A 288358-nucleotide genomic window follows, 5' to 3' on the forward strand; every position below is an offset into this window, starting at 1 on the left:
TAAAAGACAGATTCTTTAAAAAAGAAAGGTTCAATGAGCTCTGAAACACAAGTGGCATAAATTATTTCTCTTTTGATTGTTAAATGAGAACAAAAATCAAACTACTATTTTGAATAAGGTGGATTACTTCATTTAAATTCTTTTCAGATAAAGTGTTATGAATTAGATTAGAGTTTGGCATTTTGAGGCACAAAAAGACACCCACATTGCCCTTTGGATTTGCTGGACTTTATTCTGACCTTTTGCAAGTTTAGATCCATGGTTTTCTTTCTGCTCAAGGGAAAAGGATGTGATCATCCTCGAATGTGTAATGATTTTCAGTTTTGGCAGTTGCAGAAGTCTCCTGAATAAAACGACATGAAGACTTTTCTGCTCTATAGTTGTACTTGGACCAGTGCAATAAAAACAGCATATTGCTTTCTAAGTCTGACTCAACACTAGTTGCAAACAAAATATTTTCTTCAGAAAACAACCACATGGCAACATAAGAAATGCATCAGATATTTAAACTAATCTTTTTAGATGTATTATTTATTGTAACAAAAGTACAAAAACATTAAGATATGCAGAAATATCTCATCCATTTGGGCATAAAAAAATACAACAACAATTATGCAAACTAAAACCGGTGATCAATGAAATTACAAAATGATCAACTCAAAATAGAACTGATGGTCTTTTCTTTTAGTGAATTGTGTGGGTTTTTTTTTTCGTTTTTTTTTTCAATTCTTGGTTTAGAGAACACTACACTTTGTTTTAGTGTGTTCGGTTCCAACATGTCCTGTGATCTTAAAGAAACTAGTGGAAGAGAAATCTTGGAAGCACTCACATTGTCTGGCATCGAGCCACCATGACCTGTTGTAAGTTTTTTTTTTTCCAATTAATCTAGCATGTTGGCAAATTGGTCTCATTTTTCTGTTGCTGTTCATTGTCAGAGTTAGTTACCTTGGAAACCTGGGTTAGTATGAGCAGTAACCAACTAATAGTTATAGTACTTATTATTGGTATCTTACTGGTGATGGTGCTCATGGTGTCAATATCCTACAGTCATTTGGTAACGGATTTGTGAATCATTGTGACTGAAATAAGGGACTCTGTAAATGTGATCACATGACAATTATAGAATAGTAGTAAGTAGTACCAAAACTTTGCTGGATTTTTTCAATATTTTTATTATCCTTTTTATGTCTATTTCTAATGCCAGTATACAGGCCAAAGGTCAAAGCCATCAGACCAGCTGAAAAAGGTGGTTTGGGTGGGGCCTGAGGGATCTACTGAGGCTCTACGGGACTGCTTTGTCACCACTGACTGGAGTATATTCAAACAAGCAGCCACCTATAATGACATCACTGATGTCCAGGAGAACACAGAGACTGTCACATCCTACATGAGAAAGTGCATGAACGATGTCACAGTCGCCAAAACCATCACCCTTCGAGCCAACCAAAAGCCGTGGCTGACAGGAGACCTCCACAGACTCTGGAGGGAACGGAACGCTGCCTTCAGAGCTGGGAATGAAGCTGGTCTAAGAACAGCCAGGGCCAACCTGTCATGAGGCATCAGGGTGGCCAAGAGGGAGCACTCCAGGAGGATGGCTGACCGCTTCAGAGACAGCAGTGACACCAGGAACCTGTGGCGGGGCATTCACACCATCACAGATCACAAGCCCGCCCCACAGGCCTGCGACAACTTAACCCCTCTGCTGGACCAGCTAAACACCTTCTTTGCCCACTTTGAAGGACAACAGTATCCCAGCACCAGTGACCTGGTGCTGATGCTATCAGGTGAGAGCGTGAGGCGCTCACTAGGAAGGATAAAACCACATAGAGCCCCAGGACCTGAAAACATTCCTGGCTGTGTCCTGAGGAACTGTGCTGATGAGCTCACAGATGTCATCATCGACATCTTTAACCTCTCACTGAGCTAGGCTGTTGTCCCCGCATGCTTCAAAGCCACCACCATCATCCCCGTTCCAAAGAAGTCATCTCCCTCCTGCTACAACGACTACCGCCCGATCGCTCTCACCCCCATTCTCATGATGTGCTTTGAGCTGCTAGTCATGCATCACATCAAGTCTACCCCCCCCCCCCCCACACACACACACACACACACACACACACACTCTGGACCCCTATCAGATCAACCGATGATACCATCTCCACAGCCCTCCATTAAGCCCTCTCCCACCTGGAGACAAAAGACTTGCATGTCAGAATGCTGTTCATTGACTTCATCTCCGCCTTCAATACCGTCATCCCCCGCAGCTCATCCACAAGCTGGACCATTTTGGGCTCAACACCTCCCTGTGCAATTGCCTGCTGGACTTTCTGACAGGGAGACCACAGGCAGTTTGTGTCAAAATAATAATAATAATGTATTGGATTTATCTGCGCTTTTCAAGTCACTCAAAGCGCTTACATTGTGTCTATTATTCATTCACTCCTCATTCATACTTGGTGATGGTAAGTTACTATTGTAGCCACACCTGCCCAGGGGCAGACTGACAGAGGCATGGCTGCCAGTTCGCGCCTACGGCCCCTCTGACCATCACCGGGATTATTCATACACATGCACACACCAGTGGAGCCACACTGGAGGCAAGGAGGGTGAAGTGTCTTGCCCAAGTACACAACGACAGTTGGCTGGGAGGAGTGGGGATTGAACCGCCAACCCTTTGATCATTGGACGACCCGCTCAACCGCCTGAGCCACTGCTGCCCAACACCTCCAGCACAATCACAATGAACACAGGGGTCCCCCAAGAATGTGTGCTGAGCCCCTTTCTCTTCACTCTGCGCCCCACTCTGCGCCAGGGGCGATCGTCTCGCGCCCCCGGCCGTCCGCCCAACACCATCTGGATGAAGCTCATCTGCTGGACTTTATGTAGTTGTTTAAATATGTAGTTGTAGGTTAGAGAAGTTCATTCTTTTCTGAGTCCTGGTAAATCGCATGTCCGTCCTGGGGGAGGATCCCTCCTTCATGTGGACACCCCCAGAGGTTTCTTCGTTTTTTCCAGAATCCGTTTTGTTAAGGAGTTTTTCCTTACCGCGAAGGGCGGTCGAAGGACAGGGATGCTTAATTTAGTTTAGTCTGTTTAGTAAGTTCAATTTAGTATTTTCTTATTGAATTCTATTTATTCATGATCCTTTTGATTTTATGTCTTACTTTTTCAATTACCGTTACAAAGCCCCATCGAGACGACTGTTGTTGGGAATTGGGCTATACAAATAAAATTGAAATTGAAACAGTTGTTGTAGAGATGTGTCTGCTGCTACAACTCTGTGTGCCATTGACCTGCTCTCTAATCTGAGCTGCTGTTAACCTGCGATTTCTGAGGCTGGTGACTCAGATGAACTTATCCTCCGCAGCAGAGGTGACTCTTGGTCTTCCTTTCCTGGGGCTGGCTGCATGTGAGCCAGTTTCTTAGTAGCGCTTGATGGTTTTTGTGACTGCACTTGGGGACACTTTCAAAGTTTTCCTAGTTTTTCGGACTGACTGACCATCATTTCTTAAAGTAATGATGGCTACTCATTCTAACATTCCATTCAGTAGGACTATCAGCTGTGTATCCACCTTACTTCTGCACAACACAACTGATGGTCCCAACCCCATTTATAAGCCAATAAATCACACTTATTAAACCTGACAGGGCACACCTGTGAAGTGAAAACTATTTCAGGTGACTACCTCTTGAAGCTCATCAAGAGAATGCCAAGAATGTGCAAAGCAGTAATCAAAGCAAAAGGTGACTACTATGCAGAACCTACAATATGACATATTTTCAGTTGTTTCACACTTGTTTGTTATGTATACAATTCCACATGTGTTAATTCATAGTTTTGATGCCTTCAGTGTGACTCTACAATTTTCATATTCATGAAAATAAATAAAACTCTGAATAAGAAGGTGTGTCCAAACCTTTATATATATAAATATAATATTAGCATTATATCAATTCAGATTGAAGACGGTGCGTGAATATTAGGTTCAATTGATACTGCAAAAAAGGTGAGTGGGAAATCCGTTCTTTGGTTTAGCAACTTTTATGAAGTTCCTTCCATTAATCCAGCATTTGTCTATTTTTGAACTTTGTTTATAATGGTGTTTTAAGTGCTATTTTACTGACTAAATTAACCTGTAAACTCATCAACTTAGTTACCCACATCTCTTTGTTTTCTTTTCTAAAGGAAAAATTATCATCCACATCTCTGTGACACTATAAATAAACATACGATTCGTTTTACTGACCTTAACCTTTTTTACAAACAAAAGCAAAAGCACTGTGTCTGATATTCTTGTCAAGGTAAGCCTTTTAACCACCAACACACATTTTCACAGTAAATTAAAAATATCCACACCACAGATGAAGTCTGTGGATTCTAAGCAGATACTTTTAGTTTTTGGGAAGAATTCAGCCTTTATAATGCTGCCCTGAGAAAAAAGTTTTCCTTTAACTATAGTCTTAAATTTTGATGTTTTAGCTCTTGTTCCCTGTTTGCCAGGAGCAGGATTTGTTTTGAAATATTAGGTCAAACTGGGAGCAGCTTTTATGTTTAACCAAGGGACCCTTTTTGGATCAAAATACAAGCTTGCGCAAATTATCTGTAGGAACAGCATAAAGTGCTCTGCACAAACACAGGCCTATGTCAGCCATTTTTACTGCCCCAATCTTGCCTTTGTCAGCCTTGACACAGTTTGATTAAACTTGTCAACACCCCTCATTTCCTCATCTTCCGACTGCTGCTGAAAGCCGTCGACCCCGGATGCAACTTTGGCTGCTGATTCCTGGCATTCACCTCAGGGTCATGCTCACAGCACTCTGCTTTGTTCCTCTGCTGCCATACAGCTAACCTCAGCAGCACTGGAAATACAGCATTATCATATTATTTATGAGGGCTGGCCTTCAGGGATGCATCTCAAGCCAGAATACCAATTGAGCTCCTGCCATCTTGCTCTCAGGCCTGCCTCCTGGGTTGGTCGCTTACACTTCTCCTCCCTGTGCAGTGTGATCCTAGAGCCGAGGTTCAGCAGGTGTTATTTGTTTACCATTTAAGCAGCCTGAGCATACACTTCACTGCAGGTACCGTCTCAGCGTCCTTCATTAGAAAACTCCAGAGGGAACAACAAACTATAAACATGACGTCCATGTTTGATCCTGTGCCCAGCTACTCGGCTTCCTGGTACAACACAGAATGAGTAAAATGTACGCGGGATCTGCTGGGGCTCCCTGTCTGCCTATGCCTGAATGCTCACAAGTATTTAAAAGGAAGTTTCCCTTTTCCCAATGTTTGGAATCATTTTCTCATTTCCAAAATACGCACTTATCTGCCACGCTTTGTGATCTCAAGACCACAACAGCCATCAGACTTGGAAGAAATCATGCATGTCTTTGTTCAGAAAGACATGCATGTCACATTCAGCTCTAGTAGTTTTTAATATCTGCTCGCTTTTGTTGGAAGACTGTGACGGTTTTGATGCTTTAACACGTGAATGTCAGGCAGTACAAGAGTTCTCTAAAATCCTTAAATTCCATGTGTGAGAGAGCTACTCCAGCCATTAGAACAAAAATGAAAGAAAAGCTACTTTTCCCTTATGCTCACCTAGAAAGTATTCCAAATACACTCACTTTGAAATTCCGTCTGAGACAGAGGGAATTTCAACGTGAGTCCAAAGTGAGTGCAAAAAGACGACAATATTTATTCAAAAATATTAAGACTGAATTAAGAGTTATGATACAATATATTTAATGACTACTGACTAATTATTTGGAATAAATTTTGACTACAAAATCAGACAGTACGGAGCCCTTGTCCTGACATAAAGATATTAAAACATATCTTGTTCCCACAGATTAATATCTTGTTCCTTCAGAATAATATCTCGTTCGTACGAAATACTATTCCGTTCCCACAAGATACTAATGCGTTACCTCGAAATACTATTCCCTTCCCTCGAAATGATTAACTCGTGTGAACGCAATAATTATGTTGTTCGAACGCAATAATTAATCCGTTCGAACGCAATAATTATTCACGTCATAGGTCATTCACGCGGATATGCTCTCTGTATGCCGGCAAAAGCCGCTTTCAGCGGTAACTTCCGTGTCTCTGTGACCCATATTCGTTCAAAAAAGGAACATGAAAAACAAAAATGATCACTTTACTACTGTCTCAATGAATATAAGAAAAATATCAAAAGATTTATGATAACTAGGCTGCTTTGTCATACGATAGCTCCTGCTAGGCTACTACTAGCTCCGCCGCAGAGCTCTTTGATGTATGCCGGCATTTGGGCAACTGGCTGGTCGGTTGACAGACAGACAGCGGATATTGTAGTTTAGGGTCGAATAGGAATAATAATATTCAGGACTTGTATTTTATTTATTTAGCAGGAGCTATCGTATGACAAAGCAGCCTAGTTATCATAAATCTTTTGATATTTTTCTTATCTTCATTGAGACAGTAATAAAGTGATCATTTTTGTTTTTCATGTTCCTTTTTTGAACGAATGTGGATCACAGACACACGGAAGTTACCGCTGAAAGCGGCTTTTGCCGGCGTACAGAGAGCATATCCGCGTGAATGACTTATGCCGTGAATAATTATTGCGTTCGCACAAGTTAATCATTTCGAGGGAATGGGATAGTATTTTGAGGGAACGGAATACTATTTCGAGGGAACGCAATAGTATCTTGTGAGAACGGAATAGTATTTCGTATAAAAGAGATATTAATCTGAGGGAACAAGATATATTTTAATATCTTTATGTCAGGACAAGGGCTCCGTAGAATTGCCACCAACAACGATAACTCTGAGTGACTACAGACGCTCTTTGAGAAGAAAAAAAATGTGTTTGTTCTTTTACATGACAAACAATTGGCTCAATATAAAAAGATTTACATGGCCCAACAAAAAGACTCCCTTCATGGGAGTTAAATCTGTGATTTTTTTTCACCAGAGGACTAGAAAGCATGGCTTTCAGAGCTATTTTGCCAAATTGACTTTGTTGCCACAATGACTCAAGCATTTGAATGCTATAATAATCTAACAAATACTTCAGTGACCCCCCCCCCCACGCCCCATAGTAACAAGCACATGCCATAAGTGGGCTGTATGTCAGCTACCCATGACGTATAAATGTGTTGCAGGCACGTTGCAGAAATTGCCTCATCCTCCTCTTAGCATTTTTCCAACTTTCTTCAATGGCATTAAAACGGTTGGATGGTGGGGGGTAGTATTTTGAGAGCACATTGGCCCCAGCAGCATGTCTTCCTCATATCCCTCATCCATTCACTTTATCACCCACTTAGATGAATGTGAAGGCGTGCGGCAGAAGCCTTGTCACCCAGAGACAAAAAGGGAGGAACTGTACTTTATCTTCCCCGACCCTGGCTCAGCTTGCCCCCTCAACCTGCAATCTTTATGCATGGGAAACATTTCTCTGGGGGAGAACAAGCTGACACTTTATCGTGGGACATGCAGTACAAATGGTTTTAGACCCATAGATTTGGGACTGAGAGAAAAAAAAGGAAATTTGTATGAAATAAACACTTTATTTTGTTTTAAAGCAGTGAATTCTTACATAGACAGTAAACATTGAACACATTATCACATCACAAAGCAAACTGTAATTAAGTTTTATGTTTTTCACCAATTGGGAATGTAAATGTTTAATAAAACACACACTGCGTACCAGTTTTGCTGCTGTTTTCTAGTTTTTTTTCCCTTACATTACCCATATAATTGCTTCCGATTTGCTTTGAGGAGTAAACTGTAATTGTTAAGTGTAAATTTGCATATAATTTGGTTCTGGCTGTACACGTGTCCCAAACCCCTAAAGAAAATAGCAGCAGATTGTGAAGAGGGCATATGGCCACCGCTGCCCCGGATACATAACCCAGATAGAGCCAAGCCTTCACACAAACACCAACAAAACAGTAAAAAAGAAAAAAAAAAAAGGGTGCAGTTCTTTGTTTATTTTAGGTGGTGTAACTCAAAAAAAGAATGTAAAAAGTTGGGAGGGCGAAAACCTTTTGATTAAATGCATCAGAACGTCACAGTGCAGAATGTGCAGGGCTTTTTCCTTCTTTTGTCCGTGTCTCACACGGTTTTCAGAGCCACAAATGTTGGGGCTTTTAGAAGCTTTATCATCATGCTTAATCTTTTTATTGATTTTCTAAGGCTTCATACTTTAAACTTTCTCCTCTTTAAATTGTCTTCATATTATTGGTTTTACAGCCTGAGCACAAGGCTTTCCACATGTTTTTTCTAGATACTTCTTTTTTTCTATGGTATTTTTTTGAAAAAGGAGGGGAAAAAAGTAAACATTTTTTAAAGATTGATGCAGATGTTAGATGTTCAGAAATAAGATTTTGAAAAAAAAAAAGCCTCACATTTTAAATGTTAAAATGCATTACATTTGTTATTTACAAAGTTTCTATATTTCAGTGACAATTCCTCAACTAGATAATGCTGGAGGGGTCAAAATGGTTAAATACTGGTATCAAAAAATAAAAGCCTTAGATGCTTTGTTCTGTCATTTGGATATTGGTTTCTACTGCACAGAAATTACATTGCAACATTGTTTAAAACTACAGTTTAAAATTTCTAAAAGCATTACTGGATTGGACAAGTCAACCAATTTTTGAAAAAAAGTATTGATTGATTGATTTCCTTTATTTCTAAACACAAAAAATATATGTATCTGGATAAACATGATAAACCAAAAGGGAGTGTTCAGAAAAGGAGTGCGTAAGAAAAATTGTATTACTGGGGGTGGGGGCCTGGGCTTGCTCCGGGGGGGGGCGACGCTTTCTGGCTCCTCTCTCTCTGTGTGGGGTGGGTGGTGCCGGGCCTGGGGTGTCGGCGCCTCCGGGGGTAGGCCCCTGGGCTGGGTGGCCCTGGCCCCTTTGCTGGGGGTGGGCTGGGGGACGGCTGTTTGACCACCGGGGGACAGTCTACCAGCTGTCCCCAACTTACCCCCTTCCTTATATAACCTCATATTAGGGTGAGGGGGTGGGGGGTCTAGCCTGCGATGCGCCTTGGGGGGGGGCTACTTGGGAGTGGCCCCCCTCCTATGGTTGCCGTATGGAGTGGGCCCCCCCTCTTTCGGTTTTATTTGCACCTTAGACATGTAGGGTCCTTGGTAGGGAGGGTGCTTGGACATCACTGCAAGCAAGCAGCAGATGTCCTCCTGGCACCCTACCCGCCAATTTTAACCGCACCTTAGACATTTAGGGCCCCTTGGTGTGGAGGGTGAGGGGACATCACTGTGAGTAATCAGGAGATGTCCCCTTAGGGCCCTACTCGCCGATTTTAACTGCACCCCCCTTAGTACACACACCCCTCCCCCTTCAATATATACATTCAAACATAAACACACACACATGCACACAAACACCCTCTCAAACACCCATACACTCACACACATTTTACAAGGAAGGTGGGACCTGGGTCCATCTGTCCCCTACCCCTTCCCTGGTGGGGGGTGCGGGCCCCTTGGCGATGGCGGCCGTGTCCCTTGGGTGCCGGCTCCCTGGGCCCGGCGGTGCTCTCTCCGCGCGGTGGGGGGGTTCATATTACACCTGAGCCGGGGGTGTTCGTGTTCCTGGGGGGTGGGTCCTGGTCCTTGCCCCTGGGCGCTGGGCCCCGCCAAACTTCCAACATGGCCGAGCCTGGTCTGGCCATATTTATAACATCCCTTGTGGGCCGCCCTTTTTTCCCCTGGGTTCCCCCCTCCTGGGCGGGGGCGGCGGGCCCCTGCCTTGCTCCTACCTGGACCAACCGTGGGCCGGGTGGGTGGCTGCCTGGAGTGCGGAGCGGGTCTCCCTTGGGGGGTCCTGGCTCGTACCTGGGGTCGGGGCGGGGGGATGCCCGGAACTCCTGGGTGGTGGTGGGGTGCTCGTCTGGGGCTGTGGGCGTCCCTCTCCGTAGGGGCCCTGCGTTGGGCTCTTCCGGCGCGGCGGGGGGCTGCTTTCCTGGCTGGGCTGGGGCGGCGCTCTCTTTCCCTCTGCGCCTCCCTGCTCTCTGGCTCTGGGGGCCTCGCGGCGGTCCTGCTGGCCCTGGCCTGGGTGGCGGTCTTGGTCGCCCGGGGGGCGTTTGTTCCCTGCCTGTTCCCGTGTGGCGTTGGGGGAATTCTGGCTGCCGCTGCTGCTGCGGCGGGGGAATGGGTGTGGGGGTGGCTGGGCGCTCCTCCTCCTTCTTTTCACATTCCACCATCCATTTTAGAAGAACATAAACACTCACCTGAGCACAGGTGTTAGCTCACCTTTGCACTAATAGTTTGCATGATTGAATGAATGAAAGATTTCACACTAGTTGGTTTAAAGGCATAGGTATGCGTTCGTGAACACTATCTGTTTTGTGTGCATGTTGACATGTGGACATTTTTGCGGCTAGCAGGTGTGTTGATAATATTTGAGTGTGTGTGAACAGGCCCCGCCCTTTTTGTACTACATTTGAACCGTACCGTAACGATAAACAACCAGTAAACCTGTCTGCTCTATGCTGCTTCATGGTCTTACCCCCCTTCCCCTCCTATTATCACCCTCCTACCCCCCCCCCCCCTCTCTCTAACGTCCCTCTCTCTTCTTCCCCTCTTTCCTTTTCCGTCCGGTCCAACACCAAAGATTTTCAAACATGATTGAAATTAATAAAGTTTGGCCTCAATTACAAAAGGGGTTTATTCAGACATACCTTTGGTTTGTCTGAAGATGAATAACCCCTCTTGTTAAAATAAAATATGTCCAACACAAGAGGCCCTCAGCTCTCATCTGTTTGCCTAGCTGTTGGACAGGACAAGTTAAAAAAGAAAAAAAAAAAAAAAAAAAAAAAAAGAAAAATTGTATTAATTCCCATCGCCAATCTTACGATATTTTACAATTTAATGACATTTTTGATAATTATCGGATAGACACATAAGAATTACAGAAAAACGTATGAGGGTACCAAAACATCATCATGAAGTCATGATTGTCTGTACATTTTCCCATTGGGTTTCCTATTTTCATAGAACTTTGGTTGTACCACAAGTTAATTTATCCCAAGAAATTTGCAAGTGCCACTTTGTGTTGGACTTTTTATAAAACTTCCGTTTTTACTGTTTCTGCCCAAAGTTGAGTTCACTGGAAGGAACTATTGGCCTTCCTGAATCTGAAAAAAAAGCAAATAAAGCATCATCGAGCTTGGCATAGTGAGCTGAAACATTGACGTCAGTTCCAGAAGTTAAACCTGTCCAATGTAAGCTGCAACATATTGGACATGTAATAAGCCTATTAGTGCTTGTTTTGTTTACCTCTGAAGTTGTTTAGTCTCATAAAAAGTTATTTTGAGAGCATAAAGTAGGTGTGTAACAAATGATAAATTGATGAATCGATTTCTATTCCTACGATCTGACCGGATCGATCTGTCTGAGGCAAGTTGTTAATCAAATTGGATCAAAGTGACATAAATGATTAAAAAGTTATTTCAAAATTAAATTAATCGATAATCGATAGTGGAAAATAACATTTTGAATTAGGCATGGTAAGTTTAAATTTACCATCACCTAAAAACGACCAAGTGCCATCAGAGGCAGAAAACACTCATGTGATGACAGCAACAGATGATCAAGCCATCATTCCAGTCCAGTGTGTGGAAACACTTTGAATTTAGCAACGACTAATGACCATACAGGGTAGTAGAATGTTCTGATAATGTTCTCTTTGGATTATTTTGATTTGCATGGATTTGCTATTAATTCTTGTTTACTTGTTTGTACACATATTTCAACTTCACCTCCACTGTTCAGTACAGGTATTTATCTCTGAGTCACACTGATTGAAGGTTTGGCTAAAGATGTTCTGGATCCATTATAGGTCAGTGAATCTGAACATTCAAAATGAACCAAAATCGACCATGAATCGTGTAAACCACAAATTATTATATGAATCGAAACCTTATTAATCATTGTTGTCATCGTTGTTAAAATGAATCGTTACAGCCCTATAAAGGCAAGTTACATGACAAATGTTTTAGGCAAGTAGGTTTGGTAAATAAAAAGCAGGGTTTGCCGGTAAATAAGGCCTGTTGCTGAGTGTGACTTTCCATAAATGGTCTGTTTCCTGGCTAAATGTTCATACTAACAAAGGCTGTGATATGAATTTGTGACACATTTTTAGTTTGATTCAAGCACCTCTTATAATTAGGGTTGAACTGTTTTTAGTTTGTTGTCTGTGTCGTTATGGCAGTAGAGGAGCTACCGGGTCTAAAAACAAAACCCCTGTCCCAATGGCAACAGATGTGTTTGACTGAGATAGTGTAAAAACAAAGAAGTTCTTAATGAAGATATGCGATGGAAAAATTGTTTTCTGCTGTGGTGTAGAAGCTAGTTAACATTTATCAGCCTTAATTTGAAACTTTAAAATAATCAGACCTCCTTTCAGTCAGAAATAACTGTGCTTTTAAGCTACATTAACTCTGCCTATTAACGCCACAGTCAGAACTGATCATGTTTTTGCTGTTTGCCTCCGTATAATTTGTATATTATTTTTCATTAGTCATAGCTGAAAGCTGCTACATTAATGATAGCTTGTCAGAGAGTTAATGTGGTTTTCGGTTTGCTGCTAATAGTTAATTGGCTAAGATTAACATGTGCAGACCAAGTAAAAAATAATGGCATAATATGTTATTATGCCATTATTTATACTGACTTAATAAGTCAGTGGTGGATATGTTACTGATGTGCTGGATTTTATTACACTGACCAAAAATATAAACGCAACACTTTTGTTATTGTTCCCATTTTTTATAGTATGAACTCAAAGATGTGAAACATTTTCCACATACACAAAATAACCAGTTCTCTGAAATATTGTTCACAAATCTGTCTAAATCTGTGATAGTGAGCACTTCTCCTTTGCCAAGACAATCCATTCCACCTCGCAGGTGTGCCATATCAAGATGCTGCTTAGACAGCATGATTATTGCACAGGTGTGCCTTAGACTGGCCACAAGAAAAGGCCACTCTGAAATCTTCAGTTGTATCACACAGCACAATGCCACAGATGTCGCAAGTTTTGAGGGAGCGTGCAATTGGCATGCTGATAGCAGGAATGTCCACCAGAGCTGTAGCTAAGGAATTGAATGTCTATTTCTCCACCATAAGCCGTCTCCAAAGGTGTTTCCGAGAATTTGGCAGCACATCCAACCGGCCTCACAACCGCAGACCACGTGTAACCACACCAGCCCAAGACCTCCACATCCAGCATGTCCACCTCCAAGATTGTCTGAGACCAGCCACTCGGACAGCTGCTGAAACAATCGGTTTGCATAACCACAGAAATTCTGCACAAACTGTCAGAAACCGTCTCAGGGAAGCTCATCTGCATGCTCATCGTCCTCATCGAAGTCTCGACCTCACTCCAGTTCGTCGTCGTAACCGACTTGAGTGGGCAAAAGCTCACATGCGATGGCGTCTGGAGAGGTGTTCTCTTCACGGATGAATCCCGGTTTACACTGTTCAGGGCAGATGGCAGACAGCGTGTGTGGCGTCGTGTGGGTGAGCGGTTTTCTGATGTCAATGTTGTGGATCGAGTAGCCCATGGTGGTGGTGGGGTTATGGTATGGGCAGGCATATGTTATGGGCGAAGAACACAGGTGCATTTTATTGATGGCATTTTGAATGCACAGAGATACCGTGACGAGATCCTGGGGCCCGTTGTTGTGCCGTACATCCAACAACATCACCTCATGTTGCAGCATGATAATGCACGGCCCCATGTTGCAAGGATCTGTACACAATTCTTGGAAGCTGAAAATATCCCAGTTCTTGCATGGCCAGCATATTCACCGGACATGTCACCCATTGAGCATGTTTGGGATGCTCTGGATCGGCGTATACGACAGCGTGTTCCAGTTCCTGCCAATATCCAGCAACATCGCACAGCCATTGAAGAAGAGTGGACCAACATTACACAGGCCACAATAGACAACCTGATCAACTCTGTACGAAGGAGATGTGTCGTACTTCAAGAGGCAAATGGTGGTCACACCAGATACTGACTGGTTGTTTGAGTCCCCTGACCCCCTAAATAAAACAAAACTGAAGATTTCAGAGTGGCCTTTTCTTGTGGCCAGTCTAAGGCACACCTGTGCAATAATTATGCTGTCTGATCAGCATCTTGATATGGCACACCTGTGAGGTGGGATGGATTGTCTTGGCAAAGGAGAAGTGCTCACTATCACAGATTTAGACAGATTTGTGAACAATATTTCAGAGAACTGGTTATTTTGTGTATGTGGAAAATGTTTCACATCTTTGAGTTCATACCATAAAAAAATGGGAGCAATATCAAAAGTGTTGCGTTTATATTTTTGGTCAGTGTATAAAGATCATGGAATTGAAAATCTACTCAGCCAAGGTTGCAGTGTTTTTACAAGGAATAATGAAAGTGGCAAAATAAAATAATAGTAATATATTTTATCAGGAGTCAGCTTCTCTGTATGGAGCCTGTGTCCTGACATTAAAAAAACTAAAATATATCTCGTTCCCACAGATTAATATCTTGTTCCCACAAATTAATATCTCGTTCTTGCTGAATGCGGCTTTTGCGGCGGACGGGGAGCATATCCGTGTTTATGAATGACTTATGACGTGAATAATTATTTCGAGGGAACGAAATAAAATTTGAGGGACCGGAATATTATCTTGTGGGAACGAAATATTAATTTGTGGTAACAAGATATTAATCTGTGGGAACAAGAAATATTTTAGTTTTTTAATGTCAGGACACGGGCTCCGTATGTCTGGCACTTATTCTGAGGTAAATGCTTTGAGAATTGTTTAATGAAATTCTAAATAAGGAGAATTCCCTTTTTGCTGTTTTTGGAAAAAGTTTTAGGAATATTTTTGAAAATGTTTGGACATTTTCTTGAAATGTATTTAATATTACTACTTCTCTATACTTAACTGAGTGATACATTTTTCAAGAGCCAACAGCCATTCAAAGCCATAAACTTTATGAAGCAAAAAGTTATGGTTCAAAAATGTTTCACTCTTTCACAAACTCATCAATTTTTTTTGCTAATTGTCAAACAAGAAATGACCCCTATTTTAACATTTAAATTATTTATTTTTCCTTTTTTTGGCCTGTGAATGTTTGTGTGTCTGTGGGTCTGTGTGCATAGTTTTTTTAATTTTTTTTATTTCTTTGTTTGCTATAACCAGATACAATTGGACTTTTTTTAACCGCGGGACATAAGTCTAGTTGATGCTCATCCAAGTTTTTAAGCTCTTGCTTATCTTTTTGAACAAGGAAGACTACGTATAACCCTTGTGCTATCTTAGATGACCCCACCCTTATATTGTTGTGTTCTCCCTACCATGACAAAGGTGGATAAAGGTGGAAAGATTTCATGTAATCCATGGACACCAGTGAAGATCACAAATCATTGAAGAAAAAAGGTTCAGCGCACTGTCTAGTGGGTCTAGATGACCCAACTCCCAATGTCAAAGTGCCTAGGATAGCACAAGGGATAATCAAGAATCAAATCGAGGTTCTGAGAAAAAGAAGGTGTTTGTGTAAAGTTTTTGTATCATCAGTCAATAATTTATAATTAGTATGCTCAATTAATTCACAGATCTAAAAAAGTCCATTAATATCTGTAAAATATGCATTTCTTAAAGGTTGTTTTTTTCAATGCATTCACACCGGATGCAATTTGCACACTGATTGCAGCAAGTTTCAATGTTAACTCAATGTACAGACTGCTGAGCGATTTGGGCGCTGGGTGTGGCGCAATTTGGGTGGCAGATGCGACAAGCCGCGTCAACCAATCAGGGAATAAGTTTTGGGCACATGATGTTTTCAGTGACTCAAGCGGGTTGAAAAAAAAATTCAATATGGCTGCTTGATGCAAGGATTTTAATCCTGAACTTCTATACATTTTTTTAACCCGCTTGGGCCGCTGGATTGCCAGAGACTGTCCTGGTTACCGTTGGGCCGAAGGCGGGATACACCCTGGAAAGGTTGCCAGCCTCTTAAAGAGTCCATGCAGCTGGAGCAGCTGGCACACACTATGCTGGCCTATGCTGGCATAGCAGAACTAGTGAGCGGCGCTCCATAGCTCTGCCAGACCGTGGTGGGCGGGGCTTGCTACGCTGTCCACCAGGCAGCTGGCTAGTGTAGCGGGCTCGATCGCTCCAGCTGCATGTGCTCTTTGACAGGCTGCTGACCTCTCGGTGTATCCAGCTTTCCCTCAAAGGTAATGGGGACAGTCTCCAGCAACTCAGTGTGGCAGAGCTTTGCCAGATCCTGGGTTGGCAGCCTGGCAGACGGAGAGCCGCCGCGGGTGCTGTCGGAGCCGGCACAATTGCTCCATCTCCGTGGGCTTATAGTGTTAATCTTATTTTTATTGAGACAATAATGAAAAGACCCTCCAGTTTATTTTTATTTTATAGTCGTGGGTTGATGCTGGAAAGAAACTCTTCAAACTGGGGCACAGACAAATGGAAGAAACGTTTAAAACAGCCATCACATCTTGGCGCACCTTCTGCAGTAAATGGTAAAACGTCTCTGAAGGATCTGGTGAACCCAGACATGGCGACGTGCTTGCCGCCACCTCTGTAGAGCTACAAAACATTTAAACCCAAGCTACTCGCTCAACATAATCCATGTTGTCCATGATGTGGAAACAAATGAAGTCTAGAAAAGTGGCATGGGCAGGCGTCAAGCAGTAAATTTGACATGCGTCAAAAGAGAGGCGGCAGACGCAAATTTCACGTACGGTGTGAATGCAGCATTAGAATGTTCAAAATACTTGAACTTTAAATTTTTCATTTAACAAATAATGTTACAAGATAAGAGAATGTGTCCCATTCTTTTTTAACTGTTCAATGAAACCAAACTTTCTTGGACTTGAAAAGAGTCATACTGTAAAGAGAGAAAATAATGGAAGTAATTGCTTTGTACAGCGTGAAAATTCAGATAAGAAAACTCTATTTTGGAATCAAGGTTTGTGGTCAAACAGCAAAAGTCTAACTGTTCCCTTAAAGCAGAAAATTATAGCTCATGATTGCTCTTTATAATGTGAAAAACCAAAATGTGATTTGAATTAAAGAGGCACCTTCTAAAAACAGCAATTACTACCAACATAAATGTATTTTTAAAAAAACAAAGGCTGACCAATAAACATTTGTAGAACTATTTAAATTTTTGCTGTAATAGATGTGCTGGTCTCTTTGTTGAAGGATGGGCTGTGAATACTGATTGCACCTAAGCCAAGTAATTACAAAATTAGGGTGATAGTCACAAAATTCCATCATCATTACCACCCAGTAGGTCTTCCAATCATCTTAATTTAGGTAATGACTCCGGTCTCGTTACTTGATGCATTTAAAACATTTGAAACGAAAAAGGGCATCACCATTTTTTAAATGAAAAAGGCAATTTCCTCTCAGGTCTACCCTTTAACACCAGGCTGCTTCAAACATGCCAACATGTTTTTTTTTCCTGAGTCAAGGTGATTTTTCAGTGAAAAAACTGCTAGTGCTTTTGAAAAAAGACCAGCTAAAATTAATCCAGTTTTTACGAACTCATCTAATGACTTTTTTTCTTGCCCACATCATTTTATTGCAGTGTTTTTGATCAACACAACTTTACATTTTGACATCAGACGTGGCATCTTTTTTTTATTCAGCAACATTATATGTTGCAAAAAAAAAACAAAAAACAAAGAAAAGTAAAGATAATAGCAGCCTCTTCATTCCGGAAGAAGAATTTCAATTTAACGGAAGATGATTAGGGCCATGGGGAAAGGAAAAAAAAGGTCATAGAAAATTCTGACTTTAATCTCAGAATTCTTTATTTTAAAGTTAGAATTCTGAGATTGAAGTCAGAATTTTCTATGACTTTTTTTTTCTTTCTCCATGGCCCTAATCCTCTTCCGTACAACTATATTTTGCAAAGGCAAGTAAATTAGTTTTTTTTTCTTCTGACAGTTGAGGGCTTTTCTGAATTTATGCAAATGGGTTAGCATTATCAGGAAATTGTAACAGAATCTTGTGTTGAGCTTTAATTTCATTTTGGTAACACATAAGTTTGAAAAAAAACACATGGTTTTAAAACTACACTTTTTATTGAAAAGGGTTTTGCAAGAACTAAGAATTTGTGTTAAGTATTTATTAGTTCCTTTTTGTCCTATATTTGTGTTTTTGACTGGAATATTTTTAATTCCTTAGTCAAACTTTATTTTTTAGATTGTAGATGTTGGCTAGTAAAGCTTTTTTCTTGGGGACATTTATCTTTTCCCTAGGACTGACATCACAAATTCAATCATCAGTCATAACAAACTGCATCAGCATTTGCAGACAGAATGTTGAAATGTTAAGGCTAAAACTTGCTTGTGTCTGCATGAACATCACAGATTCAAAGCTTAAGTTGAAGTGTCAGGCAGCAGGAACTTTCCCTCTTGAGCAATAATGAGATATTATTGATGTATTTTATCTATAGCATGGTCACACCTACCTAATGGTGAAAAAAGTGACACGTCATATCCTGCAAACACTAGATGGTGGTAAAGTACAGCTCCCATCATGACATTTGTCATTAGCAAAGCACATCTTTTTCTATTTTGCCCGGATCCGAAGAATTTCAGATTGGCAGCCTGTTTTTCCTCAGCAAGGATAATAACTTGGATGAATTTTAGTATGTAATGTTCTCCCAGGAAGAGGTGCTCGTTATGTAATATTTAGGTCAGATTTATATACAAATAAGCAAAAAAGTATTCTTCCTTCGTAGAGTTATCAAATTACTGGCTCATTGTGTAAATAGCTCATTCCAACAACTAAAACAATTAGCTTCCCTAAATTATTCAGATGAAAACCTAAGTCAGCTTGATGGAGTTGAAAAAATGAATTCATATCGCAAGCTATCATTGAAATCATTATTTTAGCAATCATTTGTAGATCCTTTTACTTTGAATGTTACAGGGTTCCAATTTCTGTGGCCATTTGTCAAACTGTACACAGGTAAAACAAAACAAAACAATAGATGATATTATTTAAATAGGGACTTTAGTTGGTTCAGTTTTTATGCACATGACGTTTCATGACAAGGCAATCTTTGCATGAAATAAAGGACCTGTTGTTTCAGAGATTAATTGAATAAATAAATTAAATTAGGCAAAGAAAATGTGCTCCAGTGAAGGAGCAATGAAAGAATGGCAAGCTTAATAGGTATAATAACATGATAGCAACTGTTCTTCATGTGGTATTCCATACTCTACAGGAACACATAAAACAATCATAATCTAAAATGATTACTTTATGAATCTAAACACTGGGTGGAAATTTAATGAAATAAATGGTCTTCACAACTGATTTCGATTCTGAAACAATCTCCTTTTCCACAATTTCCACCTGGAGTTTAACATTTAAAAGAATTTACTGATTTTTTATTATTTTATTGTCTCCCTGCAGTGTTCTTGTACTTAGGATCTAATTTGCACTTCAGTTTTAGAAATGCTCAGTTAACCTCATCCATGTGGTATTTTCCTTGCTGAACTAAAGGGGTTCCACCTCAAAGTCAAGCATTCATGTTTTCGCCTCACAAAATTGTGTTCTCCGAAAGGTTTTTTCCCCATGAACCGCGAGCCACATAAAGCAAGGACCTTCCTGAGGAGATAGAGAGCATTTCATTTCACACTGACACATTCACCTCTACCCTCACCATCCTGCTGAGGGCTGCTGGGGTTGTCAGCCATCGGGGGAATAAAAGAGGAACTCAAGCTTTTGTTGGAGTCAAAACAACGTGAAATACATTTTTTTGGACCACCAAGCAAGGGTGGTAACAAATTGCCTCCGTCTCTCCAGTTAGAGAAGTTATACGCCTCGTTTTCGAAGCTTCTTTTCTATCTGTTTCTCCGTTTAGCTTCAAAATAGAGTGAGTGTACACAAAGGTTATAAAAACATAAGTGTGGCTGTAAAGCAGGCATAAAACTGTAATGACTTGTTTCATTCCCTTCATATTTAGATGAAAAGGGTGAACAATATACTCCACTGTGGCTTTGTTTGTCTTTGGTAAAGTAAGGGTCAGCCGTCCAATAAAGCACATGCGGGGGCTGGCAGCAGTCAGATAAATTGGATTTTTTATGCTTGTCGTGAATGTAAGGCTCATCCAATCTGGAAGCTGCTCTACACTTTTTAAAGCATTCCTGAAAGCCTCAGGCTTTTCATCACCAGCAACACTTAGGCATATCACTTCTCATTATGTCTTGCAGAATCTTTCAACCTAGCCAATTCGAAGAAAAACACAACACAACCGTTGTTCCCCTGAGGATTGATTGTAAGTTATACTGAGCATGGAAAAAAGCAATTGGTATTGTTTTCTATGGTATCCCTTCTCATAATTTGTTTTTCTTTCATTATTCATTTTACCTTCTCTTAGTATGCAGGCTGACTAGTCATTTCAGATTTACAAAATGATTGTTACATACAGATACTTTATCTTCAGAAAAGTTTTTTCAGCAATAATCTAAGAAAATTGGGGAGAAAGTGTTTTTTTTTCATTCCTTGGAAGGAAGATTTGGGAAACCTGGAGGCATATCTGAGCTTATTTGATTTAAAAGTGATCAAAAGACGCACAAATCCAAAAGTTTTTTTCAAGTGCTTTTGAAGAAAACTACTGACTTTTGAATGCAGTGGTTCACTTATGTACGTCAGTGGACACTCCTTTGAAGACAGAAAAGAGCACATGATGGACAGAGAGGAGAAATAATGTGAAAGAAGAGTCAAGGAAGCCATTTAGGTCAAAACCCAGGAACCACCTCTCAACAGAGGTGATGAGCAAAGACATTTTCTGTCTCTCATGTACAATCCTGTTTTGACATCTTTGCCCAGGAGACTAAGGTCCCATTCACACCCACCATACTTCAGCAATAAACTACTAACAAGTGCTCCCACCTCTGAGCCACACCAAGACCTCCACCAAGTCATTGTACAATAGCTGAGCATCCCTATTATTAATGGATCATTGACATTGGCACATGCTCACATAACATCAAGTTATTTAAATGGCTTATATCATGAGATTCTCAAGCCTTCCAGAGTACACCATATCCATGTTCTCCACATTTTTACATCACAATATGAGAACCCACTCATTTTCGTGGATTGGGAGGGGCTGGTGCTAAGAGCGCAGGGTTTTAGAGGAATGCTCAGAGATGTGTGAATGGAGCAAAATACTGCTTTGGGTACTTTTTTTGTGAGGAATGAACATTACAGTACATTTAAACGCTCAAAAAGTTGATTTTGCATGATGTAGGCCTTTTAACTTTTTGTCACACCTCTGAATTTCCTGTCAGCAGTTGAAACTTAAGATCAAATCAAATCAAACTTTATTTATAAAGCACTTTTCATATAAAAATATAACACAAAGTGCTTTACATTAAAGCACAACAAAATATAAAAACAAGCGTTGACGATTTAAAAATCAATAAATAAAAATAAATAAATAAATAGGGCCCCCCTCCCCGTACCTAGCCCCCCACTCCTTTCACACCTCCCACCCCCTAACTGATGGCAATGGACAATGAGAAGTAGGCTGAGCACAAAAAAGATGCTACTCAGATGGACAGCAAAATGTCTTCTAGACCAAGCCTTTAAAATTCAGTTGACCAGAAGAACAGAATCATGTCAGACCTAAATCTTGAACTATTCATGTAAAATAAAAACCCAAACTGATGATGAGAAAGAATCCAGGCTGATGTGCCTTTTGGTATGCATATGACGAAGCAGGCAGTGAGAAAAGAGGCTCTGAAGATGTAGTGCTGTGTCATTTATTTCTCTGTGCCAGAAGGTCAGACAGATAAAATTTTGCAATGAAGATGCCAGTTTCCTATGACAGCTGTCTGCTGGAGTCGCACAGTTTCAGACTGCAAAGGGAACTTTCAGTCTTCTGGCACAAACGTCAGACTTTTGCACTGAAATGAATAGTTGCTCGAAACAACTTTAGTGTGACCAATGCATTTTGTGAGGTCTACATTCAAAGGGTTGAGACTAAAGCCAAAGGCTTCACTGTGCAAACAGCAATCACACATTTATGTGATTGAAATTCTACTTTTTTTGGAATATAACTAAGAAGACACATAAGACAAAGTTCAAATGAGACACAGTTCAAGATGCTGTGGAATATATTGTTCTGGCTATCAGATTAAATCTTTTTAAGAATTTAAAGTATGTTCAGAACATGCTGATCTGCCATGTCAGCCTTGAGCTCCATTAAAAAAAAGACCCCCCCCCCCCCCTTCCCCTTGTTTCTGTATTTGACCCTTTGGAGTTAGTGATTTTTTTTCCTCCTTATTTCATTATCTCCATCAGTTCCACTTCAATTTAGACCTTTCACTGGGTATTCTAAAAAAGAAAATACAACTTTTTTTTATTTAGGTCATGTTTTGTGTTCATATTACATTAATAAATGGGTTACATTGCTACCTTATTCTTTTATTTGCTCTCTGGTTGTGTAATTATTCATTGTGGCATTTCATCCTCCTCCTTTCCTGCTTACAGTTGTTGACATCTCTAGTTGGTTTTCATCACACAACTTGTTACCTGTCCATCACAGAGCCAAAGACCCTCACATGTAATCTTTAGGGTGATTTAGAATCTCCAATTGACCTTTAAAGCATGTTTTATTTAACTGTGGAAGAAAGCCAAAATGCCCACAGAAAACTGGAATCTCAAACCACCATACATTTACGCTCATTTAATAAAAAAGATGAATTGATTATCAAATTGATCCTAACTTTAAAAAAGTCAATGAATCGAATCTAAAAATCTGTTTTGTTTAAAATTTAAAACTTTTCATTCCTAAATGTATTCATAAAATTTCCATCTTTGCTGAATTCATATCTTTAGTGTTCTGAAGTGTCAATTAGAACCCAATCAATATTTTTGAAATAAAATTATATAAAAATAAACATTTATTGAATTGAATTTGTAACTGATTAAATGAACTTGTGAATCAAATTAAAATCAATCTAGTATATTAAAGGGATACTTGGCTGTAGTTTTCTGACACGCATGGACACCAATATTTCAATTGTATCTTGGTTTAACTTACCGTATATGATCTAGAATTACTTTTTTTATTGACTTTTTGATTAAAATATAAAGAAGACATCTGTTCAGAGGAAAATGTGCTGTACAATTATCTAATCTTTCACTAATGGTGCATTATTTCAATACAATGCATTTAAAAAGAAGTTATTTAAAACAAAACTTTATTCAGAACATGCAATTTTTCAGAATACAGTGTACAAAGAAACATCCTGAAGTCCTCTGATCTATTTTGGTTACCAACTACGTTTAGATTTGTATATAAGTAAAAATGTCTAAAGAATCCTGGATAAATTATTCTATTCTAGGATCATCACCTATTCAATAAAGTTTACTCTTTTCTCAAATTAATCTTCCTTATGTGTGTGTCTGTATATGAGTCATACCGGGTGTAACAAAACTGGAAAGCTTCCCTTTGTCAAAATAATATTTCTGAGTATAGATTTATGCTGAATGTATGATATCCTCATTTCACTTTGTCAATGTGTCGAAGACTTAGGTGAGTCTTCAAAGATTTATTAAGTGCTATCAAGACAGAAATATAGATAATAAGTCTACCCAGATGAAAACTCCCTCCATGAAAGAATAAACCCCTTTTTGAGCTGCTTTTTGCAATATGAATGCTGCCTTGAGGCTCAACATGCTCTAAACAAAGAAAACTTTACTGGAACAGAAAATGACTAAGATGTTACCAAGTATTCAAGCATAAAAAGCTGCCCAGCTCCCTTCCGCATGGGCACTTTTTCTCTATTTACAACATTGGAACCATTTTAATTGGCATCCAGGTAGAAATAAAACATTTAGAGTATAGTCACATTGACCAAACAATTCACAACCTTCTAAACCCTCTCAAGCTGTCCAGCTGTTGCAGAAGTATAAGTTTTATTCCGTATTACTATTTGTGAAAAGAAAGAATTTGAAATAGATGTAATTAAAAGTGATACATTAACATTTTGGGATGTAAGACTTTTGCCTGCAATAGCAAGTTATTTTCTGTTGCTAAAAATATCACTTTACGGTTTTGACAGTTAATTTCACCGCTTCATCTGTTTAAATTTCAATATTTTGTTGCCCACAGCATAACTGATTCATCAAATACCCTTTTGCTTTCACTCAACTAGGCATTCAGCTAATCCAGACAGCTGCTATGCGTTTTTAGGAGATGAACATAAATGTTCTGAACAATGTCTTATCAAGAGATGTATCGAAAACTGAACACAGGGTAATTTGTATCGTAGTGCAGCATTTCTGTAGCAGAATTAAAAATAAAACTCAACCAACAGCTGTTTTGCTCAGCTGTTGGACAGAACAAGTTAAAAAAAAAAAAAAAAAAAAAAAACTCAAAACCAGAAATGCTTTTTCATTTTCAAAATGAAGCTGCATTTTTTGACTAAAAATTAAAATGAAAAAGCAATCCACCAAAATGCTTTTTCATTTTCTTCTTCAACACTGCTTATTCTGTCACATAATTAAAATGACAATGAAAATGGTATTTGACATTTCATTTTCAAAAAAGTTCTCTGGTAAATGTGTAGCAAAATTCATTTAGAAATGTCTAATTTGACAATAAAATGGATTAACAAAAATGCTTTTTCATTTTCAAAATGTAACTGCATCAATTGACTCAAAATTAAAATGAAAAAGCAATTCTTCAAAATGCTTTTTCATTTCTACTTAAAAAAACGCTTCTTCTGTGTCATAATTAAAACGAAGATGCAAAGAGGGGATTGCATTTTCATTTTAACATCCACCCTGCGAACATTGTCGCATTATTCAATTCGAATTAGCATTTCAAGCGGGGAGGCGGGGCGATGACGTCAGTGCTTTCGCTGCTAAGAGACACAGACACACCTGGATCAGTGTAGCTTTGTGTTAGCGGCAGAGAGGAGGGCTTTGTGATGGTTGTGAACTTCTGATGATTTTACACAGCTTCTCAGGACAACGTAGCAGCATTTCCGCCTTCTGCGGATGCACCGCGGTTTGTTGAACCCCCCCCGGACAAGCTTTTTTTCTTCGGACCGGCAGCTGCCTTTGCATAGAGGAGCGCGAATCCCCGCAATCCGAAGCACCCCATTGCCAAAGGCGGAAGTGCTGCTACGATCTGAGAAACCACCATATGAATTTGTGTTTCCAGTGGTGTCCAGAACAAAATAAAGGATTATGTAATTCCCACATATTTACATCCAAGATGCTCATTGCTCGTTCAGAGTTTTAAGTGCCTCAAAATGGGCAATTAAGTTTTCAGTAGTGATCACATCACTCCTGTGTTAGATTCGCTCCATTGGCTTCCAGTTGATTCCAGAATCAAGTTCAAGATCCTCCTGTTAACCTATAAGGCCTTACATGGTATGGCCCGTCCTACATTAAGGACCTCATAGACCCTTACCACCCAAACAGGACACTTTGCTCGCAAAATGCAGGACTGCTTGTGGTTCCTAGAATTAGTAAAAGTACGGTTGGAGGTAGAGCGTTTAGCCACCAAGCCCCTGTTTTATGGAATAAACTCCCAGCTCATGTAAGAGAGGCAGATTCAGTTTCTACATTCAAAGCTAGACTGAAAACATTCCTCTTTGGACAGGCTTATTGTCAGACTAGTTAGTATTCAGAGATCATTTAACTTAATGTTAATGTGTTTAAACTAAACTTAATAACAATAACTATTTGTTTTAAAAGGCTGCTAGAAGTTGAAGCTGGGGTAACTATGGTGCACTGGGGTTCTATCCTCTTTTCTCATCTACTTCTCCCCTCCTTTTCTTCTCTATTCTTGATTATTATTCATCATTTAGTTCCCTCTGTTTTTTTGCAGTGTAATTCATGTATTGTCCCTCTTTCCCTCTCCCCTCCGGGGAGTTGGAGTGCTTCCAGATTCCAGTTGGCTCATCCGTGCTCCTGTGCCTGACTGTGTACCTTGTCCCTGGCTCGCCTCTACTACTGCTCCTACACCTGGCTGTGGATCTTGCCTCTGGCTTGTCTCTGTACCTGGCCGTGTACCTCGTCTCTGCTCCTGCTCCTACACCTGGCTGTGGATCCTGTCTACGGCTCGACTCCGCGCCTCCGGCTGTCCCCCAAACTTTGGCTGGATGAAGCTCATCTGCTAGACTTTAAATGTGTAGTTGTAGAGATAGATAAGTTATTTCTTCTTTATGAGTTCTGGTAAATCGCCTGTCCGTCCTGGGGGAGGATCCCTCCTTCATGTGGGCACCCCTGAGGTTTCTTCGTTTTTTCCAGAATCCGTCTTTTTAAGGAGTTTTTCCTTACCGCGAAGGGGGGTCTAAGGGCAGGGATGTCCAGTTTGGCTAAGTCACTTTGTTAGTTGAATTTAATATTTTCCTATTGAATTCTATGTATTCATGATCCTTTTCATTTTATGTTTAACTTTTTCAATTACCTATACGAAAGCCCATCGAGACGACTGTTGTTGTGAATTGGGCTATACAAATAAAATAAAATTGAATTGTACCTCCACGGCTAATGTTTTAAGCACATATTAGCCTAATGCTTACCCGTCTTTCGCGTCCTCCTTGCAGCGAAGAAAAAAGCACTGACCATACGGATTTAAAAAAAATATGAGCGAGCAGGCCCTTAACAATAATCACAACAGTAATAAAGCACATTTAGAAGATAGTCTCCTGCAGCGTCCCGCTGAATTTGCTGTTCGATGACAGCTGGAGCCCCATCAACAGCTATAGCAGATTTCGCCATGCTAAACCTTTGTTGGTTGGACCAACACGCACTCAGCGAAAAGATGGAGGAGACTATCTTCTAAATGTGCATAGAAGTGGCTAACATAAGTTTCTTGGTGGCGCTTCCTTAGGGTGAAGAGCTCGGTTTCTCAGGAGGAGCTTGGATGAGCATCTCTTTCAGATGATTCCTAGATAACTCCCTGGAAAAGTCCCTGGGGAATACTCAAGATGTGTTGGAGGAAATGTGTCTCACAGCTTGACTGCGAGTGCCTTGAAGTTCCCCTGGCAGAACTGGAGAGGGTTTCTGGGAAAGAGGGGAGTCAATGCATCTGTACTTAAGCTCCTGTCTTGTGGCTTGGTTGAGGGTTAGCAAAAGAATAATGATATATGGATGGCAGATGGACTTCACTTGGGTGCTCAGCTCATTCTGAAGACAGTTCAGACTGAACCACACTCTTGGGATCGTTTTCTAGCTATATCTAATAACTCATAACATTTTTTAACAACTAACCATAAATGAAGTGTCATCAACGGTGTTTGAAAGTACATTTCCGTTCTGACACGAGTGCACTGGCTTCTGAAGCATGTGAAAAGGGAAAACAAAAAAGGTAAATCTTAAAATAAATCACTTGACTTGAGGAGGACATATGTCATCAAAATTCACTCAAAATGTCTTCTTCTCTAAATCCTCATTAAAGAATAATACAGCAAGCGATAATAAATAAATGTATAGATTAGATACTCTGAGTTGATGTACAGTGCAAACCTTGTATATGCTCACAAATGAATACATGGATTTCTATTTTAAGTTAGTAACAAAATACAAGATCAATTATTCTTGCAATGTAAGTCTCATTGTTTCTTATACTTGTTACACTTATACTATTTTTATCCTTAAGTCCTTAGGTTTTGTATATTTTGTGGCAAATGGACCTTGAGTCTGTAATAAAGCTTATTATTATTATTATTATTATTATCATGCACAACTACAGTACATATAGAACAGCTGCACACATCAATTTCTGCTTGAATCGATTGGCACACTTTCCTGCTCCATGCTATCTATTATCATAATAACAAGCCAGGTAACTAATTTGTAAAAAGGTTAATGTGCCTGACAAATTCAAGATAAAATTGGCTGTCAATAGGCTTCAGACCTCAAGGTATCTAAATAGGAAATCACAGCGATAACAATAAGAGGCATTTTTACACATGTGAACACGTGTTTAGGTTCAACTGTATACTTTGATTTAACAGAATAATCAAATCTTTAAATGTTAGGTCCCGAAACAAAACAATTGCATCATTCTATAAACTAGAGCTGTTGCAGACGACAGGAAATTACATATGCTCCTTAAACTACCTTAACTCTTCAACCGTTAACACAATTAACATAATTCACTGCTGCCGCTTGGCCAGGACTCCCTTGAAAAAGAGGTTTTTAATCTCAACGGGACTTTCCTGGTAAATAAAGGTTAAATAAAAACAATTAAAAAATTCCAAAGAATTCTGAAGCTGATAAAACAGCTTTGTGTCAATAACCATACTAGTGCAAATAATCAGATTCTGCGTCCGAATACATTTGATTTATGATGATTGCGTAAACACATTCCTACTGTAAAGCAGCTTTTTCTTAGCTACAGAATCTGTTGCACAAACGGTCTATGAGTTATAATAATTTTAAAGTGCATCAACACCAGAGCTAAAACTCCGGTGTTAAAGGGTAAAGGTCATGAGAGGTGATTTAATTGTATGTTGGTAATCCCTTGAAAACAATGAGTTTTAGTGTTCATTTCTGTAAAGCATACTCCACATCATACACGCATGGACCTTACCTGTTGTTCATGTGTGTTATGTGATTCTCATTAAAGCAAACTGTGTGCACTGAGCAGTCTGCAGGTTTGGGAGATCAAGTAGCAACTAAAACCTAAAGAAAGCATCTGAGGTATACATTACTCAAAACAACTCTGACATAGGGACAGCAGCTCAGATCCCTTTCATCTTGTTCAAAATTCTTGAGGTTATTATGTGTTGAATATTATGGTCTGCCTAAATGGAGTCTTTGTAATTATAGCTTTCATGCATGGAAAGGTACATTTTCTGAGGTAATTTAAAGGTTCATAGAAATGACAGGGAAAAAAAAAGATGACTGACAAGCTAAAAATGGAAAATATCTTCCGTCTGAGCCGAAGAATATTTCCAATACACAACTAGTGTGTAGCTGATTCTACTGATTACATGATCTAAGCTATTAACAGAAGAGCTTCAGTTATGCAAATTACAAGTGTTAGTGACAAAATGAACTTTTGACTCTCTTTTAATGCTGCTCTTACAAAATAGTAGTTGTTGACTCATTTCCACTATATGCTAAAATGTCCCATGTAGTGTCTAAAGCGTGTACCCTGTAATTAGAGTAGCATCTTCAATTTGACGTTTTTTAACTGCAAAACAAGTCCCCTTGAAAGCCGTCTATGGCATTGGTGTAACTCTTTTTCTCTTTAGCGCTGTGATATTCTGACTACTGCAACCACTATTACACTCAGTACTGTCTTTTCAGTACTCACTGGAGTCCTACACATTTTTTCTTACTTAAAATGGGTAAACAATTGGCAAAGTTGGGAGGCTATTTTGCTATTTAAAGCCATGCTTTCCCACAAGGACAGTTCAGTGAACTTAGTTTGAATGGGCAGGTGTTGCTGAAAATTTGATTTTGTTTGCTGTTCGCTGCACTCATAAGTGGGGAACAAACCACCTGGAAATGCCACGCCATTAAAACGACTGCTATTTTGGGCGCCATTTTTGCCCAAAACAAACACAGCCAAGAGAAGAAAAAAGCCATTAGTATTTTGTAAGAAATAGCTTTTGTGCAACTCTGAGGATTTCAGTAACATTTTATTCATCATTAAACTTTCTACTGATATCTATGGTAATATTTATAAAATGGGAAGAATTCATAAAACTAACAGTTTAACATAATTCTGAAAATGCAAAATAAAATAAAAAAATAGTAATAGATGCACAGATTAAAAAAAACAAAAAACAAAAAAACAATAGGGATTAGGCTGTGGATTATGGTCTGTTACTTGAGGATTTTCCATAAATCAGAACATCCCCGACGAAGGAAAGATTTTTAAACTGAGTGATGTGCATTCTCTTTTAGACGCTCATTTGTTGTGACTGCTTGATTTAGTGTCTTCTCTACTGCCATACTAAAATACCTATATGCCGATCATAACACATTAGACGTCATCTGCTGCAACTCAGGGGCAGCATGGAAGCATGTCACCTCAGAGAAATGTATGTCATTCCCATGGTTACGGCTGTACAGTCTGTTAAGTATTATGTAGGCTAAGTCAAAAGGCTTACAGCAATACATAATGTGAGGGTCTAAAACAAACTTTACCAAAAAAAGTGACATTTTTCTGAGAGCAGTGTTTTTTGGGGGGGTCTTAGTTTGGCCAATACTATATGGGTTGGAAAATCTTAATTTTAGTGGATTTTAAATCACAGATATTTCATAAAGTCACATATTTTCCTAAAGTGTGACATTTTGAAAGCTTTTCAAGACTTTTCCCGAGGGATCCACTTGCGTCATTGACACCGAGCTCCATTTCCAGCAAACGCTCGGCTGTTCATTTGGTTAAGGGAGAATAAATAGGGGGTGGTTCTCCAGTCGATGCCTTTAATTGCTCCTGGGCTGTATCAATACCTACCGGTTTTACTGCTCCATCACGAGCCACTGGGAACGGGTTGCCCGGGAAACGGCCGCATGGCAACAGGATCAGAGCCTGGGGGTTGTCTGCTTGTAGGTCTGCTCTCATTTTAAATCGCATTTCCTCACTAGATGGTGTGCAAGTCACTGGAGAGAAGACTTCCTCGCGCGGTGAAGCCTCCATCCGAACAGACCTGGGAAAACTACAGGACGGAACACTTCCTGAGCGGACTCCGAGGTGGAAAAGTGTGGGGATAACTAAAGCTCGATTCTCCGGCAGATTTTGTGTAAGGCTGACGCTCGCTTTTGGCATCCAGAAGACTTGGGAGAACTAGCGACAGCAGAATCCAGCTGTGATGGACATAATGATTGCGGTGCAGGATGCCTGCGTGTCTGGTCAGTGGCTTACCGCGTTCATTCTTAGCCTGTGCTGCTTTCTGCCGTCCTGTTTGCCCGCTGGACAAACTGTGGACTATTCGTCGATTGAAAGTGTGGTCAGCAGACAAGGCGACACGGCTCTTTTGAGGTAAAACAAGCTAACAGTACACAACTTCACTTTCTCCTCACCACACCGCCCTATTTACTCACAAGAAGTGAGAGCCCCCTCCGTGCCCGCACTTTAGCCGCAGCTCGGGGGGGTTTCGGTGCACTTTGTTTGACTCGGTTGTCATTTTAGCGCCTGCGTGATACACAACAATAGGTCGTTTTCCCTCCAACCCCGTGTTTTCCCCTGACGGGGGGTGGTGGCAAGTGCCGCGAGCTCACAGGACGCTGCTCTGGAGACAAATGCAGCCCAGCTGCCTCTTAAAGTTCTTTTCGCCACTTTCCTTTACATTTAGCCCTAAATACAAGCAAAGTGCTTCGTGTGGTAACGTCTCGCTTAATTGTGCTGCGCATCACTTATGTAATTGAGTCCCCACCGTTTCTTAAAAAAAAAAGAGATCATTGCCAGACGTGGCCATGTTGGGGGTGTTTTTGAGGGTATGTCGCAGCTTCAAAGGCACGCGGAGGAGCGCCGCGCGCGCGCGCCGATCTGAGCCGAGTTATGGCAGTGACGCTGTGTCTTCATCACGCGCCCCCCTCCACCCGTCCATCCATCACGTAGGCTCCGGTGCCAGCTGCACAGGTACACACTCATTAGGGATTAAATTAAGTGGTATTTTGCTTCAGCGAGCAAAGAAGGGTGTGATTACAAAATCTGGGATTAAACTCAGAAGCCAGAAACACAATCCAACTGCCGAAAAGTAACTTCAATATTCACATTATAAAAGATCATTTACACATCTTTCTTAAGTGTTGATCTATAATCGGAAACACATCCTGGTGCAATTTCTGTCTAAGATAAGTCAACATGTTACTTTAAAAGGTGGATCTTTGAGGGATTGTGATGATAAATGACTGCCAGTATCAAATATCTGCTTTGATGCTTCAGAGGAATTGCTGAAGAGGGATTTCTGCCCCATTTCAGTATGATTTCTGTAAACGTTGGCTCTTAGGTTCAAGGTGTGGACATGCATATGAAGCTGCTATGTCTGCTTGGCTTTTAGTCACTGGTTTTCACTGCTTTGCCTCTTCAATTTCGGTGGACATGCATGCCACAATAAATTACAATATGACTAATTTACATTATTAACATGATCATTTCATGTTTTCCGGATATTCAAAAGTCATCCTGGCAAAGGGGCTTTGTAAAGGGTATCTGACATCTGAGTTGTTTTAGCTTTTGGTAGCTTATTGCTCGCAAATATATCAGTTCTTTAAAGACGAACATCTCCAATTTCTGGGAAAGAAGTCACTGTCAAGCTAGTCTAAAAAACATTAAGAAACGGAAGTTAGAAACTCATTTGAGGGTTCTTACAGTTGTATTGTTCCTTTCTCACATGTATGTGTTTGTCTGCATGCCAAAGGTGATCTGGTTGCATCGGTTTCATGTTTCTTAAGAGTGATGAGATGTTCTGCTCTGTAGCTGAACCGACATTATGTAAACTCACATTAGATGACATAGTTCTGAAATGTTTCCATCTATTTTTTATCAATGGTCTTGATAGTCAGACATCAATGCATGAATGAACCGTCTTTTGTCTAGGATCGGCTGAAAACAGGCCCTGTTTGTTGAGCCTCTCCATTGTGGAGACCCCTGACTAGTCAAGGGCAATTTTGCTGCGCCCCAGAGCTGATTGCTGGCTAAGAATGAGAGCATTCTCAAATACGACAAACCCAGAAGCATGCAATTAGTCACTGCCTCTGGATTATGGAGTGGCTCCCAAGAGGTTCCTCTGCTACAGTATGCCAATTTTCACTATCTTGAGGGTTTGGGATAGAATTCTTCTCATCCAATTGACGTTGGACAGTGGTTTCAGATCAATAACATCATCTGGGCTTTTTAAATATAGGATGGTCCACAAATGTTTAATGGCCCTTTAAATCTTTTCTGTAACCCTTTAGGCTTAGGTGTTTGTCAGTGTTGTGCTGCTTTCACAGCATCATCCACATACTTTTAATTTAGGTGTCATTTTATGTTGATTTTTGATGTTTTTTTTGTGTATGGATACTATACGTTTCCCAGTGAACTGGAGAAGCATTCCTCTCTTTTCCATCCACTGGATTCACCTGAAAAAATTTTCATTCTCCTCAGTAAATTAGTCATCTGGCACTACAGTTAAAGCCATTGAAAGCAGGGAGCAGGATAAAAAGAGTTTCTTTCCTGCGCTGCCAGGAGACACACATGGGCCACAGCTACCTCTTCCACATGGATAACCAGCTGTAAACAACAGCAAAGAGCCATTGTTTAAGCATGTAGTTCAAGATGGCTGACACGTTAAAACACGCTATTACAATTAACGAACGTTGGCATGAAACATTGTTAAACTTGCTTTTATGAATGTAGTGAGTACAGAATTATACATATACACAGGGCTCCAGACTGCGACCATTTGGTCGCATTTTGCGTCCAAAATTTGAGAGTGTGCGACTGAATTTTACATCCAGTCGCACATGTGCGACCAGTAAATTTGCCTCCCCCACCCTACGTATTTTTTTATACATTAAATGTGGAAGGGGCACGTCAATGGTCAATGAAATTATCAATGAGACGCGAGCGCACACACACGCAGGCAGACACACACTCGCGCACATTTTCATGAAACGCAAGCACAGACACTCGCGTGATGCCCGTCTGTGAGGCGGCCACTGCGCGTGAGATTAATAAGTCACTGTAAGTGGCTAAAATATGTGGAGGGGGCGGGGCCTAGAGATATTCGCGCGCGCGTAAACATCTGTGGGAAGGAAACAGAGACAAATATCACAACCTCATATTGCGTCTGAGCTATAAGTAAGTGAACTATTGATTCGTTCTTCCGACCTGCGGCTAGTGTACCAGTGCCAGAGTGTACAGCAGGGGTCTCAAACTCGCGGCCCGCGGGCGATTTGCGGCCCCCAAGATGATATTTTGCGGCCCCCGCCTCAATATGAAGGTTTAATGATACTGCAGCCCGCCAGTTTTAATGAATGACACTTTCTCATTGTCGTGCACGGAGATGACCAACCAATCACAGTGGGGGCGGGACAATGACAGGGCCTGAAAGCAGGACACCTGACAGCCCCCCTCTCTCCCCAGACCACATGAAGGAGTTCCTTACTTTCCTGTATCTCTTCGCTCGTAATTTTCTAAATACATGCAGTCCGTGCTGAACTTTTCTCTGGGTCACACAGACCCGGAGGAAGGTTAAGTTTTGGTTACGATTACGGCGGCGCATCAAACGGTTTATGAACGGCTGATACAGCAGCACACCGCCCCCGCGGGAGATGGTCAGCTGAGGAGAATAAATGTCCCACACCTACATGCGTGACAGCTAACGGGGCTTGAACTTTAAACACGCTCGAGCAAAAACAACATTAGTTTCAGACACACTGAAAATACGTGGGGAAAATGCAACGATAGACGTGTTTGAGATGAACCGGCACCTCGCCTGGGTCGTTGGGGAGACCAGGCCGGGGGGGGGGGGGTTGTGAGATGAAGGCGAATCTGCAGCAAGACTGAAGGAGAACAGGATGTTGGAGTTGTCCTTAACATTCAATTTAGTTTCAATATTCTTCTCCCCCTCAGTATGATCTGTGTTATTATATATTTATTTTATGATTATTTTAATGTTTTGTAATGCATGTAGCCTTTTTAAATGAATTGGTATTTTAAATTATTTTAATTAATCACTCAACTACATAGACCATCAGGACACATGTCCCATAATGCATTGTTTTGTAGTCTGTAGGGCAGCTTTCAGTCAGTTCAGTTTTCAGCTGTGTCTGGGTAGGTTTGCCCCTTGCTCCCACCCCTTTCTCGCGATATTTTTGTGATGATTGACAGTTGATGTTGGAGCAAAACCAAAAATATATGTCTCACCAGGTGATCTGCGCAGCTTTGAGTTCACCTGGGTGATCTCAAACACGCTTATTGTGCATCTTGGCTGCACCTATTTGGTGTCACAAAGATAAATTTCCATCCGTTTTCTTTACTTATTTGTACTGTCATGACAGCGATGGTGCTGTCAGTTTACCTGTTGTTGCATTTTCAAAAGTGAAGAATAAAATGCGACACTGAATTAGAAACAGCACATTGTAATTTCTGCATCTATTATTAAAGTATTTATTAGTAATACAGTGGAAATTAGTACATTTGGTTAGCATGTTGATTTACGGTATGCGCCCCTAAATTTTCTGGTTGTGCCCCTAAAATTTTCAGTTAGGGGCCACTGTGCTCCTAGTGAAAAAAGTTAGTCTGGAGCCCTGATACAGTATTCATGTTTCGCAATTTTTAGGTTGTGTCCAGGGACTACAGATGAAAAATAGCCTTTGGGCTAATTCTGGCGCATTGCAGCCATGCCTTTAATGTACATTGTCCCTGTTAAACAAATGAATAAATAAATAAAAGGCAAAAAAAAAAAGTACTCATCAGATTTAGCAAGTTGTCCCTCTTTAAAAGATTTAAGCTCTGCAATGACATCATAGGAACACTTCAGCTGGAAGAGATTGAATGTAAAACAAAACAAAGAAATCATATTGTAGGATTTTTAAAGAATTTATTTGGTGTATAAAAAAATAATGTAAAACTTTGTATGTAACCCTGGTTGGTAATGACATAAGTCAAACATTTCCTGGGTTCCTCACACTGTTGTTGCTATTTTGGTCCATTCTTCCATGCAGATCTTCTCAAGCGTTTGCATGTGTAGGGCTGCTGGGGGGCAACACTTTCATCGTCCTCTACAGATCTCTATTGTATGGAGGTCCGGACTTGGCTGGCTAGGCTCCAGAATCTTGAAATGCTTTTACGTAACTACTCCTTCACTGCCTGGGTGGTGTGTTTGTGATTATTGTCATGCTGGAAGATCCAGCCAGATTTTATCCTCAATGCCTACCGCTCAAAATCTCAGCATACATGGGCCCATTCATCTTTTCCTTAATATGGATCAGTGATCCTGTATAGCCTGCGCATGTACTGCCTTAAGCAGGGAGACATTTCGAGCACTGCAGGATTTTAATCTATGACATGTACTATGTGATATAGGGCTGGGTATCAATATTTCCAGAATCGATTCGATTCACCAGAGCCTTGAACGATTCAATGCACGATCCACTTGATTCGATTCATTTTTTTATAAATGCAAAAGAGGTATATAGATATTAATCTGATACAGTTCACACACTGTGAAATGTAATTGTCAAATAATAAACCAATGAGACTGTTAACACCATACAGTGTCACATGGTTTCTCAAAAGGAGAGGCTCCAACAAAAATGTGCAGATCATTATGTTCTTCCTCTCTTGAAGGACGTTTCAGTTTGGCCACTAGGTGGAGCTTGCGCTGTAGCTTCACACTTTATTCCAGAAGATTAGAGCAAAAAAAAAAAACGGTGCAAATGGTTACTTTTAAAAAGTTTCCTTAAAAGAGTTTGGACAATTCATGCCCATGAGTATATAAAGGTGTTCATTTAGTCAGCAATGTATGTTTAGTTTGAACGATCGTTAGCATCAGTCATCCTATGGGAAATTAAATTACACGTTAGCATCAAGCTAGCAGACTTAGGTTTTACTGCTGTTATGTTAGGTAAAAAGGAAAGGCATAAAAGATCTATCTCTACTTTTATGAATCGATTATTGATCTTCTTAAGCTAATATTCACCTTTTTTCGGTCTCGCTGTTTTGCAGATTTTTTTTCAGTGCAGTTGGCAACGCTGGTCTGCTGTGCAGAATTCGGTCAGCCTGCCAGAGTTCTATAAATCTTTGACTGCGAGCAGATTTTTGTTTGAATTCTATAATACTGGACTTGGTTTGTGTTTTATCCATGCATGTCTGAATTGCAGTTTAGTTTAAAGTACACACACATGGGGTATTCATCTGGAGTGATATAATGATCTTGCTCTATTACACTTCATCTGACATTGTATGGAGGCAGACAGCAGCAGCACGGCCAGTGAAGTGGGGGCAACTCTGTACACACCAACAGACAATGATCTCAGCTTATTTTTTGTTATTTAGTTTGACAGTCTGCTCTCAGCAACAAATAAGGCCTGTACCACAAAGCCTTTGTCTCCGTAATGGTGCAAAATTGACTTGTCACGAGTTTGAAAGTCTGGTATTCCTATAAATCTAAAATCATTACTTCATGTCAGCAGACTGGTTGATAAAAATCTTTTCTGGCTGTTCATGATTGAAGTGGAGCTGTGTTTTATAGCCCTATCTAGGACAAAAATGGTGCCATGCATCATTTTCTTTGTCTACATCATTATTATGGTTCTGAAAGGTCTTGACATTTACCATAAGTACTTGTGCCAGTGACAACATCTAGTTTAAATGAGTTAAAGCCCCACCTTAAGCATATTCTTGCAAAATAGAAGAGAATAATATTAAGTGATTGCTCAAGCTCTGAGGGAGACACTTTGAAAAAGACCAGAGAGATCAAAAATGTGACATAAGAGTGGCCTTACTACTTGAAATATTCCAGAATTCTTCTTCAGCAAACAGCTTTTCTGCAATATAAGTACAAAAAAAAGCTCCTAATTTTTAGCACATTGTTTTAGGATTGCAAATATTTTCTGCACTCAACAAAACAGCTGCACGGACAATTTTCTGAATACCGGTGTCAAATATATGTATTAACCTGAAACAACCAGGAAATTCCTGCTTGTAGGTGTTTTAGGATCTAAAAACAACTAAAAACAGAAGGTTGGGGGATTGATCAATAACTTCATTAGTGTTTTAATTAAAGCTGAGTATCATCAATTATTTCCAGAATCAATTTGACTTGATTCACAAATTTACACAGTTTTTACATTTACACATATTTGTATAGAAATACATTCATAATCTATACATGTTTTGAAGATATTCATATTAATCTGATATAGTTCACATACTGTAACATTTATTTGAGAAATACTAAACCAATGAGACTGTTAACACCATACAGTGTTAAATGGTTTCCGAAATGGAGAAGCTCCAACAAAAAATGTGCAGATCATTAACATTGTAACGGCTCTAAATAGGATCATATTACAAATGTAAATGTTCTGCTTGTCCTGGAGGGCGTTTCAGTTTGGCCACCAGGTGGAGCTCGTGTTATAGCATCGCACTTTATTCCAAAAGATTTGAGCAAAAATGTGGTGCAAATGACCACAAATGTTTAGTTTAACCCTTGTGCTATCTTAGATGACCCCACCCTTACTTTGACGTGTTCTCCCTACCATGACAAAGGTGGATAAAGGTGGAAAGATTTATGTAATCCATGGACACCAGTGAAGATCACAAATCATTGAAGAAAAAAGGTTCAGAGCACTGTCTAGTGGGTCTAGATGACCCATCTCCCAAGTGCCTAGGATAGCGAAAGGGTTACAAAAACGTTTCGTTTAAAGAGTTTGGAAAATAAATCACGCCTGTGAGTATAAAAAGCTGTTCATTTAGTCAGCAATGCATGTATAGGGCGACCAAGCATTAGCATTAGCCATCCTATGGAAAACTGCATTATACGATAGCATTAAGCTAGCGGACTGATGCTTTACTGCTGTTATTGTTAAAATCACACTGCAATGTTCCGTGAACCTTCCGATTGTATTTTGGAAACTGTCTATCAGTTTAACAGTTTTGATTGATTGTTTCATAGCTTGACCTCACCAAATGTCGCAAAATCTCATGAAAGTAGAGAGAGCCAAGAAAAGGCATAAAAGATCAATCTCTATCCATATGTATAAGAAAACTGTGACAAACAAGTACTAGTAGCACTGCAAAGTAGTCTGCAGCTTGTGACATTATTGAGCAAAGGATGTCCCTTCATAGAAATCATAAACAGGGCTCAGTAATGGAAAGCCACCTCCAAAAATTAATTACCAAAGCAATTTTACAAAGGTTTGTGTAGGGCTACACAATCACACGCACATTCACAGTCACACCTAGGGATCTTAGGTACTAATACATACATAAACTAAAATGGATGGTTACTAAATTAATTAATGCAGTTTGTTTCCCACATTATTTCCTGTCCCATAAACTCTAGTGTATCTGTAAGCCTCTACTATAAATAAATTTGCTGAGATACAGCAAATAAATAAAACTGAATTCATCACCAAAAGTGTTGGTTGAGATTGATAAAGCAAAAACTCAGTGGTCATGGTTACACTGTTGGAATAGCCAGAATGTCAGTTATTAGTCAATACTATGCTCTTGTTTACATCTAGCAATTTATTTTTTTGTGGGGTTTTTCAGTGTTGTGCCCCATTCTGTTCATTCACAGATGTTCCATTTTTAGTCTCACTTGTGAATGGGAGTTTTTTTGTGTGAAGTTAGTTATTCTGTCAAACCCATGGGACAAAAACTGTATGTTCACTGTGCAAACATACCTAATCTGAAGATAATAGGCGAGCAGCTCACTTTTTTTTTTTTTTGTTTTGCTTCCGACCTCATTTAGTCCATCTTCATACCATACTTTATAAATCATACATTTTTAACCACAGACGACAACAATGTCGTGGGTTAACATGCATTTAAAACCTCAATGTAAACAGCAAACACTTTTAAATGAATTGCATTTGTGGCCTTCATTTGTCAGACAAGTCAATCCTTTGAGCTTTTAAAAAATTAAGCATTTCTCTTTTCTAATGTATTTCAATTAGCACTAAAGTGATTGAGTGCCTGCTGAATTCTAGTCTAAATGGAAATGCTTTCTCAAGGTAATTCTTTTTTGGAGAAATGGATGCCATGCTAGACTTTAAAGCATATTTCTAATAATTCTTTTATAATCACCACAATTATAGGGAAAAGGGACATTTATTTGGGTTAAAAATGGAGTCCCCACCATTTTTTGGCTCTGCATGATAGAAGTTCACACAGAAAATCTTATGGTAGCATTTTTAGCCAAATGAAAGAAACTTTAACCAGCATATAACCGCTAAATGAACTTCAGTTTGTACTGTTTAATCCGTTTTAACTAATAATCCTCAGAAAATACTGAAGATTTTACCAAGTAAGCATTCTATAAATGCAAATGTAGCTTGATTGTGGTTTCTACAGTTCCTACAGTTTTAGTAAATAGTTGTCATATGCACAGAAGTCATTTTTTTTTATCATGTTTTTTTTCTGGATGCCACTTTTCTGTTTATGTTGCAGATTTTGTTTCTGTTAGAGTTTCTGCAGAGTCAAGTCAATTTTACAAGCTCTTTGTTGAATGCTGCACTGCCTTCTCACTTGCAATGCCAAGTCTTCTATACTTTCATCACTGAGAGAACCATCCCTTAGAGCCCCTTCAATTAAAATCCTTAATCAATCAGTTAGCATCTCCTTGTGTTTTATGATAATTAGTTGTGCTACTCTGACAACACTGCATAATCTCTTCTGTGCCTTCTCAGTTGAGCTTTTATACCAGCAAGTCTTGGCATGCTGCACATGTCAGCTGTTTAGAAACAAAATCTGCTTACATCATGTTTTAAAGCCTGCCATTGTAATGCAGAAAAAGGACAATAAAACGGTGCATGTCTGTTGGATTGGGCTGGTGACTCGAAAGATCTATCAAATCTCAATCAGCTTCTGGTGATCAGGGCATTTTCTTTATGCGGGTCTTTGAATCCTGCTCTGCATGACAAAATCTTATTTGTGATCTAAAGCCATATTATTTGGGAATGTGAAACTCAATAATTAGCAGGAGACATGGTCCCTTAATAGTGTCACTAATGATGTGACCTTCAAAGTGGAAGGGAGCCACTCAGGGAACAGCATTTAAAAGTAATTTAGCTGGAATATCTAAACAGGTGTTGATACTCGAATATCTGTAGTTTCTGTTACTGATTTAAAGAAAGATAAGGCAGTTTTAGGTTCTTTGAGTTCACATTTAATTCAGCTTATTTTGTAGAGCCAATTTAAAAACAAGGCTGCCTTGAGGCCCTACACAATAAAAGCAAGAAACATCAAAGTATAAAACAACTCATTAATTATTTAAGTCCAAATATATATATATATATATAAACAGTGATCAGTGTAAGGATTTTTTTTAGTCTTTTGGCTTGTACCCATTGTAAGGGGGGTTGGCTAAAATGAATTGACTTGCATGGGGATTTGGCTGAGGTTGAATGCCTCAGGTGCAAATCTGGTACTATTCCCACCGTTGGTGGTAGTGCTTCCAGCAGTTTACTAACCTGTATGAGAAAACAACTAGTTCTGGTAAAATTAAGCCCATTCTACTTTAGTAAAAACTCTGTTCAGATGGACTGATGAAGTAAATCTTATTTTGCTAGAAAAGAAAAAACAGCTGATATAAGTTAAGTCATTCCGGCTGCAGCCTACACTCTTGAGTTCATCCACAGGTTTTGGTTAGAATCTGGAGTTTGGCGTGTCTTTTTCTTGACCCTCTCTTTTGTTAGCATGACTGTGTTTAATTTCTTGTCACAGTTGAGTTCGTATCCATTAGCTTTTCATGATTTTAGAATATTTTTATTAATTTTGTGTGTTTTTTATTTTTATTTGTAGCTTTCATATAGTTGGATTTCAGTGAGGGTTTTTAGGTCTGTAATCTTGTTTTTGCGGTCCTACAACATGGTTTTTGCAATGGTTGTCTGTCTGGAATCAAAGTATTGTTATAATCCAGATTATGCTGAAAAAACACTGTTGTTTTGCTTAGATTGATATAGTTCAACACTTTGGGTAAAAATGTAGGCTCTGTTCCTTTTATATAGCTTCTAAATGACACAAAGCATTTTTATTACAATGCTGTAATTTGCTGGTTGATAACTGAGAATTGTGATGACTGTCCCTTTTGAATTACTGCTTAATTACAGATTCATGACAGTATATTAAGGCTTTTCAATTTTTACAAAGATGGCACAGTGGTTTGTTGCTGTAGAATAATCCAATTAAAAAGGCCAAACATTGGCGCAGCTCAAGTGGAATTGAAAACCGTCCCTTTTGCATTTGTTGAGTTATTCTGGCAACAGAAGAATACATTTACTGAAAGGGTTAATGATGGGTTATTAAGAAAGCTTAGGATTTTTTTCTTTAATTTAGCTATTTACTATACCAGTAGCTTGTTGTTAGGATCTGATTTATAAATTAGTATCTGATTCTTCTTATGTTCCTTCTGCCTTTCTTTAATTTCCATTGCCTTAAATGCATCTGTAAGTGAACTTGAGAGCCAATTGCAATCATGATGACTTTGTAATGGATGATCTTTCTGATGTTCTCTGGAAGGCAACACATTTTTCTTGATGATTTTTTTTATAGAAAGAATTTATATCCTGTTATTTTCTGTCATTCCCAGCTGTTGAAAGAAGGGCATCATTTTTCAGTCAATAAAACCCCTGAGTAATATTATTTGCTCTTTTATCAGTCAAGAGATGCTGCATTTTTATTTGAACTGATACTGAAGCAGCAGATAGGGGCATGGCAGCACAGGCAGGGATTGGGATGTTACTTGCCTTATGGGAATCTAGCTGTGTTGCAAGATAGTGAGAATGCAACATCTGTCCAAAAAATGTGTTTGGAGGATCTCAAATCAGACAGTGCACTAACACATCATACAGAAATGCAGGAGTCAAATTTAAAGTTAATCAGATTCTGTGGAAAAAAAAAGAAGAGAAAAGTCAAACATAGAAATACATCTGTGAATCTAAAAGTGGTTTTGTGATAAGATAGTTGTTTTTCAAGCCTAATGGTGATAACTTTACTCTGCAGAGATTTTATTTTGAATAACTTTATACGTTTATATTTTAATGAGCTTCAGTCTTTTTACTCTGTTCCTTAGAAGATTCATAAATATTAAAAGTTATTCAGCATAAATGTACCACTAGAGAGAGTCTTGTCGGAGGAGAAGGAGCACCATTTTTTTCCATTTCATTCCTAAGATTTTGAGACGTAATTTTGATAATTTATGGAGCATGGTAAATTTGTATTTGCATTTTTCCAGGTACTATGTAGGGGTTGGAAACCTAAGTCACCTCACATTTCAGTTCAATTTTGGTTTAAGAGGATACAATTCAATTATGAAAGGATTATTAATTCATCCTGGAAAACCTTTTAGGAAATGTTTTCACCACAACACACCGTACCACCAATAGAGTCCCCCCACCAAAATGAACAACCTAAAATAACATAATTTTACTTTTTATGAACAGATCAGCTTTGACAGCATGCTCTTTAGCTCAAGCCAAACCAGATAACAAGTGCTTTGCTAGCTGTTGAACATAATTGCCACAAGAACAGGCAGACGGCTGGATCCAAATGCAGCAGGTTTGTTAGCTCCGCTAAAAGTCCACAAAGCTAAACCAGGGTCAGGTCACCGGGGGACAGTCTACCAGCTGTCCCCAACTTACCCCCTTCCTCATATAACCTCATATTAGGGTGAGGGGGTGGGGGGTCTAGCCTGCGATGCGCCTTGGGGGGGGGCTACTTGGCAGTGGCCCCCCTCCTATGGTTGCCGTATGGAGTGGGCCCCCCCTCTTTCGGTTTTATTTGCACCTTAGACATGTAGGGTCCTTGGTAGGGGGGGTGCTTGGACATCACTGCCAGCAAGCAGCAGATGTCCTCCTGGCACCCTACCCGCCAATTTTAACCGCACCTTAGACATTTAGGGCCCCTTGGTGGGGAGGGTGAGGGGACATCACTGTGAGTAATCAGGAGATGTCCCCTTAGTCCCTACTCGCCAATTTTAACTGCACCCCCCTTAGTACACACACCCCTCCCCCTTCAATATATACATTCCAACATAAACACACACACATGCACACACACACCCTTTCAAACACACATACACGCACACACATTTTGCAAGGAAGGTGGGACCTGGGTCCATCTGTCCCCTACCCCTTCCCTGGTGGGGGGTGCGGGCCCCTTGGCGATGGCGGCCGTGTCCCTTGGGTGCTGGCTCCCTGGGCCCGGCGGTGCTCTCTCCGCACGGTGGGGGGGTTCATATTACACCTGAGGCAGGGGTGTTCGTGTCCCTGTGGGGTGGGTCCTGGTCCTTGCCCCTGAGCGCTGGGCCCCGCCAAACTTCCAACATGGCCGAGCCTGGTCGGGCCATATTTATAACACCCCTTGTGGGCCCTCTTTTTTCCCCGGGGTTCCCCCCTCCTGGGGGGGGGGGGGGGGGGGGGCGGGCCCCTGCCTTGCTCCTCCCTGGACCAACCGTGGGCCGGGCGGATGGCTGCCTGGAGTGCGGAGTGTGTCTCCCTTGGGGGGTCCTGGCTCGTACCTGGGGTAGGGGCGGGGGGATGCCCGGAACTCCTGGGTGGTGGTGGGGTGCTCGTCTGGGGCTGTGGGCGTCCTTCTCCGGTGGGGCCCTGCGTTGGGCGCTCCCGGTGCGGCGGGGGGGCTGCTCTCCTGGTTGGGCTGGGGCGGCGCTCTCTTTCCCTCCGTGCCTCCCTGCTCTCTGGCTCTTGGGGCCTTGCGGCGGTCCTGCTGGCCCTGGCCTGGGTGGCGGGCTTGGTCGCCCGGGCGGCGGTTGTTCCCTGCCGGTTCCCGTGTGGCGTTGGGGGGATTTCGGCTGCCGCTGCTGCTGCGGTGGGGGTCTTGGGGTGGGGATGGCTGGGCACTCTCCCTCCTTCTTGTCACGTTCCACCATCCATTTTAGCAGAATATAAACACTCACCTGAGCACAGGTGTTAGCTCACCTTTGCACTAACAGTTTGCATGATTGAATGACTGAAATATTTCACACTAGTTGGTTTTAAGGCATAAGTATGCGTGTGAACACTATCTGTTTTGTGTACATGTCGACAGGTGGACATTTTTGCAGCTAGCAGGTGTGTTTATAACATTTGAGTGTGTGTGTGGATAGGCCCCGCCCTTTTTGTACTACATTTGAACCTTACCATAATTATTAACAACCAGTAAACTTGTTGCTTTATGCTGCTTCATGGTCTTCCCCCCCTTCCCCTCCTATTATCACCCTCCTACCCCCCCCCCCTCTCTAACGTCCCTCTCTCTTCTTCCCCTCTTTCCTTTTCCGTCCGGTCCAACACCAAAGATTTTCAAACATGATTGAAATTAATAAAGTTTGGCCTCAATTACAAAAGGGGTTTATTCAGACATACCTTAGGTTTGTCTGAAGATTAATAACCCTTATTGTTATAGTAAAATATGTCCAACCCAAGAGGCCCTCAGCTCTCATCTGTCTGCCTAGCTGTTGGACAGGACAAGTAAAAAAAAATAAAATAAAAAAAATAAACCAGGGTCAGGCAGGGAGGGGTCGATAACTGGCATGAGATCATCAGAGGAGAGACAGGGTAGTCAGGATCCAGATGAGAGTCAGGTCAGGCAACAGGCTAACAGGGTCAGGAGACAGAAGATCAGGTCCAAATACAACACTTTGGCTTTGTTGTCAGCATCAATGAAGGGAAAAGACAATTGGATGCTTTGTGTCGACATTGTTACACGGAGAAAAGCTTATGCCAAAGGTAACACAACTAATTCGATAACGACGTCTACAAGAAAAAAATGTGCAAGTTGAAATGTTTGTTTTTCAGGCCAGTGTTAATTATCCAAAGTTTTTGGCTCCTGACAGCTAATAGTTGTATTTTTTGACATAGCAGATCACCTACATAGGTCAGTTTTATTTATTGTTATATAAAACCAATAAATCTGTTTTGTAAGTCATTTTTTTCTGCCTTTTTGTAGTGAAAAAATACCGAACCGAGCCTTATGAAATTATTATTATTATTGTTCTTTTTACACTTGTCCTGTCCAACAGCTGGGCAAACAGATGAGAACTGAAGGCCTCTTTTGTTGGACATACAGTCAGGACCATAAATATTTGGACAGAGACACATTTTTCCCTAATTTATTTTCTGTACATTACCACAGTGAATTTTAAATAAAACAACTCAGATGCCACTGAAGTGCAGACTTTCAGCTTTCATTCCATGGGTTGAACAAAATGATTGCATAAAAATGTGAAAAACTAAAGTATTTTTTAAACACAATCCCTTCATTTCATGTGCTCATAAGTAATTGAAATAACTGAAAACAAAATGGTCATTACTAATATTTGGTTGAAAACCCTTTGTTGGCAATGACAGCCTCAAGTCTTGAACTCATGGACATCACCAGATGCTGGGTTTTCTTCTTCTGAATGCTCTGCCAGGCCTTTACTGCAGCGGATTTCAGTTGTTGTTTGTTTGTGGGCCTTTCTGTCTGAAGTTTAGTCTTCAACAAGTGAAATGCATGCTCAATTGGGTTAAGAGCAGGTGACTGACTTGGCCATTCAAGAATATTCCACTTCTTTAATAAACTCCTGAGTTGCTTTGGCTGTATTTTTTGGGTCGTTGTCCATCTGTATTATGAAACGCCGCCCAATCAGTTTGGCTGCATTCACCTGGATCTGCGCAGACAGTATGTCTCTGAACACCTCAGAATTCCTTGGGCTGCTTCTGTCCTGTGTCACGTCATCAATAAACACTAGTGTCTCAGTGCCACTAGCAGCCAGCACATCCAGACCATCACACTGCCTCCACCGTGTTTTACTGATGATGTAGTGTACTTTGGATCATGAGCTTCTCCACGCCTTCTCCATACTTTTCTCTTGCCATCATTCTGGTAGAGGTTGATTTTGGTTTCATCTGTCCAAAGAATTTTTTCCAGAACTGTGCTGGCTTTTTTAGATGCTTTTTAGCAAAGTCCAATCTAGCTTTCCTATTCTTGAGGCTTATGAGTGGCTTGCATCTTGCAGTGTACCCTCTGTATCTACTTTCATGCAGTCTTCTTTTTATGGTAGACTTGGATATTGATATGCCTACCTCCTGGAGAGTGTTGTTCACTTGGTTGGCTGTTGTGAACGGGTTCCTCTTCATCATGGAAATGATTCTGCCATCATTCACCACTGTTGTCTTCCGTGGACGTCCAGATCTTTTTGCGTTGCTGAGTTCACCACTGCTTTCTTTCTTTCTCAGGATGACCCACACTGTTGATTTTGCCACTCCTAATACTGTAGCAATTTCTCGCATGGTTTTTGTTTTCTTGGCTTAATGATGGCTCCTTCCACCTGCATGGAGAGCTCCTTTGACCACATGTTGTCTGTTCACAGCAAAATCTTCCAAATACAAGCACGAGTCCTCTAATCAACTCCAGGCCTTTTATCTGCTTCACTCATAATGACATAACAAAGGAATTGCCCACACCTGCCCATGCAATAGCATGGAAGTCAATTGTCCAATTACTTACGAGCCCATGATTTGAAGGAATTGTGTTTAAAAAAAATGCTTCAGTTTTTCACATTATTATGCAATCTTTTTGTTCAACCCATATAATAAATGCTGAAAGTCTGCACTTCAATGGCATCTGAGTTGTTTTATTTAAAATTCACTGTGGTAATGTACAGAAACAAAATTAGGAAAAAATGTGTCTCTGTCCAACTATTTATGGTCATGACTGTATTTTACTTTAACAACAGGGAGTTATGAATCTTATGACAAACCAGAGGTCTGTCTGAATAAACCCCATTTGTAATATAGGCCAAACTTTATTAATTTTAATCATACATGAAAATCTTTTGTGTTAGACCGGACGGAAAAGGAAAGGAGGGAAGAGCAGAGAGGGAGCTTAGAGAGGGGGGGTTAGGAGGGTGATTATGGGGGGGGGGGGGGGGGGGGGTAAAACCATGTAGCAGCATAAATCAAGTTGCTGGATGGTTATAATCATTACAGTGAGGTTCAAATGTAATACAAGGGCGGGGTCTGTCCACACACACACACTCAAATGTCACAAACATACCAAAAATGTTCACATGTCAACATTTACACAATACAGCCTATGAAATTCTGTATCGCACCGAACTGAAGTTTTAGTGTAGGGTTAGGGTTAGGGTTAGGGTTAGGGTTACACCCCTAGTAATTAATTATTTTATTTACTGGATGAACAAAGGAATATAAACATATGGATAATGGGATGAGGAGGCAGGCTTGCTCTGAACCAAATGTCTTGCCCACAGCTCGAATTTCTAATGAACTACTGCCACTCTGCAGAAACTATGTCCCAGAAGATGAGTTTTTTTCATTTTGGCTAAAAACAGCTTAATGCGAATGCTTTTAAAAGAGATCAAAAGATCATCAAACTTTATAAAAGAAAATCTTAAAAACAAAATATATTGCATTTTGAAAGATTAAAGGAAAACCAACAAGCCCAACATATGATTACAAATGATGCCTTTGAGTCAAAAATGTCAATACATTGGTTTATATAGAGGACGCAGGCCCTTGAGGCCTGGATTTGGGGACCCCTGGATGTAGATTGCTCTTTTTACTTTTAAGTTACAGTTTAGAGATTATCTATTTCTTACATCTGCATAAACCAGGCTGTTGTAAGTGAGTTTAAGCAAGAGGGCAAAATCAGACATAGAGAAGAAAAAAGAATGTTTAAAACATTTAATCTTTGGGTAATCGTGGGCTCCATCAAGCCACTGAGTTACAGAATGAATAATCTGGAAATTTAAGGTACATTACAGCATTAGTTTTGTATGTCAAAGAAGCATACCAATGAAACAAAACAAATAGCAAAAACCATTACATAAAATTTCAGAAGTTTATAAAAAATGAAGTATGCCTTTTTTAAAGATTATTCATGCAAACTTGTTCCACATATAGTGTAAAAAATAGACAGATTTCTGTAAAAAATAGTAAGGACAATCCCTAATTTTAAATACATCATTAGTTGTGTCATGCATCTGTAGCATGGTATTCACATGTGAGATAAAGAGTAACAGATCTGTATGAAGATTTATTTTCAATTTATGAAGCAACCAAAATCCCATGGAAGTCATTGGAGTCTTTTGGCTTCTGAGGTCAAGCACAGCACTACAGAACTATGGAGATAACTGCACAGCAGAAGAGGAACAACGAGCTGTGGGTGGTAAGATGTCCAGACGTGAAAAAAGAAAAGAAAAAAATCACTGAAACTGCAGCACTCTCAAAACTGGATTTAAGTTCAAAGCACATGGAAACGGAAGAAATAGTGCAAGGGATTTGAAAGAGTCTCTTTCACAGCAGGCCTACATGATCACAGACTATAGCATTCTTTGGTCCCAACCAAGAAAGTCATAAATATGTTGAAATGTCACCTTTTATGAAGCAATTTCCCTTGACTTGTTCCCAAATGATCTAGGAAAAATAACTTTGAAACATAATGGTATTTTCTATCAAATTCATTCCACCCTCAAGGGATAGAGTATTGTATCTTTTAAGAAACCACGGACGTGTTTTACACCTATATTTAAAAAAAATAACAACTTTTTTTGGATAAGAATTGCATACAAACAAAAATCTTAAAAAAATAATAATACTGGATCAGATATATGTGCCCTTTTCCAGACACTCAAAGCACTTACAACGTGTCCATTATTTTTTCACTGGACATTCATGCACATTCACACACCAGTGGAGCCACACTGGAGACGGGGGGGGTGAAGTGTCTTGCCCAAGGACACAACGGCAGTTGACTGGGGGAGCGGGGATCGAACCGCCAACCCTTCAGTCATTAGACGACCTGCCTGAGCCACTATTGACAATGTGAAAAGTATAATAAAAAAGTTTTATAAAATTGTCCTGTAATATCATTTTGGGCTATTTTTATATTTTCTTTTAGGTTCTGCTTAATTAAAAGTACTTTCTTAGTCCTCTGTGTGTCTTTTGAAGTTTCCTTCTGAATGAAGTCCTCTTCTTTCAACACAAATTTTATGTCTTAATAAACTTCTGTCTTTATTGAAAAATCTCAACAAAATTGCTGCTCTCTTAACCATAATGGAAAGTTGTCTGGTGAATAGTAAGCTTCTCCCAGCTAATTAACATTGGTTTCTTGATGCTTTGAAAGTTAACATAGTTTATGTAGCCATCGTATTGGCCAATGGTTGGTTGAAACACATGCACTGTTTCATCTGACAGTGCTTTGAGAAATAAGGTTGTGTTCCACAATAGAAATGTCCTGAGGCATGCAATCAGTTCTCAGGCTTTTACAGTTCATTCTGGAATCTCTCAAGCAGTCGGTTGTCTTCTTCAGAAGTGTGGAGGCCCCGTCTTTCTGCTGCAAACCTCAATCCAGGCGATGCCTTTGATTCCAACAAAAGCCCCTGCTGCTTTCTTTTTTGCACTGCATGACTTGTCACTTTCATTTTAGAAATTCACCCTAGTTTATGCTTGTGCAGTTACTAATGGGAACGTTTTTTTTATTTTCAAAGCTTGGGGAGGATAATCCTGTCAACTTTGTTTCACGGCCACCTCAGGGCTATTCAGCAGGTTTAAAAGGAGGAAAAAAAGTGCTCTTCAGTGTTTGTGGTTTGTTGTTACATTAAGCAATTGTATAGAATGACATTGTGGTATTGACAAGCACAATATCAGTTTTTCCTTAAAGGCATGTTTGATCATGTAGATACTAAAATGACATTTTTGTTTCTTTCCGTATTCAGATAATTTTCTGTTTTGCTATCAAAAACACTAACAGAAGGCAGCATTTCTCCAGGCAATGTGGGAAAACAGCCCTTTATACATTCATTTGATAAAGAAACATTTTAATCATTTGCACTATAGACTCAGGAACTGGAAAGTTTGAAATGAAAACTTTGCCCCCTATGCTTAAATTGCACAAGAATACAGATGTTGATTCAATTGAATCTCAAACTTAATAATGCCAATTTTTTGTGGTATTAAAAACAGACTGTTCTGAATTTTAACACTTGTGCCTGAGTATCTTTTCATTTCAACATTTTCTTTTTTTTTTTTTAACTTGTTCTGTCCAACAGCTGAGCAAATAGATTAGAGCTGAAGGCTTTTTGTGTTGGACAGGTTTTACTATCACAAAAAGAGGTTATATAGCTTCAAGAAACTAGAGTGTAGATTTGTATAAACCCCTTTTTGTCGTATTATTTTTTATTTATTTGTTACATTTAGTGTGCACTGATTTGAATAAGTTATTATTTTAAGCTGTAACAATTATACCAGATCTGCTGGAAAGACGAATGTTACATAAAAGGTGAAAATCTGACACTAAGATGAGCGGAAAAAAAATCTGTCCATCAATACACTGTAGGTAAGGAGGAGGGATGAAGTAGACAGGGAGCAGTTTCATTTCAACATTTTCTAATAAATCAAACTGGTTGAGAGAATGAAGGCACCCTTCTTTTAATTGTAATGCATCACAATCATGAATGAGAATGGCACATACGGGTTTTTACACCTAATATGCGTTTTTAATGTGCATTGGACAATATTAGGCATTATGAACACTATAATTTACTGATTGAATGGCTGCTTCTTTCACAAGTAAAATGATACAATTTAGATTTAAAAAAAAAGAAACGAACACAAAACTGGTTGTCTAATTAACAAAATAAACTTTGTAAGTGTAATGACACAGTAGTCTACATCAAAAATGGTCAGGAATGTACAAGGGGTGTAGCGATTCATTTAACAACAATTTGATTTATAGCATAATTTGTGGTTGATGATACGATTCATAGTTTGTATTGGTTCATTTTGAATGGTCCGATTCACTGACCAGGACATCTTTAGTTAATACTTCAACCAGAGATAAGCACCTGGAACTGAACAGTGCAGGTGAAACTTTCCAGATTCCTTGTATTTCTTGCAAGATATTCCAGTGTAAATGAAATATGTAAGCAAACAAGTTAACAAAAATTAACTGCAAATCCATTCACATTTTAGTTTAATAAATGTTGTTGTTTTTCCACATAAAATAATCCAAGACAGAACATTATTAGAACATTCTACCACACAGTATGGTCACATGTCTTTCTGTGAACTGGACTAATGGTTTGACCCTTTTTTGCTGTCATCTTGTGTGTGTTGTTTGCTGTGATGCACTTGGTCTTTTTTAAGTTATTTTAAAATAAACCTACTATGCCACAATTCAAATGGTATTTTCCAACAGCAATATAATTGAAAGAATTTCATAATGGTGTAAGTTGTTTGGATTGGATTGACAACTTGCCTCAGACAGATCAACCTGGTTGGACAGATTGATTGCCGTAATCAGTCAATCAATTATTCGGTTATGTTTTGTATTGTTCTGTAATGTTTTCGGGAGCTACTCAGTGGTGTAGTGGTTAGCAGTCTCACCTCACAGTGAGAAGGCCCTCCAAATCACAGCTGGGTCTTTTCTGTATATGTTGTCCCTATACATATGGGGTTTTCTCCGGGCACTCCTGCTTCCTCCCTCGATCTAGAAATGTGCTTCATAGGTTAATTGGTTGTTCTAAATTCTCCCAAAGGTGTGAGTGTGTGTGGTTGTGTCTTTGTGTGACCCTGTGTTGGACTGGCAAACCGCCCAGGGTGCACCCGGCCTTCACCCCTCAGTAGCTGTGACCCCAAACAGGAATGAAGCAGGTTTAGTGAATGGATGAAAGATGTTGATTTTTTAATGTTCAGGCTTGGACTGTGGAATTTGTAATTCTTGCAAAAATATGTGAAAAATGACAATTCCATCCTAATTATGTTTTATTATTCCCAATAAACTTAATAAGTGATTGCACAATCTGAGAAGTTTCATTTAGGCTTTATCAGTGCTAACAAGATATTTGCTGTTTACTTGGGAAGTATTAGTTTTACTTGTACTACCAAATGGATTCCTGCTGTTGAGGTACTGCAGAAAAACCAAACATTAGAAAAACATAAAGTGCCAAAAATACTATATCATCCATCTTTACCAGCTTATTTCTGTGTGGGGTCATGGGGATGCTGGAGCTTATCCTGCTAATGAGGGGTGAAGGTTGGGTACACCCTGGATAGTTTGCTAGTCCATTTTAGTGCCACAAAAAGACAGCAACACACTCACATTCACACCTAAGGGACAATCTATCTGGGATTTGAACCTGGGCCATCTGGCTGTGAGGTGACTCTTCTACACATCCATGCAAACTAGTTATTTTATATTGTATTTAAATATATTCATGATAAATCATTTGTGTCTATTTAAATTCAGAGCACTTAGTAACTTTAAGATGGCTTTACAGTACTTTGTTAAGTTTGCATTTTTTTTTGTTCTAAATGCCAAACATTTGTGGCCACTTCTGTTTATTAAAATAAACAGAACATAATCTGTATGACATGAATGTGCTTTCGAAAGGCTGACGTGTTACAAACATTTTATTGACTTTGATGTGAACATTTAATGTTTCCTTATAGTTCCTGCACAAAATTCTGTTCCCGATATGTTAATTTTTCTCACTTAAGGTCCAAATCCTTTCATCTTTTGAGCTATTCTAAAAGCGTTAATTATGATTATGCTGTTTTTGACCAATATATTTAAAAAGAAAACTGTCTTGTTTTCTAGGACATAGTTTCTGCAGCATGGCAGAAGTTCATTAGAAATATTCCTCTTGAGTTGTGGGCATGACTGTTGGTATGGAGCAACCCCGCCCCTACTTCCCATCATCCATCTGTTTACACTCTCTTCCGCAAGCTTACAGCCCCTAGAGCAACAAAAATGCCGAGCAACGTAGGAGCTATCTAGCCGTCCAATTTTGAGCCAGATGCTAGCTCAGACGAGGAAAACAAAGACGCACACGGATCGAATATGCTCTTTTGCAAACCTCATTTTTGTGTCTGCTTCTGATTCACAGCAATTTAAATGAAGAGATACTCAGGAATTTTAATTATTTTTTAAATACATGTCCTTCATCATGAGAAAAATATTTAACACAAAAACATTTTATAAAAACACACAGAAAAAAATTTCACTAGAGTGGATCTTTAACATACTGCATACTGACTCATTTGTAATTCATGCAAACATTTTTTTTTTGGTTGAGCTTTAGGAGGGCATCCAAATGTTCATTTTCAAAGCTTATGCAAGTAGTTTCAGTAACAGCTAATCAACTAGCAATCACTTTGCAGTTCAGAGATGTCCTTAAAACTACCTGATTAGACCTAGAAGAGTCAGCCAGAGAGTAAATTCAAAAAGCTTGACTGCATATGAGCTTCCCCTCCTCCTCGATTTGAATTCTTGTAATTTATTTTAGATGACACTCGAGCTTCGACCGGTTTACTCTGGTACAGAGGAAGAGACGGTCCTAATAATAGGGCCTAGAGATCCAGCGATACTTGAACAGTAACAATTACAGTATGTAGGGGATAGAAGCAGGATATGAAGAGACAAGTATAATGAGAGGGGGAATACCAGAACGGGAGAAAATGAACCAGAAAAATTACACTAGAAAAACTATTTTATAGGGTTTTCCTGCCATTTTCTGGCAAAATCAAAAAATGTGTACATCTTGTACGTATACCCAGAAGTTCTCCAATATTTTTATTTTCTTTCAACTGTTCCTTTTTTTCCGCAAATTTGGTCAAAGTTGGTGGCTATTTGCAAAGACTAGTCACGCCTCAGAAGACAGTAGGTATTTTTCAACCCACAAGCTAAATGTCCTTCATTAAAAAACTCAAGAACACACAACATACTGTTATTACATGTCTTTCCAGCCATATGGTTTGCATTGAAAATGATTGCTTTTTGTCTAAAATACACACCATTTGTGTGAATTCATGATCTAAACATGCCGTGTTGTTTAACAAACAGCCCTAAAGGACAATGGCCTTCTGTTTATACTGCTTGCTGCACTGTAAACCTTTTGGCTCTGAATGGATTAATGATCCTGAGGTTGTCAGTTCCAACACAAGCATAGTGGCTGCTGCTGGTGTGTCCTTGGGTGAGGCACTTACCGTTAATCTAAACTGTGTCAGTTAATATCCATCTCCATAAAGGCTTTCTACACATATTATAGGTTATGCAAGTCACCCTTGATGGAGTCAGGAGGACAACACAAGCCTAATTTTGCACCTTGCCTCACAACATAGTGGTGTGGATTGTCAAGCTGCTGTGGTCTGGATTGTATTGCTTTATCAATGTTTGATATCTTAATGCATTATGTAAGCACAAAGAGGGAATTTTGGCCATCTATATGCATTTTCATATCTATTATTATAGCTTCTTATCTGAACTTTCCCTGATTTACCGTAAACACACAATCCACAGTAAACAGGAAAACCTTTTTTTTAGGGAGATCAGTAAAGTTTAGACTCCTTGCTGAGTGGGTGGTTGGCTTAGACCAGAAGCTCACATGCACAGGGAGGAGAGTTTGCAGGGTTGCCCAATTAGTGTTGAAAAGTGTAGCAGTGTGAAAGTGCGTCAGCAGGGAAGTGTACACCGGAGGAGGTGTGTCATCAATCATCACTTCAGCTCCAGGCTTGTTCCAACCCTTTTCCTTATCTGGCAGCAGAAGAAGGAAGGGGAGGAGAGAATACCAACAGCCAGACACTTCCAACAATATCAACAGCTTGCTCTGGAATTGACAATAGCAAAGTGTAGCTCTTGAGGTCAAAAAGCACATTTTACTTTTCTGATACATTTTGAGCACTGGAATAATTCCCCTTTTAGCAATGGCTCCGCTGCTCTACCTAGTGTATTATTTGGCTTGGCAGGTTGTTATTTCTTCTAATCACAAGACTTAGAGCTCGTGCAAACTAATCTCAATTATTGGAGCTCAAAATCCAATGCAAGCTATATAGATAGTGCAGATTCTCCTCAAATAAAGACAAGGCTTTTGTTAGAAAACTTTTTAAAACAGAAATAGAAACAGAATCTTGATTTGACTAGTTTTGACTAAAATCTTAGCCAATACAGGACACGTTGATTGGCTCCACTCTGATGCATCCACTTGTAGTCAACTAGATCTATTTATATCTTCCTTTTCTTTGTCTGAGCTGGCATCTGGCTTAAAACTGGATGTTTGGATTGCTTCACTTTTGCTCACCATTTTCGTTACACCGGTAATTGTTAGGTTCAGGGGTGAGGGGCTGTAAGCTAAACAGAGAGCTCTCAGCAATAGGGAGAGGAAGAGGGGCATTGTTGCTCTGCTCCAACGGTCCTGCCCACAATTCAGAGGCAAATTTCTAACGAACCACTTATGCTCTTCAGTAACTCTGGCCTGGAAACCGACACAATTGTTATGATTTGGGTGAAACCCCAAAATCACAATTTAAACACCACTGGGAACACCTTTAGAATTTCTTAAAGATGATCAGAGTCTGTCTATAAAGTCCCCCTATGATATTTCTTTTGTCTAAAAACGTTCCCAGTGGTGTTTTAAATATGATTTTGAAGTTTTTAACCAAAATCCCATAACCTACATGTCTTACAATGCCATAGTTCATGTTTATCTGAAGCCTCTGTTTCTAAAATTTCCTCTACATGGGTGTGGTCGTTGGTGCTGAGCTGAGTAGCCCCGCCCTTGATCCACCCTTTCTGCAGGCTGCATCTTGCAAGAGTGAAGCGCTTGACACAAGGGGGGGCACAAACAACACCGACTGACTGTCTCTAGTCTCTAAAAGTTTATCTTTAGCAATAAAGAAACTGGGAAATATGTCATGTTTTTGGCTCCAAATCGACACTTTTTGAATTATGTGCGTAATGACAAAACAAATGTGTGTACCAGACCCTTCTGTTTAATAAAATTACACATGGAAAAGTTTCACAAGCCCATGAAAAATGCTTTGGATTACATTGTAATTTAGGCTGCACGGTGGTGCAGTGGTTAGCACTCTTGCCTCACAGCAAGAAGGCCCCTATGTTTCAAGTCCCGATTGGGGGACGTCAAACAGAACATGCAAACTCCACCAATCTGTGTGACCTGTCCAGGGTGTTCCCCTGCCCTTGAACGCAAGTGGCCGGGATAGGCTCCAGCAGCCCCGTGACCCAGAAGGGAACAAACTGATTAGAAGATGAATAAATGAGCAATATAATTTAAGTTACATTGCAGCAGCAAGCAGCACTGGCTGTGGCTCAGAACTGATTTGATGCTAGCACATGCAGATTGTTGAATTCACTTACATGACAAATAAAATGAAATGCCAGACAGAAAGTGAATATTCACACGTAATTTTCCAAATATGTGCAGCCAGTACAGAACCCTTTTTCTTGGCTGCACAGATCCAAAGGAAGGGTTAAGTTTAGGATTACGGATTACGCTTAAAATGCGTGGTTGTGTCTGTCTCTCTAAATACTTTCTTTCACTTAATAATAGAATAAATGCAATCTATTCAAAACATGCAGTAAGGCTTATGAGGTAGTGTCACTTTTGCCTTTTTGATTAGCAGCTTTTATCAACAAGAATTGGAAAATACTCATTTTGCAATTTGTGTCATAATTGATTGCCTTCAGCAAACAGTGTTAGTATGCAACATCATGTGCCATGACCTCTGACAAATGTTATAAATTCCACCTGTCAAATGTTTACACGCAGCTTCCAATCCCTTGTGGGTTTTTCGTCTATAGCCAACTGTTCGTCAGACTTAAACACTAATGCTCTGTGTAACACTGGCTCAGAGATTTGCAGTGTTTCCAGAAATGGGTTCTTGGCTCTTCATGGAGGGTATAATGATAATGAAATGTCAATCATCCTAAAAAATGTCTCTCATTTAGGAGGGCCCCTTGCTGCCTTGTTGCAGTCTTTACAATGTCAGTACTTTTAATGAAGGCTTAGAAATATATTCAGGACCTTATCTTTGGAATATAGTTGATGCAGAATCTTCTAAGGCTTTAGGCATTACATTTGCTGTTACAAGTGTTTTTGCTATTTTTATGCTCTCCACTCCACAGCAGTTAACTGCCCATGTAGGAAATATTTAAAGGAAATCTTTCCTATGGGACACATAATAATATGTTGCAGATGCTGCCCTGTAACTTTAATAACAAATGTCTGAAAGCTCCAGTTCATAGAATGCTTAACCGGTTTTGACAATTTTTTTTGACATTTTTATTCCTTATTTCTGGCAATTTTTCTTTACTACATCAACTTTATGGTAATTTCAATGCCTGGTTTGGGTCTGTCCCACATGTGTACCCCTCTTAGTGATAAGGCCAGCCAGATTTTCATACTTTTGAAGTCACAAGGTTCATTGTTGTCAACAGTACTTAGTGGACTTAGATGTCTTGAAACCACAGTAACATGAGCTTCACATAAAGTTTCTCTCAGAGAGGAAATAGTGGCTTTTTAATAAGAAGCACCAGTGGGAGTGAAGAACTATCAGACTGTGACAGAGTAATTTTAAGTTTGACAGATTTCCAGGATGACCTGAAAAATTAGGATCTTCTTCCTTTTTCTTTTGTAAAACAGTAAAAGTATTAGTTAGTAGAATTGTACTAACTTTACACAGGAACATCATCAATAGAATTAAAATATGTAGACAATTTATTCTTCCTTTTAACTTTGAATTTTCCTTATTTTTTAAGATGCCAATTTCTCTAATGTTATACAATTCATTTCTACATCTTTTGATTTATGTAATTTGCTTTGGAAGAAGAAAACAAAGAACTAATCCAAATGAATTGGAAGTTGTCAGTTCAACGCTTGAAGAAAACTAGCTTTAATGTATGGCTGTAGATTTTCTTCACTCCCCTCTTGCACAAGTACTGATTAGCATGAATCCGGTAGCATCTAAACTTGCTTCCTTGCATCATGGTTTATGCTTTTTGTATGCCAAAAAAGGTTTTCATGTAAATCTTAAGACACACACAGTGAGCATTTAGTGCTTAGTATGTTGTTGTGTAGATGACTAACCGTTGTCTTTTTTGTAAATCAGAAAAGTACCCAAGCACAGAGTAGAAACTAGCCTACTTAACCCTTTAATACCAGAGATGTCACCAGCAACACCATTTGCACAATTTCCATAATTCCAACATATTCTAAAGCAAAGAAAAACAATTTTGTGCCGATATGCAACACTTTGCGATACTACAGTGCAACATCTTTCACGCCGACATGCAGTAGTGAAACTGCTTTTCTCTGCAAAGCTGTGACTGCATTGTAATCTTTTAAAATTACAAACATGCCTTAAACGGTTGAAGACTTACACTTATTCAAAGGACATCAACATTACGGCTGAAGCTCCTGTATTAAAGGGTTATCCTCAGATCGGATGACCGTGGTTTGGCCTCATGCAAGGACAGCGATCTCAGGTGGGTTTAAACCATTCTGACCTATTTTTTGTGATAAGATAATAAGGATTATTTGGGTAGCTGATGTTTTATACATTTTCAAAGTGCTCATCCTCTCTAGCTTCTCCAAAGTGGTGACAAGGCAGCAGAAGAGGCTTTGACAGTCACCAGCATGACTGACAAGGACATGGCTATGTGTTGACTTAGGTAGAAGAAAGGGTAACGCTTTCTTTTACAGTACAGTACTTACAGTGTAAAGTACCATGTAAACACACTGTAAGTACCCAGTAAATTCCATAAAAAGTACCATGTAAGAACCCTGAAAGTACCCAGTAGTTACACAATAAGTACCATGTAAATACCACGTAAGTACACTGTAAGTACTGTACTGTAAAAGAAAGCGTTACTGAAGAAAGTTGGTGATCAACTTTTTTTTTTCTGTCTACATTGCGGCAGCGTGTTGTCATATTATCTACAAGTATCATACTGACTACCAACAAGCCCACTTTCGGCCATGCTGCAGCTTCTCGTCTGATGTTGGAGGCAAAGCCGGGTTGTACCTGGCAAGTCCTTGGCTGGCAGAACACCTTGAAATACCAGGTTTTGTAACCTTAATTCATTTTTTTTTCTTGTTGGAAATGATGAAAGACCAACATCTCGGCAATACCTTGCCGATGAGCTCACGGTGTGACGTCTTGCCCATTATTTTGTTAAATACCTGGCTAACCTTGGTTTGATACATGTGTGCTGTTTCAATAATGACCCATAAGTATTACTTGTTGATGAAGTGAATTGCATGAATCAAAAAAATGAAACCATAGAAAACTGACTATAATAATAAAAACAATGTCAATTACCTGCAGAAGAAGGGCTTTTTTTTTTTTTTTTTTTGCTTTTTGTAAATTATTCTTTGCTCAACTTATATTGAATATAATACTGGATTCTTGTGTGCTTGATTTGACATTTTTTTGACATGACTACTTGAGATCTACTAACAGAGTTTTTTTTTTTATTCTTTATATGTTACAACTATGGCATGAGGAAGAGTTTGCTCATAAAATAAAATGCTTTCTAATTAGTTTTTACTCCATCGCGACAACACTTTGTATAATATAATGACATTAAAAAAAATCCATTGAGTAAGTTGAAATATTTATGAATGTGATGTTTTAAGCAACCAGCCCATTAATGTTTCATACAAACACCCCTCCGTTTGTATGCTCATATGAATGCAGTAGCATGAGTACCAAGTTGTTGGAGAAAAGTAACCCTGACAACTTAATTATATCTCTCTTGGTTTATTGCACGTGTAACCTCTCTTCACGCACTCTCCAAGCTCATAAATATTGTGTGTGCAGCATCAATCTTTTCACCACTCTTTAAAGGGATTTTTGAATGTAGTCGTGAGCAACAAGAACTGAACAGAGACCAGTGTCTGAATGACAGAACAGATTGATGAATCCAATAATTATACATACCTTAAGTGTAAAATAATGAGAAAGAAGCTCAGATGCCTTGTTTATGAACTGTTTTTCTTTTTATACTAGAGTTATAGCAAAATACAAGAGACCACAATGTCTTGTTTGTACAAACATGAGCCAGTATATGTTTTTTTCCACTGATGTGTTGAATTTGATAAGTATAAAACAGATGGAGAAATCAAAAACTATGAGAACAACACAGATGAGGTATTAAGAAAAATCCCTAAGAGAAAAGGTCAACTGTATTTAGATCATATATGTCTGTGCACATTAATGATCTAATAATGTGTTTGAGAGCTTGTGGGTGTAACTGTTTGAATGAAATAGTATCTTTGCGTTGTCTGTAAGTGTGTGAGTAATAACCAGGGCACCGGCTGGTGGCCCTATCTCCCACAACACTTCAAAGCGCCATTCATCAATAAGCACTGACAAAAAGCGACATTACTCTGTATCCTTTTAGAAGCAGTAAGACCAGAATGCTGGCTATCCTTGTACCTACATTGTAGGTAGGGAGGGACAGTGAATCTCAGCTTTCTGATCTGTGTTTGGTTCAGTGCTAGAGTGATGAATGACATAGTTACTGGTATCTCGCCTTCATAATGGGAGGATGTCCTATCATGCTGTCAAAGGTCGGTTGCTGTCAGCTTTTTACCAGTGTCGAATGAGTGAGCTCACCAAAACAACACATTTTTAGTGCCTGCAAAAAAGCCAAGCAGTTTGATTGTCTGATCCTTCTTTTAAAAGAAATGCGTGGATTCCCTCTCATCACATCCACATAAACCCATGAATAGAACTGTTTGCAATTAAGCATCATCCTACTCAATACCCACTGCTACAGTGTAGGTCAGTCAATATTATTTAGCCATTCATTGTAGCCTAATTACGTCTTTTATGAACAACTGAAGACCGAGTTATAGGGTATATAATACAAACACAATTAGAGGACCACTTCAAATGTTGCGATATCTCTACATGCATGATAGACTTCCCATTTGAAAATCGAATTTGAAACAAGTCATTGCTCTTTCTACCTATAATGAAGTTGTGAGGATAGGTTCATTTTCTGTCTATTTTTGTTGTTTTATGTTTTTTTTTTTTACGTTACTGTCTATTTCCAGGTTTTCTGTCTTTCTCAGTCACACTCACACCTGTTTTTAGTTTCACTCATCCCTAGCTGTTTCTGTTAGGGCTAATTACCCTTCCTTTGAATTAAAGCCCAAGGTTGGTCGCTGTCAGGCCTTTTGTGTTACCATCGTTTTGTCTCCATCATTTTTCCCCCTAATGTTTAAGTTCAGTGGTGTGTATATCATGCCTGAGATTGTTCATGAAAAGTTTATCAGTGGTTTGACGAGGCTCTCAGCCAGATATGCTTGAAAATACGTTTATTTCTTCAAACCTCCAATAAACACCCAAGAGCCAACTGGTCTCTGAAAATTTACAGGATAGTGTTTGAATGAAGGCAAATCCTTAGTGTAAACAAAACACGCTGGATGCTGGATCTATTTTGAATTTTATTTTTATCTGCAAATGCAAAAAATGGCTTAAATTTGTTGATATGTTTAATCTAATCTAACACCAAAAGTTGTTATATTTGTGTCTCATTTGTGTGTAACAAGAATTTATGTTAAAAATAATTTTGATTTAAAACTTTCTTTCACAGCTGCTTTTTTTTTTTTCAAAGGCAGCTACACCCGACCCATTTAAGCCCACTTCTACAGATTGTTGTATAATCAAAACATACCATCAAAAATGAACCATGTGTCAGCAGAAAGGGCAGGCAAGACTTGAAAGGTTATCAGTGACATGCTATTTTATGCCTTTATATAATTTGTAACATCACTATTAAAGTATTATACCTTCTGCCAATAAGCCACTTTTGGGTCACATTTGGGTCCTCCAAACCACTATTCCTGACAAAAGTGCAGATTTTAATGACCACTTGGATAAAAAATCATCATTATCATCATCACATCATTTTTTTTTATAAAACACCTTCTACCACCAGCCAAGGAGGCCCAAAGTGCTTTACACATGGTGAGCAAAACAAACAAGAATTAAAAACCAAATTAAGCGTTGTATAGACATAAATAGAATAAAATAAAAAGCATAAAAGGAAATTAAAACATTTTAAAGACAAAAATAGAAAGTAATAAAAAGCATAAAACTAGGGCTCCACAGTATGAGGAAAACTCACGATATGTGAAATTGGTGATTCATTTTGCGATAACAATATAATTTGCGGTATATGAACAAAGAGCAAAACAACCAAAAAAATCATTCCCATTTCATTGCAACAGTTTAAAGATTATACTAAAATCACCCTCGTCGACATAGGAGGCGAACATCTAACATTATAGGTCTCCATTTCATTGGTCAGCAACGTGAAGGGGTCCATCCGATTGGTCAAATGCATAAAGGGATTCATTTGATTCATTAAATGCTTCAAGTTGCCATAAGATTGTTTTAGCACATTTAGGGTAACCATTTATTGCATATTTCGCTGTCTTTTGCGACACACAGCTTGATATTGCGATAACGATAATTTTGCGGTATATTGTGCAGGTACATAAAAGAGATTAAAACCAGGGCTAGGCTGATGCTAAAACGCTAAAATGGAGGAACAATTCTTTTTTTAAACTCTTCAGGAATGTGACCTCTCTAATTGCCAGTGGCAACTGATTCCACAGTTTAGGAGGCAACACGGCAAACGCATGGTCCCCCCGAAACATACGTTTGGTTCTGGGAACCATTAATACAAGTTGGTCGGTGGAACGTAAAGACTTTGGGGGGAATATCTTAAAAGCAGACTGGAGAGGGAAGAAGGTACTGTACCTGCCAGGGACTTAAAGGTAAGGATCAGAATTTTAATAAAAAAACAAATATTGCATTGGCAGAATAACTTATAGATAAAAAAAAATAGACTATAATAGACTAGCTAAAAGTTAGGGGGGAAAATACTATGCCTGAAAAATAGATAAAAAAGGAAAGTTTAGATTGAGAAAAATACGGGTCAGTTTTAGCTGTAGAATGTGATAACATTTCTAAGATTAATGGCCAGAAATTAAACAAGAAAAAACTGAGCAACGGACCAGCACACAACAAAAGCTACTCTTCAAATGTCTGGATGATTGTGAACTCATTCACATGTTGCTTAACAACCATAGGATGATGTCAAGTCATTTACAAAAATGGCAATTCACAACTGGGGTGAGGAGAATGATGATACAAATGTCTTAGGGGCAGAACTAAAGTCATGAAGCCAAAAAAAAAAAAAAAGCCTTTCATCTACAAGAAGTAAAGATAAGCCAAAGCTGCAGTTCAGTTCGGAAAAGAAAGAAACATTTCTCATCCTCCTACAGTCAGACTGAAGCTTTTTCCAAACAAATTCTTAATGGTTACATGGAAAGCTAAAGAAGTTCGTAAGCCACAATCTTCTGTCCTTCATGAGCATCTTCCAATTCAAAGCATTCACGTTCTTTTGTTTTAAACCGACGTAGTTGTTTTCATTTTAATTTGATTTTGATCATCTATTGTTTGCCAGTAAATGATTTTACAGGATCAATTTTGACTTCAAGAAGCAGAAGTACTTTGCACTCTGACAGCACTGTAAGAAGGTTCTGGTTCAAGGATTCTGTGGATTCTGTGTGTGGAGTTTTTATGTTCTGCTTGTGCATATGTGGGTTTTCTCTGAACACCCCAGCTTCCTCCCACAGTCGAAAAAAAAAAAAAAAAAAAAACATGCTTCAAGGTTAATTGGTGGTTCTGAATTGGAGGTGTGAATGTGGGTGTGTGTTTGTCTGTCTTGGTGTGGCCCTGCGATAAACTGGGGAACTGTTTGGGATGTTCCCCCGTTCCCCCTACAGTGGATAGGATATAGGCTCCAGCATCCCTGTGACCATGTCCAGGATTAAGAAGGTATATAGAGGATATAGAGTTACATTTTAAATTTACATTTTGGATTAATATTCCATGTGGTTTATAGAATAGAACAAATTAAAACCCCTTTATTTAAAAACAAACCTGTTAACGAAAGAGACAGTAATTATTTTGTAGTGGCTGTCTAATACTTTCTAGAGCTATGAATTTCTACACTTATTTAAGCATCTAATTAAAAGCTTATCTGACATTGCTTGCTTAAACTATTTTAATGTGGCTCACTCTTGGAGCACTCCTGAAAATGCCTTTGTTTTATTTGAACCTATGTACGGTGATTCAGTTTAGCACTTGCTGAAAAGTAATGAGTCAAAATAACAAAGTCAGTTTAGTGTTGATTTTCGCCGTCAGTGTTGTGATGCGGTAAGTTTGCTGTATTAAGTGCAAAATCCTCTCCATCCCCCCAAACCCCAGAGAGTATGTGTTTGTGTGTGTGCTCACTTGCCATCGGTTTATGTGAATGTGTGCATGTTGGTAATGAGCAGCAAGAGCTGGTAGGGCAGAATAACGCCCAAGGAAGGGATGAGATGGATTCTCAGCTGGGTGTTTTTAGTTATGCCATTATTTTAACGTCCTGAAAAATGCAGAATTTACACAAGCTTAATGAACCTGTTCACTTAGACATGCATCTTCCTGCTGGCCTCGATTACTGCAGGCACATTGTTGGTTTAAAAAAAAAAAATCCATAAAACTATCATTTAATGAGCTTAGATATCATTATGAAACTGTTTCATCCCTTTCGGGGTCACGGGGCTGCCGGAGCCTATCCCGGCCACTTGTGGGCGAAGGCAGAGGACACCCTGGACAGGTTTCCAGTCTGTCACAGGGTCGTAACATGTTTATTTATTGAATATTCTTTAGCTTTTTTGGCTTTTGTTTGTTTCAATCAGGTGTTGATTAAAAAGGTTGTTCTACTGCCTTTTCTTTTTTATTGCTCAATCAAATTGATTGGACAGGGTTTGCAAAACAAATAGTTTGATTTGTCTTTTTTATCTTTTAAAAAGGTGAAGATGAACACTGTAGTAGTAATCAGGAGATACTGCATTAGCTTGTGAGATGTGATTTTGTGGCTACTGATGGAAATCCTTACTTTTGAATGATTTTAATTCCGGCATATTTTTCTAAAATGTTTCTACTAAACTGTTTTTCTCTCACTACTTAGCTTGGCAGTAACTTGAAAAGTTAAGATATTAAAATAGTTCTTAATGCCAATGATTTAAAAATAATATTTGTGAGATATTAATATCGTTTACATTTTATTGTTAAATCATTTAAAATATGGAGTTCTTTTGCTAGCTATTTGTTATTCGCGCATTAAGAATGGAGCAAAAGCCTTAAATTATTTTAACTACTTACGTAATGAAAAGCTTACGTAATTCCAAAAGCGTTCTTTGCGCTGATATGCAACACTTTACAGTGTTAAGTTCCTATGCAGTTTAACGTAAACCAACTGGTTCTGACATGGAGCAAAGCAGCTCTTCGCAGATATGCGACACTTCACAGTAGTAAAATGAAATCCGTTGGAAGTATGGAAATTGCATAAACGATCAAAGTTAAGGTTGTTCGAAGAGCATGGTTGTGTCCGAATTCCTTCACTATGCACTATATAGTGCGTTTCTCCATTTTGTAGTGCTGTCCGAATCTACAATTCCTAAACCGAGTCGCCTAGAAACCTCCCAGAAGTCTCTGCCAAAAACCAGTTTGCGTTGGTGCACACTAGATTGACTTATATAGACCACAATGCATTTCGTCAAAACAATTTTTGCCAAAAAAATGTATTGAAATGTATTTTTTTTAATAAACATTCAACGTTTTTATCTTCAGAAGTCAGCGGACTCATAAATGATTGTCACAAAACGCTCATATGAATGCGATTTTAACTTTGTGAAATCAATGGCGTCATATCTGCAGGTTAATTAAAAAAAAAACAAGTAGTGAGCATGGTGTCCGAATTGCTTTTAAAATCCAGGGCACTACATAGTACCACACTGTATAGGTTTTTAGTAGATAGGGATTAGGGTGGGAATTCGGACATAGCCCATGTGTTACTTTGTGTTCCCAGCAACAGGGTTTAACCTCTCCCCATTGACACTTTGGTTTACTGTTAGCATGAAGTTTTTTTTACTTTTAGTTGTCTGTTTTAGCACTCCATGATGTACATCTGGCTTATTTTTAGACGTCTAAGAAGTATAGAGATGTCTACTTGATGTATGTTTGTAATACAGTAAGGCAGTCTGGAAAAGACCAGTCCCAAAAGTAGCAGGCAGGCACAAATAGGCCCTGTAAAATATGACTATACCCAGAGGGAGCTCTCCTTTGCTCAGTGTATTTATTACAATATTTGCAGATGAGTGAAACCATTTAAGTGCAGCGGCAATTGCTTATTTCCCTATGTCACAATGATAAATGTGGTTTCACCTATCAGAACTATGCAGGACTTCCAATTTCTGCAGACATTAAAGGATTGTCCATTAGTGCTATGGACAGAGTACATCAAAAAAGAGTGAATTGAGTCCTTTAGTAAAGCAGTAACAAACAACCCATTATAAGTGCTATTGTTTATAACAACGTGAATTTAAAGAATTTACCAAGTCAAGTGGAAAAATATGATCTGGTTTCATATGACATTTGCTCTTGGCAACATTTTTTTTTTTTACTTTAGATCTCTACATCAATTCAAAAAGACTACCCGTATTTATTTATCTGAATAATTCTTAAATGTACAATCTTTGGTGAAGTTTTGATGAAGTTGCAAAAAACAAAAATGTTTCCAGACCACAAACTCAATTCAGTTCACCGCCTTCACTATCAGGAGGCATCAGTAATGCCTCCAACCTGCTAACATTCCCAAATGATTAAGCTGTTTGTGAACCACACCTAAGAAAATAGCATTGAACTTGTTAATTTTAAAAAGTGGTGATTGATGTCCTCTGATCATCCTCTATACCAGTGTTTTTCAACCTTTTTTGAGGCACGGCACACTTTAACCTTGACAAAAATCCCGCGGCACACCAGCATCCAAACAAAAAAAAACAGAAACTCATGGTCTGTTTTGATCTACAGCCCCCCCACCCCGCAATCTCACGTGCATTTTTGTGATAATTGTGGCAGAAAAAGCAGGAAGTTGCAGCTGATTTTTCTAAAAGATGACATAAAAGTTAAGTTAGACAATTTACAAACTGTGTGTTCATTGTGGTTTCAAGACGTTTAACAAGGACGCTGAGGCTCTGTCACTTTAACCCAATGCATCATGGGAGATGTAGTGTGAAAACTGCCGCAAAAGGGCAGAAAGAGGGCAGCGTCTCTGAGCTTCATTGTTTTGTTCACTAATTCCACGGTCTGATACCGGATTCTGTGGAAAGCTACACCGCTAAAGACGAGCTTTGGCTGGTATTTTTTTTAGAACTGAGCGACTTTTTGACCTAAGTTGGAACAAGGAAGTTAAGACTTTAAACACTTCTGATTGGTCAGACTGATGACATGTGATTAAGCCTTCAAGAATGATTGGCGGAGACAGTTAAAGGGGCAGGACTTTTCCGCAAACAGCTTTAGTTGCAGCTAACTCGCGGTACCGTCATTCTTATCAAAATGTCTTTAATAGAATCAAATAAACGCAAAGAAAAAATAATTTTATGATCTTTTATATTCCTAACTCCTCAGTGTTTTATCAGGGCCTGTTTGGATGAACAAAGAGCTGATTTCCTGGAAATGGGAAATGTTTTTAGATCAGTTAGAGGGCAATTTCTCCACGGCACACTTGACCATCTCCCACAGCACACTAGTGTGCCACGGCACACTGGTTGAAAAACACTGCTCTATACAATGGGATAAACCAATATTTGCAGTAATTGATTTGCAAGTTTCCTGCTTTAAAAGAGGAGTTTTCTAATGTTCATGTACAGTTTAACTGTGAGAGACACGATGTGGGGAAAATATCTAGTAAATAATTAATTTTTGGTAAAAGGTAAATGGCGTATTGTTATATAGCACTTTTCTACCTTCTAAGGCCCAAAGCGCTTTACAGTCGCAGTCTCATTCATCCATGCACACACACATTCACACAGCAAGAATTTATAAACAGTGGTGCAGAAAATAAGTATTTAGCTCTGACAAACAAGCAGAAATTAAGTCTCTCAAGACCTGTTGACTACTTCTTAAATAATGTATTTTGTCCTCCAATAGTTCCTGTTATGCTACGTTCACGCTAATATACGTATGTAAACATACGTATATTAGCGTTTCTGGCTTCCACTTTTTGCTTTTGTCACTACACAAGTTATGAGGTCAATTTTATGGCTCACCATTCAAAACAACATTAAAAGTCAAACCAGTTAAACTTTGAATAATCAGGTGCTCAGATTTAGTAGTCTGTTTTAATTCATGGAAGTGAAAATTGACCATGATAAAGAATTTAACAAAAGTCTTTCATGTATCGGAATAGAGCTGCGAAAGAAACAGCCTAGAAAAATACTCACAAGATTTGCTTCAACATTTTGCACCAAGCCTGATGTAAGTACATGTGCTATTATCGGGTAGCCACAGGGTAGTGTGAACACTTTATACTAAATGGATGTTCAAAAACCAGCGTTTAACGCGTTTTTAAATGCATGACACATGCCCGGTGTGAACGTAGGATTAGAACTGCTTATCTGCATGGAAGACCCTGTTCACACCCTTAAATAGTCAGACTGCAACCTTTCCACAATGGCCGAGACCAAAGAGTTGTTTAGGAACACCAGGGACAAGATGGAACACCTGAACAACACTCGCGTGAGTCAATCTGCAATGAGCTCTACCCCCAGGCGACAAACCAGTGCTGGTATGTGGATCGAATGGTGCTGGGCTGCACAAGAAATTATTCATTTTCTGTTTTGTTTTTTTATTATTTGAGTCCTAACAATCTTTATTTTAAGTATTATTTAATTTATAAATATTACAATAGTCTTTTAGTTACACCTTGGTCCTTTAAGGGCCCAGGTTTTAGGAAAGAAGTTAGCAAAAGGACAAAGAAACAGACAGGTCTTTGGACAGTTTATTTAGGCACGGGAAAAGGCCCAGTGAGTACACAGAAAAACCTAAAACTTTCAAGAAAAAAGCTTTTAGCAGGTAATACCTGGAGACTTCCTCAAAATGTGGTTTTATGGAGACAGGTGATTCCCACACACCAAGACCTTTCTGCATAATACTCAGGAAGTGCTCCTCTAATTAGTCTGTGAAGCCTTCAAAACTGCTATGCCTCTTGAAAACCAAGCATGCTACTGGAGCAAGCAGAAAGACAAGCGGAAAAAAATTACTGTGAGCCACTCCTAAATAAATGTGAATGCACTGAGAGCATCATAATAGGTGGCTAATTGTATTGCCAAGGCTAGAAAGCCTTTAACTGTTGGTGACGAATTGGTCTTGGCCTCCGCAAAAGACATTTGCCAAATACTTCTATGAGAGGCTGTTTTTAAAAGATGGTTCAGGTCTCTCTGTTGGCTAACATGGAGATTTGGCGTATTAAGGATGAAGCCAAAGACATTGAGACAACTGACGTTTCTGCTGTCATTATCTGCTATTATTACCCTCAGATGAGACTGTCTCTTTGCAGAGAAACAAGCTCAGTTCTATCATTGATTTAGGGTTATGGTTAGTTAAAATTTTCATGCACTTAATTTTTGTGGGGCATCTTTATCTTTTTTAAGGCATGTTTTAAATGTTACCATGGCGACCCAAGTCGGAGAGTGTAAGGCAGGGGTCGGGAACCTTTTTGGCCAAGAGAGCCATAAACGCCACATATTTTGAAATGTAATTTCGAAAGAGCCATACAATAATGTAGTGTCCCGTTCCCACACTGAGGCACGGAGACTTAACCTCTTTTAAGGTTCTTTATTCGGGTTACTGCAGACCGCAACAAACGCCGAACAATTAATTCAGCAACTCCTGAATCTCTCTCGCCGAGACGAGAGCGCTTCTCCCAACTTTATATTCACCTGCTCCCGCTGCAGCCCTCCCCTTTCCCTTATTCGGCCCATAGCTGAACCCCATTGGTCCAAACTACCTAACAACAGGCTGAGCGACAGAACTGAGGGCCAATCAGATCTCTGCTTGATCGATGCGTTCCATGAACTCCAGAACTTTTAACGCGGCCCAACAGCCATCCAACTCAGTCCGCGACAATATGTTTAAAACTAAAATACAAGTGAATGTGTGCATTTGATGTAATTTCAACATTTTTAAAGTACAATAAGTCTGTGGATTCTTTTTAATAACATTGTTATGCTGTTTCTAATAAATGATGTGTATTTCTCGTGGTAGTTTTGCTGATGGTCTAGTCTGGTTTACTTGGTGAGTTTCTGCTTCATGCAGGCGTTGAGACTTTAAACGTGATCTTAGGTTGGTATGAATGTTTTGTAGATGTGAGACAGACTGCTCACATGCGGACCTGGAGCCAAACACACACTCACACGCTGCAGTGAGTGACGGGCAGCGGGTTTTACGTTTTTACCATCCCTGCGCGATTCACCTGCTGCCTGTCCCCACAACACCTCAGCCCCACCCTCTGCTTTCTCCCTCACACATCCCGTCCCCGCATCTGCGCGCTCTTTCTCAGAGACGGGAGCGCGCAGTTTTAGGCACGGCAATTCACAGGTTTCCGGGTGGTACAAACTCTGTGAATTAATAGACAATTTTAAACTTATACTAGTGCTGGCGCAGATTTGTCTCTCTAAGCACCGCTACTACTGCGCGCCTCTGCCATCGCATCGCGCACGAGAAGGACTGGTCTAATGAAGATAAAAAAATTTGAATTAAAGATTTGTCTGCGAGCCACATGTGACCATCAAAAGAGCCATATATGGCTCGCGAGCCATAGGTTCCCGACCCCTGGTGTAAGGGCTCTGTTTTTCCAGCAGAGGGAAATTGGGGAGAAGAGAGGAGAGCTTGTGGCTCTTAATGGGTACACAAAGAGAAACAAAGAGGTGTACAGAATTTACAAAGAACAAAAAAAAAGGCTTACAGACAGCAAAGAGGTCTACCAGGAAATTAAACTAAACACAAATTTGAATACTTTTAGCTCAGGACATAGCTCAGCATTCTTTTTTTCTGTCCTCAACCACACAGATTCTTACAGCACAGCTCGCCTGTCATTCCCTATCTTCTATATCAGTCATGGATGTTGATACAGTTGAATCCTCATCTCCCCTGCAACTCTCATCTGTCACCAGAAATCAGATGAAGCAGCAGCTGAGGAGACTTAACTGAAAAGGTGGATGCAGGCCAGGTGTAGTTTGCTCACTGCTGAGGTGCTGGAGATGAAGATGTCATCACCACCACTCTTCTGAGAGTCTACTTTCATCTGAATGAAGCACTGTAAAGATTATGTTCTTTGATTTCTCCAGTGCTTTGAACCTCTTCCAGACTTTTCTGCTGTTCAAGAAGCTCCAGCAAATGCAGGTGGATGCCTCCACATCTGACTGGATTATTGACAACCTGACAGAACACAACTCGTAGAATTGAAAGGCTGCGTGTTTGTAAGAACAGTCAAAATCAAAGGAGCAGCTCAGTTTACCACACTCTCCGATTTCTTCTACTTTTTTACATCCGTGACTAAGTGCAGCTTGTATTCATACTAGGAAACACTCAAACGGTCAGGACTGGATGCATCGATGCTTGGACAAACAGAATCTGTGGACCACTTTTGTACAAGTCTTGTCGATTATTTCTCCTCAAACTTAATGTTTCAAATATATATGAGATGATAAAAATGTGTGCCAACTTATTTTAAATCGTGTTTGTTAAATTGGAAAAACAATTCAAATGTGCTGTAAAGGCATTTCTGGCAGAAACTGCAAAAAAGTAGATGCAAGTACATTAAATATTCAACTATTTAATGACTTTAAAGCAAGACTGGGGCAGCTGTTTTGTCTGTATGTTGCACATCTGAATGACAGGTGCAAGCTTGCACAACTTTACGCACAAACGGCTGCTGTCATTGTTTCACAGATGCCATAAAAAGTGGAGAGCACTCACCTTTTCTGCTTTGTTGGTCACCTGCAAATTCTAATCAGAGCACATGCAATTTTTTACATTTTGCAGACTTTATTAAAAATCTGACTTAATCAGGCCCCTAGGAGGAATATAATGGAGGCCAATTCCTATGTAGCACTTTCTTGTAAGATATGGTCAACATGACCTGAAGATATCTTTCTTCTTTTCCATTTGAATGACATAATTATAGTTGTGGCAAAGCTCACGCCAAAATCTGGTGGCTACTGAGTAAATAGAATCACTAATTGACATGTTGGCTTTGATTGTGCATATAAAAAAATAATTCCCAAAGTAAATGTGCTCTTAATGAAATTATTTTCTATTTCATTGCCAGCCAAAAAGCATACTGCACCATTAAGTACAATCATAAAGTCCATTAACTGAAGCATTTAGTGATGGTCAAATCGCATAAATGCATGGTCGAAATCTGTTTATGGAAACCATCTTTTAATGGAAACCATCTGGTGTCCATTGAAATGCCAGCTAACAATTTATTTGAAAAGGCTTTTATAAAAATAATAAAGAGAAAGCAGGGAAATCAATAGAATGGAACTTTGCTTATCCGATCATTTCTCATCATACCTTTTATGTCCTCGACGAAGAATCCCTATAGGAGTTGTGCTTAGTAAAAATTCATTTCAGAAAACTCTTGCAATCTTCACAAAAAATTTTTTGCGAACTTTAGCTAGGATGTATGCTTATACCCTGTTATTGGGCACCATATAACCATTTGTAAACCCCAGTGGTTGCAGCCTAAGGAGCAGTCGGGAGCTTTACACCCCATTTCCAGCCTTGACCTATCTCTCTGACTCCTCTTTCTCTGATCTCTTTGGCACATTGCCTGGCCTGGCCTGTCACTTGGGCAGTGAGTGTGTGGTTGAACGTTAGCAGAATACCCAATGACGCACAAATGGATAATAGGAACCACTTTCGTACACAGGCTCATAAGTGCTGACAAACATCAGTGGGAACAGTTCATAAAAACAAGACTTACAGCTGTGTTTCTCTGTTTCAGCTGCTGGAGTCTATTCGCTATTAAGGAACATGCTTTTGTCAAGTTAGGAAAAGGCACATACATTTCCTGTAATATATTTAGCTGGTATTACCATCAAAGCATTATAAAGTACAGTTGAGATGTCTAATTAACATCTTCAGGTTGTTGCTATCAATGCACGCCATTGAAGTACTTCTGATTCTGATTCCAATTCATCCGTTTTTGATATCAAACATTAACAACTGTAATTGTTGGTTTAATCTAACAGGAGCATCTCTGAAAAGCTCAACAAGTCATAAAATAAACCAGTTAATCTTATTAATAAACACGAATACTGTTTTTAGAATAGTGCAAAATCTACTCATGGAAAAAATATATACTGATTTGTTTTACCAAGTGTGAAAAACCATAAAACATCTTACATTCCATTGTACATGGATCTGTGTTTGTTACCTGTTCCACTGACAAGTGACAAAAAGGAAAAGGATTTGGTAATTTTTTTATTTTATTTGGTCCTAGTGAATTTAGCAGTCATGATTGGCTGAGTTAAGCTGAATGGTTTCATTTGGTTTTCAAAAGAGCAAACATCTTTTTTGGAGGAGCAACAGTATCATTATACTTTTTATTTTATTTAAACAATCGTTTAAGGAGTTTAATGTTATAATAACATTTGAAAAACTCAACTTATCACATGTCTTGTGGGCCTGTTAGTATTATGACCCCAGATAACTCACAGTAATGTGTCTGGCATTAGACCACAATGGCAAGCAACACAAATAAACAATTAGCAATTTTAGTTTTAGTTTTATTATACTATGTTAAGTATTAGGATTGACATAATTCCTGTTATTGTTAATCCCTTCTTTAATCATTATCAAAATAATTTCCAATTAGTAATGAGATGGAACAACTGATATTTGGGGAAACTCAGCTTTTTAAGATCATTTCTATGGGTCCATGTCAGTGGGTGCCAAACCATAAATAAAGTTCAGCGCAATATATATGTTTTAGTTAGATTTCTCTTATTCTGGCTAAAGCCTAATACTTCAGTTTTTTTTTTTTTTTCTACACTATCAATGATCTTTTCCTACAAAAACTTTGTAAGATTCTTTTTGGACTTTTTCTTTCTATTTGAAAATGTGGACGTCTAAAAGGGGGAGGGGGATTTCTACGTAACACATGTTTAAGCTTTGCTTCATTTTCGATTCCTCCACTTTTGTCTTTAATTTTTGCTGCCACTGTAGATCTGCAAATATGCCAACGTTTGACAGAGTAAACACAAAGCGAGATAACAAGAGTTAAGAAAGGAGGGAAAGGGAGGTTGACAGAGAGAAGGGATTAGGAAGATGTAGGCACAGATGGCTCTGGGAAGCAGATGTCCCTGCTGAGCTGTTCAGGGTACCCCCTGGCAGCCCAGACACAGTGACAGAAGAACATAGAAGACATAGTCTACCTCAGAATACGAGTAGATTTGAGGAAGCAGATGCCAAAAAAAAAACACCTTCCTTTTTCCCAAAAGTAATCCTAACAAAACACAGTGAACCAATACGGGTCTTTGACATCTTTTAAAGTTTCAACTTCCCACATGGTCACAGAAAGGCTTTTTAAAAGTGTATTTGGTGGGTCACATTCTACTAAAATGTCACTGTTTGCTTTTAAACCCCAAACCCACTTAGTACTTCTTGTACTTTAGTGCCAATATTAAATCCAAATTAGATGCTAAAAGTAATATATCATGTCATTCGAGGCTAAATGTGACTGTCACGTAATGCTTTTCTACCAAATAATAAAAGATAATGTTATGAGTGTTATGGCAAAATGTTCTGAAATTATTAATTATTATTATTAAAACAATGTATTGCTTTAGTCAATGAGGGAAAATTGTTCCTGTTATTCCTGTTGTGCTGTTTTTTCTTTCTTTTTCTTATTTTCTTTGTTTTGTTTTTGTGCTTTTGATTAAAAATGTAATGAATAAAAATTATAGCCTTCAAAGGCCAAAATCGAATGTAATCATAGACGGATAGACTTACTGTCTGGGGTTTGTTAACCACAAAACCCAGTTTAGTCTTTGGAGCTTCAATGCTTATTGAAAAGAATTTATCCATTATATTAACATACTTTTCTTCTACACGTATACTGCACGCAATCCCCCCCCCCCCCCCCCCCCCCCCATCCTGCTTTGAACAGAAAGGACATAGACGCTTATTCATGGTAAATGACAAATTCCAGTTACTCAACCCAAGCTCATAAGTGATGCATTCATCAGAGAGTGCAAACACTTGCAGGGGAAGTCTGTTTCTGTGGTGATCTGCCCGCCTCTTCGTGCGACGGCATTAATAACATTCTTGAATAGTATGTGCTGGAATCGCAAGACACAAGAAGTGCTCATTGTGGGTTTGAGGTACAGTCTAATAAGGAGATGAAGTTCATTCATTCATTGCTTAGGGGGGTACTAAAAAGGAGAAACTGAATAAAATCATAGATGAGTGTTAGAAAACAACACAATGTACTCATTGACAGGAAAAGGCATCCTTTGGAAAAAAAAAAAAAAAGAAAGAACCACTCAAGGAATGACGACAACAATCATTGTGGGTCGTATTTGGGCTCCTTTGAATCTAACAGTTGAGTTTGCTATATTTGTGAAGGACATTCCTGAACTCCTAACTTTGTCTGCTTATACCTGTCAATCATTTTCCAACAGGAAGTGACCGGGAGGCAATATTCAAGAGAACGATTCCAAGTTGTTGTATCATTTTATCTGTGGTTTTACTGACAATCCTTTTCCTTTAAGAGCTATAAAAGACAACAATCATTAAAAATGTATGAAACTAAAAGCTAGATTTGACTGTAAAGCATGATTTAGGAGAAACAAAACTACTTAATTCAAAGGTTTAGCATGTTGAAAACCCTGCTCAGGGTTTCAAATACATGATGAAGTGAAGCATTTACAGTTTTTTATTTTGGCACAGTCTATTATAAATCTCAAGTAGATTTAAAGCTATTTTGCTTTTTTACATGTCCACTCTATGGATTTTAAAGAGATGAGTGGATGAGATGAATGCATTTATATTATTTAAAGCTAGTCCTTTCCTGACATGTGCTACTCTCTTCTTACCCCTTACTCTTCCTTCACACATTACACAGCTGTAATCAGTGTTTTGGATTATTTTTGTGTCATATGATCATATTTTATGATGTTGCACTTCCGGTATGTTAAACAATTTTCGTTTTTTTCGGTTTTTCTGGTTTGTTTTTTTCCAATGTTCAATGTTATTGAAGTTTAAAGATCTATCAATATCAGGTTTGTAGTTCAAACGGAGGTAATAAAGTTCAGAAGCATAGACTGTAGCTGTATTGTTCACAGTTTACACCTGCAGAGCCATTACCTTCTCCTCATCTTCTTCCTGCCGCCTCACCTGAGCCCCGCTGCCATATTATTTTCCCCATGACAAAAGCATCATCCGCCCACAGCTGAGCTGACACTGTTCCGTCAGCGACAGTTCGACTGTGTAACCTGTCGACTGTGCTCTTTGTCTATTTTCAAGCTGCAGTGAAGTCATACAAAACACACACCTATCAGGTCTTCTAACTCAGTGTCTCTGTGAGTGGTGTGACAAAAATGTTTAAACACTTCAAACGAAGAGGATTTCTTCACCAAACTGAGTTTTAAAAGGAGACCCCATGTCATTTTCCAGTTAGGGCAGCACCTTTTTTTTTACTAAAATATGAATCATGATATTTCTGCTAAGAATTTCAAGATGTTGTTCTTTAATATTTGAAACAAACCAAGCCTAAAGGTAGAATTTTATGCACCAGAACAAGCTGCTAACCTTTCACTTTGTGGTGGTATTTGAGGCAGATGGAGCAGCTGTTGGGGGTGTTAGTCTAACGATTCACTTTTTGTTCACACTTTATCTTTTTTTTCTTTTAGATTTCAAAGTGGAAAAAATCCATATCTGGGAATGTTAAATCATTGCACCTCTGAGATTTTATGCATGGCCATTCTTTAGTTTTCTGTTTCATTACTCTCCAAAAGCCTCTCCAATTCCACTGAGTGAACAGGCTGCTGTGTTTAGAACTGTGCTGCTTCTGCGTGCTTGTTGTGTGTCATTTTAGTGACAACTGTGGGCTGTATATGAGGGACAAAGATGAGAAAGGTGATCACATATTCTGGCTAAATTATTCAGTAACTTCTGATTGAACTAAATGAATTTTTCCTTAAAAAAATGTGTAACATATACATTTGTTCCAAATCATACTGACTCTTACCTACTACACCAATGGGTAATTCTACTTTGCAGATTTCCCCTATCACAGGTTATTTTTGGAAGGGTCCCCCTACGGTAAACAAGGGAACACTTTGTACAGTAATCTCTCTGTGATTTCATTGTTTTGTGGATTTTCTTTTTTGTTTTCAGTTGATTGTGTTCTGTGTCCTGATTGGCTGTAGACCATTGTCAGTCAACCTCCTCTGTGCTGTCTCCTGCACAGAATGAGTTCCGTTTGCTAATAAATATTCAATCGCAAGCAGATCTTTGGTTTTATTCTTTAATACTGGACTAATTGTTCTATGAATGTTTGAACGTTGAGAGTTAAACTGAAGGGAAACATGTTAAAAAAAGTGTGTAGTGAGGGCGTTTTTAGCTCATAAACATCTCTAATAATTGTAAAAAATAAGGATGACTGCTTCATGGATTTCACCTATCGCCGGTCATGTTTAGAGTAGAACTTCCGCGATAAACAAGGGACCCCTACATACAGTTTTTGCAAGTTTAACAGAAGTATTGACTTAATTGGTCCCTCCCCATCAATGACCTATGATTCAGATAGTTACAGTAAATAAGACTGTGTGGAAACAAAGACGTGAGCTGGTGAATGAAGTGATCTGAATGCAGTGGAGTGGAGATATGCAAGCGAGACGCTCTGTCTGCTTCCTTTTTTTACTGACGGGGCTCAGAATGTCTGCATTCCAGGTGGTAAATAGTATTTTGCTTTTAGAAAACACCAACATGCATTTGAAAGGGAGAGTAGAAGCAAATTGAATAGTGTTGGTAAATGACAGTCACAGCAGTGAGAGCTGCAGTTTCCCTGCGACTGTGAAATGACAGAGCACGGGCATTGACAGGCCAAACTCCAAACCTAGCTAAGGTCGGACTAACGTTGGGCGTGTGCGGGGAAGCGGCGTCCCTCGTCTAGCTGCTCATTCATGCCGATGTTGTTGCTAAAACCACAAACTGAAGCGATTGAAATTCTGCCCTCAGAATGCTATTTGTTCAGTTTCACAAAAGAAACAGTCTCATTAATTGTATTTTCAGGACACTGAGTCATTGCACGCAGAGCTTTAAATGAGATACAGTTATCAGGGAAATCCATCTTCTGAGCTTCTGTGCAGCTAATAGCTTAATATGAAAAAAAGCTTACACTGCATGGAGAAGTCCTGACCTCTCAGTATTCTAGTGATCTGTACCGCTGTGATTCACTTCTGACGTCGTCTTTTAATTGTGCGTTCACTGACAGCCGTGCTTTCGACAGTGTGGTATTAAATAACTGCGTTGGATTCTGGATTATAAATTTTGCGACGCTGTACTATTTGTTTAACAAAGGGTGGTGTGGCGCGGCGGTTAAATCATGTTTGTCAAATTGGGTTTTTAATGTGACATTTAAGAATGCCGGCAGTGGACGGCGTTTTGATACGGACGCATTATGCAGCACATATTCACACATGAATAACGAGGAATTCACTCGGGTGCAGAATGCTCATCCATTAAGTCTGTTCCATCCTTTCAGAGTTCTACCTCTCTGCTTTTACGTGCCCAGTTATTTGTAAGCCGTTTTCATTTGTATTCCTTTGAGTGTTCATCTCAACAATGAATGAAAAAAAAAAAAAAAGGAAATCAATAAAAAGAATTAAAACTGAGATCATCCAGTTAAAAAAAATTCTGTACTTGAATTACTAGTCGTTCTGTTGAAAAGACTTGAGACTGACATGAAGAGTCTTTTCCATTGTCTGTGTAATGTGGAAAGAACTGTGGTATTACTTTCAAAGAGGAAACATTCAATATTTCAACATCAACTTTTAATAAATATGCTCACAGCATTAAAGAACAAGCATTGATGATGGGTGACTAGATTTGCAAAATATGTAGATTATTATAATATTTGTGTTTAACTTAATTTTTAGCACCTTGTTTTCGTTTTAATTTGGTTTATGGAGCTTTAGGAATGAAACTGGCCTGATTTGACAGTGATCAGAAGTTTCAGCATATGTGGCCCTCTTTCTTTTTCTTCTGTCCTCTCCATGTTTGCTATGGTAGTTGAGTTTCATCATTGAGTCTGCTTGAAAACTTCAGATTTGTCCTGCTGTCCTCCACGGCCAAACGGATTATAAACAGGATCAAAGGGACATTTGTTTGATTTCTTTTCTTTTCAACGAGAAGTGCAGACCAGTAGTGAGTCTTACCTGTCACTGCTCTTAAACGAAAGGCTTAGAACATCTTCTCAGCTCTGCTGTAGATCATGGAATGTGTTGGACGTGCAGAGGAAGGTTTTTTTACAAAGTAAAAACGAAAAAGGTCCACAGTGTAGCATTTGTTTTTTTCTCTGCTTTGAATCTTTTCAAGGGGAAAGATTTTCATTATTCAGTTTCACTTTGTTCCTGTCAACAAAATGCACAAAGGTTATAATCATTATCCACTGAGGGCAGATAAAAAGCCTTTTCCTAAAACACTGATTTATTAGACTTTACATAGTAAAAATGTTTCCAATGTTTAGACCCTGATAAAGTAATGAATGTAAAGTAAAGACTCCTTAAAATCTGAGTTAAAAAACAAAACAAAAAAAAAAATCAGCCTGTAACTCATAATTCAGTGGCTGCTTCCTCTCAAACAGAAACACCTTTTTTTCCCCCCAAACCTTTCCTTTTTTTTTTCTAAATCAGAAACAATTCCCAGTGTAGATGAACGTACAAGATTTCTGCAACTTTGGAGAAAGACATTTGTCAAAGATGTCAGCAAGAATCATTGTATCTGCAGAGACGGTCTTTGTTGCACTGGTTTCTTCTGGACTTGATGTGTCACAGAAGGCTGTTGCTGTGGAGGCTTTTTCGGAAAGGCGTTTAAGATCATCATCCAAGAAAATCTCTATTGCTGACACAGCGTCACATCCGAGCCAGACTGACATTTTTGAAGCGCGTTATGGATGTTTTCGGTATTTTCTGATGAAACTTGAGCTGTTTGAGCTTAAAGATGCTGCTTTGGTTTAGTTTGGTTTGTGATGATAATGACAAGCCTTCAAGCTTGTTGCCAGGTTGTCTCAAGATGCTCAATTAAAGAAAATAAACATTAAAGGCATTCATCATTAGGATTATAATCTAATCCAGTCCAGATTATTTGGCAAAAGCAAAACAAAACATGAATCTTAATCGCTCTAAAAAGAGTAGTTGGAAAGATAATTTTTTTTACATTGATTTAACTTAATTATTTAGTTTGGTGAAAAAACAACAACGTTTTTTTTAGTTCATTAAATTTAAGAATAACACATAGTTGTCTGACATACTTATTTTACTTTCACTCAACTTAATTTAATGAAGTTGGTGTAACTTTGGTGTGAAGCTGTCAAATGTGTCATGACGTGATAACGTAAGGCAGAGGAAGGAATTGTGGGATACCATTTTCTTTGCCTTTCTGGGCAGATTGGGGTTTAAGTGTGAGTTTTTGTCCATGTGTTTTGTTGAGCTGTTTTACTCTGTTTTAACTAGTAATTTAAACTGTTAGCTTTATTTCTTTCTGCACCATGAGTTAGAGTGTGGGAGAGGATGATGACCAACCCCCTTGTGCAGAGAGACACCTTATGTCCTAATATTAAAGACAGAGTTCACGACACGTGAGCTCCTGCCTTGTAGTGCGAGACATTGCTGTATGTAAAATGTATGTAAGATTGATAAAATCATAGTGAAAAAAATATATATAAATAAGGTCCAAAGGCAGAAGTACATTATATTGAGTAGGATAAATGTATTATATTAAGTTAGATAAATGTGTTCATTTAAGTTGTATAAACAAAAAAAATAAAATACAAAATTTAGTTAGATCAGATATTAAATTGAGTTGGATGGACATAAAAATTAAGTTGAATAAACTTAATTCAATGACATGTTATCAATTGAAGTGATTCAATTAAGTTGGATCGACTTTCTTTTTAGAGTGTACCCTATAAAAGTAATCAACAGTTTGATTTGGACGGTTTTTGGTGTAATGATGAAGCAAAAGGCAACAGTGGAGAGAAAAAAAACGTTGTCAATGGAAGAATCAGTAGAAACCTTCAGCAGACTGGATGAGGGCGACCATCTGCCATGACCAGTTGGAAACTGAAAGAACAGAAAAGGGAACAAAGACAGAAATACGGGAACATCTGTTATCATATAAAAAAGAATCGCAGAATTCTGATTACAGAGAAAGAAAAAAACCACAAAATGTCACGTTGGAAAAAAACAAAACAAAAAACATTCTAGGAACGGCAATAAGGAGAGAACAGAAGGAAGGCCGACCAACTCAAAATGTCATCATTGGTTATAGGGCAGAAAAGAAGTTGCTTTTGGCAGCTGTGAGAGAATAAAGCAGTTCAGCATAAAATCAGCGGGAGATTTATTTAATAGGACAGAGAAAATATGTAAGTCCAGCAACGACAGACAAATAGAGCTGTGACCCTTCATTTTGACGATGATTTGATTCCTATCATCATTCGTGGTATTCGTGATACAATTCCGAGTCTTTTGATTCATTTTGAACAATCGATTCGATCAGTTTTACTGACCTAAAATTAAGGGACAAAACTTCAACCAGTGTGACTCAGAGATAAAAACCTGATACTGAACAGTGCAGGGGAAGATTTCTTGTATTTCCTGCAAGATAATCAATTGTAAAATAATATGTGTATAAACAAACAAATAAACAACAATTAATGTATTCACATTTTAGTTTGTCAAAATAAAAAGATACAGAGATACAAAAGATACTGCAACCATGAGGAAAAGCAGAAGATGACCAAAACACACTGGAACATTCATTCATTCATCTTCTAAATCCGTTTTGTCCCTTTCGGGGTCACGGGGCCGCCAGAGCCAATCCCAGCTACTTGTAGGCGAAGACGGGGGACATCCTGGACAGGTCGCCAGTCTGTTGCAGGGCCACTGGAACATCATTTATCAAAAAATAAAAGATGCATGGTCGGCACTGCATTAATGCTTTTTGCATTTATGAGTGCAGACTCTGGAAAGAAAGATGTACAGTAAAGACAAGGAGGGAAATGCCCACTTCACCCTAAGTTTACAGATGTTATGAGAGGTTTTACAATATTTGGAGAAGGTCGGGTAGGAAGAAGAAGAGGGAGGAAATGGGATATGTGCATACCTCTAAAACCACAACAACTCTGCCAAGATTAGGCATAACTTCTTTCCCCTCACCCTCTTCTCTCAACACTAAACTTGATGGATGGTAATGTTTTAAAGCCTGTCCACGTGTCTCCTAAAATGACCCTTGGCACTCTCAGCTTCTAGCAGCTAAACAGAACATTTGGCTCGGGGCCACCCATGCTATCCTTCACCTTAAGCTTTATCGAAAAGGAAAGTTTGGTGCTTTCTGAACAGAAGCTAAAACCTCTACCACCCATTGTAGGATAAAAACAATTCTAGGAACAACCGCTGACCCTGCTGTGAGATTCATCATTTTCTAGGAAAAAATGAAGGGCATCAGATTTAAAGTTGATTCAAGCTGATCACTCAACATTCCAGGAAATGTATTTTATATTTGAGACCTATCTACATTTTTTGGATGTTATTGACGCGGGAGAATGACGTTTTTTGCATGTTTAACCCTTTCATAAGTAAAAGACTGTTATAAATGAATAATTGTGGACCATCACATCAGAGAAACTTTGATTCCCTTCCCTTAAAAGCATAAAATATTATTTTTTAATGATTATAAAGCTGCTTGCACAGATGCAGGAGATTATTAAAACCACTAGAACTTAATGCCAACCTATGGACTGTATTTAACAATGTTTTGTTCTTCAAGATGAAGTAATGCTTTAATAAAAGCATTAAAGAAGGAGAAATAAAAAGCTATTTGTTGGTAATACTGGTTCATGGGTGGTCAGTAGGATAATTGACATGTTTGTACCGGTTTTCCATATAACCTGAATTTTCTCTTGTGGCTTTTTTGTGTTTAATCACCATCAAGCCTGCATTGTCTGACACTTATTTAACATAATTCTTTGAGAAAAGCGATGTGGGGCACGTCTAGAATGGCATTGTTCTCCGTCTGCCTTCCTGACAGACACTTTCTTGGCAAAGGCGATAAAGAGCTTTGCGGCTCCCGCCAAGCTGATTTCTTTGGTGGCTCTACTGCCGGTGTTGGCAGGACGCACGGCATGCTGACAACAGCTAAAGAGTCAAACTTGATCGCCTGTTTTCCTACTCATTATTACAGTACTTGTCACAGAATGTGATGCGATTTCTTTGGTCTGGATGCATTTACATTTTCCACAAATATGATTTGATTTCAATACAAATGAAAGTGTTGATCCATTTTTGTCCCTATCATTTTCCAAAGGGATTAGTACAATCAAAAATGAATGGCCTTTATTTTTTATAGTCATTTTTAGAGTTACTTAGACTTTATTATGGGGGATTTATTAATCTAGGCAGAAAAGTATAGTTTTTAGGGTGTTGCTGCTTTACCAACAGATCATCAGTCAGGTCAAATACATTTTTAAGTTTACTGGTGAGCATGAAGGAAACTAAACACAGTAGTATTGTATATATTAGCAATGGATATTCATAATGGGACTATAAATACCCTCTAGAGTCCATTGGCAAGAGCTTAGTGCGATTACTCCGGAGGGAGACATTTACTCAAGCTCAGACTGCATCTGTTTAAGAAACTTAACTTTACTCAACTAATGAGCAAAAATGTCTCCTTGTGAGTGCATTTGGATGAGCGACATGACTCTTTCTTTTCATCAAAGCACCAAGAACAGCACATTTGGTAGTCTTTTACCTGTTCTGCTTTCATATTTTAGAAAATGTTTGTCAAAGCGAATGAATTATTGATGGATTGAGTAAAGAAATAACTCCACTTGTTGATTAAAAAAGTGTTCAAGGCTTTGAAGGGAGTGTTTCTTGTCATGCAGGTGCTATCTGTTGGATGGGATCTCTAAAGGAGCCTGGCTGAACCGCTCCAGCATCATCTTCGCAGGGAGCGACAAGTGGTCCGTGGACCCCCGGGTGTCCATAGTATCCAGCGTGCGAGACAAACACGAGTACAGCCTTCAGATACAAAAAGTGGATGTATTCGATGACGGAGTGTACACTTGCTCCATTCAGAGTGAGCGGAACCCACGGCCAAAGCTCCTCAACCTCATTGTAAAAGGTGCGTAGAGGTTCTACATTATTGTCCTTTTTTGGGAGGGTTTAAACATTTTTGCTTACTTTTTGCCTTCTTGTTCTTACTTTCTAAAGTCACGGTTAGGCCTGCACAATATACCGCAAATTTATCGTTATCGCGACATTAAGCTGTGCAATGTGCATACCGCAAAAGACGGCGAAAATTTGCAATAAATGGTTACCTTGACCCTTGTGCTATCCTAGGCACTTTAACATTGGGAGTGGGGTCATCTAGACCCACTAGACAGTGCTCTGAACCTTTTTTCTTCAATGATTTGTGATCTTCACTGGTGTCCACGGATTACATGAAATCTTTCCACCTTTATCCACCTTTGTCATGGGAGAACACGTCAAAGTAAGGGGGGGTCATCTAAGAGCACAAGGGTTAAATGTGCTAAAACAAACTCATGGCAGGTTGAAATATTGAATAAATGAAATAAATCCCTTTATGCATTTTACCAATCGGAAGGACCCGTTTACGTTGTTGATCAATCAGATGAGCCCTTTGATGTTTGCCTCCTATGTCGACAAGGGTCATTTGGAGCATAATTTTTATACTGTTGCATTGAAATGGAAATTATGTTTTTGGTTGGTTTGATATTTGTTTATATACCGCAAATTATATCGTTATCGCAATATTAATCACCAATATCGCATATCGCGAGTTTTCCTCATATCGTGCAGCCCTAATCACGGTATTCTTTTATCTGTCCGTATTGCGCCATATGTTGCTTGACTATTCTATAAAGGTGTGTTTGTTTGATTTTTATTGAAGGTTGTGACGTTTGTGTGACCCAAAGTCACATTTGTCGTTTACAAGGTAAGAAGCAGAAGAAGGCAAATATACATTGTGCCTTTAGGCAGTGCTACATAAAGTAGAAGCCTGTTGGTTTAACTGACTGCAGGCAGACCGGCTTTAATCAGAACTCCCTCAGTTTGGTCACAGCAGGTGCTACAGAAAGATGGAAAGTCTTTTGAGTCTAAACCTTTCTTCTTTTTTACAGTTATTTGAATGCAACATACAGTGTTGGAACCACAATTGTGTTGATGTGTCTCACTGAAACTGCTGTGAGCTGTGCCTCATTTTGTCTGTTCAATAGGGCCTTTTCCAAATGATGATTTACGACAGTCTTTCTAATAAAAGCACCGTTTTTTTTTTTTTTGTTCTGTTTAACAGCGTCTTGTAATGGCCTACATTCTCTGCTCTCAATCTTCTTGTAGCCTCAAGCAGAAATCCGATTAACTCAAAGTTCATAACATATTATACTGTTTAACAAAGTTAAAGTTAGCATTCATTTCAGTTGCAACATTTCACTAGAGGTAAGGGTCAGTCAAGTCATTCATTTCGTTTGTCAGAGAATGCTGAGCAACAGATTTTGTACAAAGAGAATGTTCTAAAGAAAAGCTGAAACATTAAATTGTCTGATTGAAAAAAATGACATCCACAGATTCATCTGCTCTGACATTAAGTTTTAAATTAAATCATAATCATTTTGATTAAGTAGCATTAGGCCTTTTGTCTTTTTTTGCTTCTTAGCCAGGGGTCAAACCTGCTTATCTAAAATGAAAAATGTTTGCACTTTACAACTCTAATGTCAAATGTTTCGTTGAGATATCCTCATTACTAATACAGAAATGAGTAGAGGGAAGAAAGGTCTGATCTGATGCTACTCTAAAACCAAACACTTGATAGGTTAGCGTTGATTGAAGAGCAGGTACCTTTACCATTTCATTGAAATGATATCTGACTCACTAAAAGTCTACATCCAAAACAGCGGTTTGAAAATACAGTGTTCCCTCATTGATTGCATTCTAAAAATAACCTGTGAAATATGAAATCTGTTAAGTAGGAATATAGATGTTTTTAAGGCTTTAAAACCAGTCAATACCTCATTTGTACACTTACTTCTCTCTTGTTCAAACCTCCATAGAAAAATAAGTTTGGTTTTATAGAATGAAAACAAAGATCTGGACGCGTTAGAAGATTTATGTAAATGTGTAAAATTGAATGCATTCTGTAGAAGAGGTCGTGGAGATTAATTGACAAGGTTAACAGCCAATCAGGATACAGAAAAAAAAATAAAAAAAAATAAATCCTGGGAACAGTAAGACTGCCATATAGCGAGGGACCACTTTTTTTTTCATGAAGCAGATGACGCCAGCTTTAAAATTCAATAAGAATGATATGGTTTGCTAAGGAAGGCCTGTAAGATAATCATGTTTGTTAACTACTGTGTGGCTGAATCAGCTGTAACCCTTGTGCTATACTAGGCACTTAAACGTTGGGAGTTGGGTCATCTAGACCCACTAGACAGTGCTCTGAACCCTTTTTTCTTCAATGATTTGTGATCTTCACTGGTGTCCATGGATTACATGAAATCTTTCCACCTTTATCCACCTTTGTCATGGTAGGGAGAACACATCAATGCAAGGGTGGGGTCATCTAAGATAGCACAAGGGTTAATAGGTGACAGAGGTATACTTTCTGCCTCTTACTTTACAGTACAACTTGCTAAACCTTTCTTCAAGTAAACAGCCTTTTTCCTCCTTCCAAAAACCAGAAAACAAAACAAACCCAGAATTTATTAAGAGCAGTCTGTTAAACAAAAGCCTGCTCTCTCTGTTTTTTTTTCAATGGCTTACTTTAGTCTCGGAAATTCAAAGCTGTTTAATTTTTTTCTCTGTGATCTATAAAACAGTGAAGCTAATTAAAAAACCCTCATGAAAAAGTTAGCATTTGGCTGTGCTTCTGTGCCGCATGCATCCAAATGTGTCGTGATAAACAGTCATCATCCACTTGGCAGGTAGCAATGGTCACTACAGGACTATCATGTTTTTGTAGGCGCTGTCCTTTTGAAGGAAGCGCAGTAATTTGAATCCAACCAGAGGTATTTGAGGTCATGGCATCTGCTCACCACTGGCCATATGGCCACAATCAAAGCAAAGCTAATGTGCCAGCTGCCAGCTGGACGAAATGTTTGCAGTGGCAATCTTCCTGATGGTTGTGACCTAGATGGTAAATTGTTGCAATAGTTTGGACCGAAGGTGCTAATTGTTGTTCACAGCTCTATTTTCATTCACTGCAACGGATATGTTGGATTTTCTTCTAAGAAACATGATAAGTGGCAGTAAGACAGTAAGAGTGCAAACATGGTTATTGACTAATTTCAGTTAATTTTGTAAAGTACCAGTTCACCACTGAGGCCCTCTCAAAGCACCACAAAAAGAGCAAAAATCCTTAATATCAAGGTTTAAAAAACTGAAATAGCTAGAATCTAATTTGGTTTCAGGAAAGCCAGACTCTCTGGATTGCGTGACAACAGCCTAAATAAGTGACCAGGTGCTAAAAAGCTGTGAAAAAGCCCAGGTTTTATTTGATGGTCAATTCAGGAACTTAAAATCATATTTTCTAAGCTCCACCACATATATTACAATATTTTGAACGTGTATCTATAATATTGCCTATAGATTATGTTAAACATTTTGATTTGATTTGATTTGAAATGGTTTATTTCAAGCAATCAAATAGAAATAATACACAAAAACAATATAATCATCAGTTATACATTCATACGGTAACTAATCAAACTTAGGATAATTAGACATAATTAATAAATATTGCTTGAAAGGGAGTGGGAGGAAGCGAACTTATATAATCCCACCCCGTTATACTATAACCATTTTATTACATGATTTATCAATATCCGGTTCCTAGGTTTTATCAGACAGAATTAATAATCATAAGGTATCAATAAAGCACATGCCAAAGATGAATTACTTAAGTACTACGTCAAAAATAACTATTTTAGAAATCAACATGGCAAATGGAGCATCTGAAATATATGCAAATTATGTTAAAACATAATACTATATCAGTAAAATAGACACAACACTGTTTCAGGAATTTTCATAGCAAAAATTTCATCAAGTATCAAAAGTTAAAAACATGTGCAAAGTTATGCTACATTAGGAAAGATTTTTGAATCAATTTATCAATTTTAGGAGCTAGTGAAGTACTATCATCAAAAGTCAATCAATTTAACAATTTTCAAAGGTGATTAATCATTTGTTTTACTCTTTTTGTATTTTTTTTTTTTATTATATTATATTATTTCTAAAATAATATAGAAACATCATTGCAGATCAACCAAAGAAATGATAGTTTTGGCACAAATGCCAAGTTTCTAAATACTGCGTTTATTTCTATGTACTAAGTACTTGGTTGGGCTTCCTTTTGCATGACTGACTGCACCAATGAACATGGAGGCAATCAGCCTTTGGGACAAATGTTTGAGAACGTGTGAGCAGAGAGGTTTTACTGTAAATGTAGGAAAATGTGTCATGGTTTTCTGACATCATGTGAAGAATTCTCCCCAGCAGAAATGAAGCCTGAAGTGGGTCAGGATTGCTGACTTTGGTTTAATCCATCAATCTCAACAACGATCCAAAAAAGGCCAATGTGGGTTTACCTACCTCCCAATAAAAAATGAATAAAAACAAAAGAAAAAAGTACCTATACGTTTTTATCACCTGTTCATACATTTAAAGTAATATTACACAATTTAACATACAAGTCGATATGACATTGCATTTCTTTTGCAAATTGCTTCCAGTTGTCTTTTGAGGAGCTCCATGTTTGGGTCCCATTTGTTGATTGGCTTGGTTTTAACTCATTTCAGGTGCATGGTAGCATTCTAAAGCAGCTGAGCAGTGATCCTTATCTAAATGACAACTCTGTGTGGCTTTCTTGGAGCATTGTGTCATAGAAGTATCTATTTTAGGGTGTGGAAATGAAAATATCAATACCTTGTATTCAAGACAAAGAAAGAGAGGGAGCATTGTGGCGGCGAGGCAATAAACAATGGTTGTGTTAGATTTCAATTTAATGAAGTGGAAATGAGGACAGATGATCATGTAGTTTTTGCTTTCCCAGCAGCTCATCAGTCAGGTCAAATACATTTGGAAGTTTACTGGTGAGCATGAAGGAAACTGAAACAGTGTAGTGAACAGCCAAAGGAGCTGTTGCATCATGGTTAGTGCAGTGGCTTTGAGATGCGTTTTCAGTGGGATGTAAATGAGGTTAGAGGAGCAAGAGGAGAACCAGTGACTGCTACACCTGCTCCTCCTTGCTTTCCTCTTTAGCACTTGCACTTCTTTTGTTTTTACATCCTCTTGCTATTTTACCTTCCTGTGCTTTTGTTCTAGTTAGTACCTGGCTTTTGCTGTATTGCTTTTATGGATGGAATGCTAAAATGCAACTTTAGGTTTGTTTATGTGAAAAACTTAGACTTTTGTATGTATTAGTGTGGTGGGAAGCATTTCAACATAAAAGTATATGATCTTTAGTAAAGACTATTATTTAAAGAAAACATTCAGGTTTCTTTCAAAAGACACAATAACTAACAAGCTTAGGAGTTGAACCCATAACCAATATGTTGGCTGAGCCCACAGTGGCACCGCCAACCCTAAGCAGAAATCCGAAAAAGTCGACAGTATCACAAATTTGTGAATACTTGCACTAATCATTTGGAAAACTTTAATAGAGTTCTGCGATTTACTTACATTTGATTTTATCGAACCCCAGTTCACAAATAATTGAAATGAAGCATGAAATTTGTCAGATTTCCATTCTAAAGTACATTGTGTTTAATCATGAGAGAACAGTCCTTCATAGCCAGTTACCTGAGCTAATAAAGATGTGACTTTCATTGGGGAAATTGTAAAATCTTACATTGAAAAGTAGTTGCTATACTGTAGAATTAACCGTAGAGACAGTAGTCACCAGAGACCAATGAAACGACTGTTCCAGGAAACATGTACTATTTTTTTCAACTTAGTTTTGGTTATATGCCTATTAAGCACCAACATTCAAATATTCTTACATCATTGAGAGCTAGTGCGTAGTAGGTTACCTCTTTTTCATGACATATCTCAGAAGGTGGGGCACTTAAGACAGAGAATGTTTTGTCGGGAGGAAGGGAAAATAGGTTGCTTTGTTAATTTGAAGGAAAAAGGCAAAAGAGGCAACTTAAGGAGCTTGATGAGAGCATATTGTGATAGTTAGACAACTTGTTCCATGTTTCTCCAAAACCCTTTTATGGGACTTTTCTTGGTCTGCAGTGGTTATATCAAATATAGGTGTCCCAACAAAAATAGTGATGATCTGAGAAAAAGAAAAACAATATTTATTGATGCAGTTTAAGTGACTCTAGCCCATGTTCCAATCCATTTGATGGGTCAGCGAGGCTAAAGCAGTTATTACTGCATCTGAATTAAAAGTAATTTGGGAAAAAAGGACCTCACTTTACTTTTCCTTTTGCAAATCCTTAAGATTCAATTTGCCCATTTTGATCCCACCTCATTGCTAAACTCACAAACACTGAACATGTGAGAATCTGAACACCAATAAAAGGAAGTGGCAGAGTCTTAACAAATCTTGGTTTTCTCTTGTACAGCAAGAATACTACTACTGGGAAGAATTCCTACCTACTGGGACAGGTAGGAAAAATAGGTTGAGGCAGTGAGATGCTTTGATTAACGTTCTGACTATCCCTGTAAAATGTTAATTTGATACTTACCAACTACCCAAGCTTCTTTGCAGCCCACATGCTCCCTTTCATGGCTGTGCGCTCTTTCAGATGGATAATTTGCACAGAAACAAAAAAAAAAAAGTTCAGGAAAAGCACAACCAAGAGGGGTTTGAGGTGTTGACCTGACCTCCAAATTCCCCAGATCTCAATCTAATCTGGTATCTGGTGGGTGTGATGAACAAACAAGTTTCATCCATGGAAGTCCCAGTTGGCAATTTACTGGACTTAAAGGATCTGCTGCAAACATCAAGATGCCAGCTTCAACCTTCCACATCACGCCTTCTATAGGAGTCCAAACCTCCACTGATCACACTGTTTTGGTGATCAACAGAACATTAGGCAGGTGTTCACAATGTCACGTCTGATCTGATATGAGCTCAGTTGTTTTCATTTGCTAACTGCGTGTTAACAGCTGCTCTTCCTTCGGAAACACTCATCTGTGCTTTTCCTGACCCATTTCCAGTCCACCCTGAGCGTTATCCAACACAGGATAGAGAAGAACGAGAGATTAGTATCAGACTCAGCCCTTCCATACATCACATGACTGTCTTCCCCCTCAGCTGCTACCCCCCCCCCCCTCCTCCCCTCCATCTTGGTTAATTAGGATTGAAGATGTGATAAAGCATTAAATATGCACAGCACCTCTCATCTAAGAATATCTTGTCCCAACAAGGAAGGGTAAAGAGGCATGATTCCCCTCCCTGGTTACAGCTCACATGAGTGTTAGTAATGCATTTCAGGCTGTCATCCCTGGAAATGACATTCTGTAGAGCAAAGAGTTGATCTTACAAATTAATTAGGCAATATCTTACATACATAGCATTGATTGACTCAGCTCTCTGCTAAATACACACGTGCAGCACCCACTGTATGTCTCCTAACTATTTCTCAGGTATCCGCTTTAAGACTAAGAGCCTCAACAGTACACCTTAAATTATAAGGACCTTACAGGAAATTGTATTCCTCATCAAAATGTATAGATTCATAATTTTCAAAACTTGTAAAAACCATTTTCTATGACTTTAATAAGGTCTTGGATATGAAATTTTCTCAATGAAATGAGGATTAAAGATCCAGGTTCCAGCTGCTTTCTTTGAGGTGAGGCCAGAAATAAAGTTGAGTGCCAGACGTATCAAAGAATAAAAATATCATCCTTCATAATATTTCATATTGACTTGTTGTTGAGCTCAAGAGAGCATTTGAGCAAATATTGTGGCAATATTTTGGTTATTAATGTGGTTTAGCATTAACTAATAGTAAAATTCTGGCCTAAATCGTGTCCTAAATGAACAAATATGAAATATTTATTCTGGTACTTTTCTGAATCAAATGTATGTCTGCAGTGGACTTGGTCATTTTAAAAATGCTATTCAAGCAAGAATATTTTATATAAAGAGCACATTTCACATAAATGCAATTCTATTTGCTTTACAATGATGTAAAAATATTAAAGATTACAGCGAAATTGAATGGAAAGAATACAAAAAAAAAACAAATAAAATTATGTATAAGGATACATTAAGACAGCTGTTCAAACTGAGGCACTCCACATGACATGGAGACTTTTTTGATGTTTGGTAACCAATGGAAACACCCCCCCCCCCCCCCCCACCCACCCACCCACACACACAAGATGTGTGTCTGTTCCGGCAGTGATGGTTAGGACTGTACTTATAGTAATTAGGACAGTACTGAACATTGTCCAAGAGGTTGTTTGTGTTTAGAAAGTTGTTCAGCTGGATCAAAACTGTTTTTTCATCATTGTTTTTTCATAAATGTTTATTTAGAAATTACCATATTCAGTAAAAGGTGTAATATAGGGGGATCCAGCCTACTTTTCTTCAGAAGATGTTTAAAAAGAGTTTGGAGTGAGTGTGAAAAGTGTCTGAGCAGGAGGGTTTTTGATTTTCAGACCATGTTTTTAATAACGCTGAAAAAAGATTTTTCAAGAATTTGGTTGGCAAAGTGTCCAAATAGCTGGTTGATGACTTATAGCTGAAACCATTTAGCTTTTGATGAGTTCTGATATTTGGATCAGAATAATCCTGCCAGACTGCAGCTGAGGTCGGGCTCCCTTGTTTTCTTGTGATGGATGGTTGTATCAACATTGTGATATTTTGTGTTTTTCTGTTGAAAAAGTATTCAAACTTGTTGCTTTATGGTTAGAAACCAGCTGCTGAACTGGAGCATTAGTTAGCCAGTCAAAAGTAGCAAAACAAACATAGAAAGGACTGAAGTACTGAATTATTGAAGTTTATTTAAAAAAGTATGTAGTACTATTTGTAAAATACTACTTCTCTAGCTTTTTTTATATTCAACGTTGTCATACTGAAGACCCCTTATTGTCTTTTACAATCAATGAGAGGATTGCTTTCACAATATTTGCAGTCAAATGTTCTACTTTCTCTTATGTTGGCATACAACCAAAGTCTTCCTCCTCTGAGCTTTTAATCTGACCTTCTCATGTGATTTGTGTCATAAAGCTGTAGAGTCCTGAAGTTAAAGTCTTCATAAAGCAAAGCAACAGTCTGATGTTAATGTGGATGGTACCGAAGCTTGATAAAACACGGGAGCAGGAAATTGCAAAGCAAAAGACTAGAAAGAAAATGTAAATGCAGTTCAAACCACAACAGAGCAAGCGTTTGGGCTTCTTTGGCTTTTTGAACATTGAAATTGATCGTCTGTGTGCCTCTGTCTCTTTGGTTTGACGTTTGGTTTTGTCAATCTCCTTTTGGATGGAAAAGCAACAAAGTTCCAGAATAAGATAAGCCACTGATTGTGTGGTTGATGCAACTTTTGGAATTCCTGCAAGTTCCCAATTTTAAACAAAAATAAATGTTTTCATGTTTCACTCAGGTCTGTCAAAGCTACAGCAGTGTTTGTTTGCATGAGCATGAATGAACCCAGTGTGTATGTAAAGAAGGAACTCCATGTGTTTGTGAGAAAACTTAAAAAAAGACTACCGGTATTAAAACATTGGAATTTGCTGCATTTTTAACAATCCAGCCCTATTGCAGGTGATTAGTTCTGCTATGTTTTTTGAGCATTAAGCATCTTAACAATAAAAACAAAACAAAGCACATAGAGTAGATCAGGGGTGCTCATTACGTCGATCGCGATCGACCGGTTGATCGTCATGGACATGAGGGTAGATCGCGGGACAGAGAAGATTAAAAAAAAGTACTTCTTAAAAATCCACCAGCCAATCAAAATCCTCACCGAGAAGTACGGGACTTGATTGACATGCAGAACGGCCAATGTTTAAATTCACTGAGCGCAAACTCTGTCATCAGAAAGTTGCTCTCTGCCCCGCGTCACGTCAAGTTCCCGGTAGAAGACCGGTGTTTATTGAAGCCGCCCCGCGTGTCTCCTCCTGCTATCAGCTCTGCAGTTCTCGCCTGATAAATACGAGCTCATAAGGAAGTTGTTAATCCGAGGCACGCGCTTCGTACGGAGTCATCAGCGCCTTTGAAACGCCATGATGCTCCGCCCATTGCACGGTTTACGACAGAGCATGACATATGATGGTTGCTGCTTTCTGTCTTTGCGCCTCATCTGTTAATACAAAAGTATCTTTGTGTAATCTCACTGTGTAGTTTTTAATCATCAGTACATAAACAATAATGTTACTAATAAACATAACTAACAAACATTTACTAATAGTATTTTATATATATATATATTAGGCCTGCACAATATACCGCAAATTTATCGTTATCGCAATATCAAGCTGTGCAATATGCATATCGCAAAAGACAGCAAATTTGGAATAAATGGTTACCTTAGATGTGGCCAAACAATCTTATGGCAGCTTGAAGTGTTTAATGGATTGAAAGAATCCCTTTCTGCATTTGACCAATCAGATGGACCCCTTCACGTTGTTAACTAATCGGATGGCGTCCTATTATGTTGCATGTTCGCCTCCTATGTGAACAAGGGTCATTTGTAGTATAATTTTTAAGCTGTTGTAATGGAATGGGAATAATATATATATATTTTTTTGCTAATTGTTTATATACCGCAAATTATATCGTTATCGCAATATTAATTACTAATATCGCATATCGCGAGTTTTCTTCATATCGTGCAGCCCTAATATATATATATATATATATACCGTAATTTCCGGACTACAAGCCGCTACTTTTTTCCTGCGCTTACAGCCCTGCGGCTTATTCAGTGACGCGGCTAATTTATGGATTTAATTAGCGGCAGCCATGTACGTACTTTCGAACTCAGTGAAAAGTTTGAATTCTTTGCAGGGGTTGACATAGCCCAGAAATTTGCACTGGCCCACAGGGCCAGTAGTTTTTGAAACTTACTGGCCCTGCCTGAAAGTTACTGGCCCGACACCGCGCATAGCGGGACCCGCCGCTCCGCAGGTGCTTGCAACTTTAGGGGGGTCCGGGGGCCTGCCCCCCCGGAAACTTTTAATATGGTGCAATTTGGTGCATTCTGGTGACATCACTTATTTCTACACTTTTCAATGACTGAAAATAGACCATATCAAACTTAAATCTGCTCTAGTCTGTTTCAGATGTTTTGAAGAGAGCACTGCAGTGTAGTAGGTAACACTAGTTAAGAAGTTTTCATGGTGCTTTTAACTGCAAATATCGCAATAAATCATAAACCTTAAATGTGTTAAAACAATCTAATGGCAGCTTGAACCATTTAACGAATCAAATAAATCCCTTAATGCATTTGACCAATCAGATGGAGCCCTGTTATGTTAGATGTTTGTAACCTATGTCAACGTGGGTCATTTGGAGTATAATTTTTAAACTGGGAATGGTTATTTGGTTATTTTGCTGTTTGTTTATATACCGCAAATTATATCGTTATCGCAATTTTAATCTCTGATATCGCATATCGCGAGTTTTCCTCATATTGTGCAGGTCTAACTGAGATCATTCAGCTAACTAGAAATACTTACTGCTTACAGTGTTGTAAAGAAAAACAAAATTAAGTAGTTTAACATTCTACTGCATTTGAGTCTGAGATTCAGGTATTTGGAGTTGCCTTTGATTCTTTGACATTCATCTTAAAGCTTATTGCATACAGTTTCATCTTCAATGCATTCATTAAATATCTTGCTGTCCATACTACTAATTATACCCACTACTCCATCCAACATATTCCTATCTATTCCTGCCATGTCTTCCACATCTCTGACATGCTTCAGTCTCTCTTCAGTGACGGTGTCGGATTTATAATAAAAGGTAATAATAACCCACTGGCTTGTGCCTTCGTTGTTGCTGTTTAACATTGTTTTGTATTGAATTGTTACATTCAATAAAGTTTGAAAAAAAAAAGTAGTGAGCGCGTGCCGCGTGGTGCTCGGCAGTGAATGCCGCGCGCGAGCAGGCGGGAGAGAAGGAGAAGTGATCAAAGGTTTCCCATAGAAACCCTTGAAGTCTGAACACAGGACTAGCAGAAAAACTAAATTATGAAGATGAGGTAAATCTACACGTTTTCGCAAAATTTACTTTATTGAAAAAGGTGAAGAATATATAAACCGTTAGATATTTTAGTGGCCCGAGCGGACAAGTGAAAAGTAAAGTCTTGTGGTCCGCACTGCTCGAAAAACAGGACCGGGCCAGCGGACAAATGGCTATGTCGAGCCCTGCTTTGTCTAACACCAAGCACAAGGCATTTATTTTTCAACACACCTCTAAGCAGCCAAACAGCATGGACTTGACTTCAGGTCTTAGACACTTCAGTCATGGTTCAACAAAATGAAACACGCATGCCCCGCCGCATCCCAGAATCCTTTGGTGCCATTAGACCCAACGTGCACCAGATCGCCGCTACATTATGATGAAGCTTTCAACTTAAAAGCAATCGTTAAAAGCAGCGTAAAAAAGTCCACCGTCACCAACGGGTTTGGAAAAGCCGGTTTGCTGCGTGACGGAGAGAACAGCGCATGGAGTGAATTTACACTCCATTTACGGTTTCTAAGGAAACCGTAAAAGCGGAATTTTGCTTTGAAAAACTCACAGCCTCCGTGTGAGCTGGAGACATCTTCTCCTGCTGATTGAGCTGCGGGGCCGATGGCAGTCTGAAGGCTCCCACACGTAACAACGCATCCGCCCCTCATACACAAAACGTACAGTATTAAGTCCGATTGCTTTGCACAGAAACGATTTGCTCCATCCACCGGCGCAACGGGGACGAAGTGCTCCTCCTTGAAGCCGCCCTGGCCAGAGGTGTCGGAGTAGATAGGAAGGGGAGACAAGGAGCGCGCGGGGCGGGAGCGGAGCGCGGAGGCGTCTGCGGAGTGCAGAGGCTTCTGAATTCTGCGGCGCATCGCGTATCGCGCTGAGGCGCGCGCTATGCTGTATTTTACCGGTGTGTTTTTTAACCAGCCCTGTTACTCCCATAACGCTGCCGCGACACAAGCGGAAGGAGAGCTTTACCCGTTCACCCCTCCATGCACGTAAACACGTACAACAGAATGGCGAGCCGGGCGTTGGCCCCGCCTTTAGCCCCTAAGACTCATGGGAAATGTGGAATCGCGGATGTAAATTTCCTCATCATAACTGAGGGATGTAATGTTGATTATATGGTTACTGTTTGTAATTTTATGTATGATACCTAGATTGTCAATAAGTAAAAAAAAAATGAAATAAAAACACCATAACTGAGGAACTTGTGAACAGAATAGAGGTCCATGCTGTTTGGCAGATGTCGATACACTTAAATACTTGAGCCAGAGGCAAAGCTGGCACCACCCACAATGTGCTAATGAATTGCACTCACTCTGGGATGCTGGCCGTGATCTGTCAGGATGGCAATATCGCCTAACATATGCGCGGCTTGTACTCTGACGCGGCTTGTGTATGTATAAAACTAATTAAACACGTGAAAATGGGTGGGTGCGGCTTGTAATCGGGTGCGCTTTGTAGTCCGGAATTTACGGTATATATATATTTCATAGGTAGATCTTCAAGACATTGTCGATTCAAGAGTAGCTCACACGCCAAAAAAGTGTGAGCACCCCTGGAGTAGATTTAAAAACGAGTGATATAACAGTTGGAAGAGTTCCAGATAGACGTCTAGAACTGAATCTGAAGATCTTTCAGTCTTGAGTGACAGGAAAAAGTACTTCATTAGAAAAGGAGAGATGGCCTTAGATTTCTGAACTGTCCTGTAAACCCACAGATGGGTTTACAATATATTTTAGAATTCTAAATTCACGCTTAAATTAGAGCAGATTCAGTGCCAGTCATGGGACTAAAATTATACTGAATGGATTAAAGGCTGTGGGCTTGAAAGGAAGCTATGAAATCTGGACCCAGTGGACCTCTTCATATTTACATCTGCCCAGAAAAAGAACACAGAAAAAAGTGAGAAAGAAAAGCCTGAAAGCCTAATCGTTCATGGATCAGTTGGACTTCAATTTAGGTTTGGACTTGTTACCTCCTTCAAATGTAGCTTTCTTTTCTTTTATAGGTTTTTGAGATTGGTTATCATCATGATTGTGATTTTGTTTTGTTCCTCTTTCCTCTGTTGCTTATTTTCCCTTGCACTTATTGTTATTTTAGGTATCCTGTACTCAAGGTGAAAACTCTCCAAACAGGTTGTGAGTTAGCCTTATGATTGGTTTGTGCACCAAAATAAATCAAGATTCCTCACTTCACACATATTCCTTCAAGGACTTCTGCACTTCAGAAGTTTGCTCATCCACTTTTTCTTTTTTTCTTTTTTCCTTTCGAGCCCAGAGACTTTTATCAGTTACTCCTGGCATTTAAAAAAATGTTAAATTTTCCATGAACGGAGTCCAAAAACCAGCCCTGTCAAGTACCTTTAAAGCAACGCTCTGAGTTGATCCACTGAACAAACACCTTCAAGTTGACATTTCCATTTTGCTTACTGCTTACTGAGCTTCTCTGGAGGATTAGAAACATCTAAAGTTAAACTATAATTGGAACCTATCTGTATTTTGCTTTTTAATGCATTTTTTAAATCAATTGTACTTTGTGAGGACATTAATTAAAAACACTTTTCGATCTAAATGTTGCGTCGAGGAGCTCAGGAAACTTAACATTGTGTTTTCTCCATGACATTGAAAGTAATAAATAACATGACATTTAGTCAATATAATCACTATAGGTTAAAGAGAGGGCTGGTATTTGATCACCCTTAATGGTTAAAGCTTCATTTAGTTGGAAAAGGACCAGCTTAAAGGAAAACCAAGTCCTTCATGACTAAAAATGTTTACCTGCCATTCTACCCTTCATTTATTTTGATATGGAAGACCTACAATCTGCATCTGTGTGGATTTCTGACATTTTTTGGGGGTAAATGAATGTATCCTAGCTAGTTTAAAAACATTACTTGAAATATAAATGCTTTTGATACACAAAAATGGTAGTGTTACTGCTTGAACCTCTGTGATTGGTCTGAAAAATTGAGATTTTATTTTATTTTCTCGTTGTGACAGCATCAAAGTTGAGTGGACTGTTGCATGCTTTTTTTTCTTCTTTTCATGTTTTTGTGCTCAGTGTTTGTGTGCTGTGAGAAGAGCTGAAATAATTATGTCTCAGATGAATAATTACACATTAATACAATGTGGTCTGCCACTGATATTGCAGAGAAAAGTGTGGAGAGAATATGAGTGCATCCAGAGGAACAGATTTGCCCTTATGGTCCCTGACATTTAGTTAGCCACTAATCATTGTCATTTGTGTTGGTGTGAGTGTGTGTGTGTGTGTGTTGGTGAATCCTAATCATTGCCTCTGTAAAGCAGTTGCACATGCCTGCATCACTGAATGTGTCTCTTAATGGTGGTGTGTAGATGTCTATGTGTTTGTGTGCAGAAATGTTGGTCCTCATCATAGAAATGGCTGATATTAGTTGTGTTTAATTAAAATGAGAAAGGGCACGGGGGTCAGCCTCTCAGCTCTCATGTCTCTGTTTAAAAAGGAAACTGATAAAGCTTGAGGAGATATGAACTTTAACATTTTTATTTGGGCCTCTCTGAGCTTTTGAAGTAAAAAGAAATGACTGGCTGAATCTATTCTGACACATGAGCTTTTATTCCCAAGATTTGTGTTGTTTGCAGATTCCAGTGAGAATAGCTGGGTGTGTGGGATGGTGGTGGTTAGATGAGGGGGTCAAACTGAAAAATAGCAGTTCCTGCATCAGAATTGGAGATTTTTATCACATATGTTTGTCCCCAAAATGCTTTAAATATCCAACTAAAAAGTAGTTAAGATCAGCTTAGGAATACCCATTACCCAAGCACAAGAGAATAATGAGAAAATATCAGTATGGAATGAAATGGTATTCAGTTGTCCTTTACTATATCGTGATTTACCTTTTGCAGTTTTGCATGTTTTATTTTACTACTTGTGTTCTGTGTCCTGATTTTCTGTGGACCATTGTCATTTTCTCTCCTGTTCAGAATGCGTTTAGTTTTATCAAATCTATATAAACCTTTGAATGTGAGCAGATCTTTGTTTTCAATCTATAATTGATTTATTTCCAATGATATTGACTGATTTACAAATATTTGAACTTTGAGAGTTTAAGCAAAAGAGAAAAGCGTGAAAATGTTCGTGCAAGTTTGAGAAAAATGTATAAAGTTTGTAGTAAGGAGTTTTACAGCCTTTAGACTTGTAAAAAATAAAGGACTGCTTCGCATTTTCAACTATAGTGGATTATTTTGAACGTAACTCCAGCGATATGCGAGGGACCACTGTATTAAAGAAGTTAAGGGGTTAATACAGAAAAAGAACAAGTATATGAACAAGTATACCGCTATTAAGTGGACAGTTGATTGTTTGACGGTAAACACAAAATAGTTTTATATGATTCAGCTTGTGTTAAGATTTAAACATTTAAAGAAAGTAGTATATGTTTCAGTTTACTAAAGCCTGGAATGTACTGAGCGGTATTGTATGATACAATCCAGTCCAGTGCTGTATTTTGAGCGTTTCCATTATAAAATGGACCCACTAAGATGGACCGGACTGTGCCATTTTTGGGCCCCCCTTGGTTGTAAGTCCATAGAAAAACGGAAGGAACCGGTTAGGGCGGAGCTAATATTGAAACTTGTTAATTGGCTGAAGGTCATTACCACAAAAGAAAGCTCCAGCTATTTTCTTCTTCGCCGCCCGCGATCTTCTCTCAAACAACATTAAATGCTTTGTATATACGAAGTACGACAAGCCAGAAAAAAAAGAGCTACTGGATGACCTCCATTGTTGTTGGTAGCTTCACCTTGCATGACAGACTAACTGTAAGGGGAAATGCTCTAGAATTGCCTAGACCAGTACTGTACCCCTCCATTCCATTCCTATTTATTTTGTTGATAGAAAAGGGCAATAGTTAAAAAAAGAAAAACGTAGGGCACTCCTTCTTGACCATTGTTTTTGTAAAACTGAAAGTTTTTCTGTAGGAGTGTTGGGAAGGCTTTTATTACAAGTACAAAACAATGGTCAAGAAGGATCATTGGATTTAATCCAAAGCAAAAATATACTTGTAGGCTTGGGAGTCTAGTTTGTATAGTTAGTAAAAAAAAAAAAGAAATAAAAAAGGGCTTTTGATGCTAGCTGTGCAGTAAACCACAAATCCATTATGCATAACTACTGTTGAAACGTTCTACAACACCTCGAAAACACCTTTACAGTTGAAAGAGACAAAGTATTGAAGTCATTCTGATTCTCTGACATTAGCAGTTTCTATTAGAAGCATTGAAAAGAAATGCTGCATATTTGGCATTGAAACTATGTTTTGTCTCTTTATATTTAGGTATATGTAACAAACTGAAGTAAAGACATCCTCATTCTAAGCCCAACGGTTTTTTCTTTTAGAAAGAGACATTTTAACAATTTCTCTGCTCTGTTATAAAAGGTGAAATCCTTTCTCAATGACTTCTAAGTATCGACACTAAACTTTGTGTACTGACTTAATACATCTATCTGGGGAGTGCTTCCACCAGCAAAGACCGCATTTTTGTTTATTTTTTTCAGCCCTGCTTTTAACAATGACGTTGCCATGGTGACGGTGCCCTGTTGAACTGCCTGGCTGCCTCATCACAGCTTTCAGCTGTTTCTTGCTACGGCTTGCCTTTATCTCAGCAGCACCTGTTGTTATGCTAAATTAATTTGAAAGTGCATTTTCACATTATTACCATAATATTCATGCTTACTAAGCAGTTGTGATAAAGTGTGTGACAGTGGTGCTGCTGCCATGGCATCTTAATCTCTCTAATTCTCCTCAGTGTAAATTGTTTATTCAGGGTGGAGGCTGGGAAAAGCCAACCCAATTTAGAAAACACTGAGACTTTAAAATAGTCATTTTAAATGCTAATCTTTTGTATGTTAATGAAAAATTGTTTATAATTTAAATCATCAGATCATGATGTCAGTAAACACGATGACTGAGTCTGGTCATTTCATGAGACGTGTCAGTGTGGATTAGTGTGGGAAAAGTCTATATTTACATTTTCTTTCCAATCAGCTAAGGGTGCGAGTTCTCGGCTTTTGTTGGTTCTCAGAGGTGTGAACTACAATTGAAACGTGGGATCTCTGGCTTTGCTTTCTGTGAATCAAGAAAAACCGCACGCCTTGCAGGCAGCTTTTTTCGAACCGTGCGCTTCTCAACAGAGATTTCCTGGAGGTGAGACACAGGAAGCCATCTCCGAAATACACCAGCCCTAATTGGGCAAATAAATATCGCAAGCTGCGTCCCACAGCCCCCACAGCCCTGCTGCAGCCATCCCTCACTGAAAGCACACCGACCGCCAGCAAAGGGGGGGTTACTGACCTGTCTCATTCTTAAAAAGGATCTGTTAGTCAGTGACCTCTTTCACTGGACTTTAGGGGATTTCTCTCCTGCTCTGCTTCATTGACTTGTAGTTTAAATAAAATGTGGTTGCAAAATCCCCTTGGAGTCTAGGAGGCTGCCACTATAGAGTCAAAATGTAATGGTAAAGTGACAAATTATAAAAAACAATTCAGAATCTGATATATTACACGTCATTTTTACACTGATTAGAGTAGCTGACCGTAGTTGGTGCATCATCTGTGCCTGACTGCAGTAAGATGACAAACACATTTTATGAGATCAGTATTTATAGCTTTAACAAATATTGAATATTTATGACTCAATAACTACATGCTAGACTGTGAGGACAGCTGTGAGGATACAGGACACCAATTTAGGAATGAATGTAGCACCTGTCATTTACTGAACTTCAAATCAACATTCTTATGATAAATGCACCTGTATGTAGTCATATGTGTGCTCCTATAAGAACAGACAATGATTTGTTTTTGGGGCAGTGTGGTTTTCTGATGCAAGCAGTACTAGTGGCTCTAAAATTGGAGAGGCAGATCTTGATCAAGTTGGAAAAAAAAAACTTTGATTTTCATCTGCAAGCACCTTTATGATCATATTAATTACTTAGACGTACGTACGAGATATTTTGTTGTAATCTGAAAATAATAAGTGAACCTTTGGTGGACTCACATACCATTAAAGAAAGACTATTTGATTGTTTTGACCGATAAAAACACAACACAGAACCAAAATAAACATCTGATTACATACGACAAACCTTCCTAAAAACTGGATGATGCTACTTTATAATTCTCGTCTACTCAATTTGGATATTTCTTTTAGACTTTTGAAATCAACATTACTGTTAAGATGATTCCCAATTGTGAAATATTATGATAATTATCTCTGGTTTGGGACAAAACACGAGTTTCTTGTGTGACATGATGCCACATTAATGGCCACCAAATTTTGTAGTGAACTAGTTGAAAGGAAGAGGATTAAAATGTAGTTTTTCACAAAGATTAAGTGAAGAGGTACAACGAAAATGTGATTTTTTTTCTTTTCTTCTTTTCGTTCCCCCTTTTCAATTGTGTTCTGCAGTTTGTGGTAAATTATTATTATTATTTGTAAATATGTGCTATTAGTGTAGCTTTGGAAGTTCAGTAGAATGCTTATTGTGTGGAAGCATGTACTGCCATGAAAGGAGAAAAAATCAAATCAAACATTTATATATTAAGATGGAAATATAGACCAATCCAGCGTACATTATGTAAGGGTTAATGGCCGACGACGCACGCCGTGGAAGCCTGAACCGTCCAACGCGATGATGAACGATGAAGCAAAAGGTTGTTTTAAAGAAGCCGGCGCAGCGATACAAAACATTTAAGCTAGGTGACCGGAACTTATTTTTTTACCGTGCGGTTATCACTGTGGTTTATCACTTTTTAATGTACACCCAGCAGCCAATCAGAATGGAGTATTCACCCGGACCATGGGATAAGCTGTTCTAATACATTAAAGTCAGAGGTTTAGGAAATGTGCCTCTGCTTAAGTCATACAAATCACAGTTGACAGGTAAATGCATAATATTACACTGGATTCTGGGTTAGTGTTCTTAGTGTGAGGATGTTTTGTTTACCGACAAATGTTGTGCTTCAGAGCTGATAGGAATGCTCGTGGTGAAGGGCCAAAGTGCTTTGGCTCTGTCCTGGGTAAATTGAGAAAAGCTTAATGAACACACCGTCTGCTCTGGTTCAAATAGAGTAGCTTGTTTGTTTTTTAAGTACATCTGCAGGAAAGAACCTTCAGTTACCCAGTATGTTCCTTTTTCGGAGTAAAAGCCGGTGGAAAATTCTGCACAGATTTAAATAATTTATTCATGCTTTGCAAATATTTGTTTTCAATTTTTACAGTCGTTATCCTATGGGCCAATCAGACGTTGCTGGATGAAGCTTGCAGGTTGCCAATTTAATACCCCTGATTTATTGGGCATACATTGCAGATTCAAACAAAACAGGAACATTCTTTTACCTTTGTGTTATCTCATCTGCATTGATGTTTGTCGACATGACAGCTTTACAATATTATAAGTTAATATTAATATTTTCCAGTGTAAAAACAATGCTTATTGCTTCAATACACAATGACTTTTTCCCCAAATCCCCTCTTCTGTGCTCTAATATATTTGCAATTTGAAGAATGTTCAATCTAAATCAAAGTCAATTAAAGGACTGTTTTACTCTGTTGTCATGATCCGGAATTGTGTTCAACAACAACAATGCACGGGTCCCCAAAGGCTTTTGTCTGCTCTGACACAGTCCTTCTTTAGAGTATGACAAAGTGATGAGAAAAAGGCCAGTAAAGACGCGATCCAAACACCTGCAGAGAGCCGATCTCCTCTCCTGTGACTGACTGAAGTCTGTGTGGCTGCCAACTGCTTTCTCCTCATTAATCACGACCCAGGTTCCAAAGTTTGAACTTTGACTTTTACCGCTAAGTCAAGGCCCAGTGACAGATGGAGGCAAAGCTCTGTGTCCTGACATCAAATCATCCAGCTCACATACCCCGCCTCACACACACATACACACACACTGTCCCCCAAAGCAGGGGTTATTAGGTCACATGCTGATATTTTGCAGTTGGAAGGCAGCACACATTACGTTATTGTGGGAATATTTACTAATGACTTATTTGAAATCATCTGTAATGTGACTGCACCTATCAAACGGCCCCTTATGAAAAAGCAACCACTTCACTGTGAGTGACCACAGAGCTCTCCCAATGTAGAGGAATTTTGTTTATAAGCAAGATATAGCAGCATAAATGAGATATCTTATCTTTGAATTACATGCCCAGTGCAGCATCCTTATTGAAGATTAATTGCCTTTCAGAAGGTATTGTGAAAAGTTCATTTTCATCAATGGATTTTCTCTACTTCCTGAATTCCCACAGAAGAGCATGGAATTGGTAACAAGCGCTCCATAATCATGCTTTGTGCATCATTAACTTCACTGGTAATTACTTATCGCACATAACTCCTGTGACATTTGCAGATGCATGGTATTTTTGCACCATTAGGGTCTTCATAAACAGATGTTTATTTTAGGCTAAACCGTTTTCTCATCCAAAGTTTCTCCAGGAGCGTTTCTTTAAATGAATTCTTGTATTTCGTTTTATACCGTTTTAGCAAATGTTGCTGCCAACATTTATTTTAATCATATTTGTGGCTTTTGGCTTATTATTATTTGATTCCCTTCTCTAAGTAAAGCTGTTATCATCTGACTGCAGTGCTGGAGTCTTTTCAGCGTCAGGCTGAGACGGGAGTCCTCCCTCGAAGCCTGAAAGTGGGGCAGTGCAATAAATTTAGATTAAAAATATAGAGTCAGGTACCGAGTGTGGATTTTAATGCTGGAACATATGTCAGGTGTTGTTACAGTGTTACTGCGAGGTGAGATCCAGCAACAAAACACAACTAGGTCAAAGCTACACACAGAAACACACAACATACAGCACCACTGTGGCGAGGGATAACCGTTTGATTAGTATTTTTTGTATCGAAGACATCGGTGACTTCACAAAAACACACATGCAGCTGCATATCAATACACTGTTTCCCGTTTTGCCAGCAGCACACACTGGTTGGATGCTCAGGCAAACTCCTGCTGTACATTAATAGGGTAAATCAGGGAATTCATCATACGTAATGACACCATTATGCAATGATGTTCATCAGCTAATGTGCGCTTGCCAGGAATCTATTTGTGTCTTTACCCATTTGCTGCCTGCTCCAGCTCCTCACATCTCCATCCTTTAGCCTAACCAACGTGTTAGACACAAGGAGATCATTCAGTATAGGAGATGCCAAAATAAGACAAGTAATAGGAGCTGATGAGATTTTATATTTGCTGTGCTTTTCCAGCACTTAGTCGTTCTACTCTGTTGCTTCTGGGCTCACATAAAAAGAGGGGAAAACATATTTCCTCTTTTATTGTGTTTTTTTTTTTTTTTTTGTGGTGTGTTTGTGTGTTCAAAGGGAGATTGATTTGTTTAATAACACTATAAGAGGCACAGATGGAAATATTAGACACACAAAAAGCTAAGCTCTCATTCAAAGTCTTGGAGCTCTGTGTAATGCCAGGGTTTGTCATTTGTGTGTGGAAAAAAACAACAACAAAAACGTTCAAGTGTATAAGCATGCAGACGTGAAAGTGTAGACCAACCTTTTTAGTTGCTGCTGTTCCTCTCTGCTTTTAAAACGTTGGTCTTTTTTCATAAACAGTGTAATCTTTCCAATTAAACTTGAAAAATCGTGTAACGTACAAAATAAGCATCTGAACAGGAACCCAAGTAAATTTGAAAATTTCCTCCAACTCTACAACTTAACTGTGCCAGTTTTCTGACACAGCAAATGAAGTTAAGCCTTTTAATATAATCTGTTCCTGTTTGTTTATTTTTGAGTCTGACACCTAATTAGGAGGCTTGAAGTTAGCTCTTTTCTGCTCCTTACCATGAGGAGAGGGAATTAAAAACCTTTTGAAATAGCTGTGTGTGAACTGTCTCATTACGGAGCTGAATATTACACCCCACAAACACAGGTTCATTTTACGGGGATTTCCTAATCCATCTGCTTTAGTGCCATCTCAACAACCTGCAGCATGTGAGAACTTTGGAAAATGTAATTTTTTGAAAATTAACAAGCTATTCCGAACCCCCCCCCCCCCCCCCCCCATATTTCTTCACTGCATCCAGCACAGACGGATAATAAACTTTAATCTGACTGTGATTTGATTCCGAAAAGCCTCACAGTTTTGATTAAAGAATATGTGTCTCCAGGTCAGTAAACATCTGTGTTTTAAAAAAGGTCAATTTATCAAACATTGTTGAAAAAGGAAACGTGCTGAGGGCTCCGACAGTACCCATGTCCATTTAAATGTGTGAGTGGTTTGAAATGAAACAGGACATTTGTACTTTGGCCTACTTTTTCCGTAGCATCCTCTCATCCCTCAGATTGACATTCTCGAAGCCCTGCCTTTAGCAGAAAGCGTGACGCCAGGATCGGCAAATGCAGTTGCGACGTCATCCCACGGAGGACTGTCAGGATTCAGAGAAGAGTCCGGTTGGCGAGATTCCACTCTGCAACACAAGAAGGAACCCTTCTCTGCAACAGAGCATCTATTTCAACATGTGTCACCAATAATGGCTTATTTAGCTGAGCGTTCCTCTAGGATGGAAACGTGTCACTCCTATCAGCAACGGCAGTTCCATCCCGCTGTGCGAGTCAAGACAAATGTGAGAAGGAGTTATCAAACGTGATGATCAGAGCACTGTTGGTGACAAAGTATGGAAAGCATGTGGCAAGTTGTGTGGACGTATTTTGGGGAAGATGTCCCACATAACTTATCTGTTTCATGATGGATCACAAGAGCCAACCCTAAACGAGAAAATAACCACGACTCAGAAAGTCATAATGGACAGACGCTAAAGATAATGTTAAATCAATAATTTTCCTCTGAGGATGGAGGTAATACAATCAAGCACTTTTCACGCCTATTTTCGTCTATAATAGCTAGGCTGCAGCAAATTTAGGATGACATACGTTGTATTGAAAGCATGTTTACCCATCCAGCAAATGTTTCAAATTTGGTAATTCATAAGTAATAATTTTTTCCCCACAAATATATTATTCCCAAATTTAAAATAAAAAAAATCTGTCAGCTCATAAGCCTAAAAATATGTATTTTTTGCAAGTATGCAAACAAATAAATAAAAATAAAAAGACTCCAGATGCAGAATGTCTGTCCTATTTAGAAGTGTCTTACTTTCCTGTCTTCTTCAAATAAATCAGCTGAGAAATATTCATACGGGTTGAATGTGTTAAACTTGTCCTCCTTACTTCCGGTTCCGGGTTATACAGCAGGACGCGTGGCGTGCCTCTCTGCGAATACAACTATCTTCAAATTACTTAAAAAGTTGATTTTTCTCCAAAAAAGAGAGCTGACCATGCCCCCGAAGAAACCCCAGGAATATGAAGATCTCAAAAAGACTCTTGACATTATTCAAGAAACGCTGAAAAGTTTTATGGAACAAGTGTCGGCTAAGCTAACGCCCCTTTGGGATATGATGGAAGAGTTCCGAAGATTTCGGGCTCAAAACGAGCAGCGAGAAAACCAGGTCGAGATTCTGGAGAAAAGACTGGACGATGTGGAACAGCAAGTAAGGATGAATAATGTCATTCTCACTGGAGTACCAATCAAGCCTCGAGCTAGCACTGCTAATGTTAGCGCTAGCGTAGCTAGCAGTGCCAATACGGAGATCGGTGCTGTGTCTCTGGATCAGCAAATACATTCATTTCTCACATCTAAAGGGATTTCCCTGGATCTCAATACCATCGAGACCTGCCACCTGCTCCCCAGGAGAAAGGAGACGGATAAACCAGCGATCCTCATTAGGTTTGTGAATCTCAAACACAAGCTAGCTCTGATGAATCAACGCAAAAATCTCAGAGGGTCTGCTGTTAATCTGAACGACCATCTGACCAGAAGGAATGCTGAAATCTCAAAACATGCACGGCTTCTCAGGAAGCGTAAGCAGATTGAGAACACTTGGGTTAAAGGCTGCAGGATTTATGTCAAACCACTCGGTCCAGAGGACCGGTCAAAGGTTGTGGTTGTGAACACCATGAAAGACTTTGAAAAGTGTTTGATCACGGTCGTCTGAAACAACGTGGAGTAATAAACCGAAGAGCCAAATAATTTCAAGAAATATGACACGTGGATTCATCACTTTACGTAACCTGAATAACAGCAGAGTTCTGACCTGCAGACAACTTGACCTCAACTTTCACCGTCGCTGATATCAGCTGAAGAAGGATATGGACCTGAATCTAATGTCTGCAGACATAACATCGAAGAGAACTATAAACTCTATTTTGAACCCAGGAGATCAGCTGTTATCAGTAAAAGAAGAAATACCAACCTTGGACAATCGACAGTTATGGACCCTTTTTACTCTTCCCCTACAGCATTTCTTTATTATAAAAAAAAAAAAAAAATACAAAAAAATATTTAAAAAAAAGTAAAACAAATGATTAATCACTTATTGAAAATTGTTAAATTGATTGACTTTTAATGATATTACTACACTTTCTCCAAAACTTGATAAATTGATTCAAAAATCTTTCCTAATGTAGCATAATTTTGCACATGTTTTTAACTTTTGATACTTGATGAAATTTTTGCTATGAAAATTCCTGAAGTAGTGTTGTCTGCTTTAATAATATAGTATTATGTTTTATTCATATGAATGGCTTTTATAAGTAACATAAGCTGCATATATTTCAGATGACTGATCTGCATTTGCCATGTTGATTCCTAAAATAGTTATTTTTGACGTAATACTTAAGTAATTTATCTTTGTCATGTGCTTTATCGATATCTTATGATTTTTAATTCTGTCTGATAAAAACTGGGAACCGGATATTGATAAATCATGTAATAAAATGGTTACAGTATAACGGGGTGGGATTTTATAAGTTCGCTTCCTCCCACTCCCTTTCAAGCAATATTTATTAATATGTCTAATTATCCTAAGTTTGATTAGTTACTGTATGAATGTATAACTGATGTTTATATTGCTGTTGTGTATTATTTCTACTTAATTTGCTTGAAATAAACCATTTCAAAATCAAAAAAACCATTTCGAAATAAAAAATAAACATGTTCAAAACAGCATTTTCACTGCTAGATATTTACCAGGATACTAAAAATTCAAGCTCCTCTGCATTAAAGCAGATATGACCTTTAACCTTTTTTACTGGTCAAAAAGCAGCAGACTAACTAGTGCAAAAGAGAAGAAAAGATGGACCTAATTCAAGGGGAAAGGAGAGTGTATCAGCTGTAATTGGAAAGTGCAACATGACACACAGAAAGTGAGTGTACCAAGTGTTTAACTGAAAACACAAATACAAAGACGTTACAAAGTCAACAATTATCAGACCAGTTTAAATAAAGTGAAACTAAATGAGATGTTTTTGCGTTTCTGTTCACATTGCAACTGCATCTTTTGAAATCTTACGGCAGTGGGGAGGACTGACCCGGAATGGAGCTTCTCAGCCCTCCACCTTGTAGCTCAGGGAGGTGGAAGATGTTCATGATGGGCATCATCCTTCTGTTTGGCTCCGTGATGGAGCCCGGGACAGAACTTCTTCTTTTCATCAAGTTGTTGTCTGTCCATGTCTGTGCTGCCTCCTGCCCAGCACACAGCAGTGTGGAAGACCACTCAGGCCACCGCAAAGCTGCAGAAAGACCTGAAAAGGGCTTTGCACACACACCAAGTGACCTCCACGGATGGAGGTGGTCTGACCCTTCTTGTGAGCTTGAAAGCGTCTATGTTCTCAGTTCTTCAATTTTAATTCTATCATGTTATAGCGTTCTATTAAAAAACTTTATTCTAATGTACTTATTTCATCTTTAAATTTGTGATGTGATGTGCTGTGAGGCTGCTAGTAAATAAGAGAAACATTATTAAGCAGAGATCCATTGGAAAGACTTTTCATCCAAACATTTGGAAAAAAAAGCCTCAGACCAATGCCAGAGGTAGATAGGATCAGAGGACAACTCCAATCTTTTCAATTCTGTGCTATCAGACACTGAGATGATGTGTCAACACTAGGCTCCTACAGCAAGTAAACAGAGGACAAGTAATAACCTCGATTCAGCATCACCTCCACTGCTCTCCCTCTGAAGGTCATCCGTGTTCAGTTCATTTAGATCTAGAAGTGTTGATCCAAAAGGACTTTTAACCCCTCCGCCTGGCAAAAAAACAACATAAATCCTTTCCGTAGTTTGTCCCTGGTGTCACCGAGGCTTGTGCCTGTAGGAGAATCCATCAGCTGGTTAGGTTTTACCTTTTCTGTTTCTGTTGTTTTTTTATACATCTGTTACTGCTTATAGTAATTTTTATTCTCTCATTTTTTTACTGTCAGTTCATACCATAGATAATCAATGTACAGTTTTGTAACAATTTAAAATGCATTAAAGAATTTTAAATCAAGACTCAGTCTTTGAAATGTAATCTCATTGAAGTATGAGGCATTCTCTGCACAACCATCCTTTTCACCAAATCCTTTGTGCTGCTGCTGCCCACAAAGCAGCAAAGAGAAGCAAAAGAGCAGTGGGATTCAGTGAAAACGTAGAGTTCAGTGGCAACGAGGACTACAGTCATGACCATAAATATTTGGACAGAGATACATTCTTTCTAATTTAGTTTCTGTACATTACCACAGTGAATTTTAAATAAAACAACTCAGATGCCATTGAAGTGCAGACTTTCAGCTTCTATTCCATGGGTTGAACAAAAACATTGCAGAAAATGTGAAAAACTAAAGCCTTTTTTAAACACAATCCCTTCATTTTATGGGTTCGTAAGTAATTGGACAGTTGACTTCCATGCTATTGCATGGGCAGGTGTGGGCAATTCCTTTGTTATGTCATTATGAGTGAAGCAGATAAAAGGCCTGGAGTTGATTAGAGGACTCGTGCTTGCATTTTGAAGATTTTGCTGTGAACAGACAACATGTGGTCAAAGGAGCTCTCCATGCAGGTGAAAGGAGCCATCATTAAGCTGAGAACACAGAAAAAAAACATGTGAGAAATTGCTACAGTATTAGGAGTGGCAAAATCAACAGTGTGGGTCATCCTGAGAAAGAAAGAAAGCACTGGTGAACTCAGCAACGCAAAAAGATCTGGACGTCCACGGAAGACAACAGTGGTGGATGATGGCAGAATCATTTCCATGGTGAAGAGGAACCCGCTCACAACAGCTAACCAAGTGAACAACACACTCCAGGAGGTAGGCGTATCAATATCCAAGTCTACCATAAAAAGAAGACTGCATGAAAGTAGATACAGAGGGTACACTGCAAGATGCAAGCCACTCATAAGCCTCAAGAATAGGAAAGCTAGATTGGACTTTCCTGAAAAGCATCTAAAATAGCCAGCACAGTTCTGGAAAACTGGCCTGGGCGTGCATGGCTGCTAGTGGCACTGAGACACTAGTGTTTATTGATGACGTGACACAGGACAGAAGCAGCCCAAGGAATTCTGAGGTGTTCAGAGACATACTGTCTGCGCAGATCCAGGTGAATGCAGCCAAACTGATTGGGCGGCGTTTCATAATACAGATGGACAACGACCCAAAACATGCAGCCAAAGCAACTCAGGGGTTTATTCAAGCAAAGAAGTGGAATATTCTTGAATGGCCAAGTCAGTCACCTGATCTTAACCCAATTGAGCATGCATTTCACTTGTTGAAGACTAAACTTCAGACAGAAAGGCCCACAATCAAACAGCAACTGAAAGCCGCTGCAGTAAAGGCCTGGCAGAGCATTCAGAAGGAGAAAACCCAGCATCTGGTGATGTCCATGAGTTCAAGACTTGAGGCTGTCATTGCCAACAAAGGGTTTTCAACCAAATATTAGTAATGACCATTTTGTTTTCAGTTATTTCAATTACTTATGAGCCCATGAAATGAAGGGATTGGGTTTAAAAAATGCTTTAGTTTTTCACATTTTTCTGCAATCTTTTTGTTCAACCCATGGAATAAAAGCTGAAAATCTGCACTTCAATGGCATCTGAGTTGGTTTATTTAAAATTCACTGTGGTAATGTACAGAAACTAAATAAGGAAAAAAGTGTCTCTGTCCAAATATTTATGGTCCTGACTGTAGGTAGATCGAATAAATGGTGGTGGTACCAAAGAGCAACTTTGGAATTTGTTCAATCAACTTTGCTTTTGTTGCATCTTTAGCAGCCATCGGGCGGGATCTTTGGAGAATAGTTGGGCCCATATGACCGAGAATCTATTACTGCATGGCACAGTTCACTGCAGAAAGGCTCCCTCTGAGATTCAGATCTCGCAGATTAAAATAGTGGCTCGTGAAATTCCAGAATGTGTGTGTGACTGTGCACATGGCGCCGCATGTGTGTGTCCAGTGAAATGTGTTTAAATGTCTTTGTGGGTGGCTGCATGTGCCTCGATGTTTTCAGATGCATAAATACAGAAGCTTTTAACATCAAAGCTCCACGATGATTTAAGTGCACTAAAAGTGGTCGGTTATACTTTAAAGTGATGTCCAGCAGGGACTGCTGATGAGCTGCTCTAGATAGGAAAAAGGAACATTTCACTTTTTTTTCCCCCAATGGGCTTTTCTAGATGAGTCAGAGTCGATGGCCTCCAGAGCCCTCAAAGCGTAGCCTGGATTTAAATGTATGAATCACTGATGCGCTTGTGAGTGAGACAAAGAGATCAGTTTTACAGTGTCACTTAAACTCTTAAACTCTTCTTTAGTGACAAAGCTTTGCTCACAAATCCTACAATTAGCATAATAATGTCTGAGTTTCATTGCAAATGCTCCTAATGTAGACTTGCTTTTGTATTAAAGATGCTGGTTGTTATTTGTGTTTGGTCTTGTGCATCTTTGGCTCATATTATAATGATGGATAAACTTATATTTAATGGTTAAATATGCAGCAGCAGGTTTACATTAAGCAGTTTTGAAGCCATTTATGTTGCTGCTCATACTAGTCTTCACTTTGCACAACAACAGATCTTTTCTGTAAAATCCCACTGTCTTGAGACAAGTACTTAACCATCTAATACTAGAACTATCGCCAGCGGCAGCGAAATAACACACTCTTTGAACTACCAGATCCATTGACTGTATAAGAGAACTGGAATGAGTGACCCCTTCCACCTCGCCTTTCCAAAAAGAAGTATCCGTGGCTCCAAGACACCAAAAATCCCATAGACTTCTATTGAGAAATAAACAGCTATTACTCAGTCAATGTATTTGTCAAAACAACTATTCTTTCTTTGCTTTGCTTTTTTTGGTAGTGCACATTATTCAAGTTATGAACTGGCCAGATATCGCAATAAAAGTAAGAGGTGCCTGTTGGACCCCACGTCAAACTTTTGATTTGAAAGGTTTCGTTCAAAAGATTTCCCCAAGCACGCTTTTAAGTGGGAAAGGTTGTGGGCTTCACTCCTGATTGGGTAGTGGGTTGCCATGAAAACAATAGCCGCGGTTACATGGGCAGAATATATTGATCGGATCAATGGTCGGGTTAAAATTCACCCGTGCACATGGGCACAGAAAACCTTTTTCCGATTAGAACAAACGTTCCCATGGCTCACACTCTCGTTCGGAATGAATCATTTGGGCATGCGCAGTAGTGTAAAAATCACCCGGATGCGGATATAGGTCCCGTTGTAAACAAACCGCTTCCACAGACATTTATGCAGCAGCTCGGTAACATACGAGACGATCTTCCAAACGTGCTTTTATTAATGTCATGAATATTATGAATTGCCTGTTCGCTCATCGTTATATTTAATCTGTGTGGTCAGTGCTTTTTTTGTGGAAGAATTAAGCTGGACGAAAGCTTAGGACAGACTAACACGGGCTAACATCATTAGCCTGATGGATGGACACAAAATCCAGGACCGTGCGAGAAACGCAGCAATCTGCAGCTTTCTAAGGACTGAGCGACATTTATTTCTGCTCTGAAAGTTCACACAGACCGCCCCAAAGCCACTCTGTGAGCTAGCGGCCCGAGTTCTGTTCGAACACGGTTCCTCCTGAGTCCTGCAGCCGCTAACCCAGAGCGGCGGGACGGCTCGCAGTCTGAATTCTCCCACACATAAGAAAACAACAAAACGCACACGTAAAAAAGCCCCCCCCCCCCCCCCCCCCCCCCCCCCCGACACAAAATTATTAATCCAGCTGCTCTGCTCACTCGGGTGCCAGTGGACCGAGTGAGCGTCAGGGGGCACGAAGCGGTCCTCCTCCGAATCTCCCCCGTGAGGGGTGTAAGAGAGGGGAGAGCCAGCGGGGCGAGAGCGGAGCGGCGCTTTTCACGGGGCGTCCGCAGAGCAGCTGGTCGGTCCCGTATGCGCTCCAAAGCTTTCTCACAGCGAAACACCTTCTATGCATGACGTAAACCAGAGCAGCAGTGACACACGATCGGAATGACCGTTTACATGCTCCACGATCGGATAAACGATCGGTATAACCCACCTATCTCGATCGGAAAGAAATTCTGATCCGAATGAGTCTGATCGGGGCAGAGTATTCCGAACGGCGCGTTTACATGACGCATTTTCTTTCCGATCAGGCGTTCATTCCGATTACTTTTGCCCATGTAAACGCGGCTAATGACTCAAACCGACTTGGGCCAATCATTGCTTACTGACGTCATCTGGCTCCAACATGGCACTGTCTGTATTGTAAGAAAAATGGCAGTTGTATTGACTAAATTTCATTGGAGTGGGAAGTAAGTCCAGTTTTCTTATAGAGTCAATGACTGTAACTCCTCAACCCTTTCTGCAATTAATAGAATTCCGACGGATTCTGAAAAAAGCAGCTTTGCCCATAACAACACAAAGCCAGCTGGCTTAAGTTGACTCTTTAAACATTTTACTACTGTAATGTGTACCATATTAACTGCTTCTCTCCCCTTTAGATTCTGTTGGATTTGCAACAGAATCGTCATTTTTGTAAACTCTTGAAGGGTTACAGTAGTTCAGAGAACGTCTACATTGGGGCTAAAAGACGTTGAAAGTTTATAGCTTTTGTTACTTGGGCCTACTGTGTGTGCTATTTTTCTATGCATTCAAAAAGAATGACCACTGCTAAGCCCAAAAAGCCTGGGTGCCTAAAATCTTTGACCATGTATCATAGTTTAAACAGATCTACCTTAATGTCTTTGTGTGTGTTTGTTTATTTATTGTTTCTGTTCTAGTATCTCTATTTGTGCTTCTGATACTAACAAGACTTCCCTGTCCTGCGACCACATGACAGAAGCACAACACAAATCTGTCCACTTTTGCTTATTATTTTTTATTCTGATTTTAGCTGGATGCATTACCAATTATCACTGTGGGAGCTAAAGAATATATTTAATTAAGTCCCTAATCAGCTTTTGAGCCAATAGGTTTTACTCAGTTATTTGTCTTTGGTTAATTAAAAACAGGTCCCTTAGTTGTTTGTATTCAAGCAAATAATGAAACTCTTTGAGGTTTCCTGATAGACAAAAGGCTTTCATTTAAATTTATTCTATTTTGTTTTTACAGGCACCTTACTGTGACTGACTTTTGTTAGCTCGCCACTACCTTAACTCCAGTTCTTTTCATTTTTGAAGGGAATACGAGTGAATAAAAGAGAGATAATCCCATTCTTCCTTAAATGTATTATTTAACATTATGAGCCTGAAATATGAAAACTTACCAAGGTGGGCGTGTGTGTTATTCACAGTGAAGTGTCGGAGCATTTGCTATTTTTATATTTTTAGATTGAACTATGGGTCATTTTTGACAGTAAACAAATTAGCTGGAGCTTCATTGTCTCTAAAGCAAACTGGTATACAAACAAATGGAGAGCTGTGGTCAAAAATAATAATAATAATCTGTTTTTGTGTTTCCTTTCTTTTGGCTGCTGTAGTTCCTCCCAAGATATATGACATTTCCTCTGACATCACAGTTAACGAGGGCAGCAACGTGTCTCTCATCTGCACAGCCAGCGGGAAGCCTCAGCCAGCCATTTCCTGGAGACACATAACCCCGTCAGGTGAGTTCACAGACGCTGATAGGAGGAGGGATGGGGATGTGTGTGAATGGAGAATGGAGAAAGAAGAGGCATCAGTGGCATTAAAAAGCAATTGTTTGAGAAGTAAAGGGTACTTCCTGTTGTATTGGATTAAAGGACCTGGAAAGAAGACAGACAACATGTTTATCAGTGATGACATTTGTAGCTAAAATTACAAACGTGCAGTTTCTTTGGGACTTGATTTGATTTTTAAATGATGTTCTTATTTAGTTTATTAGCTTAATATCTGATCCCACATTCACAGTGGGCTCAGAAATGAGTGTTCTAGTGACCACTTCTAATGAAACGTTTATATAAACGCACGTTTCAGGGTTTCGCGTTCAAGACTTGTGTTCATGTGGTTTTAAGTCAGTTTGGGGGCTCCATGTACAAAACGCGCAACCATTGAACATCCGTTAAAAGTTAAACCAGGTCAAACTTTGACCAATGAAGGACTTGGTTTGGTAGTGACATGTTTACAGTCCTTTTCCAAATATGGAACCACAAACCGTTTGAAAAGTTATCATAAAAGAGAAATGAATAATTGTGGTTTGTGACTGGCCGGAAAAACGTGACACCAAGTCAGTTATGTATCGGAATAAAAATGTAAAAGGAAAATCCTGGACTAAGATTCGCAAGATTTGACATTTTGGTGTGTTAATATCATCAACGTTTCTACAATGATTTTACCCGAAGGAGCTTATTTTTTCTGCTTTTTGTCCAAGACTTTAAATCTCACACTAACTGCTGTGGGGATGTTAAACAACGGGAGCCAACGTCCCTTAGGTTTACTTTGACAAATTGCAACCTATCATTTGGGGTGCATTACAAATTATGTCTTTTATTATTATCATTATCAGTGGGCACACACACCTAATTAAATTCCTTAAACCCCAAATATTTCCCTTGAAAAATCATTCTGGACCATTTATCTATTACTCCAAAACCCCAACCCAGCCACTCGTAGTCCTCTCTCATTTTCACATTAATGGATTAGAGCACGTGCTGCTTATCTGATAGCTATAAGGATGGCTGCATTTATCTTATGGCTGTTAACCCCCCCCATCCCTTACACGTTCACACTGATTGCATTAGGGGGGAGTTTTCAGCAGATGATCAAAAGAGCTATCCTCCGAGTCCGAGTGGCAGTCACTCCTTCTACTTTGAAGTGTCCACACTTCAAAGGAAATGATATGCTGGTCAAATGAAAGGGCCTGGACTTAATGTAATCACAGACTCCGTTTCCCAGGACAGCAGAAAAGAAAGAAAGGGCTTTCTTTGAGTCAGCTGTCGCACACACCGTTTGTCTAAGATATCCGGCGAAGGTAGAAGGTCGGAATGGGCTAATTACATACCGATGACAAACATCCATTACCTTTTGGTTATTTTGAGGTTCAGAAAACAGCAGACTAAAACAGCTTTAATCATAAGCTATTTAATTATCTGTTGATCTTATTAATTATTCAGAAAGTTTGGGTTTAAAGTGTGGATGCCATGCTTTGAACAACTTTGTCAAATAAAAAAGCCCTTTAAACGCTGATTCTATTGATACCAATAGTTCGCGTCGAAAAAAATCCGAAGCATATGAATAATAGACATCTTTCGAAGGAATCAGAGATTTGGATCTGCCGCTAGAGCGCAGGCTGGAAGTGAACCCGATATGACCTGTGACGTCATGAAAGGCGTTGATTTTCGCAGTTCCGCTTCGGACAGCATGTAAACAAAACCGGTAGTCTTCGTTTCTCTCGTGTTTAAATCTGTTAATCATCAACATGCCAAGTCGTTGTGTGGCAGCTGGATGTAGCAATACATCTACTGAAAGTGTATCTGTGTATAAAATTCCCAAACAAGAAACGCTGCTGAAAAGGGGAAAGTTCAAGAAGGTGGACGGCGAAGGATTTTTCCCTCCAGATCTGCAGGAGAGAAGTCTGCGTTTTCGAAGGGACAAAAACCGGGACACAAACGAAGAATTTTGAACGGAGAGTTGGGAGGAGGATCTTGGCTTCTGAGTCGAGGAAAGGCGGGTGAGCTGGAAGCGAGCGAGCCGTTTTCTGGGTCGGAGAGGACGGCGCTGGAGTCGGGAGCGGAGGCTGCTAAGCTAGTGTGCATCACGATGGATCACATTGAGGCGAAGTAGTCGTGTTTTCTGTTGTCCTTGGATCCAACTGGAGTATTTCAACGCACTCAATGTTTTGCAAGAGAAGCAACAGGCCTGCAACGTTTTTTTTTCTTTTGCTTTTGAGGTGCCGGTACCGTGAGTAAACTGAACTGTGTGTGTGTGAGCGCGCGCGCGCGCACGAGAAAAGGTTTCAAACGGGTTCAAACGGGTAAAACTGTTAATGTTCCACAGTTGTTAATGGTATACAGTGACTTTGTTAACTAAAGAGTAGTACCATCTGGGAAACTTTTATTTTGTGACATTTATTTTGTAAATTGGGTTGAAAACCAGTGTTTACCTTTGTTTAGATTAGGCCAAAAGGGGACATTTTGAGTATATTTTAGGGTAAGTGGAGTAATTTAATTTTATACATTTTTTAGACTTACTGGAGTCTAGCCGAATCTTCATGCTGGCTATCGTCATGATCGGCATGATCACTAGACCTACTACTTTCTGCTATATCCTCCTCACTTTCGCAAAAGGGTTCGAATCGATACGGTTGCAAAAGTGACTCATCATCATGATAATCTCCGCAACTTTCCTCTTCATCTTTCTGTTCATCTGATGATAAATCGCTAATAGAGACGGTAGCATCACTCTGTGCTTCGCTATCGGTGCTAGCCATGTTGTCTGCCTTGTCTTCCTTTCGTTACGTCACAAACAGGGCGGCGCGAATTCGGCGGAATGCGTGAAGCCGGCGGCCGTCCTCGTTGTTTATATTGCGTTTTTCGCTATTTATTCTTTTTCGAAAAATATTAAAAACAATCGCAACATGAAATAGAAACTATTTACTATATTTTGGCTTATTAAAATAGGCCATGTCACCCACACTTTAAAGTCCCACTGAAATCATCTTTTGATCTATTGTAAGTGTTTCCAGTGGTATTTTAATCATGATTATGGTGTTTTAGGCACAAAAAAGACATTTGCAGGGCAGCAGCTCGACCTCAGATCGCGTCTGTACCATTTTGCCGCGCGATTTGAGTTCGATGTCACCCTAACCCGTAATCCTAAACCTAACCCTTCCTCTGGGTCTGTGCGGCCAAGAAAAAGGTTCAACACTGGCTGCACTTATTTGGAAATTTACGTGCGTATATTCATTTTCTTTGTGCCATTTCATATTATCTGCTTATTCAACAAGCTCTTTTTTGTGTGTAATTTTATTAAACAGCAGGGTCTGGTCCACACTGTCATCCTGTCATTCCACACAATGTTCAAAAAGTGTGGTTTGGGAACTAAAAAGATGTTACTTTTCACCATGTCTTTATTGCTGAAGAGAAACTTATGAGAAACGTATGAGAATAGCTGCTGTCTATAAGTGTCATTATCCGATTTTTTTATGATATTGGACTTTTCAAGTAACCATCAAAACAGCATTATTTGGTGTCTTTTATCTTATAACACTAGTTATGGTCTAGAATGATCTTTAATGCGGCTGGTTCCGTTCTCTCCTGGTTCTCCCAGCTGCTAGGGACCTTACCTTACCCAAATTATTTCATCTTCGTATGTGAACAGAATGCAGAACACTACAGTGGTACAACCGAGGCGGGATGACCACGGTAGTGTTTATCGCAGTTGTATCCACGACAACCACCATTTTATCCTATTGAAGTACAAAGGGAGGACCAACAGCAACCTGGTCTCTGTTGCAGACATACATTTATTGTCATAATAGCAAAGCTAATGCTATGACTGTCAGCACTATGTTTACCAGGAACACTCTGCAGATAAAACCGAAAGAAAGAGCCTATTTTAAAAGCAAGGCAATGAAAAGAAACAAGTTTTAAGATTGAAATTAAATATCGGTTCAGTTTGGGAATTATCAGAATAAATAATCGAATTCAATTTTTTTCAATGTTGAAGATAAAAGTAGCTTTTCCCTTTTGGCCGACTCTGCGTTCTATCAGCTTCCTGCTGTGTTGTTGCTCCACAAGTGAATCTAATATGGTTTTTAGACCCTGCTTTTAAAAAAAAGAAAGCAAATATTTAGCAATGTAGCATACTTATCTAAAGGAGGAACAAAGGGATGCACCATAAAGTTCAGATATTATCGCCGTCAGCAGATAATTACTTAAAGCTGTATATATCTCTTTGGCCCAACGTGAACATTCTAGGCGGTTGTGCTTTGACCATAATGACCATGAATGCATCAGCACATCTGCAACAATGTGGACCAATGTTGTAACTACCTGTAAGTTTCTTAGCCTCTTTCGCTAGTTTTGATCTGCACTCAAAGCTTACCTGTAGCTCTGAGATTTGCTGGAAGTTCCTGGAAAACAGCTGCTGGGTATGGGCTTTGTGCGTCGGCGCTTAAACCTAACCTCATAAAGTCATTAATGTCCCACTGTGTGAACACAAAAAGATTCTCAATTGAAAAACACTTTTGGACATCAACTTTGTCACCTCCATTCTGTGGTGCAAACGTTTGATCACAGTTTTTGTCATTCCGCTGCGTTTCGCAGGTCTGTTCAGTGGTTTGAGCACAGGTTTAAAGTCAAAACATAAGAGATGCATCTTATGAGGAACATTGTGCTTTCACAACAGTTAACAAGCACCGAAAAAAGCTCAGCAACAAAAAAGGAAGTCCTTTGCTTGATTGGCCTCAAAAGTCTTAACATTTGATTATTGGAGAATTTGTATTAGCTTTGTCAAATATTTTTGAAAGTATAAGCATATTTAGTATCAGCAAAAATCCAATATGGTGTATCCCTGGTTTACACTCAATGAAATATTTTTATCTCCAGTTCTTTGTTGCCTGCCATGTGTGAGGTCAAGCTGTTTCAATGGCTGGAAGGTGGCAAAAATACCTAGGTGGCAGTTTGGATTTGATTTGGCTTCACTCTCTTCATCATTTTGGCATTTTTGAGTGAGGTCGGGGATTTTTTTTTGCACTAGATAGCTGTGCTACAGCAGCCAGTAAAGTTTGACAGAATGATAAATTGCACTGACTTGCTGTCACATTTCTGCACTCATACTTACTGGATCGTGTATGCTTTTTTACCTCTTCGCTTTCCAGTCAGCCAGAAAACTACAGCTGAAAATAAACTGTTTTTCACAAAGGTTCACCATAAATGGTTTGTGAACCCATGATTCAGTTTATTATCTGTTCATCAATATCTTGACATGTTTATTTTTCAATTTACTTTAGACTTCTATTTCAATTTGCAAATGGAAATCAAACATTTTTTATGTTAAAGTTAATTACGCCACATTTGTTATTGTGGACCTGACTGCTTCTTCAGTTCTCCTTCAGGTCAGTGAAAAGGAAAAGATGACCAGTTTAGTCCCTTTTCACTAATAATCCCTTTTCACTATTGACCCTGTTTTTGATTTAAAGGTTTTGACTTTTAAGCCTCTTTTTCACTGAGTGGTACGGTCCAGTCCTGCCCGGTATTTTGAGCATTTCCAATTATAAAGTAAACCCATTAAGCCGGAACCAAACCATAACATTTTTGGGCCCCTGTTGGTTGTAGGTCAATAGAAAAATGTAAGGGATCGGTTAGGGCGGAGCTACTGTCATCACACAATGAAGCCCATTGATCTGCAGAAGGTCATTACGTCACAAGTAAGCACCAGACGAGAGCCGGCGTATTCTTCTCCGCCGCCTGCAATCTTCTCTCAAAACAAATATAAATGAGGTGGCTTTAAGTGCCAAAAGCCAAGCAGAAAAATAAAATAGCTGCTGGATGACAGTGGAAACGAAGCTATAGAGAAACCCCCCAAATACCTTTGACAGGTATTTGTTTGTCACGAGAACATTAATAGAGAGAAACATAAGCTTGTCACATTTGAATATAAGGCTATGAAGTACTTTTTTGTTTAAGTACAAGTTTTCATAAAAGTAATACAATGTCTTGAAATGTAAAGATCTTTAATCCTTAAGATACAAAGTTTTAGACAATTCGTAGTGTAAGAAGCCTTTCAATACTTTGGCAGAAAATGTTATTCCTACAAAATTATTTGTTTATTCTTTTTCATGTTTCCTGAGCTTCCTTCTCACTCCACGGGCTCCTAATGCATTCTGGACCGTCCAACGTACAACTGACAGTTCTTTAAGCGGTGCAGCATCTATCCTCAGCTCATTTGCTCAAATATGTTTGCCCAGAAAGTAACAGGGAGGTGGTCATACGTGTTGTGGAGGCCAAACACATGCAGTCAATCAGACATGACTTGAGGCTTTTTTTTTTTTTGGCTGAGTTTTACTCTTTAAATTTTAGAGAGCTCAGATGGGAAGCAGGGGAGCAAAGTAGAGTTTATATATGAAGGCTGACTAATAGTGTATTTCATAGACAGGCTCTCCACAGAATGCGATTCTACCCCTACATCTAGCCCACACCTTGATTTGGGGCCAGAAGGCAGCAGTGGCCAGTGCAATGGTGAGGGTGGTTCTCCATTTTCAAGAGTTAAATGGATAAATTGATGTAGAAAAGGCTTCCGTACGCTATAATGGATTCTTCAGTGATGCCTGCCCTATCTGTATATTACAGCCCTGAAGGCAGGGTATGCTCGGCTCCTGTACACAACGTGGGAAATTGCTTACTGCAACAGCACTTAGCCAGGCATTGGCACTGCATACTGAGTTGACTTAGCTATGATTTCTTTAATTTTCTGGAAGTGACATCTCCCTCAGGTGAGGAGGGCTTCAGTGGGGCTCAAATATCCCTCTTCAATATCTTCTCACATTCATCTTCCCATTGAATTCCTTACACTGGAGATAGTGTTCTACGTTCTCTCATTTTCCTAAGGAGAGGATATTGTGTGGGTTTTCTTTACTGTGATTTTTTCCCCCCATTTTTCATCTAAAGCTTTCTGTACATAAAGGAATGAGACTCCCGTTTATTGGCCTCGTTGACCTTTGCACAGCACATATTCTGCTGTGATCAATAGGACCGCTAAATGCAGCACCAGCCAAATGATGCAACAAGATCCCCCACCGAAATCATATATTGGCTTTTTTATTTTATTTAAAAAGACACTAGCTTCATGTGTTTCCCTTTAAAACAAATAAATATAAAGAATTCTTCAAAATATACTTAAAGCTGTTTTAAAACAATAATGTGTTTTGTTATTTATGTCATGTTATGACAATCAGACCAAAGTAAGTTTGACTCATTGATAAAATTTACTGATTGCAGAATGGAAAGAAATTTACCTTAAAAAAAAGACCTCAAAACTGTGCGTGCACAAAAATAGATGACTAGCACGTTGGGTCAAGTACAAATTATCATTTTTTTTCAGCTTTACATTTTATACATCTCTTTGCTTGTGCTTCATTAATCTACAGTATTTGTATTTACTCCTCCCACTTTTTGGGTGCATTTTGACACAAACCCTAATATTGCATATGGATCAAAGGCTAATGTCATGTGCTCAGTTAACAGACTCAATCAAGTAAATATACTTTAACATGTTTTTGCTCGACTGCAGAGGTTTTTACACGCATAAAACTTTCGAAAACCAGATGTATTTCTGACAAACTCACATGGTCAGATGCAGCCAAGGCAGTGAGGTTATGGTGTTTCAACAGGACCTCTCCTTTAAGGCAAACTCACATTGTTTTGCACTGAAGATTTAACATTTAGTCTAATACCCGTAGCTTTTTAAGAGTCCATGATCAGTGATATACTCATGACATTTTAAAAAATAACCATAGAATAGCATTTACACTTGCAAAGGTCTCTGACGTTTGGACTTTACATGGTATCCTCTTTTTACCTGTAATTTAATGAAGATGGAGTTAGGCCCTGCTCCTTGATTAGATGTATTTACCACTCCAAGGCTGCTACAATTCCGTTGTATTACTATATACAATGACAACAAAGGCTTCTGATTCGGATAACTCTAGTCCAAACTGTAGTACACTAATTAAAGTTCTTTAAAACAGCAATACAGGACCAAGGGGTCGTGAAGAAAAAACGACATTGCATAAGCGTGTCTATGGCTGAATTCCAATAGCTTCCCCACCCTTATGTCTAGCCCCCATCCCTACATTTATCCCTCCAAGCTGAGAACCCCCAAATTCGGACGTTACTACCTCTTGATGATGTCATCAGTAGTCCCCGGTCATCTACGTTAGTGCATAGCTGCCAGGGCTTGGAAAATGCACAATATTGGTTTTATCATTTAAAAAATTCATGCAAAAGCAAAAACTCAGAACTTACTTTTAAATGTAAATTTCTGTGCTTCAGAGCACACACACATGACAAAATGTGTTTCTCCTCCGTGCCACAGCGCGAAATGGATCATCCTACCAGCGTAGGGATGGCTAGCCTTAAGTCGCTATGGCTTCGTTTTAAAAAACACTTACGGACACCACTACACCTTCAAATGCCCCTACAATTGGAGCCATTGGAAGGGGCCAGAGAGGTAAGGGAGCAATTTAGGTTCAGATTGTTTAAGGTTTAAAAATAGCAACAATAGTTTTGATCTAGATTTATAATCACTTTTACAGACACTGAGGAGAGGCTGATCAGCTGTCCTAAGTAAATAAGAAGGGGTGTTAGGTCAGGGTGTAACAACGAGAAGACGTATTTAGATTAGCAAAAATAAATTAGGTGGTTTTTAAAATGATGGTAAAATGTACAGGCAACCGGTGGGGTAAAATGAGCAAGAAGGGAAGGTTGATATCTGAATCATTTTAGCAAAGGTTATGATTTTTTGTGCAGATTACCCTGAGACATGGAGTTTGCACAAAGTGTGCAGGTTTTTTTGGGTTTCTTTTTGCAAGTAAAGGTGTTCAGCCAACCTTTGTCTTGTTTACTCTGTTGCACCCTTTTGCTATGCTATCTGAACATCTTCCAGAGCCTCTTTTCATATTAATGTTTTTTTCTCTCTAATTGCTCTAATCTTTCACAAGCAGACTTCTTCCTTTGCCAAATGAGTTCTAAGCAACACAACAAAATAAGTCCTCATGCCTCCTGGTGAAAAACAGCAGTTGAAATGGGCGTTTTGCAAATTGCAGACGCACCAAGAACCTGGTTTCACAGTTTTCTTTTGATGTCACAGAAAGACTGAAGTGTGCTCAATGGATTTCTATGTGTGCGATGCTGTTGTGAAACACTGTGTAGCTCCAGATCAAAGCCAGTTGTTTAAATCATCAGTGTTGCGCAATAATATAGTGTATTTTGTGGTAGGGGCGGGTGGGTGGCAGACTCTAATGGACGGTACTAATAAGTGAAAGCGTTGCCTGGGATAAGTAGGCGTTCAGTAAAATGAATCTCTGATTTATGCTACTTTTGGGCAAGATCAGAGCAGCCCTGTATGTTTTACATTTCACCAAGTCATTGACCCAATGAACAACAGAGAATAAATGTTACGTTTTAGGGTTACATTTTATAAATAATTGTTTCAGAAACGGTGATGCAGTACCATGGTTTACATGGTGTTACAGAAACAGCACAACCAGTCCAAACCCTTTCTCCCGTGTAACATCTTCAGTGGAAGGAGGAGGCAGGTTTCAGAGTTTGGTTGCTGGTGTACCATGAGACCTACTTGCTCAGTGAAACAGATAATGGCCTTCCCTCTGCATCTGCCATCCTTTTACTTAAACTTCTTCTTCACAGCTTAAGCGGGAGCTGACTCTTCCGCTGCTGTAAAACTTCCACACAGTCCTGAAACGGCATCCTCTCACTGTCACTCCAAGATGCTTTTTTATTGTTTTCGTTTTCAGAGGAATCTGACTCTAAATAAACTCTCAGCTAAATCTTTTTTCCTTTTTTCAGCTTTAGTTATTTCCCAAATCATAAATGCCCTTCATTGCACCTCTCCCAAATCCCTGAGGATATAATGTGAATAAAAACTGAAAGGCTTTAATTGCTGAAAATGTTTCCAAATGAACAGAACAGAGACTCTCCTGGCTTGTTTAGAGGTTTGCTTTTAGGCACATCCTGTCTTTGCTTTGGAATTTCTTGTTTTCCTCCACTTTCTGTCTTTACTGCTGTTTACGTTGGCACCGATATGTCTACAAAGGCTCTTGGACTTCATTGTTGCAGCCACAGTGAGAGAAGAGACAGAGAAGCTCATTACCGGCAGGGCCTTTAGTTTCAAGTTTCCACTTTTTTTCTTTTTCTTTTTTTTCTTCGTCAGTGGATAAAAAGCAAGCAGTGTTTCAGAATAAGGCTATGCCTTCATTTAGGAATTCAACTCACTTGCGTAGAAACTGTCTCCACCGAGTGAAGGTTTCTCCACTCTCAAAGCATTTATTGTTTTGGTTCCGGCTCCTCTTTAATGAGATATTGCTGAGTCAGTGTCAAGCCCTGGTGTTTCTGAATAGTGTTTGGATCTCAGCTGCCTGATTGCGCGCTCTGTTTGTTCCTCCACGCCTCTTTAAATATGAGTGTGCATCGTCTATCGTAAACCAATCTCCACTACTGTGAAATGTAGTGTGAATTTTCCAGTGAGAGTCACCGGGTCACAAAGACAAACGACTGCATCCACACAGCCTGCTGTGGTCAAAAAGCACTTTATTCAACACAGAAACACTGGAAAAAGATTTGTCTAAATGTGAAAGTCATTGTGTTATATTAATCCCATATATCTCTTCTGCATATGTTTATTCATTGCAATTTGTTATTATTTTTCTTGGATTGGGGGACCTATTTTCTTTTCTATTTTGTCATCCTGAACACATTTCTAATAGACTAAAATGAGCTTTAAGTCAAAACTATTTTCAAGATTGATTAATTATTGATTATCTGCCTTAAACTGAAAAATGCACTCAGTTTTGCACAGCCCAAGGTGATGGATTAGTGCACGTATGACAAGCATTGTAGACTTCATAGACAGTTGCCGGCTCAGATTCAGCCTGAGAATACAGTGAAACTGGGACCTTGGAGTTCATGATGAATGAGCAACGAGATTAATGGAATCCTAAAATAGCTGCCAGCTTAATTTTTTAGCCATCAATAAATCAGCATCTTCATTGGAGCTGTAAAGCCAAAGGAGACAATAAGCGGCATGCACTCAACTCTGATAGAAGCCGACTTTCGTTGTTGATGAAACCGAGTCAAAGCCTTTGTTTTCTTTCCAGCTTTTGCTGCTCTGGTTTTGAACTTGCAAATGAAAAAAGCCTCTTTGGCAAGTTCAAGTGTGTGCACAAATAAATACCTGGAAAGCACACTCAGCTGGAGTGCGCGCATAAGGATCTTTTTAAGAGCCTCCTGTTTTCTCATGCATTTTCTGAGTGTTTAAAGTGAATTAGTTATAAGACTGTTAGTAAATAAGAATTTTGTGTTTGGTGGAGCACTGAATGGACAGGAATGCAGATGTTTGTGGCTTTAATCCAGTAAAGGCACAGAAAGCTGTTAAAAGACATTTTCAGGAAAAAGCCTTTCTGCACACTTTGGAGATGAAAAACGAATAGTTTTCTATTATCCAAGGAACTACAAACCCATTTAATTCACATTGTTAACGTTTTTCTTTAACGCCACAGAGCCACAATGGAGAGTTTAAAAGAGACACGTGTCTCTGTAGCCACATGTTGCAGACTCCTGTACCATGAACTGAAGCATCCCATTGCATTGTTTTAGGAGTTTGACAAGCTTCTGTTCAGGTTGTACAGAGAAATCTGTCTCCCACAATTTGCAGTTTTCCACGCTCAACAATGATACAACTAAAGCGTGGTGCTGCTTTGTATCCCCGTTAGACCCTTTTTCCTTTAAATATTTTTGCTTCATTTTTTATTTTTATTTTTTTTTTTAGGGAAGAAATACGAGAGCGGCGAATATCTCAACATTACTGGCATCACACGAGACCAAGGTGGGAACTACGAGTGCAGCGCTTTAAATGATATTGCCTCTCCGGATACCAAAACAGTAAAAGTCACAGTCAACTGTAAGTATGTCTTTTATTTTTATTCTATTCTGCTTTCATGCATTAACACCTTATAGACAAATAAAAAAGGGAAACTCCATAGTGGAATGTTCTTTGTAGTTAATGTAAGAATCCCTGTTTTGTCTGTGCATGTAGGTCATTTATTCTCACAATGCAAAGGTCTGACTGTTCTAAGCACCATTCCATTATGCAGGTAATGAGTCTTTCCAAAGTGTGGGGAGACGGTAATTAGGAGCTCAGGCATTAGTGAATGATGGCGGGCTTTAGCTGTTGTGATCACATGAAACTTAACCGTCTGTGAAAAGACAACTGAGAACTGTTGCCATTTGGTCTCTTTCTTTACGTAGTATTTTACTCAAATGATTTTTTGTTTTGTTTTTTGTGTCGATGCGTTTCCATCTTCTTTTCGACAACCAGTTCCTTCCAGAGATGAGCGGAATAAGGCTCCATGTTGGGCTTATGCTTTATGTTTCTATTCAATTGTACCGTCTCTGTAGTCATTGTCTGTCTCTATTGAGCCACACCTCGGTGTAGATTTGAGGACCAGTTATTCAGAGCTCTATGTAGACATGGATTCCATGGTGATGGTTGTTTAGACAACTAGCAGGTACTTTATGCTGAAATCAAAAACGAGGTTCTCATAGGTCACACACAGAAAAGCTCAGTCAGAGTTTCATTCAAACTAAAACATATATAGATTTTCATTTGGCGCTGATTTGCTGAATAATTTCAACTTTACATGGTTCATAACAGTGTAACTGATTAATCATTAACCCTAAAACGTACTACTAAGTGCACAGCCTTATCAACACTTTGCAGAATGATTGTAGAGTTAACTTTTCATTAGGATTTTAAGAGTCCGTGTCTTATCTCCAAAGTGTTTGTTTTGGGGATTCAGTGACGGCCTTTTTATGCTCAATGATCATTGAAATGGCCCAAACTCTGCAAAGATTCCTCTGAAACTGAGATAAAAAGTAGCTGCTCCATTCCCTGCAGCAAGATTTTTATTTTTTTTTATCAGGCGTTATTATCATTAAAGGTGGAGACACTGTTCATGTTCGAGGGTGATAAGTGATGAGTATCTCAAAATGTAATATCTCTTGACGTGAGATATCAGACAGTTGAGCCAGTTCCAGTGCAAATAAGCTGCATTTTAATTTCAAATGTGTGAATAATGTTTGGTCTCCTTGATGGTTGTGTCTGCTCACTCTTGAGCTGCTTTAATTCCCTCTTTGTTGCTTATCTGCTGCTTGATTTATGGTTAACACAGACTTCCAGATGAAGAGCTGTTCTTGCTTCACAAAGACTTTTTCTTTTTTCTGTCAAATTGCTATACAACCAATAAACATTTGAAAATGAACAACATACGTTCCAATAAGGTTTGAACAAGGAAAACTAGCAACATTTCTATTAATTTTTCTCTTTTACAATGTGCACCTTTTTTTTTGTTTTGTTTTTTTAAATCTCAACCATTTATTTGCATTTTCTTTTGATACTTTCACCTTTCCAGCAGCTTTTCTTTTAATAATGAAAAAGTTACCTTTGATCTGTAACGATTACTGTGATGATCAAATGTAATCACATTACCCTCAAACGTACCTGAGTTCTTTATGAATGATTAGGGCTGAAAATCTTTGCAAAACTACTGAATCAAATCCAAACCAAACTAATGCAAAACTGCTCTATTTGGTTTAGTTCATGCATTTTCCGCTAGCAAAACAAAGGAAATTAATCAATTAAAAAATAAAAATACAGAGATATATCAAGTTAAGATATTATTTATGAATTGTTTTAAAAATGAAAGATGATGCTATTTTACATACAGAACACACATGATACACCAAATCCAATGGGCATAAGATTTTTTCAAATAGTTTAATTAGTTTCTTGAAAAGAAGTGGGAAGCAGGAAATGTATACAATACCATCCATATTATGTTTTAATTTATTTAAATTTCCTTCTACACACAATTTTGTTTGGTTGAGAAAATTTAACAAATAAGGTAGTGTCCTTCATAAGGAAAAACGGTTTGATCAACTGATGTTTCATTTTCATCCATTTAATTTCGCTTTTTATTTTTAATATTGTCCTCCTAATATGTAAAATAAGTTTTGAGTTTACTGTATCTAAGAGACAGTGCAATATAGTTTTGTTAGCTGCTTTTACCTATTGCCTTTTTTCTTACACATTTTTACTTTTCTTAAAAAAATGACTAATAAGTGCTGCTAAAAAAGAGCCAGCAGGCATTCACTCTTCACTTCCTCCTCTCCACCTTGCTGCACTTCTTCTTATGTGCAGGAAGATGAGAAGCATAATGAGAAGATCATATCATAACCTGTTGTACATCATTCATGCTCCACTGTCCCACATTAGAACATATTCATCTGGTAGCGTGAGGCATTAATGAGCCTTAAGAGCGCCGTATTCTCAGCAAAGATATAGATGTTCATGAAAAGTAGGAAGAAAAGAGGATCATTACATAACAGGAAAAATGACATGATTGGGTTTGAAAATCATAGACTGTATGGGAGCACATTCATTTTGGTTTACTGCTTTACTCCTATTCTGTCAATGTTTCCTTTTGGAATTTTGCAATAGGAAAGAGGATGGGCTTACTCTGCACTACAAGCCCCATCCACAACTCAGAGATGAATTTCTGATGAACTCCTGCCGCTCTGCAGAAGCTTCGTCCTAGATAAAACCTCAGGTTTTTCATTTTGGCTAAAAACGGCATCATCATATTCTAAAGACTATACTGGGAACGCTTTTAGCTCAAAAGATGATCGGAGTGGGTCTTTAATCAACAGTGTGCTTTGGTTTTTTATTCATAGAAGTTCAAATAAGAGGGATTCATTAGAGGAATTCATGTTTTTTTATTCTTATGCTGACTCAACATGTCCCTGGATTTTGTAGTCAACTCTTGGAAGAATGCATTTACATGACCTGAGTAAAGCCTTAACAATGATAGGGCTTTTTGTCATTAATAGCAGTTCAGTTCAGTGAAATGAAGTCAAATATTCATTAGTCCTGTCTCTTGTTTTCTTTTTTTCTGACTCTAAGAAGACAGCTTATGGATGAGTGACACTGACATTTCATGGGTTAACAGTTTAATTAACGCGCTCTTTCAAAACAATCACTTTTTATAGTTACTAGTACACTTGATCTGTGGGCTAATTGCAGATTAGGGCCGCTAATTAAAATAAGCAAACTCAAGTTAATGGAAATAAAATTAAGCTCCTTCATATGTGCAGTTTTAATAACAGCCGAGCATTATTCCAGAAATGTTGCCTACATTGATATAAGTTTGAGACGGCCGGTTGGAGTCTCAGCTCTTCTAACCTCAGCTTTGATTTCTCCAACGCTCTAAAGACAACTTTGATTAAATTACCGCTCTGAGTGGCCTCCTTGCTTTTATACTTCCGGTGATAAATGAAGGCCGACTTTTATCAGTTGAACCTTGAAGGATGGCAGTCATCCAGTAGGTTGCACTATAATCTGATTGGCTGTGGGGCCTCCTTGGCGAAAGGATCTTTCAGCTGTGATTTAACCCAATGAAATGTTATCTCTGACCCGCTACTCAGATCTGCATATTCATCTTCCCTGCAGGTGGGTGCAGTTATTGGCTGGAATTCTCTCTGCACAGTGGGACTCAAAAGCATAAATATCGCATTTAGAGTTAGAAGGATGAATGGGAAAGAAACCACTGTGGAAAACCACCGTCTGAGATAAAAAAAAAGAAAAGAAAAACCCAATGTTTGATGAATTAATGAAGGGTTCTAGTCTAAGAGTGAAGGCAGGATGAAGGGATCCTTCACTAGTATTACAGATAAATTAATAACTACAACCTGTTCCTGTATCAAGATAGGAAATGTTTGACCGCGCTTTGTTGTTTCTAAAGCTGTTTCCCTCCAAACACACTTATCTGCTGTTCACTTTGTAGCTGCGAGATATGATTTGACAGTCTGTACTAACTTTAGATGGGCGCAAAAGAAAAGCAGACAGCCGACTGGCTTTTGATGTATTTTATATTTCAGATGAAGTTGTTTGAAAACCACGCCAGATGTTCCTGATTTTCTATTTAGGTTTGTATTTTCACACATAAAGTCAGTTTTCAGAGGAAAAATAGCAAAAAGAAGAAGTTATAGTGCCTAAAATATTGATGTGGGTTACAAGGAACCTTTCTTTCATGGCACGTCTTCTTCTTTTCCTATATAGCTGATTCAAATGTTCTCATCTTAAAACAGCTGCATTTTCTTTAGGTTAGGAGATTCGTAGGACTTTTTTGAAATGCCAAGCTGTCCAAACAGTTGGATGAAATATTTGCTTGGCAACATGGAAGAATTGGTCTTTTTTTCCTTGTTATATCTATGCATACTTATTTTTGATCCACGGTAAAAGAGTGTAGGGTTTCGTCCCTGTCTTTTGCTGTTTCGTTAGATGCTTCTTTTTCTTCATTGCTGTGTTGTAGTTGCTTTGTGGAGAGTGCCCTGTGTGCTTCGGTGTGTGCCAGCCATTTTCACGCCCTCTTCCTCTTCCAGCACCCTGCAGCTGTGAATTCTGCTTCCATATGCACCGTGACTGTGTTTCTTAAAACCAAAAACACCTATTTTTTGTTTCTTCCTCTTCGGCTAACAATTGCTGAATAACACAATATAAAAATAAAACATAAAAATTGAAAGATAGAAAGTCATTGGGAAGCTACCAGAAAAAAAAAAAAAAATCTGCCAAGTCTGTAGTAATGCTGCATCGAATTCATGCATTAAATTCACGTACACTACATCTTTTCTTTTATTTTCACGTATCAAATTTGTTGCTTAATGCTTGTCTAAAAATGTGTTCACCAAACTTGTCGCTCCTGTCGCGTGTGGAAGAAGCTACATGAGAAGTTTTCAACCTCATCGCTGCATGGAGGCATCGATTGTATATTTTATTCACAATACATGGAAAACACGGATGATATTTAGGGATTATATATTTATTTTGAAGAGCCCTACAAAAGCATCGGTAATCACATCTCCATGTCTGGATTCATGAGATCGTTTTTTTTTTTTTTTTTTTTTTTTTTGTGGTGATCTATTCTCTTGTAGTGTAGGAGCTGTGGTTGAGTGACAGGGATTTAGGTGGTACTCCCAGTTTGATGACTTGCTGTCCCGCATTAGTCAGAGGAAGACAAAAATATAAACCAAAATACTAATGTCTCGATGCAATTTAGAAAAATGTCCTGATGTTCAGAAGCAGAATGTACAGAACGATTCCCTCTTTGTTTTGCTTGATTGTTTTGCTTCTTCTGTGTTACTCTTGGTAGCAAATACTGAAACATACACCTACAGGGCCCTCTAGTGGTTGTTAGCGGGAAACAACAGCTAAAGGGCAACCGGTTGTTTGTGGAATATAAATGAGCCTATTTATATTGCTCTATTAATTTTTCTCTTTTACAATGTGCTTTTCTTTTGTTTTGTTTTTTTAAATCTCAACCGTTTATTTGCATTTTCTTTTGATACTTTCACCTTTCCAGCAGCTTTTCTTTTAATAAGGAAAAGGTTACCTTTGATCTGTAACGATTACTGTGATGATCAAATGTAATCACATTACCCTCAAACGTACCTGAGTTCTTTATGAATGATTAGGGCTGAAAATCTTTGCAAAACCACTGAATCAAATCCAAACCGAACTAATACAAAACTGCTCTATTTGGTTTAGTTCATGCATTTTCCGCTAGCAAAACAAAGCAACGTAATCAATAAAAAAAAACAAATACAGACATACATCAAATTAAGATATTATTCATATATTGACTTAAAAAAGAAATATGATGCTAGTTTCCGGACATTATATAATTGCTGCTGCACTTATACATACAGAACACACATGAAAATCCAATGGGCATAAGATTTTTTCAAATAGTTTAATTAGTTTCTTGAAAAGAAGTGGGAAGCAGGAAATGTATACAATACCATCCATATTATGTTTTACTTTATTTAAATTTCCTTCTACACACAATTTTGTTTGGTTGAGAAAATTTAACAAATAAGGTAGTGTCCTTCATAAGGAAAAACGGTTTGATAAAGTGATGTTTCATTTTCATCCATTTAATTTCGCTTTTTTTTTTAATATTGTCCTCCTAATATGTAAAATAAGTTTTGAGTTTACTGTATCTAAGAGACAGTGCAATAGAGTTTTGTTAGCTGCTTTTACCTATTGCCTTTTGTTAATCCGATACAATTCGCTTCTGAGGATAAGTCGCACCCTTGGCAAAGCTATTAAAAATGAATATGACATAGACTCCGAAAAATACCATAAACGCTATATACATTAGTTTTGCTCAGTCACCCGAGAGACGTTTGAAGTTCATGCCCTCTCTCAGTGACATCCACATCATCATCAACATCTGACAGTTGTTTTTTGGAGTTATAACTATCACAAAAAAAAGGTACAAGACACAAGAATCCTATATTGCATTGTCAAGTAATGATGACAAAATGTCCAATTACTGCTGGAGTGTGGGCCTGTCTTCGCAGTATTGCACAGACAGTCAATATATTCCCTACTGGCTGCATAGGTGTTCATTTAAATTTGACAACATAGATTTTTGACATGCTGTGTATGTGAGTGCAGGACTGAGCTCAATGGCAGGTTCCAAAACAGCTCTAACATTAACAGAAACGCTCATTTGACATCTTAATGAAAGCTTTCATTTTCTGTGTTTTAAAATGGGGTACAAAGTCTCGCTTTGCACCAAAGTGAAATACTCTGCCTTAGCAAATCAAAAGAGATGGCTTCCTAGAATTGAAGTCTGATCCAATCCTAAGTAGAGTAAAAAGCAAGTGCCCTCAAGCTGTTTAGATGTAAATCTATCCCTCTACATCTCTCCAAAGCTCTCATCTTGATTGCTATTTGGATGTCTCCATGCATAAGGGGTTTGAATAAATGAGTGGAATCTTCATCTCCTGCAAAACGAATGTTCTGGTTAGTAAGATTTCAGAATACATTGGCACACAGAAACTTCATTCTTATTCATGGTCTGCAGCTTCATTGGCTTAAATTTCAACCTACATTTATTCAAAATGCTAATATGTGTAGTAAGACACAGCCGGCTGCTTATAGCATTAAATGTGGGTTTACACAAGTAGAGATGAACTTCTGTAGGGAACCAGATTGGTAGCGTTTTCATATATCCTGCCGGTACGACTGTCTTACACCAGAAATGTCTGACTGGCTCTTGTTGATTCAAGGAAATTTGTAGGGATTTATGAACCTTGAACCATTTAGTGTTAAACACAGACAATAGATTGGATCCCTGCTGTCATCCCACACGGTCCTGAACCACAAAGGTGGTTATTTATATTCCCTGCATTGTTTAAAAAGAAGGAACACAATGTTCTCTCTGTTTTGAATTGAATTGTTAATGAATTAATAAATGTTGGCAGTAAAACCCTTTCTAAAAGCAGGACAATGAAGCCCACAGATGGCAGTGTGGAACAGTGCATGTGTGTGTTAGCTGACAAGTCATGCACTGATGAGTCCATTTTTTTAATTGCAGTGAAAACTCATTTCAAATCTGGCTGAAGGAGGTAGGGTTATGAATTGATCTTTTAATTAAAAAGCTGGCAGAACCAGGGTTCTCCTAGCAAACAAAAGTTTGCTAAATAAATCATATTTACTCTTTAAAGACAATCAGTCATCAATAGTCACCCAAATATTGCTCAAAACATCTAGTGAAATGTAGACCTTCATTTCACTAGTGATTCCTGATGAAAATTCAACATTTTTTCAAGGTCGAATTGACCAAAATGTTTGCTTTTTTTTTTGACTAATCAGTATCTGTCAACATTACAAAGACGTGTGGAACATTGTTCTTTTGACAAGCTGAGGATAACACCAATGCAAAAGAATTTAGCTTGCAATGAACCTGCAACTGCCCATTTGTCAACCTCCATAGCCTTATAGGGCTCATTTTTCTGCCATGCCTGTGCTATTCCTGGACCTAACCCCTCAACCCCATCTGTTGGAGTCACTGCGGCTTCAAGCGTGATTTACAACATGGCTACATCATTCTCTAGACACTAAATTGCCTGGATTATTGGGGCTTCATGATTTTTTTAGTGCACTACTTTGCATTCCCTTCAAATCATGCGGCTGTATTGTGCACCATATGATGATATAGGACATGCCAGCAAGTACAAATTTTAATTATTGGTTTTGACTGGGTGATTTGTCTTAACAGATTCCACTGCCAAAATCCAAATTGGAATTATTTGAAATTATTGATCTGCATAAAAAACTATTGCATTCTGGACCTCCTTCAGCGCCTTTGAAGGATATTTTTTCCTCTTTTTTTACTAGTAAAGCTTCATTTGATTGACTGCTTTTTCAAGCAGTTCCAAGTAGATTTTCAACCTTAAAAAAGGACATAAGGAGAAATATTTCTCAATAATTATCAGCTGTTACCCAACCAAAAATGCAATAAAAAATGAATTTCTTTACTTTAAGAGTGTTTTCAGACTGGACACATTTGGTCCGCTTAAAGTAAACCGGAGTTTGTTTCCCCCTAATAATCCAGAATAAGTTTTCAGTCTGAATGCACCCAAAAGGACCCTGGTGCGGGACCAGGAACTGATCTAGGACCAACCTGTGGAAGTGATCTGAGTTCGTTTCCAATCACACTCAGATCTCGGTTTGATCTGCGATTCCTCAATCTGAAAACAATCCGTCCTCGGAGCAGAACAACTGCACCAAAATGGCTGTAAACAGAGTAGGAATGTAGCAACAGATGAGCCGCGGACAAATGTAAAGCAACGATTGTCGTGTTATCAAACAGAAAAAAGGGTCCTACTGTTTACTTGTTAAAACGTTAATGAAAACGCTTCTTGCATGCTTTTCTGTGTCTTGTTAAGCAGCACGCACCCGACAGGCGCCGCTGTGATGTCATCCTAAAAGCTACCTTGTAGTTTCTTATCAGGATATAACGGCAAAACACCCCAATGATGAGACACAGTCACTCATTGAAATGGGATTGGATGAATTCAGATTCATCAAAACAACTTTTAATGTGATACAAATTGCTTCTCACTGTTTTCCCGACAATCTATATCAAACATTTATTAGTGTGGCTTTTTAGGTGTGTTCTTGTCAGTAACCGCCCTGCAGCGTGCCGGCACCGTACTGACAAAGTGAATTAAAAAAAAAAACCTGACGTTGATACAGACGTTCAAAACCTGTGTGAAAAATATAAAGTTTGAATGAACTAAAAGTGCAGGACTTTTAGTTTGAAATATAAATTTTGGATAAGTGAATTATCCCAACAAGGAATGCAAAGCGTAGAACTTCCATAATTCAGCCTCTAGTTGCTTTGCTCCACCCTCGTAAATTCTGCCTAATGAGTGAAGAGATGTTTAGTTACAGGGTTTGTTTAGTCTGAATACAGACTAAACACAAGGTTGAGGACTCAATCCGGACCAAATTAAGCGGACTGGATCCGGACCAACGGATTTTTCCAGTCTGAATACACCCTTAGTCATTTATATCGCTTGAATGTCATTTGAATAATTATTGAATAAATTGAGTATTAAAGAGCATTAAATATATGAATAACATAGACATGAGTTTAAATGAATAAACTGGAAAATCAAAATTAAAAAGAGATAACATATGTGTGTGTGTTTGTGTGGAGGTACTGAGTGTTCGGTCTGTAAAATCAATGATGTTACATAATGAGAAGAAGATGATTCTGCAGAGAGGAAGTGGATTTTTTGCAATTTTTCAAAGCAAAGGGGAAAGGTAAGCCATTACCTCACATCGGTAATTTCAAAGTTAATCTTTAATCTGTCCGCCAAGCAGGGACTGCACGAGCGAAGGGCTGAAGACAGCTGGCCTGATTTAACCCATCGAGAATGAGAGGAAGGTCCTATTAACAGCGATCTGGTCGGAAAAGTAGTGTTCTCGCCTTGCACTGCATTCTTCAGCTAGGTGGAGGAAAGTTTTTGGTCTCCACCAAAAAGACTGTAAGGCTCGCTCGGTTAAGGTCACTTGGCTTCTAGGGTGGTTGAATGACTTCTTTAAATCAGCTTGTGGGAAATTTGTGACCAAAAATCCCAAGCTCCTGTGCTAGCCAGGTAAGAAAACTTACTCAGTTGTTACAAAATCAAAACTCAAATTTTCAAAAAAAGAAATTGAAAGTACAAAAGCCTTTGAGCCTTTCTTTAAAAATGTCTGGAGACTGTGTGCATAAAGTTATAATAAAGAATCAAAGTTTGACATATTTTAACAATTTGTTATTACTGTTGCTGTAAATGTTTTGCATATTGGACTTCAAAGTGTGCTTTTCATGGTATTGAAGTAGCTTGGTAAACTGTTCCGACAAGTGTTAGTTTTTATGTTCAACAGAGAAGAGCAACAACTTCATGAACATCTTTTAACCTTCACAATGTTTGTTGGAGATTCCTAGCATTCATCTAAAGTTCACCAATAACTGTCCACTAGAGTTGGGCGATGTCCCAGAATTGGCAGTTAACGATGTCTACTGAAAAACATCGGGATAGACGATGATATCATCGAGGGGGGGAGGGGGGGATAATTTTTCGTTATTATATAACTATTATTCGTTATTTTACTTTATTACTTTATTTATTTTATTTCCCAACTAATGACTCATCCGGGATGAAAAAATGAGGATAAGTAACTTTAACAAAAAAAATAACAAACAAAATAGAAAAGAAGTAGTCTGCTCCTGCAGCTTTGTGTTTGACGGGGAAGGGAGGATGCTTTGTTACGTGTGGGAGACCTCACACCGCGATCCGTCCCGCAGCTCTTGGTGAACGAGCTACCAAACTCAGGAGAACTGGGTCTCCCGGTAAAAGTGTGTGTCCGGGCAGAGCTCGGACCGCCAGCTCCCACAGCGTCTTTAGGGACTGTCGCTCAGTCCATAAAAACCGTTCAAACAATCACGTGGATTTGTGTTTCCAGTCGTGTCCCGACTGATGTTATTGATGTTATTCCCACATATTAACTTGCAGCCAAGCTGCAGATTGCAGCATTTTCCGCGTGGATTTTATGTTCATCAAAGGCTAAATGTTGTTCGCCCATGTTAGCCTCTCCTAACCCTGGCTTCTTCTGGCTCCATTCTTCCACAAAAAAACACTGACCACACAGATTAAAATTAAAATGATTAGCGAACAGGCGCTTCATAATATCCGTAACAATAATAAAAGCAGATTTAGAAAATTATCTTGTATATTACCGAGCTGCCAGATATCTATTTATGTTGCAGCTCGGGTTGTTTACAGCGGGACTAATTTCCTCTACCGGTATTTCAAACACTACTGCGCATGTGCAAATGATTTATTCCGACTGAAAGTGTGACCTATGTGAACGTATGTTATAATCGGAAAAAGGTTTTCTGGGCCCATGTACACGGTTGAATTCTAATCCGACCATTGATCCGATCAAGATATTTTGCACATGAAACCACGGCTTATGGTGTCGACTCGCAGCGTGGCGGGGGCGTGACATCACAATGGTGTATCTCCATCGTGATGTCAGTCAGCCATCACGATGGACAACCCTACTGTCCACCTCATTTAATCTACTCTGTGGTCGGGTCTATGATTTTACACAACTTTTACCTGTCAAAATATTGTCCTACGGACTCAAAACATTTATGGAAAAGCTCTGCCCTGCAAAAGGAGCACAGATATTGAGAAAATTCCCCTTGGATTTCAATCTTGTAACAGAGACGCTTGACCCTGTGTATGGGGTTTCATGTATTGACACACCTGCCTGGGCCACTGTGTCCGCTGTCTGGATAACAGTACAGAGCGGCAGCAGGTCACCCTGATACTTTCACAGACTTCAGATAATCAATGGGTCAACGCAATGACACCAATAGGGGATTACAACCACTCAATTACCCGCTGCCAGTTTCATTTTGATTTTTTTTTTTAAAGACATTTAAAACAGGTCTTGGTTTATTGTGTCTTTTTTTAAGTAGAAGTACTTGAAACCTTTGCCAATTTCAGAAATGCCAATATTTTAAAACAGGTGTTGGTAGCTGGAATAAGCTCCACCAACCCTGTGATCACGATAGGGATTAAGTGGGTTTAGAAGATGGATTGTTTTATGAAAGAAAAAAAAAATCTACGAAAAAACAAAGCAAGAAGGCAGTTTTTAACAAATTATATTTAATTTCAATTACATTGAAAGTTAAAGTTAATGTCATTCGGAATAAAATCTAAAAAATGTTATGTTCATCAGAGTTTTAATTTCCTATGAACTAATCTATCAAAAATAGAATTCAGTCAAGGTGCTTGCCAAGTGTTGCGAAAGGCCAGTAAAGGTGGGGAGGTTTAGATACCTTCATTGATTTTGTTTAAATTCCATTGGGCTGTGTTCAGAAGTCTACTGTTAGTCGTGTTTTTAACAGTGGTTCCCTCCTTGTAATTTTTTTTTTTTTTAAAGCTACAAATAACTGTTAAGGAATCTTAAAAAGGCAAACTTGCAGCGATGTTTAAAAATAGTGGATGACATTAATTAGAGGGTGCACCATAATGATACAAACTGACAGGGTGTCCCAACACAGGCAATGTGTTAAAAGTATAGGGTCACCATGATAATCAAAGCAGAACTATATAAGCAAGAGTTGGAAAAACATGGGCCAGTACTAAAAACGTGCTGATAATATTGTGCAGATCTTCTTTCATTAGCATTGTTGTCTATGTAGGATTGCAGTCATCCCACGGATCAAAATCGCTTTCCAGTTCTTCTAGGATGTAAAATGATTTGTGAAGTCTTTGAAGTAACAAATTGTTCACACACTAGATAAACATTTTTTATCAAAATGTACAGCCGTGTTATTCTGGACATACCCAGGACTGTCCAGTGTTTTCTTGTGCGTGTCCCAAGTCCTGGTCAGTACAGAGGGTCGGGCCAGAAAGGGCATCCAACCGTAACGATGAAGCCAGATAACATGTGCTTATCATTAACGAATTTACTGCGGCAACCCATAAAGGGAGTAGTCAAAAGGAAGAATAAGCATGTTTCCAAAAAAACTACCACCCATGCATGCATGGCATGGGCAGCATGACCGTCCATCAGTATGGTATGTACCTTCCGAAGCTTAAACAAATGATCAGAGAAAGCTCAAGAATAACCCATGGTTTTATATTTACTTCATCTCCAGGTTATTCTTTTTATTTCTTTTTAGCTGAGTCAGAGAAGAGAAAATTAACTGTAATTGCTGCAAATGTACAAGAACATAAAACCCACATGGTCTCCACATATGAATGTGCTTATCAGAATGCAAAGGAAGGTTTGCCAAAGGGCATCTATCATCTCAAAGCACAGTCACCTCACTGTGTCTGTGTTACATAATCGTGCATGACATGCACAGAGACTACATGTTTCTTTCATTCTGTGCAGATCTGTTATGCACCAGCCCATCCATCTGTGCTGATTTTCAGTTTGGCAGAAAAGCTATCGCAAACCAGGCTGACTCTGCATTCACTTAATTAAAACAAAGCTCTTCACCTAAAAGTGCTTACCCTGGCCTGATTGGCAACATGATGTTATCTCCATACCCTAAGAACTATATAAAATAAAGAGTTGTAGCTATAACTAAGTATTATCTTTACAAAAGCAAAAGAAATGATTTAAACCTTAAAAACTGTGTCAAATTCCAATATCTATCTCCTATAGACAGGAAATGTGTGCTATTATCTAAATAGAAATAAAAAAAAAATTATACAGTAAGCAATACAAATTAGTGAACTTAAACATTTTAAACGTTGAGAGAGGAAATAAAACAAAAGTAAAAAAAAGAAGGAAGTAATCCAGTTGTTTTATTTATTTATTTATTTATTTTTCCTAACATACCTAAAAGTTACCACTTTGAGGTTCAGTGGAGCAAATTTTACCTCGTAATTATTTTTTTCTACAAAACACATTACTGTCATTAATGTTTTTTTTTTCTTGTTACCAAATGGTTCCTGTACTTAATTTAAATATTTTTCTTTGCTTTGTTTACATATAAATACTTATATATCAATAAAGTTTGGTTTTATATGATGGGAAAACCTTTTTAGGTTTTAGACATTTTTCTGAAGTACTTGTATTCAAGAGTATAAATAGTCGCCTTGGGGGGGGGGCTACTTGGGAGTGGCCCCCCTCCTATGGTTGCCGTATGGAGTGGGCCCCCCCTCTTTCGGTTTTATTTGCACCTTAGACATGTAGGGTCCTTGGTAGGGGGGGTGCTTGGACATCACTGCAAGCAAGCAGCAGATGTCCTCCTGGCACCCTACCCGCCAATTTTAACCGCACCTTAGACATTTAGGGCCCCTTGGTGTGGAGGGTGAGGGGACATCACTGTGAGTAATCAGGAGATGTCCCCTTAGTGCCCTACTCGCCAATTTTAACTGCACCCCCCTTAGTACACACACCCCTCCCCCTTCAATATATACATTCAAACATAAACACACACACATGCACACAAACACCCTCTCAAACACCCATACACGCACACACATTTTACAAGGAAGGTGGGACCTGGGTCCATCTGTCCCCTACCCCTTCCCTGGTGGGGGGTGCGGGCCCCTTGGCGATGGCGGCCGTGTCCCTTGGGTGCCGGCTCCCTGGGCCCGGCGGTGCTCTCTCCGCACGGTGGGGGGGTTCATATTACACCTGAGCCGGGGGTGTTCGTGTCCCTGGGGGGTGGGTCCTGGTCCTTGCCCCTGGACGCTGGGCCCCGCCAAACTTCCAACATGGCCGAGCCTGGTCGGGCCATATTTATAACATCCCTTGTGGGCCGCCCTTTTTTCCCCGGGGTTCCCCCCTCCTGGGCGGGGGCGGCGGGCCCCTGCCTTGCTCCTACCTGGACCAACCGTGGGCCGGGTGGGTGGCTGCCTGGAGTGCGGAGCGGGTCTCCCTTGGGGGGTCCTGGCTCGTACCTGGGGTCGGGGCGGGGGGATGCCCGGAACTCCTGGGTGGTGGTGGGGTGCTCGTCTGGGGCTGTGGGCGTCCCTCTCCGGTGGGGCCCTGCGTTGGGCTCTTCCGGCGCGGCGGGGGGCTGCTTTCCTGGCTGGGCTGGGGCGGCGCTCTCTTTCCCTCTGCGCCTCCCTGCTCTCTGGCTCTGGGGGCCTCGCGGCGGTCCTGCTGGCCCTGGCCTGGGTGGCGGTCTTGGTCGCCCGGGGGGCGGTTGTTCCCTGCCTGTTCCCGTGTGGCGTTGGGGGGGCTCCGGCTGCCGCTGCTGCTGCGGCGGGGGTATGGGTGTGGGGGTGGCTGGGCGCTCCTCCTCCTTCTTTTCACATTCCACCATCCATTTTAGAAGAACATAAACACTCACCTGAGCACAGGTGTTAGCTCACCTTTGCACTAATAGTTTGCATGATTGAATGAATGAAAGATTTCACACTAGTTGGTTTAAAGGCATAGGTATGCGTTCGTGAACACTATCTGTTTTGTGTGCATGTTGACATGTGGACATTTTTGCGGCTAGCAGGTGTGTTGATAATATTTGAGTGTGTGTGAACAGGCCCCGCCCTTTTTGTACTACATTTGAACCGTACCGTAACGATAAACAACCAGTAAACCTGCCTGCTCTATGCTGCTTCATGGTCTTACCCCCCTTCCCCTCCTATTATCACCCTCCTACCTCCCCCTCTCTCTAACGTCCCTCTCTCTTCTTCCCCTCTTTCCTTTTCCGTCCGGTCCAACACCAAAGATTTTCAAACATGATTGAAATTAATAAAGTTTGGCCTCAATTACAAAAGGGGTTTATTCAGACATACCTTTGGTTTGTCTGAAGATGAATAACCCCTCTTGTTAAAATAAAATATGTCCAACACAAGAGGCCCTCAGCTCTCATCTGTTTGCCTAGCTGTTGGACAGGACAAGTTAAAAAAAAAAAAAAGGAAATAAAACAAAAGTAAAAAAAAGAAGGAAGTAATCCAGTTGTTTTATTTATTTATTTATTTATTTTTCCTAACATACCTAAAAGTTACCACTTTGAGGTTCAGTGGAGCAAATTTTACCTCGTAATTATTTTTTTCTACAAAACACATTACTGTCATTAATGTTTTTTTTTTCTTGTTACCAAATGGTTCCTGTACTTAATTTAAATATTTTTCTTTGCTTTGTTTACATATAAATACTTATATATCAATAAAGTTTGGTTTTATATGATGGGAAAACCTTTTTAGGTTTTAGACATTTTTCTGAAGTACTTGTATTCAAGAGTATAAATAGTCACCAGTTTTACTTTCAAATGTGTTCAGGCAATTTACTGCTGGAGGCAGGAATGACCTCCATTTAAGATTCTGAACTTTCCCTTGCATCATATCATTTTAATCAGAACTAGTGTGAATGATGCAAAGCCATTATGCATGCATTGTGGGTCAGATTCTCGTGTGTTCCGAAGACATTTGGTGTTTGTCAGGATTTGACAAGCCAAATTTTCACCACACTGACAGATTGAGCCATGTGTGTCAAAATGATTGGTTTTTCTGTTTTCGTGCCTCTGTTATTATTATGAATACGAAGAAAATTATTCATAATATGAGCACAGTTCTGCAGGGAATCAGAGCTTTTTAAAGCGGAGGGCTCTTTTGCACCAAAGTAATAAGCTGAACAGTTGGACACTTGCTGTGTCTGCTCACATTACCAGCATCTGGCTAAAATAGCTTTTGTTAAAAGAAAAAAACAAACACTAAGAGAACATTGCCAAATTTATCACATCTGTAAAAGATGACAACACAAGATAACAAAGGCAGTATGTACAAATCAACATGTGTAATGTCATGCTAATTTACAGCCGAAATTATCATAAAAATTGGGGTAGTGCAGATAATTAAAATTACATGACATGGCAGTAAAGTATTAGCATCACAGGAAAAGTAAACCACTGAAACAAATCCAGGTTCTGGTCAAAGGTCCCTTGCTATATTCACCTTTCACTTGCCGCATTTCCATAACGCGTATGCACATTCGGTTACACATATCGAAATTCTAGAAATGTCAAAAAAACACAATTTCGCAATTAAACTGTTTCCGTTAAATCGTAATAATGTTAATAAACAAAAGTGATGAGTCATTCAAAAACATAGCGATGAATGTAAACAACACTTTGATTTACAAAAGTTCAGTTCCACTTCCTGCCACAGCACTAGCGCTCATCATCATCTATCAAAGGAGATGTTGGTGGCGTATTCTGGCCATTGAGTGGCAAACTTTTTACACATGGGAGCGTTTTTTTAGGCAAATTTATTATCGCAAATCCAAATTGCACAATTTCAAATTCCATGGGAACGAATGGAAACACAGCTACTGTATTGAAATGGATTTTTGTTGGAGTATAATGTTGAATGGTTTTATTTTATTTCAAGTTAGAACTTTGTCAATCAATCTCCCATGTGCCACGTTTCCTGTACAGAATACGTTCAGTTTACCTAATTTACACATTCGTGATCACAAGCAGATCTTTGGTTTTATTTCTATGATTCTGGATTTTTTTTTAATGAAAGATTGAACTTAAAGAGTTTAAACAAGAGAAAAATGTCTGCAAATATGAATCTCTGTCTGAGAAAAGTGAAGGGTTTAACAGTCTTAAAGAATCTATAAAACAGTAGTAGTAAAAGATAAAGCTGACTTTTTCGCAAACATTACACAACTCCCACGATAAAGGAGAGAACACATCTGGAAACTCTTGTGACCTCAAGTACAATATCTGTCAGATGAGAAGGACTTGGTCTTTCAATAACATCAGTATTATTGATTTGAACAAAAAAGTATGTGATTTTTAGGATATTTTCCACCAGCCATACATTACATGGAGCATTTTACAAAATGACTTTTAGTACATGACTAAAGGAAAGTAAATGCACCGAGAGACCCTGTTACTTTGGAAGCTGTCCAAGCTCAAAGCTTCCTTCATAACTCTGCCAAAGAGATTTGCACCACGTTTCAGCACATAAAGGAGCCCTCATTTTGCATCACAGAACCTGCTCCTACCAGTCAGACTTTGAACTTCCATTAAGCTATTTATCACAGTTCTGTGCTATTCATTTCTTTCTCCTAGCACCAAGCATGGGTGCCTTTTCTCCATTCCCAGCTCAACCTCAGGGTTCAGTCTTTAATGTGTGGAATGACTGAAATGTCAAGTTCAACCCTTTTATCACCGCCAGATGTAAAGATGCAGATTTAAAAAAAAAAAAAAGAAAGAAATACATTTCCCTTCAAAGATATGTGTCTTTAAGGTATCCTGTGTTTTTTTTTTGTTTTTCCTCAGTTGCCCCATCAATCCACGAAATGAAAAGTCACGGCGTCGGTTTGGGGCGCACAGCTCTGATGCGGTGCGAGGCTGCTGCCGTGCCGTCTCCAACGTTTGAATGGTACAAGGGAGAAAAAAGGTGAGTGTTGTCTGATGGCTAGTTAGGATATTTGTATTCAATTATGTAATTGAAGGGGCCTGGGCTTGCTCCGGGGGGGGCGGCGCTTTCTGGCTCCCCTCTCTCTGTGTGGGGGTGGTGGTGCTGGGCCTGGGGTGTCTGCGCCTCCGGGGGTGGGGCCCCGGGGCTGGGTGGGCCTGGCCCCCTTGCTGGGGGGGGGGGGCGGGGGACGGCTGTTTGACCACCGGGGGACAGTCTATCATCTGTCCCCAACTTACCCCCTTCCTCATATAACCTCATAATAGGGTGAGGGGGTGGGGGGCTTAGCCTGCGATGAGCCTTGGGGGGGGGGGTTTACTAGGCAGTGACCCCCCTCCTGTGGTTGCCGTATGGAGTGGGCCCCCCCTCTTTCGGTTTTATTTGCACCTTAGACATGTAGGGCCCTTGGTAGGGGGGGTGCTTGGACATCACTGCCAGCAAGCAGCGGACGTCCTCCTAGCACCCTACCCGCCAATTTTAACCGCACCTTAGACATTTAGGGCCCCTTGGTGGGGAGGGTGAGGGGACGTCACTGTGAGTAATCAGGAGACGTCCCCTTAGTGCCCTACCCGCCAATTTTAACCGCACCCCCCTTAGTACACACACCCCTCCCCCCTCAATATATACATCCCAACATAAACACACACACATGCACACACACACTCTCTCAAACACACATACACGCACACACATTTTGCAAGGAAGGTGGGACCTAGGACCATCTGTCCCCTGCCTCTTCCCTGGTGGGGGGTACGGGCCCCTTTGCAACGGCGGCTGTGTCCCCGGGGTGCTGGCTTCCTGGGCCCGGCGGTGCTCTCTCCGCGCGGTGGGGGGGTTCACATTACATCTGAGCCGGGGGTGTTCGTGTCCCTGGGGGGTGGGTTCTGGTCCTTGCTCCTGAGTGCTGGGCCCCGCCAAATTTCCAACTGTGGCCGAGCCTGGTCGGGCCATATTTACAACACCCCTTGTGGGCCCTCTTTTTTCCCCGGGGTTCCCCCCTCCTGGGCGGGGGCGGCGGGCCCCTGCCTCGCTCCTCCCTGGACCAACCGTGGGCCGGGCGGATGGCTGCCTGGAGTGCGGAGTGGGTCTCCCTTGGGGGGTCCTGGCCCGTACCTGGGGTTGGGGCGGGGGGATGCCCGGAACTCCTGGGTGGTGGTGGGGTGCTCGTCTGGGGCTGTGGGCGTCCTTCTCCGGTGGGGCCCTGCGTTGGGTTCTCCCGGCGCGGCGGGGGGGCTGCTCTCCTGGTTGGGCTGGGGCGGCGCCCTCTTTCCCTCCGTGCCTCCCTGCTCTCTGGCTCTGGGGGCCTTGCGGCGGCCCTGCTGGCCCTGGCCTGGGTGGCGGGCTTGGTCGCCCGGGCGGCGGTTGTTCCCTGCCGGTTCCCGTGTGGTGTTGGGGGGAATCCGGCTGCCGCTGCTGGTGCGGTGGGGGTCTTGGGGTGGGGATGGCTGGGCACTCTCCCTCCTTCTTTTCACGTTCCACCATCCATTTTAGAAGAACATAAACACTCACCTGAGCACAGGTGTTAGCTCAACAGACTGAATGACTGAAATATTTCACACTAGTTGGTTTTAAGGCATAAGTATGCGTGTGAACACTATCTGTTTTGTGTACATGTCGACAGGTGGACATTTTTGCAACTAACAGGTGTGTTTATAACATTTGAGTGTGTGTGTGGACAGGCTCCGCCCTTTTTTTTTTGTTTTTTTTTTTACATTTGAACCTTACCATAATGATTAACAACCAGTAAACTTGTTGCTTTATGCTGCTTCATGGTCTTATCCCCCTTCCCCTCCTATTATCACCCCCTACCCCCCCTCTCTCTAACGTCCCTCTTTCTTCTTCCCCTCTTTCCTTTTCCGTCCGGTCCAACACCAAAGATTTTCAGACATGTTTGAAATTAATAAAGTTTGGCCTCAATTACAAAAGGGGTTTATTCAGACATACCTTTGGTTTGTCTGAAGATTAATAACCCCTCTTGTTAAAGTAAAATATGTCCAACCCAAGAGGCCCTCAGCTCTCATCTGTCTGCCTAGCTGTTGGACAGGACAAGTTAAAAAAAAAAAAAAAAAAAAAATTATGTAATTGAATATTTATTCTAGGTTTATGTTATTAAAATACATATATTCTTGAGTAAATACCTATGTAATAGATTTATGCACAGTTTTTAGGGGAAATATTTAGCCTTGTTGCTGGGATTGTGCATTGTGTTCTGCATTCTGATTGGCTAAAAAGTCACTCTGCTTCTTCTCTACCTGTGCATCAATAACGTTGCAGTTTAATATGTAAAACAGCTTGCCAAATTCAAATTACATACGTGCAAATTCTCTAGCAATTTTGAGTTTCTTTAAAACCCATAGAAAAAGAGCGACAACAACTGCCTATCACTATGTTCTTCACCCGAACAAACACAGCTGCACCGCGGGCTTCAGAAGAAGAAAACACTGCAGAGTGGAGTCAGGATGCAGCGGCTCAGTCTGAAGAGCAGTGAAATACACCTGAGTCACTATTTGTCCGACTGTACTTTGTATTTTTTTCATAATCATTTTAAATTTTCTCCCGTTTAATCCAATTACTCGGGTCGCGGTGGGCGGGGATAATCTCCGCAATTTGAAGCTTTCGGTTCACAATGATGATTAAAATTATTATTAGACAGTGCAGTACAGAAGTTATTTGTTGAAGAAAACGTTTCTAAAGCACTTTTATTTGCGAAACAAATGCTTGAGCCTGTAAAATGGTTTGTTCTTTCTTTTCAATGTATAACAGAGTAATTAATTGGATAATAATTGTTAAAAAAAAAAAAAAAAGAATTCTACTTCACGGATTTTGCCTATCACGGGTTCCTTTAGGAACGTAACCCCCGCGAAAAACAAGGGTTTACTGTACCTATGTAGCGCTTTACTACCTTCTTAAAAAGGCCCAAAGTGCTTTAGAGTCACAGTCCCTTCACCCATGCACACACACATTCACAGTGCCTTGACTAACACTTGTGGCAACATAGACCCACCAAGAGCAATGCAGTGTTAAGTGTGTTGCCCAAGGACAAATAGGCAGGCAGGGCGGGAACCAAACCTCCTATTTTCTGATTAGAGGTCGACCGTTCTACGTCTGCACCACAGCCACCCCAAAATACTCCCATACAATCTTATAGTAAAAAGAAAAACATTTAGAAGAAAGTTGCTTCACTTTATGGGTAAAGCAGAGACATTTGATCAAACAGACGTTATCTTTAAAATCATTTCATTTGACATTTGACAATAGCAACATCTAGTAACATCTTCCATTTATATTAAAGCACTGTTTGGTTGTCCTGTTGGTTGTTTTCTCTTTCCTCCAGAGACTTGGAAAGTGTTCGAGCCAGACTCATGTGTGCCTGAACCTCACCTTGCATTCAAATGAAACGTTTGCCAGAAACTGGCTTAAGTCATCTGCCACACATATATCAATTAGTCTGGTTTTCAAGTGTCAGTTCCTGAATTTAAAAGCCAAATTAGAGCTAGTACCCATCATTTACCTACTCCTGGTGAGCACAATTTCAATCATCTGCTCACACTGTGCTAATTGTAATTACAGGGTGATTCAATTCAATTTATTCAAATTGCTAAGGAGGCAAGTTGGCATGATTCTAGTCTTCGCTTAATTCAAGGACTGGATTCGTCTATACCTTCTTAGATGGCTAAATTATGATATTTTTTTTTTCAATCTACTTATGAACAGAACACCTGAGAGAGGACTTGAGCACAAAACATGTTCCACTTTTTATAACCTGAACATTTCTTCTCTACCTTTTCTGTACATGGGCTGAAGAATCCTGCTTTAAGCTCTGTGCTAATATAAGCATAACACCAATCCAGCTCTTTTCAGATACACTTTGACAATTTTGACAAGTAAATTTTGATTTGATGTGTTATAAAAAGAACACCTTGAAGAGCTTTCTGCTACTGACTGGTCTGATGTTGAACCAATGATGGGGACACACATATGGAGACACTATCAGTTATTTTTAAGCTAGCTCTGAGAGTCACAGCAGGACAGGGAACAACAGATTTGTGGATATTTGGTGGACATGAGGTCACACATAGTGTATCTTGAGCATCTTGAACTCAGCGAGAGATTATGAGTGAGGCACAACAAGACCAACACCAACATGCCTTCTTAATGGAGGGTTTTGTTGTTTGCAATGCCAAAACTGGGACTTCCCAGCAGCCACTGAGATGAAAATAAACAGCCTTCACAGCCACCCGACTGTCAGGATGCATAGCATATTTCTAGACAAAATAAATGTTATCCTTTTAGGCTTTCAAAAGTCACAACACCAACTAATCTAACAAAACATTGTTCGGACAAGATGTCGGCACCAGACAGTTGTCGACTTTTCTTCTAATCCTCACACCTCAAACTAAAGGACGAACAGCATGACGTGGGACGCCCTGCTGCTTCACCCTGCAGTCATTTTTCTCTTGTCTTAGTCCTTCACAGCATCTCCCTAAAGCCGACTCAAAAGACCCAGAAATGATTTTATATAATGCATGTATAACCAAGCAAGACAGATCAAGAACATGTTCTGATTCACAACTTGGGCTTGGTCTTTTAAGGAAAAAAAAACAGGACTGAAAATGTGCAAACAGGACACACAGCCACAGTTAAATACAAACAAAACATTACAAGCCTTCAATCAAGACCAATGACTCACGGATCAAACTCGTTCTTACTAGTTAATATATTAGATTTGAATGGTTTCTATGTTTTTCCACTGCATGTATGAAAATAAAAAATAGTATGTTTTTAGTTACCATCATTTATACATTTATTTAGAACAGAAAGTCAGAATCAACTAAACAGAAAAACACAGATTTAGAAGGAAAGAAATGTCATTAAACACTTTAAACAATGTCACACACAAAGGTTTTCAGCCACCTTCCTGATTGACTTCAGCCGTCAACAAAACAGAAACGTCATTGTTGCTTTGGATCATTTAACAACCAATCCTGAAAATGTTCTCCACAGTTTTTCCATCCTCCAAGTTTTACTGACCACAACTACAGTAGAGAGATGACAAGAGGATAGTAAGGGAAGAAACAGCAACACCTCAATAAACTAGAAAACACTCACAGTCCTTTCATCAAAACTGAACTTCAGTCTCATTTTTTCATCTACAAAAGAAAAACGTACGGTAATAGTTTTATTTTGAAAATGAGAACCTTTAAGACCTTTTAATTTGAAGGGTTATTTACCATTACTGACATTCAGTTTGTGGTTTATATACATAAAATCCAATATTATTCTGTAATTTTATATAAAAAAGTACATTGCCTAAAGAGTATTTTTCCTATATTCTACTACATTAGTTTGTGAATCAGCGATCTCAGATGTCACAAATATATTTCCTTTTTTTTTCAGGAACAGATTGTGAACATCCGAGCAGTCAGTTTATTGTTACAGCCCTGTACTAGATACAACTAATGATACACAAAATGACAACAAAAGTAAATACACTAGTTGATATGTGGCACCAACATTTTCTTTTGAAAGAACAGTAAGAAGAGCTTTACAATCTTCCTCAAAGATAAAAGTGTCAAACTTGAAAAAAACTTCAAGCAAAAAGGAATTAAATTTAAGGACTGTAGACATAATTATGTTGGAAGAGGAGCTATTGTGTAAACGCTGGCTTAGATAAGGATGTGTAGTGTTTTGTCAACTCACATTATGCACAAGGTTTTTTAATTTTTCTTTTTGGTGGGGGGTGTTTGAATAACAATGTCCCGTTTACCAAAGGAAGAGAGAGTGCGGTGTTGAGATTTGCTGAAAAGTCTTCAAAACTATTATGCCATTGCAGATCCACTTACAAATATTTCTTTTCTTACCAACCCTGGTTCATGCAATGTCTTTGCTCTTTTTCAATTTCATGGAAAAATCTAAAACCTCATTTGTTCCTCTTTTGTTCTTATCAGGATTATCAAGGAACAGGGGATTGACATCAAGAGCCTCAGCTCCAGATCAGTCCTCACTGTGACCAACGTGACAGAAGATCGTTACGGGAACTACACATGTGTCGCCACCAACAAGCTAGGAAAGGCCAATGCCAGTGTGCCTCTTATTCGTAAGTTGTCATTCCGCCTTCTTGTGGCTAAGTGGAGTGCTTAAATGACTGGCGGCTAAGAGAGTGCTCTAGGTGTCAGTGAGAGGTGTGTGTCCTTAAGTGTTGTGCTGGAGTAGCCTCAATTAAGGGTCATTTGGTGAATACGAAATTAAGGAAACCACGGTAAACTCAATGCTATTACTGGAAGTCCACATTTAAGCACTGGAAGTGTTTTTTATTTTTGTATTTTAGCTATGATATGATGTTTTGTGGTCGCAATCTGTGTGAGAACGAGTGTCTGATTTAAAATTTAAATTGTAGTCAAGCTTTAACTGAAACAGGTTAATAAAAGGTTCAGTTTTTTCAGATCTAAAAAGCATGTATTCTATGAGTCTGTGTGTTGTTATAGAACAACAGGGACAAAAGCAAATATTCTTTATTAAATGATGTCACTGATTGATCCAAAGGTCTAAAAAACAACAGCAGACATCAGATGCAAAGTATGAGAGCTTACTATACAGCAAGACACATACACATTGCAGCTTTATTTTGAATTTTATTTTTGGTGGAAATTAAAGATAAAATAATATTTTCTTAAAAAAACAAACAAATGTTTAAGTGACCGAAGATGTTGCTAGAGAAAACCTTTATTTGTTTGCTTGCTCACTCACATTTGTAAGCCCATACATTAATGACTAGCCACATTTGTTCAATGTTAATCACATAACAGCATGTATCATTGATTACCATTTCTCCTCTATTCAAACTAAGTTAAAAAAAATGACTGATTTATAATTAAAATGATTTGGTTTAGACACATGAAAGAATTTCAAAAAGCTGCCAACAATACATAATAACAAAAATAGTCAACCCTTAAAAAGCCTGGGGAGCTAGATGGGCTTTTTAGGTTATGAGGCAACCTGCTTTAGGCTATAGTAAGAAAAGAAAAACAAAATTGCAGGAGATGATTGAGCCTGTTATCACACCCCTGTCCACATTAATGACTCTGAGGTGGAAAGGCAGCCATGGACTGAGCATCCATCCAGGAAGCATTCTGTTTTTGGCCTGATGATGTTTGGGAAAAGCTCAGTATATCACCGATCAGCAGTGATTCCTGCAGTCTGTTGTAAAAGTCTACAAAATTGCTATGCTAAATTAAAATGTTTATCAGTATTGTTGTTGATCACAAACTCAGTTCAGGCGGTATAACTCCAGTAATAGTCAGGCACTGTGTCCAACTCCCACAGTACTTAAGCATCCATTTACTGAAAATAATCTCAAAATCATCTGTAAAATAAATCAAAACATACTTCAATGATTCAAATATTCCTCTTTTCAGTTGCTATCTGATAAGAAAACACAGAGAAGCCCACAGTTCTTCCTTGTTTTTTTACATCTGAGAGTTTAGCTGTTAAAGGCCGTGTCACACAGGAACTACATACATTTTCCACATATGACATTTTGGTCTTTGATGATACGTACGTGAGATACATAATTCATTAGTGTTTCTTGTGTTCATAATTCGTCGATGTGCGCTGACGTCGGTATAGGGGTTGAGCTGATGGGTGAATTCGGTTTTGAGCTGTTCAAAATTTTTGATTAGTCGAGAATGTGCAAGCTTAATGCATCTTTTACGTAGGTTGTACACGATTAATCTTGCGCAACTGTGCATGATTTTTTGCTATATGCATATGAATATTTGTAGCTTTCCTTTTCCAATGTGTTTTTTATAAAAATGTATAACTGTTATATCACATATAAGATGCACATATCATGTTAAAATTATGTATTTAGGAGAGAGAATAAAGAAGAATGAATAAATAGAATAAAATTATATAACTGAATCTTGATATAGGTGTTCTTTGCGTGGTTTATTTGTACTTCTGGGATTTTAACTTTAACAAAAGACCACAACTTTTCTCACTTTATCTACATATAGTCACAAATGACACATTTACATTGGTGCAATAAGCGCAAAATATACATTGTTGCTGTGTGACACAGCCTTAAGGTTGAAGTCTTATTTAGCTTCACTCCATTAGGAGTTTCTTTCTCCCAGGTAATGCTGCATAAAGCTGAGTTTGTTCTCTCAGTTGCTTTTGGGTTTTTGTTTATCAAAACTGATGGCAGACTGAGTCGGCTAATGTATTTATCTTTGTGTTTCAGAGCAGAGCTGGGTGGAAAAACCCACTTTGATGCACTCAGTGCTAAAATATGAACAGGTAGATTAAATTATTCACTCGTTTGCTTGGCGCTCTCTGATGATAACATTGTCCCTACCAGGGCAGAGACTCCGAATATCAGAGAGATATTTCTGTAGAGTTGGCAATTGTCAAAGGAGCCCTCCATTCCCCTGTTTGTGTATGCACAAAGAACATCAAAGGCTTGTCTCAGATACTGAAATGGATGATCTTAATGTGACACCAAGAAGGCCTCAAAGGGAGAGCAGCAAAGAATAGACAGAGAAAGCAGCCAACCCCAACTTCTCTCCCTCCTCCTTTCTGTCTTTATCTCTGTCTGTCTCTCTCTTTATCATGGCTTTTTTTTAACTCAGATTCCATAATCTTTTCATTACATTCTCTTACTGTATCTCATCTCTTTCTAACTTTTCACATATTGCCTCCTCGCCGGTTCTACTGTACATTCAAACATATAACAACCCGATTCATCCGTTCCTGTTTCTCTTGTAAATTAGACTAATAGGAAAGGTCAGTTCCACGATAAAAATACAAGTTTTGTCTCCAGCACACGTCACCGGCAAAAAACTAAGGGTGGTTTTAAATCACATTGATCAAGATGTCCAGGTAGAAAGAGATGAGAAAGTTTGGTGCACGATAATGAGGTTTTTCTGTGATTGTTTTTTTTTCCTCCTCTGTGCTAGTATTATCCAAGCTTGATCATAATGAAACATTTGTAAAACTCTTATTAAGATTGTTTTTTACATTAGTCCAATAAGGCTTCATGAGTGAAAAAGATTGTTGCTTTAGAACACTAGCAAAAATAACGTCAGTTTGTTAGATTTTTCATTATTCAAACATATTAAAACAACAGTCAGGCAACGACAGATTTAAAAATAGGTAGACGAACAAAGTTAAGACTGAGTTCAAATATAATCTCTTTTTGGTTAGTTTCAATGCAATATTTCAAAAGTGTCCTAAATAAAAGCTCCACTAGTTGAGTACTTCACAAAATCACTTAAAATTGCTTTGGAATGGAGATTTAGGATCTGCACAATAAGGAACAGAATATAATTGAACTGTAAACTTTTGAATCAAAATGGAATTGATTTAATGGTTTGGCAACGAACGGTACACAGAGAGTCAGAGATTAGCCACAGCTGAAAAACCTTCAAGATCCTCGCCAGAGACGGTGTCCTAGCAACTTAACCCCAGGAGCAGCATCCCTTTATAATCCAAATTTATGCATAAATTAGAAAATAGAGTTTAATAAAACAATGTTGATGGAGAACAGGAATGGGAAATCATCAGTTATTTGTTAGTTTATCCAGTCAAAGACCTAGTTAGAATCTGTGACATTCTATATCTCATAATAGATACCTTTCATTTATTAGGTCTTTAGTTTCTATTGAATTCTGTTTTCTTAGAACTTTTTGGTGTTTATTTGATGCTGTTAAAATTTCTCCCAGGGACTGTGAACTCTTTCAGCAAAGTGGCACTTTTGTTGAAATGTGTGGAAAAACACACCAACTTTGAAGAGGAGTACAATCACACAGCCTCTGGTACAACTTGTTAGAGTACCGTATGCCGTGCATATGCGAGTGTGCAAGAGTGCATATATCTTTTTATACACTTTGAATAACAAAGCCCCCTGGGTCATCTGTAAATGAACAAACACCAAAGTGGAGAAGCACTTGTCACAATTGTCAGTACTTTTGAACAACAGCTCCGTGAAGAGGGAGCAGTGAATGGAGCTAAATGGTGCATGGAAGCAAATGAAGCGGATGTAAAAATGTTTTGAAATGAAGATGTGTTTTATATTCAGTAAAACTACATCAAAGCAGGCACATGTAGAGCTTCTGTCATGACTTATTGGGCCCTCACACACTTCCTTTTATTCCCATATCTGTATTTGAATGAGGTAGAATGTGTATGCAGGGTTGTTTGAATAAATTATAGTTCATGTTCGAATGGAATTGTAATATTTTATATCGTCACTTAAGTGAATTGAAACCAACCTGAGGTTTTAGTCACAACTGCCCTTACGGGTGGAAACAGGCTGTTGAAAAATGGGCAAACCTGTAGACGCACAGAGGTGGCCTGCTTGAAATACGTGAAAATCACTCTGTGACCCTGTAGGGCAAAAATGTTCATGTCCTTTTTGCTACGGGCATGATGCTGGCGGAGGGGCATAGCGAACACTTATACCGCATGCAAGGGTAAGGGTGAAGATGCAGGCGCGTGGAAAGGAATTGTCTTTTTTTTTTCCCTTCAAATCTTGCAGAGTGTGCAAGGGGCTCGTGAGTTTGGTTTACGTGGTAAGTCCGGCCCTTTGCGTCCAGCCTGACTTAGGAAATGAGGAAATCAGAGTGTAGTTTGTGAGGGCCTCTGACAGGCACTCACGTATCATGCGCACAACTCGTGATTGCGGCATTCGCACACCACGAACAGTGAGGGGCCAGTACTCGCACTTTACTTAAGACTAGTGTGCGGCGTAACGGCACCATACAACAGCATTACCCGTATGTCATATGTGCACGCAACTTGCATTAGCCTTCCGAATACTTCACGATAAACTTACCACACACACGGAAATTCTGCGTTCCATTTTCAATGGCGTCCATTGAGGGGGTCGTACTAGCCTCAAGGGAACTGCGAGACACACAGGCGCTCGCCTAAGGAATTCCCGCTCCTGTCTATGACCCTCCATGGGCTCGGACGACCCAAAAACCTGCAACACATATACAGGTGCATGTGACTAAGACTTTAAGTAAATTGCCATTAATTTCAACCATACCTTTTTCCCAAAATATAAATAAGGCAGTTTATTTGAAAACACATCAGAATGAAATGCCACATATATAACACTCCATTTCTTTTCCATGGGTTTCTCAGGTTTTAACACTGCTTAGTGAAAAGTTACTAAGGGTTTCTTTTTTATGTGTAAGGTTGTGTCATTTATTTTTTTTTTTTCAAACTTTCACTGCTGCTGCCCCTTTTATGCTCCGTCCGTGGTCTGTCAGCATGTTGTATGCGGTAGCCGCAGAGGCCTTCAGTGGCTGTGTCCTGTTTTGCCAATGGGAGCCTTTGGTGTTTGTGTCCTAGTTTACGCTCCTGTGATGTCGCTTCACAGTTTATAACAAGCATGATTCACTGGCATTTATGGCACCCTCATGTTTTCAGGTGATGTGCTGCCGCCTGCTCAGTTTGTGGCTGTGCTGCAGAAATTGCTGGTTTGTTTATTTATTTATTTTGTGTACACTCATTTGCATTATTGCTTTTCAAAATAAGATACCCCTGCACCAATTAAGTTATTTTCATACGGTGATGTTTAGCAAAATTCCCCTTCAGTAAAGCTCATTTAGGAGAAAAATGTTTTTGTGAAGAGACATAATAACACAATGGCCCCTTGAATTTGCTCAGTTTGTTTTTGATAATGTAGGTTTTTTTTGTTGTTTTTTTAGCAACTGTAATTTAAAACCACATTTGTTTGCTGAAATGTTTTCTTATTTTGAATTAGGAATAAAGGTTGAGCCTTCACCTCTGAAACAAATCAAAAATTATCAATGCTTGTAGTCCCCTAAGTGACCACTGGCAGTTGGTTTCAATTTGGCATGGACTCCCTTGCTAAAAAGTAAAATTTAAAACTAACCAATTTTTGAGCCACAGAGTTGGAGGCATGACATTCCAGTCAGTGGAGCTGCACCATTTAGGCCTTATTTTGTCTGTCTGTTCAGAATCCTGTGGGTGACATCAGAGATTGCTGGTCATGGCTTTGATTATATAGCAGAAATTTTGGAGTTGTTGTGGCAAAATGTATCAATAAAACATATTCAAAATGCCAAAATGAGTAAAATTGTGAGGTATTGCAATGAACAGGTTGGCGTCCTTGTTTTAATTGTGGCAGATGGAAGTGAACTTTGGTGAAAAGGGCTGGGCGGCTCAAACCTAAAATTTCTGAGGATTTGTCCCCCTTAAGTGGTGAAGCTCTCATCCCCCAGCCCACTTCAGCTTAGCCCATAAGGAGATTTTCTTTATCTATTATTTCTTCATTCCTGAAAAGACCGGTGTGGAGGAAAAGGAGTGACTCCCTCTTTTATGTCACTGAGGCAGGAGAGACGCTGCTGGCTTGTAGGTTAATGAACATTTTATTCATTTGTCATGCTCATCAGTCACTGCATGTGTAGGTGTGATTTTGACACATCTCTTCATCTGCCTTTGTTGTTGATGATGTTGTTTATTCCCACACCGTGGAATTTTTTCCTGAGTCACAGATCCATCATAATGGAAGCTAAAGGTGAAATCCAAAATGTAGGTGTGTGATAAAAGCCTGGAATGGTGGTGAATCACACCATGAGCTTTGTGGATGTTAATCAGCTGGTTCTAATTTTTGGGTTTCATTCACATTTTCTTTTCTTTTTTTGTTTTTAGTCTTAGTTTAAACATTAAATATAAATGTTTTCAGCCTTTTTATGTTCACTTTATTTTACACCAAATGACACTTCCCTTCAATACAAATCATTTTAATGTGTTTTATTTTTTTCCAGATTTGGTTGACAGACAAGCCATTAGCACTTTTTTTCTGTGTCCCAGCAATAAGAAAATGTAAATGCATGACATTTGACTGCACCCACACCACACCCACCCTTGCCAAGTTGTGCTAGAACCATCCACTGTTCCACTCTGGACGAGTCATGCCAGTGTGCGCCCACACGATGAGACATTCTCTGGCCAACCTTCCCTATCACATAAAAAGAAGAAGTAGCTTGATGGCTCACAGATAAAGTCAACCTTTAACTGTAACTGTTCCATCATCAAGGAGGAACGACTTAAGTGAAGGTTTAAACTGATAGAATGATCAAACTGAGTGCTAGAATTATTTCTTTCCATGGCTTACATGTCTTTCAGTTCAATTATAGATTCTGTTTTGAGAAGATTCCCAACAGGTGGAATTTGTGAAGTTTAGAAATAAACCTTCAAGAAGGTCTGTGGATGTCAATCCTAAACACTGACTCCCTCCTGCATTCAGCTATATTTATCTAGATATCCAGATATATATGAGCTGTCCGTAAGTTGAGTTCTTTGTCAAACCTCTTGGGTGGAACCTAAAGCTAGAGCTTCCAAAATGCTCCTCAATCTTGCCATTAGTTCATCTCCTCGCCCCCCTGTTTTATTTTAATCGTTTCCTCCTAAAGAAAGCAGCTTAAACCCTTGAATGAAGGCATTAGTCCTGGATTCCCTGAAACTTTTTTGATTTTTTTCAAAAAAGCAATGGTCTTTGCCGTATGCGAACACATTTGGCTGCTTTGTTTGCGTGTTTAAAGATCGTAATTGATCGATTTTGGCACAACTCCTGATCTGAGTAGCTTTTGCAAGTTTTAGCCAATAGAGCTAGCCTGGGCTGAAGATTTAATAGTATTTTGATCCATTTCAAAAGGAAACTCACTTATATGCATGAAATGACCGACTGTACATCCTGAGCAGAGCCACACATGAACTTTGGTCTCCTCAAATCATGTCAGATAAATCTCCTGAATTGTCCCATTGACAAAGAACAAAAAGAAAAGCAATCCAGGCAATGAAATAGCTGTGAAGACTAATGTATTTTATCTTGCAAGCGGGCTGGCTGTGTATATGAGAATGGATGGCATATACACTACGTGAAATGATGTGTAGCCCGGCTGAATGGAAGAGAATAGAAGTCAGTGTGGAGCTACGGAGGAGGGATTGCATGTCAAAAGATATGTTCCACAGTAATGGAGGAGTGTCGGGAGCTCATGAAGTGATTCACTGGTGAATTCATGCTCAAGAATTAATCAGATTTCACCCGGCTGCCTTTTTAAGAAAGAACTGAAAAGACACGCTCTTTATATGTTCGCTCCCCCTGAAATGCTCAAAGGAGCTAGATTTGTGGAAGAAAAGATAAATTTTGCCGTCCCCTCACTAGTTTACCAAAAAGGGCAGTCGTATAATTCCAAGTGTGAATATTGATTCCAGTAATATTTCCCCTGTCATATAGTGGGATGAAAGCAAATGTTTTACTGTTGTGGGGATGATGGCACTCTGTTAAAAAGCAACATCATAATTGCACATTTGTTAGAAGATCACAGCCAGGCAGTAGACAGAGTGAGTGCTGCGTGGATCACACTGTACCTTATTTGCCCTGCAATCAAAAGCAGCCACATTGAGTTCCAAAGTAAATGGATTATAATGAAAAGTCTGGGCATGCATTTGCATTATGGCCTGGCCTACATACAGCAGCTTCAGCGTGCAACTCTTATTTTGAAATGGAAATATGTGAAGTGTAATCATGACTTGTGATATATAAGCTTCACTATGAAGTATCTATGAAGAGTTGAGCTTACGTAATAACTTTATTAAAAGTATAAATAGCTATACCAGGAATGTCACAATGAAATTATGCAGAAAAACAAAGACTAAATGATTTTTGATAACTTTATCTCAGATTTAGCATCTTGCTGCGCAGTTCTTGGCATAAAAACTTAAATAAAAACCTTTCATTTGTTTACTATTAGTGTTCAGTCCTAATATCTTAGTCACAACTGCCCTTATAGGCCATCCTTGCACAAAAAATAGGCAAACCTGTAAGGGGCACAACATATCAAGGCCGTAGACCACTTGCTGAGCCTGTAGAGGGAACATAATGCACATATTTATTTATGGGTACGCAAGGGGTGATGATGTGCACCCCTTGCGTACCTCTTGCATGCTCCTTGTGCAATCAGAGCCCAATTTTTGTGTGCTTTCTTAGGACGTCTTATGGGCACTCATGTATAACCTGCACATCCCAAGGGGTCAGTATACCCATCATACAAACGACTAGATTGTGGCATAAGGGCACCGTACAAGAGGATCAATCGTATGTCATAAGGGCGACCAACTTACATTTGCCTTATGATACACAAACCACACGCACAACGATAGGATGTTCCATTTTCATGATGTCCCTTAAAGTGGCCGTACTATCCTCAAGGGAACATGCATTTTTAAAAAGAAAAACAGTCTTACAGCCTGAGTTGTTACAAAGTGAAAATAAAACTATGTCAGTGTCACACTGTTTTATCTACAGGATACCGAGGGATCAGACTGAAATGAGTTCATAAGATAATCGGAATGAGCTTAGTTTCCTATTCTGAGGGATCAAACAGCGACTTTCAGAGTTTCCCTCGCCCCCCTGCCATTTAAATCAGTTTATGCATGACAAAAAAAAAAAAAACAGAGAAGACAGAGCTTCAACCATCAGAGACAAAGGACAGATTAAAGTTGTACAACTTAGTACATTTCCAGAAGGTGCTGTTGAAACTGTTGGTAGAACAGAGCATGATGTGATACGGCATCAAAGCAAGAAAAGGCGAGTTGTACCACATGCCAGAATAGAGATTTCACCCGGCCACAAATCCCCCTCGGATGTTTAAGCAGCAACAGCTCCTGGTCTCATCTCACTTTTTTTTTTTTTTTTTGTCTTAGTTGTAACTCATGCAAATCTGAGACAGCTGGGGGAATAAAACATGTTTGTGAGCATGTGACAGCTGCATCCTCGCACAGAGACATCAGTCCTTAATGCATGAAAAGGATTTGCCTCCCTTCCCTGTCCTTTTTGTCCTTGCATGCATTTCTTTTTTCCTTTTGTTTTACGTCTCCATTCTGTTAATAATACATGAATGTCCTCTTTCCCTCCCCCTTCCCTTATCCCCCCCCCCTTTCCTCCCCTGTAGCAATTATTGAACCCACCTCAACTAGTGCTGTCCCAAGCCCAGGTCAGTATATGTTACTATGCTGTACACCAAGTCAGTAAAGAGGTCCACTGCCTCATACTAACCTGAGCTGGAGTCCCCTCCCTACCATCTTGATTTTTTTGATTCCTTGGCTGGAATGCCTGCTGGGTGTATAGCTTCATTATATGTCCTTTTTGCATTGCCTATTTTTTGTCTTTTTGTATCAATTCAATATCTTACGTGTAACCTTGAGCTGGCTTCTACATTGCAGCGCCCTCCCCCTTGTTTCTTTTATCACAACCCTTACCACCATGCGCGATTAAAGCAAACAGTGGCATCATCAAGTGGCTGTTCCATATACTTTTTGGGTTTGGTGCTTTTCATGTTGCTTAATCCCTTTTTGGCTTTGTATTAAAAGACCCTTCTCTACTAGTGTAGATGAAAGAAAGGACATTATTGGTGGCAAAGGGCTTTGGTTTGCTGTTTTGTCAGATGAAATCGCTGCTGTCCTTGTGCTTTATCTGCTTTTTGTCTACTCTTCTCTGAGACTTCACGTATCTTCTTCTTTTTTTTTCCTCTTGTTACTTTCTCTGACTTTCCTCTGAGTTGCTTCTCTGCAAATCTGTGCAACCTCCCAGTGCTGCTGTTGTTGGTGCTGCACAGTCAATGTCACCCTTGTTTCCCCTCGTCTCTGCGTCCTCCTGCTTCCACGTTCCAGCACAGAGTAATCCTCTCTGGCTAAACCCCTCCCTCTCTTTCTAATGGTTTTAAGCAAGTCTCATAATTTAATCTCCCCTGCTAGTTACATTATTTTCCACAAATAATTTATAGACTCAGCAACTGAAGTTCCACTCATCTATTCCTCCATCACCTCATGTGTGCAATTCATACTGCATGATTCGTTTGTAGAGTGTTTTTAGGAGCTTTGCATCCTGATCTGTGGATAGAAGCCTTTTCCTAGCCTGTCTGACTGTCTGTCTGCCTGCCTGTCTGTGTGTCTTCTGACTGTCTGTCTGTCTGTCTGCCTGCCTGCCTGCCTGCCTGGCTGGCTGCCTGCCTGTCTGTCTGTCTGTGTGTCTTCTGACTGTCTGTCTGTCTGTTTGTCTGCCTGCCTGTCTGTCTGTGTGTCTTCTGACTGTCTGTCTGTCTGTCTGTCTGTCTGTCTGTCTGTCTGCCTGCCTGCCTGCCTGCCTGCCTGCCTGCCTGCCTGTCTGTCTGTCTGTCTGTGTGTCTTCTGACTTTCTGTCTGTCTGTCTGTCTGTCTGTGTGTCTGTCTGTCTGTCTGTCTGTCTGTCTGTCTGCCTGCCTGCCTGCCTGCCTGCCTGCCTGCCTGCCTGCCTGCCTGCCTGCCTGCCTGTCTGTCTGTCTGTCTGTCTGTCTGCCTGCCTGCCTGCGTGCCTGCCTGACTGTCTGTCTGTCTGTCTGCCTGCCTGCCTGTCTGTCTGTGTGTCTTCTGACTGTCTGTCTGTCTGTCTGTCTGCCTGCCTGCCTGCCTGCCTGCCTGCCTGTCTGTCTGTCTGTGTGTCTTCTGACTGTCTGTCTGTCTGTCTGTCTGCCTGCCTGCCTGCCTGCCTGTCTGCCTGCCTGCCTGTCTGTCTGTCTGTCTGTCTGCCTGCCTGCCTGCCTGCCTGCCTGTCTGTCTGTCTGTCTGTCTGTCTGTCTGTACTGAACATTTTCATCCTTGGAGATTAAGTCAAATAGTAGGTGGAAAAAAATCAGTAACAACAAACAATCGGGGCATGGCCTTGAACTCTCATTTGATTGAATGCTTGCAGAACAAATGACAATTTCATGGTTCACAGGAACACCACTGGTTTCAGACCCAGATAAAGTCTCTGAGCGAGCCACCGTTCTTGTTTTGTTCCAAGTTGTGTTAGAAGTTTTTTTTTTTTTGATGGAACTTTCTGTAAGTGGCTTCCTAAGGGGATTTTTTTTGCCCAGATACCAGTAAATGCCTTCTTGTCCCAAAAAGTTTGTAATTAATTTTGATAATTAACTCGAGCAGTTTATTATCTGCTTGTATTTCCCCTGTGAAAGGTTTCAGAAAAAATGTGGTATTCAGTTTAAAACTTGACCTTTATATTTGAAACACAGATGTCCGTGGAGCGAAGTCTAAAGAAATCCCATCCTATGACAGAAAAAAGTCTTATATTTTCCATAAAACTGCAGGTTTTACAAACAGCATTTAACAGCTGAAGCTACAAGTCAGGGTAGACTCACATTAACAAATTTAGAAACATACTTTCACCCTCAGAACCTCAGTTGTTCTCTCTCATTCTCCATTTACAGATGGACATAAAATTATCTGGGCAGGTCTGGCAACATTAGTCCCATCAGGAAGGAGGCATTGCCCAATGCTTTAGGGATTTAAAGATGCTGCACAACAAACTGTTTTGCAAACTGTAATTTTTTCTGTAGAGGCCATTTGTGTAATGCTACGTTCCCACCAGGCTCGGAATTGCAGTTTCAAGCAGCCTATTCCAATGAAGTCTTTGTACACGCATTCGCATTTTGAGCTTGTGTGTTCAAAACTCTTGCATTTACGCATCGCTACACACGTTTTTAAGTGTCAGTTTTTGGGCTCTGTGTAGAAAATGCAAGGGCATTGAACGTGTTGAAAGTTAAGTTGGACTTTGACCAATCAGAGACTCCGATCTGGTAGTGACGCATGGGCAGTGTCCTTTTTTTAAAAACACGGAATAGCCAACCGTTTGAAAAGTGATCAGGGGGAAAATAATAATTGTGGTTTGTGCGCAACTGAAATTGCATCACACCAAGTCTTTCATATATCGGAATAGAGCTGTGAAAGAAAAAGCCTGGACCAAGATTTAAAAGATTAGCACCGCTTTGACATTTGACACCAAGCCTCTTTTAACTGTCGGTGACGGATATGTGCTAGAATGTTGCGCCAGTCTACTGTGAACACCATATGCTAAAAGCACCTTGAAGAATGCCTGTTTAGCATAATCTGAACTCATATCACATGCTCAGTGTGTACGTAGCGAAGATGCAACACTGTTAAAGCAGAGCGGTATCTATTAAACCAGGACATACAAAGAAAAATGTAGTTCCTAATTGCTTTTATCGTACTAAACCTCAGCAACACTATCAGCTACTGGCTTTTGCTCTGAAAGACAAAGGTAGATCCATAGAGCTGTTCATTTGCAGAAGCTGTGAGTATTCAGAGAGCCAGCTGCATCCCCTCGCCTTTATCTGACTGTCTCAAACCGCTTTCAGACAGTCGGCCTTCGCTGTTGCTGCATTTCTACCTAAAACAAGCTGTGCAGTGACAGATGATGCTGCACAAATAATCTGTTACAAAAGGCATTAGTGCAATCATCACAGACAGTTGTTGGCCCAATTTTCGAGGGGGACCTGGTTGGAGACGAGATGGCACCCAGGCATCAATAGCCGTAAAAGAAATTCTACAAGCTTGCAGAATTCTAGCACCTTTTAGCAAAGCTTTTTCATCTGCATAAACGGTTCAGTGTCCAACATGAGCTTAAAACGGGGCAAAAGCGGTAATTGTTTTATTCCTTTTTAAAAAGGATATAAACAAAAGGCTCTGAAGTATTGCTTACCGGCTTTGCGCCGGTAAGGTAAGGTGTTTCGGTCAGGGCAATGCAGGCTTTGACAGAGTTTGGAGTAACAGTTTTGACGCCTAAAACGGAAAAACACATAGCTATTAGGGTCGCCAGTTAAATTAGGGGTTTGGACCCAAAAAAAAGAGTATTTTCCGACCAAAATGGCGAGGCGGGAAAATGTAAATTTCCAGTTACTAATGATGGACTGGACTAATGATGTCGGAGCGCCACGTTGTTGTCTGCAACCAGGTCCTCTTGCAATTTCCTACTTAATTACTTTATTACTGTGTATAGATCTACAGGAAACCAGATTTTACAAAAAAGATCTAATGAGTATTTTGTGTATTAATTTCACACACAGCTCATAAACAATTAAAATATTTGAAACACCTAACAATTTGTTTTTTGTCTGTAGTCTTAAGTGAATATGCTCTGCTGATATGATTATATTTGCTGCCCCATTGTGTGTTCAGTATGATTATTGTGCGTTTTATATTGATTTTTACTTATAAAAGTGTTTTATTTTAACGACTGCGAGTCTCACGTCAGTGGTTTGTAGTGCTTCTACGGTGTAATGGGGGTATATATGATCTTTTAAGAGCCAAATCTACTGGGGTGGGAGTGGCCACATGTACCTTATCTGGTCTAGACTGGAGCAGGTTAACAACCATCTGAGCAATACTGCTCACAGTAAAGTCCTGCCTCCTAGCCTGACCCAAGGGCATCCGTATTTTATGCGTGTTTTTATTTAACTTGCCCCCTCCCTGGTCTCTTAACCAGGACCAATTTGCTATTGAAGACCCCGCCCAAGGGTTAACTGGCCTGGTCAACAGCTTTCAGGACCAATGGGACATTCAATCCCTTCTACCTCCATGAGGTGTCAATTAGTTTGGAAATTGGTAAGGGTTGCTATAGAAACCAATCAAAAGGACCACACATAGTTAAATGTCAAGCAATTACAAAGCATGAACTGTGCTGTGACTGTGTCAGAAAGTTATACTACACAGGGGCGATTCTAGCAATGGATCATTCATTAACAACATATGTTTTATAAAAATAATAAATATTTGTGGTTTTTTAAGATCACTCAAAGGTTAAAAGCTTTCACGGAAATAGACCAAAAAAGAAAAGGTCACGTGTCTTTTACATTGTTGCAAACTGTGGTTTCATTATGTTGTATTTTTATTCACTCTGAAGGTGTTAAGCTCGTTTCATCTTAAGCATATGGATTTGTGTGCTTTTACCAAAACATAAACCACAGATCCAATACTCTAAAGCATCTGGCTCTGTGCCATCCTGTCATCCTAATGAAATGTAGATCTGCGATAATAGCATATGCTCCCACAGGCTGCCAGGTCTGTTTATTTTTTTCAAATCTCTTGACAGTAGAAAAGCAGTAAATTTATCACTGTGCTTAGCCACAAAACTCTTTGTGTGGTTCATCCTTCAGCACCACCGAGGGAACAAAATATATTATGTACCTAAAGCAAAAACCAGCAACCTAAAGGTTGAAAGTATCAAAATAAAAACACAAAGGATTATTATTAATAATAATAATAGATTTTGTTAAAAAAAGTGAATTTGTATAAATAAAACACAGTAGTAACAACAAAATAAAATTAATCAGATATAATGGAGACAAAGATGAGTATTATATGATGATTTTGAGTCGTGATTTGAAAATGGATAAAATGAACATTTTTCTGCTTCTAATACAAACATACGGAATAAAGTATACCAGGATAAATTGTGGAGAAAGTAAAGCTACATTTTGGAGGCCTGCTCTCTTTTTATAGTTGCTGCTTCATCAAGCTCATGCTCTAAATGATTGAGACTGAAAGTGGATTTTACATCTTTCTTTTTTCAAGGTCCAGAGCAAAACATCAAAGACATGATCTACCTATTGAAGTATTTTGCTGAGATCTTCCCAAATGAAAGTCAGTCACCAACTCCCCAAGGCAAAAAAGGCTTTGCTAATCAGATCACTGCAACATTTTTTCAACATTTGAAGCTCCTTTAATCAAAAAATATATAATTTTAACTCTGAGGTAATGTTGTTTTTAGAGAATGGCATTAAAGAAGAAGGTTTTGATGTTACCACAGGGTAGATTTAAAGTCACTTTAAGTGCATTTACCACTTTTAGCTTTTTTCTTTCAGAAATTTCTTAGACTAAAGACTTCTGACTACATTTGCATAAAACTTTTTACTTATTTTCCACTGTGTATTTATTTATATGTCCTATAATCATATGAATCGGAGAAACAGAAATAAGAAATACTGTGATTCAAAACTATCATGCTGCTCCTTGGTCAGTTTCCTTTAAAGAGACCTCAATAAAGCTCCAGGAAACTGTTGCACAGTCAAACCTGCAGTTATTCATACGCCCAGCAAATTCTAACTTCAAATTGCTTTTGTTCAACCAGCAAGTTTCTTCTTGACACAGACATCTCCCAAAAACGTTTTACATTTTAACCAAAAGGAATATATATAATAAATAATGTCAGGCTTGACTGTGGGTCTTTAGTTTTTTTGTCTTTGGTATTATAGAAAAGAAGAACGGTATACAAGTTTTCACTTCCACTATTTACTTGAGGCTCTTCCTGCCCAAAAGAGCCAAACTTAAAAGCAAAAATGAATCATTTAAATAGTATGGTGATGTGGCACAACCCAAAGCAGTAACTATTTAAAGCAAGATTTACATTAAAAGTTTGGGACTTGCATTTGTTTTCCTTTTCTGTGCACATTTTAGATCTTCACAAAATCTACTCTGCATCCCCAAATTTGGTTCATTCATAAATTCTGTTTGTTGTTTTGGATGTTTAAGTTATTTGTGTTTGAAATGATAAAGTATCAAGCAAAAACAGACAAACAATTGGCTGCAAATCACAGACAAACCAAGGACGTGCAGATTAGCAATTAACACTTAGTGGCCTTCATGTAATTCTTATTCCATCATTATTTTGCATCTTCCATTTACAGTGGGAACAGACGCGAACGCCGCTGCATGTGAGCATGTCTCTCCAAGTCATATTGTGCATGTATAATGAGTGAACACTGTCCTCACCGTCTCTGCAGCTGCACACGCTCTTAATGAGGCTCATTCATTTTCTGAATGTGTTTGACCTGCAGAACATGGACTCTTCTAATTGACAGTTTTAACTAAAACAGGCACGGCCAGCTAGCTGTTTGGAACACATTTCATTCGAAATCCAATATTTTTTCCTAAAAATAAGTTTAAGATCTATGAATATTTCAGTTTTTGCCTTGATGTTTTCTTTTTTTTTTTGCTCTTTTATAACACAATTAATCAGAATATAAATTTTAGCCAACTACTAATGAACTAAACTATCAAATGTTTGTGAGGATTTACTAATATGACATAATTAACTAAACCTTAAAAAACCATGTTGAGTATATATGGAAAATAATTTAATAAAACATTAACAGTGCACTTCTTCTACACATAACTTGTGTAAATATTTACATACACTACTCAGTATTGCGAAAAAAATCCCCCAAAAAGCACTTCACTTCTTATTACGCTGCCGTTCTGAATTCGTGGTTTTGTTTGTAACTTTAAAATAAATCCAGAACATCTAGTCTCCTCCTGATGAAAATAAACTTCACTAGGCCCTCACAGGTTACAATGTTTTTGGATTTAAGACACAATTTACATTAGAACAACAATATTTTAATGTTATTGTCCCATAAATTCCAGTATAATTCTTATAGATGATAATGTTTTTTTTTGTTTGTTTTTTTAATGAATGAGCTCCATATAACGTAATAATACAGCATCAAAGTCGATTACAGAATTCTTGTTCTAATACCATAGTGTTACACTTGTGATGACAGAAAGTTAAATGGCAGCAAATAGTTGGCGTTAGAGCTGTGACGGTGTAGGATTTTTGATCACCACGGTGATGAACCAGCAGGGGGCGCAGTGTTAAAAGTTAAAAAATATTCAAGATTTTCTTTGTTTTAAACAGTAATTTTCCAAGTGGGAAATATTAGTTCATTCAACAGATGTTCAGATTTTTACCTTTCTGTCCATTGCAGATAGCCAAAAATGCTGAAGGGGAGTTTTGTCAAGCAGCATTTCTCAGTCTCTTTTGAGACATTTTTAATGTATTTTACTAAATATTCAGCAGAGTATCTCAAACTCACAAACCTTTGGGGGGGTCTTGCATGAGTGGACAGACTCGAACAGTTTCAGTCCTCGAGCACTGAACTTGTTGACACTAGTGTGTTAAATCGCTTGTGGAGCCTCTACAGTAAACAGCCTCCACTTTACCCAGCATGCCTGGTGTCAGATACACTGAGCTGCCCACAGATAATCCTTTTTGGCTGTGCATTTTTTACCAGCTTATCAGTTTCATGGTTATAAGATCACGAACCATAGCGCGTCCCCCCCCCCCCCCCCCCCCTCGGCATTCTGCTGCATGGCTGCCACAGCTCTTGCCCCTCATGCATTTCATTTTTTTTAAGGTGATATGCTGACCTTCATTTTTACCGGGTGCTAACTCTGCAATCACCTCTGGAAGGGCCTGATAAGCAGATGGCTTGTCGTCCATCAAACTTGACCTATTGATCCTTGGACAGTGTAAATAGATGATGGATTTTGTCCTTTACCTGGAAACATGCGACCCCCCCCCCCCCCCCCTACAAACAAAAGCCTGATACAATGGCTTCATGAGAAAATGCACATGCTGATGAAGAAAAACCTTCATTCATAAAAACATTGTACTGTTGAAAAGCAGGCAGGAGGGTAAAAGTCTCCACTAACTGCATATTAAAAAGTATTGTTCCCTACATTACTGCAGACATGGTAAGACTAAAGGTGTTGCTCCACGGCTTTGTAGCTCAACACTGTGAATTATCAAAGCTTGCCAGAGCTAATTTGACTGATCAACAGCTCCCATTCCCACTCAAACACTTGTTTTGTCATGCCATGTTGAAAGTCGGTGCTTTCATCAAAGAAACCCGCGTTAAGCCACATATGATCTCCTTTTGTATCTTTTAAATCCTTGATAAAGGATAATTTGATCAAATTATTGTTCTTTTATTCATGTCATGTAAGACATTCCTTCAAATTCCCTTTCATTGAGGTTGGTTGAGTTGCAATTAAATGCATTTTAGTTCCTTAAGTGTACTTACTGTGCCAATGTATTATTTAAGCACTTTAATGGTTTATTTATTATTTTTTCTAATTCATGTTTAAACAATGTATAATTAGTTTGGATCAGACAAATGTTAGCAAATTTAAGAAATACGTTTGTTATAATTATGCAGCACAGCAAATACTCCAAAAAGGCTTAAATAGGAGAAATTACTTCATTAGCAATTGTAATATGAACAATAATTCTTATGTTTACAATATTAGTATATTAGAATTACATAATTTAGTAACAAATTAATTCAGTTTTTTAATGACAAACCCGAGCAGAGCAGAATTTTCCAGCCATTCTATCTTTATCGCCTTCTATGACCTCTGTGTTACGCACCTGCAGTTTGAAAGTTCACTTGAACGTAATAAAGAAGAGATTTACTAACACACTGCTTGTGCTTGCTCCAATATTTTATATCACTGTGACTAAATCAAATCTAATTTTAAATTACACGTCTTTTTCTTTTTTTCTCCAGTAATGGAAGTTTCCAGTTCCTACTTTTATGTACTCTGAGTGAAACTTCCCACTCTTTGGCTGCCAGAACACATAAAAACACGCCTCCTATTAGTATTAACATCAGCCTCTCAAAGTAAAACATGTTGGTATTCAACAGTAGAAAAGCAGTTTTAGCCTCATTTGCCACAGAAAAAAGCTTGTTTGTTAAAGTCCATCAATTGCTATTCTATCAGTCCTGCCAACTCTGTTATTCTATCAATCTCAGCTGATGACTTGTAAAAAGACTTTTTGTGAAGTAGAAACTTATTCCAGCTAGTTTTTTTCATTTGAGTGGCTTGATTTTAATTTACTCATCAGTTTTGTGCAGTAGCATCGCAGTTTGTTTGTTTTTTTCAATTATACCGTTTCAGGATTCAAAGGGTTTGTTGTCATAGGCACAGTAGGAAACGGGTTTCCCTGCACAATGAAATTCTTACTTTGCTGTCTGCTCCGAATGCCAAGGTTAAGTTAAATAAAAACAAAAAAATGGTACCATTGTTGTACCATTTTAAGGGATTTTTCAGACGTCTCAATGAAGTTAAAGTCCTATTAGTTGTCAGATATGCAAATGTGTCCTCTGCATTTGACCCATCCCATTGGGGGAGCGGTGAGCTGCAGTCACACCACGGGAACCATTTGGTGGTTTAACCCAAATCCCCCCCACTCAAACCAATCCAACCCCTTCATGCTGACTAAGGGAGACATTTGGTTCCATTTTTAGAGCCTTTGGTGTGACTCGACTGTGGATTGAAGTCACCAACTTCCAGTCTTAAGTTATGGACACACAAGGCAAGTGACCCATGTTAAGAAAGTGCTAAACAGTGTTCTTGAATGTGCATTTAACCCATGGTGTTCACACTGAACAAGGGGTTTTTTCTGCTTATTTTTCTTTTTCTACTGTTTGCAAGCGCATATCCACCGCCTACAGTTAAAATGGACTTGATGCAAAATGTCAAAGTGGTGCAATTCTGGAAATCTTGCTCCAGGCGTTTTCTTTCACAGCTCATTCTCAGCTGATTCTGATTAGAATTCCCGCCAGGCACAAAGTGCAATTTTTCATTTGTCCTCCATGATCACTTTTCAAACAGTTGGAACTTCCAGGAAATAAAAGCGACGCCATCCATACATGACTACCAAATCCAAGTCCCTGATTGGTCAAACTTTCAATTACCACGTGTTTCTTACATGAAGCTCAAAAACGGTTTTAACATGCGTAGCTACGCATTAGAGTTTCTTTAACGCAAAAGCCAGAAAGGTGCATTTACACAGACTTTTCATTGGAAAATTTGGCTTAAAGGGTGTTGCCAAGAACGCAGTGACATAGCTTTAGGCTGGACACTCTTCCACTAGACCACTGAGTTGTGCTAAGTGGATGAAGTCCAGGGATCAGCCCAGGCTTTATACAGGCGTAGTTACTTTATTAAAAAGAAAAAAAGTTACAGGTTTTTTGCTCATTTTTTAACAAAGTATCTCTAAAAATTGTTATTACTTTAGCTTCTCTAACCAAGTATAATAATTATTCATTTAGTGAAAAAAAGAAACAGAATGTAGAAACTAAATTGGTATTTAGTACGTTGAGCTTGCTGAGCACACTGTAGATAATAGATGACCTCAAAAAGAAAAAAAACAACAATCCCATTTTGCAATGTGAGGGAGTCAAAAATAAGTTCCAAATTTTAGCTGCAAAGAAATCTTGCTAGAAATGGACTCTTGACTGGACATTTAAAAAAATCATTTTAAAGGGAAACTGATTATTCGACTACAAGTTAAAAAAAGAAGCAAAGTAGTTACCAGCCCATTAAACCTGATATGTCTTACCCCGCAAAGGGGGTTTGTGGCTTCCCAGGTCCATTTGAGAGCCTAAAGCAGATTGATGAGCTGCACATTTAATTAGGATATCGGAAAAATCTGCGAAAAGCAAGTGCGTGTTAGCATTAAAACTCTATAGTCTGACATTTTCCAGACTCATAAAGTATTCAAGACACATTTAACCCTCTCTCAAAGGCCCACTTACCTACCTCTCATCCCTCCAGTGTTAACTACATAAATAGATTATTATCCGTATTTCATTGGACTTAACCTTCACTGTTCCTCTCTGCTCCCTGAAAAGGCTCACATTCACCGCTGCCTTTCACCTGTTTGTCAGTCTTTATTATAAATGCTTAGCCCCCAGTCTGTCAGCAGATTATTGTATTTACCTCACATCTGTGTCAGTTTCTCTGTCTCTGCCTGTCTTTTTCCAGCCCTGTTGTTCTGTTGCTCCCTTCTTGCCCCTCTACCTCTGATTATCTCCTCCATCGTATTTCTCCAGGAGTAATAAATCTATACGTGGTCTTGCTGTCAGCTCCTTTCTCTGAGAGATGAGACTTGCATGTGAATATTAGAACCAAAAATGTCCTCAAAGGAACAAAAACATTTTTTTCAAGACTTTGCCTTTTTTATTTGTAAGTTATTATGAGTTTATTTCAGCCTAAAATTGTCATTATTTCCGTCTTAAGTTATATCTCTTCTGGGTTTGCTAAACGACAGATCCAACATATTGTGAGCTGTGTAAATAAAAAATAAAGCACGTTTTTTTTTGTATTTTTTTAGGTTAGTTCTTTGTGAGTTATGATGTTGTTTTCACAGCTACAAAAAAAAAAGATTAACTGAGCCCGCTTTTCTACGGTTTTGCAAATGAGAAATAATGGCCACATAGGAGAAGCTAAAGTAACGGGGCAGAGAAAAAGAAAATGCTAATCTTTTCCCAGCTTTAATTAGCACCTCACCACAGCAGTCAGGGTGAATAATAAGACAATTCAGCTGGAAAGATGGGTTTTAGTTCCCCAAAAAACAACCAGGCCTGTGTGGTGGCTGTGTGAGAGCTGGAGCAGAAAATGGATACTCCTTCACTTCTATATGGGCTGCCATAAAAAGTCATTTTTGGTATAGAATTGCGACATGTAGGTATATTCTTCTTTTTGGACAGTGGGTAATGGTTACTGGATTAGCAGTAATGGGAGGGTGATTGAACAAAGTAAACAGTAGAGGCTACAGTATACCAAAAAAGATGGCTTTTGGGCCAGATTCTGCCTTGCAGTGGGTTCACCCTGTGCTTTTGGTTCTTCTCTGGTTCTTATCTCTGTTAGGAACAGTCCACTGAGAAGTTAAATAAGAATATTATCAGTCATAGGGCGAGCGGATTACATGTGTTGCCATCGTCCTTGACAAATTAAAAAAACAGCTTTGTTATGTCTTAATTAATTGTAAAGAAGCTTTTCTTCAAATCATCGTGTGTTTTGGACACCACCTAAGGTGTTTAAGCTTCAATAACATAGACTACCAAAGGGTTTAAACCTACTTTTATATCAAGGCTAACATAGTCCAAAATATCCCAGATTTGGTCCAGAGGGTGTTATGACACTGATGAATTCCCTCTGTTAGTGTGCTTTGATTTGAACTCACCCATGCAAACACGTCAGCCTTGGTTTGACTTGGCAAAGGAACTCTGGTGTGGTTTACAGACAGTGGTAATGCTAACAAACTGTCGAGAGCACAAGAGAGCAAAAGGAACAAAAAGAAGGGGAAAAATGTGCATTTGGTTAAAAGTAAATAAAAAGAACAGTAAATGAGGTGAGAAAAATGCTCTTACCGAGAATTTTTTAAGAAATAAATTCTGTCACTAAGACACTGAGATTATTTCTTTCTTGATACGATTACTTTTCTCGCTAGGCAATTGTTAGACCTAAGAGACTTTTTCAGGGAATTTAGTTTGGTTATGTGAAAATGCAAAGAAAACCAAGTTAAGGTAGAACTTTTTACCATTCTTCACTTAGTTGAACCAGGTCAATAGGAATAACTTAATGTAAAAGAAATGGAAATAAGCAGCTAAAATGTGACTTAAACTATTCTACTTCCTTTGGGTTACATTAGTACTTGGGTACAAAAAAATGAAACGAAAGTTTCCTAGAATTTAGTGATAACTCTAGTCAAAATTGTCGTTGTTTTTTTTATTAATTAATAATTTTTTGTATTCTAAAGCAAATTGCTACAACTCATTGAGATATTTGTTCCAATCTCGTCTGTTTTTTTTGTACTACTGTGGTCACGCTTCTATAGTCATATAAGGTATGTTTCCGGTGTCCAGAGGACAAAAAGGCAGCCAAAGGCAGAATAATCTATGCTGCACAGCAGTTTACTAAGTTGTAAGCATAATTTCTGGAACACAAACAAAACCATTTGGCTTGGCCATACGTGAGTGATTTTATCTCAAGGGCATCTTGTTTTCTTCTTTAAACGCCGGCTAGTATAGCTTGTGATTTTTATCTACAAGAGGAAACCACTGCAAATTGATGCGAAAAAAATGTTCACCAAAAAATAAAAGAGTGGAAGTAATAAATACTGTGGCCATTGCGTGCACTCTGCCGAGATACGGTCCATTTAGCACATGGCCGTGGTAAAAGAACTTGCCAGCCTTCCGCTGTGCTCTCAGCTGCTAGACAAACACTTTTGAGAACCTCCAGACAGCGAGAGCTTCTTCTAATGTTTCCTATTTTTGAGATCAGGAAATCTGTAACTTTACACTCTAGTCCAGCAAGGCAATATCAATGACATGAGCCTTCTTTTTCGACAGGAGGAGATGGAAGTAGATGTGTTCGTAGTGGTAAAACCCTGGTAGAAGATAATTGGATAGTCTGGTAGCACTCTCACTCATGCTGGAGCTAATGTAAGTTGAGGACTACAGCTGCAGAGTGGTGTTCCAGGAAGATCTAGACTATTAGAATGAGTATGAATGTTCCCTGAAGCCTTTCAGCAATAGGATTTTCAGGAATAATATCTGCACTCTTTAAACTGCCATACCATTATACTAGTAGCAAAACTCTATATAAACAAGATAAATGCAAAACTAGGTGTAATATTACACATACTCTGCACTAAAGTTAGGTTGTTTTGAATCTACCTTATCAGAACCAAAGCAACTATCTTTTTAAATAATATGGACAAAAACTAACTTGTTTAAACAATCTGTGGATTGCAGTGAGTTTCATATAATCCTTTAGGTGTAAAAACAAAAATAAACAGAACTTTAGACTCTTCTCATCTCTAAAGTGTCACATTCTGTGAGAGTATGCTATACTGGAACTGCTAAGAGTTTAAAACAAAAACAATGTTTTCAGCTTGAAATAAAAATCATGTGTTTCATATTCTTCCTAAAACAACAAAAAAAAGCTCATTATTTATTTGTGGCCATCAGATAAACTTAGATCGCCGTCCCTTACTGAAATAAATCTGATGCTACAGATGTTGATGGGGAATAAAACTTTTTTTTTTTTTTTTTTTTTATTCATGTGTCTTAAAAGGAAACTCTCTTTTTTTAATAAAAGGGAAAAAAAACGTTTGTGGTATAGCTCCAGATTACATGTTCAAAAAAATCACACAAAATGAAATTGGTCGGTAAAAATGCCTCTTTTAAAATAAACTGTAATTTGCTAAATGAACAAGGTAAAAAAAACAACAACATATTTTTAAGTTCTACCCAGGTGGCCCATGAACACATGATGGCAATTGAACTTTTTAGTATGTTTGTAATAGTTTGGAATGATACCCAAAATGTATAGAAAAAAACATGTAATATTTACCTTGCAACCAATTTCAATGCAAATAAACAGAACAAAAGTAAGCTAAGAGACATTTTTAAAGCATGGAACCCTCCTGTGTGGCTCCTCTGATCACTGACACCACACTGCAACATGACTGAGTCACAATAACAAGACGTCATAGGCTTGTTTGGAGCGACCTCACTTTAACTTCTGTGTTCTATCCCTACTTCAGCAATTGACCGCGCACTACAGTACTTGTATATGAAAGTGCCTTTCAGTCATCACAGCCGTGAATAGTTTTCTTGTTGATTTGCATTTCCAACCTTGACTTTAGCAGAATTCAAGTTTCCTCTAAGCATAACAGCCCAGAAACCAAATGCATTTGGCCTCCACTGTGGAAGCACAGTCAGAGCAGAGGACATGACATAGATGGGTAAAATTGGCTTTCTGACAAGGGTTTTCCACCTTTCGTCATGTGTTTTTATAGTTATTTAGTTCTTCCCCTTTTAATTCTGTGGTCAGGATGGAGGTCTTCAGTGTTGAAGCGCTCTTTAGGCCAACCTGCAGCAAAGTGTTGCTTTTCTTTGGCAGACATTTACCTCTGAAGGGCTCGAACAAAAAGACCTGCTCCTTTAAACAACTTCACTGTCAATCACCGGGACATTTTCTGTTGGATTAGACGCAATTTGTGTTCATACACAGAGGTGTCCCTGACGTTCTTTATTACTTCTATTGAACCCATCTGTGCCTGCTGATGAATTCAATACTTACACACAAACACACTTGCATAGAGGAGAGAAAAGTGCTTAGGGTTAAGGAAAACACTCTTATTCAGCCCCAAAAAACACTTCACCGCAGATACATTAGAGTAAAGCTTCTGTTGCTTGTTTAGGGCTTGTCGACAGTCTTCAGGTTAGTTTTATTGACAAACCAAACCCTAATGACCTTGGAGTTTTTAAAACCCAGTTAGAAAAAGGTCATGACATTCAGAAAGGGCATTCTCTTTGGGGAAATGGTTCAGGTCTCTGTCCGTTAAATAAGGTTAGTTTTATCTGCTCGATTTCAAAGCCTCTTGGCTCTGTTGGCGTCTCTAAAGAGAGGCTTCCCTTTTCAAATGGGGAAAAAAGACGCCATGTCACTCATATTTAATGCACATTTTAGAGTGTAGAGAAGGCTATCGCGCACATGCAAGCACTCGCAAAGTATAAGGATGCTCCTGTTTCATGTGTGTTTGGACAGATGCATTAGTTGAATGACTGGGAGGGTTGATACTGACAGTAAATGATACACTACTTTGCATCTAAGTATTCGCACACACAAACAAAATGCCAGCACACATAAACACTTTTTACGCGGAGTGCTGTGTTCATTGCTATCTCAGCTCCACACTCCTTTCCTCGGTCCTCCTCACGCAACAGAGAAACTGAAATGCAAGTACTTTAAAAGAAAGCCTTAGAGGCCCTCACAGCAGACATTAACCGTTTAGGATTTCCTCAGGCTTTCAGGTGATACGCTCTTCCAGGGTTTGTCCACAAATGATGAATAAAGGTCAACAAGCGTTCTGAGAGCCGCCTTTACTGCCATCCTTTTCACATTTAATGCACCAAAACTGTAACGTCCTCTGAAGGGTTGAACGTTGCTTCTTTTCCTGCATGTTTAAAACGATCAATGAGCCACTCGAAGCCGGGGTCGCGTCACCAGTGACATGGCTAATTAGCACTTAAGAATGCCAGATGCTTCAGTCAGAGCAGATTTGAAAGGGAACAAGCAGTTTAGACCTCTTTGCTCTATATTTGTTATTCCTAATGCCATCTTCCATGCAGAGATCATAGTAATGGTGGGTGGTTCCCAGTGGGCCGTTGGCTACAGATCTGCATCCCAACAAGCTTAGGCAGAAAATGACTGGAAACAGACCCTTGACCGTCTTGCAACACGCCAAAATGAGCTCTTTTTTTTCCCTTTTACTGGCTTTTTATTTTGGACATTTGGATGATTGATGTGGACTTTGAGCTGACTGGCAGATCCTTTCTTTTTCTGCAAATCAGTAGAAATCTTAATTACTTGTGGAGCAGAGCTGAGACAGAGCAATAAATTACCCAAGATAGTTTTCAGACGGCATTCTAGTGCATGCTAAACATCAGCAGAGATTCTTTCTTTTTCAACCAAAAATACTTCAGCAACTTCTGCAATACAGGATAATCACTGGTCGATTTGATTTGATTCTGCCTCAGACAGATCGATTGAGAAGACTTCTTCTAAGTCTCTTTGGAACACCTGAGCTTTAATCCCAGTGTTGACATTCATTCGACTACCAACTAACTCTGTAGCGAAGAAAAGCGGCTTTGCGCCGTCATACAACATTTTACACAGTGCAAAGCCAAAATGTAGAGCAGCTTTTCTCTGCTTCAAAAAGAGTGGATTCACCTAGATTGTGTAAATGATCAAGCAGTTACTGTATGTCGACGAGTGTGTGTTATTTAGGTGTTGCCAGCAACATCTTCAGTGTTAAAGGGTTACAAATAGATTTAAAAAAAAAAGAATAAATAGATTTTTTTTAAAAAGAATTTATGCCCGAAGGTCAGAAGTTTTCTTTCAGATAAGGTGGTGTAGCTCTAACAGCTGACATTGTCTGTATTTCCAAAGGGAAATGGGCATTTTGAGGCTTTTTCTTGGATTTGTTTGAAACACCAAACTGATTGGGACAGAAGTTAGAACTTCTGGTACTACTTCTTTTACTATCATAGCTAGTTATTATATCTGGGTCCAGCACGTTTCTATGACTTTACTGAAATGGGACATGTGTACAGGAAATACTGCCTTGAGTGTCTTATGGAGGTTCATTTCATTTTTTGTTTTTTTCACACATTACTCCAAGACAAATTAGCATTTAGACCAAAGACAGACCTGTTTATTGGATTGCGGGTTACACAAATCAATAAAACATTTTCAAACAGCTGAAAAAACCTTAAATCATTACTTTCTGGACATGTGTGGCTTTAAGGATTTCTGTAGGGATATTTTCCAGCCCATGTAAATGCTTCTGCAACTATCTTATCATGAATCTATTATAACTGAAGCAATATTTCCTATGCTCACCCTTAACCTTTCAATGAAAAACTGGACCATTTTGAGGATGAATACGAATGAATCTGCCATCCTAATGACACAGATATGTTTATGTATTGTAAAGGCTGCATTGAGATTTGTTGCTCCTTGAATCTGGCTGAAGTTGAACCAAAGGTCAGTTCACTGGTCCAATTTGTCAGTAAATGCAGACTCGCTTCCTTTAGAGAATCAAGTCGATAATGTTTGACCTCGTGAGAAAATCAGGAACACAGAGGCAGAGAGTTGTACAAGGGATGCAAAACCACCAAGTGTGTATTTCATCAAAGGCAATAAATACAGAAATAGACGTATCACCATTACTTATTTTGAGACAACATATTGATAGTGTTGCATCAGAGGGAGAAGAAACCTGCTTATAATAGACATAAGTAGATTTGGGTAGATGATGGATGTGGACGGGTAGATAAATGGTAAAGATTTCTTAGGGATAATTGGAACTTTGTGTTTCCTTTTTTTTTGTCAAATATTGATTGGAGAAACCTAAAAGTAAACAGATCTGAAATGCGGAGATTAAAACCTTACCTGATATTTTCCAAATGAAATCAACAAAACTGTTGGCAGGCGACACAGAGATAAGTTTCCAATGTTACAGCATTGTTAGAAACAATTTGCTTTAATGTTGCAGCTTCTGCTGAGTTTTAACAGCTCCTTTTCATCACTCTAATGCTTAAAACAGAATAAAGCCAGTCATCAAACAAGACCATCCCCCATGATGCATTTCTCACTGAGGAGTTAATGCTAACATTCATTACAGATGTTTTACTATTTGACTCAAAGCAATTCATGTTTTCGTTGAACATCTTGTTCTTTTAAAGGCAGAATATTCTTTTTAAAAATGTTTTTATCTGAAAAATGAAAATAAAGGTTAAAGTAACCACTGCCTAAGTGTAAAGTATCAACAATGTATTGTTTCTAGAGGCACTTCAAGCATGTTTTAGTGTCTGCACTGACATTCTGGATGAAATGTGCTTTAGGTTTAAAGGTCATATGGATATTTTACTTTAAATTCATGTCTAAATACTGATTTCTGCATTGGCTGAGATTCAGTAATCAATAGTTGCACTGCTAAAAGTTTACAGAGAAAGTTTTTTTACTCTGACAAGAGACACTTATATATATATATATATATTCACTTTATCCAACTTGTCTTTTCACTGTTATAGTGCAACTGTTGCTTTTCAACCAAGAGGCATCAAAGAGCTCTGTGGACATGAGTCATTTTCACTGGAAATTTTCTGAGAGGAAGTTTCATTTGCTGTTTAGAAACACAACGTTTTAGTATAAAGTGCAGGCCTCCATTCAAGCTGCACTTTCACAAACACCTGCAGTTTTAGTGCAGTTTATTTAAAGACCCACTCTAATGAAAATTGTTTTTTGGGTGTTTTTAAGATGTTCTTGTGGCATTTTTCGGATCATGGAGGACGTATAAAAAGAAAATTTGGCTTAATATCGTTGTGAATCCTAAGTTGACAAAAAAGCTGTTTGTAAAATCTTGTAGCAGTGAAAATCGGCGGGCCGTGAGCTCCCTGCTCCATTCTGATGCATCCACTTGCAGTAAATAGATCCATGGACGTCTTCATTTTCCTCGTCTGAGCTGGCATCTGGCTCAAAACTGCACGGCCAGATTTCTCGCCATTTTTGATGCATCTCTAATGTTAGGTTAGCTAAGCTAAGTTGGTAAGCTAGCGAGAAAAAGTGTAACCAAATAGATGATGGGAAATGGGGAAGGGCTTACTCCAGGGGTGGGCAATTCCAGGCCTCGAGGGCCGGTGTGTCTGCATGATTTCCAGATAGTCTTGCCCTACTCATGGCTGATTACCTGGTTCAGGTGTGTCCAGCCAATTAGAACATGCCAGAGCAGGGTATGCTGGAAAACGTGCAGGAATGCGGCCCTCAGTGCCCACCTCTGGCTTACTCCATGCTCACAATTCCCCCCACAACTCAGAGGCAAAGTTGTACTGCTGCAGAAACTATGTCCTAGAAAAACGATTTCTATTTTGGCTAAAAACAACATAATCATAGTTAAAAGACCACTAGGAACGCTTTCACATAAGATGATTGGAGTGGGGCTTTAAACTACTTACTATTTTTTCAAAATATCTTTTTTGCACCAATTTTGCCCACTGTGAATGATTCTGAGTAAAAACAGTGAGGTTATTGTAGAGAGCTTAAATGGTTCCAGTTGTTTCTCATTCACAGACAGAGGTAACAGAGCGTTAATAACAGAGAACACATTTCTGAACCTGTAGCACAGGCTGCATGTCGTAATTATCTGTTAAAGCCATGTTTCATTCTGCCCGACTACAGTAATGGCACTGGGATGTCAGAGATGTCAAATCCCCTCTTTATTTGTGCCTTAAATACAGTCACCAGATTAACTGCTGCTGACATCAGTGGCTTAGTTTCCAGCCATTTTGGTGCATCTCGTTTCCAGGACGACAGATGGAGGCTATCAGAATTAATCACCAGCTCTACTGTTAGTTTGCTAGTTTTATTGTGAAATTGATTCTTTTTTTTTTACTATCATTACTAAATAAAATGAAGTTAGTTTGAAATATATTTTTTTAACTTTGTTGCATTACTTTTGTTACTTCATTTTATTTTTTGTGCGCTAGATTTGTGAGAACTTATGTTAAATCACTAAACTACTTAACCAGTACTTTGTGCTGTGAATTACAAAAGTAGTTTTCACTCAAAGACCAAGTTATATGTGTACTTAATTTTTTTTAGAACCTCTAAAAAAAATAAACCGTATATCCGATGCAACCATTTACACGCAATCTAGCTTTTATTTGAAGTGCGAGGCGGAGAAAGCCGGCGTTGCGTTCACTGCCTAAGGTTGCGTTTTTCTAAATTAAAGGAATAGTTCAAGTGTGGCACTCCAACAGCTTCTGGGCGTGCATTTTCTGTTAGCAATAATTAATGTAAGCATATGGCAGGAGCTTTCCCTGAATTGTGTCTCTCGTCCCCCTCTGCCTAAAGTCAAGTGCGCCGCCTCGCTTCCAGTGATCCACTTCACCTGCTAATCACTTGCCGATTGATTCGTTCTTCATTGGTCCAATGATATCTGTAAACCGTTGCATTGATCTGGGAGGAATCGATCGGCAGCTCGGTGTGTGTAAATATGAACAAAAACCATGGATTGCTCTGCATACGTCTGAGCAAACTCTGGCTGCAGCCGGTGTGTTTGTGCAGACACGCTCTGCATGAGCAAATTCTCATCGGCTTTGACTTGCCCCAGGTGAAATGTGATTAAAAAATACAGTCTGCGGTGATATTGTTATCACATATCCATCAAAAAGAAAATGCACTTTTACCCTCTGCAATTCCGCCCTGCTGTGGGATCAGCAGTCTAATGGAAAACAGTGGAGGGCTCTTGTCTTATTGTAATCCCACTTGCATGACTGTGGGGGGGGTTGCTGTAGGAGGTGGCAGAAAGTGAAAGAAATGGGGGCAACAGAGCTGTCTTTAAGAGAGAAGGTTGCCTCTCAGATGTTATCAGGCTTCACTGATGCAGCAGCAGCTTCTGGAGATGAAAGTCTCCTCCAAAACATGCCTCATAACTTTGCCAGATTGTCGCTGTCGTCTGAGGGAGGTATGAGAGCGAGGGAGTGCTTGACTCAGCAAAAATCCTTGGGGCCTGGAGCAGGACTCGCACAGAAATAAACCTCTGATAAGCATTAAAAGAGTTAGGAAAAACGGGACCATGGGGAATTATTAGAGAGTGAGTGCGAGGGACCCGAATATGAAGGGGAGATTATTACAGAGACAGTGCGAAAGCGAGCGGCTGGATGAACTTACAACATGCTGACGCCATTTGTTTGTCTCCCCGTGCATTTTATTAAGCCGCTAACATAAAAGAGATTTAGAGGGAGCAGCCGAAGTCGCAGCGTAATTACGCTTTTTGTAAATGCTGCTATTAAAAATGCTCTCAATCCACTCAGCACTGGATTCTTTTGTTTATCCTCAAACAAGCTGATATGAATTTACCCTCTAGCTTTGACGGAAAATTTCACAAGAAAGCACTTTAAAAATTGAGTTTTACCCATCAGGCATGCATGCGAAGCACATCATTTTCAAGTTCATTGATTTCTTGCTTTAAGCGTGTCCTTTGATTGATAGGAGTAATAAACTGGGGTTGAGGTCTCCGTGCATTTAGGATTTTCTTGAACACCTGGCTGCATTTCAGATAAAAAAGGAAAAGAGCAGAAGGGAAGAGAAAGTGCAGTGTGCAGCGGAGAAAGCGATCAATACAAGAAAGGGGAACAGTAATTGCAGGTGGAATGCCGGAAATGTCCTTTCAGCTGGGATTCCTTCCTGCTCTAACCGTGCAGAGGGCTCTCTTAAGTGTCCAGATACCCCACACGCGGGCTGATTAAGTCAAGCTGAAGGCCGAAGCCTGCCTTCAGTCAGGAGCCCCCCAGCTCACACGGGGAGCTGTCTGGTGACCTGTCTCATGCTCACTGACTCCCCGCTCAGACACTGATGCTGAGAGGAGCTGTTGGATGCGTCCCGCCCTGTGTGGATATCCGGCAGGTAGCAGGGCGTGTTGAAATGGGAGGGAAAATATGGCAGCACTGGGAGGTGGAGCAGAGTAAATGATCTCTGAAGGCCATCTTATTAATGGAGGCTATTCATTTACTAGCACTAATGCAAATGATTGGTGGGGCTAATGAGCTCGAAGGTGCCGGTAAAGGAGAGCTCTGCGGAGCGGCGCTGCGTGAGGATGGTAGCGGCAGACAGGTGATGAGTTTGAACACCGTATCTGATGGTGATGAACACTTTGCTTGTACAAGGACAGAAGGAATGGAAACGGGAAATGGATGAATGAGCCTGTAGGTCGGCAAGTCAATTGTGCTCCAGCTCAATATGGCAGCGCGCTACAGGCAAGAGACGGCCAGATAAATGTTGATGGGGGTGAGTGTGTTTCACTTAAGGAAGCCTCAATTCTCAGTTTAAAACCGAACGTTACACCACTGAACCGAATTGTGGGGAGGGTGAATTGTTGCATTCCCACTCCACGTGTTTGCACTGAAACACTAGATATATTTGTTATTTATTGTTATATCACATTACATTATGAGCCAATTGAAAGGCTTCCCTCCATTGTTCCTTACCTAATAAAAATAATAAAAAAGGCTTTTTTCTGATTGTTTTGCTGTTTTGTTATACACAATTCATATATACAACCACAGCAAAAATTGAGGTTTAAACCAAATTGTGGGGAACGTGAATTGTTGCATCCCTAGTTTTAAACAGCACTTTTGTGCTTAAAGTCCCTCTCTGATCATTTTTTGATCTATTCTCAAAGCGTTCCCAGTGGTCTTTTAAGTAGCCCCAATCAAAGAACCTGTGTCGTTTTCTTGGACATAGTGCATGCAGAGCGGCAGTAGTTCATCAGAAATGAACCTCTGAGTTGTGGGTGCAACTGTAAGCCTGCCTCCATTTCCCATCATCCCTCTATTGACACGCTCTCTGGCTTACAGCCCCTCACATTCCCAACTTAGCATCACCTGTGCAACAGAAATGGTGAGCTATATAGAGCTATCCAGCTGTACAGTTTTGAGCCAGATGTCAGCTCAGACGAGGAAAACCAAGGATGTATTTGTCTGAAAGTGGATGTATTAGGATGGAGCGAAGCAGGAGCTTTTAGCTTGCCGTTGTAACTCCTACGTCACTGCTGCAAACTTTTTCCAACGGCATTTTTTTGTCTGCTCCTGATCCGTAATGATTTTAATAAAGAAAGTCTCTCATTTTATCAATAAATGTCCTCCATTATCAGAAAAATTCCACAAGAGTATGTTAAAAACACCAATTTTCATTGGAGTGGGTCTTCAAATACCGTGATAATGAATGCTCCCTTCACAGTACTCACCAAACCTGTGGGCCGCTTGGAAAAGTGCTTTTAACGTTTGCTTCACTGTTGCAGACGGTGCTGGCAGCTTCTGTGAACCTTTTCTTGTAGAGGGATTTAGCTCGATTTACAGCATGGTGTGTACAGGATCAGTCCTGGCTCTAGAGTGTCTCATGTGGGCTCTCTCTGGGGAGCAGTGAGTGGAGGACCAGAGGCCACTGATTGATGGTCAAGGACACTGAACTCCTCCTCCTCCTCCCACAGCTCACAGGAACCCTCTCTGAAGCCGGCTCCATAGGGGACTGGAATCAGGCCTGGCTGCCTGCCGCCTGGATGCCGTTAGTGACAGGCCGCAGCAAAGCAAAGCCACGGATCAGCTTCCACACAACTAATTCATTAACTTCCTTGACTGTGCAGCGGTTTAAACGCCCTTCTGCAGGCAGGACATGATTTTACTCAAATAAAAGTGCAAATGCTTCAAAAAATAAACACCTATAAATTATCCAATCTTAAAAAAAGGAAGTAGATTTCGATTTTTGCCCCTAAATGACAATAATGCTTCCTGGAAAAAAGGAAATTAGAGTATTATTTGTTGATTTTTAGGTTTATTTAAATGCAGATTGTGTTGGTAAATCACTGTCTGAGAGGCTTAAGGAGAAACAAGGAGGAACAGAAATCTGCACAAATCATTTCATGAGAAACAATTATATGTTGCTCCATGACAGTCCAGCTTGACACCTTCTGTGTCACAGATGCACATTTCACTTATATTTCCTCAGTTTGTCAACAGCGGCCGAGGATCAGCGCCGCCGCTTTTGATTCAGGAGGAGGTGGCGTTCCTGGGGATTTGAAGGAGTGAAAAGATGGAAACAGCGATGAGAAAACGAGGGAGTCTTTCATCAGAGAAAGCGCTATTTAAAGCCAGTGGCTCCGGTCCAGCATCAGAGAAAACCAGGCGGTTTTCTTTTTATTTCATTTTGCTAGGAGTCTGGTCACTGCTGGGGAGGTTTCTGGTTTTGAATTCGGCTGTAAACATCCCCGTTTATCTCCTCTCTCTTTGCAGTGCTGAATGTCTTTGTGCGTTTTGGCACAGTTGCTTCTCTGTGATATATTGTCAGGACTGCAGTTTGTCATGGAAGCTTGTCGCTGACGTACGTTGCAATTAAATTGGATCCTCGAAAGAGTAAAAACTCCAGCAGAGCCCCCCTCCCAGCCCTCCTCTCAACTCTTCCAGGTCCACTTTCAGCTGAAGTCTCTCAGCCTTTCATTTCTTCTTCAGCCTCCTTTCTCTGCTTTGATGCCGTCTTGTCTGTGTACCTGTCTCTCCTTCGTACCTGTCTTAATTCCCTTTGCGTTAATCACAAGAGTGACGGCGCTGCAGCCGCTTCTTGGTTGGAGAGTTAATTAAAACAGAAAGTTACAGCCCACACAGTCAAAACAGCAGAAGCCCCTGTTTTCCCGCTTACACGGGGAGACATTAAACAAGGATCAGCTCAAGCGCTGCGAGCTGACTCCATCCTCACTTATCGCTTCTTTTCCCAAAGCATCAAGGGCTTTATTGTTGCTCTCCAGGTCAGGCAGCACTAACTAGTCGTTTCTTTGTGTGGAACAACAGCGTGAACAATCAGCTGTGAGCGCGGCGTGAGCGCGGCGTGAGCGCGATCACCGCAGCCTTTACCGAGCCACCGACTGTACAGCACTAATCCCAAAGAGGAGCCGAAGAATGTAAACAGCGACATCCGTCCGTTTGTGAGCATCCTCTGTGCTGGCACAATGAGGCGCACTCAAGCTCAGGCAACAGTGGAGCGGTTGAGCAGGACAGGAGCTGTTGCTATGGTTACCGTTTCTCTGCTGGCTCTGGCAGCCCAGGAAAACTGTGTCATTATCCTGTACTCTGGACAGAAGGAGAGTGGAGGGAAGCGGAGAGGTGGAAGGAGAAGATGAAAAGGCAGAAACAACAAGGAAGAGGACGGCGGTGCAGTTGGTTCCATGCGTCCAACTGCGTCATTAAAATCTACACCAGCACATTAGTCACAACACCTGTCCCGTCTCCATCTACCTGGTGGTGAATTTCACTCTTAACACTTTAACTAAAGGTGTGACTTTTCTGAAGCTCCTTTATTTTTTCTGTAAACAAACTAAAAGCTACCACTAATTCTGGTGCGTAGCCGTCTGCCCACTCCGTGTTTGTGTGGTCATTTTGCTGTGTGTGCAGCACGGGTACATCAGAGGAGCTACTGTACATTGTGAACTAATTACATGACCGTGTAAATAGAGGCACCTTGCTGATATGGGCTGTGCGCCGCATGATTTCCCCTGGCGGACCAGAGTCTGTTTGCGCCGCCTCGTGTGCAGGCATGCATGTGACCCGTACACGGGGCTATATGTGCGCCCTGATAGAGTGTCTGCTTTGTAACCTGCCAGGCCAGTTTTTATTGAGCTACAGGAGAAAAGATTTCATCTCTGACGGGGAGGCAGAGTGTGAAAGGCTGCTCTCCTCCTCTGACGCAGCAGTCGCTGAGACATTATCACGTTATTGTGGCTGTCTGACCATCAAGAAAACATTAAAAACAAGATTCCTCCTTCAAATATGTGTTGAAAAAAATAGCATGTGTAGCCTGGAGTTATCTTCCTCACCACTGATAGCTTTTTTTCTTTTGGCCAGCTGATAAAAAGGAAAGAGAGAAATAGAAAATGGGAAGAGGCAGAAAGCTGAAATAGCTCCTTCCTGGTCTAAAACCCCAACGCATTTAAGAAGCACTCTCTTACTCTGTACAGTTTTTCTTCAGTCTGTACTGGACCTTCTTTTATTTCTTCTATCATAAGCACAATCACACAGATGAAAGCACCAGGAGCAACGTGCTATTGCGTATTTCGCCCAAGGACACGTTATTACAGCAACACAATAGCTCAAGCTCTTCTTCTTTTTTGCTCTTCTTCATCCCTCCGCCTTAAGCCTTCCTTTAGAAAAGTTGTTAAAAACAATAACAGTAAGAAAATGTTGCAAAGAAACTCCAGTGCCAATGAATTACCCAACAAAGAGGAAAAGACCTAAGCAATGTGTGGTTTCTGTTTTTGTGTGAGTGTGTAGAACATGAAAAGATAAGACAGAAGCTTCATGTTTTTAACAAAAGACTGTGTTCTAATACTACCTACACACCAAATGCGATGTGTGTGGTAGATTTGGGTCCACCGCTATGGGTTCAAATCAAAATCAGATTAAAGCGAATGAAAAACCAAACCATCATATTTGCAATTTTCAATTTCCATTCATTTCACGCTGATCCTGATTTGGCCCCATACATCACCTCTGTTGTGATGCGCAGTCCAAAATGCGTTCATAAACTTGACTTGCTGTCCCACAAAATACAGATCAAATTTGAGGACCTTTTTATTATTTTCTCCAGATCATGGATCAGGGATCGGATTCTCCTCCATGATGGTTTTGGGCTCCACTTGCTGTTTATGTCATCAACCCGTCACAGGCCAAAGCGGGATCCTGATTAACTGACACCATGCAAATTCTTCACCAAAGTTCTGATCGTTTGAATTATGGAAACATTGCTCAGAATTTCTACCACACCGCCCAAAAAGCACTGTTGCTAGAGCGCTGCGCTTGGCGCTTCCAAACGCTCTGCCGGAACCTCTGGTGGCGTCTGGACATTGACGCAAATCTCGTTTGGTGTCTTTTTCCAACTGTTGTTTGTTGCTTTTTTGCATTTAACTGACTTTTAAATGTCAAGGACAGATTTGTTTTATGCTTCGTAAAAATAGTTAACGCATATTGAAAGTAATTAGCAAATTGGAACCATCTGCCTTCTTGGCTGTTTTATTCCATTGCTTTTTAACCCTTCGTTGTCCCTTCACTCACTGTTGTATGTGCCCAATCACAGTTGTTTATTATGGCTTTAGAAATGACCCCACCATTAGTGAAAATTTGATTCGAAATTTAACACAAAGGCTTTGAGAGTTTTGGCATAAAACAAGCATAACAATAGTTATGACACATGATTGGAACCTCCCTTAGAATAGATTCTATACAGTTTTGTGAAGCTTTTGCCTGTTTTATTTTTTACTTTTTTTTACATTGTTTTGTATTTGCTTTCTTTTATGATTTACACATTTTTATTTTGTCTCTACATGTTTTATGTTTTTTAATATAATTTAAAAACTGTTTAATCTATTATTTTTTGTTTTGGAGGTAAAAAAAACAATTTACCACAGAATTGAGTTTTTTGAACAGGTTCATTGTGGAATGATTGTGTTTATAATGAAACTTATATATCAAAAATTAGAAGCTATGGTTGTACTAAAAAATGGATATCGAGCAAAAACTGTTTAGTAATAAATGAATGGATCACATTTTAAAGTAGAAATAAAAGTTCAAACAGGGAGCTTCTACTAAGAGTTAATATATTTCATTTGGTTCAATCTTGTTATCTTTTCCAGATCTTCTTTTAATTTAGCATCATCTTAAAAAGAGAAAACACTGTGCATTATTATATATGTTTTATATAATTAGAAACAAATTCCGAAATGAAGGGCTTTAAGGAAAAACTTTTCTTTTCCAACATTGTTAATAAAACAAACTCTTAACAATCTACCTTTATTAGATGACATCAAACTCTGCAAAGTTTCTGCTGTTGTGTGTAACAGAAACACTTTGTCACAGACTCATTTTGCAGGCGTCCCACCAAGCTGACTGTGCGTTTTGGAGATGGTGAGTGGCGCCCAATGAAAGTGCAATCACCACTAATCAGAGCTTTTCTTGTCTGCTGCCCACAGCGCCCAACACTGCACCCTATGGGAGCACAGGAAGTGCGCACATCCCACAGGCCTGCCGGTACCTGATCCTGGCCTTCTCCTCCCTCATCAGCGTGTACTAGCAGAGGCCAACCCAGACACAATGACTGTCAACAGCATTTATGAATCCTTTTTGACATTGCTGATGGCTGGATCTGGTACAGTTTGTCGGAAAGCGGAAGTGGGAAAAATAATCAGCTTCACTTTGTGTGGGATTTTTTTTTTCTTTCTGAAATCAATGTCATGTAAATACTACGATGTGTTATTTTATTTTTTTAATTGGTTTTATTTCCTTTGTCATTTCCTTCCCTTCTGGTTGACTGACCGCCTCGTGAATCACTGCTTACCGTTTCCGATCATATCGAAAGGCTCCGAGGCTTCAAACGAGTTACTTTCATGCATCTTTTCCCCGTCCGGCCAATCGTGAGAAAATCCCATTCATTTTTGTACATGGCTTAAAAAAAACAACAACAATTGTGCCAATTCTCCCAAATTATCATGACAATGTTGTACTGTATGCATTATGGGATGTTGAAGAAAGAAAGACATTTAGATTCCTAACAATATACACTTTGATTAAGGGGTGTGCTTAAAATATGTATAAAAGAAAAAAAAGAATAAAAAAAAAAGATAAAACTAAAAAATAGGCAGGGCATTTTCAGGACCTGTGTTGTCATGACTACTCAGTAGGTGGATGAACAGTGTTGAAGGTGTGCTTTGTTGTATTCTGAAATGGGTCCTTCATTTATTCAACCTGCCGAACAGCTTTGATCAAGCAGCCATCAAAGTAGCAAAAGAAACTGTATTGTAACTTTATATTTTATATAGTGTAGGCCTTTGTTGGAAAGTGGGACCAGTTTTTTCTCATCCGAAGGACACAAACAGAAACCATTACTTTGTACAGGAAGAGCGTTGATCTCTTGCGTTTACATTTTCTCCTAAAAAAGACCACAGTACATCATCACCCATGCTCCTTTCTGAGGACAGAAAGTCAATGTCACTACAAGTTTTATTTTTAAAAACAAGTGAAGCCTAAGTTTAAATTTGGCTTATATTGGATGGTTTTGTCTCCAAATTTGGCTTAGTTTAAATTAAGACCCTGCAGGTGCAAAACGGGATCTTTAGCTACAACTTTAGGCAGAAAAACTTGTTTAGCTAACTCTGTTTAAACTCCTTTTTACAACAAATAGTCTCCTGAGTTCCTTTAGTATTCACCGACACACCGGGAGAAAGCTCATCTCCACAAACATGAGTTAAACCTTCAAAGTCAGCTTCTAACGGAGCAAAGGAAATCATGACATAAGCGACAGAAAGTACTGTAACACGGCAACCAGATGAAGGCCTGGAAATCTGCGTTACTGCAAGAGTTTTGTAGTCTCCACATGAATCTGTCATTCATCCTCCAGTATCCTCGAACTGCGGTTGAAACAGAGGTACTGCACTGTAATGCCTTAATAGTACCATAAATATGGATTTCCCTTCAATCAAAGCGACTCTCTCTCTCTGAAGCAGCTCATCCGTCCGACACACTGATAAGTGAATGTTCATAAACCATAAGCTGACTTGTCTTTGGAATGAGGCATTATATCAACAAGCTGAAGGCTCCTGCAGGTACTTTTAAACATGTCAGATCATCAGTATCTGTGGTGCCGGTTAACATGTCCGCCGGTTGTGTTTGGGTTAAGACTGTGTTCTCATTTACCCCACGAGGAAGGGGCTCAATGCTCAAGTTTATGAAGGATTTTCCCCACATGAACTTGTGTCTGCAGATCTGTCGAACAATAGCTAACACAGCTGAAAGACTTAAAGCACAAACACTGTCATTCGACTTGTGGTTGTTTGTTTTTGAACCTTTCTTTTCTTCTGGGCTTGTTTTACAAAATTATAAAAAATACTGCACCAGATGATCTTGTTTAAATGTTAAGATATATTGCAAATGGGTTTATTTATTCTCCTCCTTTATGAAAAACAATGCATTTGAAATATGTAAAAGTGTATTTGAAAAAGGCACAGTATGGCATAGTTTATAATGTTGTTGGGTTCTTTTAGATTCCATAACTGTTGTTGATTAAGGTACGCCGAAGGAACAAGGTGTGCAATCAGATGACCTACTTTTCTGGACCAGAGGGGGTGTGAACCAGTATAAACAGTATTATAGAGCATAATCAATGTGTGTATATTTGGAGAAAATAGGTACCTTTTGATCTGTAGAGCCAGTGTGTAGTCCTAGTTTTCACACACTTGCGTGTTCGATGATGTGCAGAGAGTATGGTTGTACTGCATGTCAAAGTTAACCTGTGTTTTTAAGGTGGACATTTAACAGATCTTCAGGCTTTTTATTGAATGGAAGCATTTCCTTTTGTTTTTCCAAAGGTTTTGGTTCATGAACCTGGTCTGAAAAATACATACCTTCTACAGATCACCAGGCTGTGTTTGTATGTGATTTCTTTCCATTTGCTGATGAACTGAAACAAATGCTCTTTGGTTTCAAATCATTATAACTATTGTGGCATACTGGTAATAGTTTGGAGTTTTGCTGGTTGCTTGTCTAAACCCTTGAGGCCATGCTATTATTCCATATGAAATGTACTGGGTATTGATTCTTTTGAATATGGTATTAACAAGTCCTTTTTATCAAACCATATTATTTGCAATAAAATTCTTCATGTTACAATTTAAACTCACATCTGAGTTAATGAGCACACAAAGGGGTTTGTCATTATTACTGTAAGAGCCATACTAATGAGACAACATCCTCCTCTGGACATTTCTGCAGGTAATTGTTCCCCACTAGACCAAAACCCTCAAGTTTGTTTTTTTTATATGTATATTTTTCCATCAGTTTTGGGTGTGGATTACCTCTTAAGACCATGTCACACAGCCACTACATACATTTGGCTCATTTACCATGTAAGGAGTTTCAGTCTTTCGTGATATGTGCATGAAAGACGTAATTCACGAGTGTACTGCGCACTTATCGCGTTATAATTACGTAATTGACGCACAAATAACTAAGGAATTGCACATAAACAGTGCAATAACCACACACGGTTCATGTTCTACGTTGATTTACGTGTTCTTTGCGTGGGTTATTTGTACTTATACCATGGTCCGGGTGAATACTCGATTCTGATTGGCTGCTGGGTGTGCGTTAAAAAGTGATATACCACAGGATAACCGCGTGGTGAAAAAAGAAGTTCCAGTCACCTACCTTAAATGCTCTGTATCACTGCGCCCGCTTCTTTAAAACAACCTTTTGCTTCATCATTTGGACAAAAACAAGCAGTAAGAGGTGAACTTTCTCTCTGAAATGATGCTTTATTCAACCCATCGGAAAGATCAGCATATATATAATCGCATATATATAATCGCTTTATATCGCAGAGTCTTGACTGCAGCGGTGGTGCGGCGCGACGCGGACTATTTTTTTACGTGGTGCCACACATTGCACTTTTTGTGAGAAAAGTGATCCAAGTTGGGAAAAAAAATACAAGAAATAAGGACTAAAAACTAGTTACTATTTATTTCTTTTGTAAGTGACCATGGTATGAGCGGGTTAATAGCCTTCGAAGTATGTGCATTTTCACTTTTTAACGCACTTCGCTGACGACCGTCCAGGACAGTTCAGGCTTCCACGGCATGCGTTAAAAAGTGATAATGCATACTTCATCGGCCATTAACCCTTACTACTTCCATGTTTTTCACGTGGTTAGTTTGTGATTCATCTGTGATTCATCTGTGAAAAATTTCATGTGAAGAACACCACTTTTCTCACTTTTTGCACATATATTCATGTGTGATCAATTTTCATCAGTGCAATACGCGCAAAATGTACGCAGTGGCTGTGTGACATCGCCTTGACATACATGCCAGACTGAGGTTTTTGATCATCTAATCCAGAAAAATGAAACTCTTCCAGGTGACGAAGGAAAACAGTGCCTTCCAGAATTAATATAAAAAATAAAGAAAAATCAAATTTGGGTTTCTCCACCTCAGCTGGAGGTAGTGAAGAGGTGACGAAGGTCAGGGGCTGATCATAGGGACATCTCGCTTGGATTGTTTCTGCCATCTCAGAAGGGTTTTTACTAATTGTACACTTAAGGGTTAAATCTTTTGTGTGATAACTAGAAAGGCTCCACTGCCGTGCGTCTTCACCTGAGAAGTCCAGTATTTGGCTTTCTTGGGGAAATAACTGAAAGATGTTCTTTTCAGGTTTTTGTTCCGTCTCAAAAATAGATTTTTTGACCCTCTGTAGTAAATGTGCTTTAAAAACTTTTTTAATCACAAACTGTGGGAACATGGAGAACCATCTCAACTCCATTTGAGGGTTCCTCACAAAATTAGTTTTTCAGCCTCATCCTGGTGACACGTGTGAAATTAGCCTGACCTTTGGAAACACGCATCATGCGGTAAAGGCACGTAATGTGTTAAAATGACATGTCACTATGACAGAGACCAACAAGTTTCTTCTCCAACGGCTCGGTTGCCGGGGCGACGAGTCCCACACCAAAGTACTGTCTGTAAAAAGGTCAGACATTTAGCATCCACTTGATACACAGGAGAGCAAATAGACATGACGACTTAGGATTTTTTTTGCTGTTGATATTTTAGGAAACTTCCAGCTTCTTTCTTAAGCTTATTTCAATGTTTTTGTAAAAAAGAAAGAAAAGAAAAACAATATTCAAACAGCCTCAACCTTTATGCAGGAACTCATCCGTGTGTTTAATGTGGGCACACGATTTGAGAAATATTCAAAAAGCTGTAATTTATCGTGGAATATTTCTAAGAGTTAAAAAAATGTTTTTCATATAAAATACTCTAAAACATGTAAAACATCATCTAAATGTGTGTGGCACTGAAAAATCCCATTTCAGTCATCTTTGCTCTATTTTCAAAGTGTTCCCAGTGGTCTTTTAATTATGATTATGCCGTTTTTAGCCAAATCCAAAAACCAGTGTCATTTTCTAGGCCATGGTTTCTGCAAAGCGGCAGAAGGTTATTTAAAATTTGCCTTTGAGTTGCGAGTGGGAGGGTTGGAATGGAGCAGCCCCGCCCCCTTTTACCCTCCCGTTACTGAAAGCTCTCTGTTTTATGCGCTCTCCCACAACCCCTCACACCACCAACCTAACATTATTAGGACAACAAAACATGGCCAGCAGTATTGGAGCTATCCAGCCATACAGTTTTGATCCAGATTCCTGCTCAGACAAGGAAAACCAAGACTTACATGCATCTATTTGTCTGCAAGTGGATGCATCCGTATGGAGCGTTTCAGGGAGCTTAAGGTCCGTGTATTTTCTACATAATAAAGAAGCTCTTTTATCAAAAGAATTTGTTCGTCTGCTTCTGAGTCACAACAATTTGAATAAAGAAATAATCAAAAATGCAATTTTAAGCTTAATTTTCCTTATACATGTCCTCAATTTTTAGAAAAATTCTATAAGAACGTGTTAAAAGCACCAAAAACAACATTTTCTTTGGAGTGGGTCTTTCGACATATTTCTTTTAACTGTGAAAAATATAGAATAATTTCATTATAAGTGATTCTAGTGGTTGGACTTTTGACCTTAAATCCTTTTTGTGACAAAAGACCACTTGTCTCACAACACTTTGAAATGCACTCAGCATAGATGCCTGACATGAATCCTCGCGTAAATCCTCCTGATTTCACTGCATCTTCCGCCGCACAATACACCTACCCAGGACCAGACACTTCTCCAATTTTTCCTCGACTGCCTCTTGACTTAAGCCTCTCCTGGTGTGGCATTCCTCAGAAAAGTCGAGATAAAAAGGAAACGTTGATGTAAAATACAAAACGAGGTCATGCCACCCACCCTCAGCTAGCGCCGCCTCACCTGCCTGACAGGAGAGACAGAAATCTCCCCACTTTTAAATTTAAGATAAGAGGATTTTAAATATTCATGCTTGTGCGTATTCTTATGGCCTCACATTCCCTCCCCCTGAATTTTTTAACTTCCCATTTCGAAGCCCTTCCATTCACCCCTGCGGTTCAGAATTGCCCTGTTCTGTTGAAGCCTTCTGTACTGCAGCCGTGTCATCTCAGCCTGTTCAGAATGAGCCTTTAAAGTATTTTATGGATGAGTTAAATGTGTTTTTGTTCCTTGAATCCCAACAAATCTTTGCACAGACTAATTACAAAACTTTTGAGCTATATCTCCAACTTTAAAGCTTGCTTATGCAAGCTCTTCTACAGCTGCCATGCTCTACTTGATGCCAAAAACAACAACAACAAAAATTATCTAAAAACAGGCAGACTTAATTTGTGGACCAGCGTTGTGTGACGGTGGATGCCAGTTTGAGAGAAACATGACGAGCTGATCCTGCTGCAGCTCTGCTCTGCGACGCCATACAACAGTTTGTTTTCTTCTTGCATGAAGAGGTTGTTTATTTTTATATTTTTTAGACCATCAATTGACAGATTTCTGCAGGTCTTCCTCTAAGATTCACATATTCATGCTCTTATGAGATGATTAACTCTGTAGTTTCTCTAAAGAGAGAAAAAGAATTCCGCCTGACCTTGTGGTTAATGAAACTCTTCCTTTTCCAGTTTAAAATGGGGGGGTTCTATAATGCTAAACACCAGGGGCTGCCTGGCTCCTGCAGTCACGATCCCACGTTCCTGAGCAGCATACTGAGCTGTCAGGATAAAGAAAAAAAGAGTGGGTTCAGCTTGGTAGATATGCTTGTTGTTTTGCTTGCAGAAGCCATCCTTCCTGTCAAAGCCAGGAAGAATAATAACAAATAACTAGAAAAATTCACCATATCCTATCTGTGCAAAAGTCTTACTTTAAAGTTTAAGGAGAATAAAGACACAAAAAATAAAATCTATAGGCCTCTTTTATTCTAAATTTCTCACATCATCCAGTATGAACACAAGGAGTAAATGATGGCGACGCTCCCAGTTCTTCACTATCTAAAAACAAAAGCTGCTAAAGTGTAAGGCAGGGGCACGCCATTCAGAAAAGCGGGTGCATCAAGCATTTGTCAACCTGTCTCTCATTATTTCCAGTCAGCTGGAAAATAAGTTGCCAGCCAGCGATGCAGAGCCTGAGATAATGCTTGTGTTTGAAAGCTCGCTATCTGAAGCGCCTCTCTCTGTGACGCTGACGACTGAATCAAGACCTGAGGAGCGTCTTCCAACCAAAGCCTGGACGCAACCTCCTCCTACGATCAACACCAAGACAACATCCTCTCCTCAGAGGTTCAACTTTTCCTGGCTTCCTTTTCATTTTTACAATTCTTTTAAAAATATTTTTAATGGTTAAAGGTAAATTAGAAACTTGAATTATTTAAGTTTTTAATCATTTATTTGTTATTTCTGAAAGATTTTATGTACAGAAAAGGACCCTTAATATATATATATATATATATATATATATATATATATATATATATATATATATATATATATATATATATTTATTTATTTATTTTTTAATTGAGTTGAATTCTCTTCAAGTTCCCACTCCGATCATCTTTTGATCTATTTTGAAAGTGTTCAAGTGGTCTTTTAATTATAAAAATGTTGTTTTTAGACCAAATCAAAGGGCCTGTGGTTTTCTAGGACATAGTTTCTGCAGAGTGGCAAGAGGTTTATCAGAAACACATCTCTGAGTTGTGGCTGGAACTGTTGACTAGGAATTAGCCTCTGCTTTTTTCCCATGATCCCTTGTTTACACTCGCGCCAGCTTAGAGCCCCTCACAACAGTAAGCTAACGTTAAAAAGATATGGCTAGCAATATTGGATCCAACCATACAGTTTTTAGCCCGATGCCTGCTTGGACGAGGAAAACGAAAGTGTTAATCGATCAATTTGTCTGCAAGTCGATCAGAATGGAGCTCGCCCAGTCTATTTTCTACATAACAAATGCAATCTTTTTTTAATTGCATTTGTTAGTCTGCTCCAAATGTACAACCATCTGAATAAAGAAGTACTAAGAAATTCAATTTTAAGCTTAATTTTCCAAATATATGTCCTCTATCATGAAGAAAGGCCACAAGATTCCAGCTCAGACGAGGAAAACAAAGATTTACATGGATCTAGTGGTCTGGATCGGAATGGAGCAGAGTGGTTCTTGTGGCCAACGGCTGTAGCTTCTGCATTACAGCTACAAGTTTTTTCTGGAACATTCTTCTGTTCCAGAAGAATTGTCTGGACCGGCCCTGCAGTGAGGATGGATCCCAGTTCTGTATTCATGAATGTGACAGTCTAAAAGTTTTCCAGTCAATTATGTGATGAGGAGATGCTGGAGATCTTCCGCGTGGTGGTGCCCAGAAGCAACACCCTTTTTCTGCAGCACAGAGGTGAGCAGACGATTGGCACTTTGCCGTGGAGATGATGATGAACTCCTCTGTAGACCAGAGCTTTCCAGAGGCAAAAGTGAAGCCATCCTTCTGACAGCTGACAGCTTAGTTAAAATCAGGTCATGCACCGAGACAATGATATGGGGCACAGCACCGAAGAAGAGAAAAACGAAAGAATTGAGGCTATGACCTATTTAAAGTCCAGACTGTACTGCACCTAAAATACAGTTACTGGACCTCAAAAAAGTTCCTATATTCCAACACAAACTAACACTTTTCAACCAAAACATTTTCTTTTTAATCCCAACATTTGATAATAACTTACAAATTTTTTTTCTACTTCCATTTGTTTGCCTTTTCCTCTTTCTTTCCTTCAGCAGTGAGAAGCCTAAATCCTTGTTAGGTGAAGTTTTGTGAGAATTCTGCACTTGGATTTTCGTGATGTTTCCTTAGTTTTCATCATCTTCTGTTGTCAGTCAGACCACAGCTATCCTGATGTGTGTTAATGACCCCCCAGGGTTTTTAACTGTCTGGTTTTCAGGTCTTCGTGATCAGGTCGTCTGTTTTGTCCCCTTGGTTTTGTCACGTTCCAAATTTTTTATTTTTTTTTTATAAATGTTTAGGTTTCTGACACCGAGCTTGGTCTCCTGCATTTTGGGTCCTACACTACCAGTTCCTGACAGTATGACATGACCACCCAGGAGCCATCAGGAAAGTTTTTGGTAAGGTTTTTGCCTCTTAGTTCCACATCATCCCATGCCATGCCACATCAAATGAGTTACGCCACATCCATGCTTCTGTTCTGGAGGGAAACACATAGGAGCCCATCGTTTACCTTCTTGAGGAGGTTTGCCAGGACCACTCCGGCTCGACTCCCGCCTTTGACTGTCCCCACAACCACGGCTGGATGAAGCTCGTCTGCTGGACTTTTATATATGTAGTTGTAGATTTAGATAAGTAAATTCTTCTCTTTGAGTTCTGGTAAATCGCCTGTCCGTCCTGAGGGAGGATCCCTCCTTCATGTGGGCACCCCTGAGGTTTCTTCGTTTTTCCCGAATCCGTTTTTTTGGGAGTTTTTCCTTACCGCGAAGGGGGGTCTGAGGGCAGGGATGCCAGTATAGCTTAGTCAGTTTGTTAGTTCATTTTAGTATTTTCCTATTGCACTCTTTGTTTTCACGATCCTTTTGAGTTCATGTTTCACTTCGAAGCCCATCGAGACGACTGTTGTTGTGATTTTGGGCTATACAAATAAAATTGGATTGAATTGAATTGAATTGAACCACTCTTCATCACACATCCTGTTCCCATGGTTGGTTGCTGGTCCTCCCCTTATTCATGTTTCCTATCTTGAGGAGGATTGCAGGGACTGCTCCCTTCATGTTTTTATGTCCTTTGAGAGTCGTTGGTACGTCGTTGATCCTCCTTCTGCCTGTTTCTAGGGAGGGGTTCTCCATAGTGTCCCTTATTTCCATTTAGCTGCAGGAACCCCAGTGTATTTAAGTATTTGGCTTTCAGCTCTCCCTAAACATATATTAGGATACAACAGTAGATATTTTTTTGTACTGCTCCTTAATATTACCATATTTCACCTACTGTATAGAAATTTGGGGGAATAATTACAAGAGCTCACTACATCCTCTCTTTCTACTTCAAAAACGAGCCGTCAGAATTGTACATAAAGCCGGATAGCTTGATAATACAAACAATTTATTTTATTAATCTAGACTTTTAAAACTGCATGACCTTGTGGATTTTTTACACTGCGCAACTTTTATACAGTTGAATCGTTACTGAATCGTTACCATTCAATATCCAAAAACAGTTCCTAGAAAATGAAGGAGGCTACAGACTTAGTGGATGTAGGAAGTTCAAGATCAAATTGATAAGAACCACAAAGAAAAGTTTCTGTGAGTCGGTGTGTGGCACTAAACTTTGGAACGGGTTAAGTAATGAGCTCAAAAAATGTTCAAATATTCAAATATTCAAGAAAATGTATAAAGAAACTCTGATTTCAGGATATGAAGATAAGAGGAGTTAAGGATCAACAGGTGTTTGAATAATTCCAAATACATGTGTGAACTTGATTGTGGTGAAATAATCAAAGCTCTTTTAATTACAACCACTGACTATTACATTGTAATGTGCAATAAGGATTACTGAAAGGTTTTAATTACAATCAATAAGCTATTGATTTTGTTAACTTGATCTGCAATGTGTAGCAATAATTACTAGTTTGATGTTATCATGTGTTCTAATGATAATCAATGATTATTACATATCGGTACCGTTACTGTTTACTGAAATCATGAATGAATGTTTTGTGAAGATCATCAATCATTTCTAGGCACTGGATTTTGTTTCTTGAAGAGAATCTATCTGATCAGAACCGGATTTAAAACACTGTAAAACTATCAAATGAATGAACTCATTAGGGGTGGGATTATATAAGCTTGCTTCTTCCCACTTCTTTTCAAGCAATAAATCAAACTCTACTTATACTTAGTTAATGATCACTGTATTTAATTAAGAAAATGTGATTCAAGTGAGGTTTTTGTTTTGTTTTATTTTCTGTCTTTTTAATCTACGCATTTCATCATTTCTGTAATGAGTTTGATAAATATGTGTAAATTCTTTATTGCTTTGACTACAATGCTTGAAATGAATCAATAAAGTCAAAAATCAAAATCAAATGAGCATAGATTGCGGGCCAGAAAAGATTTTTTTTTAAAAAGTACTTCTTTCTTTCAATCGTCGTGTTTATTAGTTACATGTTTATTTGAACATTATTGTTTATGTAATGATGATTAAAAACTACACAGTAAGATTACTCAAAGATACTTTTGTATTAACAGATGAGTCGTTTTATTACAAAGACAGAAAGCAGCAACCATCGTATGTGATGCTCTGCTGTAAACGGTGCAATGCGGGGAGCGTGGCATATAATGAGGCATTTGGCGCTGCTGGCTCCGTACGAAGCGCGCAGCTTCCTCAACAAGCTCGCATTTATCGGCCGAGAACTGCAGAGCTGATAGCAGGAGGAGAAATGCGGGGCGGCTTTAATAAACACTCCGGTTGTCAGGAGTGGTCTTCTGCCGGGGACATGATGTGCAGCGGGGCAGAAAGAGACTTTCTGATGACAGAGAGTTTGCGCTCAGTGAATTTAAAAAAGCGTCTGCAGTGACGTATGTGTCAAAGGATGTGCGATTGGTCATTCTACATGTCAATCAAGTCACGTACTTTTCGGTGAGGATTTTGATTGGCTGGTGGACTTTTAAGAAGTACTTTTTTTTTTCTTTTTTTTTTTAATCTTCTCTGTCCCGCGATCTACCCTTATGTCCTTGAAGATCAACCGGTCGATCGTGATCGACGTAATGAGCACCCCTGCTCTGAAACATACATCAATGCACATGCGTGTTTAAAAACACTAAGTTCAAACGCTCTGTCATCAGAAAGTTGCTCTCTGCCCCGCCGCGCGTCAAGTTCCCGGCAGATGACCACTCCGGACAAGCGGAGTGTTTATTGAAGCCGCCCCGCGTGTGTCCTCCTGCTATCAGCTCTGCAGTTCTCGCCGGATAAATACGAGCTCATTATTAAGCTGTTTTTTACGTGGCACGCGCTTCGTATGGAGCCAGCAGCGCCTTTGAAATGCCATGAAAAATGAACAAACTAAAATAAAATTTAATTTTTATAAAATACTCTTTATTTTCCAAAGTCACAGGGAGCCACAACAGAAGGATGAAAGAGCCACCTGTGGCTCCGGAGCCATGGGTTGCCGACCCCTGTTCTAAACAATCCACCAGCCAATCAAAATCCTCACAGAGAAGTACGGGACTAGATTGACATGCAGAACGGCCAATCAGACATCTTCTACGTCACTGCACAGGCGTGTTTAAATTCACTGAGCGCAAATTCTGTCTGTCATCAGAAAGTCGCTTTCTGACTGCAGCGCTTCAAGTCCCTGGGATAAAACCACTCCGGACAAGCGGAGTGTTTATTGAAGCCGCCCCGTGTGTCCTTCTGCTACCAGCTTTGCGGTTCTCGCCCGATAAATACGAGCTCATTATGGAAGCGGGGTTTTTCCCGTGGCAGGCGCTTTGTACGGAGCCAGCAGCGCTTGGAAATGCCACGCTCCCTGCATTGCACCGTTTACAGCAGAGCATGACATACGATAGTCGCTGCTTTCTGTCTTTGTAATAAAACGCCTCATATATGTTAATACTAAAGTATTTTTGTGTGATCTTACTGTGTAGTTTTTAATCATCACTAAACAACAATGTACAAAAACATGTAACTAATAAACAAACATTTCTTAATAGTATATTATATATATATATATATATATATATATATATATATATATATATATATATATATATATATATATATATATATATATATATATATATATATATATATATATATATATATATAAGAGCCTTATATATATATATATATATCTAAGAGCCTTCATAGGAAACTCAAAGAAAGCTGTGGAAAACCACCCTTGAAGCCAATGGGAAGCCACTTGCACAAGTGTCCATCAAATGTGGGATGTACCAAGGTGATGCTCTGTCCCCACTGCTGTTCTGCATAGGTCTCAACCCCCTCAGTCAAATAATCACCAAGACTGGCTATGGATACCGACTCAGAAATGGGGCCAACATCAGTCACCTCCTCTAAATGGATGACATCAAGCTATATGCTAAGAGCGAGTGTGACATTGACTCCCTGATCCACACTACCAGGATCTACAGTACTGACATTGGGATGTCATTCGGGCTCGAGAAATGCAGCCGGATGGTGACAAAGAGAGGCAAGGTAGTCCACACAGGGGGGGTCTCACTCCCAGAAGGAACAATAGCAGACATTGAGGACAGTTACAAGTACCTTGGAATTCCGCAGGCAAATGGCAACCTGGAGCAGGCAACAAGGAAAGCTGCAACAGCTAAATACCTCCAACGAGTAAGGCAAGTCCTGAGAAGCCAGCTCAATGGCAAAAATAAGACCCGGGCAATAAACAGCTACGCACTGCCAGTTATCAGATACCCTGCAGGAATAATAAGATGGCCAAAGGAAGAAATACAGACCACGGATGTTAAAACACGAAAGTTCCTCACCATGCATGGAGGGTTCCATCCCAAATCCAGCACCCTGAGATTGTATGCTAGCCGCAAGGAAGGAGGCAGAGGACTAGTGAGCGTAGAAGCCACTATCCAGGATGAAACATCCAAGATCCATGAATACATCAAGCTCAAGGCCCCAACTGACAGTGTGCTCAATGAATGTCTCAGGCAATGGAGAACAGAGGATACAGTGCTGGAGGACAGATCCTCATGGGGGGAGAAACCCATGCATGGGATGTACCACAGGACCATAACTGAAGTGGCTGATATCAAGAAGTCCTACCAATGGCTAGAAAGGGCTGGCCTACAGGACAGCACCGAAGCACTCATCATGGCACCTCAGGAACAAGCCCTGAGCACCAGAGCGATAGAGGCTTAGATCTACCACACCAGACAAGACCCAAGGTGTAGGCTGTGCAAAGAAGCGCCTGAAACAATCCAGCACATAACTGCAGGGTGTAAGATGCTGGCAGGGAAAGCATACATGGAACGCCACAATCAAGTGGCTGGACTAATATACAGGAACATGTGTGCAGAATATGGACTGGAAACCCCAAGGTCAAAATGGGAAACACCTCCGAAGGTGGTAGAGAATGAGAAGGCAAAGATCCTGTGGGACTTCCAGATCCAGACTGATAGGATGGTAATGGCGAACCAACCAGACATTGTAGTGGTGGATAAAGAACAGAGGAAAGCTGTTGAGGTGGATGTGGCAGTGCCAAGCGATGGGAACATCAGGAAGATGGAACATGAGAAACTGGAGAAATACCAGGGACTCAGAGAGAAGAACTGTAGAAAGCCTGGAAAGGTGAAGGTGACAGTGGTGCCTGTGGTAATTGGAGCACTTGGGGCAGTAACCCCCAAGCTGGAGGAGTGGCTACAACAGATACCTGGAAAGACCTCAGACCTCTCAGTCCAGAAAAGCGCAGTGCTAAGACAGCTAAGATACTGCGTAGGAGAAACCACCCACGGAGGGTGAGAGGGGCGATTTTTTTTTTTTTTTTTTTTACACACATATATATATATATATATATATATATATATATATATATATATATATGTGTGTATATAATATTGATCCTCCATCATCCTAGTAATGCTACAATAATCATCTGCCTATATTTGAAAGACCGGTCCGTGAAAGTTTGTGTGACGTCATACCGGTCCGGTCCGAAAAAGGTTGGGGAACACTGATCTAATGCACAATTTCTGAGCAATTTCAGGTTTTTAGGATCACTCCAAAACCTCCACTGTGAAACTAGTTTGAAGTAAATCTTAGTCATCCTTTGTTACCATCTAGTTTTACCTTATTTTGCCGCAAAGCAGCCCCACAGCATGATTCTTCCACCTCTGTGCTTTATAGTAACCATGGCTTTCTGGGGTTTTGTTCTTCCTTTTCTTTTCTCCAGACTTTAAAATAGTTGTTTAATTGCATGACAAAAGCGTGTTTCCAAAATAAAGAGTTTAACATGTGCAGCTGCAAACTGAAATCTGCTTTTTTCACAATGGCTTTCTCCTCCCAGTGTGGAGTTGGTCACACTCTCCTCTCAGACAACACTTCCTCTGTAGTTCAGGTGTTCATTTGCACATTTAACAAAATTTTTGTCTGGGACGCAGATCACACTGTTGCTTCCTTAGGATTGTGATTTGTGGGTTTCAATTTAAGTTGGTGATTTCATGCAGGTGGAATCACACTAAAAATAAGGGGAACATTTTTTTCTCTTAACTGAATTTAAACTCGTGGTTGCAGCTTTTCATCCATTATTAGACAAGAACGATGTCAGCTGAAATCTGTTTTTATCATAATCATCATCATGTATGATTATGTGATTTAGAGTTCTAAGCTTTATCGATACTCGGACTTCTCAAACGATGTTCAGACAAGCAGCTCTCATTGCCTCTAAAAAGCTTCTGCCGAGCTGTCGATTCATTTGAATAATTCATATCTACAAAAGCCACAGGAGGAAAATCTGAGAGTCGCTAAAGAACTGTAATAAAGAGAAAAATTTTGAGGTCAAAGTGAGTTCTGTCAAAGAAAAAACTATAAAATAAAATTTGCTTCCATTTTATTTTTTGTGAATTTAATTGGTTTCTGAATCCTAAAATGACAAAAACTGACAACAATGATGCATGAAAATGTCATTTAAAAGAACAGATTTCTAGATTTAATTTAATAGTCTTGCTCATCTTTTTTGATTAATAATTGTGTTTGTTTTTAAAACACCAAATGTAATTAGTACATCTTATCTCCTGAACATAATTACTTAAAATAAGTTTTAAAAGCGGAATTTGAGCAAGGTTTTTTTTTTTTTTTTTAACTTGTTCTGTCCAACAGATGAGAGCTGAAAGCCTCTTGTGTTGGAAATATTTTACTTTAACAACAGGGGTTATGAATCTTCTGACAAACCAGAGGTCTGTCTGAATAAACCCCATTTGTGTTGGACTGGACTGAAAAGGAAAGGAGGTAAGAAGAGGGAGAGATGTAAGAGAGGAAGGGGTAGGAGGGTGATTATGGGGGGGGGGGGGTAACACCATGAAGCAGCATAAAGCAACAAGTTGCTGGATGGTTATAATAATTACAGTGAGGTTCAGATGTACAAGTCTATTAGGGGGGGGCCTGTCCACACACACACCCAAATGCCACAAACATGTTGGTTCCAAAAATCTTCACATGTCAACAAAACTAATTATGATAGAATACATTCCAAATCACTGACAATCTACCTCCAGATGGTGCTTCATGCCAGATCCCCCCTGGTACGGGAGAAATGATCTTGAGAACAGTGAGGATACAACCCAGAACTACGTGGGGTAACTAGAGTCAATGAACTGAAGAGAGCTGGGTATTACTGTATCTACATGCATCACTACATAGTTTTAAATCCCGCAGTGCTTCAAAAGTCCCCCTGCTTCTACCAGCTATAAGTCTAGACCCGTTTGTAGTTCTCCATCTGAAGGATCCAAAGGAGGATTACAAGAATGTCATGGTCAGACGAAATTAAAATTGAACTTCTTGGTCTAAACACCACTTGCCATGTTTGAAGGGGGAAAAAGGATGAGTCACATCTTATTTCCTATCATGCCCACTGTGAAGCATTGGGGTAGAAAGATCATGGTTTGAGGCAGCATTTCTACAAAAATGACAGGACGACTGATCTGCATGGAGGAAAGGATGAATTGTGAGATTTTTGGCAAAGAGAGAGTATTTAGGATGAAACTTGGCCAGATCCTCCAGTAGGACAATGATCTCAAACACATCACCTGGGCAGCTAAGGAGTCCTTGTGAAAAAGCATTTCAAAGTTTTACGGTGGCTTAGTGAATCTCCAAACCTCAAATCAATAGAGAATCTGTTGAACAGTTGAAAGTCTGGGTTGCCCAGCAACAGCTCTGAAACATCACAGCTCTTGAGAAGAGCTGCATGGAGGAATGGACCAAAATAGCAGATACACTGTAAACCTGCTGTGGATCCAACAGGAAACATTTGACATCTGTCATTACCAACCAGGGTTACATTACAAAGTAATGAAGTGAACTTTTGTTATTAACCAAATACTTATTTCCTGCAACATTATACAAATAAATTCTTTAAAAAACATACAATGAGATTTTGTGGATTCTTGTTTTATGTTCTGTCTCTCGAAGGTGTATGAACATTACAGACCTCTGCTGTCTTTGTAAGAGGGGCAACTTGCAGAATTGATGACTGTCAAATAACCCCACAGCATTAATGAACTTTCATTTTATGTTTTAAAGGAACGGCTTTGAGTACTTTCACTGGCAGATATTTTCTCTCATATATTTTTAGTTTCACTTGAAGTGATGCTTTCTATGTCACAAACATTTAGAATCCAAACAAAAATTTGTCAGCAACAGACTAGAGAATAGATGGGAATGAGTTATGAGAATTATAGATTTAAGTGAAATATGTGAGTGAAAAAAAAAACCTGTGTACATTTTGTTGTTAGCTGAACACTTATTTTGTTGTCCCAGAGATTCACACACTCCACTGTAACTGAAGCTCAAGGAGGCGGGATATGAGGTTATCCCTTACATCTCTGATTAATCTGAGCCCTTTAATCCTCAAAAGCCCTGGTATGTGTCCTGGAATGAGTGCTGGTGTGAGCTGAGCGCTGCTGCGTTTTAGAGAGCACTGCCATGCTGCTTTTATGGTTTAGCAATACAGAGAATTGTTTTTTTTTTTTCAAACCTGTGAACAGTGATGTATGCAGCTTTAAGTGTACGAAACAATCATCTGGACGTGGGTAGGTCAACGAGGAGGTAAATTACAAAGTTTTTGCTTTCTCTTTGTGCTCCGGTTAAAATGAAACTGGATTTGCACTTTACACTAAAGTTTTATATAAATAAAGAATCCTTAGAGGCATAGAAAAACATAAAGGGGGTAAATATATAGGAGAAGGGTTTCATCTGGAATGCTGACAAGACAGCATCAGTGTGTGGGCTCCCATAAGAAATAATGAATGTTTGAAATGTTGCCCTTGATAATTCTCCAGTGGAAAGTGGATTTAGTGAGCTCTGTTAGTGAATTACAGCAACTGTAAGCACTTTCACACGTTGGTCAGAGGGGTTCCTCTAACCTGAAACCAGGAGGATCATGGGTATCAGTGACTCTGAGCCAGATCAGACATGATCTGATCTTACAAGTGATCTGGCACCTTCTCAAGAATATTAATTCTAGTGTTTGTTATTACGGTGGGATAGAAACCTAAAAAAGCCAAAGGCACACTTTTCAAACCTAAACTCCAATTTGCTAAATCAAACAAAAACTATTTTCTGAAGCCATTGTGAGTAAAATAAATTTTAAAAAAAAACCTAGAGAGAGGCATCTTTTCAGCATTCTGTCCATTGTTTATGGAACAGTCTGCCATAGGACGTGAAGACCATAGAGACTAAGTTAAGAAAAGGTTTAACTGTCTTTTCAACTGGGATTTTAGCTTATTTCATTATTTTTATTTCCCTTTTTTTAATGTCTAATTAGTCATTGCTTGTATTACTATTTGTACTTTAAGGATCATTTTATTTCCAGTGCTTCCTCAGTTGGAGCCTGTCCCTCTGGGTCTCCAGGGGGTGGGGGTGGGGTGGTCTGGGCAAAGGGGTGGTTCTATTTTTTTATTCATTTACTTGTTTTATATTTTTATCTTGGTGTGTAGCACTTTGCATTACCAAGTATGAAAATTGTTAAATAAAGATTGATTGATTGATTGATTCCCTATTTGGTGGTTTAACCCCCTCACTTGAACCTCTTAATGCTGACTGTCAAGCAGGGAGGCTTTGGGTCCCATTTTTAAAGTCTTCGCTTTTACTCGACTGTCGATTTGAGTTCATGTCCTTCTAGTCTCAGGGCGGACACTCTACCACGAGGCCACGAAGTTGGTATTGTTTAACCATGGCTGTAAGACAAAATGATTCCACAATAATAGTGTTTGAGCTGGTTGTAGCATTCAGTCGTCTTTCCCCGTCAGCCCCTCAAAGAATCAGTCAGTTCCAAAGGGGAGTCTGATATGATGACATACAGTTCAATCCAGCAGCTGGATTATTGACTGGAACCGAATGTGAGGACAAAACCCCTGTGGGAAGATAGAGGAGTGAGAAGCTGCTCTCCACTCTAATTGCCCCCCCCCCACACACACACCTGCCAACTCCTTTTTCGTCTTGGCAGCGCTGTGTTTAGTGTTACAGAGCGCTGATGAACTCCACAACACACTTTAAAGAGTTCCAATAATTAAAGCCCAAAGAGAATGCGGAGGAAAGGCACGGCGCAGCAATTTGCTGTTTAAATTGAAGAGACTTGAACAATGTGAACGGTCACATTGTCTCATCTCAGAGTCTGTGCAGGTCCTCTGCCTGATAACTTCTTTTTTCTTCTTCCTCTTCTCTATGATAACCCCTCCTCCACCTGAGGAGACAACTGAGGCCAGTGCAGGTTCTGTGACTCTGGAGGGGAATATGTTAATGTGAGGAGATGAAGTTTATCATCCAGAACTCCTCTGCTCAGAGATGGAACATATAAGTGACAGAAGCTGAAGTCTGGGAAGAATTTGCAGAATATTTGTGAAATAAAAGTCAGAATAATGAGACCTGTGGCTCAGACGGATCTCTGCGCTGTCACAGCAATTAGGCCAGCTGTGACGAGCTGGACGGAAAAGTGGCTGTTGTTTTTCTTCTGGTTTCAACTAAGAAGAATGAAAAAAAAAGACAAGAATCCAAACTTTGTTTTGACACATTTTTTCCTGATCCTTTTAAAAATGGATACACAAACAGCCCTTTAACCCTTGTGCTATCCTAGGCACTTTAACATTGTGAGTTGGGTCATCTAGACCCACTAGACAGTGCTCTGAACCTTTTTTCTTCAATGATTTGTGATCTTCACTGGTGTCCATGGATTACATGAAATCTTTCCACCTTTATCCACCTTTGTCATGGTAGGAAGAACTAGTCAATGTAAGGGTGAGGTCATCTAAGATACCACAAGGATTAAAAAGGTCGACTTTTTAGAAATGAATAGAAATCTGCGATGATTTTTTTTGACAAGTCATACTAATAAATAGATTCAAAATCATGATATATAAATGACCTCAGTCTAAGCTAATCCGCTGTTTGATGAAGCATGTTCATCAGCATAGTATTCTCCTTTAATTCTGTAAAAGGCAACAAAAGAGATGACACTCATTAGAAGTTTTTTTTTTTAACATATTTTGGAACCCTGTCTTTATTTTATTTTATTTAACCTTTTGACATTCGAGCAGACAGCAAAGTAAGCATCTCATTGTACAGGGAAACCCTTTTCATTACTGTGCATATGAGAGTAAACCCCTTCGATTTCTTGAATCCTATTTCTAAAGAATAACCCTTTAATTCAGTTATTTAAAAAAAAAGTATATTTAAACATAACTGTGATGAATGTAATATTAGGAATTAAATGCTCATTTTGCTTTTTTCAGTTCAAACTGCTTTGAAACTACATCAATGACCCAAGGTGTTTATTGAACATGTAACAAATGGAACCATACTTACAGTTAAACATTCAAATCTACTTTTGTATACATTTAGCATGTGTGCATACTCTGAGAATTTTTGAGGATAGATTTTTGTCAAAAGCCTTTTTGTTTTTATTCCCGCAGCTGCAGCAGCTCCTCTAATTCTCCAAAAGCAACACTCTGTTCTGACCCTGCAATGAACATGCATGCAGCGCACGTTTTACAGTTACACTGAGCTGTGCTAATGCTCAAACTCTCAGAGTCAGGGAGCCTTACATAACCAAAAAGCGAGCCTGGCGGGTGCTGTCATGAAGACTGTGCCCACAGCAGCCTTCCTGAGATGAAAAACAAATGAAACCTTTGAGGCTAAGCTGATCCCCTCCCGCTCTGCAACTCCATCTGTCACTTCCTGCGACTTATTCTGAGCAAGAGTGCTTTCCTGCGTGACCTCCATCATGGGGTGCAAGATGAACGAGGTGGCTCTGGTCTCTGTCCTCTGTCTTCTCTTTGCCAAGGCAGCAGGAGCACTGAAGCATCTAGAACACCTGCAAACCGAGAGTAATGAGGCAGCGGGCCACACGGTCCACCCCTCCTTTCCCGCACTAATCAATCCTTAGGGCTAATAGGGCAAAAAAGAAGAAGAAAAGATAACTGCAACTTCATTCTTACATTTATAATCTGGCTTTTTAAGAGTGCTTCTCAAACTTTCTTAGAACTTTGGATTCATTAAAACCTAAAAGTTAGATTACTAATGTTGGAGAAAGGAAATGGGCAAATAGAATTCAAACCATGAGCTTTCTACCACCATGCTTGACTATTGGTCTGAAATGTTTTTGCTCACTTCTTGCACCTGTACTGTGCTTTAACATGTCATCTCTATTTCTAAAAAAAAGTGACTGATATTTTCAAATCCAGTCTACGTTTTCCTTGTTTGGTGGGTTCCTCTCTTGAGTTTGCAGTCTCTCGGCATTGGACAGCTCAGTATCATGAGATCTCAAGTTACTTAATGGACAAAAAGACTGACTTGATTATCCTAAGTGTTTAATTTACATTGACTTGTAACAGTAAGTTTAAGTCTAACAAAATGATCCGAGTCTGTCATTCTAAGGTGGAGAGAGCAGCTTTACAGACAGGTTGGACAGAACCATCAGAAATAACGGAACCATATCAGAAAAACAGAAACCAGTCCATGTGATCAGACTCTGGATGACCTCGTTTAAAGGACTGGATGATGAAAAGGGACCCTTTTGAATATACAGTACAGACCAAAAGTTTGGACACACCTTCCCATTTATTTGAATGAGAAGGTGTGTCCAAACTTTTGGTCTGTACTGTACATTGGAGCAGAAAGGGTGTCGGGAGGATTTTGGAAACCATCTGAAAGTTAGGATGAGTAAAATAACCCGGAGAGTCGTGGTTAGGTGTGTAACTAAGTCACCTTTGATCTCAATTGAGTAAATTCTACACTAAAGCAAAGACGTGATGCTTTTGCTTTAGCATAGGATACAATAGGTCATCCAGAGAGGAAATAACTCAACATCCCAACCCTGTAATTACAACTGTAATAACCTAGTTTGCAGTCACAGCTAAGTTATTGGTGATCTTAAGGAGTTGAATTCGGTTTTGAGCACTTCAAAAATTCTGCTTGGTTCAGAGCTATGCAGTTTATCCATAGTAAACGTAGTTTATATGCAATTATTATATAAATCTTTCACGATCATTCGTGATGTTTACGAGATGCATACACAAATTTGTGGCTTACAATAACTGTTCCACATGTGTCCACATATGTCTAACGGACTTTTCCCACATGTACCGCCGATGTATAACCTTTATATCTGGGATTTGGCACACATATATCACATAAACATTTTGCAATTGATGCACAAATCCTTAATGAATTGAAAGTAAACAGTGCAATAATCATGCACAGTTCATGGTCCATACTGATTTACATGTTTTTTTTTCATGGTTTATTCGTATCCCTTCTGTGGTTTTAATGTGATTAATTTGTGATACATCTGTGACAATTTCACATAAAGACCACAACTTTTCTAACTTTATTTCCGCCTATATGCAGGCATGACCAATTTTCATCCATAACATGCAGGCAGTGACTATATGACATGACCTTTAACCCTTGTGCTATCCTAGGCACTTTAACATTGGGAGTTGGGTCATCTAGACCCACTAGACAGTGCACTGAACCTTTTTTCTTCAATGATTTGTGATCTTCACTGGTGTCCATGGATTACATGAAATCTTTCCACCTTTATCCACCTTTGTCATGGAAGGAAGAACTAGTCAATGTAAGGGTGGGGTCATCTAAGATTCAAGATTCAAGATTCAAGAAGAACTTTATTAATCCCCGAAGGGAAATTTAGTTGCAGTAGCAGCACTAAGGAAAAGGGGAAAAGGGGGGGGGGGGGTAAAGACAAACACAGACACAAAAAATACAGAGAGTAGAACAGGACAAAAATTGGGTAAAATACAATTTGAAAAGTGTAGTCTGTGACTAGAATTTTCATGTACATCCGAGTCTGCCAGATGAGTTGTGGAGTCTAATGGCTGATGGCAGGAATGACTTCCTGTATCGTTCTCTGGCACAGCGAGGGTGTATGATCCTGCCACTGAAACTGCTTCTCAGGTTGTCCACCTCCCTGAAGAGGGGATGGGAGGGATTGTCCATGATGGTCCCCAGTTTGGCCAGTAGTCTGTCCCCAACCACCTCTTCCAGCTTGGCAGGCTTGAGGCCAATGACAGACCCTGCTTTCCTAATGAGTTTGTTCAAATCCATCCATCCATCTTTCACACACCCGACTACAGCTGTGTCATCAGAGTACTTCTGGAGGTGGCAGAGCTCAGAGTGGTACTGGAAGTCAGCTGTGTATGTGGTGAATAGGAAGGGGGACAGCACGGTTCCCTGAGGGGCTCCAGTGTTGCTTGTCAGGGTTTCAGACACACAGCTCTGCAGTCTCACAAACTGAGGTCGGCCTGTCAGGTAGTCCTCAATCCATGAGACCAGGGGGGCATCCACCTGCATCTTCTCTAACTTCTCCCTCATCAGTCTCGGCTGGATGGTATTGAAGGCTGAAGAAAAATCAAAGAACATGATCCTCACTGTGGTGTTAGGCTTTTCCAGGGAGGAGTATGCTCTCTGCAGCAGGTATAGCAGTGCATCCTCCACTCCCGCCTTGGGTTGGTATGCAAACTGCAGTGGGTCTTGGAAAGGGCTCACCAGGGGTCTGAGATGTGACAGCACCAGCCGCTCCATGACCTTCATAACATGGGAGGTCAGTGCTATAGGCCTGTAGTCACTAGGCGACTCTGGATGGTTTTTCTTTGGCACAGGGACGAGGCAGGAAGTCTTCCACAGCACTGGGATCCTCTGAAGGTTAAGGCTCAGGTTGTACAGATGCTGAAGTACACCACATAGCTGGCTGGAACAGTTTTTGAGTACCCGGGGACTGATGCCATCAGGTCCAGCAGCCTTACGCTGGTTGAGCCTCTCCAGCTCCCTCCTCACCTGAGTGGATGTGATGAGAAGGCCATTTTGGGAGGAGGGGGTGGTGGAGCCTGTTTTTGGGTCTGTGAAGGATGTCAGCTGTGGGGAGGGGGGTGGGGATTTCAGAGGTGCTAATGATGATGATGATGATGGCCCTGGAAGATGAGTGGAAGGTGTCCAGTGGTCGTTCAGAGGATAAATGGGTGGATTGATGAGGGAGGGGGAGCTGGTGTCAGACCTGTTTAAAAACTGGTTTGAATGCCGTGCAGGGCAGCTGGGGGAGGGAGGTGGGGGAAGCTGATGTGTTAATGGCCCTGGAAGGTGGGAGGAAGACCGTTGATCACTCAGCAGAGGAGTAAGGGGACAGCTGGGGGAGGGGGAGCTGGAATCAAACCTATTGAAGAAATTGTTCAGCTCGTTGGCTCGATCCACATTTCCTTCGGCTGCAGGTTTTCCCTTCCTCTGAAGGCCGGTGATTGCTCTCATCCCACTCCACACATCCCTGGTCTGGTTTCTCTGTAGTCTCTCCTCCAGCTTCCTTCCGTAGGCGTCTTTACACTCCTTCAGGCTGCGTTTCAGCTCCTTCTGAACTCTAGTGAGCTCCACGCGGTCCCCAGCCATGAAGGCCCTTTTCTTTTCATTTAGAAGGGCCTTCAGTTCACGTGTAACCCAGGGTTTGTTGTTCGGGTAACATCGCACCCTCTTGGACGGGATGAAGTTTTCCGTGCAGAATTTGATGTAGTCCGAGACACAGTCTGTTAGTCCATCCAGATCGTCACCATGACTTTCATACAGAACAGACCAGTCTGTGGTTTCCAGGGCATCCTGCAGGCTTTCCGTGGCACCGTCAGACCACTTTGTAATATTCCTCACAGTGACTTGTTTCTGTTTGACCACCGGTATGTATGATGGGGAGAGCAGGACCAGGTTGTGGTCAGACTTGCCCAGTGGGGGAAGTGCAGTGGATGTGTATGCGTTGGTGACATTAGCATACAGTAAGTCCAAAGTCTTTTTGTCCCTTGTTGTGCACTGGATGTATTGATGGAATGTGGGAAGAGTGGAGGAGAGGCAGGCATGGTTAAAATCCCCTGTGATGAAGAAGAAGGCACCAGGGTGTTTAGTATGCAGGTTGGCAGTGACTGAGTGGATGACGTCACAGGCCGCGTCTGCTTTGCCGGTCGGAGGAATATAGACGTTGATGGCGATCACGTTTGTAAATTCCCTTGGCAAGTAGTATGGGCGAAGTCCGATGGCAAGGAGCTCCACATCGGGATTGCACACACGTTCCTTGACATGGATGTGCTCCGGTTTGCACCACCTTTTGTTTACGAGTAAAGCAAGCCCCCCTCCTTTCTTCTTGCCGCTCGCGGTGGTGTCTCGGTCCGCTCGCACTGTATGGAAGCCCGTGATCGTCACGTTTGCGTCCGGTGTCAGTTCATGAAGCCACGTTTCAGTGAAACACATGACACTGGCCTCTCGATACTCCCGCTGGGTCCGTACGAGAGCCCCCAGTTCATCCATCTTATTAGGCAGGGATCTGACGTTCCCGGTGATGATCGCGGGGACGCAGGGTTTAAATCGCCTCCTCTTCATCCGTCGTTTAGCTCCTGCTTTGCACCCTCGTCGTCTCCTCCTCAGTTCCTCCCAAGATAGCACAAGGGTTAAAAAAAGCAGTTCACTTGAGGCTCTTAATATCTTGCAGTTTCATATGATATGTCAGCGTCTCACCTGTTTCACCTTAACTTGTCTTTACTTTTTACATAGGTTTTCGTTACACCCTCTTGCCCACAGCAGGCCCAAAGGAAAAGACTACAGACTTACTTAGCCCTTTGTGCTCTTAAAATTTCGTCAGGGCCACCTCCATGTCCCGCATGTCTTTGTTCATTTTTCGCCCACAGACAGCCTGTTTCCACCCGTTAGGGTAGTTTTGATGAAAGCTTAAGCAACTGAAAATGTCCCAAACATAAAATAAAAGAGGATAAAAAGGGAAATGTGAAAACGTCTGCGGTTAAAAATGTTTTCATGTGTTTAAAAAAATAAAAAACACACAGTTAACCCCATCTTCAAAGCTGCCTGAGCTTCTGGATCACAGGATTATGTTCACATTCATTTTGGACACGTTTGATATGGACATCTAACACTAACGTTCTCTACATGACAGAAAATTGGAAAGAGGAATAAGTCTGCTTTAATCTTCATCTTGCAGTGTGCTTGCCATTAGTTCTTGCATACGTCCTCAAAGATAATCTCTGAGCACCCTGAAGCGCTGGTTCTCGTCCTAATGCGCAAATTCCAAATAAATGTTTTCGTTTGAGCCGAAGCGTTCTTCTGTTCCAGCCCTTGAATCCTGCACACTGTCCTTCCTCCTTTGCATTCTTATCCTGCCAGCCTCCAAGACGGAGGAGCTAAAAATGTGACGGTAGAAAGACGTGCTGTGACAAGGTGCCCCCCCCACACACACACAAACACAAACCATCGCCACCCTCCAGGAAGACAAAAAATAAAATAAAAAACGCGCTGCCACGCCATTACCCAACCTACAATCTATGAGAGCAAACACATCCAGAGAGAATTTATCAGGGGCTCCCTCCCCAGCACAACCAGTAAGCATGCCTAATGGAAATTTAATCAGCAACAAGAGAGGACAGCAGGCATAATGCAACACATGATAAATAGTAGAAAGATGCAAATGGTATTTATTTTAGACAGGCCGTGCTGACAAGCCTGATAATGCCTCCTCATGCAGTTTCACCCCGGAGCCTGGTTTTGATGGCTCCGGTGCGCCATATTTCACGGTGTATCATTTATGGAATAAATTGTGTTATTGGTAGAAATGTTTTCCATTTTTTTCTCCCGAACGTCTCCTGTCAGTGGTGACTGAGCACTGGGACAGGAGCCTGACATGAAGTTATTAAAGGAAATCGCTGCAGTCATTAAAAACTAGCAAAGCTTTGGAAAATGGAAACATGCAAGATTCACAAAATTCATCTTGTGTCTGCTCACCAAGCGCAGTCTTTTGTAAGTTTCTATATTTACCAAGTTTACAGGCTGAACATCTGAATGCTTTGATGCCTGAGCTCTTCAAAGACCTATCATTTCCCTTAAACCTTTCGATGACACACCTAACAGCATGAATCATGCCTTTGCTACCCACACATGACGTGGATTCTGTATTATCTCAGCATGATCTCGGTCTGGATTTAAGCAGCTGCACAAAAGTATTTCCATAAATCTATCAGGGAAGGTCTGTTCAAAGCTCTCTTTTTCTCCATCTGTGATGTTTTAAGTTTAATTATATACATTTACCTTTGATATTCACCTGCTTTAAACTGCGTCTTGCCGTTTTTGAGTGTTGTTTCATTCAAATATGGCGGCTGTATATGAATATTTGATTGAGGAAGACAAAGTTTTTATGTTGTTGACCCATGATTGTAAACATTGCTGATGGTAGAAAGAGCAGTTGATGAAATAATCTTCCTCATCAGCAGGAGGAATTAATCTATTTGTGGTGATTGTGGTTTCTGAATTTTTTACTTTACACGCACCTCAATCCCTTTATCTTCTTTCGTCTTGCAAATTTACATTGCATTGAATTTTATGCACAGAAAAACAAACAAAAACAAAAAAAACAAAAGTAGCTCAAATTCTCACAAATAGATCTTTATTAAAGACTCTCCCTGATTATCTTTTGATCTACTTCAAAGAGTACCCGGTGGTCTTCATATGATAATTATGCCATTTTTAGCCAAAATATAAACGTGTGTTGTTTTCTAGGTCATGGTTTCTGCAGAGCAACAGGAGTTCTTTAGAAATTCATTTCTGACCTGTGGGTAGGACCACTACCTTCCCCTCCCCATTGCTAAGACTCTTCCTTTCCACTCTCTCCCACTAGCTTACAGCCCCTCACACCTCCAACGTAACACTATGGTTGCAACAAAAATGGAAAGCAAAAATAAAACTATCCAGCCATGCCGTTTTTGATTTAGGTGCCAGTTTAGACGAGGAAAACAAAGATATAGGTGGATCTAATCGTCTATTAGTGGATGCATCAGAGTGAAGCGAAACAGGGATCTTGTGACCCACCCAGCATATTTGCTACATAACAACTACAATGTTTTTCACATTGTACTTTTAAAATTTTCACTTTGTTTTTTCCACAGCTCTAAGTACATATTGCCTGTATTTTATAGTGTATTTGAGTTTTATTGGTTTTACTGATGATTGTTTGTCTCTACCGGCAAAGAAGGTCCACCTGGAAAACTAAATTCATTTTGATTTGGTTGATTTGATTCACAGCTATTTGAATAAGGAAATACCCTGAAATGCAGTTTAAGCTTGATTTCCTTTTTATCTGTCCTCCATCGTAAAAAAAAAATCCTCAAGAACATGTTTAAAACACCAGAAACATGATTTTCATTGGTGTGGATCTATAAAAGCATCCCAATTACGTTCATCTTAAACTTCATGGTGTTTACTGTACAGCTGAGGTTGTTGGCCCCATCCTGACAGTGAATGTTCTCAGTGAGGGGCAGAACAAAAATACAGCTTTGTTTGTAGAACTATTTCCATGCTTCTTCACCACAATCAGTGTCTCCTATCCAGGAATCATTGCCGCAGAGAATGCTGTGTTTCTCCCAACTTGCAAAATGGTGTGAAATCAAAGGCAAAAATGCCACATGCAAGACATCAACAAAGAATTTACAATGAAAACGGCACATTGGGAAATTGGAAAATAGGGTAGAAAAGGCTGCCAATGTTTAGTCTCTCCCCAGAAGCTTAGACTGTGTTTCTGAAATGGTGTTAGAAGAGAGAGGCTGAACAAGCTGCCTTCATTCTGCCTCCCTTCTGAAGCCTCTTATGGAAAGTCTTTTAAAATGTAGGTGGCAGCTGCTTCCTGTATGAAAGCATTATGCAAGGATTCTTAAAGATCATCTTGGCTTCAGCCCAGATTAAAAATGTATTGCTTTGTTTGGATGAGTAACCTTAACACATGTGGAGTACTTCCTATTGGTTCATTATACCTGATGTGAACAACAACCAGAATAATTTCAATGTCTTTAGATTTTATTTTTACATGCACAATTTTAAAGCATTTGAGAAATATAGCATTAACTTCAGCAGCTATGTTTTCTCCTTATGTTCCTATAAAAAGGAAAAAACCTGCTTTAAATTTAACCAATGCAATTTGCTTTGCTCCATCCTGCGGGGTGCCACAGGGTTCTATTCTCTGCCCCTGTCTCTTAGGGCTGTACTCTGATTTTGATCAATTTTTAATATTATATTTTTATTGTCATGTAGATGACATGCTTCTATTTGATTTATTTATACTATAAATGAAGCCCTTCAACTTTGACTTTTCACCAATGCTTTCTTAAAATTTGCAGATTTTCTTAAAACCAGATTTAAAAACACTGATTTTTAAACAAAAACTGTTCAAATTCCCCTGCTGGCTAAAGTCAAGCTTTTTTCTTGGATTTTCCCAATTTTAAAAACGCGGATTGATAATCTCATTACTTTATAAGGTTAATACAAAGCACTCCATAGTGCTGTCAACCAACCAGTGCTTCCATTTCTTTTTTCTATGACTTCAAAAAGCTGCATTTTATGTGTTAAAAATAAAAACAAGTGAGATTCGTGTTGTTTAGAAAAATATACATAAGAAGAATTTCAAAAGCAATTGTCTAGAGTCAATGTAAAAAGTAATTGCTCAAAAGTGAAATAATGAATGTGTAAAACTTGTTTAATTAGGAAAACTAAGAATGGAAATGAAAGTAGAAATTCAGCGAATTCCAGACACTGAAACAAATTTAATTGGCTGATCATAAAATAACATGCTGCTTTTATGCTTTTTGACATTAACATGTCTTTAATCACGTACTGAATCAATCAGAAAGACAATCCTCAATTTTGACAAAATACTGATATTTTCAAGCATATGTTAACAAATATTCAATCCCTTTTTCAAAGAAATACCACCCAATATTTTTAATTTATTTATTAGCCTCCTGTTTTTTTTTCTTTTTGTTGTCAAAGTTATTAAAACAGCTAGACAAATGGGTAGAAATCTGAGAAAAAAGTAAAGATTTTAAGCAGTATTTTAAAGTAAATTGTTGTACATCCCTCAAATCTTACAAATCTTACAAAACATGTATGCAAGAACTAATGGCAATCTAACAAAACAAAAAAAGCCAATTAAAGCTGTACTTTAAGTACTGACTGTTTTAAGTAAAATGATTCAAGCAAAAGTCATGTTCAGTAAATCTGTGAGTAAAACTTTAGCAAACGAAAGTCCTAAGTTAAATGTAACTGAGATGGTGTATAGTCTTACTTCAAACCGTTCTGTTTGGATGCTAAGGAAATTAAAATATCTTTGATATATGTATGATGTTGGAATTAAAGCCACTAAAGACACATTTAGAGTTAGGGATTTTTTTTAATGGTTTTGTAGAGGTTATAAGTTTTTCTGCTTCTGCCTCTTTTCACACCAGATTTAAATTTACAATCAACTCAGCTGCTTTGTTAGTAATTTAATCTCAGGGTATTTAGGAGCTTAGCTTTAGTTTGTTATCACCAGCTCATGTTGTCATGTTTAAAAGTGATTTTTGCGTGCATTCGTGCATGTGTGGGGTCACAATCAAATTCAAATTATGCTTTTTGATATAAAGTTGATATTCAAAAGTCAATATTAAAAAATATATTCCAAGCAAAAATAGTTAAATTTGTCTCTTTAAATGTATGTGCAGGTGTTTTTTTCATTTTTAATTATTAGATTATGGGTGTTTAATGGGCTGTGCTGATCAGTTCTGTCCTTGTTTGCATGAAGAAAAGCTAAAAAGGTTGTCCATATTGCTGTAAATCATATCTGATGTCAATGGTGAACATTTGTAATGACAAAACATAAATGGGAAGACTCAAATGGTTGATGGGTAAGGTGGTTTTGCTGGAAAAACTGGTTAAAAGTTACAACTTTTACAGAGTTGGGTCTCCTGGAAAAGGAAAATCTTTCGTTTTCCTCACATTGTAGTCTTTGAGCAACTTAACTTTGAATCCCATTGGAAAACTAGAACAATGTCTAATCTAAACAAGACCTGTGGAAAGCTGCCATTGCTGTGCAGACGCACGGTAAAACCCTGGTGCGCTCAGTAAATATTGTCTCAAACAGGACAGCTTCCTGCTCTTCTGGGACTGGATTGAGAGACATGGTGCAACAAGTCTGGAATTGTGCTAATTCAAGTGGAAAAGATGAAGTGGCAGAGAGACAGAGCTGAGGTTCACAGGGAGCGCTGCGTGACAGCAAGCTTTGTGTCAACACATGTAGGGGCAGTGGATGCGTGGTTGGAGGTGATGCTGCCGGGGGGAGGCCTTCGAGTAAGAAGCAGAGGTGTTTCGGTGAGACTCACAGCCCCCTCCCGAGTGAGGACAGAGTGGTTTTTGTTATCGGAGTCAGATTCCACCTGCCAGACTGCATAAGTTTAAGGAGACATGGAGTGGAGGGGTGTTCAGTTTCAGTCTTTAGGGGGTGTGACAGTGAGGACAGCAGTGCTCTTTCACTTATCACATAAAAACATTTAAAAATATGTTTTTTCAGGAAAATTCTTGGGAGCTGGCATGGCTTTGACCAATGAGAGAGTCTCCCAGTCAATGCCAGTCAAGTTTTATCAATGCTGCTGCGTGGAACAGGCCTTTCGGTTCAAAGAATTGCAAAAGTCAAGGTCCATTTGAAACTCTCACACAGAAAAAGGTCTGACTACAATATTAAAGAGTCGTTTGGTGCTCTTTGTTATTTCCTCTTCCTTTTGTTCTGTGTTTTAAAAGGTTCAATTTCTGTCCTAGTGAAACTTTAGTGTGAATTTCGCGTTGGACGTGGTTGATATTCTGTCTGCACATCAAAAATCCATTTTTTCAAATGAACCTTTTCAAAAGAAGCAAGACTTTCGCAAAGCAAGAAATGTATTTAGTCATTTTAATAAATATATAATTGTGTGAGAATACAGAGAGATGTGGACTTATTTCACATGTTAGGCATTTTACTTTACAGAATAGTTTCAGTGGCTCCAGATGTCAATATGCAGGATAAGAGGCATTCTGTAGAACCGACTGCATCTTCAATTCCTTCAAAGGAGCAACAAAGCTGTTATTTCTTAAAAAGAATTTAGTTTCAGTTTTCACAAAAGTGTTCTGAACTGAATTCAATGGCATATTAGGACGCCTTTACATGTGCCTGTTTGATTCACAGTTATATATTTTCCTGAAAGGTTCACCTCTTTAGCAGCTGAAAGTTCTCCTGAACCTAACAAAGACTGAATTATGTTTTCAAATTGTGCATTATGTTTTACTTTGTTGGACAGTGTTGTAGAATTTCTCAGACGGCTTGAGGGTTTTGAAAGGTTTTGAAAAGTTGTACCAGCAACTTACATAATTAAATTAAATTAAATTACATACAGGCTGTTCCACAGGCGAGGCCGAAATTAGGCCTCGCTGTGTTTTTCTTTCCTGACTTTTGCAACCACCACTAAACCTGCACCGACAGACCCTCTGTGAGGGGCCAGTTCCATTTAAACTTTTTATAAACTGATGAAAGAAAATTGGAATTGATCCTGAAGCTGACTGGGAGCCAAAGCAAAGATTTCAAAATTGGAGTAATGTGCTCCTTTCTGGTTCTAGTTAAAAGGCGTTCATACGAGTTTTAAACAAGTTGCAGCCGATTGATAGTATTTTTCTTAATACTAGAAAGAAGACCCTTAAAATAATCTCCTTTCAGAGTTGGATCAAGATTTTTCTTGTTCTCTGATTCAATACAAAACAATCTAAAGATTGTTTTGTAAAAACAAAGATCTTAGACCATAAGCCTCTGCAGGTAATGATAATGAGCAGTTTCATTCCTATTTTGAACACTGAAAATGCTTTTTCTGTGAAGCTTCATTCAGTTTGGCTTAATTTTTTTTAAGTGGATAAGTAGTCCAATTTCCCTCTCCTGCAGTTTCAGCGGAAAATACTTAAATTCTGTTTCTTTTTATTCTTTTACAAAAAAATGTAAACAAAGAAACAACTTTCTTTTGCATGTTGAAACAATTGTATTCTGAAAGGAGTATAGTCATTTACATAGTTACATTACACACTCACCATACACTTTAATAGAAACGCAGAGCTAGTTCTGGGTTGGACACCTTTTTGCCTTCAGTACTGCCTTAATCCTTCATGGCATAGATTCAACAAGGCACTGGAAACATTCATCAGAGAGTTTCGTCCATATTAACATGATAGCACCGCCCAGTTGAAGAAGATTTGTCGGCTTTGTCATGGTATCTCCAGGAAGTTCTCTTTTTCCCTCCTCCCTTTTCTGTTTTTCCTCCCCAGATTGGACCCAGCTGTTGGCACTCTCCTCCTCACCTCTCCAGACTTCTTAAGTGGTACCTTCTCCAGTATTAATATGCAGTTCATTTGCCCTCAATGGTTCAGTTTATGTTCTCTTGCTACGTACTTATGTTATGCCTTGCTCCACGTCCTCTCATATAGTTACGTCTGCCTCCTTGTCAACAGGATCAAACACTACGAGCGCCGACCTGGGTCCAGCCATCTACTGACAGACTAGTTACGCCTGGGCCCTCGACCCCCAGCCATGCCACGACTCCACGCAATCGCCTCCTCCACCCTCCGAGACAAGCTCCCTCGGTTCACCATGCGTAAACCATGCATCGCTACGGAAACAGATTGCTTACTTACCGTCTTGGACCTCGTCCAGTTGCCACTCCCTCATCCACTGGGACTCAGGCTCTTCCATCATCCCAAGAGATCTTCGCAGATCCCTCTATCTGCCACAGATCACCTTCCAGAGTGACTGTCTCTTCTCCTGGACAATAAATGTATGACTACATCTATCCTTGTGTCAGTGGTCTTTCCGGGTTCCAGCAACTGGGTCTGTTTTTGTTCCTCGTAAACATGACAGGCTGAACATCAATGATGCCAATCCCCCGTTCCACCGCATCCCAAAGATGATCTATTGGGTTCAGATCTGGTGACTGTGTAAACCATTTGAGTCCAATGAATCATCATGCTCAAGAAACCAGTCCCAGCAGAAATGGAGACTCATCAGATCCAACAATGTTTTTCCAATCCTCTATTGTCCAGTTTTGGTAAACCTGTGTGAATTTGAGCCTTAGTTTCCTGTTCTTAGCTGACAGGAATGGCACCTAGTGTGGTCTTCTGCTGCTGTGGCCCATCTGCCTCAAGGTTGGACGTGTGGTGCGTTCAGAGATGCTGTTCTGTAGACCTCTGTAGGAACCAGATGTTTACAGAACAGAGGGTTTCTGTTGCTTTTCTATCAGCCGGAACCCGTCCGGCCATTCTCCTCTGATCTCTGGCATCAACAAAGCATTTCTGCCAACAGAACTGCCGCTCACTGGATATTTTCTCTTTTTCTGATCATTCTTTGTAAACCCTAAAATTAGTTATTGACTGATTAGAAATTTGCAACACTAGGCCATTGGACAAGATGTTCCTGATAAAGTAGTTTGGTCTTTTTAATTGATTTCCTGTGTTTTCAATTTACATTTATTAAAAATTTTGATCCTAGAAAGTTTTGTAATTTTCTTTTTCCTGCCTGCATTTTTGTACATTTTTTATGTAAAAACACCGTTCTGTGTTCCTTAGCCTCCGTCACACCGGGTGGATATGGGCGGTGTGGGAGAAAAATGGGCAAAGTTGTACGGGGTAAGCAGGTGGCTTACAGGAAAAAGGCAAGATCATTGAACATTTGGTGATCAAAAATGTTATGTATCACTTGCACACCCCATAAATGTAGCATTTGCATGTCTGCCCTCAGTTATATCACCCCGGTTATCTACCAGCTGCACTGGCTTCCCATAACCTCCAGAATCAAATTCAAACTCCTGCTGTTTACCTTAAAGGCCCTCCATGATCTGGCTCCTCCTTATCTTTCCAACCAACTCCTTATTAGAACCCCCTCTCGTTCTCTTCCGTCCTCTGCCTCTGTTCAGCTCTCTGTTCCTCCAGCCCGACTCGTTACCATGAGGAAGCAGAGCTTTCAGCTGCTCGGCTCCCAAACTATGGAATTCCTTCCCTCCTGATCTCTGTAACATAGACTCTTTACAAATGTTCAAATCAAAACTCAAAACTCATTCGTTTAATTCTGCCTTCTCATTTTGATTCACTTTTGATTTTCTGTCAATTTCTATTTATATTTGTGACCTTTGTTTTGTACAGTGTCCTTGGGTTCCTTGAAAGGCACTTTTAAATGAAATGGATTATTATTATTATCAGAAAGGAGCCAGGGCACGCACCTTACTATTAAATAAATGTCATAAGGACACCGTACGACAGCATTACTCATAAGTCGTTATTCTTACAAATACTTCACGACACACTTATCACACACACCACATTGGTACGTTCCATTTTCACTACGTCTCTTGCGGTGGCCGCATGAGCTTCAAAGGAAAAGCAAGACACACCTCCTCTTACAGGGCCTATACCATGCCATCCTCAAGCTTTTTATAGTAAACAATATCCAGGAAAATCATAACATATTACTTGTGGCACTCAAAAGAACATATTTTTTTCAATTAAATATGAGTTTCTTTCCAATAAGACAACTCGATCTCTAAGGCAACGGCTTTCGCACCATGTGGATGCCGCCCATTTCATGACGCGGCCAGGGCAGCATATCTGCATTTCACTCACAACAAAAACAAAACATCTGAACTTTTGCAAAGATGGATGTGCATATAAAATGAAAGTGGGTGTGCGGTGCTGGCCACTTGGGGGCTGTTCTCACTCGACTATGTCAGCTCGTGAGAACCTCCTCATTTTCATGGGTTGGGAGGGGCGGGTGCTCAGAGTGCAGGTTTTTAGTGGAATACTCAGAAATGCGTGAACGGATTAAAATAAAAAAACAAAAAATTGGTTTTGCATGGTATAGTCCTTTAAAATTCAGATGCTACCGTACAGGTCAATCTCCCCCCCTCGTACAAGTGCATGTCACTAAAGCCTTAATCTGTTTACTCCTTTTTATGATCAGTCCAGTTTGAGTGTGTGGGAATGTCTTTTGGGTAAAAAAAAGATATGGACAACCAGCTCTGATAAATTCAGTGTGAGCAAAGCGGGGAGGGGGTTTTGGGGGGTGTTTTTTCTGAGCATAAACTTTGACAGTGAGAGCCTTCTTTATAATATCTTTTGCTCTCTCTATAATTTTAGGGTCCAAAAAGCTCTATTCTTGTTGGTTTTTTTTTGTTTTGTTTTGGGCTCAGCCCTGCCTGACTCTAATGTCAGCACAACACAACAGCATCCCTGCAGAGGCATCACTAATCAAGTGTTGTGCTGGTCTTCCAAAACCAGCAGTTGGACTTTGCTGAAGCTTCAGAACTGTCAGTGCTGTCACAATCCTATCTGAGCTGGAATCTCATGAGAGGAAGTCATTACAGGGCATTGTGACAGAGCACACGCACAGATTTTGTGCCTCACAAAGCATCACTGTACGCTTGATAGGATCTCTAGAATATATTGTTTAAAATCTGCCGCACACCTTCTCTATGTGACCCGGTAAGAGTATCTTAAGTAGATGGAGTCATTCATTTGCCAGCTGTCTGGAGCTGCTGAACATGCTGCTGATGATTTCTTTAACAATGATTCATCATCGCTCATAAACACCTGGCTCGGAGTCATGCTGTATCTTTAGCATCCAGATTTTCAGACGACGATGAACTGAGTAAAATACGGTGAGCAAGTTTGTTTGCATGATGTCCTGCTGAGCTAACATATTTCCCTGCCATGGTTTCTTCTTTCTTTCCATCATTTTGTGGAAATTTGTATCAAAATGTGCTGTGACACATCCTTAGAGCTCTATATCCTTTGTATGTTGAACCTCTGCAAGAACTTTGAGGCTGCTGAATTCAAATAATGAGAACCAGCCCAAGTCCACAGGGAACAAAACCTTAATTGGGTTTTGTTTCTGATGATTAAGAGGATATTTCAGAGAACAACATGTGCCTTTTGTGCTTTAGTAGCTTCCTTTTGATTAGAAATTCATCCATTTTAATGGTCTTTCTTCTCTGTTTGTTAACAAGGCACCTCTCCCTGCAAGAAAATGGAGCCCAAATGAACGGCATGCCATTAAAGGGGAAATAATACCTCAAAGAGGCAAAACAAAGGCAAAGCGACAAAACATGGGAGCAAATAAATGCTTAAGACACGGAGCCTTGCAATCTTCTCAGCATGCCACTGCCCGTGTTTTCTAAAACGAGGAACAAATAGTGATGCATTTGCTAAAAGTTGTTTTCATCTTTGATGACTATTATGCTATGCGAAACAAGAGAGCTTTAATGGTGAGGCATTCAAATGCTCTTTAGTGTTTGTGCTGCACTGTGTTTATTTGCCATTGAGTGTAAGAGACACCTGAAGTATCATTCAAAGACATAAAAAATGCTAACATTACATCAAATATATAGTTTCCTTCAAAAATGCAGTTAAAAAACATAACTTTGCAGCATAAATTACCATATTTCAATAAGTAGAGATACAGTATTAGGACTGTGAGTAAAGATTTATGTGTATAAAAGAAAAATGTGCTCCAGATATGTCTATAATCTTTGACAGTTTTTCAAAGTTGACATCTTGCTTGGGTTGAACTTGGACCATAGATGAATAAATCCCAGACCCTAGACCAGCGGTCTGAAACCTTTGGCGCTAAAAGAGCTATTTATATATTTCTTGATTGACTAAAGAGAGCATCAAAGTCCCACTTTACTGCTTGGACAAATATGTGTGTCCTTTAAGCCTTTTATTTATAAAATTCAGGCTCCGCACGATGGGAGACAGAGCATTTTGTTCTGCTGCCCCAAGGATTTGGAACTCCTTTCCTGTTCATCTCAAAACATCACAGACCCTGGACTCTTTCAAAGCGCTTTTAAAGACATTTCTATTTAAAAAAGCCTATGACTGCTGAAAGCTTTATTTTTTTGCTTGTTAAGTGCTACTTTTATAGTTTTAAGTTAGTTTTGTATTAAAATGTGCACATTCTTTTTAATTAAGTTTTATTCATATCTTGTAGCACTTTGAGGTTTCATTTAATGAAAAGTGCATTATAAATAAAATGTATTATTATTATTATATTTGTACAGTTATAATTGAATTATTACTGTGTTGTGGGATCAATAAATTTTTATAAAATGTTATTCGTTTTAGAAAACAGCACATACAAGTTCCTTTCAAAACAAAATACATCATGTGTATAACGAATTAATCAATTATTTCTCAAAGTATTTGCTTTTTATCTCAAAACCTATATCCCACAAGGGAAAAAGAGAGAGGATGCAAATCATATATGGTGGTTAAAGGCCAAAACATTTCAAAGTATAGCTCTAGTTGGAGAAAGGAGTGAAATAGGGCTGGTGAACAGTCTAGAATGCAGAGAGAGACCACCATTTGTGAATTTAAAGGCAAAAATAAGATTGTGATTGGCTAAGAAGAAGGCAAGCAATTTACCTATTGGTTCAAAGTAAAGGCCGGTAGATGAAATTGCATCACAGCTTCACTTGTTTGGCTCCAAAACCTTTTTTCAGTATCTCTAACAATAGGATTGATGGTAATTTTGTATCAAACCTCTCACCAACCTCTTCTTTTTTAGACATTTGCCAGTCTGGTTGTGTTCCAACAACTCTGTCATTTGTCTTGTGTAAGTGATATGTGACAATCACAATAATCATGAAATGCCAACAGCTTACAGGTTTTGGTTTGAATTTAGGAATTCTGACTTGTTGCAGATTTGTATCAAACTAAATTGTAAAAGAGGTTCATTCATGGGGATTCTGCTTACCTTTCTCTACAGTACAATAGAAAATGCATTTAATGCAGGTTAAATAGCTCATTGCAACCCAAAATAAATGTGTGCATAATAATAGTGGCAGCATACAGAAACATATTTCATCAGTGACTCAGACAGTAACACTTTGCAGTGGTTTATGAGTCATTCTCAGTTTATTTATTTATTTTTTTCTCAATTGCCATCTGCATTGAACAAAGGTGCTCCAGGCCAAATTCCAAACATTGGAAAGCATTGATTTCTCTCCCTGAGACTCAAAGCACATGTGGGCTGCAGCCAGAGTAAGCCAACATCAGTCTGTGTAATGTTACACAGCAATATTTCTCACATAAAGACTCACACTTCAACCCAAATCACTCTAACAAGCAAAGAACATTGGAGGTTTTATTGAAATTTTCCTTCTGGAAAAAAACAAATATGCAATTTTATGGCTGTAATAAATACATAATAAAATGTAGTCCACAAATTTCCACTTCTTATACATCTATTCATAGGTTATATATTTCAACAGAAATATCCAGCAAGCCAGACATATTACTGCATCTTCATCATATACATGTACTGCTTTTAGATATCAGTGTTGGTGTCTACTATAATTTCTGTTGTTTAAAAAATAAACGAAACATTTATTTCACTGTTGGAAAGAACTTGTTAAAGGTAATGATAGGAAATAGTTGCTCTGAAAGTAATTAGTTTGTAGTGGGTGCTTGATGTTGGCTTTAATGTTAAAGCAGAAATGACAGAGTTCTGAGTTTTATCTGATAATATTTGGGTTGGATGAAAAGAGTAATACATTTTTGTTTCTGCACCACCATTGGGTTGTTTTCTATTCTCTTATCTGGGATCTATTCTAAGCAAACAACAATAGTGAATAATACGCTTTTTAAACGTTATGATACATTGTGAGAATCTGAGATATTTTTTGTATTTAATTCATGTTTTGTTTGAGTTGTTCAGGTTGTTCTGCTGAATTATTTGACTTTTGTTTATGCTGCTTTAAATCTAACAACAATTTGGACCTCAAAGGGTTTAACATGAAACTTGGGTGTATGTAGACTGACAAAACCATTTGTTAGGACAGAGTCTGCCTAATTTAGTCCGGATCGAGCTCTGAACCTTGTGTTTCATCTGTGTTCAGACTGCCGGCAAGTGTACTTTCATGTTCCAGACCAAAGCTTGTGAACAAAACCATGTGAATAAAGATCTCTTAACTCATTGGCCAGAAATCATGAAGGTGGAGCAAAGCAACTAGAGGCAGAAATTACGGAAGTTCTACGCTTTGTAATACTTATTGGGATAGTTGACTTATACAAACTTTATATTCCACTGACCAATTTTGAACGTCTGTATCAACATCAAGCTCAACACTTTTTACTTGCTACTTTGGACTGCTGGAGACATGCTACAAGGTGGTCACTGGCAAGACAATGTCTAAGAAAGTACACTGATAAGTGTTTATGACATAGATTCTCTGGAAAACAGTGAAAGGAATGTGTATCACGTTAAAAGTCGTTTTAATAAGCCTGCATTTACATTTCATTAAGTTGCTGTGTCTCCTCCTTATAGTGTTATGACATTGTTTTTAAGATTTTATTTCAGGGTGAATTCACAGCAGCACCGGGCGCATGCCGTGTAACAAGACACAGAAAAGCGTTTTCAGCTGCGTTAAAATAAATGTAACAAGTAAGCATTTTTTTCTGTTTGATAACACGACAATCGGTGCTGTACATTTGTCCTTGGCTCATCTGTTGCGTCATTTCTAATCTGTTGACATTACCTGACGACCTGCTACGGTGGCCGTCTTGGTTCAATTGTTCCGCTCTGAGGATGGATTGTATTCAGACTGAGGAATCTCAGAGCAAACGGAAGCTCAGTACGATTGGAAACTAACCGAGACCACCTCAAAAGATTGGTCCGAGAGAAGTTCCTGGTCCCATTACCAGGGTTTGCTTGGATGTATTCATACTGAAAATTTGCTCTGGATTATCCAGGAAAACTAACTCTGGTTCACTTTAAACCACATGTGTCCAGTCTAAATACATTTAAAGTTCTGTTCAGATGTTATAAAATTGGCTGAGCTGGACGAAGTAAAGCTTTGTCCCCATCAGAGGACAGCCAGTCTGAGCCTCAGCTGTAGTGAAAATCAAAGTACTGATGGTTGACTAATGGTTTTGCAGATATCAGCCAAAGGCATCTGTTTAAATGGGAATTACCCTGACAGCATGAGAGAGTGGACATGACAAAGAGGACAGATCTGCAGTGTAAATTCACCCCGCAGAAACTGAGCGAAAGAAGGAAGCACTCTAACTGAACTTTTCTTAGCGAACTTACAGTTTAAATGTTCAAAACTCTTAAGGTTAAGGCCATCCTAATTGAATCTGTCAGGAAAGAAATATGTGATCTGGTCCCTGTAGTGGAGCACAAGAAACAGTTTTGAAGAGAAAGACACAATTCTTTATTGCTGAAGTTTATTTGCTAAAAAAGAAAATTGTTGACTCCAGACACAACATATTTCCTTCTTATATTTTACTCAAAAAAAAGACGAACATGACAAAAAAGAAAAAGAAAAAAAACACAGGGAAAACAAACTGTATTTCTTGGTACAACCATTGAATGTATAATACAACTGCTACCACACGATGGAGAAACCTCGACAGAATCTTCAAGATTGGCTGCCGCTGCCCAATTTTTGGGGAATATTGTGGTGGTCATGAATGTCGACGGTAGCCATCAGACGTCAGTCAGTCAGGTGAGGATGATGCCATTACAAAATTGGGCAGCAGCTGGGGGCCACAGGGCTGTGGCAGCCAAATCGCCGTCCAGCATCAGCTCTGATTGGACGATGTGTAAATGTCTCCAGACGGCGGCCATCCATATCAAGTCTTACCGGCCGCCAGCCACTCGGTAGCCTGGGGCTATTATATACAGTAAAAAGTAGGCCATTCTGCACCACTGGTCATTTGCAAATCAGATTTAGAGCACAAATTATTTATTATTACACATTTGCAAATTTAAACATTTTTAGACACCATGCCCATCAAAACACCTAGCAAGGGCAAAGCACTAGAAAACAAAGGTCCTAGCGGTCAAACCTCAGCAGAAGTCTACATTAGGTGTAGCAAATGTGCCACCAAATGTGCCCAGGCCGCCATTGACCAATGTCAAAAAAAATTGTCCGGTCGCTGTAAAATTTGAACTTTTTTTTTAAAACTCTGCATTGGGGCGCGGCATGTGAAAGTGCAACTGCTGGCTCCCAATTACAAATGCGGTTACAATATTTGAAAAGAACCCTCCACGAAAGTTTTGGTATTATGAAATAAACCCCTTGGATTATTGAATTAAACCACAAATGAATAAAACAATGAGACACAGAGACCTCAGAAGAAAAAAACCAAAATAGATACATATGCAGTTTTTCACAGATTCATATTTAGCATAAAAATTTCTCAAATATGTTTTGTGAGCCAAAAATACTGTATAATCTGAATGTTTTTCCACACATCTTTTTTTCACGAAGAATGATGGACTGGAAAGGAACAGAAAATGGCCCTTCTCAGATGGATGAGCAGCTACCACTGCTTATCCACAATTGTTATCTCTGCATGACACTGTGTCAATAAACATTAGCAAACACTCTAGACCTGCTTCTATAGAAGTGCCCACACTTACTGATGATCAAATAATACAGTGTCTTTCATGAGGAGACCTTGGTGGCTCTTTCTAGCCTTTAATGCCATGGAAGGTTAGGTTCTTTAGTTATTTTTGAAGGAGTTATGAAATGCTGTAATGCTGCTGTGGTTAGCACTCTCGCCTGATTTGAATCCTGGCTGGGAACTTTCTCAGTAGAGTTTGAATGATCTTGTGTGGGTCTTCTCAATTTTTCTTCCAAAGTCCAAGACATGCTTTATAGGTTAAATGATTAATCTAAATTGCACCAAGGCATCCAAATACAGTGGTGGACAAAATTGTTGGTACCCCTCAGTTAAAGAAAGAAAGTCCACAACGCTCACTGAAATGACCTGAAATGTTCAAAAGCAACAATAAATTAAAATGTATTGAAAATTAAATAAATAAAATCAGCCATTACTTTTGAGTTTTTAATTAGCAGAATTATTAAAAAAAAAACAAAAAAACAAATGAAATAGGGCTGGACAAAAAAGATGGTACCTCCATAAAAGACTGAAAACTAATTGCCCAGGGGGGTCATGATGAACTCAGGTATGTCCTTTAATTGACATCACAGCTGTTTTCAAACTGGTCAGAAAACCTGCCTTCACCTGACAGTATCTGGGATAGGCTCCAGCAACCCTGTGACCCTAAAAAGGGATTAAGCCGGTGGATGGATGGATTTTATCAAAAGAGAAAAGTGTAAAAAATGTTCTTGTCTGTCAGAGAAAAGTATATAAAGTTGGAAGTGAGGAGTTTATAACCTTAAAACATCAATTTTTAATTGAGAAAAATAAAGATGATTACTTTTTGGACTTTGCCTTTCATGGAGTATTTTTAGAACGTGACTTTAGGATTAACAAGGGAACCCTTTTGTACTGATAATAATATAACGTATGTGGTTATCTTTTAATCTTTTTGAATAAAAAATAACTTTTTCTACTTCACAAAACCTAAAAATTGTTTTCTTTTCTTATCGGCCATCAAGCCAGTTCTAGATTGGAATTTCTTAATTTGATATGTGAGAACGATACAAACTGAAAACTTCAGAGATCCCCTTTTCTGTGGGGGGCGAGAGTCATGTTTGAATAATTTTAGCAGCATGATGTCAAACTGCAACCTGCCCCTCCAAAACTTAAAAAAATACTTACTAAAGAAGAGAGAATGTAGATGTTTTTGTCTTCTTTCTCATATAGATGAAAATAATAAGCCCAGTTTCAAACTAAGAAAAAACCAACAACAAAAAGAAAAGCCACCACATATATAACTTCTAGAAAAATTAATTAAGAAAAAGTTGAAAACCATTGAACAGTTTATTTTTGTTGTTTTGGTAATATGTCCAAAACGTAAAATCTGTTCCTTCCGCAGCATCAAAGATCAAAAGCCTTTTCAGCAGAAAACATATATCTGTTTATTTTGAAGAAATTAAGACTTCGTACATACATGCATCATTTGCAAAGATCGTTCTGCTTTGCTTGTCTATCAGTAGTATTTAGTTAATATCTTTGTTAGGGTCTTTCATAAAGTTCTGAAGCTTTTATTGCACAAAAAGAAAAGAGAAACTATCAAATAAAAAGGACAAGTAGACCTTGAAACTCTAATGTATTTGTGTGTGCGCGTGCGTGTGTGCGTGTGTGCGCGTGCGTGTGTGCGTGTGTGCGCGTGCGTGTGTGTGTTTACATTCTGTAAAAGAAATTATGGATGTGATTTGGTTGTAAAAAACTAAAAAAACATACCATTCTTTCATAAACTTGTATAAATACATCTTGATGCTGCAGATCATCTTAGCCTTTATAGGCCTCACTGAAAGCGAGTAAAGGTCACACATATAGATATAAATATAAATGTTACTGTCTATCTATTATACCGTAAGACCCAATTACAAAGCAAACTAAATGAAAAGGCATGTCGTGGTTTTTTTTGCACAAAACTGGTAATTAAAATTAATTTCTGTGTGGTCCCCATACAATATTTAAATTGTAAATGTATGTAGTAGGGCTGCACGGTGGCGCAGTGGTTAGCGCTCTTGCCTCACAGCAAGAAGGCCCCCGGTTCAAGTCCCGGCTGGGGGACATGAAAAACACAACATCAATGGGGGACCTTTCTGTGTGGAGTTTGCATGTTCTCCCCGTGCATGCGTGGGTTTTCTCCGGGATCTCCGGCTTCCTCCCACCGTCCAAAAACATGCTTCATAGGTTAATTGGCAACTCTAAATTGTCCATAGGTGTGAGTGTGAGAGTGAATGGGTGTGTGATTGAGGATATTCTACCCTGCGACAGACTGGCGACCAGTCCAGGGTATCCCTTGCCTACGCCCAAGTGGCCGGGATAGGCTCCGGCAACCCCGTGACCCCAAAAGGGAATAAACGGTCAAGAAGATGAATGAAATGTATGTAGTGAGGGTTCAAGCTTTAATGCACACTTGGAAAGCCACTTCTACATGGTGATTTTCTTAAATCCTTTTCTTTGTTAGTTACAAGAAATATTTCCTTTGTTGGGAAAAAAAGCTTCACAGAAAACCTTTGAGGAAACAAAAGTTAGCTTGCGCTTCATTAAGTCCTTTGAAAATGAGCTGAATTATGTTTAAAAAAAACTAAAAACCTGAAACAGAGCAATTTGTCAAAAGTAATATATCACAGATATACAAACTTAAAAAAAAAACAAGCTTTCGAAGTGAAGAGAGTGAAGAAAGTGACCAGCCCCGCCCCCCTTTGAATGATTCTGAGTCAGAATAACTGAACGCTCCAAACCGTGACATTTTATAAAAATGGAAAAGTCGGAAGTCTGCTGTTTCTGTTACGATAAGAAAGTTTTTCCTTTTACATTGTCACTCTCTCCAGGGTTAGCTCTAAGCTCTGTTTAGGCAAGAAGAGGAAATTAACTGGTCAGCCAGATATTTCTTATTATACCTTTTTAATGCAACTTGTAACCAGAGTGAAAAAAAACTTGCTTTAGTAGTTGAAATACATGCTTGCAAGTATTGGATCAGAACTTTTGCTTTGTTTAATAGAAAACAGGATTTTTTCTGCAAGACATCTGACTTAATTTGACTTCCTGTAAAAAAACAACAACAATTGAAAGGAATTTGACAATGAGAAATAATATGAAAACAAGAGAGCACATAATAATGATAATAATGATTAAAAATATTATCAACCACAGAGTAAAACCATGACTTTTTTGTATTTTCTTGCAGAATTATTACTGTAAATATGATTCAGCAGTATTTTTGCATTACAGTATTTTTTTTTTAACTTAATGGCTTTTGGTTAGCAGCATAGCTGCCATTCATTTACTCAGTTTTTCAAAATAATTTTTGGTTGCAATTTAAAAGTGATGTAGAAATCATCAAAAGGCTTGTTAAATTCAGTAAAACATTCATTTGAATATGTGAGATATTTTTCTGAATTTGCTTCTACAATTTTATAAGTCCTCCATTACATTCCTGCAAATGATGCTCTTATGTATAGTGAGGGTGACAAGCAGCTGCAGGTGCATGAAGATTCTGAGGAGGTTTTGGAAAGTCCCAGTAATGAGACTGTAAGAAAGGAGACAGTTAGAGAATATTCTGATGTTCAGCATCGAGGTGATAGTTGGCTCATGAACCACTTTAGCTGTTTGAAAAGCAGTCAACATACCACACATCATCTGAACATCCCCCTTATGATCATCTGCACACAAAGCTGACCCAGGCTCCAGACTGTGCTCATTAGCTGCAGATAAAACGGAGATGGCTGCTCGTCCAGCTGTAGCCTGAGCACCATTACTGCACTGCTGCAGCCTTTGGTCCTTGTTTATAAGAGGGGCATTTCTCTTTTGCCTCTGCAGGGATTTTGCTCTGAGCTCAGGAAAATTTATTGTTTCAATTCTTTTTTTCATTTGTCACTTTTTATGGCAATTTAAGAGGTAAAAGTGGTAGTAAAAGTAGCATTACTTTACTGATACATTTCATGGTTTCACTTGTGCCTGTGCTCAGTTTTTATAGCCGTTCAAGGTCATTGGACTTATTAAGATGCTCAAAATGTGTTTTTTTTAGGATGTGAAGGTGTCATTTTATGTTCCCAGGGATTATTTATGTCAAGCAGCAGTGAATGCAGTTTTCATTTTATTTTTTTCGGTACAGAGATGCAGATGTGAAGATTTTGTTTGTGATGTTTCATGGAAAACAACTATGTATAAAATTTGAATAAAAAAAAAAAACAAACTAATCGGGTAGTTTTAAAAATGGCTAGGAATATGAAGATAGGAAATCTTTCTGAGTAAGATAAGTTGGTATCATGTGACCAAAGATAATTCGAGATAAATTCAAGAGGACCTGGTTGCAGATATCAACGTGGCGCGTCATTAGCTGGAACTGGAAGTCCGGAACTGAACGTTCATGTGCTACCCCCATTTTGGTCGAAAAATGCTCTTTTTTTGGTCCAAAATCACTCATTTAACTGGTGTCCCTAACAGCTGTGTTTATTTTATTTTTTTCAGTTTTAAGTGTTAAATTTTTAACACAGGACCCGTCTCTGACAAAGCCTGCTTTGCTCTGACAGTGACTCATTACGCAATCAACACGAATCAGCTGATTGGCAGAAAAAAGCTGCTTTGCACCTGTAAGGAACACTATAACCCTTGTGCTATCTTAGATGACCCCACCCTTACTTTGACGTGTTATTCCTACCATGACAAAGGTGGATAAAGGTGGAAAGATTTCATGTAATCCATGGACACCAGTGAAGATCACAAATCATTGAAGAAAAAAGGTTCAGAGCACTGTCTAGTGGGTCTAGATGACCCAACTCCCAACATTAAAGTGTCTAGGATAGCACAAGGGTTAAACCAGATTTTCACCGATATGCAACACAAAGTATTAAATACCGGCATAATTCACGTCGATCGCACTAAGGGTTGGAAAGCTACAGTTTTTGTAACAGTTTTGCAAATCTGAAGACTTTTTAATATCCTTTTTGAAAGGAATAAAACGATTACCATTTTAACCTCATGTTGCACAATTTATTTACATGAAAAAGTTTAATAAAAGGTCCTACAATTCTAAAATCAGCTGAGGATGTTTGGATCTTGTCTGCAACAAAGTCCCCCTCGATAAATTGACAGGGATGTGTAAAAGAAGCCATGGTTATTTATCTTAAAAGCTACTGAGAAGGGTAGATTTGATAGATTTTTTTGTTTGTAATGCTAACAGAAGGCTAACAGATTTGGATTCTTTTTGAGAAATTTGCATGGTCTTCACTTGGCCAATATCCAGATCATATCATCTAAAGCTATCAAAGTCTCAGGCTTTTTATCAGCTTACATATCTCCCCTACATGTTTGTGTTTCTGTCAATCGAGATTACTGTTGCTCCACTTATGGCCCGAAAGCCAGTTAAAAACAAACAGTGAGTAGTCTGGCTTTTGTTTTATGCTTTGGGTTAAACTAATCAGAGCAGACCTGGATATATGCTGTGCATCACTTGACTGAAGTGGGATCAGTTCACGAGCTTGTTGATGCAGATGGTATGGCCTCCTTATGTTGAACTAACTTGGAAGCTTTGGTAAAAGGATTTTTGATGGAATTTGTTGTTGCATTTTAGGAAACTTTCCTTGTCCTGGCAGGTTTGTGTTTCATTGACAGTTTAAGGGCAGCATTGAAGCATTTATTTGCTGAAAGTAGCTGCATGAGGAACATTAGGACTTCCTTTCTTTCAAGGAGTTCAGTGTTTGAACGGGGAGACCCCGCACGATCACAGGTGCGTGTGTCTCATTGTTAAAAAGCCCAATGCCTTCGTCTGCATTCTAACTGGCATTTTCTGGGCAGCTTTTGCTCCCATGGAATCAGGTGGAGCCAAAAGGTGGCCTGTTACCTTCACAGAGACGCATGACAAAAAAATCCCACGTGGGAATAAGCGTGTCCTCCGACTCTGTCAGCTGCATCGCAGCGCTCTCCCCTAGGAAAAACTTCAACAGAAAAACAAGATGATTAAAGAAGCGGGCAGCATGACCAAATGACTTACTGTGCAATTTACCTCCAGACGTGAGCTTTCATAGCAGCTGTTACTCTCCAGTGTCTACAACACGTACATTTGCTTATTTTGTCACACAACTTGACATTTCCAAGTAATTACAGGTGTTTCTCATTATTGGGTTCCTGAATTGAAGGTGTGTTCTCACAACACAGGCAATAACAATAAAAAAATGAAAATTTCTATTGCTTTCATAAGACAGACATGGATATAACTATGATCTGAGGCTGCTCTGCAACATATCAATGTCTGTACAGTTTTAATCTGTCATGCACTTCTTGCCTGTTAATGATTAGCGATGGTGAATTGCAAAACTACTTATCCTGGCTCTGATCTCAGCCAACTGTCTCATTTTTTATATCAATCATCTTAAGATCAACGGATATGGCAGAGAATTATGAGGCTCTAACAGAGGATGTAAGGATCACTAGCACATCGAGAGCCTTTGCAGAAATATCAAAGATGTGACAGGTGATAATTTGCAGTGGCAGCTTCTGGAGAGAAAAAAAACTCAGGTCCAATCTCCATTATTCTGCATATATGCTCATCTCTTTATGGCAGAGACAATTGTGCCTTTAGTGATCTCTCAGTGCGTGGTGCACATTCCATCCACGCCTGACAGCGTACTATGATCTCTTTTAAAAAAAAACACATCATTGACGAGTGTTTTAAGCCCCGTGTGTCTCCTTGAACAGGGGATAAATGAATATCTGCTTTAAAAGCTTACCATATAAATGATTAATTCCAGCTAAAAAAGTGCTCTAAGCAATTCACCACATGCTGCACATACACAGCCTTAGCTGACATTCAATGCATAAATGTCTCAGCTAATGCTGAGACATTGTGAGGAGTCTGTGCGCACGCACCTGCTTTTTGTGTAGATGAGCAGCCCTCCGCGGCGTAATGGCTCTGCATTTTAGGCCTGCTGTCAAATCCTATAACACAAACCCTACTTGAAATCTGTGTTGTACAAATGAGGATTTGCATAAAGAAATTGTTCAAGTAGAAATGTTCAAGTCGGTAGAACAGCAATGTAGTGCAAAAAAAACAAAATACAAAAAAAAAAAAAAAAAAAAACAGAGCTATAAATATTATGTCAGCTGTAGAATGAAAAAAAAAGTCTTTTTTTTTCAGCAGTTAGGCTGAAAAGTGAGAAGTGCCGACAAGCTGAAGCTACATATTTAGCAAAAATAACTCATTAACACCCAAAAGCTGCTGCATTCTGCTTTTATTTGTGAACAAAATGCCATTTTAAGGTCAACTCTATTAGCCTACATCCTTTTCTCAATTTGAAAGCCTATTTGTATTGGCTTTTCAATCCTCTGAAATCATTAAACTGTGTAAAATTTGTAATTTGCTAGTTTGTGGCAGAGCCTGGGTATTTCCAAACTACTGCATAATTGATGGCTAACGTTGCATCGCAGGCAGTAGAGCTGTTGTTAGTGCATGAAAAGCAGAGGTGAAACTGTGATGACTGACTGTGCTTTAGCAGGTAAAGTTATTATTTCATTAGACCTTGAAGTGCGTGCGGCGCCCCGATCTAGGCTCACATCCTTCAAAACCACACAGATTATGTTTACATGGTAATCTACATTCAGGTTGCATGGGTCCTGATCAGGAGAATTAATTTGATTACCATTATCATTATTTATTATTTGACAAATCGCCTGTCTTCACAAATGCGTCTAGAGGATGCAAATGTGGAACAAAGCCTGGATGTGAGGAATGGTCTGCTGGAGTGAGCAAATTTAAAGTGTTGGTCTATGAAGTCATTACAAGCACAAAGTTAGTTTGAGCATGTGCCAAAAAAGGAATTTGCCCCACAAGGGGTGACTTTTGCTATGATATTTCAAATCATGTAATTGCAGGAAAAGAGGTGACGATGGAAGACAGATGAAACTTTTATTTTGTGATTTTTGCCAATTCAGATGCAGTTAAACCAACGTGTGTCTCTGAAAAAAAGGAAACATTCACAGCAAAATTAGTCAGCTGTCATTATGACAGTGTCTTCTAATCAAATGACAGAAACAGCTAAAATTCACAATTTTACCTCACTTAAATTTAGAATAATGTTTAAGTCATTATTTTGTCTCCAAGTGTTTGTAGCTCTGTTTTTGCACTTCTTTAGCATATTTGACTTTTTAAGTTTTACGCTTTTTTTAAACTATTTTATGTTTTCAGACAATTAAAACACTAAGCATTTAGCTGTATTTTCATTATATTAATGGCTACAAAGCAATGAGTATTCACAGTTCAGACCTGAGAAGTGGGTTTTTTTTCTGATCATCTTAAGCTTAATAGAAAATTTCTTTTGTTATTATTTCCTTTTCTTTCACAAAGTTCCCTTTTTTTGTGCTATGTTTTTATCAGGCTGTAAGTTATTATTTTATTTTACCAAAGCATCTCTGTGAAGTGTTTCGTTAGGTGGCCAGATGGGTTCAAAGGCACTGATATTCACTTTCTGAACTCGAGCTGACAAATTAAAAGTAAAATGTGTTAAAAGCAACAGTTCTGCTTCACAAAGAAGTCTGCAGCATGACTTTGACCCACAAGTTCAACAAATTATTAGTATTTTTTACTTTTATTTTAACTAAATTTCCCTCATGCCTTAGTCACAACTACCCTTCTGGGTGGGCTGTCTGCAGGCAAAAAAGGGGGAAACCTGTAGGAGGCACGCAGGTATCAAAGCATCAGATTGCTAGGTGGTTGAGAACATTTTTTCTGCTGGCATGCTGTGGACAACAGGTCTTAGTGAACACTCCTACAACACACAAGGGTAGGTAAGGGTGAAATAAGTGAGACAAGGCACATTGTATGTATTTTTAATTTTTCCACCCTCCCCCAAATTCTGCTGACTGTGCAGGAAGCCCCTTATTGCTGTTAGGTGCGCACTCCTTGCGCATCCTTTGCACGCAGCCTGAGGAAATTAGAGCATTTGTAAGGGAATCCTACAGGCATCCAACTCACACTTACATATCACCTGCACACCCGAGCATGTATTATTTGCGTGCAGTCAGTAAGGGGCCAGTGAGCACACATTACTAATGACTGGAGTGCGGCACGAGGGCACCTTATGGCAGCATCACCCATACGTCATAAGTGCATTCAGCTTACACTTTCGTTTTAATTACTTCACAATAAACTTACTAGATGCATGACAATAGTATATTCCACTGTCAAGAAATCCCTTGAGGTGGCTGCATGAGCTTCAAAAGAACTGCAAGACAGAGCTGCAAGATTGACTGTATACAGAGAACTGAAGGGAGTGACCCCTAACGTACCAAATAGGAAGTACCCGTTAGACCCAAAAAAGGTTTCTGTTGAAAGATTAACATGGAATTATTCATTGTATTTTTCAGAATAAGTATTCTCGCTGTGCTACATCTTTTTGACAGGTTCTTGATAATCCCCCAATAAAAATAGGTGGCCTTGCAGCCAACGTTTGAAACGATTGATTGACAGATTCTCCTTAGCCCGCTGTTAGTGGAAGGGGTGTGGCCTTTTAACATGCTCACTGCTGATTGGAGAGACTGGTTGCCATTGAGATATAGACTAAGACCGATACTGACCAATCATGGCTTACTGAGGACGATTGGTTCCAACATGGCAACTGACATTTAGCAGAAAAATGGCGACTAAATTGACTTCATTTGGTTGGAACCGGAAGTGAGTTTTTTTCTATGGGTGAAGTATCGCTTGCTCAGTCCAGTTCTCTATTTACGGTCAATGAAGGCAGCCCCTCCTTTCTAGAACCCTCTGCAGGGCCGGACAACGTAAACCTGTCAACCCCCAACTTGGTCTGTAACTTCTCTAATTCTCCTTATAGAGATGTAATTTTTTTTTTGGTCTGAAACGATCTTTTTAAAGGAGGTGGTGGTTGTTAATTGAGTAATGCCCGGTGTAATATCCATAACTAATTCCACAAAGACTTACAGATAAGTGTAAAGCCTATCATCATCACCACAGTGCTAACAAATTTACCTGACTGATGAGGCAAGAAATTCCAGGATGGCGTTGTGTGTTTTTTCTTCATTACAGAGGGCGGCGTGTCAGGCTGAAGCAGAGAAAATAATGAACCATTTTCCGGCAGATTTGGAGGCTGAGTGTGACATGACATTAACCGTAGATGTTTACAGGTTATTTAGGTCGGATGGGAGCATTTACAAGGGACTTCTCAGAAATAACAAGCTTCCTATAATAAGAAAATTACACACAAAACAAGAGCCAATCCTGAGACAGATTTGAGTTTTACGGAGCCATAATGAACCCTCTGATAAGTGCGCAATTACCTTTAAGATTGTTGTTGCTCTTGCTATTAAATGCACTCTGTTTACTTGTGGTATGGTATTTTTCTGCCTGCAGAGTCAAGGGCCTGTTAATGATTTCAGGGCAAGTGTTTAAAATAAATGGTGACCCCCTGGCCTCACCTCAGCTTTTTCATAGTTGCTTGACATAATAAGCAGTTAGCGGCACCTCAGCAGCTCTCCTCTGTTGGATTTCAACCAGAGGATTGGCTGACCTGTGGCACCTGGTAAAAAGCTGCTGACTGACAGCTTGATTCATAGGTTTCCATAATCATTAGTTTGACTGTGGCTAGTGTGCGAGAGGGTACAAAAGACGATTTTTGGAACAATGGTCATTCACACATAAATGGTGGGGACTGTGGGACATTCAGCTCCATCATCCAATACAACTATCTGGATCAAAATTCCAAGACATTTTTAGGAGAAACCCACATTTATGCACCCAAAATGGTGTGCACACCAAGAAAAGGAGATTAAATAAATGACCTCTCCTATATACTAGAATTGAGCTGTGTGGTTTGGCCTCTTGTATCTTCATCCTTATTCATTTCAGCAATTCATCAGAACTCCCCTTCTGTTTCTGGACTCGATGCCAACCTTTGTAATTTTAATTCGGCCCTTCTTGACACAACCTCCTGCACTTAGCCAGACTTGGCACATAAAAGCTCTGGAATGTTCCCCCTTGTGATGGCATTCACATAATCTAAATTGTTACATGAGCAATAAAGATGTGTACTGAATAACCATGGGCATTTGGGCTGTGAGCTGAACAAATACTCTGTGAGATCTCCTGTGGAAACCTGAATAAAGAAAATGAAGCAAAAAGCAGATCAAGCTAAATGAGTTTGGTCAATAGCATTCCAAAACAGTTGTTTGAGTGGTACAGGGTAGAAGAAAAGTTCAAGAAGGAAAGTGTGGGAAAGAGGTGAAGAACTTTGTTGGAAGAAGGTCTCAGTTGTGATGTGTGAATAAAGAGTGTCAGAAAGAGTGAATGGAAAGGTGTAAAAGGCCGTGGTGAAGGCAACCATGTTGTTGGTCAAAGCCTTAGTCACATGCTCTGGTACAGGAGGTTGACCTGTATGGGTGTTGTGGATTTTTGGGTTGTCATAGATGGTCATAGACAGGTGCGGCTGCATCTTAAAGGGAGCAAACGTGTGTCTTGTAGTTCCCTTGAGACTTGTCCTGCCTCCTTAAGGGACGTCATGAAAATGAAACCTGTGTGTGATAAGTGTATTGTAAAGTATTGGTAAGGCTAATGTAAGTTACAGACACTTAAGACATACGGGTAATGTTGACGTATGGTGTCCACACTCTAGCCATTAGTAAGGTGCATGCACTGGCTTACTGACTGCGAGCAAATGCTTTAAGTATGGGTGGGATGTGTACACAAGTACCGTATTTTCACGACCATAGGGCGAAGTCTCGGTTATGAGTGATTTTTCAGTATTTGACACAAACAAAAGAGGTGTTAGGGTGCGGGCATGTATGCAAACATAGGTGGAAGGTGGATCTTCCTTCGGGGTTCACTTCCCTGTTCGGACTCTCAGAGCCTCCAAAGCGGGTTAATGAGAGAACCAATCTCCGATCTTATAGAAAAAAATCTTTTTTCTTACCGTTCTCCGTGATTGACTAACACAAACTGAATATGCGCTCGCGCTGAGCACTCTGCCCCCCCCCCTTACTGCACACGCACGAGCGCAGAGACACACCGGCTTTGGCACACACACACACTCAATCCACAGCCCAAGTGTGTGTTTAAAAAAGGCAGCGGGAGCAAAACAGAGTTGGTTGTACTTTTTTTTTCAGTCATAAAACAGCATCCTAAAATCCATCAAAGTCCTCATCTGTGGTATCAGAAATGAACAGCAGGGCTAAAATGTTGTCAAACACGGAAGATTACTTTTATCATTGTCAGAGTCCGTCTCGCTGCCGTGCGGCTCCTCATCAATGATGCCGGCTTTTGCAAAAGCTCGAACAACAGTGGAAGCAGACATGTTAGCCCAAGCTTCAACAGTCCATCCACAAATTGTGGCGTAACTCGCCCGCCACTGCCTCCCAGTCTTAGTAAAACCGTGTTCGCAGTCCATCGTCTATTGCTCCCATGGCATTCGCAACCTCACTTTGAACGCCCTGTTTACGCCAATGTCCAGCGATTGGAGTTCCTTTGTCAAGCCTCCCAGGTTTACGGCAAGCTCCGAGTTCATTTGCTTTACCTTTACAGCGTCTGTGAGATGTGCGCACATGGAGTCACAGATTAAAAGAGACTGTGACGCATGGAAAAAACCATCTCTCTTTATGCACACCTCACTCAGCAACTCTTTCATTTTCTCCTCATCCATCCAGCCCTTTTCATTGGCCTTTACAATGACTCCTGCTGAAAAGCTATCTTTCGGTAGAGTATTCCTCTTAAAAATCACCATAGGTGGCAGTTTCTGTCCGTGGGCATGCAGCCAAACACAACAGTAAAAGCCGACTTTTCCTGCCCCGTTGTGCATATTGCTATCGTGATGGTCCCCTTCTTTTTGACAGTGTGACTCACTGGGATGTCAAAAGTGAGTGGCACCTCGTCCATGTTGGTGATGTGGCAGGGCTGGATAAGTTTGTCTGCGATCTTTTTGCTGCAGTCTAAACGGAAGATGGACAGCTTTTCCTTGTAATCCGCTGGAAGTTGCTGCGCAACTGTAGTTCTAGCCCGGATGGAAAGATGCTGGTGTTTCATAAATCGAAATCACCAAGACGGCCCTCCTTGAAATTTTCTATTTTTGTTTCCTCTGCAAGCGTTACTGCCTTTAGTCGAATGGTGACCGTATAGACGCTTCTCCCAGCTGTTCTCTGAATATTACTAAGTCACTTGAGTCAGTCTTCCAACTCGAGCCACTTCGCCTTTTTTCCGCGGAAACTGAGCTGCTTCTTCTTCACCTGTCGGAGTTCATTTTCCAGCTTCCTCCACTTGCAAACCATGGATTAATTAATATTGATTTCTCTGGCAGCTGCTCGATTCCCTTGTTCCTCTGCGTGGGTGATAGCTTGCAGTTAAAACTGCGCTTCATACGCATATTTCTTTGCAGACGGCATTTTAAGGCTTGGAAAAACGACGTTGTTCCGCTGAATGCACATCTGAATGCACATAAAATCTGTAGAACACATCTGTGTCTCACCTACTTCCCCTTGGCTTATCCTTGAGTGTTGCTTAAGTGTTCACTACAACCGGACATACCCATAAAAAAAAAAATAAAAAAAAACGTGCATGAACATTTTTGCCTTACCAAATGGTTTACAATCTTAAAATTCCCTGCGGACCTACTAAATGATCTGCACAGATATGCCTATTTTCCACCCGCAGTTATCTACCCAGAAGAGCAGTTGTGACTAAGGCCTTATAGACAGTGACCCTAGAAAAGCGACAAGAGGCAGAGCTGAAGATGTTGAGATTTTTTTTGGGAGTGATGAGGATGGATAAGATCAGGAATAAATCCATCAGGGGAACAGCTAATGAACGTGTTAAGAGAGACAGTGAAAGATGCTGACGTAGGAGCTACCAGGAAAGAAGAAGACCAAAGAAGAGGTCATGGATGTAGTTAAAGAGGGCATGAGGGTGGTTGGTGTGAGTGAAGAGAAAGCAGATAATTAAATTAGATGGAGGTGGATGATTTGCTGTGTCAGCTCCAGAAATAGAATAGCCAACAAAGTCAAAAAGATGAACAGAGCTTCCATACTGGATGTAGTGAAGAAGGACATGAGTATGGTTGGTGTCAGTGAGGAGGATCCCGCAGGTAGGGTTATGGAGTTAGAGGATTGGCTGTGGCAACCTCAAGAGAAAACATATTTGGTATGTGACAATGCGCAGTCAGTGTGCTTTTAAATCCTTTGCAAAAAGACACAAAGGAATTACAAACGCTCACCTGCCGTGACCCTTGTTCTTTGTTCAAAGTGATTCCTCAGATGATAATGATAATACGAGTTACAGGTGATGATCTGCTCTGCAGATGCTAATACAAGTGGAAAACCAAAGCAGTGCAGCCTAATGAAGGTGACATGTGCAACAAAAGCAGTTTGCCATAAAAAGAAAAACCTTAGTGAGAACACAATTGTTCATTTGTGCCTGAAAATGGTATGTGACACTCTATTTTCTGTGCATGTGATATGCATTGAATTAATATGCCATGCAAATAGTATGCACATTATACACCATTTCAATACAGGCACAATGTTTCTGCTTTATTACTAGTCAGGCTCCGAGTGCCTCTGTACGCACAGTAAACTAGTTTAAAGAATGGATCGCGTGTGCCCTTCACAAAATTACGAATGCATTTTTTCTCTCTGCTGCGTTTGAATTTTGCTTTAACAGAGATAAATAAACACAGATGGTCTGCGTGTCTGGAAAAAGATCAAGTACTGTAAGAGTTTTAATATTTTTTTTTGTATGGGTGTTCAATATCAAAACATAACAATGTGTTATATAAGGAGGTCTAGTTTACAAAAATCCTCAAGGGATTTTAGAAAGTTGCATACGTATTTTATGGACTTGCAGAACTCATTCAATCATGCACCCCAATGGGTTTTGTGGTGATTCCCTGGGGGGAAGAAATGGAAGATTGTTTTGCGTAGCTACAATAAAGCAGTCTATTAACATGGGTGGTTAGAACATTTGTCTAAAGATTGTAGATGTCCTGCATCCTTTGTTTGGACCTTCCCTACGAGAGAGCTCATTCAGCTGCTTGTAGCAGGACCAGGTTCTTTCGGTCATGACCTATGACCATAGGTGAGTACTGGAACAAAGATTGGCTGGTAAATTGAGAGCTTCGCTTTCTGGCTCAGCTCTCTCTTCACCAGAATGAAGCGGTACAGTGACCGCATAACAGTGGACAATGTACCAATGCATCTGTCAATCTAATGCTCCGATCTTTGTTCACTCGTGAACAAGATACTGAGATATTTCTACTCCTCCACCTGGGGAAGGAGCACTCCATCCAGCCAGAGAGGAGAAACTACCTTTCTTCGGTCAAGAACCATGGCCTTAGGCTTAGCGGTGCTGACCCTCATCCCAGCCGCTGCACACTCGGCCACAAACCCCTACTATGCATATTGGAGGTCTGTGATTGATGAAGCCTGCATGAAGCCTGCAGAAGTGTAACCACCACCTACTGTGCCAGCAAACATAAAAGTTTGCTCAGGCACAAATGGTGAAGGAGTATTTGGAGCGCAGGAAAGGATGGTGAGAAATCAAACCCCCAATCATGCTTTTGACATAGTTTGGTACAGATGGTGTTCTGTGAGTGGGCTGTGGCTAAGCTTATTTTGGGTGGGCCTGGCCAGTTCTCCAGAGAGCTCAAGAGCTAAGCTGTGGTAAACATTTGAGCTTCCCTCGTTTCCAGCCACATGCCATTTCCTAAGGTGCCTTCTGTTTTCTGTTGCTCAGTTTGAAACAACCAGCATGAAACAGTTTCACCCCTTCATGCCTCTTCTACAGATTTAGCAAAGTACTATAATGTATGAGTTTAGAACTTTACCTAATGAAAGATCATTGTTTGTATTTAAACCCTGGTGTTTTTATTTTTTTCAAGTTTTGACAAACCAGTTTGTGTCATCTGAACCACAAGTAGATTAGAATTGAAATGGATTAATTTTAAGATATCAACACAAACAAAGAAGATAAACAATAGTGATATATATCTAAACTTGAAATGATTTGCCATAATTAGATTGGAAACAAAAAAAGGTATTTAAAGTACATATTCAATCATACATGTATAAAATGATGCCATGATTAATCTGAAGCATAAATTTACATTTTCACTTATACATTCAATTCATGACACAATTAATTCATTAAATGTTAAGTCTGTCAAAAACTGCTTATATAATTGCTTGAAAAAGGGTGAAAGGAAGCAAATGTAAACATTTGCACCCCTATTGTGCTCATGGTATTGATTAGTATGGATGAATGGAACCATTTCATTAAGTTTCCTTGGTTTTAGTCTTTATATTATTGAAGTCATTATTACTCTTTTGGTTTTGTATTAGCTTGTTTTTTTTGTACACCAAGTTTAACTGGTAATTTGTTTATGTGTCATGTTCTTAGGCCAGTGTTTTTTCTAACTCCATGTCTTAATTAAATAGTTTCAGTGTCTATAATTTCTCTATTTTATTCAGTTTTTTTAGTCTTGTCACATTTATTTTCTAATCTTAGTTTTATTACCTCGCATTTGTTTCATTTTTTTTTGCTTGTTTCGTATTTTTAAAGAAATTATTAAAGTTTTTATCCTTCATTCTTTGGGTCTTTAGATTCGCAGTATCACTCAAATTTTTCCTGATATAAAATTTAGGCTACCAAAATAAAAAAAGTTATCAGCCTTTGTTGTGTTTTTATGAATTAACTATTACAATTAAAAATATTTGTATTTTGGATCAATTAAGACTTTATTATTGATGGTTAAACACAGTCATATAAACTTCATTTTCAGTGTTTTTAAATAAAGTTAATGTTGTTGCTAATAATCACCTTTTGGAACTGTAGCAATATATTTTTTCAATAAATTCACCTTTATGTATAAATGATATATTTTTGGATATTTACATTGAACATATTCAAAAAAAGATCATGGAAAAATGTGTATTTTTTTCATTGACAAAGCTTTGTCCATTGCATGATAATATAAAATTATAGATTATTTAGTTTGAAAATTTTTTGCTTAAATGTTACAACACAATTATATATTTTTATATAAATGATAATGCCATAAACTGGAGGACAATATGTCACTTACAAACACCTCTGACCTCCACCTTTTCTTTTCCTGACTTGTGAGACAGAAGGGGAAGAAAAAGAAGCTAAGCCTCCACACCATCCCAAAAGTCCTGTGTGAATAAATGCAGAGGGCAGATACCTCTGTCATCAAGATTGCTGTAATCAGGGTATTCATAAACTCACAATGGAGCAACAATGGAGGCAGCCATGTGTGGCAGAATATGTAGGAGAAGTTGAGTTCTTTAATTTAGGAGGACAAAGCAGCCATTTATTCCTTGTTCCAGAGACTGTGAATTTGACTTCACAACGTCACCTTAACTGAATTCAATTTTTGGATATTGTCGTTCGAGTGAAGATATGGTGAGCTGAACTAATGTAGAACCACAGCCAATGGTCCAATTTCGTACTGCTTATTGTACGCCGCCAAAGTACATTAAGCCAGTTCAAGTCACAAGAGAAAAATGATGCTGAGGATGTAAGGAATCTTCTGCTACCTCCTTCTAATTAACTGACAGAGGCAGCAGGAGGGACGGAAGGAGGGGAGGTTTGCTTTCTTTCTGACAAGGCACCGAGAGTGGAGAAAATGGGGGGGGGTCTGGGTTTGGTGACAGCTCTGGCTTTTGATGAGGAGATCTCCGTGTGACATGTCATGGCCAGCAGATGATGTGGGACTGGAGTGGCAGGAGGAGATCCACGCTTGCATAAACAGCAGGGAAAGGCATTGTCACATCTGTTAACCACACAAATCCTCCCATCAGGATGTACACTTGCTGAACACTGGAGCATGAAAACACTGTAAACACAGCATCGTGGGTGAAGTTTATTTTTTGTTTTTTTTAGCTATATGGTAGAAACTATTGTGAGTGATGCTGTGTCATTTACACCAAAAATAAATGCATCCGCTGCATCAGCTTATGCAAACGTGTTTTTCTGTAACAGAAATATTTGGCTGACAATATTTTTTCTTCAGATCTGAGAAGTCAGAGCGACGTTCACTTGTCAAACAGTCTGTTTGTGTTGAGTGTGCTTTCGCTGCTTTTTGTGTTTCACCCTGAGTGTGACTGCGGCACACTGACTGTAACACTTCATGACAGGCTGGACAAACAGCCACTTCAGCTGGCAGCCGGGCAGGGTGTCGACTCTTTTCCCGCCGCATGATTGTTAATCAACACAAATAAAACACAGGAGGGTTTGTTAGAGTTGTTACAACAACAAAAAAACACCTTCAGCTTCAGCTGAGAAGTAAAGACACTCTCTGTCTTTTTCTATACTGTGTGCTTAGGATACACACCAAAAAAGTGAGAGCTTACCAAGAAAACAGAGCTGCAGCAAGTGTGTAAATCAAACAAAGATGTTGGTAAATATCTCATGATTAGTTATCCAAAACATGAACAAAAATAGGGAATCTTCCAATAAATATATAGTAATTTGAGATTTTTTTTAAAAGAATGGACTAGGACAGATGTGGGAATACTACGGTCTGGAGGCTATATGAGTCCCTTTAAGCTATTTAATCTGGTAGCGATAAAGCGGCACACCACAAACACATTAACTTTTGTTAAGATGCTAAAGATTATTCTACATTTATGTGGTGTTACGAGGCAGCTGGATGTCTCAGTTGGCTGCATGAAGGCCTGGCTCATGAGAAAACAGTGTTCGTTTCCCAGGGGGCGCGATGAGCTTCATCCAGTGTGGTTTTTTGGGCAAGACCCTTCACGCTACAGCCTAAATATGCAGCCACAAGGGAGCCCAAGTCTGGGTCCCCCTGTGCCAGTCCCCTGCCCGTATAAACACAGGGGTATTTCAGGAAGGCCATCCAGCATAAAAATCTCTGCCAAACCACACGTGCAAACCAGTGAAAGTTCATGTAGAGTGGCGACCCCTGGAGAGATATGCCGAAAGGTGAAGGGTGTGTTGTTGGAAGATTTGTTTTTCCAATGTTCACGTGTGTTTTCTGAGTTGGGCAGTCATTTTTCTAGCCATTTCAATACCACACAAAGTCAGCATTTTTCCAAGTTTGTATTTTTCCATGTAGAGACATCACCCCTATAGCACTAGGGCAGTCGACCACTGATAGGAAGATTGGGGGTTCGATTCCCTTGCACACCCGTAGAAGTGTCTTTGGGCAAGAGACTGAACCCCACCGTTGTCTCTGGTGGGAGGTTGGTGCCAGTGTTCTGCAGCAGAGACACCATTAGTGTGTGAATATTTGAATGTGTGTGAATGGGTGTGTGAATAGGGGAATGTCTAGGATCAGAAATATACTATCAAAGAGTGATGCTGAAAAACTAATCCATGCATTTATTACATCTAGGCTGGATTACTGTAACTCTTTGCTAGCCGCGTGTCTTCAGGCTGTTCAAAATGCAGCTGTTTATTTTGTACAGGTGACTTTAACAGTTACTATTTATTAACATTTTTAAGCTTTAATATTAATAAGTGTTACAAAATTTTGAAACGTTGTTGCAGTTCACCTTTCGGCGTAGCCTTTTGGGGGTCACCACTGCGAATCAGCTTACACTGAACCATAGAGGTGATTTAGCAGTGATTTTAAAGCCGGATGCCCTTCCTGACACAATCCTGTATTCTATCCAGGCTGGAGAAACAATTCTGAAACTTTTTAAATATCATTTTTGAAAGGGTTAAAGTTAATACTTTTGTAATTTAGTCTTTATTAATAGTGTTAAAATTCTGTAAATAATGGATCTGCGTTTAAAGAAGCATAAACATGATCAACTTACACTTTGAACCTACAAACTAAATACAGTGCTAATGACGAAAAGGAGACTATATGACCCACTTTTGGTTTAACAAATTGTAAAATTCTGGGGAAAAATTATAAAGCTTGACCGTTTTTTTATTTTTTTTGCTGCAAACACTGTTTTTTATTAAGTGCATTCTAAAAAAAAAAAAAAAAAAAAAGAATGTGTTTGATATTTATTGATTGCCTTATTCTTCATTTCCGATTATAATAAATCTTAGCCTGCTCCTCCTGAACCATCCCAGTTCAGAGAGATCAATTTCTGAAACATACCAATCATCTGCTCCTGGTCCAGCCCTTCTTTATAGTTTTAGAACCCTTTGTCAAAAAGTCAAAATAATTACCCACCCATGGACTAGGAGATCTTTTCTTAAATACTTTTTTATTTTCCTCTGTGCCAACAAATGTGCAAAAAGTGTTATAAAACATTTGTTTTTTCAATTCAATTCTTCTACAACAGAAAATAAAAAAAATAAAAAATAAAAATATCTTCCTATTAAATTCTAAATTTAAGTCAACCACAGACAGGAAAACCTTAAATCTATAAACTCTTTTTAAATTCAGAAGTAGCTGGTTTGATAGAGCAATGCGTTTAGGAGTCAGGTCAGTGACTGAACAAAACAACAAAGATTGGCATTCCAGCTGAGAAATGCATCACAGATCAATCTCAAAATGGATAGTTACTTTTACTTAAAAATAGCTGGAAATATCTTTGGAAGGTCCATCAACCCCCACAGCTTCACCTCACAACTCCTCTCCCTTCTGGAGGACCAAAGCACATTAAGTAATTCTGTTAATTAAGCTGTGAGCAGGTGTGCAGTTCCTGATGCTTCGCAGCACAGTAAAGTGGAAACAGTAAGATCACTGAGAAGTAGGTGGGGGTTATGTCCTTGGTGAAGGCAGCTGCTGATTTGATCAGCCAGCTAACCTATGCCAGGGGGATATAAAAAAACACTTGTTTAGCTCTCTTAGCACTTCTTGGCCAGAGATCTATTAGATTTTTGTCTCTAGTGACTCTTTATTTGTGGTTTGTTGGTCACCCACATGAAGAGTAGAGCCGTCAAAACAGCTTTGTCTGTGTGTTACTTTGTGTGCAACCTTGACTTCATTTGTCAAAAGATTGTCCATCGCTTTTTGATCCCCCAAATTTGGTGCAAGTCATCCAACACAAACATGCACATTTAAACGCTAAGCAAAAAGATTTGAGTCTGTAACAGAGAAGGAACAAATCACAGAATCCAGAACCACTCTGGGCACTTTAATGGATTTAGAACATTGTTGAATCTCTCTGAAAAAAAAATTATCAGCACCATTAAAAATATTAAAAAACATTGCATGGTGTAAACAATAAACAATTAGCTATACTTCACTCTGCCTGCATTACCGAGCATCATAGCTAGACCTGATCTTCTGTTTCCTGCTGCTGTTTCTGACTCTGTTTGCCTGCCGCCTGCCCTGAATATTGCCTGGATTCTGACTACCCTGTAACTTCTCTAATGCTCTCATGCTCATTATTGACCCTTGCCTGCCTGACCCTTATTTAGTTTTGTGGAGTTTTAGCTGAGCTAATAAACCTGCTGCACTTGGATCCAGCTGTCTGCCTGTTCTTGTGACATTGACAATACCACCCTAACATTACAGTGCGACAAAAATAGCAACCTATGTACAGTTTTGAGCCAGATGCCAACTCAGACGAGGAAAACGTCATCAACAAGTGGATGCTTCAGAATGAAGCGGAGCAGGGAGCTTGTGTCCTACCCAGCATATTTATTATTTCACAAATACAATCTTTCAAACAGTATTTTCTTGATTCTTAGCAACTTGAATAAATAATTTCCCAGAAATGCTTCATTTCGTTATTTCAGAAAAATGCCACAAGACCACCAAATAAGAAAATAAAAAAACAGAAAACACGATTGTAATTTCAGTGGGTCTTTAATTCCTTTCAGGGTCGTGGCGTTGCTAGAGCCTATCCCAGCTACTGTTGGATGAAAGCGAGGTACATCTTAAACATTTCGCCAATCTGTTGCAGGGTCATTACAAATATAAATGTATAAAACATGAATGCAACATACATGTTTAAACATGAAATATAGTGCATAGTAAAATGAGACTTACTAAAGCGAGATAAAGTTCAGCTACTTCCTGTCCATTTTGCAAACACGTTTTTTTTTTTATTTAAGAACCTCACTGTTGCAATTAAAAGTAGGCAGTTAAGGTCTAGAAATGCAAACATCAGCTGATAGTTCATTCAGTGGGTTGTCAGAGTGCTAATGATCCGCAGAGCCAGCAAGATGATGCTTGGGTTGGTGGGTGGGGAATCTCTCTTTTCCCTTTTTGTCTTCTGCTGGCTTCCCTTTTGCAAGGTTTTCTTCTTCATTAGTGCTATCTGGGATCATCTGTGTGAACCTTCACACATTAAGTTTCTGTGTCTAACCAATTCACAAAAAAGCTGCAGCAGCATGTTTTGCTCTGTTTGGAGATATGTTTCTGAGTTTTAAATTTAGCACTTCGCACAATGGTTTTTTGATATAACCAAAACATTTTTAAAATTTGTCAAATTTTGTAGACTTATTGAAAAAAATAAGATTTAATTTACTTACTAAGGAGATCCAATTGATAAGGAGCAACTACATCACAGAGGTGGAGGGGTGTCTGCAGTCCAGCGAGGGTCTGGACCGAAGACTCTCCGAGTTGGAGGGAGTCTGTGGACGCTTGGACTCCTTCTCCGACAGTCTAGAAAGGATCAAGGACGGCCTGAACAGACACGTGACTGGCCTATGGAGCTGCGTTGATGGACTCAAAGTCACAGTGACGTCTCACGGAGTTATGATTGACAATATACAGAACGTCCAACTGGAGAATGTCCAATCCAAGATACACAGTCTGAACTCCTCTGTGTTGGATTTGGGAAGACAGTTCCGCGTTTTCACAGCACAGGATTTTACGGGTGAGTTATAGATGGCAGGATCATGGGAATTATCGCGTGTGAAGGAAATGAACTCTCTCAAAAGATAATAACACACTTGGCTGAAAGTGAAAACAGGCCAAAGGAAAGAATTTTAATCTGTGTTAAGGTTACATTCTAGTAAACATTAGGACAGAAAGCTTAATTCAAGTCTGAGCTGGAAACATTGCATTTTTGTTTTTCTAAATTAAAACTAGGATTGTTTAACTAAAGTGATATGTTTTTAAGCCTTGCTTTATAACTGTTAATGTTGGTTTCTTCCAGGTCCACGTGGTCCACCTGGGCTACTGGAGAGGAAGGTGACCGTGGCCCTCAAGGGCGTATTGGACCCCCGGGAGTAGTAGGACTTCCAGGTTCAAGAGGCCCACAAGGACCGCCAGGTAAAAACAAACAGATGGTTAAGATGAGATCAGATTTGTAACTTTTTAAATGTAAATAAAGAAGATTTTAATTTTTGGTTGACAGTCTCATCAGTGTTTTCGGTTTTCTTTGGTCCCATTATTTAGGCCTCAGAGGAGAACAGGGTAGGTTGTTCTTGCTAACAAATCAAAGCACCCGAGCATCTTTGATCTGTAATTCACACTGAATCCTCCTCTTTGTGTTTTTTGGTCTTTGAATAGGTCCTGCAGGGTCTGAGGCCCATGTGCCACGCCTTTCTATCTCTGCCGCACTGACTCGCCCCATGAGAGCTTCAGGGACCATCAAGTTCAACGATGTCTTTGTAAACGAGAAACAGTCCTACAATCCCCAAACAGGTGAGTTTTAAGACCCAGTGGAACTGTGGTGTTGGTCAAAACCTCTCGCTCTATATATTTAGAAAGAATCATTTAAGAGACATTGAAAATTATAAGGATTTAGTTTGAATAAAGTTTGGTCCAGGAGCTCTGAAAAAGGGCTCTAGACCAATTTGATATTGCAAAAGGGACGGGGCACCTTTGTGCTCCTTAGAGCTTTTTTTTAGGCCACATGCTTTCAAACCTTAGTAAAATCATTTGGTTGACTTGAACCACATTACTGTACAAGCTTGCCATTATAACAGTACAACTTTAAATTTTTCAAAACCGTAAGCTGCTTTGCTAATTTGGCGTCTTTATTAGCATTTTTGAAACATTGTTTTGTTAACTTCTGAGATTCTACAAATTATTTAGCTGACTTGGCGCTAGTTTTTGGATTAGTATTATTTTGATTTCAATTAACCTGATTTTGGTTTCCCTACAGTTTGTTCAACTTTGTTAGCATTGAGCTTTTAAGTTCGGATATGATTATTCATTTAGTTCTACTCACAATGCACTTTATGCAGCTCTTCACTTAAAGTCAAAACAAGTACAGTGCAACAACAGGTCTTGATGAATAAGTGTATGCACTGTGCAGATTTATCCTTACCACAAATATCTCCAAGCTTTGCTGAGTAGATGTCAGAACTGAAACTAGTTGTGTTTGAGTTCGTGTTTCATAAAATTAAGCTTGACTGTAGCAAAGTTGGCTTTTTTTCAGGAGGAAATAGATTCATAACTCGAATGCTTTAATATTGGCTGCTTCTGATTAGACAATCATCAGAGAAGATCACAAAAGATTAAACTTCAGAGACTTTTCAGCACCAAAGCCTCCTTCTCAGTGTGTGGGAAGTAAATTGATGCTTTGTGATGGGTAATTTTTGGCCTTTGTTGTTTGGCATTTAACAGCTCAAGTGGTACCCTAAAGTCTAGATGAAGCTGTTTCGGAGATAAAGTTTTTCAGTGCAATTAATTTAGCCACACAAGAGGTTAATAATACTGATAAAAGAATGTGTCATTTCTTTTTTGGACCTGTTGCTCTTGCTTGAGAAATTCTAAGATCTACCATGTCTTATGTTGCAATGAGTTTGAACCATACAGATATTATATGTGCGCCATAAACACAATATAAAAGAATGAAACACATGAAAACTGCGTTAACATACGCGGACAGTACATTGGACACACCTTCTCATTCAAAGAGTTTTCTTTATTTTCGTTTTGCGTTTAGTTGGACCAAATCAGGACAATGACCCCAAACACAACTCCAGGCTGTGTAAGGGCTATTTGACCAAGAAGGAGAGTGATGGGGTGCTGCGCCACCTGGACTCCACAGTCACCAGACCTGAACCCAATCGAGATGGTTTGGGGTGAGCTGGACCGCAGAGTGAAGGCAAAAGGGCCAGCAAGTGCTAAGCATCTCTGGGAACTCCTTCAAGACTGTTGGAAGACCATTTCAGGTGACTACCTCTGGAAGCTCATCAAGAGAATGTTAAGAGTGTGCAAAGCAGTAATAAAAGCAAAAGGTGGTTACTTTGAAGAAGCTACAATATGACATATTTTCAGTTGTTGCACACTTTTTTGTTATGTATATAATTCCACATGTGTTAATTCATAGTTAGATTGCCTTCAGTGTGTCTCTACAATTTTCATAGTCAAGAAAAAATAGAGAAAACTCTTTGAATGAGAGGGTGTGTCCAAACTTTTGGTCTATACTGTACTTGGAACGGTCGTGGACAGCCACAAATTTGCTCTAATAAAGCTAAAAATGTCATTGCAACATTACACCTGATACCAAATATATTAAATGAAAATCTTCACAGATAAGGGAAAGACAGGGCAAAAATATATATTTAATAAAACACAATATTTACCTACTATTTCATTATAAATGTGGCTGTTGAAAACCTCAAACATCTTTTAAAATAAAATAAAAATGTGTATTTGCATTTCTTAGGTATCTAAACTAATAGAAATGTGTGATTGGAATTAAGACCATGCAATAATGTGTATAATCTTGTAACTCATGTTATTAAAATGAAAGAAATAGGCATATTGCTTTTCTTTCTCTACAGAACCACCACTTCAACCAGTTATTGTTTCATCAAGGTTCAGGAAATCTGCATTTGTGTAGACATTCTCATAATTAAATGAATTTCAACACAAGTTGAGGATTTTTTGTTCCTCCAACTCTTTGTACCCTTCTTTCAAGACAAATCAGAATTTTAATTAGCATATTGCTACTAAAACATCCCAGCATTGTCTTGCACAGTTTTGAAAGCAAAATCTGTCAGGTAGGGAGGGGCAGGTGAGCACGGAGGACCCAAAATGCAGAGACGGAGGCACACGGTTCCAAGGCAAGGGATTTAACTAACAAAAGGCGCTGCAGAGCAGGGTAACAAAACTAAAACTAAATTTACTGTGGCATAGCATGAAAACATGGCATGAAGGGAGTCAGGGACGTTAAAGACATTACATGAGAGACATTAATCCAGCACAAGAGGAAGGCAGAGACAAGACTTATTTACAGACAGGACTGACAAGACACAGGTGATCATGATCAGAGCAGATTGGGACCAAGGACGTAAAACTCAATAACATAACAAAACAGGAAACCTTTCAAACTAAAACAGGAAACAGAACTCAACCATGACAGAACAAGACAGAAAGCAAAAACCAATACAAAGAAACCCAAACCATGACAAAATCTTTTTTCTGTGACTTTTCAGGGTTTATAGAAGCTCACTTCCTTGAAAAGTGAAGGTATAATCCGTATAACTAAAATGCTAAATAAACATAGAATTTTTAAACTCTATGTTATCAAGTCTATCAATATGAAGTAGCTGCAAAACCTCCAAAAAGAAAACAAAACTGAGACAAGTGGAATAACTTTATGAAAATGGAGTAAATCATCAAAATACATCACAACTCGGTCAAACAGTATAGAAGAAAGTTAAAAGTATAACTGTTAAGAATGTTATATTGCTTTTCTGTCTTCTTAACAGAAAAACAGTGTATTTTATGAATAAAAGAGGGCAAATAGACTTGTGACGGCACATGAATGGACACTTGCCTCTGGCTTCCACTTAAAGAAACGTTTAGACGGAGAACACACAGCTGCAGCGAGACTGTTGAACAGAGCTTTTTCTTGGTATTGTTTGAGATCTTTTTCCCTAGTTGGGGCTTAAATCACTCTCATGAATAATCAGTGAATCCCAAGTGGATGAAAAAAGAGACATAAACTATGACAAAGTTCCTTCTCTTGTTTGCTTTTTTTGAGGCTGCAGCCTATTAGTACGTTGTATAAGAAAGTTGTTTTTTTTGCAGCTGTTTAATGAATCTTATTTAGTATATATGAAAAATTTTACAAATGGTTAATTGCCTTTAAAAAAAATTAGAAGTACTGTATTATTCAGACATATGTGCTTGTTTTCATATTTAGAAGAAAAGTCTGACTTTTTGCAGAAAAATAGAAGGGCAAAAGACAAAAAAAAATCTTTTTCACACTAGAGATGTTTAGAAGGGATTTGCTTTTGCAGATTTATGCCATTTGACTGCTTAGGTTTGAGCTGCTTTCAATCCAAAACATAATGTCAATGTTAAGACAGTGAAAAATCAAAGTATAGCTTGACAAATGTTGTCAGGTAAAGCATCCTCATGAATAGACAACGCACAAAAAAACGGCAAAGAAAAAGATCCTGAATGAAAGAAACACATTAAAAACAGTATTGTCTGGTATGACAGGATAAAGAATGATCCTCTCCCACTGGCATGGTAATCCTCGGGCGGATAATTAAAAAGTGTGCGCCACTGTCGAAAAGGAAAAAGAATGATTAAAATAAATAAATAAGTGAGAAGAAGGGAAGAGGCTACGCTCACATCCCGGGGGGATCCATTAAAGAATGTTTTCTTGAATTGAGGTTAGGTGCATTGATCTCTGTCGAAGCTGGCAGAGCTGAGAGTTAACACTCCCTGCCTGCGAGTCTGACTCATTTTATACATTATTCCAATTAAATCACCGCACACTGGCTGGCTGCCTGACTTTCAGTTTTCTTGGAAAAAAGGAACTGCTTCTCTTAATCCATTGTCATCTAATGCGACTAAAAAAATACAAGTCTGTCCAAGTAAGAAGACTTAAAGAAGAACTGATGAAGGGAAGCTTGGTTTTAGAAGCTGCGGAAGCGACTGAAAGCATGACATGATGTATTATACACACGAGGAAGGTGCCAATGGGTGTAGTGTCCTGTACAGGAGACCTATGGATGATATATTGACTGTTGGCAGTGAGAAGACATCTTTTGTATCTGAACAGAATAGAAACTCATTGCATTAAGAGACAACATCTGAAATAAAGATTGTGTCCTTTAGTTTGTTTTCAGTTATATTTTCTTGTCACTTTCTTTCTTTCTCTCAGGTTTTTTCCCCGTCACAGTCACACCAAGTGCTAATTATCCACAGCTGTCTTCCTTTAGGTTAATGGTCCTCAGTCTATTTAAGGGTCTGGTTTGCAGGTTGTCTGCTTTGTCATCTCTTTGTATTTTTTTCTTTTTCATAGTTTTGTTGTGCTTTAAATTGGTGTATCTGTTTACCGTCACCAGTTCTTGTGCAAAAACAGAGGTCAGGCTTCTCAAAATTAGGAAAAAAAAATTCAAAAAGCAAACAACTCTGCCATTGGGATATGATAAATGATCTCACCAAGAATTCCTATTTAAAAGAATATCTCAGACATGTTTTCTCAAACTAAGATTGTTCTTCTGTTGATACTTTCTAGATGAGATTATTTTTCTTGCAGGACAATTTTTCTTGAAACAAATGTTTTTTTTTTAACCTAAGATTCTGTTTTTTCAATATAGTGATGGGCAGATGAAGTTTGTGAAGCACTGTAGCCTTTCACCCAATTGACTCCCTTCAGTGCAAAGCTTCTTGAAGCTTCATTTGTTCTAGTAGGACATCTATTGGGTGCAAACATGTCAGATAGTATGAATTGGAAGAGTGGCGTTCTGCATAATAAAACCGAGCAAAATAAAGACTTTTGCAAAACATGCAAACCTGTACGGGTATGTTGCAGTCAGTGGGACCGCACTATATTGTAGTTTACATCTCACATTTTTTTCCATTGCAATTTTGCATTACTTATTTTTTTTATTTTTTTTAGATCTTGTCATTCTCCTCCCTGTTGTTTCTGCTGCACAGAATACATTCAGTCTTCAAAATTGACATAAATCTTCAATTGCAAACAGATATTTTTTTTCATTCTATAATACTGGACCTATTTTTGTTTTATGAAGGTTTGAACTTAAATGTCTGAGAAGTGTAAAGTTTTTGGTGAGGGGTGTACTGCCTTGAAACATCTATTATCCTACTTTGTGAATTTCACCTATCGCGAGTTATTTTTATAATGAAACTTCTACAACAAACAAAGGAACGCAGTGATTAGTATACATGTGCTTTTGTAATGTTGATGTAAGTTAGTAGGATTTAGGGGACACATAATTGGTTTTTATTTAAAAACAGCTTCTACATTTTCAAACTCTCTCCAAACTTCTCTACCTCTACCCAAACTATCTTTGCACTTTCACTGACTGTAACTCCTCAAACACCCACACATATTTCTGTCAAAACTTGTGGCAAAAACCCAAACAACTTCCTGAATCCGTCAAGCCATACAGCCCGGCAACGAGGCTTTGGACATCCTCTTTTTCAGCTCCTCCCCTGAATGAGTCAAACCTTGATACGCGTATTACGGGAACACCCCCCTCCACTACTCAGCACAGGCTTTAAAGCCACGATACTAAATGTCACATCATCACCAGTTCCCGACAGATGATGCTTGATGCAACCAGTCATCCAAAAATGTTTAAATAAAATCACATTTTGGCAAAAATAAATAAATAAAAAGGGCTTCATGTCGGAAAAACACTCTTCTAAGCACAAGACTTGCCCTCCGTTCACCGTGTTATATTTGTCCAACTCTGGGTTTCATAAAGAGAAGACTTGAACTGTTGTGAAACACGAACAAATCAAACACCTGCGATGATCTCTGCGGGGTTTCTGAAGTATCCCACAATTATGTACACAAAGAGAAACATTACTAAACAACTGCAAAGTGTGATGAATCAGCTTCCTCTTCTTTTAGCTTGGCTTTGTGAAACAAAAAAAACATATAAAATAAAAATTTTACATTTAAGGAAGTGTTTGTATGAAGGAATAAATAAACAGATCATTTATGTTTCATGATCGTTTCACAAACTGCTGCAAGAATTCTGAACTATAACATAAAAGGACATTATTTCTTTGTACACATAGATGGTGCAGAGCCAGACATGAAGCAGGAGTGAAAGTTTGCTTTTCTGCAGCTCAGGGACTTACAGGCAGACTGACTTCAATGGGTCTCTGAATCCTGTCATCTTCTATTCTGAAAGCTTCAGCTCTCTCATGATCTTAGTTATGTCCAAAGTTGAACTTGAGCCCTCAAAAGGGCAGCCCATAAATCAATAGGTCTGTAAGAGAAACTGAGTAGGCATGCTTTTGCACAAACAAGGAAAAGTTGCATCTCTTCTGCTGAGATTTGTACTACTACTAATAGTAAATTCCTAATAAATGCTTGTGTTACTAAAGCCATAGCCACAACTGCCCTTGGGGGTAGATATGAGCTGTCTGCAGGCAAACCTGTACCAAGCACGGGGGTGACTCACAAAATTGTAGGATCTTAGACCGCTTTGTGAGCCCAAAGAGTAAAAACGTTCATGCACATTTTTTTTCTACAGTCATGCTGCAGGCGACAACTTGTAAGAAAGATTTAAACAACACGTAGGGATAAAGTAGGTGAGACACAGGCGGATTGTATAGATTTGTCCTTTTTCCACCCCCCCACTATCCTGCACACCAACTGGGGCCCGTTAGGCCTAGTGCTGTTCACTTGATAAGTGTGCGCTCCTTGCATGCAGCCTGACTGTTAGAAATGAGATAATAAGAGTTTATGTGAGAATTCTATGAGCGTCTCTGGGCACTTACACATCACCTGCACACCCCATTTGTGCGCGATCAGTAAGGAGCCAGTACGTAAACTTTACTAATGACTGGAGTGTGCCATTAGGTACAGCATCACCGTTACATCAGAAGTGGATGCAACTGACATGATCATACAATTGTACGTTCCATTTTCATGACGTCCCCTAACCTTTTAACACCAAATAATTCACGCTCTTTGACACACCATACATTTTCAACCATTTACAATCAACATAAATCCACTAATTCTGACGTGGAGAAAATGAGCTTTTCATATCTGCTTTGCGCCATTATCCAACACGTTGCGTTAGCAGCACAATCAGATTTCCTGTCGACAGAATCAGCTGATTAGGATTGATTGAGTAAGCACTTTTGCCGCTTTCACGTGTTGCATATCTGCGCACGGCTAATATGAAGACAGTTGTGGATCTATTTGTCCGCAGTTGGATGTATCAGAATGGATTGGAGCAGGGAGCTTGTGGCATTGTAGTTTGTACGCTATAACTACAAGCTTTTTCAAAAAGCATTGATTTGTCTGCTTCTGATTCACCACAATTTGAAAATACTGATGCACTCACATAGAAATTTGGGGGAATAATTACAAGAGCTCACTACATTCTCTCTTTTTACTTCAAAAACGAGCCGTCAGAATTGTACATAAAGCCGGATATCTTGATCATACAAGCAATTTATTTTATCAATCAAGACTTTTAAAACTGCATGACCTTGTGGATTTTTACACTGCGCAACTTTTATACAGAGCCAGTTGGAAATCGTTACCATTCAATATCCAAAAACAGTTCTTAGAAAATGAAGCAGGCTACAAACTGAGGGGATGTAGGAAGTTCAAGATCAAATTGATAAGAACCACAAAGAAAAGTTTCTGTGTGTCGTGTGTAGCACTAAACTTTGGAACGAGTTAAGTAATGAGCTCAAGAAAAGTTCAAATATTCAAGAAAATGTATAAAGAAACTCTTATTTCAGGATATGAAGATAAGAGGATTTAAGGATCAACAGGTGTTTGAATAATTCCAAAAACATGTGTGAACTTGATTGTGGTGAAATAATCAAAGCTCTTTTAATTACAACCACTGAGTATTACATTGTAATGTGCAATAATGATTACTGAAATGTTTAAATTACAATCAATAAGCTATTGATTTTGTTAACTTGATCTGCAATGTGTAGCAATAATTTCTGGTTTATTGTGATCATGTGTTCTAATGATAATCGATGATTATTACATATCGGTACCGTTATTGTTTACTGAAATCATGAATGAATGTTTTCTGAAGATCATCAATCATTTCTAGGCACTGGATTTTATTATTTCAAGACAATCTATCTGATCAGAACCGGATTTAAAACACTGTAAAACTATCAAATGAATGAACTCAGTAGGGGTGGGATTATATAAGCTTGCTTCTTCCCACTCCTTTTCAAGGAATAAATCAAACTCTACTTATACTTTAGTTAATGATCACTGTATTTAATTAAGCAAATGTGATTCAAGTGAGGTTTTGTTTTGTTTTATCTTCTGTCTTTTTAATCTATGCATTTCATCATTTCTGTAATGAGTTTGATAAATATGTGTAAATTCTTTATTGCTTTGACTACAATGGCTGAAATAAATCAATAAAATCAAATTAAAATCAAATTTAAATTCGCAGAAATGCACATTTAATCTTAATTTTCCTTAAATACGTCCTCCATTATCAGACAAAATACTACAAGAACATATTTTGAATGAAGTGGGTTTTTAAGATGCACCCACTCTTCTCTGCAACCTCCACAGAACCAGCAACCCAAAACCTACAGCACCCATATGGGTGAACCACCCCGTATGGATACATGTGACTAAGGCTAAAAGAGTTTAAATCTCTTTCTTATCTTATTGTCTTACTTTCATTAAACCATTTCATGTTTGTCTTTTCTGTTAATGTATTCACTTAATTTATGCACTTACAAATTAGTGAATAAAATTTGTTGTAGACTGGATTTAGTAGATTTTTTCTTTCTAAAATCCAAGAAAATTTTAAAAGAATGTACCGATGGTCTACTGACGGCTTTTTTTGCAATAATCTGCACCCTAATGACCCTCCATTGCATACGGCTATAAAGCACGGTAGGTTATGACAAAAAATAAAGATTTAAGCCCAGAATTTGAGCAATGTTGGTTCTCAGATTTGAAAAAATTATTTTGGATCAGCAGCCTGCTGTGAGATGAGAAACACAAATTTCTGCATCAAATTGGCAGAAAAATGGAAGCATCACCACTGCTGCTCAATAAAACACAGAGCAAATTGTTTTAGTCCATTCTCACAGGAGCAGCATGCAACAACAAACTGACAAAGGGACTGAACTGGTCCTTTTGGGATTGTTTTTGTTTTTTACCTCATTGTGTATCAAAAAAAGAACATGCTACAGCTGAAAATTGCAATTACAGAGCTCCATGATTTCAGGCAGAAAATGTGTTTTCATGTTTTCTGTCAGCCTGTTGGAAGATATAAGGTAGTAGTGTGTGAGCAAGTTCTGATGCAACCTCAAGTCACAAAACCACAGTTTTTCATCCAATAGACTTTACTTTAAAGGTGGTAAAACCGTTTTTTTACAGAAATATCTTTAGTTGTGAAGACTTACTGGACACAACACCCACGTTAAAACTCTCCATTTCTTGGCGAAGAGATTAAAGGAAAACAGTTGAAGGGCAATGTGTTTGAAAGCACCTTGCCACAAGGAATATGAGTCAAACTTGTACTGAGAGAGCCCTTACATCAAGACATGTCTTTGTGGAGACGCCTCGCAGTTATCTGTAATTTATGTTCTTTTTCCTCTCTATATAAAAAGAAACATTGATTTGGCATGCCGAAATTAATGCTAGACAGGACGAGACAGTAACAAGACCAAACTGAACAGCAGAGTGAAATATTTCACTAACAAGCAGAATGCACTTTGCTGTGGTCTCAGAAGAAATACAGCATGATCTGGTCCCTTATTGATCCTCTTCGGCTGATGAGTGAGTCAAAGGGAGCTCCAGATAAGAGAGCATCAAGCGACTGATGCATGTTAAAGACGCTTGTGCTTTTGGCAACTCCATTTATGCAGCAAACTCTAGATTGGGGGACGTGATATACTGTATGCTAAATTCTGGCAATAATGAGTGTGAACACACATACACACACACGCACACACACACACACACAAATACATGCTACTGCAGCACTGAGGGAGAAGACAGCACAGCTCATCATTGTCTCCTAATGGGAGTAGGTTGCAGTGCCTCCCCAGAGCTGCACAAGGACTCGCTCTTCCCTGTGACAGAACAGCAGCGAAGGGAGAGTTAACAGTCATTAATGGAAGGGTGGGGCATACTTAGTTGCAGCATGTAATTTGCATGTTTCTATTTATGGACTAGTAAGCTCAGCCCCAATTAATGTATGAACAATATTCTTTGTGTCATAAATATGCAAAACCTCTACTGTTTTGATACCTCCTATTTTTATCACTGCACTGGCTTTTAAAGCAGAAGCAAAACATTAACGTCTCACAGCTTCTGTGACAGAAATGTGATGATATAATTTTTCTTTTATGGACGCCTATTCTCCATTGACTAAAGTGTAATCACATTACAGGCAATCTAGTGAGTCATTTGACCTTCTCTCTATCCACTATAGGCACCCAGCTGTAATCAAATGTTATGTAATCTAATGTCTGATATAATTACATCTATTACTCACTCCAGACAACACAAGACCTAAAAGGATCATATCTCTTAATAAAGACTCAGCACATGAAAAATTCCTTACAGTATTGAGAGTATTTTTTTCCTTTGCGTGAAGCAAACAAAAACAAAAAATCAAATCAAATTACACTGTCAAGATAAACAGCTTAGCCTGCTTTTCTTTTCTTATGTTCTATGCTCCCCAGCCAGTATTTTGAATATTCATAAGAATAGAGAATAAACTAATCCAAGATTTTTCTCGCACCCACTACTTTAAAGTCCACATCTGCAAACTTCTTCCTCGTGACGACTAATGGGAAATGCATGCCAAGGCGCCAATCCATTTTAATCCTGGAGGCAATTACAACGCAGGGTTTCAGGGTCAGTGCTGTTGTTGATTGATGGGAGAAAAAAGTCACTTTAACAAAGTGTTGTGAACTTTAACCACCTGGCTGCAGCACAAAAGGCTGATGCTTGTTTCACCTAAACGGTTCTAAAGCTTTAACTCATTCAATTAAAGGATACAAAATGGGGAATTAACGATTGCTGAAAATTAATGATAGACTTTATATGTCAACATCACTGATGACTTTTAAGTTCTAATTCCTTGATTTCTCTGGATCATTTGCTCTTCTAACTGCAGATGAATTTGGGAATGTCACCTCCACTTGTAACACAGGATGAGGCGAAGACTCGATGGTGTCACTGGACAGTGACATATTTGTAATGGCTGAGCAGCCTGGTTTGTTTGCTAGCAAAATCACCCGCTTCACTGTTTTCTTCAAGCTCCCTTTTAAGAACCACGATCTGTATCCTAGCAACAGGACCCCCACCACCACCCCTTCACCGCCCCTCTGCAGAGTCGCCTGCAGAAAGACACAAAGAGCACAGAGCCCCTACTGACTAAAACACAGTGGTCGGGATCTGCTTTGGACCATGGTGACAAAATTTACCTAATGGCAAGTCATTACCCTTTTCTGACAAGAATTGGTAAAAGTGACAACCATCTTCTGAGTCTTGTTAAACTTTGACTGATCAGTTAGGTAATAATGTGTAAAGTTTAAGGACATTTTTATGTGAATAACATCTTATAAAGGTCATTTTACTGGAACAAGTATTAAGTCACAATTTGCTTTCCTCTTTTTACTGTCAATTCAACCAATTCTAAAAAAAAGTTTATTTCTGTTACTCTTTTCTTTCCCCGCACAAGTGCAGATAGTTTTTTATAACAGACTTTACCTGAAAAACAAAATCTTTGCTATAAACTCCACAGTGTGGATCCTTGGGCAAGACTTCTTTTGGCGCTACTGCCTAACTAAGTAGTCACAAGGTGTCCCAAAATCTGGGTCTCTCTGTTCCGGTCCCCAGGTGGATAAAACACAGAGTGTGTCAGGAAGGGCATCCGGCGTGAAACTCTGCCATACCAGCTCTGCAAATCAGGGATAGCTGTGGCGATCTCTGAAGGGATATGCCAAAAGGTGAACAAGACTTTATAAACTGTAGACTCACTAAGCTATATCGATTTTGTTGCTGCCCAGAAATTAAGGCCATAAAACATTTTAATTTTGGAATTATCCAGTAGAAGAGTTTAAACAATTTTCCTCTTATGTGCCCTATTTGGGTAACTTCACATGTGATCTTTTCTTTGTTCTATCTTCATTTGCTTGTGAGTGCCAGGACGTGATCAGCCTGTACGTAAAAAGAGCTCAATGTTTAGGGTTTTTATTCACAATTGCTTTTTTTTGGTATTTTATTTTATCTAAACTTTTTTTTTACGTTTGACTTCATTCAAACTTAACTATTTCAATTTTTAAATGTTTAGAACTTTCCATCCGTTCAGTTTCAAAACCTTATAAATCCCTTTTAGGGTAACAGGGCTGCTGGAGCCTATCCCAACTACTGTTGGAAGAAGGAAGGCTCACTAGCGTGTTGCCCATGCACACCTAAGGACAATTTAGAAATGCAGATTAACCTATGAAGCATGTTTTTGGGCTGTGGAAGGAAGCCGCAGGTTTTTGCATTCGACTGGAGTAGGGAATCTGCAGCTATCCCAATAAGAAACTGGGATGGTGCTACTAGCCTCATATTGTACAACTAAAACGTCAAGAAACTTAAAAAAAGTAAATATTTCATATAAGCAAAGTCTGAGATTTGCTCTATTAGTGTTTGTGGCTTGATCCACATAGTAAACATGTTAACCGCTGCATGTGTACTAAAACTAGAAAGATGGATGATCAGAAGCTGAAGAACAAAGTAACCCACAGTTTGATCCTTACCCTCATCATGGCCCCCACACATAGGAAACTGGTCTTTTGATCAGTTCACTTCCTTGCTCCACCTCCAGTCCCAACGCTCATGAACATAATCAGATAAAGAGGAGCGGTGGGACTTCAGCTTGCCAAACTTTTGCACGGAGACGGTGTGAATTTTGAGGATGTTTACAAAGCACTGCAGGTGATTCAAAAACGCAACAACCTCAAAGCTCTGACACAGAGTTAAAAGTGTAATTTACAAAATAATCAAATTTGTTACAAGAAAGATTCAGTGCGCAGAGCAAATGGAAAAGTGTACAATTCCGAAGGTTTTTATGCCAGCTCAGTATGATGTGGACGAGGTATTAACAAGGTTCCTCTGGTGACCCAGTAAATAAATGGACCTTCCAAGAAATGGGTTTCATTAGGCCATGATGACTCTCATCAGGCTCCTCCTGGTGAGAGTCATCAGCTGAGGTGTTGATTTGCCCTTGTTTTCTTCAGCCTGAGCATCCAGTGACCAGGCTCCAGCTCCGGCTGACGAAGCAAATGAGGCACTCCCAGGAAAAACAGAAATGAGACACACGGGGGAAAAGATGGGAACTGAAGTTCCAACAAAGGAAGCCAAAATATCCTAGTTTTCTTCATGATTTTAGATCAGATTCTTCAAAATGAAAAATAAATTGTGTAAGCAATTGCTCTCACTGGATTTGGTTTTGATTCAACAATGCTACGTTGACATTAACATTTTGGTAACACATTCTGCATGAAAGATGTCACGATTCCAAAATCCAGATATGAGCCGTTTGTTTGCTCCCGGTGAATGTCGTGGTACTATCTCGCGGATGTCACATGGGGTTGGTGGGTCGGCCAAAGTGTGCTATTTTTCTAACTTTCCTGACGTGCAATGACAGTGTTATTGTGAGCGCGTCCCACTGCCGTGTTACCAAGCAGAACCCTATTGATTTTTCACCAGCAGGTTTGTCTGGAGGAAAATAACAAGTGTCCAGGTAAATCAAGCATGTTGCTACAACCCGGGCAACAAAAAAAAAATGACTGCACTGTTGACCAACATAAACCAACTCAGTGCCAGTCAAAGACACCAACAGTGCTCCTCTACTTCTATTTTCTCCCATTCCTTTACTTCCCTTACTCTAACATCCCTCTTTCTCTTCTTCCTTTTCTGCCGGTCCAAAAAACAGTATACAAACATAAGCAATAAAAATAAAGTTTAGCCACAAATGGGGAAAGAGTTTATACAAATGTACACCGAGTGTGTCAGCAGATTCATAACCCTGCCTATTGGAACAGTAAAATCTGTCCAAAACAAGAGCCATTCAGCTCACATCTGTTGGCTCAGCGTTTGGACAGGACAAGTTAAAAATCAAAACAAAAGTTTGCCTCTGAGTTTAGGCCGTCCCATTTCCATGGAGCAACCCCACCCCCTATTTTCATCACACATAACGGAGCTGTTTATGAGCTCTCCCGTTAGTTTATAGTTCCTCACACCCCCACCCCAACATTACCGGTTCAATAAAAATGGTGAGGCTTACTGAAGCTATCCAGCTGTACAGTTTTTGAGCCAGATGCCAGCTCAGACGAGGAAAACGCAGACGTTAATGGATCTAGTCGTCCACAAGTGAATCCATCAGAATGGAGTAGAGCAAGGAGCTTTAGGCCCACCCATATTTTCCTCTTTTTCAAACGGCATTTTTTCGTCTTCTCCTGATTCAGGATTTGAAAAAAGAAATGCTCAGAAGTGCAGTCTTAAGCTGAATTTTGTTTAATATATACTCTTCATCATCAGAAAAATGCCACAAGTACATGTCGAAACCACAATTTTCATTGGGGTGGGACTTTGAAGGGTAGAAAACAGACAAGGAGGTCCAGACTAGAGCCCTGCGCGGGACTATTTTCTTCATCCCGCTCCCGCCCGCGCCCGCTGAATTTTTGACCAATCCCGCCCGCTCCCGCAACGTATGCGTTACACTCCCGCCCGCTCCCGCAATATGTATGTCCACTCCCGCCCGCACCCGCAAAACTCAGAGAATTTAGTCCCGCACAGTAATAGAGATGCATTGATTTTGTATCGTCCCCCGTCCCGCAGGAAAAAAACACGTATTTGTATTGATATTATTACTAAAGAGATTCATGTCCTCCTCCAGCCTCATCTTTTGATGCATACCTCTTGTGTAATGTGCAATTTAAATATTAAATATATTTTCACAAATCCTGTTCTGTTAAAAGTGTGCGTGTGTGCGCGCGCAGACAGACGGCCTGAAGCGCGCTCTTAGTAAGAGGCGGGGCGGGGCGCACCCTCAACATCAGGTTAGATGACAGAGGCCATTGGGCGTCTCTACCTGGTGCCTTCACGGAGCTTCAGTACATAAGAATCCAACAGCCGCACAGCCTAACGTAGTCCGCTAATATATATTCATGAGATATTCATGGCAGCACTGATCCCGCGGGTTTTTTTTTTTGCCGCCCGCTCCCGCCCGCAGCACAATCCAAACCGCCCAATCCCGCGAGATTTGGGTTGGGTCCCGCGGGACCCGGCGGGACCCGATCCCAATGCAGCCCTCTAGTCCAGACCACCTTCTTCCACCCCCCCGACTACATTATCCAGGCAGACAATGGGATTTCCCCCTGTTTGGTCCCATCTGAGTGACCTGCTTCTGTCACAGGGCCTCGTCTAGCAGGGAACACATCAGTGTAAAAGAACCACATTCGTATTATTTTACATTGACCTTACTTTAGCAGACTGAAATCTGGCTGCATTCAAGGAGAAGGGAAGCATTAAGTCTCATTTTCACAGCTCAGAACCCAAAATGTCACATGAGCATTAAAATGGAAAGGGCAACTGCAGAGGGTAAATCGTTTAAAAAAAAAAAAAGTCCAAGATGCAAAATAAGGAAATGAGGAAATAAAAAAGGGATATTTAGAGTAATTTTTATTTTTTTTATTTTACAACTGCTTCTTTTTTGTCTTTTTATCTTTTAACGTTTTATCTGGAATAATTTGTTCATTTTCCAATTCTTTCTTTAATGTTCCTTTATGTTCCTCACTTAAATACCCAATTACTGAATGCTTATTTAAACAATTCAGTTTGTGTACGTTTCTTTCTTTAGCAATTAAATAAGCAGCACACATTCTCATGCTGACAATTTGATTTATAATCAGAATTAGCCTGTTTATTTGTTTATTGTTAACACACCCCTCAATACATGTCAATATTAATTTGTTCTTCTGATTGTTTCATAGCTCATTGAGGACAAAATTTAAATCTGAGTCCACTGAGATTGGTTTAGTCTAAACAGAAGCTAAACAAACCATTTTCAAGTTATTTTTGATGGATTTGATATTACTGAAACCTATCCATCACGTTCTTGATGTATTTTTAAAGGACTTTCTGTTTGAAGCATTTGACAGACATCCTTTCATGTTAGTAAATATTGCCCTTTATGTGCATGATATCATGCATTGCACTCCCATGCATGTGACTAAAGTCTCTCCAAAAGATTTCCACTCATGTAGCAATAAAAATTAAATAGAATAGAGAAGTCTGGCTCTTGATCTCTGGATTGTCTTCCTTTTAAAATTTAAATGTTCTCAGTGAAACATCTTTGTGCACCCGACAGAAATTCCTGTTTTGGTCTAAAAGAAATGCTTGTTTGAATCTCTGTTCTCAGCTCACAAGATGAGTTACAACCATGTGGACTGATAGAACAGTCATGCTTTTATTAGAATGGCAAGTGACGAAGATGAGAACCATAACAAAGGTCCTCACCAAGAGGAGAATGTGCAGCTTCATGATTTAAACATTTAAAAAAAAATAATTACTTCACACAATCATGTCACCACATTTGGTCTTTGAAGGTAATTTCTGCTGGTCTCTGTGAGGTTAAAATACTTTTTAAATTATTTTTTACTCTTTAATCCACTTTTACCCAAAAAAATCAGTGATCAAAGTTACAATGAGGTTTATTTTACTACTTCAGATATTAAACTGCATAAAATCATATTTAAAGAGCATTATTAAAAGTTTTTACGAATTTTTTTATAATGTATCAAAAATTTGGTTTGTTTCTAATATGAAGGTCACACGACATAGTTGTCATTCATCCTGTGGTTTATTTTGATTAGACTTTAAAATGACTTAACAGTAAAAGGATTTTTGTCCTCAACGTAAACAACTTTAAAAATTAACAAATGAACAAGAATTAGGAAATAGCCCACTTTCAAGCTTATAAAATGTGTAGATTTTCCTTTTCTCTTTATTCTGATCCCGTTTTTCCGATTCAAATCTATGAATGAGACTTGCTAGATTTTTGTTTTCAGATTTTTCTGTTGATTTGTCAGGTTTGGTCATCTGTATCATAGAGAGGGCGGACTGCATATGTTTTTAAAAGAATTGATCATTTTGGAATGGGGATTCAGATGTCTGCTTTAGCTACAATCATTAAGATGGCAAAGTTCAGGTCCAACATCATACCTGACTTACAAACATTCAATAAAATGTCATTTTGATTTGCAGTTATAAATCTTGCACCGTAAAATAGACTGTATCTTCTTTTCTCTAAAGACAGAAAAATCCTTGGTTTTTGAAGAAAACCAAAACGAAGGCTTTTTGGTTTGCCTCAAAAACAGTTTTGGCAATCACTAAGAGGGCTTAGGGTAAAGCAAAAGGTTATGAAGATGGAAAGCAGTTGGTATTGACTGGAAACCTATTTAGGGCATTATTTTTAAGCTTCATTCCTTTATCGAACCAGTTTCTTCCTTCAAGCGTTCTGCTACAAAATAAAGCCTCATAGATGTAGCAGTAAGAAGGTGCAGGCAGGTTGAAGCCTGACTGCAACATTCTTTAAACAATAACGTTTCTTGGAAGCACAACGTGCATTTAAGCTCAAAATAAAAGCAACTAACATTAAAAAAATATATAGCAAGGCTCAAAGCATTTCTCTTCTGTATGAATATTCTATTGTTTCAGCTCCCAGTCTGCTTGCTCAAATGGTTTTCCTTCAGTGGCTTTGATGGCACTGAAAAAGCCCCCACACAACAAAGGACCGGCAATTGTTTCCATTTTCTGCCGTAATCCATGCGTACGCCACACTGTCTTTACAGCAGATTTAAATTGTGTTTCAAAAGTATTCAGGCCGGCTAATTTATTCTCCCAAGAACGCCATGACCATGCTGCTGCCTGCTTAACTGACATCTTTTAGTACCTTGAAGAAACCACGCTGAACCTTAACGACAAGTGCAGTAAAAATATCCTGAAATATGCACAAGAAAGTTGTTTAATTGCATTGTGTGACCTACTCTATTTTCCGCTCGCGATTATCAAGTGTAAATTCAGAAGATAAAGAGGACTGGGTGGGGGAATATTTTAAGTCAGTAAAGTCTTAAGGTTTTGGCCTAGGGGGAAGCTTCTCTGATACTCAAACAATGTTTTCAGATGACCCAGAAACTGCCTACATGAGAAGGTTTGCAGGGAAGAGCAGCTGCTAGAAATTATGGGCTTTTGGGCTGAGAATAAACACAATGAAAAATAGAATTTAAGTCATGAAGTTTCCTTTTTTTTAATGTCTCAAAATTATCATTTCTTAAATTCAATATTAAATCCAAGAACGACACATTAAAAAGTATTTTTTCAATTAGGTTGCAGCAAAAATTGCCAGCTTTAGTGGGAGTTTCCAAGGATCCTACACATGCTAAATGCCTCATCATCACCAGACCTGTTTTTATCAATGCCTACAATAAAGTGCTTTGCTGTGAGCTGCATTGTGACCTTTCTCCTTAAAGCTGTCCATGCATTGCAGAATCGGTGCAGAACACTGAGACTCATGGAGGGGGGGGGGAGCCTCTTTGATTGCAGGTCTGATGAAAATCTTTGGCGACTAAAAAAAGCAGCCAACAGTTCAGAAATAATGGTGTTGGTTAATGTTGACGCTTCTGAGCTTCTCACATACCGTATCATTGCAGAAAAGTTTGACACATTCTCTGTGCTCACACTCAGGCATTATGGGTAAAAAAACAGAAGTAATATATTCACTGTTCTAGTGAATATAACCTGGAGGCCAAAAATCTTATTAGTGAATTTAATACAGCTGTTCTGCAGGAAACCCAAGTGAGTTTTCCTAAAAGCTTTTTTTTGGTATTAGACTTCAGTTTCACCTTACACAAATTAATTCTGTTTAAACAAAACTATCAGAGCTCAGCTAAGGACCATCCTCACAGAGACACCTGTATATCGGCACTCATCTATCTGCCTTGTTAACCCTTTAACAACAGCCTTGGGCTGAAGTGCAATCAATGTACATAAACTGAGAAAAGTGGCTTTGCACCATTATATAAGCCACGTTATGGTATTAAAAGACACTTTTATCCGCGTCAGAATAAGCTGATTCACATTGATCACAGAAACAGCCAAGAGATACGGTCAAAAACGTTTGTTACTTAGATGTTGCCGTCCACACCTCCTATGTTAAAGTCCAGCTCCGATCATCCTTTGATCTATTGTAAAAGCATTCAAAGTAGTCTTTTGATTAAGATTATGCCATTTTTAGCCAAAATCAAAAATCTCCTGCTAGCTTACAGCCACCCATAACCCCAACCTAAAATTACCGCAACAAAAATGGCGAGCAATTTTGGAGCTATCCAGCCGTACAGTTTGGTGCCAGGTGCAGCTCAAATGATTCAAACAAAGACGTACATGGATCCATTTGTCTGCCAGTGGATAAAACGGGGAGCTTGTGGCGTGTCCATTGTAACCCCTACATCACAGCTAAGCCGTTTCCAACTAAGTTTTTCCATCTGGTCCTGATTCACAATGATTTGAATACAGAAATATTCAGATTTGAAACTTTAAGCTTAATTTTCTTTATGTATATGTCCTCCATTATGAGGAAATGTCACAAGAACATATTAAAAACACTGAAAACATGGTTCTCATTAGAGTGAGTCTTCAAAGGGTTAAGACTGTTGATTCTTTTGTTTAACACAAACCAAATAAATTGACTCAAAAATAGGATTTCATGCCTTCATCATAGTTTACCTTGAGACCAAACTGAGTGACCATAAGTGTCAGAATATTTTTGATGTAGATTAGTCATTCGTTTCAAAAGACACCACTTTACTCTGAACCAAGGCTGCTGCAAAGTGGTGTTCAAAAATGTTCAGTGACCCTTTGGCTCTGGAAAAAGGATGGCCTTTCATCTTTTTGTTGGAAAGAATCTAGAAGCAAAATGCTCTTTAGCTGCTTCTTTTTTTACATCTGCATTCTAAACATTTAGAGCACCGAACAAGGTGGTCAGTTTAGTGCGATGGAACGATTTTATAGCTGCTTTTAGTGTGACCAACATGAAGATTATATTTTTCTCCATTTGTTGAAAACATAGCAGCTGTTTCCTTTTCATGTCTTCAGTAAACACTGAAGGGAAAAAAATACCCAGTCAGGCAAAGAGCTTTACACCAGAGAAGTGATTTACCCAGCAGCTGAAGCGATGCAATGTGTTTGACTTCCTCAACGGAGCACATTCAGCCCTGCATTGGAAGACAAAAGGCTTGGCCCATATTGATCCAGAAATTCGGCTTTGGATAGCCAGCCGACTCTTAAATATTTAGTTTTAATTACTGCCACAACCTTTACTCTAGCAGGTTACAGTAGAAGTGTAATCCCCAAAGGACTGGAGAGTGAGAACATCGCATGGAGGAAATGACAGCCATGTCCCTACCCGGGCATTTTTATTTGAAAATGGGACACAGCCACAGCAGATTTTATGGGCTACCACTGACAAAGAGCAGTGGAGAATCATGAGATGAGAGACACTCCATAACCCCTAATTATATAGCAGCTAAGTTTGACGGAGGAGCACAGCTTATCTCTCTGGTGGGGTTGGTGGATTTTGAACTTCTCATTTGATTACTTGCCCTGTTCACCTGTCTGCCTCGACAACCCACAGCCACGCTAATGAATACGTGCACCGTTCCTCTCACACACCTAAAGAGGATTCTCTAATTTCCCCTCCCATCGTCCAACGCAAAAAAAAGTGCAGAAAAGAAAGTCCCTCCACAAATTAGTCGCCTGAGGGGAACATCTGCCCGTATGTGGAGTCCAATTCCTTCTGTTCACGTTGGCATTAATTATCCATTACTGCTGGTGAGGTAAAAAGAAAAAAAAACGAGTACCATTTTGGATTTATTTAGTACATTCTGCTCAGAGGACTTTTTCCATCAGCTTCATTATCCCTTGATGCAAAAAATGTTTTTCAATGAAAACTTTTCGTTAACATTCACTTTTTGGGGAAAAATGTAAGTGGGACAAAAGCTGTGAGTGTTTTTTAAAAAAAAAAGCTATTAGAGCACTTTATATTATTTTGCCTTTAAGTTCAAGACAGTGCTGTTGTTCCCGAGTCCAAATAACCATAGGAAGGTGAGAAAGGACAAAGCGGGTTTTAAACACCGGCCCTTATTCCCAACAGTCGAGAAATTCGTATCGATCATCTGTATCCTCTGATGTACATCTGTCTGAGCAAACACCGGCTGCCTGTACCCCCACAGCCTGAGCAGAGACAAAAACCTCTGATGGAAACAAAGCCCCTGTTTTTACTACCTCTCTCCAAAAGCAATGTGCACCACTCACAACCACATTGATCCTCACAAATCACTCTTCAAGGTAAGCCTTGAGTATGGGTAGCCAGTTTGATAAAGGGGTAAATATCATCCATACCTGTGATCCTATCACTTTATGATTAAAAATGTCAGTAAGGCCCTGGAGGTGACATATTGCAGGGTTGCTAGCATCCCTGGATATTTTTGGTGCAGGGACAGGTGCAGTATGCCTCAGAGACTTGGAGCGAGAGAGTGGGAAAGGGAAAGAAAGGGAAGGGGAAGCTGGAGCAGCACGTTGATGGCCTGTGGCTAGCTTACATCACACACTACTTAGGCCAAGCTCCAGCTCCTCTGTGTTGGGCAGAGAGGCTGCAAGCACTCAGCATGACTGTAAAAGGCCCATCGCAACCAGGTTTGAAAGAGGTAGCAAACACCAATGATTCAAGCTGTATTAGTAAAGGTCAGCCATTAACCACTGCCGAGAGTCACTTGGATTTATGACTACTGGAGCTCTTAATCTACATGGACCCAAACCAGACAAATTCCTCATCACTTAACGACGTGAGGCAGAGTAACTCCAATAAAGTTTATCAGGTTTCCTTCAACGACTGATGTATCTGGTCCCACTGGTGACTGAACTAAAACCTTAGTCACATGCATCCTCACAGAGGGGTTGACTCGTACAGGTGCTGCAGATTTTTGGGTTGTCTGATTACCGGGCGGATCGTAGACAGGAGGAGCTGCATCTTAAGGGGAGCGCAAGTGTGTCTTACCCTTGAGGCTCGTACCGCTACCTCATGGGACATCATGAAAATGGACTGTGCCATTGTTGTTATAAGTGTATTGTGAAGTATTTATAAGACAAATGTAAGTCACACACACTTATTATGTACAAGCGATCCTGTCGTATTGTGCCCTTACACCACACTCTAGTCATTAGTAAGGTGTGCGTACTGGCTCCTTATTGGCTGTACACAAAAACTGCCTGTATGAGGTGTGTTTTTGATAAATAAGTGCCCACAGGACTGCAAAATTTCCTAAATTCTAACAGACTGCACTGCAAAGATTGCGATCGGTATCAAGCAGTCCAGGGAGCTGAGAAAGTGGTGGGGTTGTGGCTCTTGAGGACCAGGGTTGGCAAGCCCTGGTCTATGACCTTGCTTTTTCCTGCAGGCCACCTGTGTGCCGAGTTCAAAAGTTTAACACGTCTGTGGATCTATAAACCAGAGGGTTAGTCTGGTATATGATTGAAATGATCAGAATTGACAAACCAGTTTTGTCTTTTCTAAAAGCAGGGCTATTCAAGATTTACTGATATCTTTGAATCAAAGTGCGTTGCCATGGGACCAAGATCCAAAGAGCATCATGAGGTTTTCAGCATGTCAATGAATATTGAATCAAAGACTTCTTGAATTAATGCACTCTGATGAACCAAAGACAGAGTTGCTTGTCCAAAGATGAATTTGGTGGTAAATTTGATCACCTTAGAAGATCAATAGTTGAAATGTTATTTTGAGTAATTCAAACACTGGATACATTTTGAACTGTGCTGCATATCATGAACCCTATTGTGCATGTGTCGATGCATTTTTCAGTGAACAGTATATTTATTTCACCTCATGCAATATCATCCCACAGGGATGTAGAAAAGCTTTACCAATCACTGATTTCGTTTGGCAACATGAATCAGTTCCATATGGCCAAGCTGTCACAAAAACATTTGTAAAGCCTTCAGCTTATCTGAAGTGGTGCAGGGTTATGGGAAGAATTGGCTGGAGACGTCTTGTTTTTCAAATTGATGGTTTTTCTTAATTTGCTTCGTGTTTAATTCAGAGTAGAACGGAAAATAGTTGTCATTGTAGTCATTAATTGTTTATCAAGCTGCTTTAAGTGCGTCATACTAATCACAGGAAGCAGGCTTTCTTATGTTTCCCAGAGTTTATTCTCCTGTAGGAGCAGTGCACAGTTTGATGTTGGTAAGCCGGGAATCCTTCACTGTTTGATGTTTTGGCTCAAACTTTTTTTATTGTTTTTAAAAAAATGTTTTGTTTCAGGTTTCTTCAAACTTGATTTTTTTTAAGAATCAGGAGCAAGAATTTAAGTGAGAAATTGAACCAGGTGAGTCATTCACACATAAAACTGCAGTTTATTGATGGTGTTTTTGATCAGTTTTTATTAAAAAGTGGTCCAAGAAGGAAAAAGGATGATCTGACGGTGGGATCAAGTCATCCAAGATGCATTAATGCAAGAGATTTGTAAAGGCTGACTTGTGTGGTCATGTTACCAAAGCGGTTAAAGCTGGTTCTGGGAGGATGGATATCAAATTTCAACGTTTGTTAGAGTTGGATATAAGTGGAGCTGCAGACCAGTCGGGTCACTCATGCCGATATTTTCTATTTCCAAAAGGGCCGTCCTGTTTTGATCTTGGTGCCAAATAATTCAGCACCTTTAACAGGTCTTGTTAAGTCAAATGACTGTTTTTGACAGCCAAACCACAATGCTAGGCAGGTGATGACATTTTTACGCATGAGTGAGGCATGTATATGCCATTTGTTATCGTGTTAAACTTTGTGTTTGTTTGTGTCCTCGGCCCCCCCAACACGAGCCAGATGGTCATCCTTCATTAGTCTGGTTCTGCAGGAGAACTCATCCAGTTAAAAGGCAATTTTCCTCTCCACTGTTGCCCACAGCCCTTATATGCTTGAAGGGGAAGTGAACAGAAGTGAAGATTTAATGCAATCTGTTGAGTTTTTTTTCTTTTCTCTGGAAGCTACATTTTTCTTTATAAACGGGTAACTGCATGAAAACAGATACCAATAAATATATTGAAATATAGGACTAAAATGTAATTGCTGGAGATAAGTTAGCTTTATTGTATTTGAATTTGACTTATTTTCTATCCGTATCACATTTTCTGATCAGATTTAATCTTGATTTGGTTTATATATTTATAAACTAAGTTATCTAAATTGATGTGTTAGAGGATTTGGGTCTTTGAGACCTCCGGGTAATCTGAACTTCCCCTTTTCAACCTTGCCTGAGGTAGCAGGGGGAGCTGGCTGGTAATGTTTGGTCAGGCGTAGTGTCTCAGAAAGACTGGAATTTTCTTCTTTTCTTTTAAATTTTATAATTAAGACTGAGCACATTTTCTGTAGACATTTCTCTGGGGTGTCACACATAATGATATACCATGGAAAATGGAACAGTGCCACTGCCCATTGCCTCTGGTCATGAAAAAAGAGCAAACTCGTCAGGGTCCACTCTGGCATCCACTAGTCATTTGAGATCTCATCCTCACATATGGATAAAAATGGCAACACAGATGACAGCAGGCTGTGCTGTCTGATGCCATGTGGCTGCTGACGTCTTGGGGAAATCCACTTCAGAGATACGGAGGGATAACCACTGTAACTGGATAATCCACCACTGTCTCCACAGAGAAAGCTTGGGCTCAGCGGACTCAGAGTGACCTTCTTCTCAACATTAAAACCCACAAAATAGATCAGTGAAATACCGGTTACCAGGAGCGGAGCTACAGGGGAAGCAAAGGAGGCAGCTGCCCCCCAAACAAAAAGCTTTGCCCCACACGTCCCCTCCTAATTTTTGAGTCAACATTATATCATTATTGACAAATATTAAGAAATCATCTATACTAGCTTCTTTAAGCATTGCAAAAATAGCAAAAGCAATATTAAATGAAAATAAAACAATAATAATAATAATATTTAATTGATAAAATTGTTAGGAAATACATATTTTTGATCCTTATACAATCTGGTGCCACCCTTCTAAAGTCTTCTGCCACCCCACCCCCCCCCCATATAAAATGTTCTAGCTCCGCCCCTGGAGGTTAGATACTAAGAGGTGTTATGTGAACCATTTAGAAATTAAAATGTTTACCTTGTTTTCTTGTACTGCTGAGAGGAGAGGAGAGGAGAGGAGAGGAGAGGAGAGGAGAGGAGAGGAGAGGAGAAGAGAGGAGAAGAGAGGAGAGGAGAGGAGAGGAGAGGAGAGGAGAGGAGAGGAGAGGAGAGGAGAGGAGATTATTAATACAGACTCAAGGTCCAAATATCAATTCAATTTATTTTAATTCAATTTTATTTGTATAGCCCAAAATCACAACAACAGTTGTCTCGATGGGCTTCGAAGTGAAACATGAACTCAAAGGGATCATGAATACATAGAGTTCAATAGGAAAATACTAAAATGAACTAACAAACTGACTAAGCTATACTGGCATCCCTGCCCTTAGACCCCCTTTGCGGTAAGGAAAAACTCATAAAAAACGGATTCCGGAAAAAAACGAAGAAACCTCAGGGGTGCCCACATGAAGGAGGGATCCTCCCCCAGGACGGACAGGCGATTTACCAGAACTCTTAGAGAAGAATTAACTTATCTAACTCTACAACTACATATATAAAGTCCAGCAGACGAGCTTCATCCAGCCGTGGTTGTGGGGACAGTCAAAGGCGCGAGTCGCGCCTGAGACAGGAACCACAGCCAGGTGTAGGAGCAAGAGCAGAGACGAGGTACTCGGCCAGGTACAGAGCAGAGATGAGCCAGAGGCAGGATCCACAGCCAGGTGTAGGAGCGGGAGCAAAGGCGAGGTACACGGTCAGGAACAGGAGCACGGATGAGCCAACTGGAGTCTGGAAGCACTCCCACTCCCCAGGAGGGGAGAGGAAAAGAGGGACAATACATGAATCGCACTGCACCAAACAGAGGCATGGAGAACTAAATGATGAATAATAATCAAGAATAGAGGAGAGGAAGCGTAGAAGTAGATGAGAAAGGAGGACAGAACCCCAGTGTACCATAGTTACCCCAGCTTCAACTTCTAGCAGCCTTTTGAAACAAATAGTTATTGTTATTAAGTTTAATTTAAACACATTAACATTAAGTTAAATAATCTCTGAATACTAACTAGTCTGACAATAAGCCTGTCCAAAGAGGAATGTTTTCAGTCTAACTTTGAATGTAGAAACTGAGTCGGCCTCTCTTACATGAGCTGGGAGCTTATTCCATAAGACAGGGGCTTGGTGGCTAAACACTCTACCTCCAACCGTACTTTTACTAATTCTAGGAACCACAAGCAGTCCTGCATTTTGCGAGCGAAGTTTTCTGATTGGATGGTAAGGGACTATGAGGTCCTTAATATAGGACGGGGCCATGAGGCCTTATAGGTTAACAGGAGGATCTTGAACATGATTCTAGAATCAACTGGGAGCCAATGGAGCGAAACCAACACAGGAGTGATGTGATCTCTTCTGCTATAGTTCCTGCTAACAACACAAAAAACAAAACATAAGTCATACTGCAGAATTAAAACACAAGTAGGACAAAATCATAAACTTAAAGCCTTAAAAAGGCGTCCAGTAACAGTAACTCCAAATTGGGGACTGGTAACGAAGAAAGCTGCACCTTAAGTTGAGAATTATTTCATTCGCCAAAGCACAAACACAGTATAAAACAATTTCATATTTATTTTTTGTTTGTATTTAATTAAATTCAGAACTAAAAATTTTGATTGGAGTGTTGGAAAAGATACTTCTTTTCATAGATCTGTTTTTGGTCTGATGCAGGCAACTTGTTTACGTAAAAAAAAAGTAAATACTTTTTTCAAAAGACAGAAGTACAAATATTCCATTAAGACAGTGTCAAACACCGGCAGAAAGAATAGGGTTGATAAAAGATTGGCCTTAAAGAAGCTGCAGGGACAGAAACTAAATTATTGACAAGTCAGAGACTGATTAGCTCATAACAAAGAGTGAATCTGGTTTGGCTGTTCTGTCACGCAGAGCTGTCAGTCTATGACAAGGCTACTCCATATCTGAGGCATCATTCCAGAGGGCTCACAGGCTTTTCCCGCTGTCAGCAAAACCCCACACAAGCAGACACATGCCTTTCAAGCTTATTTGCAAGGCCGGATATCAGCAACGCATCAAACATTTTGCAGTGACACAGAAAATCAAGGGAAACCATTTTTTCTAGGTTTTTACTGTGACTGGGCCTGAGCCAAAATGAAATCAGACTTAATTGGATAAGTGCTCATGAAAATGAAAGTGTACCAGGACTGCCGTGGAGGATTGTCCCAACAGCTGTGAATGTCTGAAAGTAACTTACTGGATGAGAGCCTGGTTGACAGCCATAATGGTTTCCACATACACACACATTCTTGTCTTTCTATCTCATTGGGATTGTTATTACCAATGGATATCTTAGCTTCTGATTCTAACCCAAACTAAACCAACTTATCACAACCTTTATCCCTGATAACCTTTTTCTCATCCGAATCCTGATTTAGGTTTTGAGCCTCAGAAACGACTCGTGTTGATCATCCCTCATGCCTTCATATTATAATGGAGTCACAACTACAAAGACCCAAATACAGACCTATACCAGTCGTCACACAAAGATAAAACAAAAGGCTATAGAGTAGCTTACACAGTGCCAAAACTGAGTGTTTCATTTGTGTATGAACACAAAAGAAAATGAAATACGATCTTATAAAATATGCATGTTATAGTTTTCAAAGAGCTAGCGTGAACAGGATTTAAAATTCTCTTTCAGTCATCAGTGTCAGGTGTTGAATTGGAAAATATTTCTGAGTCCTGTAGAACAATAAACTCTAATGTGAGTTTGATTTTATCACCAAAAATGTGCAACCTAAGGCTTTCTGAATCTATGGATTCAGTTAATTCTCTACCAATGACTTAGGCAAAAACGTTTTCAAAGATTTAATTTTCATTTCTTTTTACTTAAGTTTTTACAATTTCCTATTCAACATGTCACTAAACCTCAGAGCACACATCTTTAAGTATGCATTTTTTTCAGAAAGTAAAGAACCTCTCTGATCTGTTGTGAGTGAATAAGTGAGATTTGGGATTTCCATTTTAACAGGATCAATCTTCTCTTCAGTCGAGGAGTAAAGGTTATCGTATCTTTGCTGGATTTTGAGATGTCAGCAATAAAAGAAGAAACCCCAAATAAAGCGGTCATTGCATTTAGCTGAATGTCTGACCCTAAAACTCTTGACAGTTTTTCAGAAATGTCAAACCAGTAGGTGTAATGTTGTACGGAGCCAAAACATGTGAATGTAATTGCAGAGTTCTGACAACATTGTTGCAGGCCGTAGACAGGTTTCCAAACAATTTTGCAAGCCGAGCTTCACTGGATTGGGATTAAAAATTAAAGAAATGCATGTTTTGCACAAAACAAGTGCACCCCCTATTAAAATCGCCTCCCAAGTTTGATCTGGTGACACTTTCGTGCTATGAATGAATGAATGAATATATGAAAGTAGATAGCAGAGATGGGTCCTTGAAGCTAGATTCACATCACCCTTAGGAATGCGTAGTCTATTTAACCCTTGTGCTATCCTAGGCACTTTAACATTGGGAGTTGGGTCATTTAGACCCACTAAACAGTGCGCTGAACCTTTTTTCTTCAATGATTTGTGATCTTCACTGGTGTCCATGGATTACATGAAATCTTTCCACCTTTATCCACCTTTGTCATGGTAGGGAGAACACGTCAATGTAAGGGTGGGGTCATCTAAGATAGCACAAGGGTTAAACGTGGTGTAACATTTACAGGTTGCACAAAAGACCACGGGAGCTCAGCAGGGAAGAAAAGTCAAGGTGGCAGCAAAAAAAAAACAACTTCATGAATAAGCAGATTCTGGGGCTCCAACAGTGTCCGTTGCTTTATTAATAATGACCATCACCCTCTAAAGCCTGGTAGGTTAGCTACTGTCTCAAAATATTCATAAAAAAACAGGAGCTGCACAATCCGAGTGTCACAATTACCAAAAAAAGTAGGTACAGCAGAAGCAAACTGAGTGCACGCTTCAGTGCCGTGAAGCAAACTGATGACCTCATCACTAAAGGACACCTAAAGAGGTACTCCGCCCCCT

General features: G+C 39.4%; 1 protein-coding gene across 3 annotated transcripts; it reads left to right on the forward strand.

Annotated features, from left to right (window-relative positions):
- Nucleotides 1-30434: 30434 nt before the first annotated feature.
- Nucleotides 30435-195522, forward strand: negr1 (neuronal growth regulator 1). Of its 3 annotated transcripts, XM_023954180.1 has the most exons (9): nucleotides 30435-31011; nucleotides 84571-84809; nucleotides 117697-117822; nucleotides 129698-129829; nucleotides 148101-148221; nucleotides 154188-154336; nucleotides 156482-156537; nucleotides 164229-164270; nucleotides 192821-195522. In XM_023954180.1, the coding sequence occupies exons 1-9, from the start codon at nucleotides 30842-30844 to the stop codon at nucleotides 192884-192886; spliced, it is 1101 nt and encodes a 366-aa protein (XP_023809948.1). In that variant the 5' UTR covers nucleotides 30435-30841; the 3' UTR covers nucleotides 192887-195522. The 3 variants fall into 3 exon arrangements, with proteins under 3 accessions (XP_023809948.1, XP_023809949.1, XP_023809950.1); XM_023954181.1 differs by lacking the exon at nucleotides 156482-156537 and having other exon boundaries at nucleotides 30438-31011; XM_023954182.1 differs by lacking the exons at nucleotides 156482-156537; nucleotides 164229-164270 and having other exon boundaries at nucleotides 30606-31011.
- The last annotated feature ends 92836 nt before the right edge of the window (nucleotides 195523-288358 follow it).

This window comes from Oryzias latipes, chromosome 4, assembly GCF_002234675.1.
Source record: "Oryzias latipes chromosome 4, ASM223467v1".
Classification (NCBI taxonomy): domain Eukaryota; kingdom Metazoa; phylum Chordata; class Actinopteri; order Beloniformes; family Adrianichthyidae; genus Oryzias; species Oryzias latipes.

Excerpts from the sequence above, each read along its gene's own strand:
- negr1 (XM_023954180.1), top strand. The coding sequence starts at position 30,842 with ATGGACATAATGATTGCGGTGCAGGATGCCTGCGTGTCTGGTCAGTGG. Across the intron at positions 148,222-154,187 it reads TGGTACAAGGGAGAAAAAAG|GATTATCAAGGAACAGGGGA; the intron begins GTGAGTGTTGTC and ends TGTTCTTATCAG. Across the intron at positions 156,538-164,228 it reads CAGTGCTAAAATATGAACAG|CAATTATTGAACCCACCTCA; the intron begins GTAGATTAAATT and ends CCTCCCCTGTAG.